The sequence below is a fragment of the Mastacembelus armatus genome, chromosome 22, assembly GCF_900324485.2.
Source record: "Mastacembelus armatus chromosome 22, fMasArm1.2, whole genome shotgun sequence".
Classification (NCBI taxonomy): Eukaryota; Metazoa; Chordata; class Actinopteri; order Synbranchiformes; family Mastacembelidae; genus Mastacembelus; species Mastacembelus armatus.
The window spans coordinates 18,661,073-18,923,527 of NC_046654.1; the positions used below are offsets into that span (position 1 = coordinate 18,661,073).

The window sequence follows — 262,455 nt, forward strand, 5'->3', positions numbered from 1 at the left end:
AAGACTGCAGTGTGAGAGAGCAGCAAGCCCAGTGAAAAAGTGGAGAGAGGCTCATAAAATATGTAATGCCAGGAAAAAGGTAATTGAAGGATTAAATACCCCTCCAGTCAGCTCTCAACCTGGGACTTCAAGGTCAGGATAGATCTTTAAGTTATTAAGGAATGCATGTTGGTGTAAGCAAGGATCAATTATGAAAGTATTGATACAGTTAATAGCTGGTGATGATTACTTTAATGCTGCTGAAATGTTTAAGTGACAATATATTAATGTTTATATGGTTCTTTTTGGCAATGTGATCTTGGCAGAAGAAAAAGGAGGGCTGCCAAAGCAAAATTAAAAAGGAAGTTGCAGAAAATTCAGGATCAGTTGAGAAAGTTGAACAACGAGCAGAAAAACACAGAAAGTGGCTCCAACGTTTGAAAAAGGACCATCCATCTCCAGGATCTAAAGTCATTAAGTTGCTTCGACAAATCTCAGATCTCAGGCACATCCTTAAGGAGAACCTTACTATTCCACACAGCAGTAGCTGAAGAAGTACCTACCAAGTACGCATTATCAAAGAGAGAGAGTGACAGACAAGTAATTGCAGGAATACCAGTAAAATCCTTAAGAATTATAGATTGCAGAAATTGGCAGAGGAGGTTTTTAGATTTTTAAGGAGGAGGTGGAGAAAACCTGTAAATGTAAATGTCTACAGGTACCAGAGGAAGAAACATGACGTGCTGCCACATTGGGGTTAACTGTGAGATCGTTCTTTTCATGTGACAATGTCAGCAGGATCACAACTGGAAAAAGGCAAACAATGACAAAGGACAAAAGAAAATGCAGAAAAGATTTTTGGTGCATTCAATGAAGAACCTCCATTTGAAGTTTTTGGCTGAGCAGATCCAATTTGGAGAGACTGACCCAAGCCATCACAGGTGATACCACAAGAAAGCAACGTATGTTTGGGGAATGTGAAGAATGAAGCAATAAGACCTATACACTCACAAGGCACTACAGAGCCACTGATCGCATCACCTACCTTCAGTGGGCCATCGTGGACATACAGCAGAAAAATGACCCTGAAGCAGCCTCAAAGATCACTTTGAAAAAGTTGTTGTTGAATATTTCCAACAAGACTTGGTGGAAACATTTGGCATTTTGCTTCAGAAGTTCCGATGCCATCTCTATTACATAAGGCAGCAATATGCTTTCTTGTGTGCCCTGAAGCTGAACCTTTCTGCAAATGAATGTGCAGTCCATATTGAGTTCTCAGAAAACTACAGCTCATGTACAGTGCTGAAGTACAAGCTTCCCATTTTGGTGGATCACACCAACAGGCCACTTTGCACCCTGGGCTTTACTATCTGGGTGGGGGAGCATCTGCTCGGACCTCCCTCTGCACTATATCAGCATCCAGACTGAAAGGACCAGCTGCCATATGGCAACACCTGGAACCCATCCTAAAGGAAATCTGAGAGAGATGCCCTGATGTGACAACCATACATTTTTTTAGTGATGGTCCATGTACACAGTTCAAGCAACATGGTCATTTTCATTCATCCAGGAGGTGAATGAGACCCACTGCCAGGTGAAATGTATGCACAGAGTGGGGAAAAATGTTTTTTCTGGCCACTGAGTGATGAGCTCCACTGGTATCCCTTGGAGGATGTGCTGACCCTCATTCCTCCCCCAGAGAATGTCACCACACGGCACAAAGCCATTGCAAAATAGGTATGGAATACTCTGGCCATCCACAAAGATTAAACCTGGACATCAGCTTTCTACAATATTGATAAGTTCACCACTATTTTATCCTCATTTATTTTAATGCCAGGTTGCTGGCCTACTGTAATATTGTTTTTCATGTTTGCATATTGAATATTTGATCAGATCCAGTCTGTGGTCTTGTTTACATGTTTATGTATCATTCCTATGTATCATTCCTCACTGATTCTTATCAAATACGTAAACCATTGAATGATAGTCATTGCAGGTCGATATATGACATAAAATGTTATTAAACAACATTCTTGTGTTCTAAGTATTTATTTGTCACATTTATGGTATGATCAACAATCAAAAATAATGTATCCATTCAACCCTGTTACTTTATGCAACCCTGTTACTCTAATTTCAATCCTGTTACCATATCATTTTTATTAAAATAATCTTAAATGATTTTCTAAACTCATGAGGGTTTGACCTTCAGTAGTTTGAATGATTTGATGCATAATGGATTTGAGCAAATATTTGAACATCAGTAGTGAAATAGGTAAATAAAAAAACATGACTATTGAGCTAGATTTCAAAAGTTGGTTAAATTAATATAAGTCAAGTTTTATCTGCAATTAAATGATTATTCAATATGAATGTGATGTTCTTTACTTAATGGTAAAGGATTTATTCAACAGTTTCTTTATATACATACTTTTTCAGGTATGTATATGGTTTTCAACCAAAATATCTCAGCAAAAGTGCAGCTTTTGATGCTTAAACTGTACAAATCAAATTATTTGATACTCTATTACATAGTTTTCTTAAATACATGACAAAAAAATATGAAATAAATTCTACATTTTTCAAAAGTTTTGATGCCTAAATTGTCCCCCAATTCTGCAATGACCCTTAAAAGACATGTGCTGCTTTTGTTTTGATTAGCTTGTGAGGCGTAATGGTACATGACATCCGGTTGGTGACGTTTTCCAGGATGCTCGCTCTCATTGGCTATTGGGGGCATTCCACTGGAGCTTCCCCCGAGCATTAACTGGATTAACTAGAGGCTTTTTATGGAGTTACTGGGGCATCCTGATAGTAATGAGTTACAGTAATCCAGCATTGAAGTAACAAATGTATAGACTAATTTTTCTCCATCATGATGATAATTTTGATGGTATTGTGCAAATTAAAGAAGGCAGTTTTATATGTTTAATGTGTGAATTAAAGGACATGTCCTTGCCCAGGCTAGGTAAAATTCTTCTAGGTTTGTGGAATGCCTTCTTGATGCCTGCTTTAAAGTTTGGATGTGTGAACAGTACCATGGAGCAATTGTCATCTGATTAACTTATTTTTCAAAGGGCCCACAATATCAAGCGTTTCACACAGAGAGGCTACATCAAGATAATGAACTTGGTAGGGAGGAACAATGACGTAACTGCCCTCTACTGTACTGGCACATGACACTGAGGCAAATATGATGTAATCATTTTCTTAAATTTAGTAATTGCATTGTCAGACAGACATCTGCTGTGTGGGTTCAGTTTTCTCCCAAAGGCCGCATGATCCATTCGTTGTGTGATGGTGAAGTGTAGCACCCATGACACACAGATTCTTTATTTTACCGCCTGGACACTCCAGGCTAAGGCACATAAACACTCTCTGTCTAACGCTTCGCTACTGGCTACATAGGGACCAAACAGGAAATCAGACACCAAAATAAGAGTTCAAACAGGAAACACAAACCCCACACAAGCAGAAAAATGCAAGTCAGATAAAACAGGATTTTGGAGGAAATACTATTAAATGCTCAATTTCAGTGCCATATGTTTATTTACATTTTGAGAAAAACCAATTGAATCTAATAGTGAAATAATAGCAGTGTTGAGACTATTATTATGAATGTCAAAATCTATTTATACTAGGGACTAAATTGGATAGGAAGTCTGGAAATTAAGTTAAAAACTGTTACGATTGGTGTTGTGGACCCAAATGTGAAGACAGTGAGGGCTTGATAAGAACATAGATTTATTTGCAACAATTGATTAACTGAGAAATACATAGAACTGAGGTTCACTAACTAACATAGGCTCACTACTACACTAAAGACTGTAACTAAAAGACAAGACAATAAACCTTGAGATGTGACACATACATGAGGAAACACATAGCCTCCAGCAGTAAGTCTTCCAACACTGAAGATCATCAAAGCAAGCCTTAAGTACAATGACTATCGCGAATCAGCTCCATCTCATCAGCTGTTATATAAATCAGATATTCGAGGAGCAGGCACAGTCTCTGCCTCCTGATCCCCACTTTGGATTGTCAAACTTTAAGATTACTAATAAACTTGGCCAAATTTCTAGAGATCACATTTACAGGTTCTCTTAAATTATTGTCGTTTCATTTTTTTTATGTGTAAATTATAATTGAAACAAACAGTCGTCACTGTAAATCTAGACAGTGGGTTGTATAAAATGTGGCAAGAGGGAGGTTTTCAATGGTCTGTGATAGGGTATGTATGTTCAGTAGTTATTGTTATAATAGTTACTGATATTCCATATGAATGGTACATAGCCTTAATAAGCATTCATAGCTATATTCTTTCTAAAAGTTCTAACTCCATCAGAAGCAGACAGCTGCTCCACTCATTCATTCAGCACTCTTCATTTTGTTTTCATCAGTGAGGAATGTTGAAAGAATGTCAAATCCTGTAGCCAGTTCCTGGTAAACAAATGAGTCACTGAATTCAAATGTTCAGTGTCTATTTCAGCTAAACAGAAAATAGTGGCTCAAAAAAGAGAAACGATAAAGTACTGGTTAGAAATCTATTCAGTAGCACCATAGTAGGCTTCTGACACAATTTATAACAAAGACTATATATATATATATATATAAGCCTACTATGGTGCTATATATATATATATATATATATTGTCTAAATAATTGCTACCACTATTCCCTGTACTGTAGCTCCATCCAGTGGTTGCTCACTGCTCTTGACAACTTGTGTAAAAGTATCTTCACACCTAACCGTCACATTCAGTTAATAAAGAACCACAGCTGAATATGCAGAGTGTCCACTGTTGTTTGCAGAGGAAGCGGCTGCAGAGCCACCACACTGTGACTACACATACATATGTGTATTTGTGAGCATAACTGCATATCCATGCAGTTTTACATCTGTAGATTTGTCTGTAGAATTGCTGTAAAAGGATTTTTAATTACCCAAAGGGAGAGACTGGTGTTTAGATCACACTTCTGTAATCTGTGTTAAAGATTTATCTGTTGTGGGTTTCAGAATAACATCAGTATTTAGTTTGTATTTGAATTCAAAATCTGTGTTTAGTTTTCACTCTTTTAAAACCACGCATATGTGTATCTGTTGGGGTCTAGCAAGAAAAGAATCCCTGGTGATAACATCAATGGATCATCAATAGATTTAGAAATGAGAGATAAGATATACAAAGGCCTGGGACACAAAAACCAAAGACATTATATTGAATGTAAAAAGAGGACATGAGATGAGCCAGGAAGCAAAGAGGAAAATGGAGGGGTTCACAGAAGATAAGATAAACTGTATTAATCCCTAAAAGGCAAAAGGAAAACATAATGCTTTGCATTCCAGTTTGGACAAGGCAGCATCTGGAACTGTTTAAAAGTAGGAGAGGAGAAAAGAAGGGGGCTGTAGATCATCTGTTGAATATTCAGGTCATATGGGATGGCATGAGGCTCATATTTCTATGAGATAGCTTGAGAAGATGTAAGTAAATAATTTGGGTGATTGGTTACATTCACAGGATAAATGTTATCAACTCTGACATAAAGCATTACTGCATGGGACACAAGCTTTTACTCAAGATTTGGTGAAGTAAAAAAAAGGCAACAAAGAGCAGGGGAAGTCTGACCAAAGAACTCAGCCTCTTCCTGCCTAACGATCAGGTCAGGAAGTTGAAAAACAGAAGGGAGGGCTGACACAGAGAAACAAATTTTCCCTTTGCCTTTTAGTTTTCCCTTATGCAGTCCTGTTCCGATTCAACAGGGGAACGAAAAGGGGGGAAGAGAGCAGGCGGGGTCTTTGATGGAGCTAGTAGCGGAGTCAGAGTAACAGAGAGCAGTCAAACCCTCAGTCTGTGGAAATATGATGGAGGCCAGCGTTGTTTCCCAGGACAATAGGTGAGTTTATGAGGGGTCTGTGACAATGCAGCTAACTGAAAATACAGTGCAGAAACAGCAATCTGTCGAGGCAAGAATGTTGTAACTCACAGGGGGGAGGAGAAGTTGGTGGTCGAAAGTCTGACAGGCAGAGCAGGAAAAACAGATGTGATGACTCACTGACTAATATATAGGTCATTGCCTATACAGACATTTTGTAACATTTTGATTGCATGTTGTCTCATTGGGTTAGTTTACATACCTACATAATATACAGCTAGTGACAGACATGTAAATCAAAATAGAGAAATCTGTTTTCAGTTGTTTACAGAAGTGCTGACATATGGTGTTAGATTGTGTGGAAACCTGCGAGTGGTTGAAAGTTGTTACTTAGCTCTTGACAAAGGTTGATCAGACTATTAGAAGACATGAGAATTTTAAAGCTTATTTCATTATATATATATATACAACCAAGAGTTTGATGACAGATGACTTGTCACAGTTTAACTTTGTAACTTTTTTAACTTTGAAACTGTGTTTAACTGATGATGCTAAGCAACTGTAGGATCCCTTTGGCTGTCCAGTTTTGTGCATTTTATTTTCGGAGGTGCTTTTTTTAAACCTGTACTTGTGGCAGACTAGAAGTATAAAGTGATATGGTATAAGAATACCCCAGTAAAGTACAAGGACCTTAAAATTGTAAATAAGCACAGTACTTGAGTAAATGTACACGTTTAGTTTCATCCCACCACTGATCAAACTGATGTGTTTTTCCAAAGAATGCTCTTTGACCATTTGGAACCATATGAATGTATTATTTATAACATCTTCCCAAATAAAATTTTGTCTACAATATTCTAAACGGTATTAAAGATAATAGTTCAATAAATATGTACCAGGATGTTAGGGCTGCAACTGCAGCTTCTATTACTATGGCTGACTGAACAGTTATTCCACCCCTTTCCTATAAGCTGACATGACATTTGGGTTGTGACCTGTAATCATATATCTTCACTTTTGTTGGATATTTGTTCATGAGTGACCTCACTCAACAGTGTGAACAAAAGGAATTCAGTGTTTGGGGTAACTCATGTTATCCTCCATTTCTTTCACTTTAAAGGGTCAGTTTACCCAAATTACAACAACCCCCCCCCCAAATTTTACTTCCTTTTAGTGGTATCCATCCATACAGATAGTGTCAGTATTATTTGTTCGCGTATTCAACACTAAAATAGTTTAATAGTTTGACATGGTGATCTGTGGATATTTCAGAGATCAGAGACAGCAAACTGGGTTGGACGCAGTAATGGATCATTTAGAACTGGGGACAATAAAAAACAAAACAATCTTCATGACCAGTTCATCACTAAAGTTACATAATGAAATGTATTTTTTCAGTTTTTTTGTTTGGGTTCTCTGGTTCCCACAGTACAAAGACATGCAGTATGGGGTTAGGTTAATTGGTGAATTAAACATGCCTGTAGGTGTGAATGTGAGTGTGAATTTCTGTCTGTCTCCATGTATCAGCCTTGTGATATACCACTCTGAAGGCAGGGTGGTATATAAGAGGTGGGTGCATGAATGCTGTTACAGATTCAAATAGTTTAAGGTACCAAGAGAGTAAGTAGCACTTCACTGTCCTTTAATAATTAGCTGCTGCCAAATACTAATCTCAATTTTAAGTACAGTGAAAAAGAAGATGCTTGATGGGCATAAAGCATATTGTGTCATTCTGTTTGTGATGTAACACAAAGTTGCAAACAACTCAACCAATCTATTGTTTACATATGGCTAATTCAAGCTTACAAAAAGGGAAGTATGCTGTTGGAAGAACATTGCACCCCACTATAGTAAAGCTAAAATTGCACGGCCACATTGTTGTCTCATTAAGAGTCTATGCTGTATCTACAGCAAGGTCAGCATTTCGACACTATTATAGTATTTAGTACAGTGATGCTTGCACCTAAGTGTATGGTAAGATCAACACAGGCAGTTTTGCTATACGTCAGAGCTATTTTGAGTAAAACCACCAGACCACAAGAGCGGTGTGTCTTTGTCATTTGAAACCAAAGTAGAGCTGGCTGATTTCTGGGTTTTAGGTGACTAGTATTGCTGGCTGGTGATCTTCTCAACTGTTTCAGTTATTCCACATAATGAAACACACCTTGTGTCAGAAACCTCATGCAATAGTTTGTACTAGTTATTAAACCTAAATTAGACCTAAATCCTTGCCAGCATTTCTGTAGTCACAATAGGTAAGTGCCATTCTGGTGAGCAGATGCTTGTTTCTGGGGGCAAATTAAAGGGGCTTTTCCACTAGCACTACTTGACTCAACTTTACTGTGTATTCCATTAGGGATAGCAAGGGCATGGCCACTGGAGTGGCTGGAGGTGGAACTGGCTACCCCTAAAATCTGATCTGATCTGAAGGCAGGGTTGCCAACTCGTCAGTAAGGAAAGTAGCTATTGGCTGTCCTAAAAGTCGCTAGAAGTCGTCAAATGACGCCATTGCATAATTTGCATAATGTCCATGGCACATGCTGTAATTGTGATGGACGCTTTTGCCAACTTCAGAAATGGAAAGTAAGAGACAATTGTGATTCTTTATAAGAAATAAGAGACAGAATAAGGGACACTCAAAATATTTGTACTGTGCCATATAATGTAGCATGATGGCCTGCAGTTAATAAGTTCTCAGAAATAATTACATTTGTCTTGCTGTAAATGACTGAGGCTGTTTGAGTCAAATGCAATGATTTATTTTAGACAAAGAACATTTTACTTTTTTAAATTTAATTTTATTTTTTTATTATGCCATGCATCAGTACAGAACATTTTACATTTACATCTCACCTACAAGCCGGGGCGGGATCAGCCAGTGGCGGCTTCGCGCACGTGCAATTCACTTGCAGTCGTGACGCGGAGGTGTGAACATCTCCTGCTGTGATGCAGCTGGGAGGGACTGCTGCAAGAGGACTGGGCTGCCTGTGAGTGCTTTGGGATGGGGGAGGGGCCGGCGGCTGCAGCTGATGCGTGCAAGTTGAGAATTGTAAGAATGGTGCAGTACAGACACATCAGAGTCTCCAAAAGTCTCCAGTAACCAGAAAAAGTCGCCAGATTTGTCGCTAGTCGCTTTTAAAAAATGTGTCGCTAGAGGGGTCTGAATACTTGCTGAATATAATGACAAAGTTTCTAAGTTGGCAACACTGTCTGAAGGCTCCTTCAAATGCGGCCTTCTTTTCCAGGAAACAGGGGCTTCAAATCCTAAATAAAGGTGTCCTTTCGCAGCCCAACATATCCCAACATTCTTTACGAAAAGTGACCAAAAACGAACATAGTGGATATGAGTGGCAAGGCAGAGTGGCTAGTAAACTAACGTTAGCTAAAGTTTAGACTGTTGGCCAAAAGTAACGTCACACAATGAGAAACATTGCTCGCCGACACTAGTGGCAAATTATCTCATTTTGTACCAAAAAAATATAAATCAAGAACAATAAAATTTCTGGCTCCATCATTAGCAATTCATTTAATACAGCTGCGAAGATTGCTAGGCAAAAGAAATGGGGCTTCACGACTCAATGGTAGGGGCAGGAACAGTTGGTGATGCAATCAGGAAGTCCTCCGTAGACTAGACCGTCTCAGTGTACGTAGGCTACGAAGGCTGCGCCTTTGCAGACCGCGTCCTTCGAATGATTCAGTCCCTGAATTGGGACAGAACCTGCAATTCAGACTTGACTAAGTAGACCTGGTTGTATGGCGGTGCGGCAGAAGCACACAGAAGCCACTCCGGAAACAAATTGGTACTATTCTTGTCTTTAGCCTGACTCTCTAACGGCATATGGACATCGGAGCTACCGGTGTTCGTATATGTACCTCTGCCAGACACAAACTTCAGAAACAACACTAAGCTACTCTGCATGATGATTTGCTGGAGAAGCTACACGATCGACAGTCCCTCTGTAGAACATGGTGGGGATGGGGGGTGGGAGATGTGCTTTCCTCAGCCTTTGCAGAAAGTACAGGTGCTGTTGGGGACCTGCAATTGCTGCGGGAGCCAGACCTCCAGCCCTTGGCGTTGCCTGATGACAGTGGCTGGGGGAGGGGACGTCGCAAGCTGTAGATGAGAAAGCAGAAGCGTGGTAAGAGGGCAGGGGTCGGTGCTAGGCTAAAAACAAACCCTAGCCGGCCGTCTATCCCGTCCATCCTGCTCTCCAATGTCTGCTCCCTGGACATTAAATTGGATTACATCTGACTCCAGAAAACTATGTGGCGTGAGTCTGCTGCGTCTGTCTGTTTTCACAGAGATGTGGCTCAGCAACAAAGTTCTGGACACCACCATTCAGCTAGATGAACATTTTGAACACACTGACTGGCACATGTTCAGGGAAGCAGCAACTGACGCCGAATGCACTAACTTGGAGGAATACACGACATCAGTGACCAGCTATATCAGCAAATAAATTGATGACGTCACCGTCTCCAAGACCATCACCGCACGCTCTAACCAGAAGCCGTGGATGACTACAGAAGTGCGTGTGCTACTGAGGACCCGAGACTCTGCCTTCAGAGCAGGCGACAAGGCGGCCCTAAGACTCTACACAGAGTCAACCCGTGAAAGGCTGCTGCACCAGACAACATTCCTTGCAGGGTACTCAGAGCATGTGCAGACCAGCTGGCAGATGTTTTCACGGACATCTTTAACACCTCCCTGAACAGCACCACCACCACCATCATCCCCATGCCAAAGAAGTCTTCAGTGTGCTGCCTCGATGACTACAGCCCCATTGCACTTACACCCATCATCATGAAGTGCTTCAAAAGGCTCCTCATGAGGTGCATCAAGACCCTGCTGCCCCCCCTCACTGGACCCCTTGCAGTTTGCTTACTGCCCCAACCACTCAGCAGACAACGCCATCACCACCACCCTCCATCTGGCCCTCACCCACCTAGACAATAAAGACCCATATGTTCGAATGCTGTTCATAGCAGCAAGAACGGTGAGTCAGCATACAGAGAGGTGCAGCGGCTAACGGACTGGTGCAGAACCAACAACCTATCTCTGAATGTGGACGAAACAAAAGAGATGGTTGTTGACTTCAGAAGAGCACCAAACGACCACCCTAAGTTGAACATTGGTGGCTCCTCTGTGGAGATCATCAGGAGCACCAAGTTTCTTGGTGTTCACTTGGCGGAGAACCTCAACACCAGTTTCATAATGAACCATGTTCTACAGAGGGACTGTTGAGAGCATCCTGAGCAGCTGCATCAATGCCTGGTTTGGGAAATGCACTCTCTCGGATCGCAAGACCCTGCAGCGGATAGTGAGGACAGCTGAGAGGATCATCGGAATCTCTCTCCCCTCCAAAACGGACATTTACACCTAACGCTGCATCTGCAAAGCAACCAGCATTGTGGATGACCTCACACACCCCTCTTACACACTCTTTATCCTTCTGCCGTCTGGAAAATGGTACCGAAACATTCGGGCTGTTGCGACCACACTGAGCAATAGTTTCTTCCCCCATGCCATCAGACTCAACATTTAGAAACTGGACCGAAGGAACACATACACACATAGATATATACACGCACACACAACTGAGCATCCTCCATCCTCTCTCCATCCTTTTTTTTTTGCACGTTTATGCTGCTACTAATACACATTATATACTGTACATAGGCTGCTACTATGTTTACTTTTACACTTATGGTTACACTATTTCAGCTACTTGCATTGTACTCCAGTACTCTTTGCACTATCGTCACTAGCTTCACTTTTAAACAGAACTGTGTACTGGTCAGTGCTGCACTGTGATTTTACTGTGCCCCAGTAGCTCTGTGTTGTTCTGTGTCATCTTATGTAGCACCTTGGTCCTGGAGAAACGTTTCGTTTCACTATGTACTTGTACATGGCTGAAATGACAAACTCGACTTGACTTGACTACTCTTGGATGAGAAATTAAATGCTTTTCCACCTTTAAAAAACATGTCCAGATGAACAAACCTTGTTTTGATTGTGATCGCCTGAATGACTGAGAGCCTTCACAGACATATTGTATGTGATGTCTTTGATTATTATTGCTGCTGCATGAATGGGTGTGTTGCATTTTACTGCTATAGATGTTTAGGGTTGGGCTAATTTTACCTACTTCATATGCTATTAGGTAGTTTAATCTATAGTAAAGCATCAAATTGTATAAGATTATCATATCTTTCATTCCCAGCATTTCCAAGTAGTCCAGGAGGGTACTGTAGTTTATTTACCTTGTGAAGTAGGATAATTTTCACATCCATCCATCCATCTTCTATACCCGTTTTTTCCTGAAAGCCAGGGTCACAGGGATCTGCTGGAGCCTATCCCAGCTCTCTCTCGGGTGAAAGGCAGGGGTACACCCTGGACAGGTCACCAGTCCATCACAGGGCCACATAGAGACACACAAAGACAGACAACCTCACACACTCACACGGGCAATTTAGATTCACCACTCAACCTAACATGCATGTTTTTGGACTGTGGGAGTACCTGGAGTAAACCCACGCAAGCACGGGGAGAACATGCAAACTCCACACAGAAAGGCCAGGTTGCAAACCCATGACCTTCTTGCTGTGAGGCAACAGTGCTAACCACTCAGCCACCATGCTGCCCTAATTTTCACATATAAAGAGGAATATTTAATCCTTCTATTTGTCACAAATATTCAAAATCAACACATTTAGAGATGCCTAGTTTCTACTGGACAGGAAGGGGATGAAATTCTTCTTCTGAAAAGAAGCTAAAGCTATCAGACAAATGTTGAGGAGTTTAATAAGTTTGTACAATTTGTGGATGCCACATTGTTAAATATTTGATGTATATTGTTACACCTCACATACACCTTCAGCACTGATGTCACATAGGATTTAGATTTTACATATAAATGCATATTTTTACAGTTAATAAACATTAAACAATGAGTATGAAGACTTTAAATTTAGCATTACTTTGTGGAAATAAACCATCTTAGGCAACACTTTGGCACTTTAAGGTAAATACACTGTCAAGTGTTGCAATGTTCATCTTAGATATACACATTTGCAGATGCACACTGGGTGAACACACTTCCTTTTTTATTTTTACTCTCAATACACATACACCTTGCTCTTCCTTTCCTCTAGCTCCTCCTACTGGTCACCACTTTACAAGTGTAGTGTAGTGTGTAGTGTTTTCTTAGAAATATATGCTTATTCATCAAAATGAACCATATCTCAAAACTCTCAACATAAAACCCACACTAGGGCCAGCGCTTCTCTTTCAGTTTGAGAATACCACCTTTCCACATGAGTCAAAGCAGGACTGGCATAGTAGACTGACTTGTATGCACCATCAGCTTGTGTTTGGGTCAAGATCGCTCCGAGCCCTACTGGACTGGCATCGATGATTAACTGTGTGTTCTCCTCCCAGCTGTAATAAGCCATGGTTTGTGTAGTTCCCAGTGCCACCTTCAATGCCTTGAATGCAGCCTCTTGTTCCTTCCCCCATGATGTGTACGTCGACCACAATAATTTACCAAGCCAAGAAAGCTCCTCACCTCAGTGGCATTCTCTGTCTGTCGATTGTTTTGCGCTGCCTCCACTTTAGACTGTGCTGCCCCAACTCCCTTTTTTGAAAGCACATCCCATGAATTCCATCTACATCATCCTGAAGACACATTTGTCTTTGTTTAGTGTCTGTTTCAGCACTTGATGCAAGCATGCATCACACTCTTGCACAGTCTTCCCAAAGTCATCCAAGATGTTGTGGACTCCATCAGTGCCCTACAAAACTTGACAAATTATGTGTTGCTACATTTCAGGAGTGGAAGAGATGCCAAACATGAGACTTTTATATCTCAATAGACCAGAGTGTGTGTAACAAATGTGGTCAATGCTCATGATTCAGGTTCCAACTCAATTTGGTGATATCCCCATTTCAAGTCCAACGTGATAACCGCTCGGCACCTTTTATGTCCTCTAGAATTTCATTGATGGTGGGGATGGGGTATCGCTCACGCACAACAGCTTCATTGACTCTACGCATATCCACACCTTTCTTATGTACTACCACGAGTGGTGATACCCATGGAGTAGGTCCTTCTGCCTTCTCTTATGACATCCAATTGTTCGAGCTGCTGCAGTTTCTCCTCAACAGGAGACTACTCTAAACTGTCTGAGGCTTAGAGTAGTCTTCGTATTGGACAACAGGAACAGCACTGCTGTCAACATGTAGTTGTAGTTTTGAGTACCAACACAGATGTCTGTGCACCATTCACAACCAAAATGTCCGCTTTGATGCTCCTATTCCCTGCAACAGGACTAATGTCAGCAGTGAAATATCCTTCCACAGCCAGTGGTGTGTCTAATCCATAAGCATATAGGAAGTCTGGAGTGGCAGAGAAGTATGTTCGAGTGGTGCAGGACATGTATGAGAGCTGTAAGACAGTGATGAGGGTGCTGTAGGGGTGACAGAGGAGTTCAAGGTGGAGGTGGGACTGCACCAAGGATTGGCTTTGAGCCCCTTCTTGTTTGCTGTGGTGATGGACAGGCTGACAGATGAGGTTAGACAGGAATCTCTGTGGACCATGATGTTTGCAGATGACATTGTCATCTGTAGTGAGAGCAGGGAGCAGGTGGAGGAAAATCTAGAAAGGTAGAGGTTTGCTCTGGAAAGGAGAGGAATGAAGGTTAGCCACAGTAAAAAAGAGTATGTGTGTAAATGAGAGGGACTCAAGTAAAACAGTGAGGTTACAGGGAGTAGAGGTGAAGAAGGTGGAGGATTTTAAGTACCTAGGGTCAACAGTCCAGAGCAACAGAGAGGTTATCTCTGGGATGGACGAGGATGGATAGGATCAGGAATCAGTACATCAGAGGGACAGCTCATGTTAGATGTTTTGGAGAAAAAGCCAGGGAAGCCAGATTGAGATGGTTTGGACATGTTCAGAGGAGGGACAGTGAATACATTGGTAAAAGGATGCTGAAGAGCTGCCAGGAAGGAGGCCTAGAGGAAGACCAAAGAGGAGGTTCTTGGATGTAGTGAAGGAGGACATGAGGATAGTTGGTGTGGGTGAGGAGGATACAGAGGATAGGGTTAAATGGAGGCAGATGATTCGCTGTGGTGACCCCGGAAGGGAGCAGCTGAAAGGAAAAGAAGTATGTTTCAAAATTTCAGAACCTGAAGAACAATTCACATTAAAGTGTATTCATCCAAGATCTTTAATCCTCGTTGCCAGATGTAATATTCATCTTATCAGATATACACCTTTGCAGATGCACACTTACTTTAACTCTCTCAATACACATACACCTTGCTCTTGCTTTCCTCTAGCTCCACCTACTGGACAAGTGTAGTGTCAAATGAAGTGTTACCCAGTCTTATTATTCATATTTTACCGTAATGGTTACTGTTAACCTGTAAAATCAAGGACTGTTGTAAGAAATTTTACAACGTTTAACATGTTAATTCCGTATGCCACCCTTCTATTGTCTATGCCCCTATCTGGCCCCCTCAAGGAAAAAATCCTAGAACAGTACCTCATACCAGGTACTCTTTTAGTACCTCCTCAGCCAATGCTCCAAGCGAGTCGAGCCGATACTATAATGTGACGTCTACAGACTGTGGACCACTGATTACCCAGGGAGTGATGTCACTAGAGGAGTCATGAGCATGACGTCTGACACGGGTCCAACTATGTCTGACACAAGAATCAAACCTGCCATTATTAAAAACCTGCAACAGTGACAGTTTGTTTTTCCATTTTTATAGTCTTTAGTGAGGCAAATGGCTAACTCTACTCACAAAACACCAACATGGTCCTACGAGGAGGTGGAGACATTTCTGTGCTTGGTGGTGTCAAGGCAGTTTCGTGTTGCCATGCTATGACGGCTCCACCCACATTGAGGTGGAACTCAGTTGTAATGGGAAATGACCAAAACCTAGTAGAGCCGAGTAATGCTAGAATTATGTGATGGAAAATGGTCATAAACTGAGAAATTATATTAAAATGTCTCCACATTATTGTTTATGTTATGCCTTTTTTTCTTTACAGCCACACAAGCTCTGTGAAAGAGTCACTCGACACGCCATCTATCCAGTCATCTTGTCCACTCTCTCCACCTTCCTTGCCTTCCCACCCCCCAACACGGCCATGTCGACCCAAGCCACCAACTCCTACACTAAAATCCTCCCAGCTATCTTTGCGACCTCCTCTTCCTCCATCTACTCCCCCATCACTCCCTCCTCCTCTTCCTCCTGTCTCTAAACTGTTCCCTCCTCTCACCTCCAGTCCTGTTCCTCTCTTTCCTCCTCCCCTATCTCTACCACCTCCTCTCTCACCTACCCCAGTCTCTTCTCATCTGCTTTCCCTTCAACCAGCTGAATCTTCTGAGCTTTCTACTTCTCCTGCTCTTCATTCTCTTACTCTTCCATTATCTCCTACAGTCTCTTCCTCCTCTGGCTCCTCACCTCCAGCTCCACCTCACCTTGGTGTCCCACCATTCTCTCCAACTCCTTCATTGCCAAGTCCTCTGGATTGCCTAGTTGGGAGTGCTGCAGTATGGCAACCCAACAGCCTCAGCAACGACCAAATCAATAGTATATTGGAGAAAGAGGCAGCTGGGGTGAGACACACACACACACACACACACACACACACATTTATGCATAATTTGTGCCCCCAAGCTTTGAGCAATAGTCTTTGTATAACTATACATTAATAGTAACAATGGTACTATGATGCACTAGATGATAGTGGCATTTTTGCCATGAAAGCCGTCAAAACTTACTGAGTCACACTATTTAAATAATTTTACAATTCAGTCATTTCCTAGTTATGACACTGTTTCCTTAAAACATGTATGTAATTTGGTATTATTAAAGAGACAATAGTTGTTGACAGTTGAGAAACATATGAGTTTAGTAGTTGAGGTATAAACAGTTGTGTCCAGAGGAGCTGGTTAGTTAGTTGGTTAATTAGTTCAGCATTCTTAGTAATGAATATGGAGGATTGAGATGAGAGGATGCTTTGTCACACATTGTCTACACAGTCGGTGTAGTGGGAGTAGCAGGTAAAGGGAACAGCAGCAGGTTCAGTGCTCTGTCTTTTTACCGGATGAGCTCAGGCTTAAGTTTAAACTCAGACTTAAGGCTCAGTGTTAAGTGTAGGTCACTCACGTTTTGGCAGCTCAAGCTCAACAGAAACACTACAGCCACATAAAACAGAAGACAACAACCATGAAGTATAAAACAAAACGCTTTAGGTTGCAGTGTCATGTGTATAGCATGAATAAAATGCAGGGTGTCACACAATCTCTGTAGATTGCTGGAATGATCAAAGCACAAGCCTATGTGGTCAAATGCACATGAAGACAAATGAAAAAAACAGCTGAAATGGTACCATATTTGGACAATAAGGCAGTGTCAGAGAACGTTCCCATGGCGACCACTGAGCCAATCAGCAGCGAGCTTGTTGAACTTACACGCCCCCCTGAAGAAAGCGGCTAAAGCTACGACGATGCTTATACACAATTAAATCTACGTATAAAATGGCGGGCGTTGGCGATTTGTGTATGAGTAAAGCAACCTGTCAATCAAACAAGTCAATCATCCCCACGTAGGAGTGGAACGAGGCGACGTGGATGAAAGGCGGCACCTGATTGGTCAGTTATTTAACTTAATATCTTGTGTTACGAAGCAAATGTCGACATAATAAAATTAGGAATATTAATAGCGTGTTAAAACAAAGACGAAAAATCCACAATGATTACTGTGTCAACAATACTGACTTAGCTAGTAATTGGCGCTGATTTTTGAATGGATGTCATTGAGAGCCAGGGCTTATTGAAATCAGTGGCTACTTCCTATATGGCTTCAAACCCGGAAGCTGGTTTGCTGTGTCCACCCCTTCTACAGTCATTAGTTTGACATCAGTCCTCTAACCTCAGAGTCAATCTTCAGTTTAGCATGTATGTCCAAATTTCTATAGTCCTTCCTGGGAGTATAGCTATGAACTTATTCTCTAGGAAATTATAAGAAACTATTAGACTGGAAAAATAAACATTTCCAGATATTGACACATAATTGTGGCAGCTGCTGCACAAAAATATTAGTATCAGATTTTAAAACCTATACTGGTAAAACTTTAGTAGTAGTTGGGTTGTTTTTGCTGGTGCTCAACCTATGGTGTATATACATTGCAATAGATAAAATATATATACTGTATATTTCTGTGTTCATACTGTGTTTTTTAAAAACAATTGATTCAGCATTTTCCTATCCATTCTGACAGTGCTCATGTTGACATTTGCAGACTTTCCTGGTCCACAGCACAGAGGACAAGGGCATAACACTGTGTCTACGGCTGCCTGATGAACAGGGAACACCGCTCATATGCAATATAATGGTTAAACAACACAATACACGTATGTGACAGGTTCCGCTTTTGAGACCTGACTGTGTTTTCAGCTGTTCATATAAAATGTATGATTTGCATGGCAGAGCAGTTAATTGATTTAACTTTTCTGTCTCAGTGGTCCATTTAGAAGGTTCTTCTCTGGTTTTTAATGACATCTTCAAGCTTATCTCCTTCTACTGTGTCAGCAGGTAGCACACAATGTTCACACAAAAAAATCATGTTATATTATGGTTGTACTTATATAACCATTAGTTGTGTGCATACAGTATACACATGAGCAGGGCATGCACATTATCAAGTTTATATATACTAAAGCACACACATAGAGCTAACACATGTAATATACAGTACATCCCCGCCTTACACTGTGCACAAACAAACAGTAAGACTGTCCACATAAATGTAATGCTGGCTAAATGATTATACCAAATTAGGGACATCCTGGACGTCACACTGAGGTTACCCTGGGCCATTACCACAGCAAATACAAAAGAGGAGCTGGAAATCATCTCGGCTAAGGGCACAGGTAAATAAATATATATCATTAACGCACTGATCTTTTATATAAAATCATAAATACAGCATGAACAGACATCAGAAATTTATTGTATGCAATGTGTATCACATTTGTAGGGCTTCTATTCCTAAAGGAAACATTTTGACATTTTGGTATGGTCTTTGCAAGGAGTGAATATAAAATCATCTGTATCAAGATCATGTTCCAATCGGTTTCCATTTAATACACTTCTTGGTCAAAAACACAAAAGAATCCCAGCACTTTTTGAAAAAGAATAAATAAATAAATCTGCCACATGTCAAGACACTTTGCTTAGTTATCATGGAGTTCACAGAATATGGCTAATAAAAAAATCAGACCTCCTGCCTAGAATTTCTTTCCAATTTCTGCAATGCCATCATCAATCCCTGCATAATTAAAGAATGCTTATAATAAGTGAGATATATAATTGCAGGAAAATAAAACATACACAACAGAAAACAGAAGGAAAAGTTAATTGAGCACAAAAGCAACATTTTCTGAACTGATGTAATTTATTGCAGATTTTTGGACATCTGATCTGAACCACCAGGCAAAAAACCAGGACCTGGTTCTTAACAGACCATATCTGTATATCAACCCAATCACTGTGGAAAAGAGCCCTGACAAAGATGCAATCCCCTCCTCTATCACAACCAATCTAAACATTATATCCCCAAACATCACCTCCTCCCTGCAGAATGGAGAAGCCTCACAGAAGGGTAATCCAGAGGTCAAAAGTCAGAAAAAGACCATTTCCAGCAATGAGATTAAATACAAACGCCCCCCACCCCGACCACCAAGCCTGAGTTCAGGGTCTGGGATGGGCCTCCTGTTCTCCCCCCCGCCCTTGCTTCACACTTCAATGTTTCTAACTTCAGCAGCTGAGAAAAAAGAGGAAGGAAAAAGAGTAGGAGGGGAGAGAGAGGAGAGGAAGTCCACATCACCTCTTCCATCAAGGCCTCCTGCTCCCCCTCTGCCTCCTGCTCCTCTCCGCCGCACCTCCTCCAGAAAAAGCACTGACCGAGAGGTAGAAGAAGGTGTGGAGATGGAGAAGCGACAAATTCCTACAAAGAAAACTGAGAGAGAGGGAGCGGGAGACAGAGGAAATGACGAAACAGGAAGTAAATCAGGTCTCTTAAGTGAGGGAGTTAAGCAAGAGAACAGCAGCCAACAGCAAGAGGAGGAGGTGAAAAGGGACAGAGAAAAGAAAGAGAGGGAGAACGAGAAGGAAGAAAGAGAAGTGATGATGGATAAAGAGGACGAGAAACAAAAATCCAGCTCCCAATGTCCACCTTTAGTGAATAGACCGGGCCGTCCAGTCCCTCCACCAAGAAGGAAACCATGTTTCCCAGACAAACCTGTGTCACCAAACCAGGCTGATGAAGAATTAGTCAATCAGACTGCTGGGAAAAGAGTACCCCTTCCCTCCCCACCACGGAGGGCTGATGTGTCTCTGTACTCACCACAAGGGGGTGCTGTGCTGGTAACAGACCCTGACTCCTGTTCTACCAGCAGCACAGAAGAAGAAGCAGAACTGAACCAGGAACAGGAGCAAAACCACAAGTACGTTTGGACTGGCTTGTATCAACAGCATGGCTTTATTAATAGAAGCAGATATGGGTTTGCTGTTTTGCTGCTAATTTTTCCCCATGGCCTCTCTTGGTATTGCAAGAGAAACATCCTCCTGCGACGCAAAAAGCAGTTTCCCACAGTGATAATAAGTGACCACTCCTCTCCGATCAAGATCAGTTAATACTATGTTATGAATTTTTAATCCACAAAATATATTTGTGAAACTTTCCCAGCACTGACAAAAGTGAGTGGCACCATCCCAATGTAAAGTCAATGGGCCAACAGTGACCCAAAGCAACAATGCACATTTGCAGTAGTCCACATATTGCAGAATTAAACTTAGACGTTAGAAAATGTTTCTAGTGGCACTTAAAAACCCCCAAATAAAACTTTTAAACAAGGGCCTCTTGGATTCAGACAAAATAAAGCAGCTTCTCATTTTGAGTGGATTTACCTGCTGAAATACAGTAGCACTTGTAGACTGGTAAATTTGAATGGCTTTATGAATTGACTGACTCTATTTGGACATACATAAATGGACTATAACATGCAACTGATAGCTACATGTTCCAGGTAGTCAACATCCATGTTAATGATGTAGAAATAAAGAAACAGCTGAGGACCCAAATGGAGACAGAAGACGTACAGACTGACAGATGTGGTAAAATAGTTTATTAAACAATATGAGAGAAATGAGACTTGCTGTCAGTCCAAGGCTAACAAAACTTAGTAAAAAGAAATAGAGGCAAAGAGAGAGTGCAAACCAGTCCAAACCAAGCAGTAAGTCCAGGTAGTAAACCAACAGGGGGCAAAGTCCCAACATGGGGGACATAGGAAGATTATGGACACAGGTGGCTGGAGTGGTTAGACTATGGAGATGATATATATAGAGAACAAAGGGAACAGGAAATGGGAAACGTATCAGGGAATAGAGTCAGGTGACCATCTTATATTATAGTTCCTATAAGAATAACTGATGTACATCATTCTAATGATGACATTAGTAAACTGCCTTTGACTAGCACAGAGAGCTCCAGTAGTTTTATTTAATGTGTCACTGCATGTACCGGTCTAACGAGTGCATAGCACTAAAATGAAGTCTTGTTTTTATAAATCATGCTACTATGTAGATGCACAGACGGTGTATTGAGATGAAGAAGGGTTCCAGACCAAATCTCTCTTGATCAGAGGAGGACAGTTATACACTAAATCACACAAGAGGAGAACTGTATACTCAGCTTTTTGATGTTTTTGATGAACTGACTGTTACCAGCAACAACACCTGTTTTCCTGCATTTGCTGCAATAGTTACTTAGATTCACCAGATTATTTTGAAGTAGTTAAGTAAAGTGTTGAACTTAGGACAAGCATGTCGCAATTTCCCTGCAATTTCCCCGTACAGAAGTTGTCATGTCATACACAAAAACCTTACACGTTTGACATTTATCACAAACACTGTGGTGGCATTTAGACATTTAGAAGATGAAACAAACAAAGACTTTGTGTGTATTTCTTTCCAGTTACCCGGCAGGTAGCTGTAGCCCCAAGGCATCAGTGAGGAGAACACCTACTGTTATGTTGGATAGAGCCCGATACCGCCTGTCCTCTGTCCTCACTGGCCTCATCAGCCATGACCGCCGCCTCACACAGCGCATAGTAGAACTGGCCAGGGACCCCCTGACCTACTTTGGTAACCTGGTGAGGAAAGGGAAAAAGATCATCATCTATATTGCACTCTCAATTCAACAGCCAGCAGATACACTTTGATTTCTCTTGATACCAACATCAACCAAAGGTCTATTTGTATTTAGGTGAAAGAGCACCGTGCTTTCACCCTGGAGACCATGTCAAACCACTCCTCCTCCACAGAGCTTTTACAAGAGATCAGACAGATGATGACTCAGCTGAAGAGTTACCTACTCCAGAGTGCAGAGCTGCAAGCCATGCTGGAGCTACAACATCAGTATGGCCAAGACAAGCTTGGTAACTTTACCAACACTGGATGATTTTATTTATTAATTGAATTCTTAAAATGTGTGACTGTCTGTATAGGCAGAATTCTGTAATACTGGTAATTACTTTGTGTATTTTACTCATTCTACAACACAGTCTGTGAAAATGGTTGAAAGGATACTACTGAGTTGAGTTATGTAGGATTCTGCATTTTTGTCCTATGCTGACCTTTGACCTGTGCTTTCCATTTTCATCTCTTGGTTGTGAGTCCCACTGTTTCATGGGAGTGCAACACTACAATTGCTATAGACTAACTTTAAAGAGACCCTAACACTAAAAGAGCTTGAATGACTGGTTTAATTGAAATTTATTTCCCCTTTTATATATCACAACAATGAATGAAGTTTGTTTCTGGAAATCTAGAAACATATTTATGTTTCATGCATATGTGTCCATGTACTGTAGAGAACATAGTGGAAGCTGCTCTGTGTAAGAGTGTACTGAAGCCTCTAAGGGAGCCAATATACCACTGTCTGGAGAAACTGCACAACAAGAGCGGCGGCCTGAAACAACTGACACAGAACCAGGTACTACTGAACATCTGAGAACCTTTACAATGGTGACACTAATAGCAGGGAATAAAAAGTGATAGGAGTCTAGGAGTTCATTTGCAAAAAGAGTTTAGTTCTTTTGATTAAATAAAAAACCAAACAAAATACAGGCAAAGTATGGCATTCATTTACTGAAAAAAACTACTACAGAACCCTGAGCATGAATGTTGCAGTTTTGCTTTAAATTGTTTTTTGGCAGACCTCAGCTGACTTGTTTAAAGAGCTAGAGATAAGCCTCCTTTTAAACTGCCTCATTTGGAGCCTAAAGTTTACCACAACTTTTGTCCAGAATCAGGTTCTCTGGCAACAGCAGTGAACAGGAAACAAATACTGCAAATAATTTACTCCATTAAGTATTCACTGTAATTCAGTAGCCTGTGTTAGTGTTACTCCTCTTCCCTTACCGCCATAGCCTTTGTGTTTTTTCACCACATTACATGAATAGGTTTCCAGTTTCTTTTTGTTTGTTTGTTTTTTTTTACCCTGAAGGAGATCAGAGGCTCCTTGGTTTTCCAATGTTACCCCTCCAATCATGATCTAAGGGTAAAATTATACTGAAAATCACTCATTCAGATTGCTGAGGCTGACGGTGTGTATTGATGTGTGTCAGTCTGTTGTACTAGGCAGCACCACCACAGCATTAGGAGTAACAACAGCTGTCCCTGAGGTCTCTGCTTTGGAGAAGATCAGCACCAAATTGAACAAACTCCACCTGGAGTACTCTCCTCAGAAAAAGATTGAGCTGCTGCTGAAGGCCTGCAAGATCATCTATGATGCCATGTCTGTCAGCTGTCCAGGTCAGGACCCCGATAACTGCCCTAACCTCTGAGCAAAACTGACGTTCTAATATCCCTATCGCAAAATTAAACACAAAGTAATTCCACTATACCTCACCAGGAGACAAGTATGTTGTTTTTATTTCCTGTTTGTGTTTCATGATTGTTTTTAGAGAACTTTATTCCATGTTTTAAGAAAGTGCTTAATTTCCATCAATACATTTTGCTTACTTGCATTCATCAAGCTTTAATAGGTATGCTTTTGTGCCCAAATCAATTTAGTCCTTCTCTGGCTCAGATGCTAACGTCCTACCAACTCTGCAAACACATGAATGAATCAGAAATAATGCAGCTTTTTAATTCTTAATATATATAGTTTTTGAAGTTGTGAGCTGGACTTTATTGAAGATTATCCATCCATCCATTATTTATACCCACTTATTTAGGGTCACAGGGATCTGCTGGAGCCAATCCCAGCTCAATTTGGGTGAAAGGCAGGGGTACACCCTGGACAGGTCACTAGTCCATTGCAGGGCTATTGAAGATTATCTATGATGTTTCTGGGCCAGCAGGCATCATGTTAACTGTAGGGATGAAAATTCAGTGAGCTATTATCTGATGGCCACAGTGGCTTCCGGCTCATCCAGAAGCTGACCTCCACCAACAGTCAGATTCTGTTCTTAACAATTCTCCACTAGTTATATCAATACTACAAACTGCGCAAAACATCAGCTGTCTACTGTTTTTAGACTCACTTGATCCCAGCCTGCATATACAGTACAGTACAAACAAATTACATAACAGATTACATAACATGAATAACTATATAAACTTGTCCAGATCAAATCAAAATGGGTTTCCTGTCTGGTCTTTACCCTGTTTATTTGTGCGTACATGTGTGTGCGTGTGCGTGTGTGCGTGTGTGTGTGTGTGTGTTTGTGTGTGTGTGTGTTTGTGTGTGCGCATCTGTGTTTAGGACGGGCCCATGGCGCTGATGACTTCCTGCCTGTAATGATGTATGTCCTGGCAAGATCTAATCTGTCTGCATTGCAGCTGGATGTTGAATATATGATGGAGCTGATGGACCCATCACTAACACTAGGAGAAGGTTATACAAATACATTTATCTATATCTATATCTATATAGATATAGATATATATACATACAGTGTATACAGTGAACTTTTAATTTTTTTCCTTTTGATGTCTGTGTGTTTAATATTGGTCATACCTGTGTGTGTGTGTGTGTGTGTGTGTGTGTGCGTGTGTGTGTGTGCGCGTGTGTGTTTGTGTGCGTGTGTGTGTGTGTGAAGGTTCCTATTATCTGACCACCACCTATGGTGCGCTGGAGCACATTAAGGGTTTTGACCAGCATAAGTCAACAACACGGCAGCTCAGCAGAGAGGTTCAGGACTCCATCCACCGCTGGGAGAGACGACGCACACTCAACCAGGAGCGAATGGCCCAAGGATCTGTTCGGGTACACACACATATTTAGATACATAGAAAGCATCACCTTCAACTTTACATTGCAAGATCTGGAGAGGTGAGAATGAGTCACATGATGAAAGAGAGGATTTGTATTTCTACACTGGCTCAAACACAATATGATTAAATGTTCATTAATAAATATTTACACATAAACAAACAAAAAACACATTGATAATGCACTGTACTGTGCGCCAATTTTAAAAAAGATTATGGAAAACAAAAAGGCACAGACACTCACATTAAGACATAAGCTGACATCTCTATATAGTTAGACTTGTTTAACTTCTTTGTGTTTTCTTCTGTGCATGTTGTACAGGACTTTCTGACAGTATGTTGTCCTGAGATTGGAATCAACCCAAAAACCCTGGGTGTCCTCCCCACCACGACAATCCAAGAGCTGGCTGAGCAGTGTGCTGCACGCTTTGAACAAGGTGAATGTCAGCACTGGATTTGTGCGCATGATTTTATTCACCACATTTCATTTACTAATATCACAGCCATTGTCCTGGGACAGGCAGGCATACACCCTGAATGTTGTTACTATAATAACTGGGGATGTTTTTCCTAGTGTGTAACAAAATGGCTTGCAAAGATTGAAACAAGCAGAATTATTCTAACCATAATATTTGTGCTATAAACAGTCACATCCATCCATCCATCCATCCATCCATCCATCCATCATCTATACCCGCTTATTCCTTAACCAGGGTCACAGGGATCTGCTGGAGCCTATCCCAGCTCTCTTTGAGTGAAAAGCAGGGGTACACCCTGGACAGGTCACCAGTCTATTACAGTAAACAGTCACATTTACCCTATTCTTGGTTTAAGAATAGGGTAAAAAGGTATAATAATGTAGCATAGTGTTTTTACATGCACATACATACAGACATCAAGTATTGAATAACTATGTAATCCTAATTTAAGATACATTTCATAATCTATGATTTGTCCTTCTAGAGGTGGAGAGGAATGTGCTCAGTTTGACCACATGTTTAAAGTTCTGTGGTCTGTGTCTTTGGAACATGATGTGCAGCAATTCTTCATTCTCCTTCTTGTTGTTGGTGTTAACAACAAGTTATCTGATACTCTTACGCTTGTTTGCCTGTGATTTACATTCTAAAAATCAGAGTTCACTGCAAAACTAAAATTAAGAGTCAAAGCTTCTGTCAGGGAACAGGTTCCTCCAGGTGGGTTATGATGGTGAGCTATTACCCAAGTGGCACTTGCTGCCTACATTGCAATATAAAGAATGTTGGCTCTGGCGCCTGCCAAAGGTCTAAATGTATATTTTTGTGGTTTTTGTTGCTGTAGTTTTTCTATTTAAATTCATTTTCTTGGGACTGAAAAGCACATTGATAGCTGCTGTACCAGTGTTACGTTCATTTTGTGTCCAACATACTTGGCCAATAAGGCTGTTTTGATTCTCAAAGAGATGATTTTGACCACTGTTTCACTGCTTGCTGTTTCGTAACACAAGCATGGATGTCTGAGCCTGCTATATTTGGTTCCATCATGCTTGTACTGTGACCTGTAATAACCTAAAAATCCTGGTTAAAGCCAAAGATGCTGTACAGATGAATCATTGCTTGTCAAGAAATAATTACAACTTGTATTCTGTTGTAAAGCCAGAAGTGCACAAAATACAACATGTTAATTAGTGAGCTGTAGAGGTACATAAAGTATATTTTTAATATTGGAGAGAGCCAGATTAGCTCTTTCCTTTTGTTTCTACTCTTAAGCTACACTAACCACATCCTGACTCCAGCTCAGTACTTACACACAAAATTAATATTGTTCTCCTTGTTGAACTCCCAGAAAGAAGAGCTTCCTGGCATTGTTGTCAAGCAAAGCCTGCAGTCTTAGCTAGACTATTCAGAGTCCTAAAATGAATGTTTATTTGACGGCTAATTGTTAATGTTACTGCTAATAATCTGTTTTAGAAACAAGGTTGGCTAGTGTCATGAATGTGTTCCTTGTGTAGTACAGTGTTACAGCAATTTTACAATTATGTTATCATCACACTATTGTTGCAGTAATCTCTTGGTAACATTGTTACCTCCTTGTCTGTATCCTAGAATCCTACACACTCACTGTGTATATGAATGGTGTTCATCAGCCCCTGGCTTCCACTGAGCTGGCACTCAATGTTAAGAACAGCTGCGAACCTGGAACCTATGACTTTGTATATCACCCAGTGGACCAACCCAACAACCAGCCTGGCCGCAGCTGCCCAAGTGTCCCGCCCCCGGCTCCACCTGCAGAAAGCTTCTCCCCAGCTGACCTAGCAGCTGTCGATGCTTTGGAGTCAGCAGCAGCAGACGACAGCCTGATTAGCTTGTAACAACACAATATCGCTACATTGTAAGTCCATCGCTGTGGCGACAGTGTTACCACAGAAACTTTATCAACAATATACTGATTCATAAGAGGAGGGGAATGTATTGAAGGATAATGTTCTGGCCTCACCAGAAATATTAATCTATCAGACTTATATGAACAATATGACTGGTTAGTGCATGATTGCTAATTTTTTGACTGTGTGTGAAACATGTATTATATGGTATGACTCTCTTTCTCTCTTGACTTGATAATTTTATGTGATGTTAAGTCGCTGACTTGTTTGGTGCCACATGCTACATGCAAAGAGAGCAATGACCAAATAAAATTAGATGAAAAGATAAAAAAGAGGGTCTGGAACCCGAAGGAGTGTGGCAGGTTATGGTTTTATATAATGAAAAATACATGTAACTCTGAAATGCACATACATAAAAACATTTATACTGCTAAATACTTGATGCTCCGATCTTTCATGCCCACAATCTCTGCTCCAAACAGTTGTAAACTGTAAATTACTGAGCACTTGGTTCAGGATTATATTACCAGGATGAATCTGGATTTTTCTACATTTAAGTACACAGCATTTAGATTGTTACTTTATGAACACAGATGCTAAAACACTTGTTTAAGGAGAGAAAGGTTCTCCCTATCTATTCTCTATCCTTAATCCAGCTCAGGGCTGCAAGGGCTGGACCCAATCCCAGCTAACATTTAGCAATAGGCAGGGTACACCCTGGACAGATCAAAAGTCTGTCGCAGAGCTGACACATAGAGACAGACACTCACGTTCATACCTACAGTCAATTTAGAGTCACCAATTAATCAAACCCCAAACTCCATGTTTGAACATGCAGACTCCACAAAGAAAGGCCCTAGGTTTGAACAGGATTCAAACCCAGAACCTTCTTGCTGTGTCGAAACTGTGCTAAGCAAAACACCACTATGGCACTCAGCTATTTGGACCAAAACCTTTATTTTCTTCTATGTATTAATCCAAACTGTATTGTAAATAAACTGTTTTTTACAGTTTACAGATGCTGTTTCCTGTTTGCATCAACATTTTTAAACTCAAGAAGTTACATACATATCATCATATATTAGTGAATTTATGAATTCCAGCAGTTTTCAAAATTATGTATTTTTTATTAAATTAGCAATAGCTTTTGTTCAGACCCATCACCATCATTTATTTATAGTGAAAATTCTGTTAAATAGTGAAAATGAAATGTGTCACTGCTGTAAAACATGGTAAAATATAAAAACTTTTTAATGTGCAGTTTTTAAAAAAAACTATAGCATTAGACATTAAATGGGAGTCATCTATAATTAATTATGTCAGGATTGTCAGGACAGTTTGATGCTATTTTGGTTTCTGCATCAGAGAAAAGGATCCTCTCTCTGCTTCTGTCAGTGCTCAGTGGATCCAGGTGTAGGTCATCAAACATAACAAATTTGTGGTGGGGGGCTGAGGGACTGTTGTTTGGTTCATACACATGGGGAAATCATGGAAAGCAGCCAGAAAGGAACTACTGTATGTTCATATTCATATATAAACACATTAATAACAATAGTTAGTTTCAAGCACACTAACCCCTAACCCTCTGAAAGTTAGTATATTTATCTGTTCTGAAAAATTCAGAACTGCATCACCATCTACTGTATATCATGCCGCAGTAGAAGATATTAATAGTCCAATGGTGTCAACAAGCTTTGCCCTCTGTTTAGAAGCCATCAAGCACTGTGGTTCACTCACACTTCACAATTTGACTGGTTTAATACCATGTCCAACTGATGAACACATAAACAATGCAGTGATGAGAAAACGGGTATTGTGCGGTGACTCAGGCTTTGTGTCTGAAGCTTGTTATCCTGTGTAGATGTTGCTGCAGAACCATTGCTGCTTCCTGTCTGTAGGTCATTATTTCCAACAAGAAGCATAACAAGGTCCTTAAATGGTAACAAGCTTCCTGTATGCTAAAAACACAGCAGAATGTCCACCGTTGCTTCTTTTGTCTTGCTTCCATTCATGATCCAAGGTCAAAGTATCAAACATAGTTTCAGTGGATGCAGCCAGTTGTTTTATCACTTCCAGTAACAATTATGTTTGGAGATGGAAGGCTTCTCCGTTGTGACATACTAATAAGGTATCTCTAGCAGCTATGGTTGACTCTCCCATTAAAAAAAACTGCCAGCAAACGCTCACAGTATTTTAAAACAGGTCAACCACACAGTGTTTGTAAAACCTATTTGTCTAGGAAATGTTTACTAACCACAATAGTCCAGCCTTTCCCAGGTGGAGAGGTTATTTGTTGTCCAAATTTATTTAAATGTTATCTTTGTTATGAATTTCCAAATATAGGCATATTAAAGGTTCAATGTGTAATATTTAGATTTATCTATTAGCAGAAATGGAATACTGTGTTTATAAATATGTTGTCATAAGTGGCATTTTCTTAATCTTAGAATGAGCCTTTTAAATCAACATGGAGAGCAGGTCTCCTTTCACAGAGGCAGCAATGTTGCACTGCCATGTTTCTACAATAGCCCAGAAAGCCCAAACTAAACATTGGCTGTAAAGAAGCATGTTTTGTTATAAAGGTGACAGCCATTGTACACACCATTTTACCTGGAAACAGAGAGTGGTGTATAAGGGGGGATTGCTCACCTAACAAGGTGTATGACAGGTCAAGCAAAGCGTTGAGGGATACTCAGCAGGGACTGACACGGTATGCAGGAATCTGTAGGCTATTACTTTGGTCATCTTTTCAAGCAGGAGGTAGCAGGAGCTAACATCGCTTGAACAACCTATATTCATTTCAAAACAAATAGACTGTAGTTATTTACATGGTCATTTCAAAACTACTGATCCACCACTATCCAGCAAAAAACATCAACAAGTAGCTGTGATGGCCACTAAAATCTACAATCCTGGGAGCTTACTTTCAAATGTGAACAGTTTGCCATCAACGGTTTCTGTGGTACTAAGTGCTAAGAGGTTCACCATGTCAAACTCAAAGGTTATAATACAAAAGGGCTGAGTTTTCATTCTCCCCATTCACCTCAGTTGCTGTAGGTTGAATCTCTTCGTTTGTGATAATACTCCACAACGGACGTCAGTCCAGATTCTGTTCTGCACAGAGAAAGTGAGAGAGTAAAGCCTTGGTTTGGGAGAGCAATATCCGCCCTCACTTGTATACAGACACACAAACACTATAATGATTTTCAGTAATACGATGCAGGGATCTCTACCCAGCACTATGACTAAGACTCTTTGAAACAAGAAACTAACAAGCTAACAACACTTGCACTCAAAGTTAGTTTGATCTGGGGAAAGGTGTGTACATTTGTGTATTGTGGAAGTGGGGGTGTTAAAGCACTCCAGGGTATATAAGTATGTACAACACTAAACTAGTGGTTTTTGACCACTGTAGACATGCATATGGCAGAGCAGTAATGCAAAATAGCAGAAATTCAAGTTATTTATCCAAACTTTAATCTGTTTAGAGGAGCCAAAAACAGAAATAAGTAGTAGATAGAAATCAGCAACAAACAGAACTGCACAAAGAAATTTCTGCCACTGTGACTAGTTCCTTCCTTTGGTGGTGGTCTGTTCAGCAATATTTCTCTGCTTGGGTTCAGCTGAAAAGCAGGTAAGAAACCAGCCAACTACTGGCCTACTAACAATTCTTTTAACCAACAAACTGTTTATTTCCAGTGATTCAAAAGGATATTCATGGATTTTGCCTTAGTATGCAAACAAGAGACTGTCTAACTTTGAATATGAATGTCAGAAGATAAACAGTAAATGTCTTGCTTTTTTATAGATTATGTGAAAGAAAAACTATAAAGTAGCATTAAGGTAGCTTGAGGTATCAGTGCAGACATTACTGCACAAGCAGATGTTGCTCTGTATCATGATTTAAGACCAATTTGGCTACATTTGATAACCTGAATACACTGCATTTTTATAGCTGCTTAAGTCATTACAACCATTAAAAAACATTTTTTATGTTTGCAGTTTATTCTTAAACTCCATTCTCCAACACTTCACACACTCAAACATGGCATTTTCCCAAAGCAGATTTGTTTTAAATTACCTTTAGACCTACATGCATGTCGCATTGATTAATAGGAGAGCAAATACACAACTGTGTGTTTAGGCCCAAGAAAACTGAAAACACAAGGTTCTTGCTTATTGTATAGAAACAGCAGGTTTTTCCTTTGTCATTTTTTTTCATACATTAGTAAATTATAAAATCAGAAACTCATATTTGTGTTCATAATCTTTTTTAGGATGTCTGAGCTGCCTGCTTTCCCTTGTACATCCTTCCTGTTGCTTTGCATTCTGGGTATGACCTTAGTGACATCTGGCTTTCCTCAGCCCCGTCTGCCTCTCAGGTGGTTGCTCACTAAATCTTGTTAAGCGCTGTTATTGGTTCAGTGGCTCCAGTGATGAAGTATTAAATGAATAGACTAAAGAAGGAATACTTCAGGGGGAAAGTCCAACATTTTGTATTCCTCCTTCTATGTTATACTTAAATAATATAGTCTAATATGGTACATTCAATATTATTTCAAATGTATCTGTCTTTGCATTTTAAAGACATCAATAAGTTTAATCTTGTCTGATTCCAGAAGTCCGAACCATTCACAGGAACCTAATCAAGACGACTGGGACGTCCTCTTCCCCTCCATCTCTCTTCGTGATTGGAGCCTTCATATGATCTCCAGAGCAACAGACAACAGCAAGGCAGGACTGATGAGGGAGGAGTGGCTCTTTCCCCCAGAAAGGGCAGAGGCAAGGTAAACATGGTAAACATGGGGGAAAATGTTTTGACATTCTTAATCTAATACTGCAATACTTACAATATCAAACTCTGTATTTTGTTTACACATCTTCTCTTGCACTTACAGCATCTACATCTGTCATGTTATTAGGCCACACTCTGGTTTCATGTCCTCTGGCAAAGAATAAGACCTTATTTAATCAATTAAAAAACAAGCTCATAATTTGTGGGAAAACATGCAGTCAGTATTTCAGAGAGGTAAGGCCCAGGGCAAATGAAATAAAGATCCAGCACCTCTAAAGCAAACTGTTTAACATGTTCCTCCTTTGTTTCATTTGTACATAGAAAGCAGTGTAGCAAAGGAACGTTTTCTTGACAACACTGTGAGGTCAAGTGACTCAGACTTCATGGATATCACTAGAACGGCCAGCCACAGCCACTTCTTTCCTAGCGAAAGACTGTGGATCTGGAGCCCCTGCCATAGTCTTTTCCTCTGGCCTCGAATGAGCCAGGCCAATCACAGCCGTTTATCTGCAATGGGACGGGCTTTACGCTACAGTCGTGCAACCAGATTTTAACAAGGCTTGCACATACTCGTTTGTACGGAGCCCCTTAAGATTCAGGTGGAAATTATTTTTTAGACGTTGTTTTGCATTCGCTCGCGACAGGGGCGGTTCTAGACCCTTTTTAATACATGTCGATTTAATTATTTTTCAAATGATCTTTGCTATTCTGCGTTTAAGGGCTTAGTAACGCTAGTGTAAGGCACACTTCACAAACCTTTTTGCAAGCGAACACAAAACAAAGTCTAAAGAAATAATTTGCCCGTGATACTTAACGGGCTCCGTACGTTTCTTGTCCACAAGTCCACAAATCCTTCTACAAATGGATGTGCTGTTTAATCCGTTCGGAAATCTGCACAGAACTGACGAGAACAGTCCGTTCTCGTGTCCTTACAAGAAAAATGACAACAGTCATTCCCGAGTGTCTCAACCGCGTGCGTCATCTTTCACTTCTGTGATTGGTTTATTCTGCGCCCATTGCCCCGCCCCCTGGAAATGGATCTCAACCGAAGAGTCAGGCTTTGTATAGAACAGAAGAAAAAGAGTTAGTCTGGGTTGCCAGGTTAGGATATCAGACCATGACAAAAAACAGTTCCAGAACATCATTTCTTGTAAAACTACTTGTCATTTTTGCATTTGTTTGCATTTGTCCTCTTACCTCATAACCCAGCATACTTAGAAGTATAAATACATGTAAGTGTAAATTCATTTTGTTTCAGAATCTAGTGAATGAGGCCATATCAGTGACATATTAGGGTTGGCCTGCAAGGTGTTTTCTGGTCAATAATATTGAGTTCTTGGTCTTTGTACCTGTAGTATGGCGAGGGCATGGCCTGCTGAATGGTCGTCTAAGGGTGGCAGGATGGTGAAGAGGAACATGGTCGTGGCAGATGATGCTGCCTTCAGAGAGAAGAGCAAACTCCTTACGTCCATGGAGAGACAGAAGTGGCTCAACTCCTACATGCAGAAACTACTCGTGGTTAATTCTTCCTGATAATTTAGTCTTTGCCGCCCTTTGACCAGAAAATGAAGCACTCACTGAACTCTACACTGGAAAAACACCTTTTAAAGTGATTCATGTCTGGGTGAGTGTTCAGTCGGTCAGCTCGTCTGATAAGAAGATAGAATAGACATCAAGTCATTAACCTTCTGTATAATTACTGCTGAAGTCTAGACCCTGAAATCTGAATTCTGTGTGTTTCTTGTACTGTAGCACTTCTACTGTTCTATCCAGATTTTGCTCTAAATTGTAATAAAGTTATTGATTTCCCAAAAGATGGCTGAATAAACACTTCAGGTTGCTCCTGTTAAAAGTCAGTTGGTGTTGTTCAAATAGATAAATAAAGATGCAAAATGTGTTTTTGATGACTGCAGCTTGTTTGAAGTCACACAGCCATATTAACATCATGACAGCTGAATTTCATACTATTGTTACTCTATATTCTAATGATCTACCTGTTTTATACAATTTAGGTAAAAGCAGGATTTGAGAGTTTGCACTGAACTATTAACACACAGATGAAAGTTTTGCAACACATTTCACACATTTAAGCATAAAGTTACAAAATATTAAATTAGTAAATTAGTTGAACATTTTAATGTTCCATTCAATTCACCTACATTCCTACATACACTTAAGGCTCACTAATTAATATGTTGTATTTTGCAGTGCAGTGACTGGGCAGTCTTGTAATTACAGGCACAGGAAAAAGTCAGGCCCTTATTTCATTCATTTTTAGAAAATGTAATCAAAGATAAAAGCCTATGGGGGTATCAACACCAGTTCATCCAGCCTGCCAATCACTTCCTGCAGCTGCATCCTGTTGACCTGTCTTTGCCGGTCCCTCCTCTTCAGCAGCAGAGCCTCTGTCTGAAGAAGCAGCTGTGCTGCCTTGGAGGAGGGGAGCTCATCTGGAGCTTTGGCCCTGCCTTGATGCCCCTCTGCTGGATAGCTGCCGTGTTTGACTGGCCTTGCACTCTGCAGCCTGGCTCGGTAGACCTGGGAGAGGAAGGGCAGGGACAGGGTGGAAGCAGTGTCCAATCTATCCTGCAAGCTCTCTGCTCCTCTGTCCTCACCCTCCCCTCTACCTCTCCTATGTCCTTTCTGAAAAATAAGATGAAAGAAAATTCATATCAACCCAGACTATGGCAAAATTAAAATCTGCCTTTAATGTTCTCCAGACATCTCTGCATAACCTCAACCACGAATGAAGTCTTTTGTAAAATTGAGTGAGTGCCTTGTTTTTACAGGTCCTGTTTACCTCTCTCTCTCTCTCTCTCTCTCTCTCTCTCTCTCTCTCTCTCACTCACTCACTCACTCACTCACTCACTCACTCACTCACTCACTCACTCACTCACTCACTCACTCACTCACTCACTCACTCACACACACACACACACACACACACACACACACACACACACACACACACACACACACACACACACACACACACACACACACACACACACACACACCTAATGTTGCCAAATTAGAATTTTTAGCAAAAAAGTCTCCCCAAAATCTGATCTAAAACATTACAAAATGCTCTGTGTAGGAATACTGTTACGTCTGTATGTGCACATGCTGCACACCTGTGCTGTGGGCAGTCTTAGTAGCACGTCCTCTAGTTTCTCTAGCCCCTGGTTTCCGTGGTGACACACACTTGTTCTCAAGTGGGGTGAATGTGTAGACTCCTTGACAGGATCTGTTAGATGGCAGTCCACCACACTGTCCTAGACACACACACACACACACACACACACACACAAGCTTTGCATCACATTTCCTGGCACATATAGCGGCTGCCATTTTGGAGGACACTGAGTAGAGGATTTAGCAAATCTGTTGGCCAACAGCTATTTTAAGTGGGACAGAGAAAATATATGTGTGTGACCCAGTCCCAACAATTAAATATTTCGACAATTTTGTCATAACAAGATACTCTGCCACATCAAGAATTACGAACCATAATGTCATAAATCACTTCCGAGTTGGATTGTGCTGTTGTTTCCCTGTGTTTTTGTTAACTTACCATCCAGGTCCAAAAGATTTTCTCCACCTGTTTCCAATTCAGATATGCATCTAGGAGGTCGCAGAGCTGCCACATGCAAATGCTGTCCTGCAACATGTAGACACACATACATACTTTACAATGGAATACTGAAGAACACAGTACGTAGAAAAAGTACTCTTTGTTCTCCAACAACAAGCCAGAATTGCAACAGTAAAATAACAGAGCATCTTAACTTTTACACAAACAATCATGAATACAATTTATTAGTATTCATGATTATGTAAGGATAAATGAGCAATTCTCACTAACTAAACTGCTTAACATTACTTTTTAATCGCATTTCACCACTACTATGTACAGCTTGTGTTTTGACACAGAACCACTGTATCTGGGAATTTAAAAAAATCAAATGTACAGGCAAAATAAATAAATAAAATCTTATTTTCTTGACAATTTCCAAAACCAGAATGGTAGCTAAAATGCTACACAACAAAAATTCACTACATAACTATGCATAGCATATTAAAACAACACACGGACTTACATCCTTCAGCACTGCAGGGCTTTCATCAGATGAGGAAGGGAAGGCAGTGGTGGAGACGCTGGCAGAAAAAACCTAAGAATAGGTTGGTTTCTTAAATATCTCAATTTATTCAACAGGTAGTTCAGTTAACCTTTTAAACCCCATCCTGTTTTTGATTGGTTTTCATTCCTTTTATTAAGAGGCTCATGGCAAATCAGCATTTATAATTGGAATAATTTCTAATTGCTCCAAAACCTGTAACTTTTTTTGAACTTGTTTTCCTTGGCAAAAACAGAATAGCAGCTTGTGGTTATAGCAAATAGGTTATTTCCTCACAGCATGAAGCAAACAAGTTCGCTCTTCTAACATGGACATCAGAGTCCGCCCCTGGTGTCTCAAGCAGCCAATAAGCCAATGAAGTCTTCGCAGTGAGGCCAAGTCGAACTGGGGCTTATGAGAAACCTGAGTGTTCACCTAATACACAGAGACAGAAATTAGGGATTTAAAAGTCTGAATAAACAGAACTGGGCTTACTGGTATACTTACAGTTATGGACATGAGTAGGGTTTTGTCTAGTTGCTGTACTCGCTGTGTCAACAGTTTCTCTAGTGTTTCAGTAGCAAGCAGCCAGCCCAGTGCCAAGAGGAGATCTTTGCTGGAGAAACTCCTTCCATCCTTTCCGTCTCCTCCTTCTTTTCCATACATCCAGTCAGCATAGTAACCAGTCTGCCAGAGGCCTGCTGCCACCAGCTTCCTATGATCTGACACCAGAAACATATCCTGTAAGTCCATGTAATAGCTTTCCTTCTTCCAAGTTATTTTAGTCAGTTTGGTCCATTAGGTGTCAGGAGCAGCACAGGATTAAATTTCCTATGTTTGGTGCCACAAAATGCAAATGGTGAAGCTTAGCCTAAATCAAAGGTAAATGCTCGTACAGGAGGCTAGCCATCTTTTTATAACGACAGAGAGCTTTTGCTGTTTGTGTCACTGAAAATGTGATGGCTGTGGACCACCCTTATTCAAACCAAAATAACTTCATTTGAACCCCTTTACTGCAGAGAATAAACAGCCTAGCACTTATCTACAAAATAACCAAACTTTACAGACCTCTCAGCTGTGCACTGGCTTCAGGGTAAATAATGCCGGCTCTTTCAAGGATGTCAGCGAGAAGCTGCCAAAACTGATTTTCCTGGGAAAACAGTGGAAAGCATATCCATAAAATGACTCGTCTAAAACTCATGCAGTTTTTTACTTCCTTTAAAAAAAACTTTCTAAAGATATCTCCCCCAGCCGGTCCTGCTGACAGGGGAAACATACGGTGAACGTACCACCTCGAGTCCAGCACCGAATTTTGCCCGTCTGAAGGCTTCTGGTACGGGGACAGCGCCCAAACCGGTAACCGCTAGTAGTCTGCATAGAGTTCCTACTACCTGCTTCACTTCCACAGTCACAGACGCTTTACTCCGCTGCATTACAACAACTGCACACGACATACATGTAGGCTACATTCCCGTCCACTCAGCTGCCTTGTCTTTGTCCGGTAGGGGGAACTTTCACTTTTATAAAGACACACTCCTTCACATTTCCACCAATTTCATGTTGACTTGTTGCTATTTCGCGGTATACAACCACTTCCGGGTACTAAGCCGTTGCCAAGGAAGAAGTAACGAATGCTGTTGTTACCAATGTTATAAATGTCATTCTGTGAAATAAAGTATGATAAACTCTAAGGATTACAGAAATCAGACAAAACTAACTATAAGCCCAACTGCATATTGTGTTAATCGAATGAGAAGATACCCTTACACTATTAGACCAAAAGTATTTATTTAAAATATCAAAATATTTTAAAAATCATAAACATCTGACGATTGAATGTACAAACATGCCTAAAATAATTTAAAACATAACTCATTTCAGACAGACATTTGGTAATTCATGAAGATATGCTACATGCAATAACCCTGGTCTCACATCTTTAAGTGCAGGAATGATATTCCAGTGAATTAAAGTGTGCTGTTAAAGAGTACCATGGAAAGACGCTAATTAATGTATTTTTCATTTGTGGTTGAAACTTTATCATCAGTTTCTACAATCAGCTGTTCCAGTTTTTATTCCAGTGTAATGTAAATGTACATTTACACTTGTGTGTTTATGTCCCACAAATGGCGCTGGTCCATCAGTTCCCACCATTAATTGTAAGGTAACAAGAGCCATTAGTATTACCTTCAATATCCTTCATAGTTTGACAGTAAAGAGCATTAGGAATGTGCTTATAATGTACTTCCAATTAAAAGGTCTCATCAAAACCTCTGTCTCATCGCTAATCGATAAAGCTGGAAATGTCAATTTGAGATTTTTTTTCAGCTCTAAAACATAGACATTTTGTGTTTCTGTTGGTTACTTTGTGCTTGCCGATCTACAACAAAGTTGACAGTGTTGTAAAAATTATTTTATATAAAGAAAAGCACCATAAAAACATATAAAACATTAAAAAGGGAGGACTGTTCAGGAGAGAGATTGTAGTTTTGTAGATAGTTGTGTTTCTCAGCTCTCTCTGTCTCCTTCATCCTCTTCTTGTTTGATGACTGGGATTCCTCAAAAAAAAAAACAGAAAAGGAGATCATCAACCATATCTTTAAAAGAAACACTTATTGCTTTTATCTGCCTTGTAACTCGTAATGCAAAAATTAATCACTGTTCTTAATTTTGTTTTACATATCTCTAACATTTCTTATAATGTTTACATATCAGTAATTTCCTAAAGATTTTTTTGGAAGGGTATCTGTAGTCCCACATATTGCTGCTGAAACACTCTTACCATCTAGTTTCTTCAGATTAGGAAGTCTTTTAGAGGCTTCATCCATCCAGGTTCCCTCAGCTGAATGCTTCTCCTCCAGAGGATTTCCAACAAATACCAGGTCTACAAGGCATGGTGTGTCAGCGAGCCTCACAAACTCTCCTACACAACACAGAAAAGTCATCATGGATTTCAACACCAGCAAATCATCGTTGGAAGCACATGAACAGCAAATTAATTTCAAAATGTTTTGTCTGAGTCTATATAGATAGATAGATAGCTTACCCCATTCTTTGACCAAGTTATTTGACATGTAGAGGACTTTCAGGTTTTTCATGGACTGGATTCCCTTCAGTTTTTCTATCAAATTATAGGATATCCACAATTCTTCTAATGTGTCCCCCACTGCCTCCTGCACACACACACAGACTAACAATTAATGCAAAATCATGTACACTTAAAGTATGTGTCGATAAAAGGGACCAAATAAAACATTTTGACAATCAAATCAGTCAGCTAAAGTTGTCTCATCTGTAACTTACCAGGCCTGTGAGAGCCTTTATGTTATTTCTTCCTAATGACAATATTCGTAGGTTCTCTGGAAGGACACAATACAACATCACATCACAGCACTCCATTTCCATCCGTATGTGTAAGTGTGTACTGTATCTGTATTGTTGCAGACAGTACTCACTCAGGCCATTGAGATTAGTTATTTTCTCAATGCAGTTTGTAGACAAAGACAGCTTTCTGAGGAGGATAAGTGCAGTAGCCCATCAGGTATTTCAAGGATGATGCACTACTCTGGCTTAAAACATTAGTAATTAAACACTATCACTGCCCGACCTGCAATGGAAAATTCACTTTGTGCACTCAGGAGTCTATTATCTGCAGTTTTACACTGTTTGTGGATATATATATATATATATATATATACTTCATTCTTGAAGTATTTGCTTCAGTGTTAAGTTTAAGTGTTTCTAAGTGTTCACTCAATAAATGTCTCTATTAATTTTGTCAATTATGCTGTTGGCTAAACTGTAATGTCATCCTCAAAACATAAGCACACTACAATCCATGATAGAACTAATGAAAACCCCTCAGTGTTAAAAGTGGGCTTCTGGGGCATGACACTGATAATGAATTTCTTTTTTTTCCATCTCATCTCATCTCATCATGTATTGGTTATGAAACTTTTTTTTCATTTAACAAACATGTACCTTTGAACACTAATTGGAAAAATAATAATAAATAAGCTACACTGGGATAATCTCATAGTTTAATATGCCCTCGATCTGCATACAGAAACACAGAAAATCCTCCTAAACATCATTTTACTACATTGAAAAAACAAAACAAAAAACAGATCTATATCTTCCAAGAATTTCTTATGCGACCTTGCAAGCTGTAGAACATAAGTCACATATCAAACAGCAGAACCCACTCGCAGTTGATGAGTGTGGAGAGAGAAGCATCCATCTTCTCTATAGGAGGAACCTGACCATACAGTTTTATTGCTTTGGCCTCGCTCACTTTCTCCCCTGATTTCTCCTCCTGCAGACACACCACACACTTTTAGTCACAAATTCTACATTCACGTATGAAAACAAAAAGATGTCACTTACCCATTTGGCCAGTGCTTCTTTCACAGTCGTTGCTTTGGCCTGCAGACAGTGTATTGCATGCAGTTAGGTTTAAAACTGTACTACCGACTACCGTCTTGACAAAAATAACAGAATTAGCGTTACCATTGTCATACTCTTTTTACTAAGCTAACGTTATAGACTTAGAATATACACAGCATCATAATATTCATTTTAGGGTTTGGCTAGGAGTCCTCTTCTTCCCAAAACAAGATATAGCAGTGGGAAAAAACAAAAGAGACATCCACATGCGCTTAGCACTGTCAATGTTAGCCAGCTATTTAACGCCAACGTTAGAACAAGTAGGGTTAGCTCACTGGCTAATTAAAGTTAGCCGATATAGCGCACAGCAGCAACAAAGCTACATGTAAAGTCAGCTGTGGCTCTCAAACATGACGTTCCTGCATGTTCGCATAGGCAGTTACATTCAGGATTGTATTAATTAGCTAAAATGAAAAGACAACACTAACCGACAACACAAACACTCACCATGTTGATGGTTGATGCCTGCTCTGGTTGCTATGGCACTGACAGACAGCCAATAAGCTGCGCCTGCGCAACGTCACTGACTGACTGCAGCATTGTTACCATTGTTGATAGTACAAGCGTCTGTGAAGAAGTCTTTCTTAATTATTAGTGTAAATGCTGATTCCGCATTTTGTTGTTTGTATTGTTGGGATTGCTGCGCAACAAGCAATCCCAAGATATGTTCTTCGTTTTATCTCTTTATCATCATTATTATTATTCTGCCGTTTTTCTATATACCTATCTCCTCTACACCGTTAGACGTAGACATCATTCAAGCACAAACGCGTTAAGCTCGATGAGAAAATACTCCAGGAAAATTTTCCCATTGAAATGAATGGGCAGAATATTCAAATCCTCTTCAAATCATGTTCAACTTTGTCCTCTTTTAGCTTGAAGTATGTCAGCATACTTTCAGCTAGAAACACCATTTGCCCTTTAAATGGGTCTACAGGCATTAAGCCATTAGTGTTGTATTCAGCTTTTTGATATCTTTTACGGTTTTTGATTAATCACAGTTTACGTATTATAGTGTTTTTAGTCTTTTTCGGAAGTTTACACTGATGTCTACAGGAGAGGAATATTCAGAGCTAGAGTGTCACTGATGTCACTTTCCCTTTCAGCTTTATTAATTTTTTTTCCTGTTTTCTTCTGGCAACTTTCAGCTTTCGGAGACAATTTATATACGAAAGTAGTAGTGATTTTTTGATAGGTCTTATAGTTTTTCTGTAGTCCTCCATTTTGTGAGATAAAGTTTTCTCAGCTTCTCCTGTACTGTACCTGCTTAAAGTGCTGTGTCACTGTCACTCCCCCTCCCACTCTGGGCTCAGGTCACCATAGGAACAGCTCACACAGCAGTAGCAGAGACCACAGCTGCCTGTGGTTGGTAATTAGACTTAGTGGATGCCTAATGCTGTTACACATGGGGACCATTCTCAGTGTGGGCCATGTTGTCTTCTCTAAGCAGGACGTGACAACACTTTCACAATTGAAGTCGGCAGTTATTTAGAGGAAGTGACTGCACCTTTCTAAATATTTATAATGTATATTCAAATACCGTTCCAAAGTATAGTGACTATTCAAACTGTAACAGACTGTTAATTGAGGGTCATCTGAATGCCCCATAGCATGTTGAAGTTTAAAAATAAAAGCATTTTCATTGCATTCTTTCAAAATAAAAGCCAAGAAACCATAACGAGCTTAAAATAGACTGGCTACTGCCATTTAGCTTCAGGCACCAACTGACGCTGTTTTCATAGCAGGCCATGTTCTGACTTTCACAATAAAAGACTACAGTTATTTATAGGAAGTTATTACATTTTTGTAAAGTATATTGAATATTCAAGTCCATATTCTAATCTAAGGTCACTGTTCTTTTAACAAATAGACTCAGAGGACGAAATTCTGTAAGATTATAGGGAAGTTTTACTTGCAAGGACTAACGATCATACAGCGCCTTGGTACAGTATGAGAGTCACTGGCTGTTAGCAGCCCAGCACATCAGTTTTGATGGTATGATGGTATGTTGATGGTACCATCAACCGAAAGGGGGGGTAATTTCCCACAGCAAGACATCTGGGTTTTGATACCAAGAGTCCTTATCAAAAAGTCAAGGTTAGAGTGAACTGTTCTCACTGAAAGTAAAAATTATATTTCCACAATACACAATAGGCCCAATTCAGCAGTGTTTCAACTATACTAAAGTAGGGTGGATTAGGTCACAGGAGGGGAAAACATTTTCAGTTTGTCTAACACATCCCTCCTGTTTATGCTTAGCATAACTACTATATGAAAATATTTAGCAGATCACAAATGATAATTATTCTGGTAAAACACACACAGTAAGATCAGAATCATTACCATTATGGGAAAAAATAAAAATAAAATAAAAAGTAAGATCACAAATCATAATTACTATGATAAGACAAACAAGGTAAGATCACAAATATAAGATGATTAACATACTAAAATATAACATGTAAAAACAAATTCCATAACTTTCTGTCTTTATGGGCAACAGTCATCATTACAACATCACTTTCTGTAAGAATTTTCAATGTTGGGGTCATTGTGCCTTACAGTTCAGAAGTTAAGACAAATCTATCATTATTGGTGAAGGTCACAGTTATGTCTTCCTCCACTGGCTCTGGAGGAGTTTCAGGGTCCTGGTCATCCTGTCACATGGACTGATACATTTGTTTGTTGCTGTGTCAATAAGGCATTGACAAAGGCCTTTAATACATGGCTGTTGTCAATACCAGCATTCTCAGCGAGCTCTTCAGATAAGGCTTGCAGTCCTTGTAAAGCTCAAGTGACAGATCCATCTGGGGAAGTGTTGTTAGGAATAAAGATAGATAGATGTGATAAAATACCTTGATCCAGAATTGCCCCAGGGGATCAGTTCCAGGAATATTGGCCCCTAACCACATAGAGGTCTGAGTCAATGGCGGTAGGGTCCTTGAGGGTCAAAAGTAATGGGTTACATTAGCCTTTTATGCAGGGGAGGAGTTGTGCCCTTGACTATTGAAAGTTGTTGCAAGAGGTTCCTTCCCTTGTTCCACTTCCTCTGTGCCCAATGTGGTTTGTATCCCCACTGTATAATGCCTGCATTCCATCCTACATAAGACCATGTTGGACACCAGGTAGCTCCCACGAAAGTGGTACAGATATACTAGTCTGCCCATGTTAGCTGTTCTTGTTGCACATTACCACAGTTAACTACATTACAAAAATCAAACTGCACAGTCTGAGTCTCATCAGCCCAAAAGATAAAAGTGGGCACATCATTAGCTCTCTTTGTCCTGGAGGTTTTGTTTTAGTGTTGTTGATAGCATTACCTGGCTGTCGCAGTTCCTTCTCAAGGAAGGAAAAGATACCATGTTTTATCTCAGTGGGGTTAGTAGCATTCTCTGGCTGTTGCAAACCCTTCTCAAAGAGAAGCAAAATCGTGATCGTGAAAACTGTGATCAGTGATAAAACAATCAAGATGCTTATTGTCAGTCTTACCCCTCCAAATGGTCTAAAGGGGTGTCAGGGTCGATGTATTGAACTCTCCATAGCGGTGAGTGGTCCCTATTGGTCCCACTCACCTTTGTAGCCAGACTTCACCACAGGTTCAGTTGGAGTTTAGAGTGAGTCCCTGCTGGTTTGACAGAATTACTCAGACAGTACTTTTACCTCTTTGCAGTGTGTTAGATGAATCCGGGAAGGTCTTTCAGCAATTCTCACAGCTGTGGGTGTGGACAGCAGTACTTGGTAAGGTCCTTCCCAGCATGGTGAATGCCAATGCTTCCTTTTTATGACTTTTACAAAGACCCAGTCTCCTGGTTGCTCTCTGGAGTATGGTTTAAGCTCAGGACCCTCCTGTTGTGCATTAATCACAGATACAACATTTTTATTAGTCAACATTTTTGCCATGTAATCAGCAATGGTCTGAGTCATGTGAGCATCCTCCTTAATTGTTTTAACTCAGGAAGATGATATGGTCTACCATACAACTTTTCAAATGGTGACTGCTTTGATTTGATTGTTCCATTTGTTCTTTCCACTAGCCCTGCTGACTGCGGGTGATAGGAACAATGGTACTTCACCTGGATTTCTAACACTGTAGTAAGATGTTTAATTACCTGGTTTACAAAATGTCTACCATTATCACAATAGATTTTCTCTGGAATTCCAAACCTGGGAATAATAGTAGTTGTCAGTGTTTTAGCTGCTGTTAGTGCATCAGGATGCCTTGCTGGAAACACTTCAGTCCATTTGGTTAATGCATCAATGATCACTAAACAGTATTTCATTCCCTCACAGTTACTTAATTCCATCCATGTAGATGTGTTAAAAGGATACTCAGGTAGTGGAAACTTTTCACCATTTCTTGTCACAATCTGTCCCTGTGGATTATTTTTTGCACATATTTCACATTGTTGACAAAATTTTTCAGAGTAGTTTGTAAAACAGTATGTTGTAAACACTTTGTTTACTAGTCTTACCATCCCTCTTGTTGACGTATGCACATTACCATGCGTCACTACAGCTGCATATCTAAATAAACTTTTAGGTAACACTACTTTATTTTTACATCTCCAAATATTGTTGTCATCTAATTTACACTCATTTTTTATCCATGAGTCTTTTTCATTTTTGGGAGGCACTATTCTGCATATCTTTAAGTATCTGTTCATCAAGATGTTCAACTGTAACAGTGGTTTTCAGAGGCAGTGGTTTACAGGCTGCCTGTTTTTCTACTTCATCAGCTTTGTGGTTTCCAATAGAAACAGTGTCTGTTGCTCCTGTGTGTGCAGCACACTTACAAAATGATACCTTCTTAGGCAACTGTACAACATCAAGGAGTTGTAAAACACACAGTGTTAGTATATTGTCTATTTTTTCTGTATTATCTACATTTACTTTTTACAAGTAATAATTACACATAGTCTTGATTTCATACATTTTATTTAGGCGGTCTGTTATCTGATTTGAGTGCATGCATTTTAGGTAACATTCTGTCTTATGTTCGAGTAATTTGTTTTACCTTTTCTTTTTGTGTTCTGGAGAGTCCTCCTGCTGGCCAAAAGGTGGTGCACCTGTTGAGAAGGCTTCTTACAGATAACCAGCAGAAAGTGGAAGAGGCCAACTGGGGTGTCCAGGAGGGGAGTCTACCAGCACTGGAGTTAAAGTTTATTTTGAAGCTTTTGTTTATTTTTTGATTGCTTTTGTTTATTTTGAGTTAATAGGTTTGTTTGTGAATACTTTCTTTACTTAACTTTTTATATTGAGTTTAGTATGTAGTGTTAGTTTAATTATGTGTTTCCTGTCCCCTGTCTGTTTAATTAAGGCTAGCCTTTGTCTATCTATACCTTCCCTTGTGCTTCTTAGGTGAGGTCAGTTAGGTTTTTTATTCAGTCTTGAGTTCCTGTATGTTTAGTTGACCTCATTTTGTGTTTAGGGCCCTAGGTTTTTGAAGTTATGCTTTTGATTTTGTTGTTTGCTTACATTTTTAAGCTTGAGATTATTTTGGTAATTACCTTAAGTTGGAAATAAATCCATTTATTTTGCTTTCCACACTTGGTGTCCTTGTGCCTTACTGCTTGGTCCATGACACAGAGGATGTGATCATTCCTCTGTTCTTCCACTGCTGAGCAAACACATGTACAGTTGAAAATCCATAACTGCTATCAGTGTAAATATTGACTACTTTTCCTTCTCCTAATTTACAAGCTTCTGTTAGAGCAATCAGTTCTGCAGCTTGAGCTGATAAAAGTTATGGCAGTGGTTCAGCTTTAAACACTTCTTTAAGTGTTATAATAGCATAACCTGTAGCATTAGATCTGTCTGGATTTTCCTTACAAGATGCATCTACAAACATTGTCATTTCAGCATCTTTATAAGGCCCTAAGCAATACTCAGTTTCAGCAATACAATCATGTGGTTCACCATCCGCAGCTGTAGGCATTAATGTAGCAGGAAACCTTTAGTGTCAGAGGATGGAACAACACAATGTTTGCTGAAGCTTCTGCCATGGTGGCTGCAATAACAGCTTGGATACATACAGGCATTGCTTTTGCTATTGGATCCAATTGGGTAGAATAATAAGCAATAGGCCTGTTTTTGTCCCCATAAGGTTGATAAAAACAGGCCACACTCAACACTGAAGTCATATGACCATTTTTACAATCAACAGTTTGCATAAAACATTTTCCATAGTTAGGCAGTCCTAAAATAGAGGTGCTGGTCAGGGTCTTTTTAAGATCATTAAAGGCTTTTTCTGCAATTTCAGTCCTTTTTATTTTATCATGAGCTGCCATAGGTGTGTCATAGATAAATTTCAACAATAGACTAGACAACTCTCAATAGGTTGGTATCCATGCTGTGCAGACGTTTGTCATACCTAAGAAAGACATCATCTATCTTTTAGTTTGTGGTTTTGGTGCTTTAATAGCTTCTTTTCTGTCTGAGTCTAGAGCTCTCCCTTGCTGTGAGAGGTTGTAACCGAGATATTTAACTTCCTTTTTCCACTGCTGCAATTTGTTCTTACTTACTTTGTGTCCCTGTTCTGCTAGAAACTTAAGCAAAGCTATAGTGTCTGTTTTACATTGTTCTTGTGTTTCAATGCATATCAACATATTGTACCAACTATGGGTTGTCCCTGGAGCTATGCTAGGCTAAGGGGTCACTGGCCCTGAGCTACCGCCATACTAGTTTAGACACCGAAAGAGAGAAAGAAGGAGCACTCCTGCCCCATACACCGCATGACCCCAAATGTCTCTGTGAGTTGGAGCAGTTGCTTTGACAAACCAGCAGAAGGCAGTGTTGTCTTCCCACAGCTGATTTATTAGACAGTGTACAAGCAGAATTTTGTGTGCCCTGTCACCGAGCCCCTTCCCCCACACATCACTCTAAGTTACGGTGACAGCTACATTTTCAATAAACCCAGCAACACAAACCCAATTCCCACAACATAACCCAGCCTAACACAGTAACACTGAACATAACGGAACATAAACACTGTGTCAACCAACAACCAACACAATTAACAACTCCCATAATGCACCTGGCCGTCAACTCCGACTGCCGGGTCATTAACCCCCCCCCCAAGAGGGTTAGTGTCCTCACAACCCTAACTCCCCAAAACAAAGTCTGACAAATATGCGTACGCCTTGGCTTCCTTAGTGTCCCTCTCCCAGCACCAGGCTCAGCCCCAAGGCCATCACTGTCCACTCCGACGCTGGGAGCAGGTAATGGAGTGCCTCTTTGAGGTTCATCAGTCTGTTGCTCCAGGGCCAGCGGGTGGTATGGTGCTAGCCGGTCCTTGTGTAGCACCACTCGCCTGCCTCGTCCGGGCATCCTGACCCGGAAAACCACCTCAGAAATCTGGTCAACAACCTCCCTAGATCCTTGCCAGTGTGGAGTTAGTTTGGGTGACAATCCCCACTTCCTCCGGGGGCAGAACACCCACACCTGCTCCACGGGCCTCAGGGTGGATCCGTGGGCCTGGGTATCATATCCCCACTTTTGACGGGCTCCAGCGTCCTCTAGAGCCTCCCTGGCCAGTTGGTGGACCATGCCCAAACGCTCCTTCAGGCATCTGTAATAGTCCAGTTCTGGTCCACCAGTGATTTCTGGCTCAGGGGGCTCCCCGAACACCAAGTCCACCGGCGTCCGGAGTTTCCCCCCAAACATCAGTGCCGCTGGAGTGCACTGACTCGACTCCTGCACTGCTGTCCTGTACGTCCACAGGACCAGGGGTAGGTGTCGGTCCCAGTCCCTCTGGAGCTGACTGGTCAAGATGGCAAGTTGAGTGGCCAGGGTGCAGTTAAACCGCTCGACGAGCCCGTCGCTCTAAAGATGGAGGGGAGTGGTTCTTGTTTTCTTCACCCCCAACAGCTGGCACACTTCCCCGAACACCCAGCTCTAGAAATATCTCCCCTTGTTGCTGTGGAGTTCCTCTGGTACCCCGGACCGGGTGAACATCTCATCCACCAGTGTCTGTGCCAATGTAGCAGCGCTCTGATACGGCACCACATACGCCTCTGGCCACTTCGTGAAGTAATCCATGGCGACCAGGACGAAGCGGTTGCCGGCATCGGTGACAGGAAACGGACCTAGGATGTCCACCCTGATCCTCTCCATGGGTGCCCCGACCAGGTACTGTTGCAGTGGCGCTTGAGAACGTTGGCTGGGTCCCTTCTGCGCTGTGCAGACATCACAGCAGTGAACATATACCTCCGCGTCCTGTCAAGACCCCGGCCAGTAGAATCGCTGCCTCATCCGTCGCACCGTCTTCGCGTTCCCAAAATGGCCGGCCCCAGCGGCTCCGTGCACCTGCAGGACCGCAGAGCACGGGGAACCAGGAGCTCCAGGTGCTCGCCACCGCCTGTAGATCACCCCATGGTGGAGCTCCAGGTTGCTCCACTGTAAGTGCAGGAGCTTAACCTCAGGTCCCGGCCTCCTCGAAATCATACTCCTGGAGGATCTCCAGCCACCTGGCCACCTGAACCTCAGGCTGGCGGAAATTCAGCATCCAGGTGAGGCTGGCATGATCAGTCCTCAGCACAAACCTGGTGCCCAGGAGATAAGGCCTGAAATGACGGACCGCCAACATCACCGCCAGCAGCTCTCGACGAGTGCAATAGTTCCTCTCTGGGCAGCTGAGGCTACAGCTGTAATAGGCCAGCACCCATTCTCCGACTTCCCCCTTCTGGGAGAGCACGGCCCAACCCCGATGCCGCTAGCGTCCGTGTCCAACAGGAAAGGTTGGCCGGGGTCAGGGTATTCCAGGACAGGAGCGTCAACAAGGGTGGACTTCAGTTGCTGGAAGGCCGCTGCACAGTCCTCAGACCACTCGAACCTCTGGCCTTTGTTTGTCAGCTGATGCAAAGGGCTGGCGAATAGAGGAGAAGTCCTTGACAAACCTCCGATATAAGAGGCCAGTCACAGGAAACTCCTTAACTCGGCAATGTTGGACGGTGGGAGCCAGTCCTTCACCACGGCCACCTTTGCCGGGTCAGTAGCCACCCCCCTCTCTCTCATCACGTGCCCCAGGAATTGTGTCTGGTGAACCAGCAGGTTGCATTTGGCTGGGTTCAACCGCAACCCAGCTTTATGGATGGCCGTAAAAACCTCCCGTACGTTGCGGATGGCCTGCTCGAAATCCTTGGCATGAACGAGCAGGTCGTCCAGGTAGACCACACAGCAGGTACGGGGAATGTCCTTAAGGACCCGCTCCATCAGTCTTTTGAAGGTGGCAGGGGCATTACACAGTCCAAAAGGCATTACGGTGAACTGCCATAGTCCTTGTCTGATGGTGAATGCGGTCTTAGACCGGGCCTCCACTGCCAGTTTGACTTGCCAGTACCCGCATAGTCCAGCACATCATCGATGCGTGGCAGCGGGTATGAGATCGCATTCAACCGCTGATAGTCCACACAGGGTCGCCACCCCCCTGTTTCCATAACCATAGGTGCAGCCCAGGGGCTCTCTGATGGCTCTATAATGCCATTGGCTGCCATTTCTGGAAGAGCCAAAAACTGTTGGTCCTCTCGTCGACTGCCGGGTCATTACAATATCATCTACATACAAAAGTTAGCAGACCTTACTTGAAAAAAGATGGTAGGAGACTTACAATAACCCCGTGGACTCCGTGTTGAAGCCCATCTTTTGCCCAAAAACTCAAATGCAAACCAAAATTATCTTTTTTGTCAACTCCTCCCTCCTGCTGCTCAAGGCGTGTCTTTCTCTGTGGGCAGCTCTTGGCTCAGTGGCCTGTTTTTCCACAGACGTAACAGCAGCCATGATTAACTATCTGCTGTCTGCCAGGTCTCCGGCCATGACCCCCCTTCTGCTGTTTTCCCAACTTTCTTTTGTGTTTTTGCTCTTTGTTGGAGGACAGTGGCCACATGCACAGCATAATTTCTAATCTCTGTCAGGGCACAAGGTTGCCAGCCAATTTGATGCTTTCAAATAAATTTTGAAATTTCAGGTTTGATGCCATTTAAGAAGGCATTTTTTAAATTTCTATGCATAAGGCCCATCCCCATTCTGTGCAACACCAATACCTTCAGGTACTGGTATTCCACTATCTTTCAGTCTGTTAAAATAAGCCAGCACTCCCTCACTATCTTCTGCATAAGGAGACTGAGGCCAAGGCACAGGATCAGAAGGAGCTGTGGGAGGTAATATTGCTCCACCAACAGCACCCTCTTCTCCCTGGGCATACAGAGGAGGCTGAGCCGGTGGCTGATTGTTAGGATGAGGAGGTGGTCTACAGCATGACATTGTTTGATCATCTGTAAAATCAGCAGTTTGCCCCAAATGACATTGTTTGATCATCTGTAAAATCAGCAGTTTGCTCCAAATACATTGTTAGTGCGGTGGCATTTAATTCTTTTTATACTTTTTCTCTTCTCTTCTGTCTTTCTTCTTCCTGTCTCTATCTCCCTCTGTCTACTCTCTGCCTCCTTTAACCATTCTTGTGCTGCAAACAGCCCTTCTTTCCTTTGATCCTTCTGGTTTCTCTTAGTCTTACTTTTTGCCCTTCACTAAGTTTCTACAGTCATCACAGTTTAACTTTTCTGAAAAACCATATTTATTTTTCAATTTTTCTAACAATTGTTTTTGTGTTTCTGTTTTTAAAGTTAAACGGCTCCTTTTGATGCATCAATTTTACGTCACCAGTGAGTAGTTCTTCTAATTTACTATTCTTATTCCCCATTTTATTTCTTTATTCAATTACTATTGTTTTATGCCCACTAATATTTATTTATTATTATTATATTACCATACACTTATTATTTTAATAGGGCCCTTCTCCTTTTTTTAAATTAGCTTTATTTTTAAAATTTTTATATTTCTATATTTGTCAGGATCCGCATTTTTGTGACTTTCCTGTTTCTTTTATTTTGAAGGATCCTGACAGGAACTGGTTTTTGTTTTATTGTGTTCACTTTACTTTGACCTAATTAGTTATTGTTTTCACCTGTGTCTTGTTCTGTTCCTTTCCTTTATATACCTTTGTTCATCCATGTTTTAGTTGTCAGGTTGTCTGTTAAGACATTGCTTGGAGCCCAGTTGATACCCTTGTGGCTGTTGATACCCTTGTGTTCTTTTTTGGCATTATGATTATGGACTGCTTTCTGTTTCATCCATTTTAAGTTATCTGCTTTTTTTTTGTATGTGTGTCCAGATGGATGTCTTGTGTTCTCGTCTAGCTCCATTTTGTTCATGCCTTGTTCCCCTCCTGTGTTCATGTGTTGGTGTGGTCTGGTGTGTCTCCCCAAGTGTGTGTGACCCAGACTACTTCATGCCTGGACTCCCTGTTCTCATGTTCATGTGTTTGTGTGGTCTGGTCCGTGTCCCCAAGTGTGTGTGACCCAGACTACTTCATGCCTTGACTCCCTGTTCTTGTGTTCCTGTGTCTGTGTGGTCTGGTGCGTCTTCCCAAGTGTGTGTGACCCAGACTACTTCATGCCTTGACTCCCTGTTCTTGTGTTCCTGTGTCTGGTGGTCTGCCTTGACCTGTCCCTGCTTAGCCAAGTGTTTGTTTCCTGTTTTTGGTCCTGTTCAGTTAAATAAAGTCTTAATTTGAACCCTGAGTACCAGAGTGGGTGCCATCATTGGACCTAAAATTAAATAATAATTCCTGACAATATTTTTATCCTTGGTACCTTCACTCTCTAGGCCGTTATGCTGAAAAGCACTCTCAACGCTGCACCAGGGTCCTTTTTGTTTCAGGTTTCCCACAGACCGCAGGGTTATTTTACTTTAGGTCTCCCACGAACTGCTTTATGAGTTTGTCTCGAGTTTCTGATTTCCTGAGAGCCCTGCTCGGTTTTACCCAAATACATTTGAGTCGGCGTCCCCGAGGCCACACAATATTTCGGTTTTGTTTGAATCCAGAATCTTAAATCACTTGGCCCTGATATTTTAAAGTTAGCTGAACTAACCCCTCAATTTGATAGATCTGATATGATATGGACCCACCCGAGGCTCCCTTCACCAATTTTACCCTATTTTGTTTTAAATCCCTCAAGATTTCTTACCTTACAGGAGTTCGTCTCCAGTTTCTTTTCAAAAATTCAATCGCAATTTCCCGGCCTCTCAACTCACCAAACCATCCACTTAAGCGAACGGGTGGAGGTCTTTAAATCAGGAGTCCCAGACTCCCCTGTGCACGATATCGGTTCAAGCCTGGAAGAAAGAGGAGATATTGCGATCCCAGAGGAGTCCCCAAGTTTGTTAGGTAAATTCTTTTAACAAATAGACTCAGAGGACAAACTGAAACAGCAACACGACCTTAAAATGGACTTGTGTTATTGCCGTACAGCTTCAGGCACCAACTGAGGCCATTTTAAACGTTAGCCCTGTTGTCTTTTCCCAGCCAGACATGTTTGTACTTTCACAATACAAGTGTACAGTTATTCACAGGAAGTTACTGAACTGTTCCAAAGTACAATAAATGGTCAAAATAAAAGTTCAGATCTTAACTCAAGGTCACATGAGTCTCATGCAGCATGCTGCGTTTTCAAAATAAAAGCCTTTTTATTACTTTGTTTCAAGGTAAAAGCAAAGAAATGCTAATATTAGCTCTTTTCCAGCCCATTTTTCCCTTCCAGCCTTTTTATCAATGCACATCAGTTTATTCTTTACTCATGTGGCTTTCATTCCTTCAGTTCTTCCCTTTTTCAGTCTTTCCTTTCTTATTCTCTTCTTTCTTTATAAGAAAACCTTCCTTCAAATATTCTTGCTTTGGTTACACAATTTACCTTCTGCATTTTTCAGCAATATTTATCAGTTTTTAAACTGCACATTCTTTCTGTCTATAGTCTTTCTACAATTTCACTATTTTGCTGTTTCATTCTTTTTTTTTCTTCAACTCATATTTAATTCCTTTAGTTCTTCCTTCCTTCTCAACTATCCTACTACAAATTTCTTTCACTACACTGTCTTGTATATTATTTTAAACCTTCTGTCTTTAACAATTGAAAGCCAATTTATTTCTACTTCATCGTATTATTTTCTTTCCACCCTTTTCAGAATGTTTAATAGTTTTTTTTTTTGTTTTTTGTTTTTTTTTAGCTAAACAAGTTAAGCTTCCAACTCCAGTTTTACATTTCAGCTTCCAGGATTCTTCAGCATTGCATTTCACCCTTCAGGTTTTTCATCAGTGCATTTCAGCAATTTTCAGTGTTGTTGGGCAGTTCCTTTCAGCATTCACATGCGTTTTCTGCAGAAAATGCCTTATTCTAGTTACTATTTAATGTCTGAAAATGAAGTAGTCTTTAGATCAGTGGTGAAAGTAATGCAGAGCCCCCTGTCACATATGAAAGCTGACTCAGCAGTGCATAATCCAGAATGATCCCTAAAAGTGAACTATGCCATCCTATTAGGTTACCCCTTTCAATACAAAAAGTAGTAGTATCATGCTACTAATATCCAACCCCATACTCCCTGCTTCACCCCTTTTTATAGCCTTTTTAAACTTTCATTGTATGCAATCCTAATGACTCTTAATTTGAATCTTTAGACATAGTAAAAATAATCATTCCAGTGGATGCCCTTTTATACACTACTGCCACCCGGTGATAATACTTTATCATTGCATTACAGTCTCTTGACAGCCCTTAGTATACCTATCCTGTTCCTTTTAACTATTATTCCATTTAACTATTGATCTGCAAATGCTGTAATTAAATTTATATAAACTCAAATTAAATCGACTGTATATAAAAGTTGCCTATACAAGAAATACAATTATGACAACACTGACAAATGTTCAAGAATGTTCTAACTGTAAAAAATGTCAAAGAAATATATAAAAAAGCAGAGTGAACCCAGTGAAAACAACACTTGTACAATATAGCTGAAGTGACTACAACAACTCTGACATAAACACCACTCTTACAAAGCAAATGCTTTTGAAACAACTGAACAGATTAAATATTTTTGTCTGCCATCTGAATGTAGGTTGCTTTAATCACATAACACTCTACACATACAGTAGATGCTTTAAAAAGCCAAGGACATAATATATACAGCAAGCGTTTTACAATAGATTTGATTTTGCTGCCAGGGATGAGGGTTTACAATATGCAAAAGGAAGCGTTACTAGTGTAGATCAAATATTCTTAGGTGCTAAACTGTTACTATATCCAGATGACAGCATATTTTCTAAGAACAGCTCTGACCTTGTAAATCCATAATGACTGCTATAAAAGTAGCAATTCTGAACTAAATCATGTGATCATGTCCACAAAGTGAGCATCTTTACTGTTAGACTATGCCCTGTCATTGTTCATTTTGGTACTAATCTTTATTTGGGTACATATAGCGGTGTGGACAAATTATCATTCTAACCCACTGTTGTGATGACATTTCTTTACTGTGGGGACTATCTTAGGGTCCAGACAGAAGGTAGGTTTAGCTTAGGTTTGGGTAAAGATTGGGTAATTAGTTGTGATGGCTTTGCATTATGTCAGTGGGTGTCCTCACATTTATAGACAGATGAGGGTGTGTAGGAAAGAGGAAGACAGCATACAACAAGTGAGTGAGACTTTGAGCCCTAACAGGCTCATATTTAATACTAAATGGTGAGAGTTGTTGATCAACATATACTTTAGAAAAAAAGGAAGAGGTTGGATGGCTTATGTATTCTTCATATATGAGTTTGAAATTATTTGGAAATGTATCAAAATTGGATTTATTTATTTATTCAGAGCATAAAATTACATGTAAAGTACAAAATGGACAGAACAGGGAAGAAGAAGGGAGAACAAAAAAGGCTAATTGCTTGTCACAGTATAAATCCTTAAATATAAAGAAGTCATATGTGCTGTTCATGAAATGAGTTATATGTACTGTTAACAAAAAACAGTACATATAAATAATCCTCACTTCTACTCCCCTGAGTTTGACAGAGCTTTAATTAAATGATCAGGAAGTGGATTTAGATGGAGTCACAGAGGAGCTCTTACAGTTACCTACCCTCCTTTAGCATACCCAAATTAAACTAGCTGTTGTACTTACATTTTAAGGTTTATATTGATTAGCTTGGTATCATTGGAAAGGAAACACTTTCTAGTTTATTATGACTTTTCAAATTTGGCTAACGTGCAATGACAGTCAATGGAACTGGTCAAGTGAGTCCATGTGCATCAAAGATGGATTAGTTTCCCTGAAAGAGGATGCAAGAAGCTGATGAAGCTATGAAACATTCACACACAGCTGTTCACAAGAAGGACTGGTCAGATTTAAACAGGTATCTGGGCTATCATGGGGATTTAATGTTTTTGATGTTTTAATGTTTTTGATTAAAAAAAAAATTCAAACCTTGGAGGACAGTGCCAAACAGATTGATGGACCAAGTGAAAGTGAAAGTCTACTATTGTCAAGTATGGTGACCCATACTCAAAAGTCCCCTCTGCATTTAACCATTAACGGACAAATTACACAGACCTCTGATGGTCAGCCAGCTGCTACACTGACTCCAGGACCAGTGGATCATCCTGTACAACAGAAGAAAAAAGATGCTAGTAATCCTGGTGCTAGTGACAGTAGTACCATGATGCCAGTCAAGGTTAAACATGATACCAGGGTCTGGAAAGCAAGGCAACAAAGAGGTCTGCACTATGGTGACTCAGCTATTGAAACAAAATCTGAGGGCCCTCAAGACAAAGGTCACCTAGAGTGGGTGAAGGAGGTCAGTGACAATGAGTACTACACTGACCAGAGGACAGAATGGCTCCTTGCAGTGAACTCCAGCCTCTTCTTTTTTTAATTTGAGCTGCAAAAACATACATGAACAATGTACAGAAAAAAATTGCTACACATTCTGTTTTTCTACACCATTGAGGCCAGCAAATATAAAATCAACATTTTGCAGAAAGAAATCTAGCCCTCTGATTGGAATCACCACTGGAGGTGACATAAATGTAGTCACAAATTCAGTTGTCTGGCCAGCTATGGCAGCCTAGAAAACCCAAGCCTCTAGAGGCACATATTTTATGAAGATGTGTGGATGTAGGGTCTGGTGTGTCTGGGCCATTAAAATGACATGTGAATAAAACTGTTGACTTGATTTCAGTTTTAAAATATTTTGTTTTCAGCATGATATTTGGTGAATTTTTATTAAATAAAAAATATGAGTTTCCAACTTACAGTTGACCCAGAATGGCCAAGCTCCACCACCTAATGGACAGGATATACTGTCACCTATCCTTTTATGCAAATTGACAGTAGGGCATTCCTGGTTCAAAACCTGGCAGGGGCCTTTCTGTGTGGAGTTTGCATGTTCTCCCTGTGCTTGTGTGGGTTTTCTCCAGGTACTCTGGTTTCCTCCCACAGTCCAAAAACATGTATGTCAGGTTGATTGGTGACTCTAAATTGCCCATAGGAGTGAGTGTGAGTGTGTGAGGTTGTTTGTCTCTATGTGGCCCTGTGATGGACTGGTGACCTGTCCAGGGTGGACCCCTGCCTTTCACCCAAAGAGAGCTGGGATAGGCTCCAGCTGATCCCTGTGACCCTGGTTAGGAATAAGGGGTATAGATAATGGATGGATGCATGGACAGTAGAGCAGCCATAGCATGTCCTGTCCTCTTTGCTATTCTAGTGTTGTTCTTGTGTAGAATCCGCTCAAACAAACAGCTTGTTGGACTGTCATTCTCCCATGTCATGTCTTGCTTCACCATTAGCTGAGTTTGTCTTTGACACATTTTATAAAGGGTAGTGGATTTATTAATGATCTGTAGATGAAAGCATTTCGTCAATTAAGATTAAACTGATTTCATGGAAATTTGACTTTTATTAGGATAATTTATTTTAAAGTAACAGTACAAAAAGAGACATAAAATATTGTGTAAGACATATCAAATAAAACAACCTCATTACAAGAATGACCTTTTTGGTTATTTTGATTATTAATTTTATTCTGAATACAAGCCAAATGGCGATATAAATATTGTTTAGTCCACTTTCATTATAATCCACACTAGCACTATTATTCTGTTCATAAAGTTCCAAAATACCACATTCATTTTCCCTCTATCATACAACATACAAAATATCAGTTTTTGATTATTCTTACATTTATTTTCATAAATATCACTCAAGGGTCAAACTTAGCATTACAAAATCATTGTCTCATATTAGCATTACTGCATTATGCTATTTGCTGCCCGTTTAATAATCCGTGGTAAAGACATTTTGCTGCTGCTGTAAGAAATGTGTCCTACCTGGTCAAAGTTTCCATACACAGACAAAATATATAAGGCCAATATATTTGACCCATAGGTCACTAGACTTGTTTGGGGCTGTGACAGAGTTCTAGTCTTGAGGATTCAGTGTTGGGGGATGGGACAAAATATTCCCTTATTAGTTAGAGGACATTTGCACTAAATGACAAAACTACATACATGCGTACACACACACACACACTCAGAGAGAGAAAGAGAGGGAGAGAGAGAGAGAGAGAGAGAGAGAGAGAGAGAGAGAGAGAGAGAGAGAGATCCTCCAGAAGTGTAGCAGCAGCCCGCACACCACCACACTGTTTCTATGTATGTGCAGTCACAGTGCAGACAGAGGTTGTAAACATGGCGGCGGACGGGATGGTGCTCACTAACCACGATCATCAGACCCGAGTCGGGATTCTGACGGGTAAGGTGACCGTTTGATGACATGCGATAAAGGGCTTCTGAAACGCATCTCTGTACCGTTTGCCGTCGGTTGCCTGTGCACGTCGGTGTCACGATACTAGCTGTCTTCGCTGCGGAGCGAGCTAATAGTAGCCAGTATGCTAACCGGTTCCGTTGACTGTCATTGCACTAACGTTAGCTGGCCGCCCTTTGACAGGTCGGACAGATGTGAAATTTGCTTTGAAACGGCGTTATTTACATTTCCGTATTGACGTTGAAACGGTATAACTGTATTTAGATCTGAAGGCTGGCTGTCATGTTCTGTGTTTAACTATATATCTGCATGACAGTATAGTGAGCTATTTTATTTAGCGTCAAGTGAGATAGATGGTAGAAATACGGCCGGCGAAGACTTTCAAAATTAGGGGGCTCTTCCTAAGCGAGCATGTGCTGCAGTGGGATTTTTTTTTTTACTAAAATTGGCGCTTTTACTTTGAAAGCAAAGTACCTTTATTCCGCTCTCGTGCTGCTTGTTGTAGTATTGACGTACGGTAGCGTTATATTTTCTAGCAATGTAACGTTAGCGCTACCGAGCCTACATCAGCTGCATTATTCATGTCTCTTTGCAGCGCCGATATGTTGGCCGCTACTGGGGATGTGTTTAATTAGCATTTATTTCATGACTCTTTTGACAGACATCTAACCTGGGCTTTATGTTTGTGCATTTATTTAGCACGGAAAAGTGTATTTATCAATCATAAATCGTGCGTTTGGTCATCGAATTTTATTTTTAAAAAGCTAGTTAGTAGACAGGGCGCAGCGCCAAGGCTAAATTAATTCCTGTGTGCAGGTTGCTTGGGCAGCTTCGCTAATTAGCTGAGCAGATATTCGCCTCTGAGTCGTGCAGAGCAGTACTGGGACCAGTATAGAGTCGTGTGACAGTTACCAGTATCCCTGCTGCCGCCGTGCCCAGGCAGGGGGATACGTGAGAATAATGCTAAGAGGATGCGAGACAGCTGCAGACTGGGGAGCCTCGTGGTTTGATGAGCTAGCACCTCGACTAGCAGCAGCTAATCCTGCTGTCCATCCAGCTGACAACTACCAGCTCCTGTCACGTGTACACACGTTCCCAACCATTTTTTTGTGATCTACGTGGAAATATGTGTTTTTAGCGGGAGGAATTTGTCTCAGGCTCCAAAATGGATTTAAAAATTTGACCTAAGTTAGGTTTAGGTTACATGTACTCAGTTGGCAGTTTATTAAGTACACTTAACGTGACCTAAATCGGCCTTGATCCAACAGTTTTACAATAAATCCTCCTCCATGAAGGTGGTCATTTCCCGTTTTGTTTTTTGTTTTAGATGGTGTAAGCTGTGCTGTTGTTGAACTGGACTATACTGACAGGTGTTCATTGGTGTTTATTTTGTCTACTCCTTATGCTGCACAAATGAGGCCAGACTAAGTAACAAGCAGCTCTCTGTATAATGCAATACAGTCCAACAAACTCCAAAATGATCACACAGGTGAATCAACAGCTCTGTGAAACAGTGACCAACTCGACATTATCGACTTCATGAAGGAGGATTTACTGTAGGACTGTTGGATCAGACTGACTTAGTTTTAGATGGGGCTCTGCACTATTAAACTGTGCAGTGAGTGTATAAAGAGCAAAAGGTTTTGAAAATATGAAATAATATTGACAATGATGGTGATTTTACGTGCCAGGTTCCATAGGCTAATTGTTAAATTAGCACCAGTGAAACACAATATAGGAGATCTGGCCAGCTATAATGTTAAAAGAATAGTGTGATTCCTTGGCAGAAGAGCTGCACTAGTATGAGTTGTGCTAAATTTAGCTGGAATGCTACCAGTAATGACTTTATTAAAGATTGCAGGACACAAAGGGAAAATGTCTTGAAGGACAAGGAAGTAGAGGATATTCTGTAATATTAATGTAAACAAATTATATTAAAATACCTCCCCCAACAATGAATTGGTCCTACAATCATCCAAAGGCTGATAAATCACTGTCCTCCAAGACAGCTTTGAGGCAAACTGTTGCACTGGGTCATGGCCTCTGTGGTCGATTTTTGACAGCATACTGTTGCCGTAAAATGCTCGCTAGGATAATAAATCAATTCAAGTCAAGATACTTTTATTGTCATTTCAACCAATTTCCAAAACCGATTTCTTTGTTCTATTTTGTCAAAGTCTGTTTAATCAAAAATATGATTTAAATACTTTGTTGCAGCCCTCAATATATATAGTTTTGATCTTCAATATAATGGCATTAGCCTCAAAAATCCAATACCAGGCATGATGTTATATTCATTAGAAGTATATTTTTCACTAAATCTATAAATTTACATGTGCAGATGTTTACAGTTTGTGTGTCAAAGCCAATAACTTTTCACAACATTTACCTGGTATAGCTTTGTTTTATTATTTGTCCTCATAAGCTCCAGAAGGTAGACCTCCTCACATTTTGCACATTTCACTGTGAAGGACATATTTTAGAAAATCCCACACTCTTGTGAATAAAATCCCACAATTCGCACTGTATGTAAGACAAAAACCAAGCTCTGAAGTCCAAGGACCATTTCTAGTGATCACCAAGTTTTACTCATCACCTGGACAATACAATCTCTACAGACACTTCCCATCCAACCTGACAGAGCTTGAGAGGATCTGCCAGGAAGAATAGAACAAATTGCACAAATTCATGTGTACAAAGCTGAAGAGGAAGAGGAAAGAGGAAGTTTTAGCTGCTGCCAAAGTAATACTGAATTGAAGCTGCAGTGTGTAAAATGTGAAACATTTGGCAGCATCTATTGGTGAGATTGCAGAATGCACCCTTCTAAGCACTGATTTTTTTGAGAGGAAGAAGGCACTGGCAAGCTGGCTTCCCTGGAGCAAAGTAGTACACTCTATCTGTTCATTTTGCACAATGCTAATCAATTGAATTACTGTACTAATAAGCCAATAAGCCTCATAGCTCATTCTCAGTTAAATCAAAGTTCCAGTGTTGGACACAGTAATCTGTCACAACTGCATATTGCCACAGTTTCCCTTTATTTCCAAACATTTTGTTCTTCAGATTGAATTGGATCAGTTTGGCTGTTTTGGAGTGGTACAAAAAGTTGTTGGAGCATCTCCTTAGTATTAACTGAGGCGCTCTGTTTCTGTAGGAATCCTCTGAATATTTTAAATATGTAATCATAGAAAATGCATCATATTCATGCTGTCTGAACTTCTGTATTTTTTTAGTCAGTGACAGCTGTTTCAAGAACTTGGCTGAAGACAGGAGTGGAGTTAACCTGAAGGACTTGGTCCATGATCCCTCACTGTGAGTCCACTGATGAAGTTTGCACACACGTATTGACATCCATTGTAAACACACTCCCATTACACTCACTGTATCTCTGTCACCTTCTGCAGGCTAGGAGGAGTCATAGCAGCCTACAAGATTGTTCCAGATGAGATCGATGAAATCAAAGTACGTGTCCATGTGTGGAGCTCACTGTTAACCAAATCACTCAGTCAGCAAGAAACAGAATAATATGCTGTGGAAACAGACTGTACTTTAAACACTTTCACTATTTGATAACACACTTGATAACTGAGCTACAGGTCCCTGTGCTGCAGGACTGAGTAAAAACATTAACAGAATCTTCCTTTGATACTTCATGCTTTTCTTTTTTTTTGCTTGTCTAGCTCACATGTCTTATCTTATTAGCATCTAAAGAAACCATTTGTCCATCATTCAGTCATGTTTCCTCAATTTAATGCTTTTTTTTTAGCCACTAAATCCAATGAGAATAGGTTCCTGTGTTGATCCCAGAAGTGAAATTCTTTTTTGAGATTCTGATCAGCACTTTGGAGCTGGCAGGAATTGTCTTTAAGGGAAGGCTTTTGTCACCATTGTATGTTAAACCCAGGTTTTTCTTAGAAACAAAGTGCCTTTATCCATTATGGCCACCTCTTGGGCCTATACTATTCCAAGTGTAAAAGATCGATGATGTAGCTGTTAACTTTGTGTGATTACATGTATACAGGAAACTCTTTTGGAGTGGTGCGATGAACAGGAGCTGAATCTCATTCTCACTACTGGAGGAACTGGCTTTGCACCACGAGATGTTACACCTGAGGTACACACATAGACACTGGCCACAAATCTTCAACAAAATCTTAAATCTAAAAAAAGACATAACTACTAAAGTTTTAACCGTTATAAAAACAAAGAACTGTCTGAAAATTAGCTGAAATGATTTAATGATATATTATAAATCTGAAGAAAAATAATTTGGGACAAACATATTGAAATGTCTTAGTTAACTGAGTCCCTATGTTTGTCCTGTAGGCCACCAGAGAGGTGATAGAGCGAGAGGCCCCGGGTATGGCACTGGCTATGCTGATGGGATCACTCAATGTTACGCCACTAGGCATGCTGTCCAGGTAAATACTTAACATTCTCACTACTCACATAGGCATGCTGTGTACACTGTCTAGTGTATTTTAACCAAATTAATCTGTGTGGTGTCCTCTTCTGCTTTCTATTTTACTGTTTCTAGGCCAGTATGTGGCATTCGTGGTAAAACTCTGATCATCAACCTGCCAGGAAGCAAGAAGGGCTCTCAGGTAATGTTACTCAACTGTTTACTCTACCCTTTTAGACACATATGTACAGTGGGTACGGAAAGTATTCAGACCCCTTTAAATTTTTCACTCTTTGTCATTGCAGCCATTTGCCAAAATCAAAAAAGTTCATTTTATTTCTCATTAATGTACACTCAGCACCCCATCTTGACAGAAAAAAACAGAAATGTAGACATTTTTGCAAATTTATTAAAAAAGAAAAACTGAAATATCACATGGTCATAAGTATTCAGACCCTTTGTAGTGACACTCATATTTAACTCACATGCTGTCCATTTCTTCTGATCCTCCTTGAGATGGTTCTGCTCTTTCATTGGAGTCCAGCTGTGTTTAATTAAACTGATTGGACTTGATTAGGAAAGGCACACACCTGTCTATATAAGACCTTACAGCTCACAGTGCATGTCAGAGCAAATGAGAATCATGAGGTTGAAGGAACTGCCCAAGGAGCTCAGAGACAGAATTGTGGCAAGGCTCAGATCTGGCCAAGGTTACAAAAGAATTTCTGCAGCACTCAAGGTTCCTAAGAGCACAGTGGCCTCCATAATCCTCAAATGGAAAAAGTTTGGGACGACCAGAACTCTTCCTAGACCTGGCCGTCCAGCCAAACTGAGCAATCGTGGGAGAAGAGCCTTGGTGAGAGAGGTAAAGAAGAACCCAAAGATCACTGTGGCTGAGCTCCAGAGATGCAGTAGGGAGATGGGAGAAAGTTCCATAAAGTCAACTATCACTGCAGCCCTCCACCAGTCGGGGCTTTAATTTTAAGCAGTATGTGTGGAGAAAACCAGGCACTGCTCATCACCTGCCCAATACAATCCCTACAGTGAAACATGGTGGTGGGAGCATCATGTTGTGGGGGTGTTTTTCAGCTGCAGGGACAGGACGACTGGTTGCAATTGAAGGAAAGATGAATGCGGCCAAGTACAGAGATATCCTGGAAGAAAACCTCTTCCAGAGTGCTCAGGACCTCAGACTGGGCCGAAGGTTCACCTTTCAACAGGACAATGACCCTAAGCACACAGCTAAAATAACAAAGGAGTGGCTTCGGAACAACTCTGTGACCGTTCTTGACTGGCCCAGCCAGAGCCCTGACCTAAACCCAATTGAGCATCTCTGGAGAGACCTGAAAATGGCTGTCCACCAACGTTCACCATCCAACCTGACAGAACTGGAGAGGATCTGCAAGGAAGAATGGCAGAGGATCCCCAAATCCAGGTGTGATAAACCTGTTGCATCATTCCCAAGAAGACTCATGGCTGTACTGGCTCAAAAGGGTGCTTCTACTCAATACTGAGCACAGGGTCTGAATACTTATGACCATGTGATATTTCAGTTTTTCTTTTTTAATAAATTTGCAAAAATTTCTACATTTCTGTTTTTTTCTGTCAAGGTGGGGTGCTGAGTGTACATTAATGAGAAATAAAATGAACTTTTTTGATTTTGGCAAATGGCTGCAATAACACAAAGAGTGAAAAATTTAAAGGGGTCTGAATACTTTCCGTACCCACTGTATACATCATCAAGTCTGTATGTAATGTGGAATTGTTTGAATCTCTTTGAAAGATGCTAGTATTACATCTACTTTCAGTTGCATATCAACATGTTGAGTGAAATTTAAAGTTTAGGACTTTAATGATCATGTGACACTTTATCATTAAATGAGAATCTTTACAGGACTCTATTGTGCTAAATTCCTATGACCTTTAAATATACCTTCTTGGCTTACAACTTGATTGTTTATCTTTTGTCTTTTAAACATAGTACCCCAATTTAAGAGGTCCAAAAGGAGTGGGACAAATTCAGTGTTAAGTTAACCATAATGTGGCAGTGATTGTTCATCAAAAATCTATAATATATATTTTATACGAAAAAGTTCTTTTTCACTGAGTATGGGAACGTTTACTGTTTAAAAAGTTCAAATTCAAAAGTAATATTTTTAATTATAGATGATTTTTCATTAATATGGACATTTGGTGTTGAAACAGGCTGACAACACCACCTTAGCATATTGTCAACATAAAAATGTTCAAATGACTAATTGAACAAAACAATTGCAAAATTCCACATCCAGCAGCCATGGAGCAACAATGGGACATATTTAGCCCTGTTTGCACCTGATAAATATTGGTTTTCCTCTTGGCCCCAAAGGGAGTATTGATTACCACAGTTACATTATAATAAGTGTAGAGCTCTTACAATCCAACAATTGTCACAGATCAGGAGGTGAATGGCTCTAATCAAAGCCAAGACCTTGTCATCACTGACGTGAAAATATTACTTTTTTTAAGTTGGTGTAAAAAAGCACAGAAGTCATCTTCTCATTTATTAAAGCCAGACTAAATATTGACTTGATACACTGATGAAATCACTTGACAAAATAATGTATCTCACCTAAGTGTTTCAGATTTGTAAATTATACAAATTGACCTATGGCGGTAAAATATTTTGCTCATTTGTAAACAGACTAGTTCAAAGCTGTTACTGTTGCCTATCTTTGATTAAATTTTGGTGTTTTCAGGAGTGTTTTCAATTCATCCTGCCCGCTCTGCCCCATGCCATTGACCTGCTGCGCGAGGCCACAGTCAGGGTTAAATCCACACACGCTGCCCTGGAACAGTTACCATCCCCTTCCCCTCTTATGGCCAACACACACACCAACATACACACCAACACACACACTAACACACACACTAACACACACACCAACACACACACTAACACACACACCAACACACACACTAATACACACACCAACACACACACAATGGAGCGTGGCACCCAGTGCGAGGAGGAGGATGAGGAGGAGGAAGACCGGAGGAGAGGTCGACACACGCACAACCACCATCATCACCAGCACGGCTCATCCCATATCACCGCAGCTGCTATCGCTGCCAAGGTAACTAGTCGACAAGACACAACCAAAGCCAGTGCTTCTGCTGGAAACTTGATGGCAAGCTACTGTACTACAGACAACTGCTGTTCAAATGCTGTAGGCTGCTACAGGACTCCGAAGGAAAAACACACATTTGTGTTCTTAAAATAGGTAGACAGCATGGGATTTCAGGAGGTATATCTCCCAAAAAGAAGTTTCAGTTGTTGCTATATAAAACATTATTAACCCCCTTTCTGTGACTATTAAACCTCATTAATGCATTTATCTGGATATCAAAAATGCATGATGGTGTAAGACTATAAATATAAAAATTGTAATGTGATTGGATTTGCTAGACCAAATCTGCAGGTCTGGCTTTTTGCTCTGGATCTCAGCCACATGTATATATGGTCTGTACATCATGACAGACATGACACCATGACATTATTCTTAAGAATAATGGTGAATGTTCACCTTACTCCACCTCTTCCTGCTATCTCAAGCTGCCTGTCAGAAAGTTACATATGTCCTCTTTTTTGGCAAATGAAAAAGACAGTAAAAAAAAAAAAAACCATTAAAAATGCAAGTGACTGGCATTGGTGGGCATATTGCTATAGGGACCAACAAAGTGATGAAATGCTTTGCAGTAAATCCAGTTTTGATCCCTGAGTCTGCTGCCACACCAGCATACCAGAACAGAACATGCTGTTTTACAGTATTAAAATGTTATCACGATAACAAACCCTGTTTACATTTGAAAGTAAGCTCCCAGGATTGTAGATTTTAGTGGCCATCACAGCTACTTGTTGATGTTTTTTGCTGGATAGTGTTCAGTAGTTTTGCAATGAGCATGTACAGTGGGTACGGAAAGTATTCAGACCCCTTTAAATTTTTCACTCTTTGTGTCATTGCAGCCATTTGCCAAAATCAAAAAAGTTCATTTTATTTCTCATTAATGTACACTCAGCACCCCATCTTGACAGAAAAAAACAGAAATGTAGAAATTTTTGTAAATTTATTAAAAAAGAAAAACTAAGCACACTTTCTGTACCCACTGTAAATCTACTTGTTTTGATGTGAATATGGGTTCTGGGTTTTTTCACAGTTCAAGTGATGTTAGCTCCTGCTACCTCCTGCTTGAAAAGATGACCAAAGTAATAGCCTACAGATTCCTTCATCTCTCATGTGATCTTTGTCCTGCATACCGTGTCAGTCCCTGCTGAGTATCCCTCAACGCTTTGCTTGACTTTGTTAGGTGACCAATCTGCCAGTGTTCCAAACAGTTTTCCATATTGATAAATAAAGCAGCCAGAAATTAAATGATGACAGTACTTATTAATACCATGTGAAATGTCGATGAAATGTCATCATCAATAGAAAGTTCAGGTAAAGAGTGGTTGTTAAAACAAATTGAACACTTGTTGGCGTGCAAGTGTAACATGTGAAAGACTTAGCGGCATCTAGTGGTGAGATTTCAGAATGTAATATTCTGACCCCCCTCATGCCTTACTATCCGTTTCCAGGTAAAATGGTGTGTACAATGGCTGTCACCTTTATAACAGCCAATGTTTAGTTTGAGCGTTCTGGGCTGCAGTAGAAACATGGCAGTGCAACATTGCTCCTTTTGTGAAAGGAGACCTGCTCTCTATGTTGATTTTAAACGGCTCATTCTAAGATTAAGAAAATGCAAAGGTTGGTATTTTCTGGTGATTACACACTTATGACAACATATTTATAAATACAATATTCCACTTATGCTAATAGATGAATCTAAATATTACACATTGAACCTTTAATGTGGACGATCTATATGATTTCTTATGAGTCATAAAGTATCCATAGTTTGGATATAATTACAAGCAATGGAGCAGCTCATTTTTCATTCAAATGTGAACTTTTTAAAGCTTCATAACCATTTCATCTCATTCACCTGTCTGTATATGCCCACATACATCTGTCTGTGTGTGTTTGTACGTGTTCTGCATGCATGTGTCCAGCAGACAAGCCATGTTGTGGTCATGGCTAAGGGGGCTCCCTATCTGCCTGAAAACACACCTGCTCCTCCCATTCATTTCACCTGCTCCTCCACTCATGACCATCAGGTGAGACACTCACACATACACCCATCCCCCTCCTGCCTGAACTCGGTTAATCATGTCTGTTCCGTCACACACTGCTGGGCCCTGTTCTTTATACATGGTTAACTCAGTTTATTTGAATATTGATGCTCTGACACAAACCTGGGTTTTTCTGGAGCTGTTGCTAAATGTATACCTTTCAAAGTGCTGAATTATTCATAATTATTTCAAAATTAACCACAAACCTGAACACATTTTTGGGTATAAACACCCTCTCATTTACTCAAAAAGCACCTATATTCTAAAGGACAAGAGCATAATTAGGAAAACTGATATCATTTAATGTACAGTAATTTTTTCAAGTTTTCACGAAGAGATACCCTCTCCATTTTATATTATCATTGGATCCCTTCTGCGTTGCACAGCTTTTTTTCTTCTCACATATTTAGTTTGTTTTCATTTCCAGCAATGGCCGGCAGCGGCTTATAGTGAAAAAGTACAGATAAATCTACTGTACACCAACAGCAGTTAGTCACAAGCTGGTGAACATAGTTAACAATATTAACTCGCAGCTTAGGACCCAGATATTGGAGCTAATGGAGACCAGAGTTATAAGAATAGTGAATATTCTTTAGATAACCAGAAACAGGCTGACAGTATATAAAAATCCAATGATGGAGTTTTAGGCACAGAAAATCTATGCCATGTATTTGTACCATAAATATATATACTGAAGTAAACACCAGATTCCTCAGTGCTAAGATAATTATTGTGCAACTCCAATATATTTATGCTCTCTAACCAAAATGACATCACAAGTAAGTCATCAGCTCAACTAATAATACTATTGATTATAGATTTGACTTTCTAACCTACTGTGATTACCCTACTCTACAAATGAACTTGTTTATATCTGCCATAATTAACTAATATTTCCTTCAGGAAGGTTATTTGTGTGGTTTTCAAAATTAATGTCAACCCAGATGAATATTATATAATGATTGAAATTATATATTTTTGGGATACTTTCAGTTAATTCAGTTGTGATGTGAAAAATCAATTTGTAGAGACTTGAAACTTGCTGCAGATAGGTAATCCATCACAGTGAACACTAAAGCCCTGTTTATTTGGAACCAGTATTACCTGGAGGTCTCATGTGATTTTGATAACAGGTTCTGTTTGTTCCTAGTCCAACACAACTGTTCCTGTGTATGTATGCAATGTGCTATTCCAATTCAAAAGCCCTATTATTTCTTTCTCAGACTTGGATTTAAATCTCTTTTTTCTTTATCTGATTTAATGGAGCCCACAGTACTCTAAGAACTTTAATATTTGGGGTAGCAGTGAAAGAGCCAACTGAAGAAAGAGCAAGATCAAATCTGGGAATAATCATTTGGCCAGAATTTGCTAATTAAAATTGAGTGAAACACAGACTTTGTTTGCCCCATGTGAATGTGTCATATACTGATGTGGTGGTGAATTCCGAAATCACATGAAATTCCCAGTCACTGATGTTATGCTAAGAAAATCAAACAGTAGGAAAGACCTTATATTCACCTTAAGTAACCACTGAAATACATGTTAATAATTATTTTATAGTAACTTGCATAGCGTCTGATGTGGAGTAAATCACATTTTGTATTACGACAGGAAACATTATTCAAATGGTATTATTGGAGACATACAGTGGGTACGGAAAGTATTCAGACCCCTTTTAAAATTTTCACTCTTTGTGTCATTGCAGCCATTTGCCAAAATCAAAAAAGTTCATTTTATTTCTCATTAATGTACACTCAGCACCCCATCTTGACAGAAAAAAACAGAAATGTAGAAATTTTTGCAAAGTTATTAAAAAAGAAAAACTGAAATATCACATGGTCATAAGTATTCAGACCCTTTGCAGTGACACTCATATTTAACTCACATGCTGTCCATTTCTTCTGATCCTCCTTGAGATGGTTCTGCTCCTTCATTGGAGTCCAGCTGTGTTTAATTAAACTGATTGGACTTGATTAGGAAAGGCACACACCTGTCTATATAAGACCTTACAGCTCACAGTGCATGTCAGAGCAAATGAGAATCATGGGGTCGAAGGAACTGCCCAAGGAGCTCAGAGACAGAATTGTGGCAAGGCACAGATCTGGCCAAGGTTACAAAAGAATTTCTGCAGCACTCAAGGTTCCTAAGAGCACAGTGGCCTCCATAATCCTCAAATGTAAAAAGTTTGGGACGACCAGAACTCTTCCTAGACCTGGACGTCCAGCCAAACTGAGTAATCGTGGGAGAAGAGCCTTGGTGAGAGAGGTAGAGAAGAACCCAAAGATCACTGTGGCTGAGCTCCAGAGATGCAGTAGGGAGATGGGAGAAAGTTCCACAAAGTCAACTATCACTGCAGCCCTCCACCAGTCGGGGCTTTATGGCAGAGGGGCCCGACGGAAGCCTCTCCTCAGTGCAAGACACATGAAAGCCTGCATAGAGTTTGCCAAAAAACACATGAAGGACTCCCAGACTATGAGAAATAAGATTCTCTGGTCTGATGAGACCAAGATTGAACTTTTTGGCATCAATTCTAAGTGGTATGTGTGGAGAAAACCAGGCACTGCTCATCACCTGCCCAATACAATCCCTACAGTGAAACATGGTGGTGGGAGCATCATGTTGTGGGGGTGTTTTTCAGCTGCAGGGACAGGACGACTGGTTGCAATTGAAGGAAAGATGAATGTGGCCAAGTACAGAGATATCCTGGAAGAAAACCTCTTCCAGAGTGCTCAGGACCTCAGACTGGGCTGAAGGTTCATCTTTCAACAGGACAATGACCCTAAGCACACAGCTAAAATAACAAAGGAGTGGCTTCGGAACAACTCTGTGACCGTTCTTGACTGGCCCAGCCAGAGCCCTGACCTAAACCCAATTGAGCATCTCTGGAGAGACCTGAAAATGGCTGTCCACCAACGTTCACCATCCAACCTGACAGAACTGGAGAGGATCTGCAAGGAAGAATGGCAGAGGATCCCCAAATCCAGGTGTGAAAAACTTGTTGCATCATTCCCAAGAAGACTCATGGCTGTACTAGCTCAAAAGGGTGCTTCTACTCAATACTGAGCTCAGGGTCTGAATACTTATGACCATGTGATATTTCAGTTTTTCTTTTTTAATAAATTTGCAAAAATTTCTACATTTCTGTTTTTTTCTGTCAAGATGGGGTGCTGAGTGTACATTAATGAGAAATAAAATGAACTTTTTTGATTTTGGCAAATGGCTGCAATGACACAAAGAGTGAAAAATTTAAAGGGGTCTGAATACTTTCCGTACCCACTGTATATGGACACTTTCCTGTGTGGGTATACATTTTAACTTCTACAGCCCATCTACAGTACCTACCACAAGTAGCAAGTGTACCTAAAATCCTAATGTAATGAAATTAAATGTGGTCAGCAGATTCCTCAAGACAATCAGTTCTACCTTGCTTCAGTACTACTGGAAGCATCAGGATCCTTAGCATCATTGATCCTGCAGGATATGGGTGGTTTTGGTGTCTGTGTTGTCATAACTTGTGAAGAAAGTTCCCCAGGAAAGTTAAATTGCACAAGGAACAAATACAACATGCATGCAAAGCAATCATATACCACGCCCTATTTGTTTTAATAGTATGTTGAAGTAGCAACAGCTTGTTGCTTCACCAGAGTGGCGTTGAAACATGTAGCTTGCATTCCAAAAATCAAGTGTCATGTACACTCAAGTTTAGTTGACAGTAAAACAACTGAAGAAATTCATTGACTAGCATGAAGTGTGTTCGTATGTGTGTGTGTGTGTGTATGTAGATCCCGGACTCGATCATTTCTCGAGGTGTTCAGGTGCTTCCTCGAGATTCTGCCTCTTTAAGCTCCACCCCTTCAGAGTCACCACGGGCAACACAGGCAACCTCCCGCCTTTCCACCGCCTCATGCCCGACACCCAAGGTACACACAAACTTTCATACATGTACACACACAGAAAAGAGCACTAAGAATGCAGAAACGCTGAAACTTAAAATCACTTTCAGCTATTAAAAAAATTACTTCAAAACGATATGTAGCAGTTGCATGAAAATGCAATATTTATAGAGCATGCCAGTTGCATATGCACCATTACACTATAAGTGGTGGAAAGCTGTCTCAGCAGTTACCAAAATGGACAATAAAGGACAGTTCCTGCATGATTGGAGTTTCTGTTTATTTCCTGGATTCCCCAGCCTTTTTATGTCAACATATACCATTTTCCAATGAATTTACCACATATTGTAACAAATTCCCAGTAAAGAAGAGGTTGCTAATTTGATTTCCTAGCTTCAAAAACAAACATTCATTACAGTTATTTCTGAATTTGTTTGGTTCTTGTCTGGTCAAAGTATCATGGTTGGGCATGTTAAATGTGACTCCCAGTCTTTGCTCAATTTGGCTCTCAAATCAGTATGAAGCTGAATGTGAGCCCAATACTACAATCCTGAATTGCAAAGCGTGATTCTCGGCCTCTTGCTCACAGTGATGGATTACCTTTATCAAACATATTAAAAGTCTCGGGACTTGTGTGGTGTTTGGAATTGAATGGGAGTGAATGGCACTGTGAGGTTTGGCAAAACTGAAATGTAAATATCTTCAGTTGTGATACATTCAATAAAAAAAATGTCCCAGGTAATGATATGAAGAGATTTAAAGTGGGAAAGAATGCAAAAACTCAAATTATGCTGGAATTGTCTTAAAGGTGATGTTAAAAATCAGTGTTTTTTGTATTTTCCTCAATTGTAAGGACTACCTGTATTTAAAATAGGCTTACATAATTGACAGGTTGTAGTTCTAATTGCTACTGTTACATTTTGTCACACTTTTTGGTACAGCATCCTCTTTCTAAACTTCTCCTGTTTTAATTTGCAAGTGATCTTGTTTCCTGTCTCAGCACTTCCTCCATTTTTACCTGCTCTCTTATGTTTTTATTTACAAATTATTTTCAGTTGCTTTCATCGTTTTGAATGCCATATAAGGTACCATCAAAAAACTTGACATCCGGGCAAATTTTTCACATTAAAAGCATCAAATGGCAAACTCCTCCCATGTCTGATTCACTTTTAATTTGCTAAGGTGTTAACACTTCCCTCAAGTTGGGTAAGTGAAACTGAGTTTTGAAAATTTCTAGCTACATCAGCAATTGTTTGTGAGTTCTCAGAATTCACTGTAGACAATCTCTGTATTTCCTTTATAGGCTTTTAATCGAAATGTGTAGGAAGTGTTGTGTTTCATTAATGCAGGAAGGGGTTAAGGTAGAGGTGATTGGAATTAGTGAATTAAAAAAAACAAAAAAACAACTATATTTCTGTTAAAAATGGTGAATATGAGATGACTCTTGTATTGATGGAAAGAAACATAATGTTGAATTTACTTATACATAGGGTTACTGATGTGCTTGTTTTGAACGTCACAGCTAGACTTGATGTCACATATTTTTCTATATCTTGTGCACTATCACTAGATAAATTAACATGAAACCTTCTGCCATGTCCTTTTAGGATAAGTATTTAAATCATTCCCTTCATACATTTGCATCGAACAACAACCAAATATAGAACATTTGTGTGTCTTTCTGCAGGTTCAGTCACGATGTGGCAGTAATGAGAACATTCTTAGAGCCAGTAAGTTCAGATTGTGTTTGTGTGTGTCTCTGTATGTACTGTACAGTATCTGTGTGTGTCTCATTGACATGGCAGTCTTTTAAGCACAACTTGCTTCACGGCGGAAAGAAGTAGAAACTTACTGGTATTGCTTATAGTTGTTTATTGATATTTCTTTTACTCAAACACTGATTGTCTTGAATTTTGTACCTGTGTGTATAGGCCACAGTGCAGTGGACATTAGTAAAGTGGCACGACGTCATCGCATGTCCCCCTTCCCATTAACGTCAATGGACAAAGCCTTCATCACTGTTCTAGAGATGACACCTATTCTGGGAATTGAAGTCATTAACTACAGAGGTGGGTCTTCAGACATGCTTGTGTATGTGTATGTACCGTATGTGCAATAGTCATCTGTTTGACTTTGTTGTTTAGTGCTATTTTAGGGACACAGAAGAATATAAACAAACATTGAGTGGTCTGAAGCTGTGTGGTGCTCAAACCCTCAAGCATATACATGCAGTGTAGTTTATATATCACTGTGTGTTTAATGAAATGTTTGTTGTTACGTTATAGTTAGCACTAGACTCAACTGGTGTGGGCTGTTCTCTGCAGATGGTTTGGGTCGGGTACTCGCTCAGGACATCTATGCCAAAGACAACCTTCCTCCATTCCCTGCCTCTGTTAAAGATGGCTACGCTGTACGAGGTAAGACTACTGATTCTGTCGTGTTTTACACCAGGTTTAACACTACATCAGAAGACTTAAATGTCAAACAGGATCCATGAAAATGCCATTACACACCAGCATCCATCTATTTGTTTATGTATATTTATGCTAGCATTAAATCAATTCAACAGCAACATCTTCACAGTACATTATTTAAAGTGTCCTCTTGACTGTCACTGGAAAATTCTAAATCAATAATCATGTTATAGTTTTCATAATTAACCTGGTTAACATCATTATCATTGACCTGTAGCTGCTGATGGCCCAGGAGATCGCTTCATCATGGGAGAGTCACAGGCTGGACAACAGGTCAGCCCAAGCATACTAACACAACATAGAGAAAAAATGTTTAATGGCACCTAGTTAGCAGTAGTTTAACAATACACATTGTATTGTTAAACACAAGCACTAATACAAATTAAAGAGTATGTGACAGGTTTTCATTTTTTAAAAATTCATAATTAATCTGCCTTGAAAATACCCAGATAAAGGATAAATGTTGGTTTTTTATGACAAATTGGCAGAAATGATGAAGAAAGAGTTGCAGTTTCCCAAAACTGCACCACGTGATATGACGTAGGCACAGGGGGAAGTAGAACTTGGCTAATTGTTGCTGGTAGTGGTTATTGAGTGATTGTGTTTTACTATTTTTTTTTTTTTTTTTTTCATTTTTCTGATATACTTAATACCCTTACTCGTGGGATGCCTCAGTCTTTTCCAACCATAATTTAATTACTTGTTCGACCGGGCCGAACAGTATTAACTATAGCCTAACTCACCAGGACACCTGCCCTGTTCTCCACTCATTCTCCTGACACCACAGCTCGATTTCTCTCCTGTGCCCATTGTTTCTTATTCTTGGCTGCCCATGCTCTCTCTCATTTCTGACAGGATCAAAATTATATGGTTGTGGTCTGTTTGTATATTTGTGAACAGACATTTTGAAGTTCATCAGTTTCATGGTCCATTGTCTGTGATTGTTCAGACGCTAGCTTGTTTACCACATTTTACATCATAGTCTTTTGATACGAAAGTGAATTTTTTCAGAAAGCTGTCTCCTACAGCCAATCCAGTGAATATTAAATATTTTTTCCCACCAAAATCATAAATCCAGTGACTTTTCCTACACTCTGGTGAAATGGTTACTCCAACCTGTCATGTGCTCTTTAAGTTTGACCACTACACTGACTACTCTTAACACTGCTAAATAAATATTCTACCTTACCCAGTTGTAGCAGTTTTATTAATGGTGTTACTAGAAGTACTATGGGTCTTGTTTTAACGTTGCATGCACAGACAGTGATTGTGTGGGCCATATTGTTTCATGTATGTGCAGCAGCAGAAAGTGGAAAGGAGCTGGACTAGGGGAAATTTAGATTAGAGGCTGTAATGATTAATAAATATATTCTCAACCAGTCATATCACTGGTCTTCTTGCTGTGAGATAGCTGTGCCAATCACAGTGAAGTTAAACATGCTTTTAGAAGTATTTGCAATTTAATTAAAAATCCAAACCAAACTTCACTCTTCTGAAGTTCTGTTAAAGTGAAGTTCTTTGTGGTTGGATTTCACAGTTATTGAGGCCACGGTGGATATACTCAAAACTTAAGAAAATGTTTTTAAATTAATTAAATTAATTACGATTCAGGACCCACCTGAATGTTACAGCAAAGGATGAAAATTCGTAATGGGTGTCACCGCTGGTGCAAAAATGCATTAGTTCCAACTGTTGACTGATGAGCAAAAGTGTAATTTTAATCATTTAAAATTAAATCTCAAACTGTGTACACTTAGCACTACCATTTATTTCTTAAGTAAATATGTCAGTGCATGAAATCCATTATACCAGAAACACTTGACAACCATCAGACTCCATACTGTGTGCGTGTGTGTGTGTGCTTGTGTGTAGCCCACCCATACAGTGATGCCAGGTCAGGTGATGAGGGTGACAACCGGGGCTCCAATTCCTTGCGGAGCTGATGCTGTCGTCCAAGTAGAAGATACAGAACTGCTGAGGGAGTCTGAGGATGTAAGCACAAGTCTGCTTTTTGTGCTTGATAGTGCGCTCAGTCACTGCATTACATCACTGCTGTGTATGGACTGTATATGTTTTGTTAGCAGGGATGCTGATATTGACAGTGTGTTTGTTACAGGGCACAGAGGAGTTGGAGGTTAGGATTATGGTCCAGGCTCGGCCTGGGCAGGACATCAGGTAAAAAGCAAATAGCTATAAGAACCAAGTGGAAGCTAATTCCGATCAAAGCTACTGTGGAATACCCCCACCTAATTATGCATGTTAAAAGTTTGTGTATGTCTGCAGGCCAATAGGTCACGACATCAGGCGAGGGGAATGTGTCCTGGCTAAAGGGACACACATGGGTCCATCAGAGATTGGCCTGTTGGCTACAGTGGGAGTGACTGAGGTCAACGTGCACAAGTTCCCTGTGGTGGCTGTCATGTCCACCGGAAATGAGGTATACACATAAACAGATACCAATAATTGCTTTTCCTACACATTTGTATATTTGCTTTTGTTTTGGTTTGCTACTGAATCAAGATGCCAGTTGAATTTATATGTGTGCTTTTGTGTATAGCTACTGAATCCAGAGGATGACCTCCACCCAGGAAAGATCAGAGATTCAAACCGCTCCACTCTTCTAGCCACCATCCAGGAACACGGTTACCCCACTATCAACTTGGGCATTGTTGGAGACAAGTAGGAGCATTTTAGCTTTATACAACAAACTAGTCTGTCATTGTTGCAATCACATCGTTCTATTTTGACAAGGTCTGTCATAAATTAACAAAATAAATATGAAGTGTTTTATTTTCAGTGTGGGAAATGAAGTTTGAAAAAGTGGTCAACCCATCATAGTTTTGGGTGTCAAACTAATATCAATAGGGTCATTTCTCCAAGCCATAGAAAATGTTGTACAGCTGTTTTTGTAGGATGCTGTGTCTCCTTGTGTTTGCAGCCCTGATGACCTGCTGTCCGCTCTCCATGAGGGAATCAGTCGTGCCGATGTCATCATCACCTCAGGAGGTGTGTCAATGGGAGAGAAGGTAAACTCTTTTCTGTTTCAAGATGAGATGCAGATAAAAGCAGTTGATTCGAAGGTAAGTTTTACAGGGTTATTGTTCCCCACGTCTTTGTGTTTGTGTGTCTGTCAGGACTATCTAAAGCAGGTGCTCGATATTGACCTTCATGCTCAGATCCACTTTGGACGAGTCTTTATGAAGCCAGGGTAAGACGAGGCAGGGGATAGAGTCTGGCTGGGGGGTATTTAAAATCCAGGGGGATGCCATTTTTACTTATTGTCTTTTGTTTGAAATAAGAACCACTTCCTTTTTCTTATTATTCTTACTACTAAAGCTTGTCCTGCTACTTATACCACACACATGATACTGATTCAATTTCAGTTTTACTGTTGATGATAGTGCTATTACCAGTGCTACAGCTACTAAGTGTGCGTTTCTGTTCTTCAGTCTTCCTACTACCTTTGCTACAGTCGACATTGATGGATCACGAAAACTCATCTTTGCTCTGCCAGGTACATTTATGTCTGTAGTAACTGTGTGTTGTTTTGGGGTTGTGAGTGTGTCTCCTTGTTGGCCAAACTCTTGAACCTTCTCTGATCAACTTCCCCCAGAAGCCATTTCAAAACATATGGCATATGCCACCAAAACAGTAGGCAGAGTGTAGGAAGAGAGTCAAGGAGAGTGGTAGCACATAACAAGATGCAATTTGTTTTCAAATGGTAAATAATGTATGTGTTTGTTTGGACAAGACTTCTTTTCTAATACATAAATCAGGCATTTGCATGATACCTAAATGAAACTTCGAGTAGAAACTGTGTTTTAAATACAGAATAAAAAGGATGTTAAACGAAACCAACAGGAGACTGACTTTTTTGCTTTAACTGCTCTTATTTCTTTTGAGTAATCTGCAACTTTAAAGCTACTCCAACTGCAGCTCAAACGCTACAGCATTTAGTAACTGGTACATACATATTAGTGTGAGTTGCAGCTTAAATTTCATTGGGCAGAGGAAAACTATGCCAAACCATCATTCACATATTGGCAGAGGTGGGACATAATTGGGCCATAGTTCTATTGTTTGAGATAAACATTCTAGCAGGGTGGCAATTAGACCTCCAGGATGTGTGTTCGGACAGTCTGACTTGAGCCAAGGTTGGCTGCCCAGACTTACTCAGCAAACCAGAGTTCTTGGCTCTGTGGTCGACACAACTTGTTTTTGTCAGTTTGTATGAATCTTATTTGGCAAGTCTCTTTGATCCATTGTTACCCAGAAGACACTTTTGTGCATAGACCCACAGAGATATGCCCATGTACATGGTGGCTATTCTTATTGCAGTCATTCTCTCATCTAAGTAGGACACTGCCATGTCATGCAGCTTATTTTTGGTGTGCTGGAATTCAAATTGCGATAGCATTGGCATTATAAAGCTTCTATGGCTAAGAGGAGTAATAGTGGCTTTACTACTACTTTAATACTAACTGGAAGAACAGACATTCCGGTACTGCTGCGGGAAATGTCGAAAGTTTAAAGTTTGATTAAACTTATGTTATAGGTTAGGTCTGCAGACAGTCCCTTGTTCATCTCCATCTCTTTCTTACATAGGCAAGTGCAATACAGCAACATTATTAATGCAAATGGAGACAAGGCAGACATAGATCAGACATTAGTGTAACTTTAAACTATAGATAATGCATGTATATATCTAGTAATATAAGGATTTTATAGCTCAGTTGTTCCCAGCTTTTCCTTCCAGTGCTGTGTTGTTTTCTAGGTAACCCAGTGTCTGCAGTGGTGACATGTAACCTGTTTGTCATTCCTGCTCTGAGGAAGATGCAGGGCATTCTGGACCCTAGACCTACTATTATTAAAGCTAGGGTAAGAGATGCACACACACACACATACACACGCACACAGGGTACAGTATCAGTAATTCACAGGGTTAAATTGATGATCCATTAAGCTAAGTGTGAAGGCACTCCTTCAACCTGGTAACAAGCTCCAAGGCACCTTTACGTGGAGAAGCACAAGCACATTTATTTGTTAAAAAACATCCTTCCAGTAGATCAGTAACCTATCACATTATTATGAAGGCTGTGCACAGATATTTAGGGGCACAGGTGCTCAAGCTAAAAAAATGGTACCCCTCTCATCAGAGTTACCTAGTGTAGTGCATATTTGATGTATGTACTCAGTACAGTCTCTTTAATAGTCAGTATTTGTACATAAAAGAACAGGCCACAAGAAAGATAGCAAGGGCACAATATGCATAAATTAGTAGACTAAACAATAAATAGCCCCTCAAAATAAGTAATACAAGTATATTTAATATGTAAATACATGCTATCAATGACTGCAAATACTGTAATGTAGGCCTAACTTCACTAAGGCTGATTCAGTTATAATACTGACTAACAAGGTTACTGTCTGTGATTTTTGAATCACTACATTATTTTATGTAGTTAAAATAAGATGTAAGCCTCAGATAGGATTTGAATCTGAATATTACCATGTAGCTACAGTGAGATTAGATGAACGGTTAAACTTTCAAATGTGAGCTTGTAATATTCCCTAAGTGTTGTGTTAAAATGACATCAGTTGGCTTGTGTCAGTAGATGTCGTGTCAGTAGTATGAATAGATCATTACTAGGCTATAACGTGTAAACTTGTACTAGGCTATGACATGTAAACAGTGCAGAAATAATATAGTGGATGTGTTATTTAAGCAGTGCTTTGGGCTGTACCCTAAAACATTGTTAGTTATAACCTTTAGCCTATCAGTTAAGTTGTGGATCAAGCTGATCATTTCTATGCCATGTCAGAGTGAAGGCTCTGATATGCAAATATGATCACATACACTATTAACCATGTTAATGCATATTTATTTGTTTAGCTTTCCTGACAAAGAGCTAAAAGAGCTTGATCATTTTCATTGACAAGGTTTCTTTTTCATTTTTTCACAACAGTGGAAATGAATTCACAGTAGTAGCCCATCCCAATATTACAAATTTCGCACAAGGAACATGTGGATGCTCGTTATTCACTGTCCCTTTTAACAGAAACGTACCTGTTGTTGATGCCAATAACATTTATCTTAGCATAATGACAGGGAACACTTTGTGAGGTCTGGTTTTAGTTTTATCATTTTAGCTGGTCCTCACTTCCTGACCCACCTTCAAAGGGCTGTTTGAGGGTCAAGATTTGGTTTAAGGGTTCAGGTTAGAATAAAGTTTATGTTAGGGTTGCGGTTAGGCATTTAGTGTGACTATGGAATGCATTATGCCAATGAGTGTCTTTACAAAGATAGCCGTACAAACATGTTTGCATGTATTTCAGCTTTCCTGTGATGTTAAACTGGATCCCAGACCAGAGTACCACCGCTGTATTCTCACTTGGCATCATCAAGAGCCACTGCCCTGGGCGCAGAGCACAGGTATATATACACACACTGTCAAGTTTCCATAACTTAAGGAGGGATTATGAGGACTTCACTTTATTACTTACATTTCCTGGAGATCTACCATAACATTAACCATCATTGCTAACCTTAAACCACGTCTTCACTCTAAAATTAAATGATTTACATTTTGGGAACTTGCTTTTTGTCCACATCAGGATGTCGAGTTCCCAGAATGTGACTGTGTAAACAGAGTTATGTCCCCACAATATGTGTACACCTATACACTGACTGACTCAGACGTTCTTAATTTCTTTCTAGGCAACCAAGTATCCAGCAGGCTAATGTCAATGCGTAGTGCCAATGGCCTGTTGATGTTACCTCCTAAAACAGAGCAGTATGTGGAACTGCATAAAGGCGAGGTTGTGGATGTCATGGTCATTGGACGGCTATGATGCAGGTACGTGACACTCTCATCTGTTGTATTCACCTGTAGTTATACAAGAGACTTGTACTTATAATGCCCCACAATTTGTTTTCTCCCCAGACTTCAATGTCACTCTATACCGATTACCAAGGCAGTGCCAGGTCTTCCTGTCAGGACAGGAAACAGGCGAGGGCAGGAAGTGATGCATGTCTACCTGGTCGCCATTAGCTGTGATGTCATATGCAACAGCCAATCGGAGCCAGCGCAGGCTGAATCCTCATTGGTCTGCTCTGAGGAGATCACTGTATTTCAATGGAGAAAAATGTGAAAAAATATATAAAATATGAGATTTATTCTGTAATATTATTATCCTGATGATAATTATTATTAATATTCTTAATTAATATTCTATTTATTATTATTATCATGGTTCTGATTGAATATTATCATCTTAGTAGTAATCATACCCTCTTCTCTCCTGTTAATTTTATTTGTGCGTTCAACATTTTTTCCTGGTAGATATAGAGATGTAAAGACTTCATCCACTCCTCCTGACCTTTTTTCCCCTTTTTCTCTCCCTCCTCTCTCTTCTTCTTTTTCTAAGTCTTTTTCTGCTCTGGCATTCTGTATTCAGATATAGAAAGTCCTTGATAACCGGTCCCTGCAGTATCTCTACATCCCTTCCTGGAACTGACCCTAACATCAGTACTGACAGATACATGAACTTAAACTGTGTAAAGATATCATTTGATTGAAACTGCTGATATAATTTGTGCCAGCACAGTAAATATGACTTTTTTGCCAAAAATGGAAAAAAATACAAGGATTGTTTGTATTTATTTTTTGTGTAGATATAACACTCTTAAACCATGCTGAGACACTAAAACCCATCACAACTCAATGAAAGCCATTAAACTCCTCTAGGTGAGTCAATGGCTCAGCTTTAAGGCAGGGTAAGTCAGGACTTAAACCCTCCCTCATCACACTGAAATTTGTTTGCTGGATTTCTCTGCTCTGACATCAAATATGTATTAAAATATGATACATAATGACTTTTAAGATTTATATCACAGGTGGGCCTATAGTGGCATTATCAGTACTACTCTAACCCTGCATTCAAATGGTGGTTGATTGACATAAGTTTAAGTTTTACACCATAACCGTATGTTACAAAATTAAAATACTTATACAGTCTTTGATAAATGTTTCTTTGCATTTTTAAATCGGCTAATTGATAGTGAAGACTATAGTTTTCGTATTGTCTTAAAATCCTAAGAAAAGACTAAAACCAATAATATGTCAAGACAGTCTCTCAGTACTGTCTGACATTCCTATCCTATCTAGTAGCTTTTAACCATGAGCCAACTTGTTCCTGCTAAAGGTGAAAATCTTGAACATTTCAGGAAATACTCATATTTTCATTGTAGCTCTAAGTTGGATGAAATGATTAGAATCTCACCTGTCTGCTTGTTAAATATGAAGCTACAAGCAGCAGATTGGACTGTTTGCTAAAATTTGCAACAACGCAAAAAAAGTTTTTTTCTTTCAATGGATTCAACAAAAAGAAATGTGTTCATTAGTAAAGACATGCTGGTAGGTAGGGTTTGTTACTCTCAGACAGAGCTTTATTGCACATAGGCAGAAGGCACATGGTCCTTGTTGGTAGGATTATTTTATTGTTGATTTAAGTCTTTTCATGGAATTTGCGGACTCTTAAGAGAAATACAGAATATTGTCATCTTTTCAGTAGCCGAAGAATACTATACTATGTTCACAACTCATCTCAAAGGCTGGCTTCTTTTTGGCTAATCAAGAACTTACACTTCCCCCCAGTTGTTACCCATAAACAATGCATGCAAATATGAATGAAAGATAGTGAATGAATCGTGGCATATTACCAACTCAGAGAAAACTCCAACCCATTGTCAATTGAAAGCAGGGTGTCACATTCAGGTGCTCATAAACTACACAACTGGTGTATTTCTACCATGACAGTGTTAAGGTGCTTGTTAAAGTCAAAAATATGAATATAGTTCAAGGCTAAAAATCAAATTACATTGCTTGACTGCTTTTCTCTCAATGTACTGTATGTAGTCTGAGCAACACTGAGACATAGAGAAAACCTTGTTAGATATTTAGCCCACTACAAAAGCTTAGTTCACTCCTAGTGTTAACAAACTAGTAGACTTGTTGGCAGCAGTATCCAGTTGATCAAAACACTGACCTTAAATTGTTTACCATCATATGCAGTCTTTGAGTCCCAGTCATTCACCAGTGCATTAAATCTCAACCCTGTTAGTTCCTCTGTTGTGCTTAATGTGATCAGTGCTAAACAAATCAATTTGGTCAAAGGTCTAATGCTGCATTGAGGTCATATAGAATAACTTGTACTTGCACTTATTTGAATATAATGGTACTTAGTGACACCAAGATGACTTATGTTATTCCTAGATGTCAGTGACTGCTGCTGATTTCATTTCTTACTTTAACAAGTATGAAGTCAGCATTGTTTTCAGACAAGGGGCATGTCTGCTATTTTTCTTTTATGACCTGAATACTGCATTAATCAGTATTTCTGACCTATGAACTCTCTTTATAGGCTGCTGCAGTCTTTCTCACCTATTCCCTTATTCTTCCCCCTTCTCATCTTGCTCTTTTCATCCCCACTTTCCTCACACTTGCATGCCCATAAAGGGGGCGTGCCTTTCTCTTTGGGCAGGTTTGATTCCAGGTGTGAGATCAGGGTGCAGCACATGGGTGTGGTTTCTGCTTTGACTAAGTGTTGCATTTATGGTGATTTGATATTGGTGAGTAAGAAGAGCTTTCAAAGTCCAGGCTCTGGTACCAACACCGTCTTCTCTGTTATTCCTCTAACTCAGATGTCAGAACCTTCCCAGTTACCTCAAATGCACCATATATTTAACAGTGGCTCATGCTGAGTTCATGTTATGTAAGACAAAGTGTAAATACAGGGTGACATTAATTAATTGGAAGGCCCATGTCTAAATTGCTTACAAAAGAATTATATTAATATACCTTACTGCATTAATTTTTTCCCACATTTGGCAGCTCATGTTTATGGTAAACCCATTATGACATGAACACAGCATCAAAGCATGTCCTGGCACCTGCCCAAGGAGGACCGGTCAAACCCAGATAGATGAATTTGAGTAAGAAGAAGCAGGTTATTGTTAAACTGCCTTTGTACTGAGTGATTCGTAACAATGGACTGAACTCAGTCACACTGCACACACTATAAACTATGACCAGCACTTGTAATGAAGCAATGACACAGCATTCTACTACTACTGTATAAATACAATGAAGAGGATGTTTTTTTCTGTAATGATATTAAAATTGACGAATTAATAAAAATAATACTGATTATTCTGTATCTCGTTTGCATAAGTCACTCTTTCCTCAAATGGCCTGTGATTTAATGACAAGAGTAATTATCAGTGAAGTTTATTTTATTATGAAATGGACTCAGGAAGAATGTGTGACTAAGAGTTGTGTTATGATTGTAGAAGACATTGTTGAATATTTTTAAATTAGATTATCTGACCTTGCTTACAGCTTTGGGTTCTCCTTTGTTCAGGTTCAGTTAAGCAAAAGACACATTCAGCCAGCCTAGAAACACTACAGCACTCCTCACCCTTGTGAGGTGAGCCATATGGGGAGTTATTTCAGGCATATTAAACGGGATCCAGTAAGTAGTGTAGTATTGTACAGATAAATATGGCATGTGGTATGAATAATGTCATACACTAAATATGAGAATTAAAAGAAACTTGTTGTCATTTGTAAATGCCTCGGAAACACTTTTTGTCTTTGAGGTGTAGCCTCAAGGCCTGAGGTGTATCCAAAAATACCACCAAAACTATTCAGGTTACATAAAGTTTTCATATAGTCGATCAAGGCATTGTATTGAACACCTAGTTTGGGATATGGTTTTATTAAGTATCTTCTTTTCCTTTCAGCTGCTCCCTTCAGGGGTCGCCACAGCGAATCATCCGCCTCCATTCAACCCTATCCTCTGTATCCTCCTCACCCACACCTACTATCCTCATGTCCTCCTTCACTACATCCTAGAACCTCCTCTTTGGTCTTCCTCTAGGCCTCCTTCCTGGCAGCTCTAACCTCAGCATCCTTTTACCAATGTATTCACTGTCCCTCCTCTGAACATGTCCAAACCATCTCAATCTGGTTTCCCTGGCTTTTTCTCCAAAACATCTAACATGAGCTGTCCCTCTGATGTCCTCTTTCCTGATCCTATCCATCCTCGTCACTCCCAGAGAGAACCTCAACATCTTCAGCTCTGCTACCTCCAGGTCTGCCTCCTGTCTTTTTCTCAGTGCCACTGTCTCTAAACCAGACAACATTGCTGGTCTCACCACTGTCTTGTCCACCTTTCCTTTCATTCTTGCTGACACTCTTTTGTCACACATCACACCTGACACTTTCCTCCACCCGTTCTAACCTGCTTGCACACGTCTCTTCACTTCTTTTCCACACTCTCCGTTGCTCTGGACTGTTGACCCCAGGTACTTAAAATCCTCCACCTTCTTTTTCCTCACTTTTTCCAAATCTACAAAGACAAAGGCCAGCTCCTTCTGGCCTTCTCTGTACTTCTCCATCAGCATTCTCAAAGCAAATATTGCATCTGTGGTTCTCTTTCTTGGCATGAAACCACACTGCTGCTCACAAATGCTCACTTCTGACCTCAGCCTAGCCTCCACTACTCTTTCCCATAACTTCATTGTGTGACTCATCAGCTTTATTCCTCTGTAGTTTCCACAACTCTGCACGTCTCCCTTGTTCTTAAAGATGGGCACCAGTACACTTCTCCTCCATTCCTCAGGCATCCTCTCACTCTCCAAGATCTTGTTAAATAGCCCAGTCAAAAACTCCACTGCCACTTCTCCTAAACACTTCCATACCTCCACAGGTATGTCGTCAAGACCAACTGCCTTTCCACTCTTCATCCTCTTCAACGCCTTCCTCTGTCATGAATAGGGGTTACAATTAAAGTTTAGGACCAATAATTCGCCCACCACTGGTACTCAGGTTAAACAAAAAGACTTTATTAGAACTCAAACCAGAAACCAGAACACAGGAAACTAGAGGAACATGGAACAAAGACACAGAGCTTGGCGGGGAACACAAGGACACGGGAATCCAAACTAAGGGACAAGACAACATGAACTGAGGGAACAAGACACGGGACCTGGGACACACACACAATTGGGTCACACAGCCCTACGGGGAACAAGAACTCAGGGACAAGGCATGGAGGTCTGGGTCACACACACACGGGGAGACTCACCAGACCACAGGGAAACAAGAACATGGACACAGGGAACAAAGCATGAGGGTCTTGGTCACACACACATTCGGGGTCGCACCAGACCTCAGGGAAACATGGACAGGAATACAGGGGAAACAAGACAAGACAAAACCATGAATGAAGGGAATTAAACAGGAATGCAGGATACGGTGAAGAACTTAAAAAACACATACAAGAAACAAAGGCAAAACAAACTTGGAAAGACTTAACATGAAAAATGCAGCTCTTGGCAGTTGCTGGGCAGGGATGTAGTCAGAGTTCTGGTCTGACAACCTGGCAAAGAAACTATGATAGAACTGAGGTATATAAGCAGGAAGAACATAACAAGGTACAGGTGAAAACAACTAATTGGGTCAAAGTAAAGAGAAACAAAACAGAACAAAACTAGATCCGTCATGAACCTTCAAAATAAAAGTACAAAACAGGAAACTGAAAACACGGATCATGACATCCTCACTTCATCCTTACTGATCTTTGCTACTTCCTGCTCCACAACAGTCACCTCTTCTATTCTGTGCTCTCTAACATTTTCCTCATTCATCAACTCTTCAAAGTATTCCTTTCATCTTTCCATCACACTTGTGGCACCTGTCAACACATTTCCATCCCTGTCCTTGATCACCCTAACCTGCCGCACATCCTTCCCATCTCTGTCTCTCTGCTTCACCAACCTGTACAAATCCACCTCTCCCTCCTTAGTGTCCAACCTATCATACAAATCCTCATATGCCCTTTGTTTGGCCTTTGCCACCTCTACCTTCACTTTATGCTGCATCTCCCTGTACTCCTGTCTGTTCTCTTCTGTCCTCTCAGTGTCCCACTTCTTCTTAGCTAACCTTTTCCTCTTAACACACTCCTGAACTTCCTCATTCCACCACCAAGTCTCCTTATCTGCTTTCCTCTTCTTTTTGCGACATCTACCACCATCTGTCCTTCTGCATTCCTGTCCTGCATACCAAACTTACCCATCACTTCCTCGTCACCTCTGTCGCGTCATATTCGTGATTCGCATGTTTGATTTGGCTTAAATTTTACATCGGATGCCCTTCCTGACACAACCCTCTGCATTTACATGGACTTGGGACCGGCACATAAAGACACTGGATTGTGCCCCCTTGTGGTTGCAGTACATGGTTTTATTAAGTATATAAGGCAAATTTACAAAATATAATATTTAATTCACATATAAAAAATGAAATTATATTTTTACACGTATGGATTGAGCTAGTTTAAGGTATTTTATTTGATTTGGTATTTTATTATTTCTGATCATGTTTGTGGTTAATTTGGGCTTTTTTAAGATTCATCACTGTGCAATGAGTAGTCTGCCGATGTAGCAACGTGTTTGATTGGCTTAGGCGAAATGTCTTTCATACCTGTATCCAATCAGAATCTTTGTTTTATGGACTTGGTGGCATGTTGTCTCCTCCCCCTGTCTGGAATTGGAAATGACAGTCTGGGAGGAGAGAGAGAGGGACGGGACTCTGCTGTTGGGTGCCATAAACCACCACCAAATCTGTTAGAGTGAAGAATACAGCCAGAACTATAAGTGTTTGGATTAAAAGTAACACTTAATTTCTAGTCCCTAGGTGGATTTAGCAGCTAAGGGAGTACATGGACGGTTCAGAAACGCAGTGAGTATTTCAGTCTTTTCAGTATCGTCTGAAGTGGCTTTGTTATCAACAGGTGCTGCAGGAAGGCGCAAGCGAGCTAGTTAGCTGCTAACATTAGCCTGATAAGATAACTACAATGAACCTACACTTGCAAAATATGGTAAGATTTTGTGAAGTTGCCTACTTGTTAAACTGATTCGAGCGGTGTAAATCGACTAAAGGCAATATATTTGTGTGAAAACGAAGCTACTTAGCTCATTGCTCAGCTACGCGTGGGTGAATTTGATAGTGGAACTCCAAAGCAGTCATTTCTGTTGGTTAGCTAAGTTATGTTTACGATAGCATTTTAGCTAGCGCTGTCAAATACAGAAAACTCTTAACTTACAATGTCAGATAATATTGGCGATAACAGCTACATGCTGACGTTATGTAATTGTTTACAGAGGACTAAGTTATGTTTAGTTTGTGTTTTGTCATCTTAGGTTAGGGTTTCATCCCCAAACGTTGCCGCTGGCTTATGTCTTACGTTACTGAAACCTTAAGTTTACTCTGACGTTATTTTTAACCATTCATTTCGCCAAAGACTGTGTCGTATCCCCTCAAAATGTGGGCTACATTTCTATCACGTAGGAAGCTAGTTTTGTAAATGACAACTGCCTGGCTGTATTAGATGCATAATTCATGTTCAATGGATGACATTGTGATTTTTACTCAGTCTACACTCGGTAACATATTATAAAAATGAATTCAAAATGAACAACTGAAATCTGTCATTAGCAAATGTATTCAGATCTTAATTTATTAGCAGCCAAAACTTGAGTATTCCTCTTCAAGTTTGTGCGCATGAATTTGCATTTTGTTCCATTTTTCCTGGTAGATCATCTCAAGCTCAGGTTGGACAGGAAGTATGTTAACTGTCATCTTCAGGTCTCTCTAGATATCAAACATATGATATTTACAATGGAGGCTTCAACCTGATCAGGACCAGTAAAATAATTGTGTTGACACCACACACTTGAGGATTGTTTAGACATATAATTGGTCATGACAAATCTGGATTTGAGCCCTGCGCCCACAATCACTGGAGGGGGCAAATTGGGCATAAAATCATGTAGCGTGTCCCTAGCCTTAAGCAGTATTTAATGACAAGTGTACAGTATGTGTGACTTAACACAATATTCTGTCACAGGAGTTTTCCTGTTCTGTCATCTGATTTCTATATCCCAGTCTGGTCAGGGTTGTGACCGTCAGTATAGTATAATATTAAAGAAACCCCCTGCTAGTGAATAAGCTATTCAGGGTGACAAGCCTGCATGGTGGAAGATAGGTTTAAAGAAAAAAAGACACTGAGATGTAAAGACTGAGTAGAGGAACGGCAAACATGTTACCTATTGACTATATTATTATTGACAAGGCACTGTTTGGCTGACAAATTCATATGATTTAGCAGCTCATGTACCCAGGTTATGTGATGTGTTTGCACCAAGCTTGCAACCATTTCTCCACAAACCAAAACCGCTGGAGAAATATTGGGCAGGAAACTGACTTGAAAGAACTGAACAAAATAAGGTTTAGTATCTAAATGAGAGGCCTGATGGTAAGAACAGGAATGTAGGAGTGAAACCGTCACATGCACTAATGCTATGGGTCAGCAAAGATACTACCTGCAGGAATTACAAATAAGTGTGGCGTTTCTTTTGTGTGATCATGATTCAGCTGGATGTGGGGAACAAACCAAGGTTTGTGAATGGTCAGATTTTTTTGTGGAAATATAATAATGGAATTTAATTTAGAAATATAGCTGTCATTTATAGTATTATGTTTGCATATGTGGTCTTGAGTTTCAGCTAGTATTGTAGATTTATTTGCGTTTCAAATATGGCTTTCTGCACTGTAAGTGACTAATGCCAAAAAAATCCTTGTGAAACCTAGGGTTATCACATGTCAAACCTGTTTAGCACGTTTCTGTTGATATGAATTGTTTTTTGGTGAAAGCCTTAGAGTTTTACTGACAAGGAGGATTTACATTGAATATATACTGATACAGATATACAGATTCCATATTCTGGCAAAGAATGTTTATTTTGAATTATTACATACTTAGTGGCTTCAGTGCTCGTGTTTGTATGTTGCTTCATATACCACAGCACGAGGACTGTGTAGAGTTTTTTTTTCAATATTGTGTAATGACATCATATGTTGAAGTTACAGGCCATAGTGCTCAGTTCTATTTTTTATGTTAAATGTTTTTGTGTTGATAAGTGATGTATCCATTTGTGATGTAAACACTGTCAAGTTCTTCACTGTCATGTATATGCACATTTCAAATGTGAGCTGCATGCATACAAGAATAATAACGTCATTTGTACTATGGTCACATCATGCAATTTCTTTTTTTTTCAAAGACACATCAGTTATAATATATTCCTTTCAATTTAGCGTCATCAGAAATTTCAGTGGACAATGTGATGAGGATTTTGATCAGTTCAGCAGGTAATGTGAGTGTAGCTTTAGCGGCTGATATGTTACTGACAGATTTGGACTTGAGCCCTACTCAATGACTTGCTAAAAATACTTTGTTATACCTGGAGCTCCTATTTGATATTCACCATTGTTTTTAACACAAGAAATGTCAACCTGGCCAAGTCAAGGTACCTCCTCTTCAGTTATAGGCTGCTTTAGCTTGAGGCCACTTAGCTACAGGTGCATGTCACTCATCAGCCTATATATGTAAAATATACTGTATACAGTGTTTCCTCTAGAAAAACTTTCAGGGATGGTGGCAAGAGGATGATAGATGTTTTGAGCACATGTGCAGCACTAGGCTATTGGTTGGTAATTTCAATGTAAAGGTCAAGAAAACAAGAGGATCAACAAGATGTATTTACTGTACACTAACTCTGAAAGCTACCAATTCATTTACAATTGAAGAAGAGAAAACATCTTTAAAAAAAAAAAAAAAATTTTAGGTAAAAAGATAAATAACAAACCCCTTAGGTGTTGCAAACTGTCATTTGTAACCCCCCACCCTTAACAGCTGAAATTTATAGCTGCATTGAAGCTACAATAGGTCCAATAAAAGTACATTTCTTGTTCATATAAATACTTTAAGCAATGCAGTAAAATAAAATGATTGTTTGAACTACATCTAAATTCAGTTCAGAGTTTGTAATAAATTAGCCTTTGAGCAGCTCTTTCTGTTCTTTCTGTTGTGAGCAGTTAAAGAGTCAGTATTTTCTAAAATGTCCAGTTTCACGTGAAGGTCCAGCAAGAGTTAAACAAGAGTCACCTGAGCCTGCTGGCCACAAAGAGGCGCTGGCAGAGACCTCCAAATGCAAATTATTTTTTTCCAAATGAGTGTATATTGAACAGTAAGATTTTTATTTATTTATTTATTTATTTTTAATGGTCAGTTGTGCAGGTACGATGGGGTCTTGTTGATATGGCAGCCCACCATGCCAGTCATATTATAGGGGAAATACTAGAATCGGATACAATATTAACACTGATGCTCTGAAACTCTGAACTGACCTTTAGATACACTCTGCTGCCAACTATGAGGTCACATTGCTATGGTGACAAGGTCAAGGCTAACATACAGACACATGCACACACAGAATGAGCTAGTGAAACAGAGTGGCAAGGACAGTTACATCAGGCCACAAGCCAGCAAAATACAGAAGTCCTCTGTTCTCGTGAACACTCTCACTCTCATTCTCACTCTGGTTCTCTGACCTGATTGGGACCCAAAGTTATGTGTCGCTAAATGCAAGTAAGGCTTGCAGTAGGGCTTATATTGTCACCTGTTTGGTGTTGTCCACCTTGGATGTAAGGCTGTGCAAAAAATTGATTTTTAGGTATATATCGACATTTTTAAAAAACATTACAATATCAATATTCCAGCCCCTATAAATCGATACTACCTCTGGCCATAAGGGACCGCTGAGGTTTCCCTGGCCTGTGGTAGACATGGTCAGTTCTTCTTGTACAACACGCGTCTTTGTCTTTTCAGACCAGAAGCGAAATGAGTAAAATGTTGAAGATTTTAGCAGCACCTTTGTCTTTAATAGGAGATCTTTGGCCTTATTTTAACTATAAAGTTAAAGATGGGAGTAAGACATGGACAAAGCAAAACTTGTTTGCAAGCATTGCCATGTTCCATTATGGCATTCAGGCAGTGAAAACAACTTGCGGGTTATCACCTACAAGACACCACGCTGAAAAGTTAGCGGTCTCCACACTACATGTGGAGCCAAGTAGTGTGGAGACCCCAAAAAACCCTATACTGGTGATTTCTAAGGCAAAGAACTGTTTAAAAACAATCAGGTTTTCGCTTTAGCCGTGCACATTCCCATGTGGTGCATGCAGATCGTGGCCGCAGAACTCTGCATAACAAGACTGGGTTTTCAACAACACTATAAGGGCACAGATCTTGGGATATTAAAAAAAATGCATCACCAAATCTTTTGTGCACGAGCTGAGGCTTAAGGCACTTTTTTTTCATATTTATAGTGAATATGAATGAAAATTGCTGTGAGTCAGTGACTGCTTAGTCCAACACTAAGGTATACTGGACACCCTTTGTGCTGTAGAAAGGGCATATGCAGGAAGGTGTGTCTCACCATGAATAGTCATGTGATTTACCTGAGAAGACAAAGATGCACTCAAAGACTCGCACAAAGCACTGCATAATGAGCCTTTCAGTCAATGTGGCTGAGGGGATTACTGCAACACAATACGATACAATGCCGATCCAAATGTTTGTTTATTTGAGTCGTGTTTTTCCTCTGAGGACAAAGTAAACTATTCGTCTCTGTCTGGAACATACTAAGCGCTTCTTCGCCTGCGTAACGTGCCATCATCCAAACGCACAGAAAGAGTGAGTAAATTCTATGATGAAGTTTGACGTTTGTCATTTCTCGGGGGCGTGCACATAATTACCTGGCCTGCCTCAGATTATTTCCATATGAACAGTGCATTCAATACGAGGTGGAATCAAATTAGCTGTAATGAGGTGAGACAGGAGAAAACGTACTTCTCCTTACATTCATACAGATTAAATAAAAAGTGATAATTTATTTTTGATTTGAATTGTTTCATTTCAAAGAAGACATTTCAAGCTTTCTAGCCATATATTTCTTATTTTTATGAGGCAAGTATTTGCTGAGATTCAGGTTGTTTTATTTACGTGTCTGTGAAGAGAGATGACAGAGACGGAGAAGACAGAGAGTGCACCCTGTCTGCTTTCTTAATTTAACAAAAGCACAGCGATTTGTTATTATGATTGTATACAACTAATATTAGACCCTTTACAGATTCGATGATATATTGCTTTTATCTGTATGATCAAAATTGACAGAGTAATGAAAGTTTGTTTTGGCGTTATCAGGAGAAGCGGCCACAAAAAGCACCGGCGCGTTCGTCGACCCCAGAGGATCAAATATTTACTAGAGACTAAATACTGTATCTGAGGCAATTCCATCTGAATGTTATACAGCCAGATAGAATGTGGTAATTCTGAAGGCTGTGGAAAAATATTTTTGCAGGTATGTTATCAATTATTCCTCAAATTTTTTTCCATTGCAGTTGATGGTACCATTACTTCAGTTTCTCTTCATCTTTTGTAATTCAATATGACATAAGTGACATCAAATATTTTAAGCTTATGTCTGTTTTCGCCTCCTCTGACTCATTTTACCTCTTTTTCTATTTGTCTGGTACAGGGTGGTACAGCCCTTTTTAAGAATGTGTGTGTGCATGTGTGTTTTAGTGTGTACTGTTAAGCACAAGATAAGAGTCAGCTCTGTTTCAACTCCCAGTGACATTCACAGCACACCAACAGACTTAGTGCTTTGCTTACTCTGTCAACTGTGTTCAGTTTGAGTAGTTCAGTGGTCTGCTTTCCATCATGGCTGCATTCAGAAGATCTTTTACAAACTGCAGTAAGTGTTTTTAATATTACTGCAGTATTATTTTACAACTTGTGATTGTTATTGTACTTGGTGAAGAAAATACTTTTGATATTCACTGCAGAACAGACACCTTCCACTGTTTTGTCTTGCTTTCCATAGTAGCATTGCAAAAAGTAATGCTGTTTTTCTGTTTTTGTCAGTATTTTTGAGGATGCAGTTATCTTGTTTGGGAGAAAAAAAAAACTATATTGGAATTGTCAGCGGACAGAATTGATCGCAGGTTCTTTATTTATATTCAGAGTAACGATTCATGACTTGAGTGTAGTGTGTAGTGTTAGTGACTGTAGAAGGGCTGGACATAGCAAGCCTGCTTCCAGGTTTGAATCCATATAGGAAGTTGCTGTTGGCTCCAACGAACCCTGGCTCCCATTGACATTGATTGAAAAATCAGCACCAGGTCACTATTGTTGCCACAGTAATCATTGTAGCTTTGTTATCTTTTTTTGAACAAGCTCTTAATATTCCTGATTTTTTTTTAATTTTTTTTTTTTATGTCAGTATTTGCTCTGTAACACAAGATATTAAGATAAATAACTGACCAATCAGGTGCCTCCTTCAATCCACGCTGCCTTGTTCCATCCCACATGGAGATGATTGACAGGTTGCTTTATGACACATAGTGGCTTTAGGCTACCCGTCCCTTCGTAGTAGGAATGGATTTGCTGCTCTCTCCAAGGGGCATGTACTTTCAACAAACTTGCTACCGATTGGCCCAGTGGTTGCAATGGGATCTTTCTCTAGACACTATTTTACTGTCCAAATATGGTATTTCTGGCTCCACAAAGACAACATGGCAAAATGGAAAACCACAAAAACAGTCGAGTTGAGTTGAGCTGAGTAGTGCTAGTGGATAAGCCCTATATGATGCTATAATGCATGCTGCTTTAATGATCATAATACCTAATCTGTTTATTGCAGAATTCCCATTGTTGATGTTGGTTGTTGATGCAATGGAAGCTGAATAATCTGTAGAATTACTTCTGTTTTTGCCAGTAATATGCTTCTGCCAATACTAAGAACAATGCATTGCACCTGCTAGATTAGTTGTGGGTTTTTGTATTCAATGCCTTAGAATTTGACCAATTTGACTAATTTATAAATAGTAAATGTTTAGGACTGGAACAATTAATCAATAAAATGTCTGTAAATTGATTTTTAAAATAGTTGGCAACAAATGTATTTATCCATTTTTAGACCGTTTTTACACTGTGTGGAATGCGGTGGCGCCTTCTAGTTTTTCTTTTATGTCGTAAGAATAAAATGTTTATCGTTCTCGTGCCAATTGACGCAATAACACATCAATCGCACTGAGCAGATGGATTTCTGTTGTATCTCATGCCTGTCCACTGACTCTGAGGCTCTGTCCGTATGTATTCCCTAATCAGTATATAGGACCCCATATAGTGAGTACGCCATTTTGTAGTGGTGTCCGAATCGCTACCAACTGAAAAGTAGTTCCCTCAAAATTTCCCAAAATGCATTGTAAAAAGTAGTCAGCCACAATGGTCGCTAGACAGGCAGAATAGACTGTCATGCATTGCATGGATGAAAAAATGGCAGAATTGTCCAACAGTTATGAATGTAGATTCAAGATTGTAGCTGAAAATTATGAACAGAGGACAGCATGGTGGATGAGTGGTTAGCACTGTTGCCTCACAGCAAGAAAGTCGTGGGTTCGCAACGACTGTGTGGTGTTTGCATGTTCTCCCTGTGCTTGCGTGGGTTTACTCCAGGTACTCTGGTTTCCATGTATTTCAGGTTGATTGGTGACTCTAAATTGCCCATAGTGAGTGTGAGTGTGTGAGGTTGTTTGTCTTTGTGTGTCTCTATGTGGCCCTGTGATGAACTGGTGACCTGGCCAGGGTGTACCCCCGCCTTCCACCGGAAGGAGAGCTGGGATAGGCTCCAGCAGATCCCCGTAACCCTGGTTAAGGAATAAACGGGTATAGAAAATGGACGGATGGAATTATGAACAGATGGTTAAACCTTATAACAAAACAAAATTTATTTTTTACCACTAGATTACTAACCCCTGTGCACTGTTCAAATTCACTACCTTTTTGATATGCTCAGAATGAAAACATCCACTGAAATAAACTGCTGTAAAAATATATCAGATAAATGAAATTTTTTTTGCAGAAATCTGTTAATCCACTTCAGTTCTGATCAAAACTACATCAAAACTAAAAAAATCCAGGATTTTAAACCTTTAAATGCCAATTTCATAAGTGATGTCACGGATTCTGGGGAAAAAAAACACAAAATGACTTATTTTCAATATAAAAAGTGATTGTTAACTGATTTTTTTTTTTTTTTTTTTTTTTACCCCCTAACAAAGTCTTGGATATGTCAAAGATTAGTAACAGCACTGATGCAGCTCAGGAGTAAAGAGGGGAACATGCAGGTTGTGCAAAGGACAAAACAAAAAAAGGAACAGCCAGCACTTTTCATCTGTTGTGGTAGACACACTTGCAAAGAACAGGAGATGATATCCTGCAAGTCCTGCTGGAAAGACTGAACACACACACACACACACACACACTACAATATGCTGATATAGTCCATATAAAACTCCATATAAAATGCTCAGGCCTGCGTAAAGGGTTAATGGGGCCATTCGGTTGTCAACAGTCATGTTTTAACAGTCAAATCACAAATGTTACCTCTTCCCAAAAGGAGAAACCACCAACCATCAAGAATGCATGATTATATAGTGTCATGGCTGTGCAGTCAAAAAACGTCATTATAATGGCAGTCAATGGGGCAAAAACATCCACGAACAGTAAATTAGCCAGAAAAAATTTAAATCTGATGCTGCACAAAAACTAACAGTGCATCAAAATCAGTGTTGTTACTAATCTTTGACATATCCAAGATTAGTAGATTGTTAGGGAGTACAATATCCAGTCCACAATCATTTTTTCTATTGAAAATAAGTCATTTTGTGTGGGTGTGTGTGTTTTTTTTTTTTTGTTTTTTTTTTTTGTCCCCCAAATCTGTGACATCGCTTATGAAATCGGCATTTTAAAGGGTTAATTTTTTTTTTTTTTTTTTTTTTTTTTTTTTTTTTTACATTTAGTAGTTTTGATCAGAACTGAAGTGGATTAACAGATTTATGCAAAAAACAAACAGTATATAAGGGTTAAAATAATAAAAATAATTTGTTTGAAATAGGAAGTGACGTCTACATGCGCTGGCGGCCCATGCAATGTTATAATCGGCAATGGAAAAAAAGTAGTGGGTGAGCGACTGAAACTGTTAGCTAATTGAATGCACTATATAGTCCAACAGTGCTGCACTATATAGTGACTGAGGGGTTAGGGACTAGGTTTGACTTTCAGACACAGCCTGAGACACAGGCATGAGGCCCATGTCAAAGGGTGACATGGGAGCAGATGTGATGGGAGCTAAAGTTTAAAAAAAAAAAAAAAAGCATAGTTTATATTGATTAAGCAGGAAAGACAGTCCAGCCAGAGAACAGACATAACCTATGGTGATGAACTGCAAAAAACACACAAGAGAATTCGTAGAGTTTTCACTAGAGCAGCTTTTTGTTTCTTATAGCTTTTCCTTGGACTGTTGAACTGCCTCAGCAAGACATGCATGTGCACGTACACACTGATGCATGCTAGTGTGTATGTGTTTGTGGGAAGGAGCATGTTATAGGTTATCAACTGTGTGTTTTTTTTAGCAGTGGGCAGTCCAGGATGTCAGCAGATAAAGGCCTATTTAACCAGGTCACTGTTCTGGGGGATCCAGTAGGAAAAACAGCTGCAGATCTTCATCAGCAGTAATACAGGCTTTTCCAGACAAACTGGCTGTCAAAACTCAAACTCAATCTTTCTCCTGCATCTACATCTATTATGCAAAAAGAACTGATCTTCACAAACAAGTTTCAGTTACAATATGTAAATCACTCTGCAAAGCAGATCATGTATAATCATGTATAAACATGCTCACATATTGTTGTAGCCCAGTTTGTGCTGGTTACAGTGTTATCAGACTTTAGCCATTAATATGCTTACAAGTAACTGAAAAAAAGCACAAATTTCACGCTTAAATAAGATGACAACACGGTGCAATGTGTGCATTGTAAAGTAGAACTGGTGAACCACAAAAGCACTTCGTCAAATCTTCAACATCTGAACAGCAAGAATCTAGTTGTGAACCAAACCAGCTCACCCCGCAGAGCGGACACAAGGTAACATCATTTTAAGGTAACATGTCGTTTACACGTTTGTGACTGTTTAAAAATGCAAAAGTCAATTTTATTCGATCGAGTAATCGCTGAAATATTCTGTAGAATACTCGACTCCAAAAATGATTGGTAGGTACAGCCCTAAAGCAATTTTGAGACTTGTGCACTTGTCGACAGGTATTTTGGCCTACTCCTTGTGAGCAAACTGCTCCAGCTGGCTCAGGTTTGAAGGGTGCCTTCTCCAGATCGCATGTTTCAGCTCTTTCCACAGATTTTCAATAGGATTTAGATGAGGACTCATAGAAGGCCACTTCAGAATAGTCCAGTGTTTTGTTCTTAGCCATTCTTGGATGTTTTTAGCTGTGTGTTTTGGGTCATTATCCTGTTGAAGGACCCATGACCTACGACTAAGACCAAGCTTTCTGACATTGGGCAGCATATTTTGCTCCTGAATGGCTTGATGGTCATGAAATTTCATTGTATCCTGCACAGATTCAAGACATTCTCTGCCAGATGCAGTATAGCAGCCCCAGAACATAAGTCTCCTCCATGTTTCACAGTAGTGTTCTTTTCTTTGTATTCTTCATTTTTGTGTCTGTGAACATAAAGCTAATGGGACTTTCCAAAAAGCTCCAGTTTTGTCTCATCTGTCCAAAGGAACTGTAGTCACAGGAACATCAAGCTGCTTGGAGATGGTCATAAAGCCTGTACCTTTAACATGCTTGTTTATAGTTTTCTTTCTAATAGCCTGAGAAAACTCTCTCCTTAGTTTTCTGTAGTCCATGTTCAGTGTGATACACACGATACCAAACAGCACAGTGCCTACTTTTGACCCTTTTAAATAGGCAGACTGACTGATTACAAGTTTGAAGACACCTGTGATGCTAATTACAAAACACACTTCAGTTTAACATGTCGCTATGGTCAAATTATTTTCAGTCTTTTCTAGGGCTGTCATCATTTTTGTCCAGGCGAGTTTCTTTTCTTTTCTTTTGCCCCTGTTGAATCAAAATTCAAAAGCAGTGTCTGATCTTCACCTACAGTACAAAGCATCAGCATGATAAAATACAATACAGTAAATAATAACAATACAATAAAAAGCATGAGTAAATGCCCACACTAACCCTCCAACCAGCAACAGACAAATAAAATAACAAAACAACTGGAAAAGTGCAAGAATATAGATGGGTTTTAGAAACTTCTATTTTTAGTTAACAGCTGATTAAGAAAATTACTTAAAATGTACATTCTTTATAATGTTGCTGAATGTAGGTTGATGGGCAACAATAGAAATTTCATCAATTTAAAATGAGCACAATAAAGTGTGCAAAAAGCAAAGGGGTCTGAATATGTTCTGACGTGACTGTAAACACATTCCCCTCCCCCATCAATGGAATTTTGTTCCCAGGGCTGCCTGGCATTCCTCACTGCTGCATCATGGGACCTCTGCTGTGTGTCTGTGTGTGTCTGTCTGTGAGCGCGCATGCACATATACAGTCCTGCTGGGAAGAGATAACATATCAAACATGCTGGTGTTGTTACTGTGGCACTCAAAGATAAGGCATTAATCCATCTCACCTGTTTATTTTTGCCTCCTCTCTCCTTCTCTCCGTTCATTTTTACGTTGCCTGCCCTCTTTTGCCCCTCCCTCTATTTTCCCATCCGTCCACTCTTTTCTCAGTCCACCTACATAGAATTCTGTTCAACTAGCATGTGTGTACCACCCAGCTGGTGACAAAGCTGTTGTCATGGTTATATGTGATAAGTGGGGGGGCTGTCATGACATTGTTGTCTGAACAACTCACTCTGAAGAGAGAAACCAGGAGATTGAATTAGAAAGTGACCATGTTGTATGTTGTGTTGTTTAAAGTAATCCATCAGTCAGTGTTCCACTTAATCAGCAAATCAACCAGCATACAGTGGGTACGGAAAGTATTCAGACCCCTTTTAAAATTTTCACTCTGTGTCATTGCAGCCATTTGCCAAAATCAAAAAAGTTCATTTTATTTCTCATTAATGTACACTCAGCACCCCATCTTGACAGAAAAAAACAGAAATGTAGAAATTTTTGCAAATTTATTAAAAAAGAAAAACTGAAATATCACATTTGACAATTTCACTTGTGTGAAGAATGTGGACCTTTTTTTTTTTTTCTTTTCTTTTTTGCCATGGTGAATCATTTCTGAGCCCCATTGATAATGGCTTTTCGTAGTCCTCATGGACATGGTTAACTCAGAGTTGATCAACTCGGAGTTGGTTGAACTACCTCCGATCAGTTGGAACTAAAAACTCAGAAGTTAATCAACTCAGAGTTGAGTATGATTAAGTTCAGAGTTTGTTAAACCTGCTTTATGGAGTGTGTGCCCCCCCCCCCCCAGTTCAAGTGTGTTGAACACACTTAAATTAATGTATAATCCTTACAGTTTATGAGATCTGGGTCTGATAGGGTACTAGGGGTGGGGATTTTTTAGGTATTCCATGATTCAATTCAGTTTTGATTCAGCGGCCCACAACTCGATTCAAAATGCAGTGATGCATCGTTTTTTAATCAAATGTTTCTATGCATATTTTATCCATATCAAATACTTGCTATTTTTAAAACATCTGCATGAACCAGCGATGAGAATCAATTAATTATTTCTTAAATTATTTTATTAATCCATGCCTTCCACCCGAGACAGAGCTGGGATAGGCTCCAGCAGATCCCCGTGACCCTGATTCAGGAAAAAGCGGGTATAGAAAATGGATGGATGGATGGATGGATTATTTTATTAAAGTGGCAGTCCGCTTCACAATTACATGTGCAACTTTGCTTTTCAAAAAGTGCCAGTAACAATATCCTTAAATCAAACTTGTCAAACTTTGACATGACTCTCTTTGCAACAATAACAGCTGCTCTTATCCATTAATAAAATTATTAAATAAGGACCTTTCTCTAAATAAAAACCCTTGTGATGGGCAAAAAAACCTGAGACAAAACTTGCTGTCAAAACAGAACAGCAAAACAACTACATATAATTTAGTAGCAGCTCAAATGTAAACCTTGTTTGACAATAAAACAAGAAAGCACAAATAAGAGATAATACACCAAGCTAAGTTGCTCAACTGGTAGATTTTTAAAATGCGAAATGAAGCAGGTGAAGCAGGTTTCATGTAGCTCATACACGTAAAGCAGTGGTATTCAACTAAAATTTAAAGAGGTCCAGTTAGAGAAAATTTCTTGAAGCAAAGGTCCGGAAGATCATAATGTCTAACTAGTTAGTGTGATATATATTTAAATAGCCTAGTAGTTTTATCAACATCTGCATGTAATCAATACCTGACTGTCAAATCAAATGAATTCATAATCTTTATGTTGTGTCTCATAATGGCGTTTCACATTGGCACTTTTAATAAGTGAAATGTGAGACACACTGGTTTAGTGTTCCCAGTGTGAAAATATGAACGGAAATGAGTCTGTCCATTCTGGATTAAATGCTCTATTTTTGCTGTCCACTTTTCTTTTTTTGGAGGGCGCCATTTGTTCCTTATTTTTCTCTCCCTTTCTCTGTCTCATTCACCTGTTTCTCTCCCTTTGTTTTCTACATGTATCACCTTTTTTCTTTTTCTTTGTAACCGTCTTTTCATGTGTAACTTGCCTCTAGCTCTGTTTACACTGTAGAGTCGTAATGTTTACCGCCTGGAATGCACAGACTTGATTGGCTGAGTGGTAGCATGTGGGGGTGGCTCAACTCGTATGCAATTGGTCTATGCGTTTCCACTACCGTAAAGTCTACAAAAGCCGGTGGAAGTAAAAGCGCCCCATTAGGTTTTAAATTATAACCTTCTCTTTTGGCTGTAGGTACGGGTCCGTATGGGGCAGCTTTTGGGTCCGCATCCGGAACGCGGTCCGACTGTTAGTGACCTAGGGCGTAAAGCCTAAACATGCTTGTAGCACATGCGCTACAAATGCATACATACTTTAGTCCAGTAGTGGTAAGACATGTCTGACTTTATTTCATCAAATATTGAAATCGATTAACTTTTCCACAGCCATTCAGAATTGCTTCAAAGTGAAACGACGATGCATCGAAAAAATTATTTTTCCCACTCCTAAAAATTTATTTTTGTATGAATATACTATATGAATACATCCTGGTCATGTTGGAGAAATGATTGGATGCAAAATGGGACCAATCGGGATAGATTATTGACACAATTTTCCTGCTTTCTCCACAGTTGAACATACCATGGCTGCCCTTTTTACTGAGCTACCCTCCTAGAGCTCGATATATCTATATACATACCTAAACATCCGTGTAGTCCACATAAACACACACACATTTGTGTGTTTGTGTGTGAGTGATGACAACCTCCCATTTAAATGGCCATGTTGCTGGGGAGGGAGGAAATGAAGATGAAGACCTGAGGGGAGGGCAGCAGCACCGCGAGATGGCTGTTGACTGTCCTGGAGAGCTGGGGGGTCGAACGCTCCCACTCCGACGATCAGCTCAGCTCGAGAGGATCCGACAACACCAGGTATGTACACACACACACACACACACACACAGAGTTAGGTTTCCATTGGTTCAAAGAATATTAGGTTAACATACATTGTGGTCCATGGAGACTTACAAATGAAAGGCCAGTGTGGTATGTTGCAGTCACTACCCAGTGTCAGCATGGTGTGTGTATCTTTTGCAGTAGCTGATTTCACAAGAGCTATGATGGAATGCAACTAAGTACATTAATGTATCTGTACTTACAGTTTCCATTTAATTTGCAGGGTTTGCATTTTGTATAAAATATGATGCATTGTTATATTAAACTGCTCAAAAGTATACATTGTTAAAGTTAGCCCCACCTTGGCCCCCACATTCTGTGATACTGACCAGTGAAGTAGGACTGTAACAACTAATCAATTAAAACTTATTATTAAAAGACTTGGCAACAAATTCTAAGAGTCCGTCAACTTATCCTGCTGCCACAGGCCACCGGGAAATGTCCCAGCTTATGTCCAGTCCGTGTTCATTGGGCATTTACGTTTTTACATGCAACTCACCAGGATAATGTCTAACAATTTTCGAGTGCATGTCCAAAAACATGTTGCTTCATTAAGGTTAATATGCAATCGTGCACAGTACAGGGTAACTGTGCCTAGTGTGAATACACCCTAACTCAGAAAAGTAATCTTAATTACTTACAGGTGGGTAGTTACTGGCAACAGTTTTTTGTTATTGGGCTGTTTTGCCATAGTAAATTTGCCTGCTAAATAGTTGCTAAACTGTTTGATGATTCAGGGTAAGAAAAAGTGTTTGGAAAGCATTCTGAGGCAAATAATAAATTAAGGAAGCTGAAGGAGGAGGACATGAACAGGCACACATTTAAAATTTACAATAGTTACATGGTAGATGACAAGGACTTGAATGAAACATACGTATTGTAATTGTGTCCGTGTGTCCCCGTGTGTCCGTGTGTGTGTGTTAGGAGGACCTTCGACGTCGTAGAGAGGAGGAGGGTCGGCAGCTGGATCTGAACGCCTCACTCAGACTCAGAAAGCTCTCCCAGAATCCCCACATTGGCATCGACAACCCCTCATTCCTACAAGACACATACATATTGCAGCAGACAGCGCTCAGCAGCCAGCACACAAACGCATTGCTGGGTAAAATACACACTTGCAGATAAAAGAAGAATAGCAGGCTATTACAGTAAAGATCTCTGAGGGGAAGAACAAAGAGGTTAATGTAAAATTTTGAAAAAGGGAAAGCTGTATAAGACATTAATGGAGGAGTCAAGGGTGAAAACAAATGAGAAAGCAAGGAAGGAAAGGAATGTAAGGAGGACATGTCGGCCATCAGGGAGGAAATTCCTTTGGGAGGGAGAGAAGGACATGAGAGGCTCTTGAGGGTGACTTAATTCAAACTTTGTTTGGGTTGGTAATGTTGACACACATACAAACAAGCACACAAGCTAGTAATGATGTCTTAACCAGAAAATCAGGAACAGTGTCTCACACACATTAATCTGAAGTCAGGACTAGCAGGCTGCTCCTACTATCGTCCTCTGGTTATTTGAAACGAGTTAGAGCTTTTTCACAGTCTCTTCTCTGTTTGATTGTGAAAGTCTCAATTTGAAGGTCTCTATGTTGATGTGAATGTATGTGCGTTTCTTGCAGAGTTGGATGAGCTGCTGTTGTCACTGAAGCAGGTCAGAGGCTACTTGCCCGACCAGCAGAGTCAGAATGACATAGAGCTGGTTCTTGCACTACTAAACAAGGTAATACAAATGGAATTAGATGAAACAAACCTGTTACTGTGTAATTTTCATATTTTCTGAGACTGTCTGACCTTTGAGGTAGAGGGCGTTTACAAAGATGGAGCAGTGTCATCACTGCTGTCTGAGGTGGTGCCTCCATGACAACATTGCCCATGATTCCGACTGCTGGGATGAGGGCTTCAGTGAAGGCTTATAACCTTTGTCAGGGCCACAGAAACTCCAAAACCTTTGAGCACAGTTCAGATAACTACTTGTTTACTTATGCTTCCTCAATAGCATAATTGTACGTTGTGCGACAACAATCATGGGAGCAAGTGGGACCAGAGGTTTAACCATCTGAGAATCAGCAAAATAAGGCTAGTTTTTAGACTGACCCTGTTCAGACAGTGTTAGCTCTGCTATATAGAAGGTGCTAAAGGGTGGGGTTAGACTCAGAAAACACCAAGCTGTCCTGAAAAAGTTTAATTTTGCCAAAAAGCAGCACAATCTCGTTTGGCATTGCACTGCTATGGCTAATGGAATGTGCATGTGCACATTCCTAATACATTACTGTGCAACAATAATGGGGTCATCGTGCTGTGTGCTTGGTGATTGTTGTGATAAAATTACTCTCGCTGTTATCAATTTCTGTAGTTCTCTAAGGTTCTCTGACCATTATAAACGAGGTCGGTGTTTTTGATAACTGATACTTCTTAAAACCTATGCTGTTAACTTCTTTGGTTTTGTTTTACTGACCATTATGCCAGAAAGAACACACTCACAAAAAACCTGTTGTGTTTCTTGAAGTGTGGCTGTATTCACAGTTTCCTTTGATGACAACTGATGCATTGTCATGTCATTTGCTGGCCATGAAAGGAAGGAGATCAGTTCGTATTATCTCTGTGTTTCAGGCAGGTTGTAGACTTTTGCAGAAATGATAGGTAAATGCTAGTATGGACACAAACTTCACAGATGTCTCAATTAAAAATGCACTGTGCTAATTATGAACATGCAGCTGTGCTTGTGGCTACACTGCTATAGCACTTCTGTGATGAGTGTTGTGCATTCATACTAAAAAAAAAAAAAGAGATTCAGTTGTCTAAATCGGTCATCGAAGTGGTCCAGTATGCTGTACCAACAGTTTAACATTTTACTCTTTCATGTACCATGATTTTGCCTTGCGTAGCAGCACTTCTCACAAGCTGCTTCTCACAAGCTGCTGGTATGCTTATCTGTTTCATAATGAACCTGTATAAACTGTGAGTTATGTGAACTTTTTTCCAATTCAGGTATTAAATTTTCAGTTTCTCTAGTAAAGAGATGGTGGCATTTTTTGTTTAGTCATGGTTGGGTAGTTGTCAGTGCTTATGGTTACAATCCTATTGTCCTGTTTTTGTGCAAAGTGTAAGTGACTAAAAATTATGCAAATGTTGATCAGAAAAAGGCCCAGTGGAAACTTAGCTGTTTAACCCTAACACTTCTATCAGGCAGAGGTGCACTGTATCAAAAGCATAACAGTATTATATTTTAATTGCACTTGTATTTCACCTGTTGTAAGTACAGGTGTACTTATATGCTTATAAGTCTATATGCTTTATTTGATCTCCAGTTGAGTGAACATCCTGCTGTCTTTTTTACCCCTGTAGTCTGACTTTCAGTCAGCACTGAAGATCCATAATGCCGTGGCCACCACCATGCACCGACCCTCTCCTCTGTACCCACACACACAGCATGCACTCCAGCTGACCATGGAGGTAACTAATGGTTATCTAAATTTATTTGTCAAAATTGTTTTAAAATGGTCATATTTTTAATGCCTTGACAACAGAAATGTCTCTCACACACATGCATACACACACACACACACACACACACACACACAAAATGACAGTCCAGGTCAGTGAGTGTATAATAAAATAGCTGGAGACATCTCTGTCCAGAATTAATTAGAGCTCAAACACTTGTGTATTATGCACATGTACAGACGCACCATCGCATATATGAACATCTTGTTAGTCATACCACTGTTTATAATCATATTTTTGAATAGGATGCATACAATTATACACAATGCCTGTGAGTTTTAGGTCAAACGTTATTTCAGACAGAGCCAGAGCTACTGATCTGAGCAAAAAAAAAAAAAAAGATTCCAACTCTATAACTATAAAGTATAATTTTTCTTGATAACTGACATCATCAGATGATGCCAGGGTGATCATTTCAAGTGAAGCCAAAATCTGGGATGCTTCAATTATTTTTCTACTACAATGTTCAGTTGGCTAGCTGTCAGAGCTATTCATGGCTCATTTCAGTGGAATCTCATTAAAGACCAGCACATTATTTCTGCTCTGTGTTGGCATCTCTGCCCCCTGTCCTGCATTTATCTTGAAAATGAAAAGCAGTGGTTCACACTATAATCCTAGAAACATGTTCCTTTGTCATTGTTAAAGAAGTGGAAATGAAATGATAAAAATAAAACAGCGGGCAGGACAATTTGAGATCAAGCACTCAAACCAGCTCCAGGTAAAATCTACCTCTAATGTCTAACCTTTTCAGTTTTGGATTAGATTGGGCTGGACTCAGATTGTAAGACAGTTAATTGCTACCCATATTAAAATTATGTTACAGTGTACACAAAGCGGCACATTTCACAGATCATATTCTCTCTAATCACACACAGTCCAGCCACATTAACTCACCACTTTAACTGCAGAATGACTCTGCTAGGCTCACAAATAGTTATGTGTACTACAGTGATCATGTACTACATCATAACTGTGGTAAGATTTCACATGGTGATACCAGTGATGTGCTATGTTGTCTATGGTTTCAGGTCAGGAATCTCCTCCAGTCAAGTCAGAATAAAGATGGACTTGAACTCCACAGCCTGCTGTCAGACACACACATCCAGGTAAAGACTCCATGCTGTATTACCAAATAAAAGATCCTGTGATCAGTGTCAGTGATCCTATAGCTGAGTGTGTGTGTGTGTCTGTTTTTTGTTTTTTTTATTTAGTCATTGCTCCTAGCCCATGACAGCATAGCAGAGAGGGAAATGCAGCCTGAACCGCTGCCTACCCAAGGAGAAACACTGACCCAATGGGGAGGGGAGACGGTCAAGATAGTTCGCATAGAGAAGGCCCGGGATATACCACTGGTAAGACAGACATACTGTACACTGACTCACATGGGGTCAGTGCATTGTAAGTATGTGAGAAAGCTGCATAGAATGCAAGAGATGATATCTCTGGGCCTGTCATATCAGGTTTGAGACATATTCTTTAATTGCTCAGTGTAATTTCTCAACAAATTGGATGAGTGGATATAAATGATGCATGGATTCATCAACTTAATGTTAAATTTTCTAATGTCATTAAACTGCTTAATGACTAGCGTCTCCGTTAAAAAAGCAGCGTTAAGCAGTACAGTATTGACGTTTGGTTGATTTGCTCACTAATAATAATGATTAAACATATTTTTACAGCTGATTCACAAAATCATCTCATCGATTTACATTGTTTAAACTTTCAATAAGTCAGCCGTTTATTTAGATTATGTTAAACAAGTGCAATTTAACCAGAGTGAATAACGTTTTTCCGTGAGGTACACTAGAAAAGAGCTGCATCAGCACTTACTGCCATTTTCGAATATGAAGACTCCTCTCCCATGGCCTCAGAGGAAAGTAAAGTATGCATTGTATGCACACTTCAGAATTCAGGCAGAAGTAGGAGGTCATCTGGGTACTTCTCACCTACTGTTTTAAGCATACTATTAATTGAGACACACTACTCACCTCACATACTGGTTTTTGGATACTATATAGTAGGCAAGTATTACCTTTGTCAACTGGACAGTACAGTATTTCGGACGCACTCTCTCTCTCAGTTTTCACTGGTTTGGCCCCTTCCATGGAAGGTGCTGTCCAATACATCACAGTTCATCTCGGAGATTACATCCAACTTCATAAAACCTAGGATGAATTAATAGCAATTAACGTATTTTTATATTAAACCTATAAAATTGTGTATAAAACATTCACCCTCAAAAGAGCAATCTTCTAGCGTGACTAATATACATAAAGTATGTTACATTTATTATAATAACAGGAATTAGTGGATGACTTTATTGGAATTACATTTTAACACCATGTTAAGCAAATTGCTAATGTTTTTGTGCTCTACCTGTGTACATAAGGATACCATGAAAAACAACTGGCTTTATATTGTGTGTCTGATGGGTAAGTCACACATCCAAACAGGATTCTGCTTTGCTGTTTACACTGACAGACTATCAAGGTCTATCAACAGGAAAGCATCTCACTTCAGAACATATCAAGTCTTTTTGGTATTGTAAGCTGCAGCCAACCAAAACATACATTATTGTCCCTGAAATAAATATAAATCCTGTCTGTGTTCGCGGAAAAACTTTAAAGCAGAAAGCTTCAGTCCTCCACTATAATCACACCTAAAAATACAAACCTCAGATATCTGATCCACAAACTTGGGCGTCTTTACTCTGTATCCAGCTATGTTGTAACGTAGAGTTAGTTATATAATCAAACCAACAAATGTTTTTCACCAAGTAACAAGACAGAATTACCACATGAACTTTCTATAATCATTATCTTTTAAAACAAACCGCAAATGTCCTGTTGCAACGTAAAAATGAGAATAGTGCATTAGCTGGGCAACAACTATGCAGCTTATGTGGCTAATTTCAACACGTCCATGCTATAAGAAGACAGAAATAAAATACATAGAGACTCACCACTATAAATGAAAGTATCCACTGTGCCTTCTTGTCTTGTGCTGATGGCAGTGAGAACAGACTCCTATTGCTACAGTCAACACCAGAGCAGCTTCTGTGCTCAGCTTGTCTCCTCTGTGTTGATTCTCTCGGGGCTGGAGCCAGTGTCCAATAATGGCAGACCGCGGAGTTCAGCCAACTTTTCCGTGGACAGTGTTTGGGCAGAGCCAGATGAGGGAATTACCTCTTGTATACGTATAAAAGAGAAGGACTTGGAACATGGTTTTCTTTTCATGACTGCTCTTCAAAAACTAGGAAAAAGGGGAAAAAGGAGACAGCAGATCTGTACCTTGCTTGGTAGTGCTACAGACACCAGACAGCCATATAAGTGTACCAAAATGTCGATTTTGCCTAATATGGATCCCATAAGCTCTTGATTAACTTGATTGTTCTGTCTTGATTATTCAAGTTCAAAATTTTTAAGAATATACTTTGTATAATTTGTTTAGAATATAATGATATAAAATCATCAACCCATGGAGGCTGTATTTACAATCACACTAATCACACTGGATGCACCAAGACATAATGTCCCATAGGTGCTCAATTGAATTTAGGTCCTGGGAATGTGACGGCCAATCAGTGGCATCAGTGCCTTCATCCAGGAACTGCCTACACACTGTGCCCACATGAGGCTGTGCATTGTCCTGCATCAGGAGGAACCCAGGGGCCATTCAGTCTGAGGATTTCATCCTGGTACCTCACAGCAGCCAGGGTACTGTTGGCTATGACATGGAGGTCTGTGTGGCCCTCTAGTGATATGCCTCCCCAGATGATTGCTGACCTACCACCAAAAGGGTCATGTTTGGTGGTGGCTCAGTGAAGTCCAAAAATTTGGTTAAAAACATTCATTCATTCATTCATTCATTATTTATTTATAAAGCATAACAACCCAGGGTTGACCAAAGTGCTGTACAGATAGTAGCAGTCAAGAATAAAAGCACAAAACTCTAATTTCTCAAAGAACAAACAAGAAGAAGACTAAAATGATAAATTAAAGAACCACACTAAGAAAGTGTGATTTAACATGGGAACCAGCAGCCTGCTGGAGGTCATTTCATAGGGCTGTTGCTCAAAGGAGCAGATACTGGTCCTGCTGGCAGATTGTTGCTCTTCCACCTCTCCTGGTTCAACAGCTGGTCCCTTGTTGTCTCTTTCATGCTCTTCAGACTGTGTTGGGAGACACAGCAAACCTTTTTATGATTGCACATATAAGTGTGCCATCTTGGAGTATTTGGACTACCTGTGCAACCTGACTGTGCTGCAGGTACAGCCTCATGCTACCAATATAAACAAGGACACCAGCAACCTGATAAAAATCAGTCAGGAAGGATACAGAGAGCATTTGTCTGTGGCCACCACATGCAAAACCATTTCCTTTGAGGGATTGTCTTGCTTTTCCCTCTCCACTGGACCTTTTGTTACTTTCATTTGCACTAAAGCAGGTGAAACTGAATCACAATCACTTATGCTTCCTAAATGGAGAGATTAATATCCCTGAAATTTAACTGATTTTATATTGTGATGATTCAGTGTTCCCTTCATTTTAGCAGTCTATGTCGGTAAAGAATTTTGTTAGCAAATGTTGTCATTTTGCCTAGGTCCATTATATTGTGAAATTCTTAACAAAACTGACTCAGAAGCCAAACTTCAGAGTTTAGATCAATTTTACTTGCACAAGGAGTAAACTTTCACTAAGCAGAGTGAGAGATCACTGGCTAGGCAAAGCCAGGCTAGACATTTTATAGCTTACTATGACCAAAATTGCATACAAAGGAGGAGGACACTCTCCTGAGGTGAGAGCAACCATCTGTGAAATTAAGATAAAACCCAGAAAGAGTTGAAGAGTGGCCAACCATCTTCCAGATTAAGATAAGAACTCTGGTCATCCATCTTTAAGACTAGGCACTTAAATGGGGTTCAAATATGGTCAACCATCCTGTCTTTGCTATCCCCCAGCACACATATGGCAACTCAGCAATTCCATAACTACAGAATGAATACTTATAGGTAAATAAGTGTAAGGCTATATGTAAACAGTCAAACAGAATAAAACATTTTTCTAACACATCCCTCCTGTTTATGCTACGCATAACCACTAGCAATTGTAAATAGTACACTGTAAATTGCAGAGTGATATTTTCCATTATTTCGCTTTTTTTGTAGGGAGCAACCGTTCGTAATGAAATGGACAGTGTTGTGGTCAGTCGTATTGTTCGAGGTGGAGCAGCTGAACGTAGTGGACTTTTAGCAGAAGGAGATGAAATCCTGGAGATCAATGGCATAGAGATCAGAGGAAAAGACGTCAACCAGGTCTTCGATATTCTTGTAAGTGTATCTTTGTATTCTTATGGAGAAATGAAGTTAAACCACACAATGGTGGCAGAGTATGATTTGAGTAATCTCTTAGTATATCTCAGCAATTGTTATAGTTAACCTGTTACAGCAATCTTTACATGGACCTAGCCTGTCTAAATGTTATATAGACATTTAACTAGATACATTTTATTACATTGTACTCCACTGATTTGTGATTTGTGTGGATGGACAAGTGATACATGATTGCGTGGAGTACAATGATAGAGCAGTATAAAGGTTAAATACACGTTAAATGTCAGTGACAATCCAGGTGATGACGCTGTGTTTCTCTGTCTTTGTGTATCTGTGTGTCAGGCTGACATGCATGGTCTGCTGACCTTTGTGCTGATTCCCAGCAATCAGAGCAAACTTCTGCCTGTCAAAGAGACTGTGGTGAGTGCTCAGACCTCAGCATGACTACAGTGTGTAGAAAATTGGTGCTTCAGTCTGGAAGAAACAAAATAGTTTCCTTTACCAAATTTTCTACTGAAAATTTGTTGTCTTTGTTTGGCAAAATCTAACCATTTAAAATATTTCAAGTAAAACTGCCTATTTATTATATTTATTATATATTTATTTATTATTATATGCCTTAATTGTTACTGAAAAATCTAAATCCTGTGGATCTCTGCTGTTCTCTCACCTTCTCCTCCAGGTCCATGTGAAGGCACACTTTGACTATGACCCTTCTGATGACCCCTATGTGCCGTGCAGAGAACTGGGCTTGTCCTTCCAGAAAGGAGATATTCTCCATATTATCAGCCAGTCAGACCCCAACTGGTGGCAGGCTTACAGGGACGGAGATGAGGATAATCAGCCACTAGCTGGACTGGTTCCAGGTACTACTGTCTGTCTGTAGATGGGGTTTCTGTTTTTTATGTCTCATCTTTTTCCTGTACCTTGTGGCGCTTGGTTGGCTGATGGTTAGTCATGACACTCCTCTGTATAGTGTTCCACACCACATTACATATGACATGACATGCTGTTTGTTTTCTCTCATATTCTGTTATTTTTTCCTAAGGCAAGACTTTCCAGCAGCAGAGAGAAGCCATGAAACTAACCATAGAAGAAGACAAAGGACCTGAGAAGCCTGGTCTGTTCCTCCAACCTCTACAAATATAACAGTTATTACAATGAATAACCAGCTTAAGGTTATAATCATAGCAACACATTTGTGCTTTTTCACCAACACACATTAGTAAATCCCAAACATGGTCATACAAAATGACTGAGTAAAATGTATGCCTTCCTATGATGCATATTAAATTCAGTAAGCCCTGTAGCTCATTGCCTCTGTGTTTGCAGGGAAGCTGTGGTGTGCAAAGAAGAACAAAAAGAAGAGAAAGAAGCTGGTGTATGCTCATAGGACTGATGGTATGGCCTTTATGTGTGTGTATTTTATTTAAAGTGTTCTATAGTAGACACAGTGTTCCATGTTAAAGTTTGAAGAGTTGCTGCATGATCATGTCATTTAAATTAAAAGAAAGTTTTCAGTCTGCCCTCAATTCTCATGCCAGACATGGGCATTTCTGGTTCTTGTGGGCCACTGCCCTGCTTGTTTTCCAACTATTGTGATTGAACACACCTGATCCAGGTAATCAGTGGGGTGTAGAGCATGGATAGTTGGAAAAACAAGCAGGGCAGTGGTGGTCAATGACTGGGATTGACCTCCCCTGTCTTAAGCTGTGGCCCAATTGAAGACTTGTTTTGTTTACTGTGCCCTTTCCTTTGGTACAGACCTTGATAGTGAGGAGATCCTCACCTATGAGGAGATGGCTCTGTACCACCAGCCAGCCAATAGGAAGCGGCCAATTGCATTGATTGGGCCAACAGGCTGCGGTCAGGCAGAACTTAGGCAGAGACTACTCAACAACCAACCAGAACGGTTTGCTGTAGCTGTGCCTCGTAAGATTTACACACACGCAGTGTTCATTCTTCTATGTGTTCATGTATGAACGGATTTGTGAAACTTTTTTTTAACTTTGTGTATCTTTGTGGCTTTGTTAGTCCTTATCTAATTTGAGGATGGCAGCCGAACTGATTGTAAAAGCCCTTTTAGGCGATTTGTGAAATTGGGCTACAGAAATAAAATTTGACTGGTATGCATGTGTTGCAGACACCACACGGAGCCGTCGAGAAGGCGAACTAAGTGGTCGAGACTACCACTTTGTGTCTCGTCAGAGCTTTGAGGCTGAACTTGCAGCTGGTAAGATTTCATGTCACTGAATGTTCTGACACCCTTCAGTCACGGTCAGACATGTCTTGCAGCTGAATAGTTTATCAGAAGCACTGAGCCTGGCAGCACAAGTTCCAATTAAGGCCATCTCTCCAATCAATGGACTACTTTTTCTGCATCATTTTGAGACAGGATGTTCCTAATCTTGGAAATGTTGCGCAAGTGAAAGAAGGCAGTTCTAGAGATTTGTTTTATGTGTGAGCTAAAGGACATGTCCTGGTCAAAAATAACTCCAAGGTTTTTCACAGTAGTGCTGGAGGCCAGGGCTATGCCATCTAAAGTAGCTATAATTTTAGAAAAGCTATTTTTATTTCTCCAATGTCTATTGAGGACAAACTTCCATGCAATCATTTTGAATTCAAATGACTTTGGATCTTGTCCCTTTTTCAGCAAAATTCATGTGTTTTAATAAGTGTCAGTAAACTATTTGATGTTATCCATGGTATGGTTGCAGTTCAAGCAGGAAGCACTAGTAGCCAATGCATCTTATCATGATGGAGAGCATAAAATATTAGGTGAAAAATGTCTACACGGTTTATTCAGTTCCATGCTATTTGCTCATTTTCAAATTGAATTGAATTGAACTGAATTTTCAGCATTTTTGGAAAAGCCATTATAGGTTGTTCATTCTGAAAAGGAGACAGAAGGCAGAGTAAAAATGATTTCTTAGACCATCAGGACAGTTTATGTAGTTGCAAACTCTGAATGTAAATACAAACAGTTCCTAAATAAAAGAACTGAGGGTACCTTATGCATTTTGAGTGATATTGACACAAATATTGTCTAATTTCTTGTTAGTATAAAACAGTGCAGTTGGATTTTTTAGTGTACTAGCTTGCCTAACTTATTTTAGTGTGGCCACCCAGTAATAGCATGGCTAACTAAATCATGCAAAGACTGCCATAGGCCAGTCAGTAAACTAAGCAAAAACAGTAAATGGTTTAAAAGGCCAACATTTTGAGACTGGGTTTAGAAAATGAAATGGTACATAGCAAATAACTATTAAACTATCTAGTGGTGTGAAAATCTGTGTAACTTTGTCAAATTTATACCTAGACAGTTCGGATTTTGCACTTGTCCCAGTGCGGAAGTGCCACGAAATGTGATAAAAGCCTTTTTGTTTTTTGTGGTTTTCTCAGGTAAGCTGATCGAGTCTGGGGAGTTTGAGAAGAACCTGTATGGGACAAGTACAGACTCAGTGAGACAGGTCATCAACACTGGAAAAATTTGTGTGCTCTGTCTGCATACACAGGTTGGTATACACACACCCACAGGTGGCACAGAGAGTAGTCACAACCACAAACACAGGTTCAAATGTTGCTTGAATGTTAATGTGTGTGTGTGTGTGTGTGTGTACGTACGTACGTGTACTTACAGGCTTTAAAGGTGCTGAGGAGTTCAGACCTGAAGCCTTACATCATCTTCATAGCTCCACCCTCCCAGGAAAGGCTCCGAGCCCTATTGGCTAAAGACAACAAGAACCCCAAGGTTCCTTTCAACATGTTGCTACTGACTGTTTACTCTAGGTTAAAAATAAATAGAACTGTTGTTTGCATCTCTAAAATGTTTGTCTCAGCACTATGCACATTTGCGTGTTTGTGTGTTTGTGTTGTGTATAGCCTGAGGAGCTGCGGGACATCATAGAGAAGGCCCGGGAGATGGAGCAGAGCTGTGGTCACCTGTTTGACGCCATCATCGTGAACACAGACCACGACAAAGCCTACAGCGAGCTGCTACGACTCATCAACAAACTGGACACTGAACCACAGTGGGTGCCCTGCTCCTGGCTGCGCTGAAAACACACTCACACATACACATTACACACCACTCATAGATAAAAACTCAGAGTGAACACATTTCTCTAAATTCAGCAAACTAAAACTATAGTGTGGTTTTTACACGATGTGCTGTGGCAGTGGTTAAAACTTGATATTGGGGCTGATGATGTGATAAAACTTTTGATTTTGAGAATAAAGTTGTAATGTTATAAGAATTAGGTTGAAATGTCAAAAGTGTGAGATCAAGTTATAATTTATACAAAAAAAACAATACTATTGCAATATCATTTTCATAATATTGATTGATTATCACAGTATTACAAAATGAAGTTCTAATTTTATAATGAAACAAGTATTACAAAAATAAAAGTTTAGGGAAGTTAAAAATGACAATTTTATTATGAAATGTAGATTTATTATGCACAAACAATAAATTGTCCAGTTTGGAAAGTTAGAATTTTGAAAGGATGAAATCATAACATTTTAAAAATAAAGTTGTAATTAAACAAGCACAAAGTCAGAATGTTTCAAGTCATACTGTTACAAAATAAAAATAATTATTTGAGAACAAAATGTCATATAGTGTGATTGGATTGGGTAGATTAGCTACATGAGCACAGCTTTACACATGACATTTGTGCAGTATACACCTTCACAGCTGTCTCTTCCTTTTCAGGTGCCATTGCCTGTGTTCTGTTATGTTTTCTGTTTGGCTACGATGTACCAGCCTCTGTGTTCATTTTATTTCAATATTCAGAAACACATTTAGGTGTTTACTAAGAAAAGGTTGTAGTTCAATAAGATAAAATATACAACTTTCTATTCATAAAATGGCAGCTTTAGTTTTGTAATAATTTGGTATTTTGTTTTAATATTTTAAAAAGCCACTCTACAACTTTAATCATGACATATGACATTTACTCAAATAACTTTGTGACATGCGTCTCATCATGTAATCTCAAAATGTAACTTTTTATAACTTCCTTTTAAAATTGAGAGCATCAATTTTATCTTGACAGGCACCATTTCTGGTAATACTATACCCAGAACTTTATGTTATTAAGACTTTGTCCTCATAAAACCATGAATTTTTTTTTTTTTTTTTTTCATGAAATTACAATTTTCAATTTTGGTGGTTTTTTTTTTTTTTTTTTTTTTTTTAAGTTCCAACTTTATTCTCATAACATTACAAAATCTGGCATTTCAACTTTTAACATTGGTCTTAGTCCTTGGACTTATTGCCCCATGATGTTTTGATTTAGCAGGGACATTTTTATGACAGACTTCACTGTCATCATGTCATTGTTGCAGTTCTGGATGAGACCAACATATGTACCTGGAACACTTTGTTTTTGTTTCTTTTTTGTTCATCCTTTAAGAGTTGTTCTTTCTCAGAAATGCAGGGCATTCTTTCACTTTATCCAGTGATAATTTCAACCATTTTGATTAAAAACCCATTTAAATTACAAAATAATTAAAAATAATTTGAACTTGTACAGTGCATCAGATCAATGTAAACATTTGAGTTTGTATTTCAGGTCTGTGTTCTTGGTTAAATAAGTCAGTCATGGCCTTGATCGCAGGCACAAACTGTGTACGATGGGATCTCTGTAAAAGAAGTAAATGTGAAAATCACACACACACACACACAGACATTTAGCACAAAATGAAATTTACACTGAGCCAGTGCTATGAATAACACACATGTACGTACGCACTACAACAGTGTGTTAGCCGCTTACTTTCCCCTGTAGTGGGGCATCAGCCTTTTGGACCCTAACTGACTGACTGGTTGAACAAGTAGCTCTGCTGTTAAAATGCACACTATTGCAGTAAACACTAATATAATATAAAGGACACAGCACTTGATATCTCTTTTTACTGGCTGTTTTATTTTCTGATCAACCTGTGACAGATTAGCTTGTCAGCTGCCTTTTCCTGTCCTATCTGATCACATCAAAGTAGACGTTTGAGCCTAAACCCTGAGGGGTGAGCAGGTAAAGAAAAGTTTTTTTTTTTTTTTTTTCATGTTCCTGATTGGCACATGATGTGGAAATTTATTATATATTTTGTGTATGTGTGTGAGTGTGAGAGAGAGAGCCTGTCCTTGAAAACAGTGAAGTATTATGACCTGAAGTATACCAGACACCATATCACTATCACTATGTAGAGCATTTATATATATTTTTAATATTGAAAATAGATTTATGAAGTCCAATGCACCAATAGGATTGCAGGTTTCACCTCCGTTGCCTCCCTGCCATTGGCCCAGCAGGCATAGTGGTTTGGTTCAAGTGAATTAACTGTGTTGACTGTAAAGTTAATCGATACCATTTCCTGTTTATCACATGTCACTTCCTAAGAACAATGTGCTTTTTGTATTCTTTATTCACAATGAATAAATAATAGATGGTTGATAGAAAATGGCTGGCCTTGTGTATTTTTTGAAGGTTTCTCAGATATTCTTTTCTAAACAGACTTAATGCAGACTTAATTTTTTTTTTTTTTAAATCTCTGACTTTTAACCCCTGTGATGGACTGGTGACCTGTCCAGGGTGTACCCCTGCCTTTCACCCAAAGTGAGCTGGGATAGGCTCCAGCAGATCCCTGTGACCCGAAATAGGAATAAGAGGGTATAGATAATGAATAAATTTAAACCTTCAGCTCTTTGCAGCCCAGAAACTGTAGACGTTTCAGGCAACCATTCGGGTGCAGGCAGGTTTAGACAACTTTTCTCCCTTAATAAATGATATCATTTAAAAACTGCATTTTGTATTTACTTGGGGTTATCTTTGCAATATTAAAATTTGTAGGATGATTCATTTTAGTGTGACAAATATGCAAAAAAATTAAAAATCAGGAAGGGGGCAAATACTTTTGCACAGCACTGTAGGTGCTTCAGCGTCTACTTGCTATCTGCCACACTGTCATGGTTCACTGGGTCAAATGAATAGAACAGAGCTCTTGTGGATGTTAACACCTGTGATTTCCTTGCTGTGACAAAACATATAATGGCACAAATGACTACACAGAAGTTCTAAAACTTAAAGGTGTAATGCATAAAACGTGAAGGACTCAGTGGCATCTAGTGGTGAGATTGCAAAATCCAGGCATGAGGGAGGGTATGGTGGTTGTCACCTTTCAAACAAAATGTGGTTCCCAGAGCCAGTGTTTGTCTGTTCTGGGCTACTGTAAAAACATGGCAGCATAACATGGCTGCTCCATGAAAGGAGACCCACTCCATATGTAGGTTTGAAGGCTCATTCTAACATTAAAAAAATGCAAGGTTTGATATTTTTCTGTGATATCACACCAATGATGACAAATGAATCCATGAATAGTATATTCTGTTTCTGCTAATAAATCAATATGATGTTTTGTATGTTGTTATGATGATTATTTTATCTTCTTGTATATGTTGTCTTGATGCTTGTGATGTTTGTCTTTATGTTCTGCAGGGCAGGACCCTGCTGCAAAACAGTGTAAACTGAGTCAGGCCTGATTAACAGGAACTTTACTTTAAATTTTCCATAGGTCAATAATACACTGTGGGCAAATTCACTACCCTTTCATTATGTTCAGGATGAAAACAGTCATTAAAAGTCATAAATCTGTTAATCAACTTCAGTTCTGATCAAAATTACTAAATGTTAAAAAAAGCCAGGATTTTAACTCTTTAAATGCCAATTTCATAAGTTCTAAGTCACAGATTTGAGGAAAAAAATCACACAAAGACTGCATCCTTCTCATCAGTGCAGCAGCAACTAGTGCGGGAGGCAGGTGCTCAACAATATTGATGCAGAGACCAGAGAATTTCCCAGTTCTTCTAGGAAAAGCTATGCAGATATGTGAACATCATCACTATGACCACTTGTCCCTCACCTCACGCGTCACTGGAATTCAGGAAATGCTCCCTGCATTCAAGGATGGCAGGACGTTGATTCATTATCTTCGTCTTCTGGGCAGATTGACAGCTGCTGCCACCAGCATAGTGCCCCTCAGGCTGCTTTTTCTTCGCACTTTGCAAAGGTGGCCTGCACCTAGACCGCACATGACAAGCACACAGACACAGAATGTTGCGGGTGTCGTCTCAGTGTCTGACATCCTGATCCAATGGAGGAACAGAACACACATTACAAAAGGGGTCCCTCTAGGTTCTCTTTCTTCTCGGAGAGAGCTTGTATATACGGATGGGTCTCCCACGGGCTAGGGAGCAACATGGCAGGGGCGAATAGCGCAGGGGACATGGTCCCCAGAGCAAAAATGACAACACATCAATGCCCTGGAGTTGGTGGCTGTGCGGTTGGCAGGCATGTCATGGTGCGGTCCGACAACACCTCTGTGGTCTATCACATCAACAACTTGGGAGGGACCAGATTGATGAAGTTGATGCTGTGGACTCAAGAGCTGCTGACTCGGGCAGCTTCTCACTTTCTCAGTCTGAGAGCAATCATGGGGCTACTAGCAACAAGCAATGAAAATAAGCAGTGGTGCTAAACACAACCACACATGCACTCACAAACCTGTGTGAATGCGCAAGAATGATCATCCAGTGCTTAAAACACAGCCTTTGGCGATCAGTAGAGATGAAACAGAACTGCCTTTAGCGCCCCTGCAGGTCACTATGAATATCTGGTCTGCCCTTTGGATTGACTAATGCACCACCTACTTTCCAGAATTTAGCGAATGATATATTGGGAGACTTGAATAATAAGTTTGTTTTCATTTATCTAGATGACATTTTGATATTCTCCAGATCAAAGTCTGAACTTGTTCAGCATGTCTGTGCAGTGCCCCAACGCTGCGTCACTGGCTCGAATGGCTCAACGGAGCAGAACACCCATTCATTGTTCTGATGGACCATAAGATTACTGAGTATCTTAAATCAGCAAAGAGCCTAAACCCCAGACAAGCACGATGGGCCCTGTTTATCAGTACATTTCAGTTCCACCTGTGATATCACCCTGGAAATAAAAACTGCAAAACAGATGCCCTGTCCTGCATTCATGAACCTCCCGATAAACAAGATGAGTCCGATTTTATTCTGCCTCCGACCACTCACCTCGGTTTAACATGCATTGAAGAAAAAGTGTTACAAGCTCATGCTCCTTCTCTTTCTGCATGTCCTACAGGCTTACTGAATGTTCCTGGTCATCTCCAATCTAACATGCTTCAGTGGTGCCACTCTTCCTGTATCTCCTGTCATCCAGGAACAGCTTGCACTTGATATCTGGTGAAACAGCACTTTGGTGGCCAACATGGAAAGAGGACATCAAGGACTTTATTACTGCCTGCCCTACCTGTGCTCAGGCGAAACCTTCCAGGCAACAGCCATCTGGTTTACATCTGGTTTGCCCATAACTCAATTCCATCATCTGCTACAGGTCTGTCTCCATTCCAAGTTGTCTACAGGTATCAACCACCTTTATTTGAAGCACAGGAGAAATCATCGGTCCCATCTGCACAAGCATCATTCAGAGGATGCCTTCTCTCATGGAGAAAAGCTAGAGTGATCCTCTTAAAAACAGTGTCTGCTTACCAGAGGTGAACAATTAAAAGGAGATCTGCTGCACCCAGCTATCGCCCAGGTCTGGCTTGGCACATCAGAACAAAAAACTGGCACCCCAGTTTATTGGGCTGTTCCGCATCTCTAAGGTCATCAACACAGTAGCAGTCAGATTACGCTTACCGAAACCACTCAGGATCCATCTGATGTTCCATGTTTCAAAGATGAAGCCAAAGTGTTATAAATGTGTGTTATTGTTATGAAATGCCTTTCTAGACATCCTTCTAGGAAAAGGGGACAGAATAGCATTTACTCAGGAAATGCTTCTTACAAACATTAAAGGATACTGCTATGACTGTGGTTGTATTTTTGGGTGCAATCTGCTTTCAGTGTTATAATTATGTGTGACCTGTGACGATGTGTGCAAGTATAGAGATGGGCATGTGTGGTTCTGCAAAGGTGTTCTCTAGCTCCAGTTCCATGACAATTTGCTCATTTTACTATTACTCTACTTGAAGAGGAGGTCTGGAGTAGAGTGCAATAATTTTATACCAAAAAAAAAAGAACATCAGTCACTGTAGTGATGTCATAACATAAAACTTTAATTCTATTATCTTATTCTAGGTTAGCCTCAATGCCTTCGGTAACCTTCACTTGTGTTTAGATAAGGCTGCTTCATATGCTTTTCTTGACTAGGTAATGCTACAGTGTTTTTTAAGTTACGCCATTTTCTATCTGTTGTTTTGGCCTTATATTTCTTATTACATCTGTATTTGACCATACTGTCATTCATTTTGTATTTATGCACCAGTCTCCACTTCTTAAAATGAATGCCCACAGTAAATATACATGGCTTCTAACTTATAAAATCGCAGTTTTAAAAGTGTCACCAATTACACTAAGCAGCAACATGACTTAATGCAGGTTGTACTCATTTTGACTAGTTAGTAATAAGTTATAATAAGATTCTGGGGCTTACATCAATTCATGTCTCTCCACATCACAACTCCATGAAGGGACCAAGAGCTGGCGCTGTTCTTCAGATTATTGATGGCATGTGTGAAACAGCACAGTGTGCCCCACCAGGTTCTCGTGGACACCCTAATTTTTTCAGGATCAGGGGTCGAAAAATTCCTTAGATCCTTTACTTAAGTAAAAGCCTGTTAAAAGTAAAAGCAATACATTCAAATTCACAAAAAAATTGACATTAAATATTACAACTACCAAACGTAAAAGCAGTCATGCAGAATTGTACATTTCACATGAATGTGTATTATTGGATTCTGATTATTAATGCATTACTGCATAGATCATCTTATCAGTATATGTTGAGCTAATTTAGCTAGCTATTTTATGTCCTTGACTGAACTCAGTTACTTTCCAGTGTCTGGGAACATGTAATGTCTTTGCTGCTCTGAGCCATTTGGCTACATGTTTGGTTTAGTTCTGGACATGGAGTTGGGAAACTTGATGTTTCCTGTCTGATCATGCCAAATGTAAAGCACTCTGGACTGAAACAGAGCCTTCCAAAAAATTACTCTGAGTGATTTGCACAGCTCTGATCCTCACTCCACCCCTCACTCCTCCACATGTAATGCAGCCAGACTGTGCTGAGATCAGCATCAAATTCACGCTTTCAGGTTGTTCTAGTTACTTCTATTTTGCATGACCTTTGTCACTTTCTGACATGCACCGATCTTTGGTTTCGACATGTTTAAAAAGTCTCAAAGCAGAGCAAGAGGACTCACCCTCAAATATGTGGGCATTGGCTTAAAGGGAAAATTCACCTAGAAAACTCAAACCATTTCAAACTGGCAGAGCAAATAGGGCTACATTTATCTATCACCTTAAATCCCCTCAGTTAAAAGATATTGTTATTGGTAACTATGGATATGAAAAAAATATATTACAGGTTTTGTGATCAATTCTTAATGTGCCAAAAGCAAAAATCAAAATTTGAGTTAAAAAAAAGTCTGGATAAATAATAACAAACAATATATCACAGCTAAATGGACCTTTGTAAAATGCTTTCAACACATTCAACCCTTCTATAATAATGACACAGACCTTTTATAGCACTAGTTTTGACATGTCATAGCAAGAAAAGCACAAATGTAATAAAGGCTGTGTTTGTACTTACAATTTGTACTTGCTGGCTCGTTGATGTGACCTACTGGAACTATTAAAGGGATTTCGGGCCATTGCTAAAGTTAAGCTACAGTTTGAGCCTGTTTTGTAATGGGACACTTCACAGCGCTTATCCACACACAACAAATAGTGCTATTGATTAAACCTGTTGCTGTAGGTGTTGTTAGCCTGTTAGCAAGTTGTTAGCCTGTTTCTTTATTTATCAAGTTTGTTAGCTTTTTGTTTTACTGCAGTTTGTGTAGTTTAAAAACATTCAGTATGATATCGACATTTAGCTTCTCGATCTAGCTTCTCAATGGACACAAACTGTAGGGTAATTATCATACGATATATCAGGATAATGTACATTTCTGTCCAAAATATTGTCACCAGTATCACAATACCTTTGTTATATTTTATAGTTTGCTTTTTCTCTAACCAACAAAAGGATCTATTGTGCGAACCCCTTTTTTGGACAGTCTCATCCTGTTCCGTCTAAACTCTTTGGCAGGTTGATTTGAGTGTACCCACATACGCACAGTGATTGGCCGATTTATCACAAAAGGCGGATATCGCTCCTTTTGCAGTGGCGGATTGGTCGGTACTCTGTCAGTCAATCCCCTCGCTTCAGGACTAGTTGATGGAGAGAAGAAGCGGTAGAAAGTCGTGGTGGAGATGTAGCAAACAACGGAAACTATTACTTTAAGCTCTTTGTCTTCATACATCTCAAATTTTATTTGTTTGTAATTTGTTTATTTATCTTGTCTTATTTCACGTCAGTTTCACCACTTTACGGTCTGAGTCCTGTATCCTTGGCAACGCGAGCAACTGTGCTGCGAAGTTTGGACCGAGTGTTTTACCTTTAGCCGGAAAGAGTGGAAATTTACTCAATTTACTAAAGTAACGGATCTGCACCATACGACCGTGTGTGGGTGAATTCAGAACTGTTTTATTTCACGTTAGTTTGTTTTTTTTAATTTAAACCCAGTGTTTAGGGAAACGGGACAGCCTAGACAATAGTGGCGTGAGAAAGCTCGTGCAGAAGGGGATCGATGCCTCGCGGGGGCTTTGTTCTGCCCTGTATGGACACGATTGCGACCCGGCCGCGGATATTGACTGATTGATTGCCGGATTACGGTTTATCTGATCGAAAAGCGGAGTCTGAAGCTGCAGAACAGCTATGGATGTGACTCTGTCCGAGTTGCTTGCCACTTTCATGGAGTCACCGCTGGTGGTGTGGGTGAGTAGGAGCAGCGCACGGTGAAACACACTGCTGCTGTTTGTTTTTCACTTTCCTTCTTCTGTTTCTCTCAGCACATGCCCATCTGTTACAAGCACTGACTGACTACAACTGGGAACAAACATTCTGTTGTAGCTAACGATTTTTGTGTTCATTGACATTTCTGAGGCTGACTGCACTGTAGCGTCAGAGAAAAGTGTTTTGTTTTTGTTTTTTTAGTGTAAAACCCGCCAGTGGTCTATTGAGAGTTTCGGTTTGTGTCTCTGAGACTTTCCAGATTTAGTTCTCATACCAACTGTCAAACAGAAAAAGTATATTTTCTGTCTCCTGGCTTTGCTGCTTACAGCTGGGCTACATCAACTGCTGGACTGTGGTCCTGCCTTTATTTCTTCATCACCTTTTGCTATTAAAAAGCAGATGTACACAACAATTCCATTTGTCTGCCCAAATATTATCACTATTTTGGGGATTATAGCTGTCCTGCTGTCTCCATTGGAGCAAACAGCATTGCTGCCAATATCACTAATCTAGTAAAGCTTTAAGCAGAGATTGAGCAGCTGGGTAACAGTAATTGAAATAAAAATCAAGAGTGTGGAGCATCATTTAAACCACTGCAAACATCATAAACATTGCTTACATGCATTTACATGAAGGTCTAAAAAAATATTAATGCATTCATTTTATAGCATTTGTCTTTAAAAATGCCTCACAAGAACCATTTTTAATCTTCCAGCTGTCCAATATAGGGCTCCAGCCCACACTGTGGCAACCAGCAGAGTGTTGGACACACATAGGATCGCTGAAATGTGCAAGGGGCTGGTCATGTGATGGACAAAGGCAGCCGGAGCTGGTGATCAGCTGCTGTTTAGTAGCCTAGCACACCTAATTGGTGGAAATGAATGTTACTGCACAACACTTCAGTCATGGATGATGACATTGGATTTGCACAATATCATATTGTTTTAAAATTCACTTTATGAAACGTTTTCTAATTTTAGCTTGTGTGTCACTTCAAACTGTATGGTTTTCATCCATGACTACTGAGTCCTTTATATTCTAAACATGAGTCTAAATCAGAGCTGATGCTGATCTGCTGTATAATCTAATAATCTAATATAATCTAATACTGTAATATCATGAGTGTAGTTGGATGCACTGGTGCTAATTCTGCTGCCTTTATCCATTCTAGTCACATGGCATGTTGTAGCAGTCCTTTGAGAGTCTCCCATCAGAGCAGTCAAGAGGTTGTACTGTTGTACTTCCTGTTTACCTATGATCTCACATCCTCTTGACCTGACGGGTCAACCAACAACTTTTTCCCATCTTTGCTGGACACAGACAAACACAACTGACATGGCCACACAGTAGACTAGTAGATTAAAATGTGGTTGTACTGGGCAGCATCCAGCAGCTTTACTGCACATGTCTGAGCAGGGTGTTCCTGAAAAAGACAACATTACCCTCAGCAAAACCTCCCAAAATCAATAAAGGTTGAAGAAAAGCCTTTTGCCCTGTTATCATCTCTTTGATGGATTACCTGTGTGTGTTTGTGAATACATTCAGTGTCACCCATTGCTTTTGGTCTGTATAGCAGTTACACTGTTGTAGCGCAGTGATCTTTGACCCTGCCAAACCTACTATTAGGTACATGACCACTATATACTGTTACTAGAAATATGATTTTGAAACTTTACATTAAAAGTCAGCAGCATATCATCCAACATATTCAGTCAAATGGAAATCCATCAAGACTGGATATTTCTATGTGTGATATAGTGTCTCCTGTGTTTGTCTTTAACCTGTACATCAATAGGTGCGCACGTTGGGCCCTTTGGCTTCATTTGACGATGTGGGCTCAGAGGAAGGAGTCAGCATGTTCATGGAGCTGGTGGACGGAGTCTTCCTGCACAAGATCATGACCCACATGTAGGTTACTGCATATGGAGTGAGAGTTTTCAGATATTTGCATGAGTCAGATTTAAATTGTGTATTTTTGTGTACCTGTAAATGAGCAGTTAGTTAATCCAGTGTTTCCTGTGTGTGTCTGTGCAAGTGTGTTTGTGTGACCACATCCTGACATGCTGGTTTCAGGCTGTAAACGTCACAGCCAGATGTGCTGCTAAAGGTTGCAGCAAGATAAAGTGTAAGAGAGCATTTACAGAGAGTTTTACAACCAAGAAGCCCCCTGTTTGTACTGAGTTCCAGGGATTGCACAGTGTGCTAACAGGCAGGTACAGCTCTGCAGATTCAATTTCAGCATGTTTAAAGACTGGATCTCCAGGTGGATTGTACTATAGGTTTGTTGTGATATTATCCCCTTTCAATAAATCTGACTTGCAAAATTGCAAATATGTTTAAAATGTTTCCTTCAGAATGTAATGGATTTTTATATAAGAATTCTGTTAAATGTGTATCATTTTTATAGCATCAAATCCTGCAAAAAGACCAAAACCAGCAATGTATTCCCTCAATTCCTTGACTATTACTACAACATTTGTCCACTGTAATGGTTGCTGATTATTGGACATTTGAGACTGTAGTACAGAATATTCCTGGCAGCAGAATGGTGCCCTATGGAATTAAATTCCATGAAGGAACATTTTACCCATTGCAACTTAAAATTGTTTTTAATAGTTTTTGGTACAGAGTAATACTAATGAGGATAGTTAGTAGGATCAATTTATTGTTAGTTTGGTTTAGTTTAGTTTCGTTGTTATTTTCATGTTTCATGTTGATTGTAAAAATATAGAGTATCACCACATTTTAATATATGCTGGACTTATTGTCACTAATTGAGAAACATATCTAGTTGTAGGGAATGTCAGTCTATTATGTACTGAGTCAGACCATATGTTCATATATTAGTTATTGTCATCGGAAACAATGATAATCATGTTTTTGTTCTGCACACATCGAATGTAGGCTAGACTGGCTTTTGGGTGGAGGGGGGTCTGACAGGGGCTTGTGGGAAAGTGGGTCACAGAGGAGGGTCAGAATGGAAGAGCCAAAAGGAATATTAAAGGAAAGACACTTAGAGACAGTTGGTAAATCAGTCAGTCTGAGAACCAGTCAATTGTAAATTAGACAGATGTATTATCTTCAGCTTAGTGAGTGGAACTGTTGACTGGAAATAATTCTAGAATAAAACACTATTTCTTTGAAGCAAATTTAACGTGCTTGTGGCTGATCTTTTGCTGTTGAAATGTGAATATTGTAGTTGACATATTTTGTCGCTTTACCTTGTGTACACTGAAACACAGAGGAGTTTTAAGATCTGTTTTGGGGAGGCAAACCCAGTTTTAGCATGCATGCAGGGCTGAAACGGAAAAAGATGCCTTTACAAACTTAACTCAGTGTGGACATATTCAGTAGACTCACTGAGTGATAGTGTTGGAAAGAATAAAAATTGTGTAAGTGATAAATAGAGTTGGAAGTGACTGCTGTCAGGAGTCCAGAGAGATTAGTCATATAAACTGGAAGAAGAACAGTTGACATTTTAGCTGACCAATAAATCAGTAGTTTGAGGTAACATGGGACCTAACATGGTCTGAAGTCTCAGATGAAGCTTAACCATTGAAATGAATTGAGATACAGTTGTGCTTGAGCTTCAGCATCAAACTGATGTCATGACAGTCATAGTAGGTCAGCCAGAGAGCATTACACACCCCCTGTTCATATGCAAATCAATTTGGCTAACATGTGTGCATGTGGGCATAAATCTTTCACAAGTGCAATAGTAACCCTGAACCTGGGACCCAAGTGTGTATGCGTGTTTATGTAACGATCTTTGTCTTACATAGCCTCCAATAATGTCAGTCTAAGTGTTCATGTGATGTGTGTGCTCGTTTGTCTCCATAGTGACCCCAGCCCAACCAATCAGAGGCTAAACAAGAATGTGGACAATGATGCGTCGCTTCGCCTTCATAACCTGACAGTTCTAACCAGACACATTAGGACGTACTACCAGGTATGAATGAACAGACATACACCATCTCAACAGAGAGCTCACAAACTGCAGAAACATTCAAACATTCAAATCATACAGGCAAACACACACAGCAACACATTCTAAAACACTGCAGTATGTGTGTGTGACAAAGGTCTGTTTTGATGATGGTGTGCCAATGTGGATCAGCTTTTAAACTTGCTGGTGAGTCATTTTCAGTCGGCTCCCTTGATAATGAATACTAGCAGGAAGTTAGACAGCATGGTCCGATCATTGGTAACAAATCTTGTGTTACCAAGACCAATGTCAGGCTCAGTATGAGGCATTTCTTTAGGTTGCTGTAACATGAATATATTCTATTATGTTTCAGTCAGTTCACAAAGGACAGTTTTTTTTTTTTTTTTGTAAAGTACTGTAAATGCTTTCTGGAGGGGTGTCAGTTGTCCTGCGCTAGAGAAAAGTGTATTCAGCCTACAGAGACTTTCCAAATTAAAAATTTTCAGAGCCTTAAGTTAATATCTAATTTTGTCAAGCCTGATGTAATTCAGTACTTCTTTAATATGCCCTTTAGTTTCAGTTTCACCTGTTTTCATTTCAAGATGATAAAGATGCTAAAGTAAAACTGTGAGGATCTTTGCAACATGACAGGAAGTACAAATAGTAAGAAATAAGACTTTAATGTGTCTCTAGTTGTCCTGATATTATCATAACTTAGGACACATTACACAGATAAGTAGTGAAAATTGCTTCAAAGCCCTGACAAATGACTTTGTCCAATATACCGAAGCTGATAAAACTAGGCAAGGAAAAACATGTGCACGCATGATTGCACTGTGTTTGGTTTGTGCATGTGCACCGATGCCAAGCCCAGTAATAGATTGCGACCATCCTTGTAAAGCTAATCACAACTGTTTGCCACAAGCATAAATCCTGCATGGATGTATGTAGTGTTTTTTTTTTTTTTTTGTATAAATCAGAAATAACGAGCTCAGATAGATTAGATTTGGCTAAGTGATAGTCATATCCTGCTGAGACCCACACACACACTTCCTCTAATCTTTAGGTTTGCATGTAACTGTTGCATATACTTGTGTTTTAAATCTCTAGATTATTTCGTAGCTTCTCCCTATAAACTTGTTACTTTTAAGGCATTTAACGTTGTAGTGAACAAATTACTCTGTATGGTTTATTTAATATTTTCAGATTTACTTTGCCAGTAATGCTCAGAAGACCTGACACCTCTTTCATAATGTTCAGGAATAGTCACAGTGAAGGTCATGTCTCTAAATCTGTCCACATTTAGGGAGTAGTACCTTATACATGCTTTTCTGTTTTCATTACGGAAGAGCAAGAATTTCATTTCATTGACGAGATAAATCAGACACACAGCTATTCATTTCAGAGGAAAAGAGAATGCTAACGCAAATGGTAGTTTATAGAACACAGCAGTTGCCAGAAGTGACCTGAGGACTTAAATTTTGCAACACAGACTTGTGAGATAGTAAAGGCCTGATAACATATACAACAGGCCTGATAACATATACAACAAAATGTTTAAACCAAAAATCAAATTGATAATTAAAGAAACTTGACTTCATTATTTTGAAATTTTATTTCAAATTTAACCCTCTGGGGTCTGAGGGTGTTTTGGGGCAGGTTTTGTCATGCCCTGACATTTGTGCTTTTTTTCAGTTGCTTTTAAACATATTAATGGCTAAAGTCTGATAACACTGTAATCAGCACAAACTGGGCTACAATAATATGTAAGCAGCAAGTTTATACGTGATTGTGTTTTTGAGAAAACAGCGTTTATGCATGGTTAATTGTGAATAATTATGTGATTTACCTGAGAAGACGAAGACCCGCACAATGAGCTGCATAATGAGCCTTTCAGCCAGTAATGTGAGTGAGAGGGAATTAGTGCAATACAATGCAGATGCAAACGTTCATCATCTAAGTCATGTTTTTCCTCTGAGGACAAAGTAAACTCTTCGTCGCTGTCTGGAACATACGGAGCGTTTGTTTTTTCCATATGAACAGTGCGCTCAGTGCAAGGCAGGATCACATTAGCTATAAAGAGGTCAGACAGGAGAAACCATGCTGCTTACTTTCATATGGATTAAATAAAAAGAGATAATTTGTTTTCAACTTGAATTGTTTCATTTAAAAATAGACATTTCAAGTTTTCTAGGCATATGTTTCTCATGTCTTTGAGGCAAGTTTTCACTGAGATTCAGTTTGTTTTATTTATGTATCTGTGAAGAGGGATGACAGAAACAGAGAGGACAGAGACACTGTCTGCTTTCTTTATTTTACAAAAGCACCGCATTTTGTTGTTATTATGAGTGTATACAAATAAAACTAGACCCTTTACAAATTGGAATGATATATTGCTTTTATCTGTACGATCAAAACTGACGGAGTAATTTAAGTTTGTTTTGGCGTTATCAGGAGAAGAGGCCACAAACCGTGCCGGTGTGTTTGTCGACCCCTGAGGGTTAATGACACAGTACCTCTGTCGTTGGTGGTGAAGAGGACATTAAAATCAGTCCAAGTTTTGGTGATGTTCAACCAAAGCATTAAGGATTGTTGTATGGCTGTACGTAGGTGCAGTGTAGATCACTGTCTTTATCATACACTTTAGATTGTCAGGAAAAAAATGTCCAATACTGTGCCAGTGTGTGGCAGAACAAAAAATTGAAAGTCCTCGTCACATTGTAATGAATCAGAGCACAATATCTTACATAATCTGGATTTGGAATAGTGTAAGTGAAACACTTTGACTTGGATCAGCCGGTGTCCACTACTACTACTACTACTACTACTACTTCTACTACTACTACTTGATGGAACAGGAGTATGTTCTGACCATTTTCTCAGTCCAGCATTTCTAAAAAATGAATTTGTATGAATATGTGACAGCTAATTTGGAACCTGCTCTCTAGAGCATGGGTGGCTAATTCTGGTCCTCAAGGGCCACTGCCCTGCTTGTTTTCCCACTAACCCTGCCTTGTAGATTCTGATTGGCTGAACACACCTGATCCGTGTAATCAGCAGTGTGTAAGACGGGATAGCTGGAAAACAAGCAAGGCAGTGGCCCTAGAGTGCCAGAGTTTGCCAGCCCTGCTATAGAGGGTATGGGTTGCCACTGTTAATGTGACCAGAAAAAAATGCAGAACCCTATTTTCTCCAAGTCATGTCTCAGATTAAAAACAAAAGTAACCAAGTGCCCTAGGATAACATGATCATTCAGGTCAGACACAATAAAGTCCCCAGCTGCTGCTGACTGTGTGTATGTGTATACTTTGTGAAGTGGGTCATTCTAGGCAATATGGAGTTAATTTGGCCATGATGGTTAATCTCTAACCACAATCATGACAGCCAGCCACACACGTGCATGCACACACCTCATAGTACAACCTTAAGGTAGTGAGTTAGAAGCCTTACAACACGACAAAACACACCTGTTCATATGGGGATAGGTGTTGGCTTTCTTCGATTAGATTATGTCCCAGCAGACTCACAGGCTGGTCCTCTGTCTCCCCAGTGACAAAGCACTGTGGTGTGTGTGTGTGTGTGTGTGTGTTAGAGAGAGGGGAGGCGTGTCTGTGACATCCCTCCTGTTACCTCTCTATTGTACAAAGCACAGTAACCTGATCTTGCAAGCTCTGAATACTAAGCTATTCACTCTTTCACACTCTTGCTGGTTTTTCTATCCAACTAGTCCACTGAAGTACAGGAACAATCACTGATCAGTTACACAACAATTTAGACAATAAAAATAGCATTTGTTGGTCACAGGCTTTTAAATGTGAGGAGGAAAAGCTTCTCTGAGTTCGGTCTTATAGAAATACCTTGTTTATGACTGTTGGCCATACAAAATAAGCCTGTTTAAGATTTGAACTTGTATAAGGCATTTAAACTGTTGTGCTGTGTGCAATACTTGTCATAATGGCAGTAGACAGTAAGCAGAAACTAATGATAGTGTATAACCAGTAAACACAGAGTGATGTGCTGCCTGTGATAGATTTGGCAACGTTGTTTGTTCTGATAAACTGGTAAACTGTATTCTTCAGGACACAGCAGCACAACCCACAGCAATTGAACATACACCTAGTTTTTACTCTAAAACATCCCCAGATCTTTATTGTAAGAATAGGTTGGTGAAGAAAAGGATATACAGATCATTCATCTGATGCAGAATCAACCAGTTTAGAAATGAGTTTTTGAACAAAATAAATGCTTTAGCCATAGGGTGGTGTGATCACACTTAAAATATTTGCACACTTAACTGTGCAATAACTTAAGCAGCATTTCCTCTTGCTTGCTTTCTCTCTGTTTACTGGGTTACTGTGGGAACTGCAGAAAAAGCCTGGGATGTTTTGAACTCTATATCCTCTGACTTCGTACACAAACACACACCCTAACAGTGGCTGGGAGTTAGCTGGGGCAGTAAAACCTTCTTAACAAGTTTGTCCACAAAAAGACACACACACATAGATAAATATTGTATTGCATATTATGTGTGTACTGTGAGGTTTAACTGTGTAGTTAAACTGTAGTTCAATCAGGTTCAAGTCTGTGCTCCGGCTGGGCCACTCAAGGACATTCACACAGTCGTCCCATAGCCACTCCTTTGTTATCTTAGCTGAGAAACACTAGAGCTCTTTCAGTGTGACCATCGGGTTCTTGCTCACCTCCCTGACTATAGCCCTTCTCCCTTGATCACTCTGTTTGGCTGGGCTGCCCGCCCTGGGAAGAGTCCTGGTGGTTCCAAACTTCTTCCATTTATAGATGATGGAGGCCACTGTGCTAATTGGGACCTTCAATGCTGTACCCTTCCTGAGAATTGTTCGTTGATTTTTATTTTAATAAATTTGCAAAGATCTCAAACAAACTTCATTTATGTTGTCATTATGGGATATTGTTCGTAGAATTTTGAGGAAAATGAATTTAATCCATTTTGGAATAAGGCTGTAACATAAAATGTGGAAAAAGTGAAGCACTGTGAATACTTTTTGGATGCACTGTAAATTGTAGCACCTTTTTATATCCCCCTACAAGGTATTACATGTAGTTTTTGGGCAGAGAGTCCGGATGTATCACGAAACGTTGCTAATGTTGGCCTCTTAAGCCCACTGAGATATTACATTTGCCATTTGGCTGTATAAATGTGACCCGATAGATCCAGAGAAAGTAGAGCAGAGCTTGTTAGGAGTAGTGGGGTGAAATTAAGCTGAGGAACATACAACCCGGTGGCTTATTTAAAGTCAAATTTGCTCTTATCTGTCACTATTTCATTGATCTTGGATTAGAAATGGGAGCCTAATGTATTAGTGGGCCATAGATTTAGCACTTGTGTGCATGTGTGTATTTAAATGTACAGGCTGTATTCCCTTTTTAGTTCAAATTATTAGATTCTGCTGGTGTTGTTGCAGCAGGAGAATGTCAGCAGTAACACAGCTGGCTAATGTGTAGCATAGTATAGGCCAACAGTGTAAGTTTATCTGTCTCATCTATAATAAACAAGCAGCTCATTGCGTTCAAAGCATCAACTTCCCCCCCCCCCCCCAGTGAAAACACCAACCTAAAGAGAGAGAGCTCAGTCAATTTACAAGTTAGAGTTTTTTTTCTGCCTTTCCTTCTCATTGGGTATCAAAGCTTGTGATGCAGATTAGGCAGATATTGTACACAGTAGTAACTTGATATGCTAATCATGGAACTACTTTACTTACCTTACTGCCTTATAAATTATTCAAACTTAACAATCTAAACATAGAATATGTATACAGTATGTTGGGCTACTATTAAACATACTGCACCGGGTCGTTTCCTGGTGGCCTGTGGCAATAGCACCAGGATAAGTTGACAGACTCTTGGAATCCTTATGTCAAGTGTGACTTTCACTCACTGCAGTGCCAAAAAAAGAGTAATAGCATCTCTTGGCAACACACACAGCAACCATAGTGCATAGCCATCACAGTGCATAGTAACTGTCCACTTGCTTGTCCACCAACATTGTTTGCATTTATTATGGCCTGGGGTGGGAGTTAATGAGAATTAATACAGGAACATTTAATCCACACCGACTCCAACCTGCGTTCAGTCATCAGAATATGCAACAACATGCAACCTAAAAAACACAGGTTAAGGGATACATGGGTGGCATGCTGTGTCTTAGTCAGTGTGGACTGACATCAGATAAAGCCGGTCTATCTGCTCAGTGAGTGGAATTTTTGGTCATTTCATTCTCCTGTCTGTATGAATTGTTGAAGTGCAAGACCTTGTTACATACTAAAAGGCACAACGTTACATAACAATAACCTGCAGGGTAGTTATGTTATGTATTGGACAAACAATGCCCAGAGTACCTACAGCTAGACAGCCTAGGAGCCTGCTTTGCTGCCCCTGCGCTTTCCCTGTCTAACTAGTCGTATGGTGCTCTTGTGTGGTTTATCAAAATAGAAGTGCTAAAAAATACCTGTGCTGTGTTCACAGTTCCCTCTGAAAATGAAAATATTAAGAATAACAGTAACACATTGTTGTTGTCATCAGAATGTTTTGCCATGGTATATAGAAAAACTGGCAGACACACACATTTTTCTTATGTCATACACAAGCTGAAGCTCGAGTTGTCGCAAAATCTGCACATGAATAAAGTATGTGATTTTTACCTTTTTCAAGACACACAAGACAAAGCTTCCAAAGCTTTGTGTTGTTTCAGTTGTTTGCTCTGAAAACATCTTGTAGCTAGCTCACATATTTTATTCACACTATACAGTATGTCTGTATGACAGACACTTGTTGGGTCTCTCATTATCTCCTGGTCTATGAGTCAGTAACAATATCTGCAGGTGTTGCCTTTACACTGAGAACCTGAAGTCTGTCCCTGCAGCTCAGTTGTACAGTGGGTACGGAAAGTATTCAGACCCCTTTAAATTTTTCACTCTTTGTGTCATTGCAGCCATTTGCCAAAATCAAAAAAGTTCATTTTATTTCTCATTAATGTACACTCAGCACCCCATCTTGACAGAAAAAAACAGAAATGTAGAAATTTTTGCAAAGTTATTAAAAAAGAAAAACTGAAATATCACATGGTCATAAGTATTCAGACCCTGTGCTCAGTATTGAGTAGAAGCACCCTTTTGAGCTAGTGCAGCCATGAGTCTTCTTGGGAATGATGCAACAAGTTTTTCACACCTGGATTTGGGGATCCTCTGCCATTCTTCCTTGCAGATCCTCTCCAGTTCTGTCAGGTTGGATGGTGAACGTTGGTGGACAGCCATTTTCAGGTCTCTCCAGAGATGCTCAATTGGGTTTAGGTCAGGGCTCTGGCTGGGCCAGTCAAGAACGGTCACAGAGTTGTTCCGAAGCCACTCCTTTGTTATTTTAGCTGTGTGCTTAGGGTCATTGTCCTGTTGAAAGGTGAACCTTCGGCCCAGTCTGAGGTCCTGAGCACCCTGGAAGAGGTTTTCTTCCAGGATATCTCTGTACTTGGCCGCATTCATCTTTCCCTCAATTGCAACCAGTTGTCCTGTCCCTGCAGCTGAAAAACACCCCCACAACATGATGCTCCCACCACCATGTTTCACTGTAGGGATTGTATTGGGCAGGTGATGAGCAGTGCCTGGTTTTCTCCACACATACCGCTTACAATTAACGCCAAAAAGTTCAATCTTGGTCTCATCAGACCAGAGAATCTTATTTCTCATAGTCTGGGAGTCCTTCATGTGTTTTTTGGCAAACTCTATGCGGGCTTTCATGTGTCTTGCACTGAGGAGAGGCTTCCGTCGGGCCACTCTGCCATACAGCCCCGACTGGTGGAGGGCTGCAGTGATAGTTGACTTTGTGGAACTTTCTCCCATCTCCCTACTGCATCTCTGGGGCTCAGCCACAGTGATCTTTGGGTTCTTCTTTACCTCTCTCACCAAGGCTCTTCTCCCACGATTGCTCAGTTTGGCTGGACGGCCAGGTCTAGGAAGAGTTTTGGTCGTCCCAAACTTTTTCCATTTGAGGATTATGGAGGCCACTGTGCTCTTAGGAACCTTGAGTGCTGCAGAAATTCTTTTGTAACCTTGGCCAGATCTGTGCCTTGCCACAGTTCTGTCTCTGAGCTCCTTGAGCAGTTCCTTCGACCTCATGATTCTCATTTGCTCTGACATGCACTGTGAGCTGTAAGGTCTTATATAGACAGGTGTGTGCCTTTCCTAATCAAGTCCAATCAGTTTAATTAAACACAGCTGGACTCCAATGAAGGAGCAGAACCATCTCAAGGAGGATCAGAAGAAATGGACAGCATGTGAGTTAAATATGAGTGTCACTGCAAAGGGTCTGAATACTTATGACCATGTGATATTTCAGTTTTTCTTTTTTAATAAATTTGCAAAAATTTCTACATTTCTGTTTTTTTCTGTCAAGATGGGGTGCTGAGTGTACATTAATGAGAAATAAAATGAACTTTTTTGATTTTGGCAAATGGCTGCAATGACACAAAGGGTGAAAAATTTAAAGGGGTCTGAATACTTTCCGTACCCACTGTATGTGTGGTGTAAACTGATAATGCTTCTGTTTGTCCTTGTTAATAGATGGCACTCTAGAGCAGAGATCATTAAGTTGTGACAGTGGTCAAATATAGGCACAAGTGTAGGTCATCTTAATAATTAATGACTGAGGTTTGGTTGTTTGTAATTTCTATGAATACAGCACCACCTCACATGTAATCTCTTTCCCTGTTGTGAGACTGTGTGCAGGTTATGTGCTGTGTGTCTTTGAGTGTATTATTCTAGCTAGTTCTTTCCTGCTGATAGTCACTTCCCACCTCTGAAAACACCCAGGTCTACCACACATACACAGATATACATACACTCCCATAGTACATTTCCTTTCTCCTCATCCAGAGGTCATCAAGATGTTTCCCCACCATTTTTCCTTTCTATAAGCCTAATATCAACCGATGGGACTTTATTTCCGCATCATCTTTCCCCAGCTCCTAACTACTTGCTTTGTCAGACGGATAACATGTTTTAATATTGACGTAAAATAAATAACAAATATTGTCTGTATTTGTTTCAAATTTTCTTGGACCACCTGTGCAGTCAGGTGTGATTTGGGGACAGGAGAGGATATTATGGAATGGAAAACATTCCCTCCTAGTGGGCTGTTTCTTTCCTGACACTAATGCTCTCTTTCTTTCTCTCTCTCTCCCTCTCTTTCTCTCTCTCAACAAGCATGTGCTTCCTGTTGGCTGCTTGCTTTTGCACACACAGAAACATGTAGGTACAAAGTCTGGGTCAGCTGGCGGCTGGGCTTTGATTTGTTTCAACAAAATGTGTTTGAATTCAAGCTGAGTTGCTCTTGTAAAAGCACCAGGCAGACACACCATTTCTGCTGATATAGCAATAGCTAGCTAAAATACTCATTGTCAGTTAAATATTTTGACTCCTCTGGTAACTTTTCCAGAGGTCACGTGTCAGGCCAACACTTTGGACAGTCCTGTGACTATTGTGATTAATATTGTGTTCCTGGAGTTTGAGCTTCTTTAGATGGCATTATCTTTTATTTTTAAAGGTTCAATGTGTTATATTATAAAATACCAACCATTGCATTTTCTTAATCTTAGAATGAGCCTTTTAAATCTACATAAGGAGTGGAAGCAGTCATGTTGCACCGCTATGTTTCTACAGTAGCCCAGAATGAACAAACCAAACACTGGCTCTAGACAGGGAAACCACATTTTAATTTAACCCTCTGGGGTTTAAGGGGGTTTTGGGGCCCTGGACAAGTTTTGACATACTCTGACATTTGTGCCTTTTTCAGTTGCTTGTAAACATATGAATGACTAAAGTCTGATAACACTGTAATCAGCACAAACTGGGCTACAATAATATGTGAACAGCATGTTTATTTCATAATTGTATTTTCGAGAAAAAAGCGTTTATGCATGGTTTATGAAAAACTAACATTTTTAAGTCACTGAAATAAGACCATAAAACACATACAGAACATTGTTCATTTTGTTCACAGAGAACAAAAAAACAATACACTGATTTAAATTTTGTAAGACACTTTTTGTTTAGAAAGGACATATGCAGGAAGTCGTGCCTGATCATGAATAATGATGTGATTTACCTGAGAAGACAAAGACCTGCACAATGAGCTGCATAATGAGCCTTTCAGTCAGGAATGTGGCTGAGAGGGAATTGGTGCAATACAATGCAGATGCAAACATACGTCATCTGAGTCACGTTTTTCCTCTGAGGACAAAGTAAATAATACGGAGCGTTTGTTTTTTCCATATGAACAGTGCGCTCAGTGTGAGGCAGGATCACATTAGCTATAATTAGGTGAGACAGGAGAAAATGTACTGCTCCTTGCTTTAATACGGATTAAATAAAGAGTGATGACTTGTTTTTGACTTGAATTGTTTCATTTAAAAGAAAACATTTCAAGCTTTGTAGCCATATATTTCTCATTTTTATGAGGCAAGTATTCACTGAGATTCTGGTTGTTTTATTATGTGTCTGTGAAGACAGAGACAAAGAAGACAGAGAGTGCACCCTGTCTGCTTTCTTTATTTTACAAAAGCACAGTGTTTTGTTGTTATTTTGAGTGTATACAAATAAAACTAGACCCTTTACAGATTCGAATGATATATTGCTTTTATCTGTACGAACAAAACTGACGGAGTAATTTAAGGTTTGTTTCGGCGTTATCAGGAGAAGCTGCAACAAAACTCGCCGGCGTGTTTGTCGACCCCTGAGGGTTAAAGGTGAAGGCCGCTGTACCCTCCCTCACACCTGCAAATGGGGAATGGGGTGGGTGGGGATTTTCAGAAGGTTGCATTCTGAAATTCAATTCAATTTATTTGTATAGTGCCAAGTCACAATACAAATCATCTCAAGTCACTTTACAAAAACAAAAAACCCAACAAATCTCTTATTAAGGGTTAAGGTAGGGGAGCTCAGTGCACCAATGGTCCTCGGGCAGTCTAGGCCTATAGCAGCATAACTAACTAAGGGATGGTTCAGGGTTACCTGAAGCCAGCCCTAACTATACTTGTCAAAGAGGAAGGTTTTAAGTCTAGCCTTAAAGGTACAGAGAGTGTCTGCCTCCTGAACCCAGGCTGAGAGCTGGTTCCACAGGAGAGGAGCTTGATAGCTAAAGACTCTGCTTTTGGAAACTCTGGTAACCACAAGTAGACCTGCACTCTGAGAGCAAAGTGCTCTAATGGGATAATAGAGAAATCTCACCACTAGATGCTGCTAAATCTTTAATGTTTTACACGTTGCACCTTTAAGCCTACATAAACCAAAAATGCAAAACACATCTCTTTCTGTGTGTTACAAGAATGATCTACCTGCTATTAAGATGAGACACACACATGTCAGAGAAAGCTTCCATACCCTGATTTCATGCAATTTTTACCATTTTTAAAGCCATTTTAAAATTTTTGAATGACTAGAGCCCAACTTACATTATTTGCAAGTTTTAGCTTCTCAAATGCTTTTATGTATATTATCTATAATCTATAATATCTATTATCTCTATTAGCCATAATAACGATAATATCTATTATCTATAATAATTTGATGAGGTATACTGACATTTAAACTTGTCTTAGCTAATACTTTTGTTGCCCTTTGGCTACTGATTGAGAGTTTGTAGTGCCTTGGAGTGTTTTGTCAGGTACATTGTCATGCAGTTATCACCAGCACTGTTAAGACTGAGAATTTATTTGCTCTATCTTTTTATTCGTTGCTGTCAACCTCCCTCCTTCCATCTGCGCTACAGGAGAACCTACAGCAGTTAATAGTTATGCCCCTTCCTAACATCCTCTGGATCGCCAAGGATCCAATATCAGGTAACACACATTCTTACATCCTATTATTAATAAAGTCATACATATTTCCACTCTGTTCTTCATTTGTTTTAACAAACATGTTTAATACAGTTCTAAAGGCCTGCAATAAAATGGATAAAATAAACTATATATTCTTGATTATCTGCTGCCATTGTTTCAAACATTGGTCTCTTGGAGAATACATTATAAATTATTGCTGCATGGACACAGAGGAATTTTGTTTGGGCTGCTAATGTTATGGTGATATAAGGTACAGGAATAGGTAATAGTCTTTCTATATCAATGTTACTGTTTGATTGTTTAATTTTAATGGGTATGGAGTTTGTTTGCTATTGATTAAAAGAAAATCTATGATATATTTTTATAGATTTCATTGTCTGCATGTTATATAGGCATAACTGTGCTCATCTGACTTTCCTGTTGAATAAAGGTGAACAAAGAAATATGTAACAGACTATTGCCAAAAACAGAAACAAGTAATCTGAGTTGAAGATCTGTTGCTCTGAGTCTTAGTGCAGCTCCATCTCAACTAATGTATCTTAGTGTGGTAATTGGCTAACACTGGTGAAATTGCAGCATGTTTCTTTATGTGTCTGATAAATAAACTGTTAACTAGTTCACACAACGTAGAGTATATTTTATCTTAACAAGAAAAACTATGGAAAAAGTACTGTAAAATTACCCCAGGGTCAGTACAGGCAGTGATTCCCAGCAAATACTTTAACAGTATTAAGTATACCTTGATAAAGGTAAAGGTGATAAAGGTTGGAGATGTAATAATGCCCAGTTTAAAAGTGTTATATTAACTGCATCTGTGCAGAGTTTATAACTATGCTGCTGCTGTTATGTTATTGTTAGTTGAAGAACAATAATCTGTTGTCACGAGTGAAAGTTTAGCTTTGTCTTAGTACTGTATATTGTAACACTGCCTGAGATGTGTTGCTTCCCTTTTTATCATTTCTTCAAGAATGTTCAGGGACTTCACATGTCTCTTTTATTAATCTTTGATCACTTTGATTCTGCTTTACTAGGATTTCTATTATTTGGACCACTTTGTAAACTCTGTTACAAAAGTGTTAAATATTAAAATCTGGGATATTCAATATGCGTCTGTTTTGTTCCCACTAGCAAAGAGCATGGAAGAACTAAAGAGGCTTTTGTTGCTGATACTAGGCTGTGCCGTCCAGGTAATACACACACACACACACACGCCCAAACACAGCAGCTTACTGTGCCACCCAGTCTTTCCCAGGAAGTGTATTTGTGTCTGTTTAGTTTTGCATGTCTGAACACAGTCTTTCAGCCTGCTGCTGATAAGGTGCAGGGTGGGACTGCAGGCTTTAAAAGTGCAATGGAGTCATTTTAATGGCTTAATAAAGGAGCAGTCATTGGTATTATGAAACTATAGAAGGATAATGTTTGCTCTTTGAATGACACATATTTGACATTTTAAGAGTTTTTCCTGAGGCCACTTTAAACAGTTAGTATTTGTATCAGGTTGGAGTGTAAACCACCAAATTCTGAACCCATTCTTAGCAAACTTGAATTTAATGTAAGAGTTGGCCAGAATGGTGAATTGTGTTACCCATAAGTATTGAAAGTGAGTCATGAGGGAGGAGGGGGTGCAGGCGGGTTCTCTGTTCATTCAAGTCTTTAGGGTCTCTCCCATTGCTCTGAACCCACCAACCAGTTTTTTTCTTTTTAACCTTCCTTTGTTTTCCTTTGCCCATAGCTGCTCTTCTTCTCCCTTCCTCACTCCCTGCTTTCTGATTTGCCTCCTCTTCTGTTTGTCCTCCTTCCTTTTGTGCTCTTTCCTACCTGTACTGGTTCTTCTGGTTCCATGAAAGAGGAAGGTAGAGATGAATGGAAAATTAGAGACAGGAGGGAGAGGTTAAGAAAGCAAATTTAAAATTGATGTTGTACAAAATAACCCTTTCTCCAGAAAATATTTGCATATATATACTCCAGCTGGCTGGATGGATATGGGAGGAAGCCCTGTGGAGCCACCTCCTGTACATGGATGACATCAAGCTGTATGCTTTTCCGGTTGAGACATCGACTCACTGATCCATACCACCAGGATATACAGCAACGACATTGGAATGTCATTCGGACTGGACAAATGTGGTCGAATGATAATAAAGAGAGGGAAGGTTGTCAAGACTGAAGGAGTTGAACTCCCAGAAGGCAGCATAGCGGATGTTGAGGGAAGCTACAAGTACCTTGGAATCCCACAGGCAAATGGGAACCAAGAAGAAGCCGCAAGGAAAGCAGCCACAGCCAAATACCTACAGAGAGTGAGGCAAGTCCAAAGAAGTCAGCTAAATGGGAAGAACAAGGTCCAAGCCATCAACACCTACTCCCTGCCGGTCATCAGATACCCCGCTGGCATAATAAGCTGGCCAAGAGAGGATATAGAAGCCACTGATGTCAAGACAAGGAAGCTCTTCACAATGCATGGAGGACTTCACCCCAAATCCAGCATCCTGAGACTGTACACTAAGAGGAAGGAAGGAGGCCGGGGACTGGTGAGCGTCAGAGCCACCATCCAAGATGAAACAGTGAAGATCCATGAGTACATCAGGAAGATGGCCCCAAGCGATGGAATACTTAGTGAATACCTCAGGCAACAGAAGCCCGATGCAGAGAACTCAGGCCCTGAGCACAAGATCGATAGAGGCTGGGGTCTACCACACCAGGCAGGACCCCAGGTGCAGGCTGTGCAAAGATGCCCCTGAAACAATCCAGCACATAACAGCAGGTTGTAAGATGCTAGCAGGCAGAGCATAGATGGAACGCCATAACCAACTGGCCGGCATAGTGTACAGGAACATCTGGAGGGCTGGAGGTCCCAAGGTCAAAATGGGACACACCTCCAAAGGTGTCGGAGAATGACCGAGCTAAGATCCTGTGGGACTTCCAGATACAGACCGACAAACTGGTGATGGCTAACCAACCGGACATAGTAGTGGTGGACAAACGGCAGAAGAAAGCCGTAGTGGTAGATGTAGCAATCCCAAGTGATAGCAACATCAGAAAGAAGGAACATGAGAAGCTGGAGAAATACCAAGGGCTTAAAGAAGAGTAGAAAAGATGTGGAAGGTGAAGGCAACAGTGGTCCCCGTGGCAATCGGCACCTTCGGGGCTGTGACCCCCAAACTGGGAGAGTGGCTCCAACAGATCCCAGGAACAATATCAGAGCTCTCAGTCCAAAAGAGCGCAGTGCTAGGAACAGCTAAGATACTGCGAAGAACCCTCAAACTCCCAGGCCTCCGGTAGAGGACCCGAGATTGAGGAAGACACACACACCACCCATAGGGGTGAGAAGGGAAATTTTTTATATATATACATATATATCCATCCAGCCATGCATCCATCTTCTTCTGCTTATCTGTGGGGGGCAGCAGCCTAAGCAGGGATGCCCAGACACTTCCTCTAGCAATTCTGGCGGGACACCGAGGCATTCCCAGGCCAGCCGGGAGACATAGTCCCTCCAGCGTGTCCTGGGTCTTCCACAGGGCTTCCTCCCAGTGGGACATGCTCGGAACAGATGCCCGAGCCACCTCACGTGGCTCCTCTCAATGTAGAGGAGCAGCGGCTCTACTCTGAGTTCCTCCGGGTGACTGAGCTCCTCACCCTATCTCTAAGGAAGTGCCCGGCCACCCTGTGAAGTAAACTCATTTCGGCCGCTTGTATCCGAGATTTGTTCTTTTGATCATGACCATAGGTGAGAGCAGGAACATAGATTGACCAGTAATCCCCTGTCAATCTCATTGTTCTATCCTTCCTTCACTCGTGAACAAAATCCCCAAATACTTAAACTCATCCATCTGAGGCAGGATCTCTCCCCTGACCTGGAGATGGCAAGCCACCTTTTTCCGGTTGAGAACCATGACTTCGGACTTGGAGGTGCTGATTCTCATCCCAGCTCCTTCACAATTGGTTGCAAACCTGCCCAGGGCATGCTGAAGGTTCTGGCGTAATGGAGCCAACAGGACAATATAATCTGCAAAAAGCAGAGATGGAATCCTGTGGTCCCAGAACTGGACTCCCCCTGGCCCCTGGCTGTGCCGAGAAATTCTGTGACATACTGCCGGCAATGTGAACCAAGCTTCTGTTCCTCCTGGATATACATTTTTTATATATATATATATATATATATATATATATTACTAGTATATATATATGTATATATATATATATGTATATATATATATATATATATTTTATAACCAAACTCGAGTTATTTTATCTGAAATTTTAAAATGTAAAGTTTTATTCAAACATGTTTTCTTTTTTTAATGCGTGTGCGTGTGTGTGTGTGTGTGCGTGCACGTGTGTGCACTTGTGTGCATGTGCATGCTCAGTGTGAGCGCAAGGAGGAGATGATTGAGAAAATCAAGCTGCTGGACATTGAGACCCAGGCTGCCATTGTGTGCCACATCCAGGAGGTCAGTAGAGCCCATTGCTGGTTCAGTCTATTGTCTGACTAAAACTGGTTATTAAACTGGATTCCATTCAGATTTTTTCAGTGTTTCTGATTTTAAGGAAATTAATTACCGAACATGACTATCCTCATCAAAATAAGCTTGCTTTTACGAGGTTGTGAAACATATACCATGGTTTTCTATACCTCCTCGTCAATGATCTTGGACCTCTTTGCTGTTGATGTTGTGACTACCCAGTTTTGATGTTCACACACAGTAAATGCTGTGTGTTTCTGGTCCAGGGTCCTTTCTGTTTCTCTAATATAGTGTTCCCAACAGCTGTCACATACCAGTTCACAATGTTGTCATGTAGTATTTTAAGTCTTTAAGTCAAGGAGAGTCCTGCCACCAACAGCCTACTCTTCATGGATATTTTGATAATAATTTTTCAAGCAAAAATGTACTGGTTCTATTTTTAGATGTTATTATATTATTTACTATTTTTAAGTCATCTGTAGTTTTTAGGTTGGTCAAACTTACAAATTACACTTTTGTCTAGTTCCCACTTCTCAAATATGAATTTCCCCTTTGTCATCTGTTCCTTTGTATTTTTACTACATTGCCTGTAGCTTCCCTGCACCTGCATGGTAAGTCAGAAAGTGACCGCAACCTATTGGTCTCCTGGATCTGTATAGACAGGGCTTAAACTGTCTGATTAGTCCCAGCTGCAGCAATCTTGCTCACACACTCTCACTCTGACACACATCCACCACAAGCCATCTGCCACGCCTCTCTCATCACACAGATGGCCCCACCTCCACACATACCTAACTACAAAAATCCATAATTTGGACAAAATGAGAAATTTGAATATGCCAGGCTTTGGATATTGTGTTAGACATTATTTACTTTTTTATGCAAGGCTACATAATATTGTGAAAAATTAAAACTGTTCTCTGTGCAAGTGGCACCTCAGCATTGACCTCTGTTAGTTCAAAAGTTAGAAGTTCAAATAATAACAATAGTAATTTTATTTGTATAGCACCTTCTAAAACAGAGTTACAAAGTGATTTACACAATCCCATGAGGCATGAGGAAAGAGATTATAACACCCACAATAAATACCCCCGCACCCCCCAAGTGAACAACCTCCTTGAGTGGACCCTCACTCAGCAGCAGTGGGCACTTCTACAGCAAATGCAAGTAGTAGTATAAAGCTCCCATTCAAATGCAATGGTGGGTTTTGGTCATCGCCGTGGGAACCGTGAAAAATAGGGCATATGGGTATAATTGGCTGTTCTGATGGGGACACCCTAAAGCAGAGGTCACTAACAGGCGGACCGCGGTCCGGGTGCGGACCCAGAAGCCGCCCCATACCATACCCGGACGTACAGCCAAAACAGAAGATTGTGATTTAAAACCTAACGGGGCGCTTCTATTTCCACCGGAGCAGCTTTTTTAGACTTTACAGTAGCGGAAACGCACAGACCAATTGCATGCGAGTTGAGCCATCCCACGTGATACCACTCAGCCAATCAAGTCTGTGCATCCCAGGCGGTAAACATTACGACTCTACAGTGTAAACAGGGCTAGAGGCAAGTTACACATGAAAGCAGTGTTGCCAACTTAGCGACTTTGTCGCTATATTTAGCGAGTATTCAGACCCCTCTAGCGACACTTTTTTTTTAAAAGCGACTAGCGACAAATCTGGCGACTTTTTCTGGTGTTACTGGAGACTTTTGGAGACTCTGATGTGTTTGTACTGCACCGTTCTTACACTTCTCAATTTGCCGCAGTAAGACTGCAAATCAGCTGCAGCCGCGGGCCCCTCCCCCGTCCCAAAGCCTTCACAGGCGGCCCAGTCCTCTCGCAGCAGTCCCTCCCTCCCAGCTGCAGTCACAGCAGGAAGTGTTCACGCCTCTGCGTCCCGACTGCAAATGAATCGCGCGTGCGATCATGTATGTGCGTGATCTGTACTATACATAGCGTAATAGAAAAAAAAAATAATAATAAAAAGTTAAATGTTCTTTATCTAAAATAAATCACTGCATTTGACTCAAACAGCCTCAGTCATTTACAGCAAGGCAAATGTATTTAGTTCTGAGAACTTATTAACTGCAGGCCGTCATGCTACATTATATGGCACAGTACAAATATTTTGAGTGTCCCTTATTCTGTCCCTTATTTATAAAGAATCACAATTGTCTCTTATTTTCCATTTCTGAAGTTGGCAAAAGCGTCTATCACAATTACAGCATGTGCCATGGACATTATGCAAATCACGCGATGACGTCATTCAGTGACTTCTAGCGACTTTTAGGACAGCCAATAGCTACTTTCCTTACTGACGAGTTGGCAACACTGCATGAAAAGACAGTACAAAGAAAAAGAAAGAGAGCGATACATGTAGAAAACAAAGGGAGAGAAACTGTAAAGTGAGACGGAGAAAGAGAGAGAACTTAGTTAATGAGAGAACATTATACATATCTACAGCCATACATATATGTTCAGTTGTATGTTACATGACAATAAATATTGTCAGAAAGTTTTTGAATTGTACTGAATTCATCTGATTTGACAGTCAGGTATTGATTACATGCAGATGTTGATAAAACTACTAGGCTACTTAAATATATATCACACTAACCAGTTAGACATTATGATCTTCCGGACCTTTGCTTCAAGAAATTTTCTCTAACTGGACCTCTTTAAATTTTAGTTGAATACCCCTGCCCTAAAGGATTTATCTGCCAAATTTGGTAGACCTCTGATAAAGCAAATATTTGGCCCTCCATGCAAATTTTGAAGTTGCACATGTTGTGAGTTTGTTGGATCACATGGGTTCAGGCCTGCAACAAGAATATGTGATTAAAATTTGACAAAAGCAGCAGCACAATGTCTTCACCAATTGCATGTAGTAGTATATAACTCAAATCGTTATACAGGGGGTGCCATTGCCTTTATTGTGATTTTGTTGAATCACATGAGGTCAGGATGGCGAGGACTACAATTCATCAATTGGTCTGATTCGAATGTGGCAAATACGTACGTCCACTGTCAATGGAAAACCGTGAAAATTAGCAAAAACGTTTGGAAGAACTTCTGCTGTGCTACATGTCTAGATGATGCTGACCAAGAATGGTCATTCGGTCAAAAATCCTAGTATGATGCGGTCATCGTGATGGCAACAGTGCTGAAAATAGGGCATGAGTCAGATTGGCTTTTATGATCGGGATGCCCTCAAGGATGTCTGTGCCAAATTTGGTACAGTTCTGACAAATTAAATGTTTGGGTGTGAATGTCAATTTTCAAATCGTTATACAGTGGATTCTATTGCGCCTATTGAAATTTTGTTAAATCACATGGGTTCAGGGTCTATAATTCATCAATTCGTCCTATTCAAATTCGACAATGCGTTTGCAAGTTATCAGAAGTTGAAGGGTTGTTGGCGAGCCAAAAAAGGTACGTCAACTGGTTTCAGTTAACTATTTTAAACAATAATAAAGTGCCGAAACACTGAATGTGATTCCCCTGTTAATACAGTTAATAGGAAACTGTTAGAAATGCTCTATTGTAAGAGAAAGAAAGCTGCTACTTATATAGCAACAATACACTGTGTGTGTGTGTGTGTGTGTGTGTGTGTGTGTGTGTATCTTTGTGTTTTTGCAGGTTACTCATAACCAGCTGAATGTTCTTGATCTGTCTTGGATGGAGGAAGGAGCACAGCTTCCACACGAAGACCTGGAACCGATGGCCCGTAACATGGCTGCGTCACTACGGCAACTGATTGACCAGAGAGATAGAGCCAGTGAGGTACTAAGACACAAATTCAGGAACCAGTGTTATGCATTGGCATTTTATTAATATTGATAATATACCCTATATTTGTGTCACACATTAACCTACACTTATTGTGTAAAATCAATATTGTTTACTTTCCTATATGATGGACATAATGCAGTTAATTTGGTTCAATATGTTTCTTTATTGCAATGGTAGTGTAGATTAGTAGTAAACACACTTTGCCAGGAAATATTAAATGTTATCAGAAATCTGCCTGTAGTATTATTTCAATAGGAAAACAAAAATGTAATGTGAATTTACCAAAAAGACTTCTGCCTCCCAGGCGATTGCAGATCTGACCCAGGAGAGGGACTACCTGACCAGTCAGCAGCCCCAGGAAGGCTGCAGGAACCTGGATCTGAATAGTGTGGACAATGGGCCCGTTTCTGTAGGCATGGGAGTGAATAATGGAGGATCAGCTGTATGTGGGCTGAACAAAGAAGAGAAACAGCATCTGTCTGTCGAACTCGCTGACACCAAGGCCAAGCTCCGCAGATACAGACAAGAACTGTAAGTCCCTTAATCAAACAAGAGTCAAAACCTAAAAGTGAATTTTCTGTGGGTATCACTGCTCTAAGACTGAACTGTGGCACTACAAGAAGCAGCTAGAAGTTTTTATACACCCAACACAAGTTATGCTGTCTAGCAAAACTACAGTGTAATCACACAAGGGAACCATCACACAGCAACTACAGTGATTCTGCAGAATAGAAATTGTAGATTCTTAGAGCGTGACCAGACTATTCTATGTTTCTCCAGTCTCATTTCTGTGAAGCTCTTAAGTACTCTTAGTGTATCTGCATATTACCAGGGTGTGGGAACTATTATGCAGCATAATGATAGTTTGTAAAATGTTTAACTGTAGCCACCATGTTATTTATGTGTGCATGTGTATGTTTGCAGGGAAGAGAAGACAGAGCAGCTGATGGATTTAAAACATGAAGTGGAGCGTTTGGATCAGGAGTTGCAGAGACTGAAACAAGAGGTCAGGATCCATTTATAACCACTAATATCAGATCTGTATGATGATGTCTGGATATTACACATGGATTCAGTGGCAGTTTCCTGCTGCTTATTGTGTTAGGTGGTGACTGAGGTTCCAACAAACAGAGGGAGATTTTGCCATATTAAATAATATTGTATTGTAGTGGAAAACTGCTACATCAAAGCACGTTGCCATACTATATACTTAAAATATGATTTATGTTGACACAATATAGCAGATCTAAATCATGTATGTAAAATTTTCATTTTGGTTCTATAATTTTTTTATAATTTTTTTTCAAAACCAGCAAATTCAGATTCCCAATTGTTCTGTGTACTGTATATATGTCGAATAAATGTGTTAAGTTTACTTTATTGTTATGTGACAAATTTAATTCAGTGCAAGAGATTAATAATGTGTATGTGTTTGTGTGGTTCAGAACCAGTCTCTGTCTTGTGAGGCACGTTCGGCCCGAGTATATCGGGATGAAGTGGACTCGCTGAGGGAAAAAGCAGCCAGGGTCGACAGGCTGGAGACTGAACTGACCAGATGTAAAGAGAAGCTTAATGATGTTCACTTCTACAAGACCAGAGTCGAGGTGCAACCACAGCTTCATGCCACACACTATCATATTATGGCACAGCAGGGCTTCTGTGTTTGCCTTTTCAGTGACTGCTACAAAGCTAAAATGACTTGACATCTGGTACTTGCGGGGCACTCATCATATGTGGTGCGTGTGTGTGTGTGTCTGCTCATCCAGGAGCTTCGTGAGGACAACCTGACCCTGCTGGAAACAAAGGCGTTGTTAGAAGAGCAGCTTTTGGCTTCTAGGGGACGCTGCGATAAATTGCACATCCTGGAGAAGGACAACCTGTTGCTACGAGCAAAGATACATGACCTGGAAATGGTATTACGTATACACATACATTTTCTGTGCAATATTACTCTAATACTTATTATTGAATACTTAACATTTTGATATTATTTGCCTTTGTGTGTATATGTTGTGCAGGAGAGGGACAATGAACGTCGGAGGCTGGAGGAGTTGGTGGAGGAGAACATGCTGCTGGAGATCGGGCAGAAACAGAGTATGAATGAGTCTGCACATCTTGGCTGGGAGCTGGAGCAGCTGAGCAAAAACCATGACAATACTAACACAGAGAGTAAATACACACTTTTCTTATTATATTCAATTATAACCTGTTCTGTGTGTCTAGAAAAGTTGTTTTCTAGAGTCTATCCTATAAAGTATTTTTCTCTCATGCAGCTCGTAAGTCATTGGTCGATGAGCTAAATGAGTGTGTTTCAAGTCGAGTGCTGAAGCTGGAGAAAGAGAACCGGGAGCTGCAGTCCTCCATAGAGAGACTGAAAGAGGAGAACCACCTCTTGCAAGAGCAGCAACTCCATACCCAGGAGCTGGATAGGGAGAACCAGAGTCTCAGCAAGAAGGTGGCAGGCCTGAATCCGCTGGAGATTATGTTACAGACAGTAACAGATTTTTATATTACTTGTTATTCATTTGTATTACTCGTTATTAATAGTAGCTGTGTTTTTGTCTTGTTTGTTAGTTGGAGTGTCTTCAGAGCTTATTGGACCAGGAGAGACTGACCACTCAGGACATGGAGTCTCTGGGAGAGGAAATACTGAAGGAAAAACAGAGCCTGGAGAGAGAAATGCATGCACTGAGGGCAGAGAAAGATCAGCAGGTAATCTCAACGCGCACACATTCGACCAAAATTTTTATGTCACTTCAAAAAAAAAAGACCTTCCTTTCTACTTGTCCTACAATTGTCGTACAATCAGATCTCAGAGTTGGAGAGCGAGAAGCAGCACCTGTCTGATGTGGTGGCATCCCTTCAGGAGCGCGCACAGTCTAACAGTGAGGCAAGGGTCCGTGAGGTAGAAGCAGAGAACCGTTTACTGCACCAAAATATCACTGACACCAGATCCCGATTGGCCAGCTTGGAAACTCAACTCAAAGTAGCCAATGAGGAGGCTGCGAGGCTGATGGAGAAGGCGGGTCGGTGTGAGGAGGCGGAGAGAGAGGCAGCGAGGTTGGAGCGAAGCAGGGACACTCTGAACAGAGAAGTAATAATAATAATAAAATATTTATTTATGATATAGTCAGATTCAGAGCAGCAACAACTAATCACTAAAATTGTTATTTAAATTAATAAAAAAAATGTTACAAATTAATTATTAATCAGTTAATTATAATATCAGTTTGTTGGATTTAATGATATAGCTGTTTGTGGGCACAGTGAGCAGCTGCAGAGATGGAAATGGCAAAAGCGGCGAAAAATGAAAGTCACGTTTTCCACAAACAGTTTCGTTTACGGTTCTCAGGCTAATTGACACAGTAATTTGTGAATCTCACCGAGCAGACAGATTTCTGTTCATCAAATGTCACTCCACAGTGACTCTAAGACATGGGCATGAGACCCATGTCACTCTCAACCTATGTGTTTTTTAGTCTTTCCTCTGGCACATTTAGTGAATTTCTGATGACGGCTATAGCCTATAGAGGACATACAGGTTTCTCTGACAGTGAAAACACCATACACACAAACACACACACACACACACACACACTGCTGTTCCAATAACTAAACATAGGTGAAAGTTGATTTCAGTAACTGGCAGTGTGGGAAGCTTCAGGAACAAATTCCGGGTAATGTCCAGTTCATTTTCCTCAAACAATTTTGTCCTTACACTGAGATAATGTCTAGCAATGTTCAAGTGCATGTCTGAAAGCATGTTGCTTCGTTAGGGTTAATGTGCCAGTCACTTTTTCTTTTAGTGGGAAATTCTAGTAAATAAATGCCTTTTTAATGTAATAAAATTTAAGATCTGTTTAAATGTTATCACACAAAAAATATTTTGACTGATTGCTACAAAATGTAGTCTGTAAGATGTACAGTAGTTTTCCCTATTTTGCATACAGGTGATGTCTCTGCGTGCCTGCATCGAGCAGTCGGAGGCTTTAGAGAAGCAGGTGTCTTCTCTGGAGCAGGAGGTGCACAAGCTGAAACGGGAGGCAGAGGAGGCCCAGCAAGAGCTGCAGCAGTTAGGCAGGTATGAGTTGGATAACAGCCTGCTGTCAAAGGAGAACCTGGACCTCCGCTGTTCACTGGAAAACCTGCGCTCCTCATCTGCCCGCCTGGCTGCCCTACAGGAGGAGCATAATGAAGTCCAAAGAGAAACACATGCGCTGCAGAGAAGGCTGGAAGAGGTCAGAGAGGAGGCACAATCAGACAAGAAGAGAACAGAAAAACTGGAGGTGAACATGGCAGCTCTGAACCAGGAAAAACACCACTTAGAAGAGGAAATAAAGAGAAGTATGGAGGAGAGGGAAGATGCAGAGAGAGAGAAGAGGGAGACACAAAGCAGAGAGGAAGACCTGAGGAGGGAAGTAGAGGTACTGAAGGAAGAGCGGAGAAGGAGGGAGGAGGGAGACAGGGAGAGGAGGAAGCTCCAAATGGACCTGGATCAGTCAGAGAAGGGCAGGAAGCATCTAGAGAAGGAGAGCTTGAGGATCAGAAGCCTGCTAGAAGGGAAAGAGACAGAATTGGAAGACATAACCAGACAACTGGCTGCAGTGGAGAAGAAATCCATGGCTCTGAGTAAGGAAGTGGACAGGCTGAAAGAGATGGCAGTCAAAGCTAAAGAGATGGAGAGGGAGAACAAGGAGCTGCAGAAACAGGCAACTATTGACAAGAGAACCCTGGCTACTCTGAGGGAGGTGAGTGGAAAAACTTTAAGACTAGCCATGCAAGATGTCTTTACCAATTTTTTTTTTTTTTTTTTTTTTTTTGGACATGTGGCAGTTTTTTGGTTGAGAAAACAGCTGTGAATGTTTGTTTTGTATCTCTATATTATGTCAGTATTTACCCCAGAATTTAATCTCACAACAAGTATAGTATTTGACAAAACGCAAGATCCGTTTACTAGTCTTTCTGGAGCATTAATCGTATCATGTGACCTTCCTCACTCAGGTAGAGGTTGGTAAAACCAACAGTTTATATATCTTGTTTTCATTACAAGACAAATATCAGAGTATACTTTATGCTGTTCTAAATGCTCTTTTGTCCTCTGTATGGAAATGTAGATGTGTAAATAAAGTTTCATTGTGTATCACACACTTGTGTGTGCAGGAGTTGGTGTCAGAGAAGCTGTGTGTTCAGCATCAGAGTGTTGAGTTAGAAAGACTCAATGAAGAACTGGAGAAGATTGGACTGAACAGAGAAAAACTACTGCAGCAAGAGCACACACTGGAGGACAGGTAGTTTCCTCTCATGCGCATAGTTTGATCCGATTCTAGGATGACTAATCAGGCCAGAATTATTTTCTGTTTTGTAATTTTTCCTTCTTTATTACAGTTGTAAATGGATGTATTCATTCATGATGTCTTTTGTGTGTCCATGTCAGCAGGTACAGGCTGCTGGAGTCTCGGCTAGAGGAAACTGTCCAACAGACAATGAAGATTAAGGAAGAGAAAATCTCCACCCTGGAAGACAAACTTGAAGAGAGCAATGTACTCAATGCCGCACTACGTGTTGAGCTAGTTACTGTAAGGACCTACATATCCTAAGATTTCTCTACATAGTCCCTGAAAACACACTTTGTTTCTCTGTACTAGTGAGACTCGGTAACAAGATCATGAGGAATAAAGTTCCTTGATCATTTTGAACACTACATTGACCACCTAAATGTAGACTCAAAAAATAAAATGTGTTGTTCTTTCTTTTATTTGTGTTTTATAGATTATTTCCATATATTTATATGTCTTATTTTTTTATTGTATTTAATATTATAATTTTTGTGTTCTTTTCTGAAGGCTCGTCAGACAGTGTCTGTCCTGCGTCAGGAGAAGGAAGAAAACCACAACTCCCAGCAACACACAGGTGATGACCAGATTCAGGCATCAGCCACTGCTGAGCTGCTGAGGATCAAAGATCATCTTATTGATGTAGAAAAGAATGTAAGTAATACATTTCAACATCTGAATAGAAAGCTCACAGTGTATCTCACATTTCTCATATGTCTAATTTAATTTTTATAGTATATATGTATGTTTACAGCTACATTTATGCAGCTAATTTTATGTTTACTTTCACATAATTCATTCTTATATCTCCATATCTTCAGTTTTTGTGTCACTAGGTTTTCATAAATAATGATTATATTTCTATATCTTTTGTTTGTAAATATCTACTTATTTTGACCTGGTGATATGTTTGATGGTTTTTAATCAAACATTGCTGCATTTTTTTCTAGATTTAATGGTATTGTATTTTATTTATGTTATTTTCCCTACAGAAAAATTCCCATCCCTCTTACATTGATCACTAGTGTCTACATATTATTTTTTCAAATACTGGAAAAGATCACATAAATGACTGGCTCTGCTTGTAGCTACTACTCCAGTCTTCTCCTTCAGAATGCAGACTTGCTAAATGTTTTTGGTATTGTTACTTTCGGCAGAATGCCTCCCTGCAGACTGAGAGCACTCTGTTGAAGGAGCAGTTCAGACAGCTGGAGAACCAGAACACTTCTCTAAACAACCAGATGGTGGTGCTGCAGCGACATACCACCAGCCTGCAGGAACAGAATGCAGCTTTACATACACAGACAGCAAAACTACAGGTATAAAGCCTGCCAAATAAACAAATCTCCAAAAAAATTAACTGTTTTCTTTTCCCTGTGTTTTTTAACTGGCCATTTTTAATGTCTCTTTTAGGTGGAGAACTCCACACTCTCCTCTCAGAGTGCATCTCTCATGGCACAGAATGCTGTGCTGCAAGGCCAAGTCACAGCCTTGGAGACAGAGGTAGAGTCGTGGCAGCGACAGCGTGAGGAGGCATGGCGAGCTCGAGAAAGTGTGCTCAGTGACCACGAACGCCTTCTGAGTGTTCATGAGAGACAAGCACATGAGTATGAGCAGCTGATCAGTCAGCATGTTGAGCTGAAAGGCAAACAGAGGGCAATAGAGAATGAACACAGGATGCTCCACAGCAAGTAAGTTAGTAACATGCAAACCTTAGTGACATTATAGATATGCATGTCTTTGATCATCTCCCAGTCATCAAGATTGTCCATGGTGAGCACAATCAAACATTGGCAATGAGTAAAAGTAAAGGCAGTAATGATCTCAGTAATATTTACTTACTGTAACTAATGTGTACAATGGTGGTTAGTAGCTATAAATTGATGTTTTGGTTGTAATATAATGGTGCATTCAGAAAGTATTCAGACCCCCTTCACTTTTTTCAATTTAGTTATGTTGTAGCGTGATAATTGTTTAATTTGTTTTTTCCTCCTTAATTTAAACCAAGTACCACATAATGCCACAGTACCACAAAGTGACAGAATTTTAAGAATGTTTGTAAGCAACCCTGCTCACATATTTTCATATTTTTATATTGGAATACTGTAGTCTGTGGCCACCACATGAAGAAAAGTATGGGCTAAAATCAGCTACATGGCATCAAATGTTTATGTTGGGTTCATGTAGTGCAACCTAATATGACCATGTGGTTTGCTAAAGATATAATCACAGGCTCTATTAAGTAGCTCTGTGTTTGCCTGCAGGTATTGTATTTTGCTGCAGCAGAAAGAGAAATGGGAGGAGCAGGAGGGGTGTGGTCTGAAAGAGAAGGAGGCACTAAACCAGGAGATCCAGAAGAATCGGCTGCTACAGCAAGAGAATCTACAGCTAAAAACAGAAGTGGACAGGTACTGTATTTTTATAAAGTTCCACTGTTAGATTAAGGCTTGAAACATGATAAATTAATTTAATTTATTTGTTTTAAGGGCATTTCCCAAACAAATATGTCCCAACATACTGTACAATAACCACAGTTAAAATCAGGAAAAATAAATTGATGACAATTAATAAAATTTAAACAGTAGTAGAGCTAAAACAGACACACAATAATGAAACTAAAATACTAAATAATTGCTAATAATTTAATCAGTGCCAAAGGAAAATAAGTGTCTTCAGTCTTTTCTTAAAAACAAAAATGCTAGGGCTGGATTTGATGTCTAACAGCAGAGCATTCCAGAGAATTGGGGCTCCGTATTAAAAGTTTTGTTAAGCGTCAGAAAATTATACAACAATGTAGGGATTCAAGAATGGGAGAAGCGATCAAATTTTTGAGTACCAGCAATTAACCTGTCTGCAGCATTCTGGACCATCTGTAGGCCCCTAAGGCGAGACTTTGCTAGATGGGATAATAAAACATTACAGTAGTCTAGTCTGGAAGAAACAAAAGCATGTATAAATATTTCAAGCTCCGATTCCCCTAAGAATCGTGAAATGGTATGAAGTTGGTTGAATGCTGCTTTGGGTTAACCCTTGATTGAACCTTGATTGAATGAAAGTGCCTGGTCAAAAATGTCCCAGAGATTCTTAGCAGTTGAAGTTTGTTTAAGAGTGCAGTTACCAAGGATTAAAGAATGGTGGTCGCAAAGAGGATCCATGTGTGGAGGGCAGATCAGCAAAAACTGGCACTTTTTCACCACTTAGGTGGAGGAAGTTCTGTGACAACCAGAAATGTACTGAAATGAAACAATTGTTGAGTGCTGTCCAAGAGGCAATGTCCAAATTTATTGAGTGAGGGGAGTTATTGAAACTAACAGGGAGGTATAGTTGGAAATCATCAGCATAGCAATAGTAATAACACCAAAGCTACAAATAATTCTGCAGAGAGGAGATATATATATAAATATAACGAGAAGAGTAGAGGGTCAAGAATAGTGCCCTGTGGTAAGCCATAGCGTAGAGCGGAGACCATAGATAATGTGTTCTTAAACGACACACGTTGGTTCCTATTAGACAGGTAGGACTGTAATCAGTTTAAATTTGTTCCTTTGTGAAAACCATTCTCTGGCTTCTGTAAGAGTATCTTGTGGTCAACAGTAACAAATGCTGCGCTGAGATCTAAGAGAAGTAACGCTGAGGTGCAGTTCCGATCTAAGTTCATTAGGCGGTCGTTGGTGACCCTTGTCAGCTCTGTCTCAGTAGAGCATGAGACAAGGTATGCTGATTGAAGTGGTTTGAACATATTGTTGCTATTGAGATAAGAGGATAATTGTTCATGAGCCAATCTTTCCAGTAACTTAGATAAAAATAATAAATTACAAATTGGTCTGTAATTTTCAAGGGCGTTGTAATCAAGGTGCAGCTTCTTTCATAGAGAAGTGATGATGGCTGATTCAAAATACGATGGGACCATGGCAGAACTAAAAGATAAATTAAAAATGTTTATAATGGTTGGGTCAAAGACAGACCATAGTTCCTTAAGTTACATGAGGTTGGTTTTGCACTAAAAACTATTTATTCCTCTGATGAAATTTTAGCATCAGAAGATTTTCAGACACTTTCCTGCAGTGTGCTTTCTCATCATTTGACCACAGATGACAATATAATTAAAAATTAAACAACATTATGAGGTCCTTAAACTTTGAAAATGATGGGAGCAAGAAACCAGGATTTTCACGATTGACTGTTAATGCAAATCTATCATTTATAAGAAATTAGATATGTCACACTAAACAGGGTGGTTGGCCTGTGCAATCTGCAGAGGCAAACTATGATAGTTACAGAGCTATATGAGCAGCGGTGTCGGCTGCCTTATTTCTTTAAGCACCTTACATACATTTTAGTGCACTTTCTCTGGCAGTCATTGCACGGTAAACATATAGAATAACCCTAGAACATAAACCTTAGAAATAAAGTTTAAAATATATGGCCCCAAAGAGCTATCTAATGTGAAAACTCACATCCCCAGAGTGGTACATATCATTTCTTCTTCCTAGCGTGAGCCCTGCACAGCTTCGTCTGGTCACTGTGTGAAACAATAGCAGGCTGCTGAACTCAATGAGTTCCCAACTCCCAAAAGTGAGCATATCAGCTGCACTGACTCCCATCTGTGCAGGGCTCACATTATTACAGGAAAATGTCGTACAGTATATAATGAGAAAATGATGTTTTAACATGAACATATCTCACAAAATGAGAAGATAAGATACTTGGCAAGAGTTTAGGCCGAGTTGATCTTTGCCTAAACAGTTACTTTATGGCCATCATGTACACGTGTTCTCCAGTATATAATCCAACCCCTGCTTGGTAAATATTAGTATATTAGTTCAGTATTAAGTTTCCAAATCAGAAATACTTAAGTTCAGGTGCAGTGTAGCTACTGGTTCTACTGCTGAGTATGAAGCACACCGATAGTCACTGTACTCGATTAAAATTCCTTGTGTGTATTTGGCCAATAAAGCTGATTCGGATTCCAAAACAGTTACGTGTTGATCTTTTCTTATGTTGGCCTAGTTATTATGCCCTTCTTTATCACTTCTTCTACTCCACCTTTAGATTGACAGAGAGCCAATCACAGCAGTCAGAGAAAAACGAGGGGCTCCAACAGCGCATGAATGAACTCAAAAGCTCATTAAGCTCGACCCAGCTAGAAGTCAGTCGATGGATGGCACTATACGATTCACTAATGGAGCAACACCGAGGCCTGGATCTAAACATGACTAAACTAGATAACCACTGTGAGGTAAACAGCTCCTCTTATTTTACCACAGGTCACAGGGAAGAAAAAGTGACAAATATATTTTTGTAGCATAGCATTTGACTTAAAACTCCCCTTTTCTTCATGACTCTTGTATGTGTGTCTTTGTTAAGCTGTTGAGCCGACTGAAAGGGAACCTGGAAGAGGAGAACCATCACCTCTTGAGTCAGATCAACCTGCTGAGTCAGCAGAATCACACTCTGCTGGAGAGGAGCATGGAGAGTAAAGAGCTGTATCACCAGGAACAGAAACTATACATGTAACTGCACACAGTCCAATACCTGTATAACAAACTAAACTTGTTGCTGCACACAACACCTATAGTATACTGATCACAGCTTTTAATTATGTAATTATCTGGAAATGCTGATGGAATATACAATATGCAGTGACTTCAGAAAGTATGAAAACACCCTCACATTTTGCACACTATATTGTGATTGCAGAATTAATTGGCCTTGATAGTTGTAAAATAGAGTTTGCAAGCAGCTTCTGTCAGAATCCAGGTGTGCACAGTTGATAGAAACTTTGAAGTCCTTTGGAGGTCCAACAGACTTCTACAAAAGACTGAATTAAGGGTCTGAATGCTTTTGTAAATGACAAATGTAGTTTTTAATTTTTAATGAATTTGTAAACATGTCTAATAAAAAAAATTCCTCTTTGAAAAACGAAAAGACAAAATGGACACCTCTTTGTCATGGAAACCTCTGCTTAACAGTCCTGGGTTTCTCGTCATGAAGCACTTATCATTATGAGTTGAGTTTTTATTCAACACGAGACAAAAAGGGGTCGGACTATATTCAAAAGTAACTGCATATATCCTGAATACTGTTAAATCAAAGGTAGAGAAGGTTGGAACTCTAATGTTCAAATTTAATGTTTCTGTTCTTCTTTGTTTCTGTCTGTCACTCTCTAATTAGTGATAAGCTGAATGCACTTCGTCGTCAAAAAGAGAAACTTGAAGAGAAGATCATGGACCAGTACAAGTTCTATGACCCCACTCCTAAAAAGTAATACTTTGATCACTATCAACACCTTATTTCTACAATTAGAGCTGGGTGATAGAACCAGTGTATAATGTACACTAATCTCAGTATGCTGTCAGTAGGGTTAGTTTGGGAAGGGTTGCTTAACTACACATGCCCAGCCAATCACATCACAGAAACTGTTTTTTCTGACTGAACATAGGACAGTCCTTAAGAACAGAAAGTTGAGTTAGCTAAACACAGATGTTTTTGAATAAGTATAGAAATTCAGACATTGACAGAACATATTCCATGTTGCACACAGCACAAACTTGTAATTATCACACACCATCACTATAACTTTACCAATCCCCTGGTACAGGCAGCAACACCCCAACAGCAAACCTTAATGTTACTTTGTTCTTCTTTCAGACATAATGTGTGCTGTTGCTTTTCTTTCGCTGTAGAACACAAGACATGGTACTGATTGTAGATTGTACCGATACACATGGCCGTTCAAGCCGGTGAACGTTATTAAAATGTGAGCTCCCTGCATGCAGCAAACTTTCTATAATGCAGGATTTTTAAAGTTTATACTGACATGCTTCAAGATTTAACAGAATGGTTCCTTTATTTACAGAATCTTCTCTTGCAAGCTCAGTTGATTCTTGATATGGTTTTAGGTTTAAAAGGAATATTTAGGCTAAAACAGAAATATTAACCTGCTGTCAGTACTGACTAAAAAACATGATTAACATTTTATATCAAATGTGGTATTGTTTATTTATGTTATTTACTTCTGTTTTTTGCATATATGCCACAACAGAGCTTTGTGTTGGCTTTGGGTTTTCTGAATCTGAATGTAACTGTCTACTATTGAGCAGATATTGATGTTTAATATATGAAAAAACATATATAAATGTTGTGTTGCCAGGCGGAGTCAGTGGTCTGGCGCCAAAGCTTTAGCCAAACTGATTAAACCCCGAAAGGAGAGCAGTAGGGAGAGAGGGGACGACCGTGACAAGGAAGGTGGCAGAGAGCGAGAACGAGCAAAGAGTGCCCCAGACATCCCCTTACCTGCCCCACCCCCACTCATCCCCCCTGAGAACCCACCCTCTCCTCCCCAACGGACAGGAAGTGACTTGCAAGACGGCAGCTATGCTCAAAGTAACCAAAGCAACCACACTACTAGCCCCAGCCTAGGACCCCAGAGTCCAGCACTTACACCCATCAGCCAAGGTAAACACACTGCACACAATACATAATGACAAAAAGATAAAAAACATGAGTGGATCACTATTGCCACCAATCATCTTCACTATTTCTTATTATATTTTCTAATCTTCCATGCAGTTTTTGTCCTCCAACTCCTCCTACACGCTTACAGATAGAAACATGGTTCCAACTTTAAAATATTAAGCATACTGAGGAGAAATGTGCTATTACTTTGTGTTTGTATCTCATTTCTGTGATTTTATATGAATTTTTAAAAATTTAAAAATTCCCATTCAAATGAATGGGAGAAATGATCTGACTTTACTGAAACAGGCTGATTTCCATGAGCCTATATCTATGGCATACATGCAGCTGGAGACTCTGTTTAAATTTTAAAATGCTTCAGTACCTTTAATCTGTCAGGGTTGTGCTCCGTGTTGTTATATCTTGTGTAGTTTTTTATTAATTTACATCTAAAATGAGGGATGTCACGTTTTGCAGAGTTTAACAGTGTGTGACGTCACCAGCTAGAGCGGAGAACAGCCTGGTTTTCAGAGCAGAAAAAAATCTCTCCAATGCTCTCACGGCTTCAGTTTTAACTCTACAAACACAAACTTTATAATCCACAAGTTTAATCAAACATATAATCCACAAGAGTTGCACTTAGCTCCATCTGAGCCTTAACAGGTGAGTCGCGTTTCATTGACTCCAATAGAAATTGTCTCTGAGGCTGTCACTCTAAACTGCTCTCATGGCGTCATTTTAACTCCAATCTAGACAAACTCGCATGATGTTTATGTACAAGATGTTAGGAATCTAGACAGTCAAAGAATTTCTCCCGTAGAGTGAGTATTTTGTGAGCAAATTGCGGGTTTGCGGCGCATTAGCTTTTCACGGTGTTCATGCTAAGTAGAATGTGCCTCCTTCTTATGCAGTAAAAAGCAACTGAGCCCACAGCTTGTCTGATATAGCTTACTGGGTAGGGCGTCTGTCTGTCGTGCGGCATACCTGAGTTCGCTCCTGGGTGAGTTTATCTTTTAAAATGTTTGACATGAGATTCAGTCCCCAACTTGAAGTGATCAACACATATTGCAAGCGGGAATAACAGTGTGCTTTCAGCAATCACAGCCATTTTCCTCTGGAAATGCACATTCTAGTTTCACACTTCTGTTTCTCTCCACAGTTAACATCCACTATCCTTTCTCTGCTCACTCCTCTAACAACAATAGGAACTATTCAGATATACTTACTTTATTTTTCACATTTGATCTGTCTGTGCAGCTGTCTTTTTGTATTTTTAAGTATTAGTTCTTTTTATTAGTAATTTTTGTTTTTTGATAGATCCATAGATGGACTTGTAGATTTAGTGGCAACGAAAATGAGTGCAATGTTCAGTACTTGTGTGCCTCTGTAGATCCTGTGTGACCAGAGTGCCTATGTACTATGTGCCATGAAAGCAGTCATTATTGACTGGATGATACTGTATGGTATGGAACAGAATAGCCAAAAACTGTGTCACTTGTACACTTCCACAAAAACAGAAGCAACAGAAATCAAGACTGGTCTTTTCTTGCCTTGTAATCACTACATGTCACATTTTTGGCCTGGGATAATCACTGAGGACAGTGAGCATGAGAAAAACCGAGCGTTTAGCATGGCAAGCTTCCTCCTAAAACAATTGAACATCAGTTATGGATGTGCCTGTGTCAGTTTTATTTAATCGGGTAAATGCCACTGAGGTTAGCAGTCTCTTCAAGGCAGACCTGATTAGGATGACAACATCTCAAGTTTCAGACAATACAATCCATCATGAAACACAAATGCAATTCATGAACCACAGATGAAGGCTTAAAGCAACACAATGTGACTTTTGCTCACGGTTTCCCACATCTGGTTGAGAAGCCCAATTGTCCGTTACCAGTGTCGTAAATACTGTTGCTGTATAAGGTTCCCTGTGGGCAGCACAATACATGTGAATTTGTTGACTGAGCTCTCAAAACCGGTGACATTAGTGTTGCTTTAAATAAGCTAAGAACAAATGAGGTTATAAGACTTATAAACTTGCTTAGAAAATACATAGAAAAACATTCACTAATGAGTTTATGAGTAACCTTGAATTCATCAGTGGTGTTTTACCATTTCACAATGATGTATAATTAAAGTGGTTTACCACCACATCTCTAATATAAATTCTGACATTGGTGGACATTGCTTTGAACTAAAGGTTAATTTACAGCAAAGGCTGTGGCTGCCTAATGCATCATCGCTATCCTGTTAATAGACCTGGGTTTCCAATGCATGGTTCTAACGATTTTATTTCTATGGGATTTCTGTTTTATTGCCCTTTTCTCAAATAGAGTTGCACTGAAGGCTGAGCTCAGCTCACTGCCAACAGGCTTTCAAATGCCTTTTTTTGAATTCCACAGGTATGTGGAAGAAACTGACATTATTTAAGGAGACAAGTTGAAATGTAAAAAGTAAATCCTGCCAGTGGTTGTACTTTACATCTACTTAAGTTTTATTTATACACAAGTCTACAGATTAGAGTTATTCCTAAAGCTGTATCTGTCATCTGCTTTCCAATAGTCTTACTTTCAGAGTGAGCTGAGGTCAGTCTAATGCATGATTGCTTAACAGCAGAATTTATGTCTTTGTTTTGTTCTAATGGGTTCTCTTGCATGACATCTGTTATTTTTCATTCTGACAATCCGGTACTTAATAACTTTTTAATTAACTATGTTCTGCATTTTATTCATCGTTACTGTCTTTTCATTCTCTCTACATTTCTCCATATCTCTGTCCATTTCTCTCCCACTCAGCTCTTCCTGCCCCAAAACGCTTCCGTTTTCTCCGCAGTAAAAGTCAAGACAAGCTCCTCCCCTCCCCTACCTCCTCCTCCTCCTCCCGCCCCTCCCTCTCTCTCACTAGACGACTACGATTTTGGTCTTCCACTGACATCACAACTGGCGTTGTCACTAGTCAGTCAATGTCTGCCAACGGAGTATTCTGACATCTTCCTCATCATCATCATCATCATCATCATCACCATCATCACCATCATTTTGAACACACTGTCATCATCACTGTCAGCCCCATAACTCATTGTTGTGACTTTCTATATTTCAGTATTACACATATCATACATGCATGCTCCCCACAAACACTAATAAAATACAAGCAAAAACGCACACTCCACGGTTCAAATAAACATACAGCAGGGGCATGTTGCTGTTCGCCAGCCAGTATAACTAGTAAGTAGTATGAGTAGACATGATTTCTGTATGTGTGTCTGAGCTTGTGACCATGCTGCTGTTTCCAAGCATGCTTAGCTGGCCTTTACTGTTTGCAATTACTTAAACAGTTTTGTTTTTAATAGTATCTCTATAAATGATTTGAGTGCCTGCATGCCATCAGCTCCCTGTAGTGTTTTGGTATGTCAGTGAGAACTGATGGCTAGATTAAGGTCAGGTCTCATTTCTTGTCTTCTCTGTGCTGTGTGTTGCTCAAATAGAGATCTGTGCTTCTCTTTTTCTCTTTAGCTACTGTAAGTAGTTAGGGTAGGTTGATTGGTGACTCTAAATTGCCCATAGGAGTGAGTGTGAGTGTGTGAGGTTGTTTGTCTCTATGTGTCCCTGTGATGGACTGGTGACCTGTCCAGGGTGTACCCCTGCCTTTCACCCAAAGAGAGCTGGGATAGGCTCCAGCAGATCCCTGTGACCCTGGTTAAGGAATAAGTGGGTATAGATAATGGATGGATAGATGGATGGAAGTAGTTAGGGGTCACCACAGCTACTGCAGATTTGTCACCAGCCAGTGTGTCAGTTCTTCACCTGTAGATCATTTAGAGATATAAAGCCCAAATAGGTTTTGAAAGGTCAAGGTCTCACACCAATATCAGAATTTTTAAAGCTGCACCAGACACAGAAAGTCTTAACTAATCAGAAATTTTGAAATAAAAAAAAAAACTGAAGAACTAACACAATATAATGAACAGCAAATTTTATAAGCTGAACTGTGAAGGATTTCTTTGTTGATGGAGTAGGACCTGTTGCTTCTGGTGGGTACTTTGAGTGAATGTAAGAAATGTTTGGTGCTACTGTTAGACTTTGTTTTAGCTTGTTGCAGATAAACCTTTCAGTAGGGCTTTCACAAAAGCGAAACACACAAACCGGATCATTTGATTGAAGATAAATACACTTCACCTGAAAAGGAAGTGTGCGCTGTTTCTCTCAGGCACATTGAGTAATGCTGATGTCTTCCAAAGATAAGAGTCAGATCTTTTTGAGTTTCTCAACTAATAATTTGCTAATATCAATTTGAAATCGTTATAATTGTCCCTGCTCTCTGTTGTGGCTAAAAATAGATCCCTTTTAATGTTATTTCAACATTCTTGTAAGTTGAACTTTAGAATGAATTTTTGAAAGGAAGAATGCAGACAAAGTAAATGAAAAATGGAAAAGGCTACATTTCCATACAGTGAAAAAAATGAACTCAGCCACCGGTTCATTGCCATAATTACTTGTACTCAATTTGACAGTACCTGCTATTGCTAATGACATGAAACTGAAAGTTTTTTTTTTTAGTTTGAACATTTGAATCTCTGTAAACCTTTTTTGTTTACAGAGATTCAGTGTGTTTTGTGAAGGAGTGGTGTGGAGGGGTTCTGAAAACACTTTTAGTGTTTACTATTACATCAGCTCTTTTATCATTAGAGAAAATGGCAGGGCATTGTATTAGTGAACCTGCTTTATTGTTCATTGTTTCCATGTTCACACCCCCATTGACTTGACTCACTGTGGCGCAGAGTGAGAATTGGAGAGGCAGCTGCACCTTTTACAGGTTTCAGTGACTCTGTTTCCTTGAAATTGGTAAGAAAAATAAAGTACCTGAGTATGCTTGGGTACAATATAGCTTTAAGTGTATGAATATTAATATCAAAATGAGAGACATAAATTGAGTAATAACATGTATTGTGTAGCCTCCAGCATGCTTGGGCAAGTAAATGGATTCTTAATGTTCTGCTTTGCTTTCTTGCTACACTGCTACACATAAAATCCCAGCCCATCCGAGTGCTTCATTCCTGCGTTCACTGTACTGTGCTTCTTATTGTTCACGGTATCTTTCATGGTCACACTATGGACAGAGGCTCAGAGTACTTCACTCTTATTGGTCTGCAGGCTTGACTGACAGGGGACGAGGAGTTTATCGCAGCAGTACTCCAGGTGGCAGCAATGAGAGTGTCAATGGAGAAGATGGACATGGACAAGGTAATTAATACATTATTGATTAGTAACAACAATGTTTCAACACTGCGAGGGGATTATTTATTTAGTTGACAAGATGAAAATTAGAGCTCATGGTGGTAATTATTTCTACAAACATTTTTAGATTATATGATTATTTTACAAAACAATATTGGTGTATAATCAGCAAGCGAGCCAATTGTCCTTTTTATTAAGACCACTAATTTTAGCTTGTTACTTTAACGGGTCTCACTGTATTTTTGGTGTTGTCAGTGACTGTTTTGTTCAAAAAGAACTGGGGGAGAGCAAAGCAATGCCTGCTTTGAAAGAGGACACAATATGAAGAATCAGTTTTAAATTTGACATATACCTTGATGCTTTCACATGTAAGATCAATAAGAATAAGTTCATGTACTGCAAATACAGATATAAAGCATATGTAGAGATGCAACACACCTTTATTTTCTGTATAATTTCATTGAAATCTTCTGTATTTAATTAGTTGCTTTTCCTCTAAAAAACTAACCTCTGTTTGTTTTTCAATCCCAGGGCAGAACCATAAAGCTCTGAGTTCCACTCCAAGTCATCAGTCATTCTTACTCGGCCTACCCAACAGCTGTAGCTCGAGACTGGGACAAAGCCACAGACCCAGAGGTAGGTCTGGACAATACATTCAACATTATTTAGAAGTCAGCAAGAGTGTGAATGTACTGATGATAGTGCATCAAAACATTCAGGACTGTTATTTGATGAAGACTCTCGCCACAACACCTCTGACTCCATGACTGGTCACCATGACAACATGGGAGGTCTTCCAGGCTCAGCAGATTACAGCTACAACGCCTCTACCTCCAATTCACCTGTCACCTGCAGAGGTACAATATCGCAATATTAAGCAGGATATTCATGTAAATATTTAATTTGATTTCAAATGCTTCAGGTTCAGTGGTAGCTCTGCAGTTCATGTTTTAAGTAATGTTAATTCTGGTGTAATCAGCTGGTACTTACAGGTAATAATATTAATATCTTGTCTTAGACTCACTGGATCAACAGGCTCGCTCAGCTAGCCTCCCTAGTGATGAAGTCATGGGTCTTAGCCAATCACAGCAGACTTTATCACGTAGTTCCACCCTCTCATATGACCACACATCCCAGAGGGCCCAACCACAGCGTGGAGGTGGTGTTTGGCGTAAGACTCGCCCATCTTCACCTGGAAGTGAGATGGTGACACTGGAAGAGTTTCTACAAGAGAGCAACATACAGTCACCTCCTATGGTAAAAGATGTGTGTGTGTGTGTGTGTGTGTGTGTGTGTGTGTGTGTGTGTGTGTGTGTGTGTGTGTGTGTGTGTGTGTGTGTGTGTGTGTGTGTTCAAACAATGGAAACAGAAATGTGGACAGAATAAAAAAAGGTTAAAATATTTAAAGAAAAGGTGGAAGAATAAGAAAGAAACTGAGCCAGCTGATAGAGAAACAGCCTACAAACTCAGAAAGCAGGATGGTTTTGAACTCAGCTGGAGTAAATCTTGGGCTGGTCATACACCAGGAACAGCATTAACACACCACATGAATTATATTTTTAGGTCATACAGTCATTCAGACTTGGCCTTAAAGACATGCACATTTTAGTTGTTTGAGTGGAACTCTGTAAACAACGTATGTATGTTAAAAACTACGAAATGTAATAAAAAGTTACTTTACAGTATTTTATGCTGATCAGACTCAACCCTCACTGAAGCCAAACAACTAATCGTAGAATACTCAGTACACAACGACAAATTTCTATAAAACGTCTACAAGTGTAATGGATTCGGTTTGACAGTAAGCAGGCTGGCAGTAGAGTTTGTATTGTTGGCATCTTTTATTGATCATTTTACTTTCTGCTGTCGTAGTGTCCCTAGCTGAACATATAGGAGTAAATATGGCTTTCTTTGGTCAGTTGGCCTGCAGGTTCAGGGTGGCAATTTTGAGAAATGTTATGATGAATTCAAGGTTTTGATTACTTCTGCTTGAAGCCTCAAGCCGTTGAAAACTGCTGACATTCAAGTTGTTACAGGGCATTTATTAAAGATGCACAGTACAGCCATGAGAACAGAACTGAAAGTAATGCAGTTTTTTTTTTTTTTTGATTTACCATTTGTGTTACAGTTTCAGTGTGGTGTCAGCAAAACCAATAGCAATAATGAAAATGGAAAACAAAAGTAAAAAAAATGGAAATTGAAGTGACATGTTGATGCTGGCATTCATCAATGAATAGTGGTACCAAAAAATGAAACTCAGGTAGTAATTTTCTCAGCACATAGCAGTGGTATATGTCCGCTGCCATTGAAGAAATGTGTGACATACAGTATCCTGTAGCAACCAATAGTCAGCAGTGAAATACCACTAAGAATCAGCATGTGCTATTAAAACCATGGTGGCACATTGTTCCAGTCAATTGGAAGATCACTGCGTCACTCAGCCAATTGGGTTTAGATAACTATCTAATTACTATTTAGATTACTTATATTAGATTATTTACATTACTATCTGTCATTAATTTTTCTGTCTAGGTGTCTACAGGAAGCAGGGAGGATTTGACTGACTATTTCACCAGAAGTCCTGCCCCCTCTGGTCCCATTGGCAGAGATCAGATGACTCCCACCAGCTACGTCACACCCACTGTACAACCATTCAGCCAGAGGCCAGGTCAGAGTGTGAAGCCTTCACTCCGCCACCCTGTTGGCCAGTCCCCAGCCTCAGGCCAGGCTGTCACCCATAGAACCAGCCAGTCACTGAACAGGGCCTTTAGCCTGGCTTCAGCTGATTTGCTGCGTTCAAATGGGCCAGACAGTTTCCGTGGGTATGAGGGATCTCCTGGCCAATCAGATGTGGTAGTTCGGCGACAAGGAGGAAATAATGGGAGAGAACGACCACTCTCTGCTCGTTTGACTGGTTCAACCAGTCAGCATGGAGATGGAAGCTTAAACCCATCCATTCACCATTCCTCCTCTCTCAATCTACAAACAGAGAAATCTGCAGAGCGAGAGAAAGAGAGAGGGAGGACTCCAGTCTCTCGGAACGGCCCTTCATCCTCCTCTTCCTCCTACCATCACCGTGGAGAGGTCGCCTTGGTAACCCCTGTCAGGGCTGTAGCCATCACAAGGTCTGAGGAAGCCCCTGAGCATGGGGAAGTATTAAGGGAGGGGCGATCAGGTGACTCCTCCCACATAAAGAAAGAAAGTGAAAGAGTGAGGTGCGCCTCTGTTGAACGCCCCAAAAGCACACCTGCTTCCCCTGACCCCAACAATGACCCCCAGACGGTGTGGTATGAGTACGGTTGTGTTTAAACACTGAAGCTAAAGGCCTTTTTTGGCTGTTACAGTGTCTGAGGACAGGAAGCCAACTACATTCTGCTGGGGCTAAATGCTGAAGCTTTATGGGTCATTGAATCACTAAGTGTATTTTATTGTGGATAAATATTAGAACTCATCCACTGGAAGTTTGTGGGTGGGGCTTTGTCTAAATCCTGGAAAGCAAAGTCACATTTAAAAACATCTCTGCATAAAGGAGTTCAATTTGTATTTTCATTTGTATATGAAAAACAAAACCTGAGTCTGTACACCACCTGCCACTACAGCTGATTATGACATCAATTAATCTTTCTTAAGTGAAGGAGCTGCTGGGATTTATGGATCTGTGGAGTCAATTTCCACTTACCACTTGTCATCACAAGCTGAATCTCAGAGGTGGATGCAATATCGATTTGACCTCACTGGTGGTCTTTTAAGGAATTGGACCTGAACACCACAACACTAAAGATGGTCTCTAAGTGCGTTGCTATTAAAGGCTGTTAGAAAAATGAATTGTGGGTATTTCAACCAGACGATGTTCCTGATGTTAACTTTTAAAAGCGTTTTGGCTTTAACACATACAGAAATGGAGATGGAAGCTGAGGTCTGAGAATCCATAACACTTGTAGGCTGCAGGAACAGAGGACAAGTGCTAAATGTACAGTTGTGGACCAGAACACTAAGAACTGGCTTTATTTATGAGCTGGAACTCTTTGACTGCTGACCAACACAATTTCTGGAAATGGATGCCACCACTTTAGATAAGTGTGACTGATCTAAAGTGAAGTTGAGCAGAAGCAGCGCACTGGCCGAATGTATTAGATTTGTCCCCTTGTGTGCTCTGTAGAACCAACACTGGAAAAGACGAGAAGAAGGAAGGAAACACAAATTGAAGCAAAGCCAGACAAAGAAAGTGAAGGGAAAATGGGTGAAGAGGGTGAGTGAGGGAGAATAAATGGAAGGAAAGAGTGGTGGACGGATATAGAGATGGTTGGAGTGATGGGAGGATGATAGATAAACAGGACAGAGATGAAGGGCCTCCTCCCACTTAAATTACAGTCTTTCTCCCTCCATCTTTAGATTCTCTCCCAGCATGCAACACGCTGAAAATTACTGGAAATGTTGCTCAACCCGAGCCAATACTAGCTTCAAAAACACACACAAACATACAGTATAATGACATATACAGACACACAGAGGCATTGTATTTGAGGGAGTTGGTTGTGGTTTTGCTAACCATTGAGCTGGACCTAATTCACACACATGCAGACACACACACGCACACACACACGGCTGGATATTTTTTTTGTAGGGTGTACTGCTGCATATGTTGTTAGCCATACAGTTGTAAGCACTGGACTGAGAGTGAGCCTGAGCTCAGACCCATGATAATCTGGATGTTTAGTGTGCATGCAATGAATGAACTAGAGTTTAGTTTTTATACACCAGTACACCAAGTTAGTGAACAGAACAATAATGTAATGGGAACAAACTCATCCAAGTGTCTCTGGTATATCTGACTGTGGTGCACATTAAACATTAGCGTATGCTGTGTTATGTGGGGTATATGGTAATATGGCTGCCTGAAAGTGTTTTTGCCATGTAACATAGCAATATGGATAAAGTCTTCTGTAGCAGCAGAAGTTGATTTCAGCTGGAACAACTACATTATTAATCCATTTGACACTTCTGAAAAATTAGCCAGTAGCAATTGTTAACTCCTAGTCAATGTCAAGCAAAAACATTTTTTGTTCCAGCTTCTCAACTGTGAATTTGGTTTTATCTTTAAATTGTGTTAGCTCACGCACACTCTACTTTGATGCTGCTGTATATCAACATGAAGTGATAGTCAAACACTGAAACCACAAGAGGCATTTATAAAACTAAAACTTTCGACTGAAACACTGAAGTGGTCAGTAGGATCTGGACGGGCGAGCAGCAGACCAGATTTCTCTGTGTGTTTGTGCCCAAACATTCAGGATTCCTGAACATTTACAATACCAACATCAGTATCTTAAAATAACAAATGAAGCAGAAAATAACAGCTAAAATCAGGTGGTTCTTAATGGACCTGTCCTCAGATACAGGTCAAATGACTGATAACCCGTTTACCTTATTGCAAAAATAATACCACCTTTATCTCATTATTTCAAGAATCCTGGAACTTATATTACCATAAACAGCCCCTACCACTGATTTACATCAGGACAGATACCTCAGTGTGAATTATACAACAGGGATTTGTATTGTCTTTACAGAATTTAGTCATGGCCAAACCTGTTAATTTGCTTATTAAAACATGCAGATATTCACTATCACTGAAGTGGCTGCTTCAGGTGAACAACCATAAACACCGTAGCCCAAGCTGTAGTCAGGGGTCTGTTGGAGACACTTGAATGATTTGGGGATCACTGTTGTCACTAGAGTTTACTGGTTCTTGGTGTATTTTTTTAGCCAATTAAAACAGAGAAGATGATTAGAAAGAGATGGAAGAAAGGGAAAGTGTCTGTTGGAGATAAATGATGTTAATGGAAAAATAATCTAAAGCCAGTGATGCTGAAGTCCTTTAGTTTGTACTGCTGATTATAAATGTATATCTGACTTTCTTGCATTAGGTAAGATGATGGCAACAAACATTCTTAAAAGCACTAGTATGATGATGAGGCAGAGCAGAACCTAATAGTGGAGTAGCACAAAAGAAGACTTGACTGGGATCCACAACTACCCTTTCGAACTAAAAACACATCGATATGCATCAACAAAATAAATTATTTTACTTCAACATTTGTATATAATGTTAGAGTTTATAAACTGGTCAAATATCAGAAAACGGGATATTTTTTGCAAAATATGTTGGACGTTTACCCTTAAAACGAATCCAAATGAATTCCACTGATTCATACTGTACCTGTATAAGAGTGAGATCAAAGCACATGAAATTATACGATGTGATACAGTGCTGTCAGCAGTTGCAGCCTGTTGTCTTATTGTTGTATTCTTACCTCCCAAAGGTCTTCAGGACATTAATATGTATGTATGTGGAAGTCAGATGGTTTCACTTCTCTGACATTAAATAGGAAAAAACGGAATTAATTTCCTTCTACTGAAACAACACCATCACACACTTGTACATGCATTACAATGCCTGTTATTGGCCTTGTGCAAGTTCTGCACGTGTGTGGTCGTGCATCCTGTCATTTCTCTATGTGTTTGTTTGTCTACCTGCTTTGCTTACCTGTGTGTTTCCATCTCTGTTTCTGGCTCTTCTTGTCTCAGCGCCATTGTGCAGTCTTTACTAAAGAGCAGCGTCACACAGGGGAAGTAAAAGCAGAGGGTGAAGTAGAGCTGATGCCATTGGTGTTTCCTGCTGTAACTGGAGAAACTGCTACTACTGGCTTTAGTAATAAAGATTTATAAAATTGAGATGGTGCTCCTGCTTCTGTTCTAACATAGATCAGGTTTTCCTTCATAGGTGCCTACTGGAAAACCACTAGTTGGATCAATCTGTGTTTTGGTGGATATGCAAGAAGTGCAGAGCAGTAAATCAACAATCAACATTTTAGGTATATTTTAGTGTATGTGTTCTTATTTCAAAAATACTGTGTTTAATTATTTTATGTTTTATTAAAAAATACATTTTGCAGGTAAAAATGTACCTTTCGTTGCAGCCGTAGCTGAAGATTATATTTATTAGCAGTTTATTAATAAAATTTGAATTTGAGTGGCATTTTTCACTGATCCTCAGGACCAAACAATTAAATGAGAAAATATGTTTGTTGTTTTGCTGTGACACTTGTACTCAGACATATTACTGTGCATCCCAAAGTGTTAATGGGATGTATTTTTGTTTTATATAATATTTATATAATATATATTATTATTATATAATATTGTAATATTTTTATCATATTATTCCTATGCAATTGAAAAAACAAACATTTGCTATCAGTAAGTTGATAATGAACTGTCAGGTGGTGATATGTATGGAAAGGAGCAGATTATGACTAAGCTTCTTTTACAGGAAGAAGAAACCATGACCAAAAGCCTAACCCTTAACCAAAAAGTTTCATATGTGTAAATTGAGCTGTATTTCCAACAGAGGAACTGAAAGAAAAAATATGAAGGCATGAAGGTTGGGTATTTTAAGCTGTGCAGTGCTGTAATGGGTCACTCCAGAGTTTCGTCCAGCCCTAACCTCACTATTATTCCATTACAATGAATACCATCCTGTTTGTTGCTATATCTGAAGTTTTATAGAAAAGTCCCTCTTTTCTTTATTTGGATATAAGTCAGAAGCGATGCACCATGAGCATGACTGGGGCTACAGATGTAGTCCAGCTCTCAGTGTGCAGAGCTAAGAAACAGATATGGCAGTGAAGAGAGGGAAGGTGCCCTTCTCTCAGATGAAAAGGTACTGCAAGAGGAAAATGATCAGAGAAACTCTGAATCACCGAAACTCTGAATCCTCCCACACATTATCTGAATCAGACTCAGCTGCACCAGTGAACTTATCATGGAAGGAACATTATTACAACAGAAGCACCACAATATTAGCATAAGAAAGAAGAAGAAGAAGCAAGAACTAGACTGCATCTGTGTTGGATAAGTCCACCACTCTTACAAACATTTAGTGAGTATTTTCTTGCTTTTACACTTCAGACTAAGCTAATATCCAGACATTTGACTACTTTAAATATGAATGAATCACCAGAACTGCAGTTCCCTTCAGCTCTACAAAGAGCAGCTCTGGTTTCTTGGGCTGCAGATTTACTCTTTTGATTTGGTCTCCTCATCTCAGCTTCTGCCGACAAGCTGTTAATTATAGGAAAGAGGTGCAAGACGCTTTTAAAAGCTTCTGTCTCCAGCTTGTTATGCTTTTCCAAAGTGGCCACAAAATTAAGAGCACTAAAACAATAACATCATTCAATAAAGTCCAAATAATTGATACAAAAGACGGTTATTTTTTTATGTCTGCTCACATTGTTGCAGTTGCAGTCATGACTGCAACACATCACAACATCTGCATTTCCATGTTCCACACATGCGCCTAGGCGTGTAAATATTTATTAGTCCATAGCGGGTTGCAGCCCGTTAATGCATCACGGGACATATATGTACAGGCCGAACAGGATGCTTTGGTGTGGAGGTGAGGAGGTGCGAGACGCGTGCGTGGGAACGACAGAGACACTGAGAAAGAGGGAAGAGATATCAGGCGCTCAGTTTGCTGCAGACCTCCACAGCGGAAAGAGTGGGTAAGAAATAAGCGCCTCTAATTCTTTAAAATATGTGTGGAGATGCTGCCGCGTGGACTCCAGCTTCCATCAGGGGTGAGTGTGAGCGTTTTTGCTCTTGCGGATGAATTAAGGAGACTTGTGCTCTGAGTTCCAGCCTATGTAAGGTAAAAGTGATTGATTTGTTTATGGTGTGTCACATCGGGGATATTCCTGTTGAACGTGGAGTACCAGGACCAGCTGAACCCCTAAAAGCAGATATTTTGTTTATTCTCAGCAATGAAGCGTGGTGCCGCACACAGGTTGAGGGAATGCCTGTGCAGGTTCTTCAGTCCAGAGTTATTCGTTTATTTGTCTTTACTTAATCAGTCCCTCTGCAGGCTGCTGGGTGTTGGGACTGTTCTGCTGGCAGGAGAGACAGTGCGGAGTCCAGACTGGATTTGGTGTGAAGCTGAGGGGGATTTAGTGCGTTGATATGGCAGTTGTTATTCTCTCCGGGTGATGGACTACAGAACTGACCGGTACGAGTGTGGGGCTATAGCCACGCATATACCTGTTGCGGTCTGTAAGGTCCTCTGCAGTAATCAGTTATCAAACTCTACAGGTACTGTAATACATAGATGTTTATATGGTAATGTTAGTGGACAGCAGAGGAATGTGGGGGTGACGCTGACGGAAAATGAAAATGCAAAACATGCAGAGCCAGTCTTTCATGCAGCAGGGCTGAGTTGGCTTTGGGAGTGTTCACTGTGTGGTCACTCACAGCCTGACTGACTTTCTCGCTTCATGTTTGTTAGATTCCCAGAAAGACTGACGGATTAAATGAACTGATCACTGAGCCAATAGACCTGTGTTAATATTCCTGCCCGGTTTGCTGTGAGATTTTTACCATAAACGCTGTAATCCAGGTGTGTAGATCTTCATCTGCAGTGTTAAAACTATGGACACAAACTGAACAGATGGATCTCAGCTTATTTACATACTGACTTCCACTTTCCCATTGAAAGTAGCTTTAAAGTTGCACTAATCAATACTTTGGTGTTAACAGTGGATCCAGACACTGACATGGTGTTTGTAGTAACAGGCACATCATCAGCCATTTTGCAGTTTGCCTCAATTCTACACTGATTTAGTATCACTTGCTGTGTGTTTTGGATGTGTAGTCTGTTTTGATACTCATGTCTTTTTGCAGAGCATTCCACTGACATATTTGATATTGTTGGAAACTTTTTTTAATTAGTCAAAAAAAAAAAAAAAAAAAAAAAGAACTAATGTTCTGTGGATGTAAACAAATCTAGATATCTACTTATGCAGGATGTTGTTCCATCTACCGGGGACAAGGACTTGAGAAAATTAGAACAATGCAGTATTGGCCATTAGTCAATACAGACTGTCCTTAAGGAATTCACTTCTCCCAATAAATCAGCCTTGACTCCCTGCCTACAAAAACACAATCTCAGCCCAGCAGCACCTCTGTAATTTAGTCTGTGTTTCAGCACATTCTTATACAGCTGTTTTACCATAATTCACTCAATTATGCAGGGTTGACATGGATTAACCCAAAGACTCCCAGCATGGAGCAGAATGAAAGACTTGAAGAAGTCTCGAGGGCTACAGCTGGCTAGTCGGAAATGGAAATACCATAAATGAAATTGTAGCTAGCAAAACACGTAAACATAAACTGAAAGTATAATGTTTTTTCTTCCTCATTTCGAGGTTTCTCAGAGCAGCTCAGGCTACAGCAGCTCACCTCAGACTATATAAGTAGTAGTGTTATGGCTTTGAGACATCCCACCCTGCAAAAACTCATTTCAGGGAGGCAGGACCCCCCCACACACCCTCACCCCTTGTCTCCTACGTGTCTCTCTCGGTCCCCACGATTTCCGGGACATTGTATCTAATTTGTATTGTATCAGGGAGTTACTGTGAATATGCGGTTGACTCCCGGAACTCCTAGGAGAGTTGGGGTATCTGTGCTTTAGACTTGTGCTCCTCCAGAATTGTTCAGAGACCCTTTTTTATTCTCCTTATAACCAGTCCTTGGGTCTAGGCCCAGATACTGGGCACCAGTTTGAGAAAGTGAAGTGGCCCTTTGTGTACACTAACCTTATCCAGCCATGAAAAGGCTGTCTCAGTGCTCTGAGACACTAAAGGCAGAAAAAGCCAACCCTTGTTCTTAATGTGGTGTCTTTACATGTAAAGCCAGAATATATGCATATGGAATTCTGTTGAGTCTGTGGTGCTAAATGTGGAGACAGAGGACTGTCAGAGGCCCTTGAGTGTACGCAGGGTAAATACCTGGATTTCCTGACCAGTCAGTCAGAAGTGAAGAAGCTTATTGGATGGGAGGTGAAATATGCTCAGGAACCTTAAGCAAGTCAGATAACACATTCAGCCATAACATGACCTGGGTGGCTGAATCCCCAGAGACATGCTCTGACACAACTTAAGCACTTCACTGTCCTAATCACCTTGAACTCATTATTGCATTGCTAACAGTTAATAGTGCATTTCCACAATAAAACAGCAGCATTACTCCCTTATGGGACCTGTATGGGCCTGGGCTAAGCTCTAGGTGAAAATTGCTTTTGAGTTATTGTAGACTTTTGTTTTCCTCCTCTCACAGTCTTCATGGCGACAACTGCTGTGCTATTATGTTTCTGGCAAAAAAAAAAACAAAACAAAACATAAAAATAAAAATCTGAGGCCTCAGTTCATATTCTGTTATTCAGTGTTAACAGGTGATTGGAGTCCAGCAGTGACTTGTAAAACTTGTAAATAATGGCCTGCTGAGCTGTCAACCTTGCTTTCACTTGCAAGGTACTCAAGTTAAATCTCCACTTTCTCCTCATCTACTTCTCTTAAAGTGTTGATTATGCATTTTAAGTTTTACCATACCAATAAAATGGAGGAATGACTGTGTATTTCTTGGACCATGGTTGATCACTCAAACGAAAAGGTATCAACTCATATTTCAAATAATATACAGCATACCACCCCGACCCCCCACCCCACATGAGTTGATATGTCTGTTCTTCAACCTAGGGTTCTGTACTGGAAACCTTGAAGTTTGAGGCTTCTGTGCAGTATCTCAGCTGTTGTCCCTGGAATCTGTTGACGTCTCAGCCCCAAATGCTCCTACTGCCCTGGGGACCACTTTGGCTTTCCCTTTCCACATCCTTTGCAGTTCCTTTTTCAGGCCTTGGTGCTTCTCCGGCTTCTCGTTGCTCTTCTTCCTGATGTTGCTCTCATGTTGGACTGTTGCATCTGTCACTACTGCTGCCTCATGTTCCTTGTCTTGGCCACAATGTCCAGTTGGTTAGCTAACCAGCAAAGATGCCAGTGTTGGCCCAGTGTGAGCAAGTGGGGGTTTGCTGTGAGCAGTGTGGGCATGAGCATGTTGATTTGCTGCAGGTAACACACAGTTTCTCTTCTCACAGCAAAGCTGCACAGGACCCACATTAAATTCTCATTGGGGCCTGAAAGGGCAAAACTGCTGCACGCCTAGTGGCCTTGTGTGAACACTGATATACAATATAAAAAAGGAGCAGAGACTCCTTTTCCTCCTAAGGCAGCTTAGGCTGCAGTCTGCTGAGGAGGCAGCATTAAGCAAAGGGATGCAAGGCAGCTGGACAAACAGGTGCATAAAGCTGGTTTAGTAACTGGAATGAGGCTGGACTCACTGGAGGCTGTGGTGGAGAGATGCACACAGAAAAAGGTAGAGGCCATCCTGGAATATACTGACCATCTCCTTCACAACATCCTGATGGAGCAGAGAAGCAGCTGCAGTGGACGACTCACCTCACTGAGCTGCAGGACTGAACCATACAGTCATCATCCCCTTCATCCCCACTGCCTAGAGTGGGCCTAAAGAGATCACAATGTTCCCATATTATGCCATCAGTATACAGACTGCACAGGGACCACTTAAGGTCTGGTCATACTTTGGGCATGATGCTGGGCCCACAGTTAAACTACACAGTGAGCCCAAACAATAGACGCCTACTGGTGGCCCACCACAGGGTAACTGTAAGGCCCACTGGCTCCATAATGCTGCCCCGACATCTGCTTGGCATTTCATGACGGCAATGAGGCCCACACTGGGCTGCTCATTTTTTTTGCCCACAGTGGCCCCACATGGGTTCCAAAAGGGCATGTTTTCTGGTTAATACCTGTCCATTTGGATCTGGAAGTCCCATAGGATCATTGCCATATCATTCACAACAACCTTCTGAGGATCTTTCTGTGCAGACGTTCCTGTAACCAAAGCTGGTCAGTGTACTCTGTTCCTGACTGCATTTTGCACCCTGCCACTGTGTTGGACTGTCTCTGAGGTGTCCCTGCATAGTCTGCACCCAGGGTCCTGTATAATGTGGTTTTTTTTAATAGGCAGAGGAACTACACAGCATTATCAACTTCACTGATTGGATTTTTCAGTATTGGTCACCTCTGCTCTCTGTCAACGCTCCATCCCATGTCTAGTTTGCTGCCATAAAAGCCTGTGTCTGTTACTATGGTCTACAACAACTGCCACAAACAACAAACAGTGACTTTAGCATCTTTGTCCTTATGAGAGGGGCAAACTGAAAAATGTGCTGATGTTATTCAGCGTGACATCTTCACCAGCCAGAGGCACTCATCTGGCTGCGATGGCCAAGCACTGCTGGGTGAAGACATTTATCAAACAGTAGAGTGTAGGGGATGGGAGTGGAGCTAGATGATAACATACTACACCTCAAATCATATTTTACATCATGTCACAGGTCTGATCTCACTTAGTAATCATCCAGTTGATTTACTGTTTAGTCAGATCAGGGGAAGAAATGCAGATTACTTTATTGACAGCTTGACTGTTAAACCCTATCTATGCAGACCAAATATTGAAACTGTAAATAAGCATGAAGACCAGAAGTGGAAACTGATGTACAGCCAGGATAAGGTCCACATGAGTAATTCAGGGTTTTTGTGGTGTTGAGCTCACCATGGTGCAATTGCATGCAACCAAAGTCTAAAGACATTTTACATTAGCCGTGCTGTTACAAAACATCTTATTCCAGGAACTTCCACATTATAGGTGCTGTCCTGTAAACTAAAACAAATGCAGTGAGTGGTTTGCTTCCATGTTTACAAGTGCAAGTAAGACAAAACAATAGTTCGTGCGTGTAGGGTGACACACAAACATCCTGTGATTTGGAGGAAATGTGTTTATATTACAATTATCTATCAGTCATCCATCCATTACCTATACCCGCTTATTCTAATTAGGGTCACGGGGATCTGATGGAGCCTATCCCAGCTCTCTTTGGGTGAAAGGCAGGGGTACACCCTGGACAGGTCAACAGTCCATCACAGTAATTATCTACCATTTATGTGTAATACTGTTAAATCAGATTATGTTGTATTTATTATGTTATGTCCATAGATAAACATAATTGAAAGGATTTGCAATTAATTACAAAGTGTATTTATTTTGCAAAGGCCTGGCAATCAGCCAAGCAGACTGCTTGCAACATGGGGATGACGACAACAGTCTTAAATGCTAAAGACAGACAGACAGCCATGATCTCAGTACAGTGTGTTACTTGTAGCAGTGACAGGACCCACATTTCTGCCTGATTTACAACCTACTGCTATTGCCATGGTTACTGCTGTCAGTGTCACTGATCATGGAGTTTCCCTAGGGAAATAAGTGTAGCTACTGATCACAGGGTAATTTGTTAAGTTATTGATCCTGGGCTTTTACTGGTGAAGTTGAATGTCATCAATGTTCCTTGACAGTTTACAGGAAGAATTGCTCTGAGTCTGTTTATGTCACAGTCTGCACATGCAGTCCATACATTACTTGCAAGGCCAGGGGTTTGCCTAATTTTTTCAGTATTTCAGTATGTATAGCTATAGTAAGTATTTTAATAGTAAGCACATTAAAGAGTATAGTTCTCCCCTATAATAGAAGCTGGTAAAGATGCTGAGCCTTTGTCTTAATGTAAGGAGCCTGTTTCTGTCTGGGGTCAGCTTTCTCTTTACTTCTGATTTTAAAGGGACTGTATGTCCTCACAGCATCAGTAAGAGAAACCATGTTTGTCCTCAACATAATTACTGGTCCTAATTAAAGTTAGAAGAGCAGAATGGAGTGATCATCCTCTACAAAGCTGCAATAATTAATATTTTAATTGAAAAACTGATCAAATAATGTAATGTTACCCCCAAAGAATTACCACACATCTGTGCGGCTTCCTTCCTTCTTTATTTTCTGATTGAAAATCTTGGACTAAAACCCTGGATGCTTAGAGGCACATGATAGCAAGGGTTTGTGAAACAAAGTTTAAAGAAGAAAAAATCAAAACAACAACAAATAAACAAAAAACTTTACATAAAGGAAAAAAGAGGAATTACCTGTAGAGAGGTAATTAAAAATGAGATTTTTTTGCTTGAGCAGCCAGTTTGGTGGCAAATCCAAAATATAATCAAAAATGATTCTTCTTATGAATACACTAACAGTAATGTATATCCTAAAAGTTGCTTTGAATGAAATTAATCTAATAAAAAGCATAATGGCTCTAATGAAAAGGTCCAGTGGAATACATGAAATATAGTAGTAGTAGTTCTAACATTAGATCATTTAATGGTTCAAGGGCCAGAATGTCATTTGGATAGAAAGGTGAAAGGTTAAGGTTAAGGTCAGGCCTAATAAAGGAAAACTGATGACAGAGCTGCTGTCTTGAAACACTTAATTTGAAGATTATTAATATTTACCACTTCCCCTTTGGGAACGTAAACTTCATGTGCTAGTAACACAAAAAATATTATGTTATTGAGGGATTATTATTCTTTCCTGTTTGATAATATCAGATAACTACAATAACGAATGACAGTTTAAATCAAGCTGTTTCCTGGCAATGGAATTCCAATGGGATGTCCATTTTCTATACTGCTTATCCTGGAACATTTAGGGTCATGGAGGGCTGGAGCCAATCCCAGCTGCCTCTGGGAGAGAGGTGGGGTACGCTCTGGCCCGGTCACCAGTCTATTAACAAGCAGAGAGAGTCACACCTATGGGCATTTTAGAGTCACCAATTAATCTAACTGCAAGGAGCATGTCTTTGGACTGGTGGACACCCAGAGAGACATGAAAACTCCACACAGAAAGACTCCAGGCTTAACTGGGGTTTGTACCCAGAACCTTTCAGTCTGGTTGGCTGCTTATTCATGTTGAGTGATTAAATAAATCTCAGAAAAGAAAGGGATGGCTGTGAGCAAATTCTATTCATGTCATGTGTTTTTAACCTCACTTCATGCAGGTTTGGTGGATGTGGGCCTTTTTGTATATTTCACTGTCCTCACGTTTAGCTAAAACATGTTATTACTGCATTCGTATACAGTTTTATTGACCTGGTTGAATAAGGGTTAAAAGCATCGGTTAGTATGACCCCTAAGGAATGCACCCTCTATCTAGCTGTGCCTTAATCTGACTGTGATTTATTTAGGAAGACTAAAAAGACAGACTGTGAGAAGGAATGAAACATGATGCCTGTGGTTTAAGTGTGTTGTGTTGAAGTTGCTCTAAATGGTTTTCTAGTGTGCTATTATGGAGCCATTATAAAGATACTTGGATGCCGAAGTAAAGATGTGCATTGGAGGTTTTACTCTTCAGTGACTCTGTGTGACACTGGAGCTGGAATTCACAGACAGGAAGCATCTCTGTTCATACATTCAGCTCATTTCATTTGGTTTTGAGACACCATGCTACTGTTGCTGTTTTCAGTGGTATAGTTGGCTACTACCTATCATCTTATTTTTTTATTTACTTAAATCATAATATTTTATGTTTGCAATAATAGCAATGCAATTTACAAATGTTATTGCATCTACAGTAAGCAGCAAAACTGAAAGGTCAGGGTAATAATCCATGTGACACCTGTAATAAATACTGTAAATCTCCAGATGAAATATTAATATACAAATATTTGTATTTATGCTGAAAACAAAATTGTAGCAACAGGTGCTGGACTCATCTTGAACACATCTGTTTTGCTTCAGTGAAGAAACTCCCAGAATCTAATGCTATTAGTTCACAATTGACCCTCTAGCATCCATGACATTATAGCATCTGCATGTTGCAAATCTTGATTGACTTGGGTTCTGCTCAGTCATGAATAGGAGTGTTGTCCCTGTGTAAACGCTTCTGCTCTCCTTTGTGGCAGCTCTCTTTGTTAACAGCACCAGGTTTTTTAAAAATCATTATTCCTCCCCAGTGTTTCAGTGACTGGGTGCTGCTGAGTGATGGAAGGTAAAACAACTCCACCAAGGTCACTACAGGCAGGGGTGTAACTTTGGGTTCAGCTCTGGGGGGCTCTGCTTCTTCATCCATGTCAGGGATATCTGAGGACAACTTAAAGTTATTTGTTGGCGTTTTACCCTTTCTCTTTTGTTGTGTATGCACTTGCTATTGCTTGTGCCTACAATTACTGCTGTGTACCTGAGAACAACAGAGGATGGTTTGAACTGTTAGGCCCCGAGTCCTAGTTTCCTGTTTGCATTTTATTTTGGTCAGTTTCCTGGGTTTCCTTCCTGTTAGTTCGAGGTAGCTTTGTGTTTCGTTTGGTCATCAGTTAGATTGTGTCCACCTGTGTTTAATTGGTTCTTCAGTTCTGTCTATATATGCTCCTGGTTTTCCTTTGTTCCCTGCCGGAACATTAGTTAGTAATGCTGCTGATGCCTATGTTAGTCACATTTGTTCGTGTTTTGCGAGTTTTCTGTTTCCCTGTCTGCCTGTCTGCCTGCCTGCCTGCCGAGTGGCGGAAGGTACCTTTTGTGTTTGCCTGAGCCCTGGACGATCCAGGGAGAAATAAAGCCTGCCTGTTTGTCCTGCATTTGGGTCCTCACCACTCTTTCCTTCACCAACGCCACGAGGGCGCAACATGAACGCAACCAAGTCTCAGTTATTTGCTTGCCAATTACATTGAATCGTGAAAACCAAACATTTCATCATGATTTATATCAGTTAATAAATTGAATTCAAGCGTTGCCCTGAGCTTATTAAAATGCATGCTTTAAATAGTACTGTAGGTTTTTTTTGATGTGGATGAATTAGTTTCATAAAACAACTTTTCTGGGTGCAGTATGCTGGTTCAGTACATCAAAGTGAGAATAACACTGTCAGGTCATATTGGAGTCATGCTGAAAAAAAGAGATACCAAACACAGGCATGGTAAACTTTTTGTAATATGGCATATGAAGATAAAGTCTTGTGTAATTGTAATTGTGTCTAATGTGTCTCTGCTGCTTCACATGCAACAAGTGACACTCCATCCTCATCAGTGTGACTACTCATCAGTCACCATTCTCACTCAGCCATTAAGCCATTATCATTGTTTGACTGTTCCCAAAAACTGGAAAGCAGTGCTGATAAAACTGCTGTCATTTTGACAGAGCACTGTGAGGGCCTTTCTAATCATTTTGTACCATTAGTTTTGGGATTTTGAGACATTTGTAGGACTTTGCTTTGATCTCTATGAGGGGCCAAGGTGAAAAGGTATTGTATTTTATCTATTACTTCAAGGTGATTTTGAAAAGCAAATGCTATTCCATGTTTTATCTTTAAAATAACTATGATACAGTAGCTATAAATACAATACCGAATATCATTTTGACTTCAACAATATCACAAGGCTTTGAAAAAAGATATCTGAACATCCATCCATCCATTTTTTATACCTGCTTAGTCCTAACCAGGGTCACAGGGATCTGCTGGAGTCTATCCCAGCTCTCTCTGGGTGAAAGGCAGGGGTACACCCTGGACAGGTCACCAGTCCATCACAGGGCCACATAGAGACAAACAACCTCACACACTCACACTCACTCCTATGGGCAATTTAGAGTCACCAATCAACCTGACATACATGGACAGGGAGAAGCTATCTTCACACATATGTATGTATATGCCTTACAGGATGTTGTGGTCTCAACAGGAAGCAATGCATTTCCTCACTCTGTCTCAGTCACACAGAGAACTGTTTAAATGAGGCAAAGGTAAGTGAATATGGTGACATGATTTTGTTTCTAACGTTATTCAGATAATTCAGTGTTTTAGTGGTTGACTATCAGTGAATCAGGTGATGACCATTAAAGTTGAGAAATAAATATTTTATATCATCATCATTAGAACATCTAGTTTCAAAGCACCACTGTGCTTATAGGCTCACAGTGCTGGCAGTATGGCTGTCGGCTCTCAGTCTTGTTAAGCTCTGTCCATATCCATATCAAAGAAGTCACAACCCAATGATTATCATTTCTACTAAGTTAAATTCTTCTGTGTTCCACAGTGGCCAAATGAAGCTGGACTACCCAAAGACAAACACCACCACTGAGTGCTTCAATCCACGTGAAGATTTGTGTGTGTGCGTGTTGTTATAGTTATTGCTATAGTTATGAGTATCTGTAAACATGCTGGAAAAAATGAATGTGAGTGCGTGAATGTTGGAGGTCAATTAGTGTGAGTGTGGGTGGGATGTGAGGTCACCATGTCTGAGGAGGAAGTGATTAATTGCACCATCAGCCATGAAATCCACCAGTACCTCTTCTCCTGTGTGTATATCCTCGTACTACTGGTAAGCGAATGAAGCTTTGAGTACCTAAACAAATCTATTGAGGTGCCTGAATACTGGTGTATAGCGAATGCTTCTAGGTTTGGTTCCAAATATAGGTCAGTGCGACACAAGAATGTCTCAGGGTCTAGAAAGCCTAGTTCCTCCAGGTAAACACAACAATGCAGCACTGACCCTAAAAAGCAAGTTTATTTCATTTGTTACATTGCAGCATAATCTGTTTTGCTGATACTGAAAATAATCACAAGTGATCTTCTTGATTTTAGGTTGGTGTTCCCTCCAACCTGTATTCTCTGTACCATGCTGCACTTCAGCTGAAGCAGAAGAATGAGCTGGGAGTGTATTTAATGAACCTCACTGTGTCCGACCTGTTATACTTGGCATCTTTACCCCTGTGGCTCCAGTACATATTTCAGGTAAACTAAAAAATCTGATTTGCTCTGTCAAACATTTGATTTGCTACCTTTAAATCACATATGTTTTTCTAGTTAGCAGTGTAAGTACTGGCAGTATTATTTAAAACAGTGACTTTATCATGTTACCATTGTGTTACCATTTATACTACATTTTTTGCTTCTATTTTGAAATACTCAGCCACTACAGGACTCTAAATAGTGACTAAACCATGACAGAGGGTGAAGTTACCACCCTCTCTTAATAACTCATGGATGTATTATGAGAGCTTCTGAAAAGTGGCATTACTTAGAAAACCACTTTGTGAAATAAACAGTGATGGAATTACTATAAACACAGGGAATCTGAAACAACTGAATTTTTATTGTGAAAATAGGCAGAATGAAATAATATTTCATAATCTGCATGCTTTTAAAATGTGTTAAATTATATGATTATTGTACTGTCTCAAACCATTATTTATTTCATACACTTTATTTATGGAATTTTGAACAGTTTGGGGCACCGTATGTAATAATGTTTTTACAGTTTGTACTTGATATAAAATGACTTCAGTGGAAGTATTCAAGAAAAACTATGGTATATAACAAATGCCATTATCTGGAGATTCAAATACAAAAATCAGGCCATCAGTCCTCACTGGCTTCCCACTATTACGTTCCTGGCTTGTTTAAAATGCCTGCTCATGTGTAGATTATGATTACAGTATGGGTCTCATTTTTCATTTAAAAAAAGATCTAATTATTATTACAAACTGCAATATGTTAAAAAAAAAGTATTAGTATTAGTATTAGTTTTAGTTTTATTGGCTCAACAATTTTACATTACATTATAGCCAATGTATTGTTCTTCACTTATATTATTAGCTTCCACAAGGAGCACTACTATGCACATTGAAAACCTTACTAAATATCTGAATGAAACAGTTTTTGTTGATCCACCCCAGTCATACACTGTAGGCTCATTTGGTAATTTCAGGATGATGATTGGCGTCACAGGGAATGGCTGTGTCAGCTCAGTGGATTCCTGTTGTATGAGAACATCTACATCAGCATTGGGTTCCTGTGCTGTATCAGTCTGGATCGCTACTTGGCTGTGGTCCACCCTTTAAGGTAAAATTCAGCTGTTAACTCAACCTACCAAAACATATCACAGTAGTATGATGGTAGTGTATAGTATTTTCAGGGTCACCATGCTACTTGTCGTAGTAAACATAATAAACTTACATACAGTAAATACGACATACAGTACAGTAGTAACTTAGCAACCCAGCAGTTGCCATATACTGTAGTAGTATTGGCATTTTATTAGGTACAACTAGCTAAAACTAATGCCATGTGATACAACAGTGGTGCAATAATTCCTCCCTTCATGAAGTGATAATGTTCAGTTTTTATTAAAATGGAACTTAATATGTATTTCTATTTTGTCAACCCTATTTATATTAAGCCTAGGCTAAATAGCAGACTCAGTTGGAGTCAAAAGATTTAAGTTCAAAGATCAAACTAACTCAGGTTGTGTTGTTTAGCGATATTATCACTTCAGCTGAAAATCACCACTAACTTAAATTCTAACAAAAATAAGCTACTTATTTAATGCTATGACGTCCTCTTTCTCTCCAGGTTCACCTCTTTGCGCTCTATGAGTGCAGCATGGGTTATCAGTGCTATCATCTGGCTGAAGGAGATTGCAGTGGGCGTTATTTTCTTCCACCATAAAGAACTGAGCAAAGACCGCAAGAACCAGTCAGTATGCTTTGAGCACTACCCCATACAGAAGTGGGAGTATCCAATAAACTACTACCGCTTCACTATTGGCTTCATGTTCCCGCTGGCCATACTATTGGTAGGATAACATTTTTACACAGATATAGTTAAACATATTTTACTGACACAGTACAAATCAATAATCACAAAAAACAATAACATTTATTGATTCATATTTTTTTAAATATTTATTTCATGGTTACAGTGATAGTTTTGTCTCTACTTTAGTAATGCTGTGGGAGGATAGTAGCAGCGACTTGTCAGGATTATGGAGATGTGTACAAATGGAGCTCCTGGATCATCTCTCCCCAATTCGTTTTTATTACCATGTTATCATTCTGATTGGTCCACAGAGTTTCTCTCCCAGCTTTAACCTGACTAATCGATCAGAGCAAAATGTGTATGGGTGTGCAGAATCTCTTTGCTACTTTTATAGAAACACTAGCGACACTGGTTTGTGCCTCTACTTAAAACACCACACTTCATGTTCCCAAACACTGACATCTGGGCTGCAAAATAAAAACGACTTTAAATAGATAATTTGTTTTAGTAATGGATGGAAGCTGAGATCAGGAGCTCAAGGAGAGAGAGAGGCAGGATGTAGACAGCCGGTAGCCGTGAGCTGTGGAAGAATGCGACCGCTGAGTTAAGCAGCATGTAAGGAGAACGAGGCTCAGAATGAGGGAACAGCTTCACACCGCTGAGGTAAACAGACGAACTGGCACCGCCACAGGGAAGAGCAGGAGCCTTTATCATGGCGTGCATAATTGGGCAAAGGTGGAGCTTGTCAGTTTTGCCTGATCTCCAGCGGCACACCTGCAGGTGAGTGACAGACAAGGGAGCCAGCACAACACACACAAGGAGAAGGAGTAGCTGGGGGTGGGTGGGGGGGACTCAGGAGGTGGATCCCAAAGGGCAGGTGGGAGGGAAGCAGTCCAAAGTCTGCGGGTCCGATAACACCCTAGTATGCAGAGTGACCTGGGTGGGTGGCCTTTCAGGCCGCCGTGAGCCCGGAGTTGCTCTGGGGGTTACACTGGTCGGTGCACTGAGGACCAGGGAGATGGAGAGGAACCTCAGGGGAGACGCTGCTGTTGGTGCACTGAAGGCCTGGGACCCATACAGGGAAGCCGGAGACCCGCTCACATATTACTTATATTCAGAACAGTACTCATGTGTTAGGGATATATATGGGTTCATGCATTACACAGAGTTTAGACATTTCTGCCTTCACTGTCTGGTCCGATCAAAATAGCAAGCTTCCTGGTAAGAATGAGGGTACTGGGGACCACACTTACACCAAACCCCTCTGTTTCCAAAACCATTTTTCAGACCACCATAATCACAAATAACCACCATTTTTCTCTGGATGGTTTCATTGATTCAGGGGCTGAGGGAAATTTCATGAGCCAGTCCTGGGTTAAGAGACTAAATTTCCAGACAATTCCCCCAGATAGACCTGTTTCTATTCAGGCAACAGACGGCAAACAAATAGTTCAAATGACACACAGAATGAACCCCTTAAATTAATGATATCTGGAAACCATTGTGAAGTGACAATCATATTGGGAAATCCCTGGTTAAGAGCACATAATCTACAGATTGATAGGAGACTGGGGAATATTTTGAATTGGAGCAATGAATGCCATGCAGCCTGTCTCTCTTCAGCTCAGTTGTTGTCCATCACCTGTTGGAGATCAACGTGATTTCGATCTAACCCTTATTCCAACGCAATATCATCATCTGGCCAAGGTTTTTAGCAAGGAGCAAGCACTATCTCTGCCTTCACACCGGCTATATGACTGTGCAATTGATCTTCATCCTGGGGCTACATTACCTTCCTCTCGACTCTACCACCTATCCAAACCTGAAAGAGAAGCTATGGCGATGTATATCAGAGATTCCTTACAGTCTGGTATTATCCGCCCATCCTCCTCCCCAGTCACAGCAAGATTTTTTTCTTGTTTCCAAAAAGGATGGATCATTGCGCCCACGTATAGATTTTCGAGGACTGAATGCTATCACGATCAAGAATAAATATCAATTACCCTTACTCTCGTCTGCCTTCGAAATTCTCCAAGGAGCAAGGGTTTTTTCCAAGCTTAATCTCAGAAATGCTTACCACCTTGTCGCTTACCACCTTGAGAAGGAGATGAATGGAAAACCACTTTCACCATGCCCCTAGAACATTTTGAATACCTGGGCATGCCCTTCGGACTCACTAATGCCACCGCGGTTTTTCAAACACTCATTAATGATGTTAGAGATTTCATAAATCATTTCATTGTTGTATATCTGGATGACATCCTGTTTTTTTCTGCTACCTTGGAAGAACACTATCATCATGTCAGAATGGTCCTACAACAGTTATTGGAGAACAAGCTCTTTGTAAATGCTGAGAAGTGTGAATTCCACGTTCCCACAGTATCCTTTCTTGGTCACATCATCCACCAGGCGGAGCTTCAAATGGATCTGGACAAAATCAAAGTGGTAACTGAATGGCTGGTGCCCACATCCCGCAAACAACTCCAAAATTTCCTTGGTTTTGCAAACTTCTACAGGAGATTCATTAAAAACTACTCTAAAATCGCAGCTCTGCTCACTCAACTTATGTCCTTACCTCCTTCAAAGTCTCGCTTCATATGGACTTCTGAGGCTGAGAGCGCCTTCCAGGAATTGAAGGACAGATTCACTTCTGCCCCTGTGCTAATTCAACCAGACATCAATTGGCAATATATTGCTAAGGTTGACATGTCACACAATGGCATCGCTGCTGTCCTCTCTCAAAGACCTCCAGACACTCACAAGATCCATCTATGCGCTTTCTTTTCCAAGAAGCTCTCAGCATCAGAATGGAATTATGACATGGGTAATCGGGAACTCTTTGCAGTGAAGCTGGCTCTGGAAGAGTGGCGGAGTGGCATTTGCTGGAGGGTGCGCAACACCAGTTCATCATCTACACCGACCATAAGAATCTAGAATACATTAAGGCAGCCAAACATTTGAATTCTGAAAAAGCATGATGGGCTTTTTACTTCTCCAGATTCAATTTCCTTTTGTCATACCTTCCAGGGTCTAGGAACATTAAGCTGGACGTTCTGTCTCAACTCCACTCTTCAGACGACTCTGAAACAGAAACGACAAATATAATCCCATAAAACTATATCCTTGGGGCTCTAACCTGGGAAATAGAGAAGACAATCCAGGACTCATCACAACAGGAACCTGATCCTGGTAATGGTCCGGTGGGCAAGAGATATGTGCCGTCTAATGCACAATCAGCAGTGATCAAATGGGCTCATGAGACCAGGTTTAATTGTCACTCCGAAATCTTTCGCACCCTGTTTTTGTTAAAACAGCATTTTTGGCCATCCATGTCCTCGAAGGAGTGAAGGAATATATAAATGTATGTCAAATTTGTGCTCGTAACAAAACCCCTCAGTTGCCCACAGGGCTGCTACAGCTGTTACCGGTACCGCACCGACCTTGGTCACATATTGCATTGGACTTCGTAGAAGGATTGGCTGAGGTGATTGACCGTTTTTCCAATGCAACTAACCTCATACCACTTCCAAAAATAGCTACAGCAAATGAGATGGCCAAACTAATGGTCCAGCATGTATTTCGACTCCATGGCATCCCTTGGGACATCGCCGTGAGCTGTGGAAGAATGCGACCGCTGAGTTAAGCAGCATGTAAGGAGAACGAGGACATCGATTTTATTAGATCTCTTCGTAAGATCTGGAGAGACACCAGAGAGGCCTTAATTCAAAACAACAGGAGGACCGAGAATAAGGCAAATCGTCGGAGAAGACCAGTTCCACATTACTACACTGGTCAGAAGGTGTGGTTTTCCACCTCTTATATTCCACTACACAGACTCCAAGAAACTGTCACCTCGGTTCATCGGCCCATTTTCCATCATTAAACTGATAAAGCCAGCGGCTTTATTGTTTACTGTACTGTTTACTGTACTGTTACATTCCTCTCAGACAGCACTCAGTCTGAGAGGCTTTCACACCCCTTCTATCGCACTAATGAGTACACAGGTGCACTCTCTCTGCTTGTAAGTACCTGCACGTGTGATGAGGATGGAGAAGGGGGCGTGTATCAATTATTCAATTTAAAGCAGCACCAAACCTGAGACCAGTGCTAGTCCATCGTTTGTGTGATCAATGAGCACGCTACAGCAAGATTACTACAACTTACCTGCCTTTACTGTCTGTTCATTCAGAAAGCTGCCTGGAATGACTTGGCGTGGTTTCCAGTCTCCTGGATGGTGGCATGATTCATGGTTTACCTGGTGTACCTCCCGTTTCCTGGACTGCAGCCCAGCTACTCTTCTTCCTGAACCTGCGAGCCACCCGGTCCACCTCGATCCTGTTTCCAGGAACCTTCCTGTCGTTATTAATACCACGTTGGATTAATCTACTTTGTTCGCCAGATCATCATTCCTGCAAAGAGGCATGGTGAGGAGGCAGAAATTGTCCCGCGACTCCATGAGCTGTACTATGAGGTGATTTGGTGGATTTCGAGTTCTAATAATTCTGCTCAGCCGCATCCAGCCATGGATCCTAGAAGGAAGCACTTGTAGAGCGAAAATTCTACTACACAGCTTTTCTCAAATATACAGGGGGAGGATTAACCCTCGAGGTACTGTGGTTTTTCCTTCTCTGCCCTCCTACTGACTGTAATAAACTGCATCCATTAGAGGGAGGAGAGATCTTAAGATACCCCCAATGTATACGGACTACTGGATACCTACCTGATATACCAGTGTGTTCATTTTGCATAACGCATTGTAAGACTGTGAAAAGAAGTGTTCAACTGCATGACCGGAGGAGGAGAGTGGAGCTGCAGACCGAAGCAATTAAATACTGTTCCCCATACGGACCAACTGATTTAGTTTTGGATCATGATTCCTTATCTTCCCTGCTGTGAAGATTAAGGAGTATCTGACATAGAACAGGGATTTCTGTTCCCTAAGTTTGAAGTGTCTGTAAAAGAACAGAACAATAAATTTGAATTCCTTTCTGCATTATACTTGACCCTACTTACACTACCCTAAGATGTCAGATATAGCATCACTGTCTGGCAAACTAGCAATTAGTGTTTCCTGTGTCTAAAGTTTGTGAAATTTGGCACACTCTCAATAGTTCTGTACATTTTAAGAAGAAGAATACTTCCCAAAAGGAAATTCGATTATTACAGCATTTTGTTGTGTGTGTGTGTGTTATTGTTTATATGGCCATGGGCACAAAAGACTTCCTGAATCTCTCGGTCTTAACTTTAGGAAGAATTAGTCTGTGACTGAATGAACTTCCCATTCGCCACAGTTCCTCATGAAGTGGGTGGGCAGGATTGTCCAGTATAGAGTTGATTTTGACCAGCCCAGTTTGTTAATGTGGACTCCAAGATATTTGTAGGAGTCCACAATCTCTACTTCCTCTCAAAGAATGGAGACAGGGACTGGGGTCTCCCTGCCTCCCTGAGCTTCCTCTTGAGTTCTTTCTGCACAGCTCGGAGTTCCTCCTTGTCTCTTGCCATGAACGCCCTCTTCTTGTTGGGGAGATCTTTAATTTTCAATTTCAATTTTTCAGTTCAATTCAATTTTATTTGTATAGGAAGGTTTTAAGTCTAGCCTTAAAAGTACAGAGAGTGTCTGCCTCCTGAACCCAGGCTGGGAGCTGGTTCCACAGGAGAGGAGCTTGATAGCTAAAGGCTCTGCCTCCCATTCTGCTTTTGGAAACTCTGGGAACCACAAGTAGACCTGCACTCGCGAAGTGGTCTATTGGGATAATATGGTACTATGAGGTCTTTAAGGTATGAAGGAGCTTGATCATGAAGGGATTTGTATGTGAGAAGAAGGATTTTAAATTCTATTCTGCATTTTACAGGGAGCCAATGAAGAGAAGCCAATATAGGAGAAATATGATCTCTCTTGCTAGTTCCTGTCAGGACTCTGGCTGCGGCATTCTGGATTAATTGGAGGCTTTTTATTAAGATATTGGGACATCCAGATAGTAATGAGTTACAGTAATCTAGCCTTGAGGAAACAAATGCATGGACTAGTTTTTCTGCATCATTTTGAGACAGGATGTTCCTAATTTTGGCAATGTTGTGCAAGTGAAAGAATGCAGTTCTAGAAATTTGTTTTATGTGTGAGTTAAAGGACATGTCCTGGTCAAAAATAACTCCAAGGTTTTTCACAGTAGTGCTGGAGGCCAGGGCTATGCCATCTAAGGTTATAAAAGTTTTTTCTGAGGTTTTTAGGCCCAAATACAATAACTTCTGTTTTCTCTGAATTTAAAAGTAGAAAGTTATTGGTCATCCAGGCCTTTATATCAGTTAGACATGCTTGAAGTCTGGTTAACTGATCTTAGTAAATCTTAATGTCCTTATTTATCCATGGCTTATTATTGGGGAAACAATAAACTTTTTGGGATGGAACAACATTGTAATCACAGAGGCGAATGTAGTCTGTGATGCAGTGAGAGATGCCTTCGATGTCCTCACCATGAGCATCCATGAAAAGGTCCCAGTTTGTAACCCTGAAGCACTACTGCAGGGCCTCCTCAGCATCCTTGGACCAAACCTTCACATATCTCTTGGTAGCTGACTGTTGTCTTACTACGGGCTTGTGTGTTGGTACTAGATATATTAAGTTGTGGTCTGATCCACCAAGTGGGGGGAGGGCTGAACACTGGTATAACGGAGATCAAGAATCTTATTTTCTCATGTTGCACAGTCCACATACTGTTTGAAGTTGGTCAGAGTTCCCGAAATAGAGACATGGTTAAAATCCCCATTAATTACTATAACGGCGCTGGGGTGTTTTGTCTGGAGACCAGCGAAAAACTGTGTGGATGATGTCACATGTACTCTGTGCTGCAGCTGATGGAGGAATGTAAACAGTTTTTACAAATGTAATTTAATGGACATCCCATGTTGAGAGTGCAGTATCAGATGATGACATGTCAGGGCTTGTGGCATTGGAGGTGCTCAGGCATTGACACTCATTTACAGGTAAAAATGATGTCTTGTTTCACTGCATAACATTTCTCTTCAGCACAATGGTCTTTGGAGAGATAAAAAGAAGAGGAGATACTCAAAATTTAGAGAGACTACAACATTGTGAAATTAATTTGGCTTGTTTTATTTTATATTCCATTATTACATTTCACTATTTTATTTATCTGTACTAACTTGAGCATGTAATCTTCTACTACTGTCATCAGAAATGTAGACCTGTTGTCAGTTCAATTTTGTTAACAGACATTGAGCAGTAAAATAGAAGGGGAGATTATTAAATGGAAACACGAGGTAGAGTTAGTAATGTTTGTCATGATTGTGATGGATCTGATGACTTTTATCTGTCCAGATCAGCTACCTGTTTGTTCTCCGTGCTGTGGGTCGGAGCGCAGGGACACAGCCAGACCAGAAGTCAAGGATCAGGCAGTTAGTCAGCAGCACCATTCTCATTTTCCTGGTCTGCTTCTCCCCATACCACATCTTCCTGTTAGTGCGCACCCTGCTGGAGCGGGACTGCAACTTTATCACAGGTACTATTTCATGCCTGGAAGAATGAAGATTTTAAGAATGAAAACACAGCTTACACATGTGTCCTGTCTTCTTATTTCCTAGGAATATTTAACTACTACCACCTGTCATTGTTGCTGACCACCCTCAACTGTGTGGCGGACCCTGCCCTCTACTGCTTTGTCAGTGAAAGTGCTCGCCATGGCCTGTACAGAGCCATAGTCAGACCAATTATCAGGATACTCTGTTGCTGCTGTCGCCGTGGCAACACAAGCCCCACCAACCAAGCCACAGATTCCCATGAGGTTGCCACTGAGGAGAACAACGGCTACCCAACAGTGATGCTGCTGACACACACCAGCACGCTCAACAATGTTCAAACACACTGTGCCAGCAACAGCACACAACCTGATGAAAAAACCAGCATATACCTAGATGCACAAAATAACAAACCCTCTGACAAATGTGTGGACAGGGATGGAAATCCCAGCTGCGTGATAGCCATGGAAGAGCCAAGCCAAAAGACACAAGAGACTGATGGGAGACCCAGCTAAAATGATCCAATCAGGAACCACACCAACAATGGGATTTGAAGGACAAAACTGATTGCCAGACTCAGTTCAAGTAAGCTAGGAGTGAGGGGAGAATGCACAAGAGACTTCAACCCACTTGCCTGAAATACTAAATCTGGATGTAGGCCTAATGAGAGTCTGCTGCCCACCCACCAGAAATCATATAAGGGGTGGGCATAGAGAAAATCAGATGAATATGATTCATCTTGCATTTATAATGATTTACCTGAACACCCTTTAACAGTAATAAATAAATGTATTTTCTAGCTTAATCAATCCACAGAGGGATTTTCTGATATTTGAAAAATGGTTTGTATATTATTAAGGTTATCTAAATTAGGGGCTTGAATATCAAGCCTGTGCCACAAAAATTTAATACATGACAGAAATCTGCCAACAAATGTCCAGTGTTTTGTTCAGGCTGTCAATCAAGCCAGCAAACTGAATCAATGATTCAGTTTGCTAACCAAACCTCATATTATTCCTGATGGCTGTATGAGTGTTCGAATGTTTGTGGCTTCATACAAGGTCACATCTATTGAACTTACCAAAGGTGTGTTTCATTGCTTAACAATTAAACTTTTCATTGGTAGGTGGAAGGTTATCTCTGGTTACAATTTGCACACCTTTAAACCATAATTCCTTACTTATTTGTAAGCCTCTTGGCTGAAAAATGTCATTTTAAGAGATACTATTTTGTGGAACATAAATTTCCATGTTCAAGTCAGTGCAGATGCAGGTTGCAGATGGACTGTCCAGGTGTGCTTTTAGTTTCCAAAGGCAAAACATCAAGGGAAACAATCACCAGTGTTTACATGTTGCTGTTTGCATGCACAGGATGATACTATTGTAATGATCATAACATTCATCATAATTTTCTCTTAACAATCTCTATATCAATTTATTGAAAAAAAAAGCATGCATGCAACTTCTGTTGTTACAGATCTTTGGCAAGCTGTCCAATCATTTTTATTGAAATATACAATGGTCAGAACTTTATTTGTTAAGAGAACCACAAACTTCAAAATCACATCATCTCGATGGAAGTATGACATTACCATGGATGTTATGAAATTATTGACAGCTGTTGTAGTGGAGGTCTAACATACTGGACTATAAATTTACAGTGAAACATATTATTGTTAAAGAGAATGTTTTTGTCAAACCTTTGGTTGGAACTCTAAAGTTATGGTCAGAGCATGTACTCCATGTAATGGTAAATGTTCAAATGACATATCTTCACAGTGACAAATGTGATAAAAAAATATTTTTATAACATATGACATCATATACTAAAAGGAAGAGCTCCTCATGGTTTTGCTGTTTGAGTGTGCTGTGTACTAACCATGACCACAGTGTAAGCCACATGTGGTTTCAGCATGACTTCTGCCCTCTCTGTCTGACACAACAGGAGCTTTTTTTCCACAGTATGATGCAGGAGACTGATCATTTAAGACTGACCATTGAAGTTTTTTTCAAATGCTGAAGCACTAAATTGAACAGGGCCTGTTTTTTCAAAACATTTCACACAATTAGCACAACCATAGGCGACGGGTGAGGTTGAGGTTTGGGAAGGCTAATGTGGGAGGTGCGTTCCCTTCATTGTCTATACAGTATATGATAGCCTAGGCAATTAAGGTAGATGGAAATCATTTAGCATTTTTAACTAGGCTGCAGAAGGCACTGGGAGACAAATGCGTTATGAATTACATTACAGACCCGAACCAGCTGAGAGAGTTACACTGACTTGTAGCAATTCTGTCGAGTTTCAGAGAAGAGAAACTCCTTTCCTACTGGCATATCAATACATCACCATCATTTGAAGTTCACGCATGCTCTGACTGACAGGTTTTTCATAACTGAAATTAAAATTAAACCATATATCAATCTCTCTTTTAATAAATGTAATTTATGTCACTGTCAGTATATTTTATGTATATACAATTTTTTGTACAATCCGCACTTCCCACTCTACGGTGGCCGACAAGGGAAAATGCACTGCAACAACGAAAACACATGCAAGAAAGAAACGCTGCAACTACGAAAACAACTGCAAAAAAGAAACGCAGCAACGACGAAACGCTGCAACGACGAAAACACCTGCAAGAAAGAAATGCAGCAACGACAAAAATTCCTGCAAGAAAGAAACGCAGCAACGACGAAACGCTGCAACGACGAAAACACCTGCAAGAAAGAAATGCAGCAACGACAAAAACACCTGCAAGAAGGAAATGCAGCAACGACGAAAACACCTGCAAGAAAGAAACGCAGCAACGACGAAACGCTGCAACGACGAAAACACCAACGACGAAAACACCTGCAAGAAAGAAACGCAGCAACGACGAAACGCTGCAACGACGAAAACACCTGCAAGAAAGAAATGCAGCAACGACGAAAACACCTGCAAGAAAGAAACGCAGCAACGACGAAAACACCTGCAAGAAAGAAACGCAGCAACGACGAAACACTGCAACGACGAAAACACCTGCAAGAAAGAAATGCAGCAACGACGAAAACACCTGCAAGAAAGAAACGCAGCAACGATGAAAACACCTGCAAGAAAGAAACGCTGCAACGACGAAAACACCTGCAAGACAGAAACGCAGCAACGACGAAAACATCTGCAAGAGAGAAACGCTGCAACGACGAAACACTGCAACGACGAAAACACCTGCAAGAAAGAAATGCAGCAACGACGAAAACACCTGCAAGAAAGAAACGCAGCAACGATGAAAACACCTGCAAGAAAGAAACGCTGCAACGACGAAAACATCTGCAAGAAGGAAATGCAGCAACGACGAAAACACCTGCAAGAAAGAAACGCAGCAACGACGAAACGCTGCAACGACGAAAACACCTGCAAGAAAGAAATGCAGCAACGACGAAAACACCTGCAAGAAACAAACGCAGCAACGACGAAAACACCTGCAAGAAAGAAACGCAGCAACGACGAAAACACCTGCAAGAAAGAAACGCAGCAACGACGAAACACTGCAACGACGAAAACACCTGCAAGAAAGAAATGCAGCAACGACGAAAACACCTGCAAGAAAGAAACGCAGCAACGACGAAACACTGCAACGACGAAAACACCTGCAAGAAAGAAATGCAGCAACGACGAAAACACCTGCAAGAAAGAAACGCAGCAACGACGAAACGCTGCAACGACGAAAACACCAACGACGAAAACACCTGCAAGAAAGAAACGCAGCAACGACGAAAACACCTGCAAGAAAGAAACGCAGCAACGACGAAAACACCTGCAAGAAAGAAACGCAGCAACGACGAAACACTGCAACGACGAAAACACCTGCAAGAAAGAAATGCAGCAACGACGAAAACACCTGAAAGAAAGAAACGCAGCAACGATGAAAACACCTGCAAGAAAGAAACGCTGCAACGACGAAAACACCTGCAAGACAGAAACGCAGCAACGACGAAAACATCTGCAAGAGAGAAACGCTGCAACGACGAAACACTGCAACGACGAAAACACCTGCAAGAAAGAAACGCAGCAACGACGAAAACATCTGCAAGAAGGAAATGCAGCAACGACGAAAACACCTGCAAGAAAGAAACGCAGCAACGACGAAAACACCTGCAAGAAAGAAACGCTGCAACGACGAAAACACCTGCAAGAAAGAAATGCAGCAACGACGAAAACACCTGCAAGAAAGAAACGCAGCAACGACGAAAACACCTGCAAGAAAGAAACGCAGCAACGACGAAAACACCTGCAAGAAAGAAACGCAGCAACGACGAAACACTGCAACGACGAAAACACCTGCAAGAAAGAAATGCAGCAACGACGAAAACACCTGCAAGAAAGAAACGCAGCAACGACGAAACACCTGCAAGAAAGAAATGCAGCAACGACGAAAACACCTGCAAGAAAGAAACGCAGCAACGACGAAACACCAACGACGAAAACACCTGCAAGAAAGAAATGCAGCAACGACGAAAACACCTGCAAGAAAGAAACGCAGCAACGATGAAAACACCTGCAAGAAAGAAACGCTGCAACGACGAAAACACCTGCAAGACAGAAACGCAGCAACGACGAAAACATCTGCAAGAAGGAAATGCAGCAACGACGAAAACACCTGCAAGAAAGAAACGCAGCAACGACGAAACGCTGCAACGACGAAAACACCTGCAAGAAAGAAATGCAGCAACGACGAAAACACCTGCAAGAAAGAAACGCAGCAACGACGAAAACACCTGCAAGAAAGAAACGCAGCAACGACGAAAACACCTGCAAGAAAGAAACGCAGCAACGACGAAAACACCTGCAAGAAAGAAACGCAGCAACGACGAAACGCTGCAACGACGAAAACACCTGCAAGAAAGAAATGCAGCAACGACGAAAACACCTGCAAGAAAGAAACGCTGCAACGACGAAAACACCTGCAAGAAAGAAATGCAGCAACGACGAAAACACCTGCAAGAAAGAAACACAGCAACGACGAAAACACCTGCAAGAAAGAAACGCAGCAACGACGAAAACACCTGCAAGAAAGAAACGCAGCAACGACGAAACGCTGCAACGACGAAAACACCTGCAAGAAAGAAATGCAGCAACGACGAAAACACCTGCAAGAAAGAAACGCAGCAACGACGAAAACACCTGCAAGAAAGAAACGCAGCAACGACGAAAACACCTGCAAGAAAGAAACGCAGCAACGACGAAACGCTGCAACGACGAAAACACCTGCAAGAAAGAAATGCAGCAACGACGAAAACACCTGCAAGAAAGAAACGCAGCAACGACGAAAACACCTGCAAGAAAGAAACGCAGCAACGACGAAAACACCTGCAAGAAAGAAACGCAGCAACGACGAAAACACCTGCAAGAAAGAAACGCAGCAACGACGAAACGCTGCAACGACGAAAACACCTGCAAGAAAGAAATGCAGCAACGACGAAAACACCTGCAAGAAAGAAACCAGCAACGATGAAAACACCTGCAAGAAAGAAACGCTGCAACGACGAAAACACCTGCAAGACAGAAACGCAGCAACGACGAAAACATCTGCAAGAGAGAAACGCTGCAACGACGAAAACATCTGCAAGAGAGAAACGCTGCAACGACGAAAACACCTGCAAGACAGAAACGCAGCAACGACGAAAACACCTGCAAGAAAGAAACGCAGCAACGACGAAAACACCTGCAAGAAAGAAACGCAGCAACGACGAAACGCTGCAACGACGAAAACACCTGCAAGAAAGAAATGCAGCAACGACGAAAACACCTGCAAGAAAGAAACCAGCAACGATGAAAACACCTGCAAGAAAGAAACGCTGCAACGACGAAAACACCTGCAAGACAGAAACGCAGCAACGACGAAAACATCTGCAAGAGAGAAACGCTGCAACGACGAAAACATCTGCAAGAGAGAAACGCTGCAACGACGAAAACATCTGCAAGAGAGAAACGCTGCAACGACGAAAACACCTGCAAGACAGAAACGCAGCAACGACGAAAACACCTGCAAGAAAGAAACGCAGCAACGACGAAAACACCTGCAAGAAAGAAACGCAGCAACGACGAAAACACCTGCAAGAAAGAAACCAGCAACGACGAAAACACCTGCAAGAAAGAAACGCTGCAACGACGAAAACACCTGCAAGACAGAAACGCAGCAACGACGAAAACACCTGCAAGACAGAAACGCAGCAACGACGAAAACATCTGCAAGAGAGAAACGCTGCAACAACGAAACGCTGCAACGATGAAAACACCTACAAGAAAGAAACGCAGCAACGACGAAAGGCTGCAACTACGAAAACACCTGCAAGAAAGAAATGCAGCAACGACGAAAATACCTGCAAGAAAGAAACGCAGCAACGACGAAACGCTGCAACGACGAAAAGTCGAAGTGCGCCAGGCCGATAGGGGGACCCCGAACTGAGGGATGCTATGAACAAAGAACTTTTACAGAGGCGAGAGAGACACATGTAGCGATATAAGTCCCCCTATCGGCTTGGCGCACTTTCGTTGTGTTTTCTCTTTTGCAGGTGTTTTCGTTGTTGCAACGTTTCTCTTTTGCAGGTGTTTTGGACGTTGCGGCGCGTTTGCCCTTGTCGGCCACTGTATCCCACCCCTCACCCCACACTGCCTTTGATTGGCATACCAACAAACCAACGAACGTCCAGAGAGCAGTCCAGCGGCTACAGCCAGAGGCGTATTCACCTAACGTAAATGAACGCAATAGCAGGAGGTGGCTATTAAAGCGATACAAAGAGTAGAGTAATAAATTAATATAACTGCAGGCAAAACACACAGACGTTTGTAAATTTTTAACATTAGCCAAATGATGTGCACAATATAAACAAGAAGAGCAGTCTGTCATTCCACATTTTTAGGAAGGAATTTTTGGGAAGGCTTAGCCTTCCCAAGCCTATGCCACCCGCCACCCCTGAGCACAACACTATACGTCAGACCATTTGCAAAATGGAACACTAGTCAAAACTATTCAATTTCTTATTAAAACCCTATTTTCTTGTCATAATATAAGCCCATCCGCTATATGGTCTGATTTCTTTTTGAATGAGTTAAACACTCCGGTGCTCAACCTAAAACACGTTTACACACAGAGAAAGTGCAAAATAAATTCACCAACATTACACACCAACAACACTACATGACACCAATTGTGCAAAAATATTTCTTTCTTTTCATATACTCACCAGCAGCACGGTAGCTTAGTGGTTAGCACTGTACTGTACTTGCATGGGTTTTCTCCAGGTACTCTGGTTTCCTCCCACAGTCCAAAAACATGTATGTCAGGTTGATTGGTGACTCTAAATTGCCCATAGGAGTGAGTGTGAGTGTGTGAGGTTGTTTGTCTCTATGTGGCCCTGTGATGGACTGGTGACCTGTCCAGGGTGGACCCCTGCCTTTCACCCAAAGAGAACTGGGATAGGCTCCCAGGTCCCTGTGACCCTGGTTAAGGAATAAGCAGCTATAGATAATGGATGGATGGATGGATATACTTGTGAGTCAATTCTGAACATTTCAACAAAACAAAACTTTTTCCAGTTTTCATACTGTATTACTGAACGTACTATTGTACTGTAAGCTCACAGTAATACTGTAACATAAATTATGTACCCAGTTCAGTGCTGAAAAAAAAGAAAGAAAACTAAACACCTCTCCACCTAGCTGGATCTAGCCACAGGGCGTCGTCAACAACACAGGCTATATTTTCATTTGGAAAGCAATGTGGGAAGAATCTTTTGGAGTGACGTATCCACCCTTGTTTTGATGCTGCATCAATTTGATCACATGCTTCCTCCATGGCTTGAATGAGAGGTATGTGGACATAGGGCTGGATATCATAAAGCCTCCACCGTCATGCTGAGAGGAACTCCTCGATCGGGTTTAGGAAGGGGGAGTATTGTGGAAGGTATTGAACTGTAAATTTTGGGTGTTGATGAAACCCGTTTTGGACTAAAGCAGAAAGATATGTTGTACCAGACGACAATGTATTGCATCTGGTCCTTTTGGTTTCTTGTTGTGATGATATTGAGTAATGTGTGTAAAAATGTAAAAATCAGCTCAGTGTTATAAGGACCCTGTCATGATCCCGGTTCCGGATTTCCTAGTTTGGGACTTTTATTTTGGTTGTCTTTCCTGTGTCAGGCGACTTTGTGTTCATTTGTGTTGATTGGTTTCACCTGTGTCTGCTCTGCCTTGGTTGGTCTCCGCCCTCATCTCTCTCTCTCTCTCTCCGTGTGTGTGTGTGTGTGTGTGTGTGTGTGTGTGTGTGTGTGTGTGTGTGTGTGTGTGTGTGTGTGTGTGTGTGTGTGGTTTTCCTAGGTGACTAGGTCATTCCCCTCACCTGTTCCTAATTAGTGATCAGAGCAGGAGTATAGACCTGCCCTCTGCCTCACCTAGTTGCTGGGTTATCCTGTTGTAATTGTAGTATAAAGAGTAATGTTACTTCCAAGTTGCCCTGGTACATTGACAAAAACCCTGTGGCCAGTGATGTTTCTTTCCCTTCTCATTGTTATCAGGCCTTCCTCCACATCCATTTGCAAAACTCTCTGAAATACAGTAACATATATACATTATGTGTATATCTATATAGTGTAGTTCTGTAGTCCCATAAAAAAGGTTATGTGTGCAGTGCACAATACTACAGTCAGTGATCAAAACTTACCTCCACATATTTAAATTAATATATTTATTTAGCTCTCAATATGAAATTACATTGCATAAACTGAGACGTTGAATATAGTTAAATACTATAATATATTATATATAATATATTATATGTTATATTATAATATATATAATATATTTTTTATAGTATTACTTTAAAAAATATAATAAAAGCCACCCCAAAAGAAATTTATGGGTGCAAATAGCTATTTAAAAAAAACAAAAACTCTTACTCTCCATCCATGCCTTTCACCTGTTTGATCCATGCTTGCAAATAGCAACAAAGAGGTGGCGTCTTTTATAGATGGAAGAGTACTGATTACTGATTGAAGAGTTATGTAAACAAGTTTCACACTGCTGCATTAGATATTCATAATTATGTAGGTTCTTTCTATTAGCTGTGAATACATGTTTTCCTTCTGTTTAACACAGTTAATCCAATAGAGTTAGGGGTTTTTAAATGTGATCTGTGGTAAATGTTTTGAATGTTGGTGTGCTAAGGATGATGAAGATCAAGTGGATTGCAGTTTCATTAGGCGTGTTTTAGCACATGAGAAAAACTGTAAGCTGGTGGCTGTTGACCAATTGGTTCATGGGTGTGTTCATTTGAAAGCCTTTGCTTTTAAATTGCAAGGAAATTACATCATGATAAATTTCTGTGTCAAATGTATACAAGTGTGTTTAGTGTTTTGCAAATCACAGCGTGCAGTGTTTGAAAAGTGTGAAGTGGACAATGTGCTTACAGTTGTGCAAATCTGACCCAATGTTTTGCTCCTTGAGTATAAGGTTTTGCTAATTGTGGGAAATTGGGAAATTTTAGTGTGTAAGCATTTGTTACAAAATTTTGTTTGTGTGTAATTTTCACACAAACATTCAAGATTAGCTGAACATGAATCCTAATGAGGGCAGCATGGTGGCTGAGTGGTTAGCACTGTTGCACTGTTGAAGGTTTGCAACTTGGCCTTTCTGTGTGGAGTTTGCATATTCTCCTTGTATGGGTTTACTCCGGGTACTCCGGTTTCCTCCCACAGTCCAAAAACATGTATGTTAGGTTGGTGGTTCAATCTTTGGCTTAGTTGATATGTTGAAATGTCCTTTGGCAAGACACTGAACCCAATGTTGCCCCCTGTGGCTGTTCCATCAGTGTATGAGTGTGTGAGTGATTGTGTGTGTGAATGGATGAATAAGTAAATAGTTTTTAAAAAAGTGCTTTGAGTGCACTTGAGTATAGAAAAGCCCTATACAAGTATAAGAGCATTTACCTCATTCCACCCTCATTGAGTTTGTTTCTGACAATCTGGTCAGAATCAGCAGCTTATTGGAGGTAATTCTGTAGGGCTCTTGCAGTGCTCTTCCTGTTACTCCTTGTACAAAGGAGTCCTGCTGCTTTGGCCCTGTCCAGCTCTCCTGGTTCAACTGCTGGTGCCCTAGTATCTCCTCCATGCTCTTCTGTGTCGGCAGTCGTAGCCAACCTTCTTGTAACCGCAGGTATAGATAGGCCATCTTGAAGTAACTGGACTGCCAGTGCAACCTAATTGGGCTGTAGCAAAAATGCTACCAGTAGAGACAAAGACACCAAAAAAACAAAACAGGAGAAGAATTAGTCCGGAAAGATGAAGAAAGAGCATTTGCCTGTGGTCACCACATTCAATTCAATTCAGTTCAATTCAATTTTATTTGTATAGCACCAAATCACAATACAATCATCTCAAGGCACTTTACAAAAAACAAATAAAACCCAGCAAATCCCTTATGAGCAAGCACTTGGTGACAGTGGAGAGGAAAAACTCCCTTTAACGGAAGAAAAACTTCCAGCAGAGTAGGGGGAGCTCAGTGCACCAATGGGTCCTCTGGCAGTCTAGGCCTATAGCAGCATAACTAAGGGATGGTTCAGGGTTACCTGAAGCCAGCCCTAAATATACACTTCGTCAAAGAGGAAGGTTTTGTCTTAAAAGTACAGAGAGTGTCTGCTTCCTTAACCCAGACTGGGAGCTGTTTCCACAGGAGAGGATCTTGATAGATAAAGGCTCTGCCTCCCATTCTGCTTTTGGAAACTCTGGGAACCACAAGTAGACCTGCACTCTGAGAGTGAAGTGCTCTATTGGGATAATATGGTGCTATGAGGTCTTTAAGGTATGAAGGAGCTTGATCATTATGGGATTTGTATGTGAGAAGAAGGATTTTAAATTCTATTCTGTATTTTACAGGGAGCCAATGAAGAGAAGCCAATAGAGGAGAAATATTATCTCTCTTGCTAGTTCCTGTCAGGACTCTGGCTGCAGCATTCTGGATTAACTGAAGGCTTTTTATGGAGATATTGGGACATCCAGATAGTAATGAGTTACAGTAATCTAGCCTTGAGGTAACAAATGCATGGACTAGTTTTTCCGCGTCATTTTGAGACAGGATGTTCCTAATTTTGGAAATGTAGCGCAGGTGAAAGAATGCAGTTCTAGAAATTTGTTTTATGTGTGAGTTAAAGGACATGTCCTGGTCAAAAATAACTCCAAGGTTTTTCACAGTAGTGCTGGAGGCCAGGGCTATGCCATCTAGAGTAGCTATAATTTTAGAAAAGTTATTTCTGAGATTTTTAGGCCCAAATACAATAACTTCTGTTTTCTCTGAATTTAAAAGTAGAAAGTTACTTTATATCCTTTACACATGCTTGAAGTCTGGTTAACTGGTTTGTGTTCAGGTTTCAGATCAGGTTTCATAGATGGATACAGCTGAGTGTCATCTGCATAGCAGTGTTAATTAATAGTGCTTCCTAATAACATTGCCTAAAGGAAGTATGTACAGGGTGAACAGAAACAAGTCCATTATCTGAGGCTAAGAGAAGATCGTTGGTGACTTTTAACAGTGCTGTTTCTGTACTATGATGTGCTCTAAATCCTGATTGAAAATCTTCAAATAGTTCATTCCTGTGTAAGTGGTCTGATAGCTGCTTAGCAACAGCTTTTTCTAGGATTTTAGAAATAAATGGTAGGTTAGATATTGGTCTATAATTAGCTAAGACTCCTGGATCAAGAGTAGGCTTTTTGAGTAGGGGTTTGATTACTGCAGTCTTAAAGGCTTGTGGTACGTAGCCTGATACTAGAGATAAATTTAAGTCAAATAATGATGAGTTAATTAATGGCAGGGTGTCTTTAGCCTCCTAAGACCCGAGGTTTGGTTTGGCATGCATTTTAGATTTCTTCTAGCTATTTGGGGTTAGATGTACCCAATAAATAATGTGCTTATGTTTTGTTATTGCTTTTGTTTTTGTTTTTTTGTAATGCTCCAAAACTACTACTCCAATATAGGAATGTCCTTTTTGTCTGTTGGAACAGTTGGATCACACTTAACCTTTGTGAAAGACAGAAAATGATACAAAATGAAGTTTTGCAGTGCAGATAACAAAAAATATGATGTCCACGTATGTGGACGCCAGGCCATAGGAGGTTAAGCAGTCTAGTCAGGATGGGGTCTAAGAGACATGTTGATGATTTAGATGAAACAACTACCGATGTGACTTCAGAGAGATCTATGGGAGAGAAGCAGTCTAAACATAACTGAGGTCCTACAGATGATTCAAGAGCTACTGTAGTAGAAGATTCATTTATTGCAGGTATAGGAAGCATCTGATGAATTTTATCTCTAATAGTTGTGATTTTATTTGTAAAGAAACTCATAAATTCATCACTGCTGAGAGCTAAGGGAACACTGGGCTCAACAGAGCTGTGACTTTTTGTCAGCCTGGCTACAGTGCTGAAAAGAAACCTGGGATTGTTCTTATTTTCCTCTATTAGTGATGAATAGTATGCAGTTCTGGCTTTACGGAGAGCTTTTTTTATATGTTAGTAGACATATATTATATATTATATGTTTTTCCAGGCTAGATAAAATTCCTCTAAATTTGTGGAACGCCACTCCCTTTCCAGCCTTCGTGATGCCTGCTTTAAGGTACCATCCATCCATCCATTTTCTATACCCGCTTTTCCTGAATCAGGGTCACGGGGATCTGCAGGAGCCTATCCCAGCTCTCTCTTGGGTGGAAGGCTGCCTTAAGGTACGAATATGTAAATTATACCATGGGGCTAATCTCCTCTGATTCACTAACTTCTTTTTCAGAGGGGCCACAGTATTTTGGGGAAAAACTATTAAATGTTCAATTTCGATGCCATAGGTCAGAACAAGATCAAGGGTGTGATTGAAACAGTGGGTGGGTTTATTAACATTTTGAGTGAAACCAATTGAATCTAATATTGAATTAAATGCAGTGCTGAGACTATGATTTTCAACATCTAGATGAATGTTAAAATCTCCCACTATAATGACTTTCAGTCATTATAGTGAAATTCAGTTAAAAACTCTGAGTAAGGGACAGGTGGACGGTACACAATGACAAGTAGAACTGGTTTTTGTGTTTTCCAGTTTGGATGTGAGAGACTAAGAGTGAGGCCGTCAAATGAGTTATAACTGTTCTGAGGATGATGTGATGATCGGCAGCTTCACTTCCTGTTTCATGCTCTTATTTTGAAAACTCATGCCTGGTTTGGTCACCCACTCATCTACAGCCACTTGATTATGTAACTGAGTTCACCTGTTGTCTCTCCTCTGGTCACAGCATATATACCTCCTCACAGCCACAGACAAGCTGCCAGATTGTCTGTAAGTCACTCAGCCAAGGTGTCTACAGCGAAGTTGGTTTGTCTTGCATTGATCTGGTCTATGTGGCCTGGTCCCTGTAAGCTGCTATTCATGAAAACCTTTACCTTGTTCTACCCATGCCAAGCTATGTAAGTTTGTTTCTTGTTTCATGATTGGAGAAAGAGGAGTGTTTTTTGCCCAAGAGGAAATGTTTGATCCCAAGTTACCCTGCAGTAGGGTGCCATCTTGTACTGAGTTTTTTCCCTCCATGGATATTTAGTTTGCTCTTTTCTGTTGGAGGTGTTTTCTGTTAATAATAACAATCTCTGGATTTTCTGAGTTGTGTTGTACCAGATCACCTGGGAACCTTTGACCAAGGAAACTACGCCACCAGAACTTGCTCTGTGGAACTACAACTTGGACTCCAGTTGCCATCTGCCTCGGCTCCTTTGGTGTTACCAGATCCAGGCCGGGGTAGTAATCAACCCTCCAATAAACACTTCGGTTTACATACATACTCTGTCAGCTGCATCAATACCCTTTCCATAAAGAAAGAATAAAAATTTTTACATCTGAGTTACGGTGTTTGGCAATTTACTGGTCCTCATTCCACCCGGTTATAATAAATTTGAGTGGAAGATTGCAGCTACTCCTCCACCTCGACCTGTGCTTCGAGGAACATGATAATTTTTATGACTGAGGGGGGTTGATTCATTCAGACTGACATATTCATCCTGCTGTAACCAGGTTTCAGTAAGATAAAGTAGGTCAATTTGGTGATCAGTTATCAAATCATTTACTAACAGAGATTTAGAAGAAAGGGACCTAATATTTAATAATCCACATTTGACAGTTCTGTTTTTCTGTTCAATAAGAGGAGTGGTCTTAATTTTTATTAGGTTTTTATGAATAACTCCTCTTCTGTTAACTTCTGATTTATTTGATTTATATGTTCGAGGGGCAGACACAGTCTCTATGTGGTTTGAGGGGGGCGGCGGCTCTAAGGAAACTGCAGAGAGGCGTTTTAGACTGAGTCTCTGCGTCCCAGTCCCCACTCTGGATTGTCCAACTTTAGGTCGGCTAATAAACTCGGCCAAATTTCGAGAGATGAGAGCCGCACCATCCAAAGTGGGATGGATGCTGTCCCTCCCTATCAGACCGGGTTTTCCCCAGAAAGTGGCCCAATTGTCTATGAAGCCCACATCGTTTGCTGGACACCACCTAGACAGCCAGCGACGGAACGACGACATGCGGCTAAACATGTCATCGTTTTGGCAAAATTACACACCGATTAAACATGCAGAATCATATTGTTATCGGGGTTGCTTCTGCACCTGTTGTCACTTTCATTTGTACCAGAGTAGGTGACACTGATTCAGAGTCACTTGTATTTCCTGGGTGGACCGATTGATATCCCTGAAATTTAATTGACTTGGTTTTATAAGTCAAACTTTAAGTATCATCACAGCTGTTGAATAACATTAAATGTTTCCAATGCATGTTGAGTGCTTCAGATTCTGATCATAATTTGGGCGACAGGAGTTAAATGGCCTTCAATTGACAACATTGTATGTATCCAAGATATTCCATCAAAGGTGAGAATCTTTAAATAAGACTCTCATTTTACTTATCACCATTATATTTTTCTCATTTAATTAAATGTAAAACACATGTAAACTTAATGGCATGACATCCTGAACTTTGTATTCTGCTTGAGTACAGTTGGGTTCAGAGATGAGGTATTTTCCTTTAAGACTTTCTGGTCCTGTTAATGGCTCTTGTGTCTCTCCATGTCAGTAACTGGTGAAGTGATGTTGTGCTTAGCTGGATGTAAGTTATTGGTGTTTATTGGTTTTGGAAGGTTAATAAATACAGTTGTCAGGTGGATCATCACCTCAACAGGAAAATGACTGTGAGAGAAAACAAAAAGTGTGCTTTGTATGTCATTGTATAGTATTTGTTTTTGTAAAGGAATGCTTCCTCTGGAGGTACTTATGATGTTGTGTGTATGTTTCTACTCAAAGTGTGGAAACTGTCCTGACAGAAAACGGTTGTAAATGTGTGTGGGTGTCGGTCTGAAACAGCATGGAGTGTCTATTGAGAAATCTGTGTGTAGTATTTGGATGTGTGCATGTGTGTGTTATGACAGAAGGAGAATATGTGTATGCGTGTGAGTGTGTGTGTATTAATCTTGGCAGTATCAGCAGCTCCTGGCTCCTGCTGTCGCCCAGCAGGAAGTCACATTAAACTTGGGTCATATTAGGGTCAAAGGTTACAGTTGAAAATGAGCTAAATGGAGATGAGAAGAACAAGAAAAAAAAAACAGAACCAGAGAGAAGTGTTATGAAACTGGCCTTATTCTTTGGCTTATAATATGACTTATATGTATAAAATACACACAACAAATTATTACTCAGATATGAGATAGCAGAAGAAGTGTGGGGATGCCCATTTCATATTTCCAGTGTGTTTATGTTTCCAGTGTGGTTTCATTTTAATCCATCAGAACTGAGTGGAACTTGAATTACTTTAAAATAAATGAGGAAACTGGACTACGCGTAACAAAAATCTCTGTCATCCATGCAAGTGCATGCTGACTAAGAGGGCAGAACCACAAAGAAGAAACAGCTAGCCTGTGTTGTAATCTCAGAGGGGTTTCATAAAGGTTGCTCAGGAAAGCAGACCTTGTGAAAAGTCAACAATTTTTTAATTTCATAATCATAAAACACAGGACTGAGCATAATTCACATGGAGACATGTATATGCACATTGACCATATTATTATGGAGAGCAGTACCTGACCAATAAATTCGCATGCTGATAAATCATTTATAACCATTTATAACAGCTAATAAAGGATAATTTAAAAGAAACAAAGGGACAGAAGATGCATTCTTCAATTCCATACTTAATACATATTTTATTTCAGTATTTTCATTGAACCCATAATATCGATATAAGAAGTTTAATTTCAAACTGCATTATGTGTTATGGTCTCAGTGTGGTGCGTGATGAAGGAAAGGAGGTGAGGACCCAAATGCAGGACAACACACTTTATTACCTGGATCTTCCAGGGCTCAGGCAAAACATAAATTACCTCCGCCACTCGGCGAACAGGCAGATAGGCAGGCAGATCGAGAGAGCACCTTCGGCGGTAACCATCACACATATACCACGTTAATGCTTCGACAAAGAACAAAGGAATGCAGGGGACATATATACACAGAACCAAGGACGCAGGTGAAAGTAATCAAACTAATGAGCAACGAAACACAAAGCTACCTGGAACTAACACAAACAGAACCGGAACACAGGAAACTGACCAAAATAAAAGACAAACAGGAAACAAGGCTCGGGGGCCTAACATTATGTGATGTTGTCTTGATGAAGGCTCATATAAAACTACACAAAACAAATGTTAGAGGAAATCTTTGTTTATGCTATATACTATATACACATACATATAACATGCTATCTATGTATTTCTAGAAAAAACAAAGTGTATGAGCCAATAAATCAGCATGTCCAATTTTAATATTATCAAAAAATTTGAATCACTCCTGTGTTCGCTGGAGAATAAAATAATACAGCAACAATAAGCCAAATCACTGTAGTAACCCAGTTAAAAAAACTTTACATTACAAAGGTTCAATTTGCATTGTGTCAAGAAGAATCAGTTTAAGGCATTATGAATGTGTGACATTAAAATCAGATTACTTAGGCTAGTTACTGAAATAGAATAAGTTTTGGTTCTTCAAAGTTTCACAGTAGTTTCAAGAACATACAGTGGTGAGGTATTACAGGAATATGCCTAAAAAAATGTGTTTGGGTTGGAGCCATCCAGAGTGTTGCATACAGTAACTCCATCGCTTTAATAGGGAGTCTTGCTCCTGCTCTGCCTGAGAAACCTCAAGGAAAACTTGTTTTGTGCATAAGTGAAGCCTTTCACAGCCTTATATGTTCCTTTTGAAGTACTAGGGTGCAGTTGACTAAGATATTTGAATATGTGTTCAGAAAACTGGCAGCTGATTGCATTATGCCCAGTGTAATTTGCCTCAAGCAAAGATATTGCTAGAGCCCAACCACATACATCAGATCACCAGCAAACCTTGAAGACTTTTAGTGTGATGCTGGTTCTCAATAAATCCTCACTTTAATTATGTAATTATCATATATTGTTACATAATTATATAATATAGTTATAGCACAAGTTCAGCTTATTGCATATCCCCTGGAGGTGTGGACTTGTGTGTGAGTTTAGAGGATAGGTTGGGTCTAATGAAAGATACTACTTACTAGTGCCATTTTAATGTACTTTATAATGGGGCATAAATATGCAACAGCACACCCTATCTTTCCCAATGTAAACTGATTTTGCTGGATCTGTGAGGTTTAGTGGTTGGACTCGTATGCAGAAATGATAGCACTCAAAGTAGAAATCAAAAACACAGTCTCTACACAACTGAGGAACATAACTGAGTTACTAATAAACTAAAGTACACTAAAGAACTGAAGTACATAAACTGAAATTCTTGAGAAACTGAAGCAGGAGCATGTTATGGTGGGTGGTGTGGTGGATGATGAAGGAGAGGAGAGGACCAAAGTGCAGGACACAACACATCTCTTTATTATTAGCCAGGGACTCACCAGGCTTAGGCACATGCGTAAAACTTCGCCACTCAGCATTACAGGCAAGTGCTGTTCCTTATGGCTTGAGTGAACATAATGCTAATTTCCTGACAATGAACAAGGTATTTATGCCTTCAAAACACAACACTAATTTAACCCAGGTGAAAACAATCTTATTGACGAACATAAAGCTACCAATGCCTAACATAGGTGACAGGAAACTCAGGAATTAAAATGAAAGTCCAAACCAGAAACACAACACCCCACACCATGACAGAGCATGCAGTATCCACCTCACAGGCAGAGTGAATCTTCTGACAACCAGAAGGCAGGGAAGCGTGGCTTAAGTAGAGTGGCTAGTTGCTGATCAGGCAGAGCAGCGCCTAATCAGCCGCTCTACCAAACCGCCTTACACCAATCTGTGGGAAGACAGGGAAAATGGAACAGGGAAAAGGGGAAAACACAGGCAAAACCCAACAATCCTGACAGGATCTTTCAGGTAATATGTGACCTGAAAGCTGATGGCAAAGGCAAGTGAATTGTACTCCACCCAGACCAGCTTACTCACCCAAGATGCAGGATCGTCCGCTCACAGAATCCGCAGTCCAGTCTCGAGCTCTTGGTTGAGCCTTTCTGCCTGTCCGTTGGACTGCGGGTGAAACCCGGAAGAGAGGCTCACCGTGATATTCAGGAGCCTGCAAAATTCCTTCCAAAAACGGGCAACAAACTGAGGTCCCCTGTCCGAAACAATGTCCTCGGGCAGTCCATGGAGCCGAAACACATGCTCCACCAGGAGTTGGGCCATGGCCGGGGCCGAAGGCAGCTGCGGGAGGGGCACAAAGTGGACCATTTTAGAAAGCGGTCATGCCTTTAGATACGGGTAGTCCAGTCACAAAATCCACTGAGATATGGGACCACGGATGTCTGGGTGTTGGTAGCGGGTGTAGCAACCCCGCCGGTGTGCGATGTGAAGGCTTCGCCCTCGCGCAGACCGTGCAGGCAGCGACGTAGCGCCGAACATCCGTCCATACCGTAGGCCACCAGAACCGTTGTGAGAGGACCTTCAGCGTCTGGTTGATGCCCGGGTGTACATGCAGGTGGGAATCATGACAAAACTCCAGGACCCTGGAATGGAAACGGGCTGGAACAAACAAACAGTTAGTCGCGCAGGCACTCGGTTTGACATTACCTGCAGCTCGGGCGATGTCCCGTTCCAGGGGAATTCTGGCGACCCCCAGTCGTGCAGGAGCAGGAAGGATGAACTTTGGTTCCTCCTCTAGATCTGGAGGCGCGTGGAGTCTGGATAAGGCGTCAGCCTTACTGTTCTGTGACCCGGGTCTGAAAGTCGAAGCGTTCGAAAAAAATAGCCCTTGTTACCCACGTCGTAATTCCTCTCTGCGTCCAAGAGCTTCTTAGAAAAATACGCACATGAACCTTTGAGTCCTCCGGGTCCCTCTGGGAGATGACTGCGCCCACCCCAGTGTCGGATGCGTCTACTTCCACCAAAAACGGCAGGTCCGGGTTAGGAAACCTGAGGAGGGTTGCAGAAGTGAACAGGTCCTTCAGCCTCTCGAATGTCTCCTGGGCGTCATTAGACCAGGAGAAGCGGTTCTTGGTGGAAGTCAGCCGATGAAGAGGGGCCGCCACCCCGCTATAATTTCGAATGAATTTTCTGTAGAAATTAGCAAATCCCAGAAAACTCAACTGCTTTCTGGAAGTAGGGGTCAGCAACTCCCTTACTGCTCGTACCTTGTCTGGGTCCATAGAGATCTCCCCAGGCTGGATCACGAACCCAAGGAACGAGGTTTTACGGGTATGGAACTCACATTTCTCCAGCTTGGCGTACAGGCGGTTCTGCAGCAGACGTTGCAGAACTGCCCGTACGTGCTGGATGTGCTCGGTCTCAGAGTTGGAGCAGACAAGTATGTCGTCTAGGTAAACAAAGATGAACTTGTTCAGCATGTCTCCAAGTACATCATTGACCAGATTCTGGAAAACGGCAGGAGCATTGGTTAACCCAAACGGCATCACCAAATACTCGTAGTGGCCAGATGGGGTATTAAAAGCCGTTTTCCACTCATCACCCTCCCTGACTCGAACCAAGTGGTAGGCGTTCCTCAGGTCCAGCTTGGTAAAGATCTTGGCATCCTGTAGAAGCTCGAAGGCCGATGCTAACAAAGGGAGAGGATATCTATTCTTAATAGTGATATCATTAAGACCCCGAAAATCTAGGCAGGGCCTTAACCCCCTGTCCTTTTTATCCACAAAAAAGAACCCCGCCCCTGCTGGGGAACGGGAAGGTCTAATAATAACTGAGGCTATGAACTCCTGGACGTACTTGTCCATGGCCTCCTTCTCCACCCGAGACAGGGGATACAGACGACCCTTGGGAGGAACCGACCCGGGATAGAGGTCAATGGCACAGTCATAAAATCTATGGGGGGGAAGAGACATTGCCCCATCCTTATTGAACACCTCTTGTAAGTCATGGTAACATTCCGGAACCAGGGACAAATCGGGCTTATACCTGGCTAGTGGCTGAACCGGTTCAGTCGTGACTGCATTGTGTAGACAGGTGCTAAGGCAGGATGGGCTTCAATTAAGAACCTTCCCCGAGTTCCAGTCAATATAGGGGTTATGTCTCTGAAGCCACTTGATTCCCAGTACCACCGCGGGACTGGGCGTGTCGATCAGGTGGAAGGTGAGCATTTCCTGGTGATTATCTACAACTAGAAAAATAGGGTCAGTAACATCTGTAACACGATGTAATTTCATGTCGTTAAGAGACCTCACCTCCACCGGGTGTGAAAGCTTAATTGTCTTAACTCCCAGCCTGGGCAGTAGTGCCCGGGAGATAAAATTGTCATCAGCTCCAGAGTCAATCAGTACCTCCCACCTTAAAAGATTAGGAGACGATCCTAAGGTGACCATGGTGAAGGCACGAGCTCCAGCTTGGGGGCTCCTTGCGTGGCTCAGCAGGGCTCCCCCCGGTCCTGCTGAGCCTCCCCCTTTTCCCGGACAGGCTGAGGCAGAGTGCCCATTACCACCGCAGAAGAAACACAGCTGCAGCCTCCGACATCGTTCATGTTCCTCCGCCCTTAAACGACCCCGGACTAGCTGCATCAGAATCGGCTCTTCGGTAGGGGTTGCTGCTCCTGGCTCGGGCCTATATGGCCTCCAACCCTCCTTGTTCCTCGAAGCTCCATTTGTCGTTCTAGGAAACGTTGATCTAGACGAGAAACTGTGTCGATGAGATCGTTTAAGCTCCTAGGCTTAGGTTGATGTGCTAAATCGTCTTTTAATCGTTCATTAAGGCCTAAGTAAAAATGATCATAGAGAGCTGCCCGATCCCAAGGGCTCTCCTCCGCCAACATCTGAAATTGGACAATGTACTTGCGTAAAGGTTGGTTGCCCTGTCTGAGTCTGGCGAGGCGAGTTGTTGCTTCCACCTCCTGTCGGACTGGGTCAAAGATGAGGACCAACTGCTTCCCAAACTCCTCGAACGAAGCGCAGCATGGCGCTCGGCGTCTCCAAGCCGCAGTTCCCCACTTCGCCGCTTCTCCGTCCAGGTACGATAGTGTGTATGCTACCTTAGCTTCTTCATCTGGGAAACTAGACGGCTGCATAGAAAAGTTCAGTTCACACTGTGTTAAGAACGTGCGACTCACCCCTGCCTCCCCGTTGTAGCGGGCTGGGTGAGACAGCTTAAACTCGCCTTCCCCCCCGGGATCTCCCCTCCGGTAGTGGAGCTGGACTCTGGACAACTGCTGGCTGTTGAGCAGGTAAAACTCGCAGCAGCTGGGTCAATTGTCCTGCCATCCGGTCAACTGACTGGGAAATGGAATTTAGCTTATCATCGTGTGCAATGATGGCAGATTCCACTCCAGACTTCAAGGGCCATGATGCCGATGAAGCGTGATCCATGTTCTGACCGGATTGTTCTGTCATGATTTGTATGGATCACGACCCCATCAACACAAGAACCCGGAAACTGAGTCACAGTATACCAAAGTTTATTGGAAAGTACAAGTAATGAAGCGTGAGAGTGATTGAAGACCAAGGGTGATGACTGTCAGTCCAGGTGAGAAGGTTGTGGTTTCTCCGATGGCCAGAACCGGTACCGCCGGGCTGGTCCTCGGAGATGAGATGAGTTGTCCATTGTTCCCTCTGTGGTCAGTCAGAAGCCAGGGTAGTCTCGAGGACCGGAAAACAGGGAACACACAAGAGACTAGGTTAATATTGAACAACCGTAGGCTGACGCACCTGAACCTCCCGAGGAGCGGAGATCCCAATAGGTGCTTCCCCGGACTCACGGGTGTCTACGAACAGTCAGATAATAATCCACTCAAGAAAACGCGTCCCCCTCGTCGAGTCTAAATCCACTTCATGGGACCAACAGTACCAGGAGCGTTAAGCTAGCCCCTCTGAGCCGTTTCCATTAGTTATTGAAAAGAGTAAGTTCTGACGTAAACTGGCGATTCCTCCGATCTTCCCAGTGGTGCAGAACGCTAACCGGCTTTTCTTGAAGCGTATACAACAGTCAATGAAACAGGGTGAAAAATAACATGCTGTGAACTGGTGATTCCTCCGATCATCCCAGTGGCCAAGATTCAGAGCACATACCGCTGAAGAGTAAATCCTCGCTAGTGAGTATGGTAACAAACAATCCGGCGATTTGTGTCCACACAGTCCCTGCTATTTAAGCATAGGTCCACAGGTGACACAAATCAGCAATCAAATAAAGTTCAGAACAAATTGCCCAAGCATTTCCCGTTGTCCCTTCAAAGTAAAATCACAGAACCGGAAACCTAGTTTCCGGAATATGACAAAAGTAGGTCAATTTGGTGATCAATTTTCAAATCATTTACTAACAGAGATTTAGATGAAAGAGACCTGATATTTAATAATCCACATTTGACAGTTCTGTTTTTCTGTTCAATAAGAGGAGTGGTCTTCATTTTTATTAAGTTTTTATGAATAACTCCTCTTCTGTTAACTTCGGATTTATTTGATTTATATGTTCGAGGGGCAGACACAGTCTCTATGTGGTTTGAGGGGGGCAGCGGCTCTAAGGAAACTACAGAGAGGCGTTTTAGACTGAGTCTCTGCATCCCAGTCCCCATCCTGGATTGTCAGTCTTTAAGTCGGCTAAAAAATTCGGCCAAATTTGTAGAGATGAGAGCTGCACCATTCAAAGTGGGATGGATGCCATCTCTCGCTACCAGACCGGGTTTTCCCCAGAAAGTGGCCCAATTGTCTATGAAGCCCACATCGTTTGCTGGACACCACCTAGACAGCCAACAACGGGACGACATGCTGCTAAACATGTCATCGCTGGTCAGATTGGGGAGGGGTCCAGAGTAAACTATGGAGTCCGACATTACATTAATTTTAGTGACCTCCGATTGGCGTAATCAGGTGTCATTGCTGCCGACGTGAATAACATTTTTTCCATATTTACGATTAGCCTTAGTCAGCAGCTTCAGATTTGACTCGATGTCGCCCGCTCTGGCCCCAGGAAACATTTGACTATGGTCGCTGGTGTCTCTATTTTCACGTTCCTGACTATGGAATCGCCAATTATCAGACTCGGTTTCTCAGCGGGTGTGTCGCTGAGCGGGGAAAATCTATTAGAAACGTGAACAGGCAGGTGATGAGTCGTGGGCTTCTGCTTAGGAGTACGTTTCCGTCGGACCGTCACCCAGGCTAATTCTCCGGGCTGCTCCGGAGCTGCCCTTGGACCGCTAACAGACCCTGAGCTCGGTGGCTCCACACCAGCTAACAGGGCTAGGCTAGCTGGCTTTTGTTCGAAAGTGCGGAGCCGCGCTTCCAAATCAGTGATCCTCGCCTCCAAGCGCTAACAGAACCTTACACTTATTACAGGTATCATTATCACTAAAGGAGGAAGAGGAATAACTAAACATGTGGCACACCGAGCAGGAGAGAGAGAGAGAGGGAGAAGCCATGTTAGCTAAGCTAACTAGCTAGCTAAGCTAACCGGTAGGCTAACTTGCGCTAAGTCAGGAAATAGCAATAAATAAAAATAGAAAGATACTTGACTAGTACCAGAATGTAGCAGTTAATGAATTGTTTAGAGTTTAGTTAGTTTTTAGGCGTGTTAAACTATAGCTAGTCTGTTGCTAGTCTGTAGACGAACTATACAACACACACAACTCGACACGCTTGCAAGACAAAAGTGATTCGCTTACCCGGAGAGAAACACCAACAGTATCTATGATCAGAGACAAATACATCCATAATGTTTACAGGTGATACTTCCAGACCCACACTGAACACCAGATCTAAGATTTGACCACATTTATGAGTTTGTCCAGACACATGTTGCTGGAAACTAAAAGAAGTAGTGACATCCAAAAAGTCAGTAGCAAAATTACTGGAGGCATCATCAACATGAATATTAAAATTACCACAAACAATAATTTTATCAAACTCATTTCAAATTGTCGTAGGCCGACAGATGTATGTCATTAATTGGTCTATGCTCTACAACATGTAAAATGGGAACAGCAAAGGAATATTCAACTCGTGTAAACACCTTAATTGAAATATTGTCTTATTCGGAATAAGGTCAATAGTCGGATTATTGCTGTCCATGTAAACATAGTCACATGCTCCAGAGGAGGTTCTTGGATGTAGTGAAGGAGGACATGAGGATAGTTGGTGTGGGTGTGGAGGATACAGAGGATAGGGTTGAATGGAGGTGGATGATTCGCTGTGGCGAAAAGGAGCCAAAAGGAAAAGAAGAAGACTATTAATATGCATTTCCAGGACCCCTTTTCCATAGAGGCCAGTGTTATTCAGACACTATGGGACCCTGAGCCATTTTTTAACATATGAAATAATGGTTTACTCCACTATCTCCACAGTTGTTATCGGGACTTCATAGATGGCAAGTGGAAAATTGACTGGGAAAGAAGTCCAAACTACAGGCATCAGAGCTTCAGTTTACCAGGCAAGAAAGCCTTGTCGATGTTCTCCAAACCCCTGACAATCTTGCTGTTGCACCTACTCTCACCTAAAAAAAAAAAACACATGCAGGTCTCTCTTGTACTTCTTGGCTGTTTGAATCTGGTGGCAGATTATATTATTGGTCTCCAGGCAATCAGAGAATCTTTCTGCACAGATATATCAATGTATTTGTCCCTTTCCAGGTAGCTGGACAGCCTCTGAGCTACTACATTTAAAAAAATCTTCTCCTTGACAATGATGATCTTCCAGCTCCTGCCTAGATGTTCCAAGGTTCCACTTTTCTCCTTTGCAAAGAGGTCACTGACAAACATGAAGGGATCTTTGGAGAAACATGTTCTTGCATGATCTTACGGTGTTAGTGTTTCCTCAAGTTCTCTGCTCTTTTCAGAGTTGTCATCAAGCTGATGATGGCTGCCTGAACTATGTTGACACCTTCTCTCTCAGTGTCAGTGGCCTTTTCCTACTGCTTTTTCATCTGTCTCCTTTTCCGTGAGCACCTTGTTCCCCACTTCTTATGGACACCCTTGGTCTACCTCACAGAAGGTTTGCATACTTTGATATTTTTCTCTGATGGGGTATCTGTGGGTGAGTTGCTCCTCCAATACTGCTTCTGTGCTTGTACCAATCTCTTTAGTCTAGACTGATTTGGCCAGCTGCTTTTGGAATTTGTAATAAACATGGTTAATTACAAATCCTATTTATAAACTATAGTAACAAAAAGGTAACATAAAGAAAGTAATACAGAAAACATTGCTTAATAAGTGTCATGCACCTGTAGTGGCAATTCCAGGTATATCCTTGGCAGAAATGAACAAGTTGTCAATGGGGTACACCAGATGTTTGGTGTTTACTCCTTTCATGTTGTAGTAATTTCCATCACCAGCCACTCCACTACGTTCAATCGCCAGAAGATGGTTATACCTGGTTTCAAACATTACAACCAATTTACTTTCACACTCTTAAAGCTGACAGACAGACTACATGATTAAGCAGGAACAATGTGGTTTTAATCCTGGTTATGGAACACTCAACCACCTCTGTACCATCACAAGGTGTCATGGGAATTTGACCAACCAGACCATGTGTTTTATGGACTTGGAAAAGGCATTTGACCTCAGGGGGATTCCTGTAGTGGGTGCTACAGAAGTATGGGGTCCGAGGCCTGCTGCTGTGGGCTGTCCAGGCCCTGTACGATCAGAGTGAGAGTCTAGTTGGCATTGCCAGTGTTAAGTAAGACTTGTTTTCAGTGCATTTTGGGCTCCGCCAGGGCTGCCCTTTGTCACTGATTCTGTTATTTTTACGAACAGAATTTGTAGGTGCAGTCAAGGGTTGGAGGTCATTTGGCAGGAGCTCAGTGTAGAGCCGCTGCTCCTCCACATTGAGAGGAGCCAGTTGAGGTGGTTCGGCTATCTGTTTCGGATGTCTCCCTGGGAGGGTCTTTCAGGCATGTTCTAGGGGAGGAGACTGCTGCCCTGCAACCTGGCCCTGGATAAGCGGAAAAGAATGGATGGATGAATGAAATCTTGACATGTTAAAATGACTTTTCCTGTGTAGCAGTAATAAAATAATAAAATGTAATAAAATAAATAAAAGTAATAAAATGTATGCTCAAGCCTAGAAACCTGCACAAAACCCAGATTTGGAAACTGTTGCATAACATTCAAGCCAAGAAAATGCATGTTTTCCTTGACTTTCACTTAGGTAAAATGAAATTAATATTAAGAATTTAATAACACTATTAAAACTCAACTGCACAAAAGACTTTGGAAATTATTTTACAAGACCTTTGTTTTAACCACTGGTTGAATAAAATATGTCATTAACTATAGTTTAATAGTGTCCAATTATTTTGTCAACATAAATACAGAAAAGGTCTTTGGTTGATAAGCTGCTCACTAAAAATGCTGAGGTTCTGCCTATAGTCTCACAATAAGCAAAACCATCCAGAGTTGTGCGTGTTTACGAGAAAAACTGAATTTTCATGTACTGGTGAGATGAAATGTTTTTCCTGTCTTTAGTCTGCATTTGTGTCTTTACCTGGATCTCCTATGTGTATAGGAGCTCCATGTGCTAGTGGGCTAAGATCAGTAACCCACACTGCTGTATTCAGTATATCAGCTGGAATAGGACACATGGTGACCACTAGAGGGCAGCTGAACACTCCTACAGGAATACAAGGAACAGCAGTCTGGACAAACACATACACACAGACACAAACACACACACATACACACAAAGTGTTACAAAGTACATTGACCTTATAAGATTTCAGTAAAACCAAGAAAGTGTTGATCAAAAGTGACAAGGACCATAAAGCCAAAGATATAACCAGAGTTTTGTTTCTTAAGAGTTCATTGTCTGCTTACACTATGGGCTAAATAAAAATAAAAATGCTCACTCTATGATTAAGCAAATGTGTGTGTATATATATGTATATATATATATGTATGTGTGTATATATATATATATATATAGTGTTTTAGGAAACTGGTGTACATTAATGATTAATTTCTTGTTCCCTGCAGAGCCCAGGACCATCTATTACAAAAAACATTTTTCCATTAAAGTAATAGCCGGCCAAACCCTTCCCACGGAGACCCCGAAAAGGCCGTGACTTATGTTGTTGAGCCAGGTAGAGTTTCGGCTTAACGGCAAGGCCGGCCTGTCTTCCATGACACTTCCTCGGCCAACAGCGAAGGCAAATTTATTTGTATAGCACCATTCATACACTACGCAATTCAAAGTGCTTTACAAGGCATGTAATTACATCAAAAGCATGGAAAAGAGCATTTAAAAACAAAGACATTTAAAATAAAATAAATTTAAATCAAATAAAGTAAATTAAAATAAGATGTAAAAGCACATTAAGAAAACAAGGATGAACAATTATTTGAAGGCAGCAGTAAACAACAGTATGTTTTCAGTCCTGATTTGAATGAGCTGAGCTGACAGTTTGAGCAGACCTCAGGTGTTCAGGAAGTTTGTTCCACAAGTGAGGAGCATAGTAACTGAATGCTTCACTTTGTTTGGTTGTGGTTCTGGGAACACACAGTAGACCTGTCCTAGATGACCTGAGGGGTCTGGAAACCTCATAGGGAACTAATACATCAAGGTAGCCAGGTATTGAGCCATTTCATGCTTGAAACAATAGATTGTTTGCACTAGGATGTAAGCTTAAAGCGTTGCTTTGCCATAGACCAGCATCTTTTCTGTCTCATCCAAGTAGCTTCATCATTGTAAGAGAAAGCTGGTATGGAATCTCAAATTTATCCTTCAGTTTGGTTTTACTCCACCCCTAGCCCAAAATGGTTCTCTAGGTGAGCTATGATATAGGTAATCAGCAGTGATTAGAACAGGGAGTGCTGGAAAACAAGTAGAACAGTGGCCCTCGAGGATCAGGCATGGGCAACCCTGAGATAAGCCATTGTTGTGAATCGCAGATTCTGTGGCTGTGATAAAGTCCACCAACATGTTTGGTCGTGACTACAAAGTTAAATCCATTGGCTGAGACTCTCTTGGTGAAGGTGGTCTGTAGCTTGTGTTAAAGTATCAATTGTGAAGTGAACCTGTCGTATCCTTTCATTCAGAAGCTGTTCTTGTGCTTTCGGAAGGATCTTGTTGGCTCTGTTGCTCTTGACTGTGGAGGTGTAGACTAGGTGGGATGATGTTCTGTTGTTCGCATCTGAAATTTAAGTGTAAATGCTTTCTGTAATCGGCCACTTCCTGGCAAGGAGGACACACTGCACCTAGTTGGTGAATCAGAGTGGTCACAAGTCGACTATTTGATCCTAACAGTTGCCTTGACTCAACCTCTAGATAACTTCACTTGGACAACTGAGAATTTTCAGATTCAGTTTTAGTAATTACTTTGTATGTTTAATAGATATGTTGAATAAAGACTTGAAAGGTTATGTTGATATTACTTATTTTGGTGAAGAAGAAATATTTCCTGACCAACTTGTGCAGAAAATCAGAAAAGTGCAAACAGTGCCATTATTTTTTCTGGCAACTATGCTGTATTAGGAGTTATTAAAGTAAATTGTTCAAATAGCACAAACTCAAGAATTGACCAAGAAATACAATCAAAATTTAAATTCTGAAGTGTAGCTGATTCTAACAAGAACTTCATTACCTGTGGTCTGAAGACAAAATGAAATTCTCACCTAGAAACCACTACTTACCCAACTGTAACCTGCAGATAGAGACTGAACTTTGGAATGACCTCCCAGGCTTTGCAGTGTCTGTGTCTTTGTATGTTTGGGTCACAGAAGGAAAGAAAGAGAGTTAATAGAAGATTTGGATGGAGTTGTTGCTTTATTAGTCAAGACTGAGAGGGCTAAATAACACAGACGAAACACTTTTCCCTAGCCCATGATGGCTTATAGCCAGCTGTATCTGTTACTGCTGCTGAGCTGCTACACATTGGCTCGTAAGTAAGAATCAATTTCAATTCATAGTTATTGGATTATGATACATTTATGCAAATGTTTTTTCTGTGTTTTCAGCAGATTGGCAGATTTAATATTTCCTAGTAGAGTAAACATGTGTTATTGTGTTATGAATAAGATTAAAATGACTGTGTTCTAGCTCAGTGGCCTAGTAGGTAATGCTAGGGTGACTGTGCAGCCAGTCCATACCAGGAACCTGACACTGAAAACAGAATTAAGTCATTAACACCATAATTTACACTACTGCTTTTATGTGTCAAAAATGCTCTGTGTGGAAAAACTGTAATAGCTTTATGATCCTGCAGTTTTGCAATGCCAGGTCGTTGCCATGGCTTAATGGAACAAGTAAACATAGCAGAACCATCACAAATAACATTAGAAGTAATTGTGTGTACTTACCATAAGTCAAAAGTCAAAGTCAATATGTAGCAGAGAAAAAGTTGGGTTATTAATGCTGACTCTTACTCTCTTAATGCCAGTTTACAGGAGGCATTGAGCTTATTACAAAAGAATTCCAGCTGAATATTTGCTATCGTCCCTGCTCTATGTTCTTTTCTTGCATGGATATTTGTTCAGATGCAGGCATTTGGTACTAATTCAGTTGTTGCTTAGTTTGCAGTTTAACAATTATAATTTAATGCTTTCTGCTAAAGTTTGTATAATAACCCCCGTTATTTTGCTCAGAATGTTTTGCATCCCACTGCCTGTAGTTTAAAGAGACATAATGCCCAAAACAGATTTTTATCCATAACACTTTCAAACCAATGAAGCCATTTTTTTTGCTTTATCAACTGAACTTTGAACTTATAATAAAATATGTTCATTAATTTTCGGTCTAATAATCATATATGTGATCCTTCTTTTTTTTCAGAGAAGGGCAATGAGAATGATGAAAGAATGTCAACATGTCTGTGTAAGTTTTTTTGCTCTAAATGTTCATTACTTAAAAACAAAACCCCAAAACCTTTACCATCCTTTTAAGAAGATAGTAATTAGATTGTGTTGATTGTTATGGTTTTGTACTAAAATAGTACCATTTTCTTAAAAAAAAAACAAAACAACTAATATTATTACATTTTAAGGGATTATTTAGAAAAAAGTGGTGTAATTTATAAACAAAAGCTGGACTTTGTCTGTTCATATAAGGGGTTTGCATGTGTGCACCCAGAAAGAGTTGAGTGTGTTCAGAGAGATAGAGTGGGGTAAGTGATATGTTTTTGCAAACAGACGCATGGATCTGCTAAGAGTTCAATAGTGTCTGTGCTAAACTAACAAACGCGTGACCTGTTTTCTAGACGTAGCAGCAGGGAGTGCTCTGTGCTCTTTAAGATTCTGTACAATAGCTGTTTCTCATGCCACAGAACATCATTAGCTGTTACTGAAGCCAAATGTCTGCTGCCAAATGATGATGTGGAACGTTGAACAGAACAATCCAACAGATGTAATATAATGTTCTCTTTCAGGGCAGTGTTAGCTTGAAAAGATCAGCAGTTAGAACTTTGCACATAAGGGACAAAGATCTCTCAGAGTAAATATAACCATGTGATACCATTATCTTATTGCAGGGAAATCCAGATTCAAGGCCTCTAAGAAATATGTGTACCTGTACACCACAGAGAGCACAAATGGTGTTGTGGGCACCGCCAACCTGAGGAATGGGCCTAAAGTTTCTTGTCAGGTGCTAAATGTGTTTGTCAGTTCACCTGATAACAGAAATGTCTTATCTCAGTTCCCTCCTTGTGTTTCCACTGACTCTGTGTCTGATGTGACCTGTCTTCAGGTAGAGATCGAAGTTCCCCAAACATGCAGATTTGTTATGCACACCAGAGGCTGTGTTCTCAGTGAGGTGTCTGTCATGGATCCCCAGGGCCAGCCGGTGTACAGACAAGCCCTCAGTTCTGACACCTTCCGAGCTGCCATGGAAAAGTTTGTGCAAAACCTTTTTCACATTATCTGATGTAAATACACTGACAAGGCTTGGGGTGCAAAGATTAACCAATATGTATGGAAAAAAAATGATACAGTAGTCAGATAGACAGCTGTATCATTTCAAAACCACAGCTACTAACTAAGTACTTTTGCAAAATAGGTTTAAAATCCATATGAATGGAAATAACCGATCTCTGGCAAACTTTGTGTTATTTTTACTGTGCTGCAGTCTCTAGTATCTCTGCATCTTTGTGTGTGTGTAATAATACGTTAATACATTAATTTGTTGATATTAGTAAGTGGTAACATGGCAAAAATATAACTAAGTTGTCTCGCTTTTCTTCATCCAGGAACTCTCTGAAGTTCACTGTGGAGGATGTCACTAATGTCCAGCTCTACCCTGAGAAAGATGAGCCAGTAAACATCCTGAATATTAAGAGAGGAATCATTTCAGCACTTGTGGTGCCTGTCATGGAGAATGAACAGAACAGTCCCATGGTTAGTATCATCTCACAACCCAAAAGTGGATACAGTAAAAATGCCACAGAGAAGGCACAACAATGCATGAAGATGCGTTACTGCGTAGTGCGTTGCTGCAGCAAATAAGCATCCAGTACAAGTATGAAAAGCGCAAGTGAATAGGATAAAAAATGTATGACAAGTTAAAGGACTAGTTAATGCACAAGAAAATAAAACTGCAGATCAGTACAGCTTACATTCTGCTAAATGGTAGGTCTAGATTTGGATTTGTCTCTTGTATTTCAAGGGTAAATATCATGAGATAATTCTCTCATTTGTTGTTTTCTTTCAGAGCACTGTGCATGGCCAGTGTTTAACAGACTACTTGGTGAATGTCAGAAAGGATATCGCCACAGATGTGACACTGTCCAGAGATCTGTCCCAGTGTGACAAATTCTATAGCAGGGAACTAGCCACCAGCCCGCTGGCTGTACTGCAACAGTTGGTGAGACATTAATATCTTCCTCTGACTTTCTGTGCGATCATTTTATAGTCATTGTTTTATATTACTCTATGTAAAATTATGTCCCTTTGTTAGCCTAAAATTTTGCATAATATAGTGAATAGCTCTCCAAATAGTGAAATATAAAACTATGTCATTTAAATCTTCTCAGGTCTCATTTTTCCTGACTGATTAACCTGCACAAACATTGTGGACTTTTGTTTCCAGCATCATTCCATGTCAAAGCTGATCACAAGCTCTCAAGACTGCAACTACCAGTTTGATAACAAAGATAGGCACATCAGGGCAGCCATGTGCACAGAAAAACACATCTACCTGCCCTTCTCCCATCAGTAAGGCTTCATTTGAGTGCATAAATATGCCTATATTTTATATTAGGCATTTCATATCATGATTTTCACATTATCTACCTTGTAGGGACAATGGAATATCTTCTGTGGTAACCCAGGAGCTCAGTTTTCAAAGTTCTATAAGGATCAATAACAGAGTGTTTGGTCAGTAATCATTTGAAGTGTGTCTGTAGTGCCTTACATGTATGGTTTTAGTTCATATCTGTTATTGTGAAATGCAATATTTGTGTACATAGATGTGAACTGCAGCCAAAGTAAGCCACTCCACTTTGAAGACTCTGATGATAAAACTCCAGTCCAGACAAAGGATGCTGTTCTGAGCACCTTGCGGGACCTCATGGCTTTGGCAGGGACAGACCAGCGTGAAAAGAGGACTAGCATTTTCCATAAGCTGGTGTCTAGCCTGCGCATCCTCAGAAATGAAACCCTGAGCCAGACTGTCACTGAAATGCTAGATGTTTCAGGCTGGCTCACCTGGCAGGCTCTATTCCAGTGTGGAACTCCGGAGTGCACCAGTGCCATCCTCCAGGCTCTCAGGACCATTGATGGGATATCATTGGAAGCGGATGCTCTAGTTTATGGACTGAGTCTGCAGGCTAACCCTGATGCAGCACGTGTCCGAGATATGCTCAGCATGGCTCAGTATAAACAGAGCAGGGCAATCATGTATGCTCTGGCCAATACAGTCAAAAAGTAAGTAAAAAAAGTAAAAATTGTGTGTAAAAAAAGATTTTTTTTTACACACAATTAAAAAAAATATCAGTATATATATTTAAGAATATTTAGTTATTTATATTTATATATTTATGATAAGATTTATGATATGACCTTATTTTATATTTTCTGTGCCTTGACCACAGGTTCCATAAAGGAGAGGCTACACCAGTAGTCACAGATGTGTCAAAGTTCATGGAAAAACTTTTAAATGACTGCTCAAGAGAGACTCTTAATTTTGGCTCTGACTTTCCCGCCGACCCTGAGGAGATGACCTTTCTTGTGCTCAGGGTATTGACACTCATAGAAGTATCTCAAATACTTTAGTTTTGGATTTGTTGACAGCTCTTGCCTCCAGCTTTTCTTTCAATAATCCTCAGGTTGTCAGTGTTATGGGCCAAGCCATGCAGGTTGTCAACCCAAGCCTGATTTCCTCGATTTTGCGGTGTGCTAAGAAAACAGACATTCCATTATCAAACCAAAAGGCAGCTATACAGGCCTTTAGGTTGATCAGCATCGATGATGAGGTAAAATAACACATATACATTTTTTAGACAAGCATTGAAGCTTGATGATGAACACAGCATGTTTGCTGGATTTGATGGAAATGTTTTGAACTTATAGACAACAATAAAAATCAGTAAAGAAATAAAAACTGTACTACAGTACATGCATTGTATATATGTTTCATGGCCACAAGCCAACTCTGTCATTTATCATTTGGGTGTCACAGGTTAAAAAAGGGCTCATGGAGATGTACCAAGACACACAGAGCCCCACAGAGAAACGTGTAGCAGCATACCTGATATTGATGAAGAACCCAGACCAAACCTTGGTTAAAGATGTCATGTACAACTTAGAGAATGTGGAGGATGAGCAGCTCAAGAGCTTTGTGGTCTCCCACCTGAACAACATACGCGATTCTAAAGAACCACAAATGCATCAGTGAGTAAATGGCCAACAATGATAAAATATACTGTACCTGTACAATAAATGAGTTATTTAGAGTCCACAAATACAGGGATAGGTTAACTTTATTTGGATTCTTAGCAAATTTGAGTGTCTATAATAATAATAATAAAAATATACAAAATATATGACATAAAAACCTACCTAGCCACAGAAAAGACAAATCTAATAACTAGCGACCAAATAAATTAAAACAACTAGCAGCTGATTTCAGGACAGACAGACATTTTTCTTTTGGTCAGCAGAGATAATTATAGCTAAAAATAACCTCAACAGATGAACTAACAAATGACCGCAAGGGACAATTTATGTTCTTATTTATTTATTAATTAATAGCAATAGAATTTATAGTAATATGAACATTGCTATGAAAGGGATAGAAATCTGATGCCAGTCCCTTTTTGAAATATTGTTTTAGTTTATCCTTAAAAATATCCTTTATTCTCCTTCCTAAAGAGTCAGGGAGTACATTGAGTTGGCCTTAAAAGATCTGCTGTCACCCACAAACCGTGTATTTGATGGCATGTCCCGCAACTGCAAAATGGACTCTCCCTTGGGCTCAGTACAGAGCAACATTATCTTTGATGCTAGGGACACCTTACCTAAGGAGGTGATGCTGGAGACCACAGTAAAGGTTTTTGACTACAACTATGACATTTTTGAGGTATGTCAAGAGAACATTTTTAATAATGTTTTTAAAATCATAGTTTCATAGGTTGTCCAACATTCAAAATCTCCCCCTTCAAGGTCGGTGTTGAGGGAACAGGATTTGAACCAACAATTGATGCTCTTTTTGGGGAGAAGGGTTTCTTCCCAGACTCCATCTCCAGAGTAATGTACTGGGCAGATGACAAAGCACAGCTGCTTAGAGATGTTTTGGAACGAATCCCCCTTGACAGGGACAGAATGAAAAGACAGGTGAAATGATTTCTGGATATCTCATCATCATTATCATATTGTGCTTGTTTGTGCTATCACATGAACAAAACCTTATCCTTTCTACTTGTAATCAGCTTCATTACATGTACTGTAGATGGCCACAAATTAAAACACAAACTGGTAAAATCACTTCAGGTCCCAGAGGATCTTCTGAGTGGTATCACAAACAGTGTCCAGAAGCTCATCAACGACATGCGTGTCTCTCCAGCCCCTGAAGCTTTTGCCTATCTTCAGCTTCTTGGAAACGAGATAGGATACGTAAAGACCAGTGAAATGAGAAAGATGATGGAGACTCTGGTTATGTACTGTGACTTTTTCTTCAGGATGATGCCTTTGAAGGTCAGATGTTTTTTCCTCACATGAATTTTGACCAGCTGATCACCTTTGGGACACAATGTTAGCTTGGCTAAAAGTTAATGTTGTTAATACTAAGTTACAGTGCTAAATCAGATTTCTTATAATTCTTGTGCCACACAACAATCGTATTATGATTATGATTTACAGTGTCTTCTTGGCTGGATTTTATAGCAATTTACAAGCCACAATTTGACAATTTGATATCCAGTAACCCCTTGATGTCACTAGCTGATGTGCCTATCTTTGTATTTTAACTGCAATTAAATCATACAACCTGTTTGTTTTCTGTCCAACAGGTCTTTTCTACATTGACTTCCAGCACAGAAAATGAAGTCTTTGCCCACTACATCTTCATGGAGAATGCCTTCACTCTGCCCACTGCGTCAGGCTTCCCTTTGAAGTTCTCATTCGCTGGTGTGTTTGCACCTGGGGCCAAAGGAGGCCTGAGCCACTCAGCTCCCAATGCAATGGTAAATTAGTTTTGCTTCATCCTAGTTTAGTTACTATTCCATTTTATGTGTATGTCTCCTGTGAATTGCAGTTTTCAGCAATTCTATTGTATTCTCCTCCTTGCAGACTACCTTGTCATTCATGCCTTCAGTTGGGCTAGAATTCATCACTCAGATGGGTGTGCATGCGCCAGACTATGTGGAGACTAGGCTTGAGATGCACACTAACATGCACCATGAGAGTTCCCTCAATGCTAAGGTGACCATGAACAGAAACGAGATGAGACTGTCCATACCTGCTCCCACGTCAAACATTCAGTTGCTCAGTTTTAGGTCAGTGTTAACTACTGTTTGTCAAATGACACAAAAACTCTATCAGTGGTTGCAGGTGTCATGCTGTTTCTCACCATTTATAGCTCTCCTCTCTCTATTTACAGCAACAAGGTGCTGTCAGTCTCTTCTGGACAAACAAGAATAGTGCCATCCCTAGTGGAGCACCAAAAGGACTTAAATGAATGCCATCCCTTATTCACTGGTCTGAAATTGTGCACAGTAGTGTGCTACTCCAATGGTGCTTCCACGGACAATGCCCCATATTATCCTCTGACTGGAGAAACCAGGTAGCTACGTTAGCAAATATTGACTGTAAACCCAATGAGTTTTTAATGGTTTTTTAATGGAGTTTTAACAACCTAAAGGCCTGTATATTTTAATTAAGGGAGTACTTTTACACAAACTATAGCTTTAATGAAAGAGCAACATTTAATTAAACCTGTGTTTTTACTCAGGTTTGCAGTGGAAATCCAACCCACAGGGGAAGTTTCAAAGTACACTGCCACCATCACTGATGAAACTCTGAGAGATGGTAAAAAGGGTCGTCATAAAGTAGAATCTCTGAAGCTAACTCTGAAGACAGAAGGTATTTCTTGAAACATTATCTGTGTGTGTGCAGGTCTGTGCATGTGTAACTAACTGTAAATGTAGGCCAACTGCCATACACCGATGGTATAAAAACTACATTTTGAAAACAGAATTGTCATTGAGCATAATCTGGAGTTTTGTGTAATTATTTCAAGTTGTAATTCTCTTGAAGTCACCAGTTTTCACTGTTCATAGAGGTAAACACTGTCTGAGTTTAACTTTTGCTGTTGCTAGGTGACCATTCTACAGAAGCCACTGCATCTTTGAAATACAACCGCAATAAGAACATTTTAACCACTGAGGTTGTCATTCCTGATTATGATGTGGAAGCAGGCATCAAGCTAGCTGTAACTCACAGTGATGCTAAAGTGAAGAAGATGCATGGTATCAATATTGATGTCACCAACAAGAACATCCCACAGCTGACTCTTGTTGGACGCACAAGGTACATATTTCTACAAATATCTATCAGTAAAGATAGATAAAAAACATTTGGACAAATGCAAACAATTGAAACATTAATAGCAGTCTTACCAACCTACATGTTTATGTTTTAAATGCAGACTTGACATGATGAAGGATGCCATGCTACAACTCCAGATGGTCATTCCATTCCTGAAAACTGATGCATCTATCACTGCAACCCTGAAGAAGGATGAGAATGTGCTGATGGAATTGGAGACAGCCATTAGCCTCCCTGAGACATCCTACCAACAGAAAGCTTCCCTCAAATATGGTAACTGACAGCCATCACTCACATCTTCAACACAAGATATAGCATTCATTTATTTGTAGCTTTTTGTTTATATTTGGATTAATTTGGATTTTCTCTTTACAGATAATGACAAATTTGAAGTGGAACTGAAATCAGACCTGAAATCAAAGATTCAGAAACTGATCCCAAATATAAAAGATTATTACAATCAACTGCAACAGCTCATTGATGATAACCTGGACCAGAAAGTGGCAAAGACTGATATGAAACTACGCCATATAGTCACCAAAGGAATTGAGGTGTCATTTTCATATTATGCATTACATTTATATAAAGAAGTCCTATTTTTATTCAAGTTAGTCTCTGTCTGTTGTTTAGCATATTTAAAAACAAAAATACTTTTGACAAAGCAGTTAAAAAATGACTTTTGATGCAACACATCCAGATAGCATCTGCATTTTATTAAATATCTCTTGTTTTTTGTAAAAACCTGTCTCCTACATTCCCACAGTGCAACCTGACTTTAATAAAACAGTCTGGTGTGTTATGCTAGTGGTGGCTAATGTAATCTGGAGCCATAACTCCAGTCGGCATGTTTCATATGTTCATTTACCACCTGAGAATGTTTAGAAGGGTTGTCCATTCAGTAAACAATATTGTTTGGACAGAGATGCATACAGTTCTCATGAGCATTATACTTTTTGATCAAAGTGAGATGAATTAATCTTCATATTACACTGAAGGCAGGCAATATATGGCTGGACAAACTGTCAACACGCATCCCATATTTGGCAAGCCTGAAAAGCAAGAGGAGCATCTCAGATCTGACATTACCTGCTCTGCCTGAGAAATTGTTTCTGCAGTCGTAAGTGTTTAATATATCATTTAAGAAAGTTTTTTTGCTTTCAAATATTAACAGACATGATCCCTAAATTAGCATTTCAGTCATACCCATTGAACTGTCAATGGATTCACAATCCATGTACAATTTATTAATATATCTTCAGATGCAAAGTCTAAAATTAGAATGTTATTAATTGTGCTTTTTTTTTTACCTTAGTGACAGCTTGTTCCGATACCAATTTAACAAGAATAAGATGACCATCTCCCTTCCCCTTCCACTTGGAGGCAAAAATTCAAAAGAATTGAACATCCCAACAAGTCTGTCAATTCCCCTCATAGATTTACCACATATAGGTATATATATCCCCAGCAAAAATTATCCACTACCATCATTCACTATTCAGCCTTCTTTGGATTTCACTGTCCCCCTTCTCGGCGTTGCTGAAGCATCAACCAAGATCCACAGCAATTTTTACAATTGGGAAGGCTCCATCTCTGGAGGCAACAACACTGTTGATGTCCCCAGATACATTGCACAGATCAAAGTTATGGCACAATCACCTTTCAACCTACTGTCGTATAAGCTGGAAGGTAAACATCTTCTTAAAATGCAGGTTTTCAACAGCTAATGAATTATGGTGTGGGTTTTGTTATATTCAGGTCTTCCCTATGTTCCCTGGTCCCTATGTTCCCCGGTACCTATGTTCCCCAGGGCATAATGCACATGTTGGTTTTCTGCTACATTGTGTGTCGTATTTGAACCAGCTCTCGAATCCTGAATAAAAGGCTAACAACTAAACAATATGAAATACATATTGAATACAAGCCATATCTGTTATGCCCCGGAGGGCATAACACGAATACTCACTTTTAACATAATATGTCACATACAAAAATCAATACTAACACAAGTGAAAATTTTAGGGATCTAAAATACCATGTGGCCCCAATTTTGTGTAAGATATAATCAGTTGTGAGCATTTTGGTTGATTTGTAATTATTCCATATTATATGTCTAAAGTTATAATCAGACAGTGACAAATTGATGAAACAAACAACAAATGGATGCCCATAATTGAAACCCTTGAAACCCATTGATTTTTGTTTGACCTTTGTTAATGTCCTGTTGAAAATCTTTTTAAATACGGCAACATCATAAATAGTTACCCGGGAACATAGAAACATACCTATATTCACTAGGAGATATGGGCATGACCTTTAGGATTTTAAAAACTTTGTGTATATTTAGTTACTGATAGTTAGTTTCCTCTGGCTCAATGATAACATAGGTCTTTTAGTAACGTGCAGCACCTAATATTTTGACAGATAAATGTGTTCAGAGCAAACTACATCTTTGCTGGTGCTGTTATAGATACTAATAACACTATTGTTTCTTTTCATTTCTATCAAGGAACTGGGATGATGTCAGGAAGTGGTGATGATAATCTCAAGTATCTTCTGAACAGTTCCTTTAACCATTGCCTCATTGATGCAAGCCTCAGCATTTTGGAGACATTCCGGGTAACAAACAAGTTAAATGCAAAAGCCAACTACAAGATTGAAGCCTCAAGTCCAATAGGCCTGCAAGCCTCTATCTATTATTCTGCTCAGTCAACTTCCACTCTAAATTCAGATGAAGTCTCAGGAGATGGCACTGTGGATGGACTGCTTAAAATGGGTTCATATTACACCAACACTTCCTACACCCAAAGCTACAATTTGCGTCCACTAGATAGAGAGGGAAGAGGACAATCCACCCTGTACTTTGACTCACCTTTCATTCAACTACACAACATGATCCATGGAGTTTATGCAAACTCTGAGTTGAACATTGTGTCCAAAACCAATGCACAGAAGCATGTCATCAAGCATGTAGCAGAGCTCAAGTATAAAGATTCACAAGTGACCCTAAAATGCAACATGGTTGCCACAGCCATGGACATATCACTTAATAACAAAGTTGAATTTGGTGTGTCCAGCCATAAGGCCATCCTGAGAATTGAGTCGCAGGCAGATGATAACAAAAATAGGGCATACTCACTTATAATGGGATCTCTGGATTCAAATGGGCTTGAGGTGAATTCTGAGGGTTCCCTTACATTTGACACAGGTCGTGGATTGCACAGAGTATCTGTTATCATTGGCAGAAATGGTCTGACCGCTAGTGGAACTAACAGCATTCAGTGCAGCCCTGTGACAGTGGAGAATATCTTCAGTGGTGCCATAGATATCAAAGGAGCATCTCTGTCCTCCAGAACCAAAGTGATGGCTGAAGAGAACAGAGGAGAGCTGAACATTGAAGGCAAAATCACAGCAGCAGAAGCTGCTTTGTATGGTATTCTCAAGGGCGATGTATATGATGCAGTCACAAGAAATAACATGAATCTTGTACTGAACCAAAGGGCTCTGACCTTTACGAGCAATACCATGGGAAGAATGAATCAGATGAAAATGGAAAATAGTCACACTCTGACCCTCACTCTATGGACTCTAGCCCTCCGCTCCAAGATGAACAGTTTCATATGTGAAGATATTCACTACAAGCAAGATACCAAGATTGATATAAAACCATTTATTATTTCATTTGATATGACAAATGATGCAAAGTTTTATGATGTCAGTTTAAACAATGAAGGCCACATGAAGCTTCAGCAAGCTACAGTGGACCTATGTGGAAGTACGAATGGAGCTTATGCAGAACAACACAATATTAAACATACCTATGAACTCACCTATAATGGTATGGCTGGAACAATCAAATCCAGCATATCTGGAGATGTAATGGATGCCCAGCTAAGTCACAAATGTGAACTTGAGTTTGCTGGACTTTCCTCCAAGTCAAACTGCGAATCACGACTAAACTCCGAGCCTCTACGTTTTGATGGCACCATTCGCACCATGGCCGTACCTTTTAGCCTCACTATTGATACTTTGGTCAATAGTGATGGAGAAGTTAATCTATTCGGCAAGCAGATCGGTCATCTTTACAGCAGGCTTTTAGCTAAAGCTGAGCCTTTAGCGCTTGCATACTCACATGACAGTCAGGTATCAACCACACATATACGTCCAAGTGGAGAGACTTCTGCTAATTTAGAAAACAAATTTGCTAGTTTACTGACACCGAGTGACCAATCTTTGACCTGGAAAATAAAATCTAACCTGAACAACCATGCTTATAACCAGGACATCAGTACTTACAATAATCCTGCAAAGATTGGATTTGAGTTTTCAGGAGCTATGTTAACAGACATTTTTAGCCAATTGGGCAAAAACCAAGGATCCATACCCTCAATACAAGAATTCAGTATGGCTGGTTTCATCAAGTATGACAAAAACAGTAACTGTCATATGATTGAGATCCCATTCATTAAGAGCTTTCCTGCAGCTTTTGAGCACCTTAAAAACACACTTGTACGAAACTTAGAATCACTTCAACAATTCATCATGGATTTAGATATTATTCAGCTAAATGATAACTTTAGAGCAACGTTGAATCAGCTACCAATGCAACTGAATGACTTTATGCAAGACATGGACTTGGAGAACAAAGTGAATGAAGTAAAAACAAAGCTTGACTATTTGCTCAATGGGTTTGCTGTAACAATGGACGACTTGGAGCTTGTGATGAACAACTTGAGAGGGAACCTGGAACATAAAGTGATAGATATTGCTACCAAAATTAGAGACCTCATCTTAACAGTTGAAGACTATATCAAGGCAGGGCATCTTGCCAACAAGATAACTACTGTATTTTTAGAGATTGGAAATCGGCTTCACAACTTTGATGAGAAGTACAAAATCAAGCAGTCACTTGTCAGAGCACTTCATGCCACTGAGGACATCATCAGACAGATTGATTTACACAAGCTCACAGAAAGCAGTGCTACATGGCTGCAGGAGTTTGATTCTAAATACAGAATCTTGGAAAAAATCAAAGACAAAATGTCTGAAATAAAACAGGCAATTGAGAACTTTGATGTCAACATGTTTTTCCAAGATGTAACAGATTCTCTTCTCTCAGTTGATTTGGCCATGTATATTGAGCAGCTATCATACAAAATACCCACTTCAGAGATAACAAATGTGATCGAATCTATGAATGATGTTATTGTCAACTGGCTGGACGAATATGAAGTCCCCAAAAAACTCAATGCAGTGTATTCCTACATTAGAGACCTATTTTTAAAATATGGTCTTCATGATAAATTTAAAGACTTAATGGATGAGGCAGTCATTCTCATCAAGGAACTGAAAATGGTAGAGACCCTGCAATCACTGGTAAATGCTCTGAGATCAATTAACTTTGAATTTGTTTATAATAACATCATGCAATTCTTGAGCAGTGTGACAAGCCACCTCAGCATGGTTGACTTTAAGAAAAGCATTGATGGTGTTAATAGGAAAATTTCTTCAATGCTTAAATCAATGAAGGAATTTAACTACAATGCATTTGTTGATGACACCAACAAGAAGATTGTTAAACTAACAGACTATGTCAACAAGCAGATAAAAATATATGAGATAGTAGAAAAAATTGAAGCTGTTAGGGAATTTTTTAGAGAAATTCAGACTTCCATCTTCACATATTTGGATGAACTTAAAAACACAAAGGTGGCTGATGCTCTAAAGAATCTAAAAAAATTGATTGACACTACATTTTATAATGACATAAAGATGAAAGTGCAGGATATCCTTGAGGACATCAGACAAAGAATCCTTGATATGGATATCAGAGACGAAATGTGCACTCACCTCCAAAGAGCAAGTGAATCCTATGGCAATATTGTTGCCTTTGTTTCTGCACAGTTTACCAAACTGACAGAGAATATCAGAAAACTGGTGAAGGACAACACAATCATCTCCCAGATGAAGGAAACTATAGATGTAACTCTTGGTGCACTGAAAAGAGCTGAGTTTGAAATTGACAGTTTTACTGTACCATTCACAGACCTTGTCATTCCAGCTTTTACAGTTAACCTCTACAGACTGCAGGAGATCAGGATCCCAGCTCAAATTTCAGTCCCAGAGTTCACTATTCTCAACTCCTATACAGTTTCTGCCTTTAGCATCGACTTTGAAAAGATCAAAGCGAAAATAGTTGCAATCATAGACAACCTCAGAGAATTTGAGATCCAAACACCTGACCCCGAGGAAATCTTTGGTGACCTAAAAATTCTCTATTCCTTATTTGAGCTACCAGATCTTACCTTCCCCGAAATAACTCTTTTGGAAATAAAATTTTCACCAATCCACATTCCCAAATTAAATCTGAAGAACTTTGAAATCACAATGCTTCCAATTCCAGAGATCAGATTACCTGAGGTTCCCGGTGACATTTGTCTCCCAGTTTTTGGCAAGCTCCATGGGGAATTTAGAGTGAACACCCCACAGTATACTTCTGTTAGTTCAGGGAAAATTGAGAACTCAACCTCGATACCCCAGAACCCCAAGTTTACAGCCACCATTGTCTCTTATGCAAAATCATCCATTGAGCTCCTTAAGTACACCTTTGAAGCAAACGCTCAGTTGGAAGCTCCCAGAATGAAGAAGTTGCTATTCACAGAAACTGTGAAAGCTACACATATGGCCTTCTCCACTGATCATGAAGGATCCATGACATTCACTGGCTCTGCTGCTGAGGCTTCTGCCATGACTAATATCAAGGCCACAGCTCGAATGTACACAGCAGACATGGTCAACAATATAGCACTTACACTGAAGAGTGGGATCTCTGCAGCTATAGACACAAGCTACAGCCACACCTTGGACATCCCATCAATTAAAACTTCAAGCCAGGCATCAATTAAACAAAATATAGCAGCCATAGTGGAAGCTGGCAGAGTTTATGTGACCAGTGAAAGTAATGGTAATGGAAAGTGGTCAATTCAAGACTATGCTGATGAAGTCACACACAAAAGCAAAATCGAATTCAACTTCAATTTTAGCACTGCAAAATTCACTTTTGTAGGAGAAACAGACTGTAAGGCATTAAAAGTAAAGAAAACACTGACTGTTGACTCATTAACCTTAAGCCATATTACTGTTGAAGCAAAATGTGAAACTGATGCTCCATCCATCAAGAAGAGTGTTATGGTTTTACATGGGGAGGCACATATTGGGAACTTGAAACTTGCACTGACAGCCTCTCATGATGCTGAATTCAGTGGACGTCTGACTGGAACTATGTCCAACTTGCTGGAATTTAGGATTCATCCATTTGAGATTGTCCTTGATATTAAAAACAAAATAAACTCAAAGATTTTTCTCCCTCTGAAACTCACTGGCAAGGTGGATCTCCAGCATGATTATGAGATCATACTTAACCCTAAGAAGCAACGTGCTTGGTGGTTTGCTTTAGCAAGATTCAACCAGTACAATTACAATCACAACTTCACAGCAGAAAACAATGAAATGGACATCTTATTCCACACATTGGCTAATGGAGAGGCTAATCTGGACTTTTTGACTGTTCCTCTCTCTGTGCCAGAGATAACCATACCTTGTCTTCAAATTAAAACCCCTGAGGTCAGAGACTTCTCTTTGTGGGAACATGGTGGATTCAAAACCTTGCTTACATCGCCTCAACAATCATTTGATTTGAACCTGAAGCTTCATTACTACAAGAATCCTGACACACACATCTTTGAAATATACCTTGAACCAATCTACAGTGCAATCGGTGACATCAGAGTCATCCAGACTCGATTTGAACAATTTAGAGACAAAGTAGTTGCACTTCTCAAAGATTCCTATAATCAAGCAAAGTCACAGTTTATTAAACACAAAATTGACACTTCAAGCCAGCCTCCCAATCTTCTCTCTGCCTGGATACAAAATACCATTATTGAATATTGGGCTTTCTGCTTTCAGGGCAGAGATGCCAGCTTTTAGCTATTTCATTCCTAAAGAAATCAGCACACCAAGTTAAAAAGCTCCAGGTATAGGTTTTTCTGTGCCATCCTATACCCTTGTGTTACCATCTCTGTCGTTACCTACCATGTTCCAGAAACTTCAGTGAAATGAAGCCACCCATTTTCACACTACCAGCCATTCAAAACAACATCACAATTCCAGCCATGGGCAAAATAACTTGTGACTTTTTTTTCAAATCCACTGTGATTATCCGAAGTACTAATGCTGGACTTTACAACCATTCCGATATTGTTATTCGGTTCGGTGCTTCCTCAACATCAGTGTTTGACATTTTTAATGGAAGAATTGATGGCAATTGTTAAATCTACAAATAGATTGGTGTTATTTGTGGTCCAATATCGCACTGCTAAAACTATGCCTCTTGATTTATTCCCTCACCTTCAGTCTATTCCTAACAAGGATGTTGATGTAGTCACTGCAACAGCCACACTAAGAAACTCTCGGACGTTAATCTTACAGATGTCATGCAATTGGGATTTCCTTCATGATGTGTTTGAACGGAACAAGGACAGAATTCCTGCTATGACTAACGCTGTGCTCAAGTCCATTAACAAATATCACACTGCATACTTTGGCTTTGATCCCAACCGTGGTGGCATGAAGCTGAAAAACACAGTTTCCAATGTCATAGAAAAAGCCTATCAAGAGGTTTTTATGCTTTTAAACACACTACAGAATTTAGTCAAACACATTGGGGATCAAGCAAAAGACATGTACAAGGAAGGCTTCTGACAGCTTGATGTCCATAACTATGGAGGATGTTATAAACAGGTTGACTCGTGAGAGTAGACCTGTTTTTAAACACATTAAAGATAAGAGTTATGGCTTGTTAGATGCAGTCACAAAGTTGATTAATACGAAGTTTACTCTGCCTGGATCTGAAAAGAATATCTCCAACCTGGAGCTGTTCCACCTAACTTGTTGGTCTGTATCAAGATGCATTGACATGGTTGTCGAAACGTTTGTCAGCCTCATGGAGAAGATTTCTAGATACATCAAGGGAAAAGAGTTCACCATACCTGGAACTGATGTTGCTGTTAATGGAAATGAGTTCATGGACAAACTGAACTCTTCTAAATGATCTGTATATGGTCAGCTGAAACATTCACTGCATATGGTATTCACTTTGCCTAACACAGCCAATAATGTCTTCCAAGTGACTGCTAAAAAGGGTGAGAATTTCATCGCCTTCCTAAAAAATGAAAACATTGAAATTGCATCTCAGGTTGATTTTGTCTCTACAGAGCTTCTGCAGTCTTCGAAACAACATACTGATGAGGCGAAAAGACATGTGGCTGAGTATAAAGCTCTTACCAAACTGAAGATCCAAGAGGCTTATAATGCTTTAAAGTATGGAGCATATAAATAATAATGGCAAGGAGTTTATCAGTATTTCGCAGTCACATCTGCAGACAGGACTTCATGATAGCATAGATTTAATGAGAAGGACATCCCAGAGCTCAGCGCCTTACTTTAAAGTTAGCAATAAAAAGATTGACATTGAAATCCCTTTACCCTTCCTTTGGAGGTCTTTTACTGAATGGCCAGCACAATCCAGGCCGTGAATCATGCATCCCTTGATAGAGTGGTGTTATTATCACAAACCAGATTTATTGTTTAAATAAAACATTGTTGAAAGGTGATTTAATGGAATATAAAATATGATTTATTTTTATTGGACAATCTATACAATTATGATCTTAGATTGTTAAACACAGGTTATTGTTTGATGATGATCAATTAAACAACACTTGAATACTTATATTTGTTTGTGATATTGTCTCAACATTTCTTTATATATGACATACATTTGTAGCATTGGATTTATGTGACAGCTATAGTTACCAGTGACTTCAGATGAAGAATTTCATTATAAAGCATAAACATTTATGAAATACACACATTGTGTGTGTGTTTTTCCTCACCCATCGATCATCCCACAACCCTAGTAAGAATTAAAGGACAATATTCAGATGCCCCTAATGAGCATATGAAGTTTTTGTTTGCTGTAATCATTCTGCCTGTCCAGACATTAAGAAATTCCTTCATAATGTGTGTCCAACATAAGTAATGGAACCAAAATCCTCGTGGTCTGAGTCTGACAAATCAAGCAGTGTGATTCGACGTTACAGTCCAACCCCCTTCTGTGAAACCACTTTCAATTATGAACTCACATCTGAAATACTCACTAAAACAGAGAGAGACACAATGTAATGCAGAACTGGTGTAAATTCACATGACCTTTGACAAACAAAACTGCAGTGCTGGAAAAAAACTATGAGAATTTGACCTTTCTCTGGCCTCCTGTGATCACACTGTGACACTTGCTGTATAATATAGAAAATAAGTCAGAATCATATGGTGGTCAACATTAGGAATGCTTTTTGAAAAGTAATGGTATAATGACCTTGATCTGTTTTTAATCAAAGAAGACAGTATTAGTATTGGTATGGTGTTAGTATGAAAACAGTATGCTTCTTTTAAGAGTGAAAGTGGAAATTATAGTTGGCTGTGAAAGGTATTATATTCTCTGTGTTCTGCTCAGTTTTACCACTCATCATGATGAGTCACTCATAAATTCTTCTGAACTAAATTACAAAAGTATGGTTTTGTACTTGCCAGGTACAGATAGTCAACCTCCTATTATGACTAAGCCCTGATAAAACAATATTGTACAATGTGTTTGCACCTCACAGAGAAAATGGGCCTCATGTATGTGCCAGTGAGACAAACACATTTGTTTCTGCTTTGACCAACAGAGGTAATGAAATGTGAGATGATATGAAAGTGTCATTATGAAGTCAACACTGACTTTTCAAAAGAGTCATTTTGAATATATTCTAGACAATTTATTAAAGTGATTATATTTTGTATTTATTTATGTGGCTTTGAAAAATACAGTATGTGCACACTATGCTACTGCATAATTATTATGACATTTGGGGTTGTAATACAAGTATTAGGTACATATCTAAAACTATTAGGCGATACTCATCTTATTATGTAGGTAGATATGAATATTACCTGCATGAGAGAAGTAGCATGAAACTGGATTTATTTTATTCCTTCTTTGTTGCTGTTTGCAATGGATGAACAAACCTTAAAACGTAACTCATGACCTATTGACCTCTTTTGCCTGTATACACTAGTACACCAGTGGTGTGTCAGTAGTCTTTTGAGTTTGTTTCAAATGTGACTTGGACACCCTGTGTGGCTAGTAGTGGTCAACTGATATGGGTTTTTCTATGGCCGATGCCAATATTCAAAATCCAGTTGTTTGTTTAACTGTTAAAACAGACACATACATTCAAGCAATGTTTCAGTTCAAATTACTTCACTGCCTTCTAATCTAAACAGAGCAGTGAAAATAATCAAAATAAAATATAACACAGACATAGGCCTACAACTTGAACTCTTCTAGCGCTGCAGAAACCCACACACATTTAGAGGGTTGCCGGGTGTTATTGACATGCCCAGATGATCACACGGAACAATGTAGTCTGAGCATATCATCCATAGAAACACATTAATTCTGGCTAACTAATTGCTGCTCTTTGGGCTGATTATATGTCTGTGTACAACTCATCAGTTGTAGATACGCGTTTACATGAATAATGTCGCTCTAAATATCATTTGTGTGTACAAAAAAATCATTGTTGTAAATAACGCCATATAACAAATTGGATGGCAATCTCACTTTAACGAGAAGATTGTGGGACGGCCACTCGGCTGACCAATCAGAATCCAGCATTGTGAGAAGCAGGAAGTACTAACGATCGATCAGGAGAGAGAGGTGGATCTATGGGATGGCATTTTAATGTTGTTCGCGTTATTAAAAGGCGAAATATATTTTGGTACAAATCTTACTCGTCAGACAGCGTCGGAAAACCAAATTAAGATACCGGGATTCAGTGGATACCCTGTAAGTGAACTCATTTAAGATGTTATCAGTGCTAGGGTTTGACCATTCTAAATTTAGACTCCAGAGCTACAAAGGTTATTGTAACTATCGCATACCACAATAATGAAATCACACTAAACAAGCCAACATTCATCAGTCCATTCCTTCACTTTAAAACTCCTCATAGAATAAGGTACACGTGCAGGAATTGCAGTTTAACCTCTGACCTAGATGAAATGCATTGCCTTTGTACTCTGCTGACAGGCTTTATCAGCTATTAGAGTTGCTGTAATACAGTAACACAGTAACACCTGTTCAATCAAACAGTTTTACTGTGTGATTTACTAGATTGAAGCTGTTGAAAAGTGCATTACAATTGACTTTTGAAGTTAATAATCTCTTTCTGATTTTCCTGTTTTTCCTCAGAGCTGATGAGATGGAACACATGGTGACAGACAGGGGGAATGAACCACATACAGACTTTATTTACTGTTGTGGAGCCATAACAGAGGTTCTTAAATATGGTCCCTGTCAGTTACATTCTGGACACAAAGTTTTGTTTCTTATTATTCCAGGTGAGTTTTATATTCTGTGCTACTTATCATTTGTTGGGTGGTGACCAGCTGTTTGCTAAATGTGTAAACATGTGGTCATTTATCCACTATATTGACACAGATGAGTATATTGTTTGTCTAGTGTGCTTAATTTTTCACTGTTTACCTCTACTCCATCTTGTTTCCCTGGTATTGCATCACTGTGCATCTGTGGCTTCACTGGTCCTGTGAAGTAATGACAGTAATGACATTCATCTGTTATTATTAAGGTAAAGTTATAGTACCAGTATGCAATGGACTGTTCCCAAGAATGGCTGAGCATTCCTATGAAAGCTCCATATCCAGATTACATGATACTTGACCTATTACGTGGTGCCAAAGAGGGGTCACACCATCACAAATCCTCATGGCCCCATATTAATCAACCCTCTGAAATATTGTTAGCAACCCCTTTACAGCTTCTGTGTGCGTGTGACAGTACAGGCAGGTCTACAGGGTCACCAACTGGGCACCAATCTAAGTGGGCAAACCTCTCAGCTAGATCTACTGTTATAAACTGTAACTGGGCCATGGCAAAGACTAACTAATCTCTCTTCTGTAACCTCATGTTAGTTTGCTTATGTTGTCACAGGATCACCACAAAACTAATAGGCCTCTATCCTGCCGCATGCACCACACATCTGATAACAACCCAGTCATCATGGTCAGTCAGAGTCTGAACATATGCTGCATTCAGTCCACCCTGCTTGTTCTACACTTACCTATCCAGCCACACACCTCCCTGCTCCTGCAGAGCCTTTCACTGGAGCTGACTGCAATGTCAGACACGTTTTTCACTACCTGTTTTAGATTCTGCCCTTTTACAGTGGGTACGGAAAGTATTCAGACCCCTTTAAAATTTTCACTCTTTGTGTCATTGCAGCCATTTGCCAAAATCAAAAAAGTTCATTTTATTTCTCATTAATGTACACTCAGCACCCCATCTTGACAGAAAAAAACAGAAATGTAGAAATATTTGCAAATTTATTAAAAAAGAAAAACTGAAATATCACATGGTCATAAGTATTCAGACCCTTTGCAGTGACACTCATATTTAACTCACATGCTGTCCATTTCTTCTGATCCTCCTTGAGATGGTTCTGCTCCTTCATTGGAGTCCAGCTGTGTTTAATTAAACTGATTGGACTTGATTAGGAAAGGCACACACCTGTCTATATAAGACCTTACAGCTCACAGTGCATGTCAGAGCAAATGAGAATCATGAGGTCGAAGGAACTGCCCAAGGAGCTCAGAGACAGAATTGTGGCAAGGCACAGATCTGGCCAAGGTTACAAAAGAATTTCTGCAGCACTCAAGGTTCCTAAGAGCACAGTGGCCTCCATAATCCTCAAATGGAAAAAGTTTGGGACGACCAGAACTCTTCCTAGACCTGGCCGTCCAGCCAAACTGAGCAATCGTGGGAGAAGAGCCTTGGTGAGAGAGGTAAAGAAGAACCCAAAGATCACTGTGGCTGAGCCCCAGAGATGCAGTAGGGAGATGGGAGAAAGTTCCACAAAGTCAACTATCACTGCAGCCCTCCACCAGTCGGGGCTTTATGGCAGAGTGGCCCGACGGAAGCCTCTCCTCAGTGCAAGACACATGAAAGCCTGCATAGAGTTTGCCAAAAAACACATGAAGGACTCCCAGACTATGAGAAATAAGATTCTCTGGTCTGATGAGACCAAGATTGAACTTTTTGGCATTAATTCTAAGCGGTATGTGTGGAGAAAACCAGGCACTGCTCATCACCTGCCCAATACAATCCCTACAGTGAAACATGGTGGTGGGAGCATCATGTTGTGGGGGTGTTTTTCAGCTGCAGGGACAGGACGACTGGTTGCAATTGAAGGAAAGATGAATGTGGCCAAGTACAGAGATATCCTGGAAGAAAACCTCTTCCAGAGAGCTCAGGACCTCAGACTGGGCCGAAGGTTCACCTTTCAACAGGACAATGACCCTAAGCACACAGCTAAAATAACAAAGGAGTGGCTTCGGAACAACTCTGTGACCGTTCTTGACTGTCCCAGCCAGAGCCCTGACCTAAACCCAATTGAGCATCACTGGAGAGACCTGAAAATGGCTGTCCACCAACGTTCACCATCCAACCTGACAGAACTGGAGAGGATCTGCAAGGAAGAATGGCAGAGGATCCCCAAATCCAGGTGTGAAAAACTTGTTGCATCATTCCCAAGAAGACTCATGGCTGTACTAGCTCAAAAGGGTGCTTCTACTCAATACTGAGCACAGGGTCTGAATACTTATGACCATGTGATATTTCAGTTTTTCTTTTTTAATAAATTTACAAAAATTTCTACATTTCTGTTTTTTTCTGTCAAGATGGGGTGCTGAGTGTACATTAATGAGAAATAAAATGAACTTTTTTGATTTTGGCAAATGGCTGCAATGGCACAAAGAGTGAACAACTTAAAGGGGTCTGAATACTTTCCGTACCCACTGTATGCCTCACTTACGTAACAGACAAAACACTGACTTGCTAAAACAACAGAATTTTAGTAAGACATTTTTTTTTTTGTATGGAAGGGATATCTTGAGGAATTGTTCACAATCACATCACTCCTTATGCCAGTCACACAAATGTGTGCCTACATATGAAATATGGAAACAATAACATCATAGAACACAATGTAAAAAAAAACAGTTATGTTTTCCTCTTCTGTACAGGTAACCCAGGTGTAGTGGGCTTCTATACAACCTTCATAAAAACACTTCATAAAATGTTTGGCTACCGCCACCCAGTGTGGGCTGTAAGCCATGCTGGCCACTGTGTACCTCCAGACTCCATGGATATGGTAGAAGGTATTCTCACGATGTTTATGTGTCAGGGTTTCTGTACTGATTAGAGATAGAAAACTGTTATTTTTAATGGGCATGGGCCCTGTTTCTTTGCTGTCTCTACACTATTAACAATTTCCTGTATATCCAAACATCTTGCCCAAACTGTCATTCAAGCTACAGTATTTTGATTTCTTTCTTGCAGATGCCTCTTTGGCAGTAGAAGGAGATGTGTTTGGTCTGAATGGACAGGTTGAACACAAGTTGGCCTTCCTCAGGAAACATGTTCCCAGAGAAACCAGTCTGGTCCTGGTTGGACACTCCATCGGCTGCTACATTATCCTAGAGATGATGAAGAGAGATCCTGATCTCAAGGTTAATCACTACATTGCAAAATTTTGTTTTAATTTTTGTTCTGTTACACAACCTCCCCCTGTTGTCCATTTAAACTTCAGATGAGAGGGTTTCACTTAAGAGAGAAGTTAGCAACATCTGTGGCTACTTAAGAAATGTCTCAAACTCTGTCAGCTGGTGTTGCTAAACCCCCTCTGTCTTCTCTCCATGTTAAATAGACTAAAGATTAAATAACATGGAAAAACTCCCTTTTCTATTCAGGGGGTTTCTATAATTTACAAACTCTTATATCAGACTGAATCTTTTCCATCACTTGATTGGTCTGTTTTATACTACACAGGTTCTCAAGGCTATCATGCTGTTTCCCACCATTGAGCGCATGGCTCAGTCCCCTCAAGGGAAGGTCATGACCCCCATGCTGTGTCACATGCGTTATGTGGCCTACCTACCTGTCTTCCTGCTCTCTCTGCTTCCTGACTCACTCAAAAGCAGCCTGATCAAACTGGTGTTGAGTGGCATTCACTACCTGGACCCCACTATTGTTCAGCCTACTGTAGGTCTACTCAGTGGAGACTGTGCAGGTTGGTAAAGCTTTGTTACTCACCTGCACCTTATGAGATGACGTGAGATCAGACAGCCGTCCAAGCTTGAAGCATGATGCGTAACCCAGATAGTATTCTTGATGTAGTGGCTATTCAAGTCTATCTGAAAAAAACTTCAAATGTTGTTGTTTTATTTATTTTATTGTTTATTTAATACAATAGCCTTTATGCCATTGTGTAATTGGAGTAGGAGGTATGAAACATGTCAATAGGGAGATTAAAACAATTTTGTAAATCACATTTAGGAGAGATTTTGTAAAAGCATGATAATGTTCCATCTTAAGACTTTGATGATGGATGTTGGATGATAAACTTTTATTTTGAGATTACATTGAGATTAAGAATCTCTTTTACGAGAGTGACCTGGCCAAGAGGCAGTGTCAGAAACAGGTATGATATAACAGCACACATAATTAGAAATTAATTCAGCCTATTCAATTTACAAACCATTTACATCCACAGCGGCTTTTCTCCAAGTCTTTAACATTGATTTAAAAGTGTTCAGACAGACCAGCTCTCAAACACACAGCTCACTCTGAAGCTCATTCCAATCTGAGGGAGCAGAGAACTGAAAGGCTTTTTTCCCCAGTTCAGTTCTCACTCTGCAGACTGAGAGTTTTTGCCACAACACTGTTCTATACACATTGTAGCCATCAATGGTAATCAGTAATAGACTTGTTTAGTCAAGTTTCAGACAGAATAATCACATCAGTATCAGTAGACCGTGCCCAAATTTTCCTAATTAAACTCCTAATATTTAGGTGACTGAAATCTAGCCCTAACTGACTTTTTTATTCACATCGGTCTTTGAATAATTCTAGTACACTTGCAATACATGAATCAAAGCAATGACAAAAAAATGCTTGTCTCTTTCTTTGTAGCCAATGCTATGTACATGGGAGGTCAGGAAATGAGGAAAGTCCTGGAAAGAGACAACACAGCCATTGAGAAAAATCTTGAAAAGGTAAGTAGGGACATACCTTAAAATCTGTTAGGACATTTCTCTGTGTTAAATGTCTGCCATTCATCATTAGACAGTACACAGACACTATGAGACTTAAGCATAAAATACTGAGCTTGAGTCATCAGTTAATGGTGCACTTGTTAGCTGTTCTTTTCAGCTGTTAGTTTTCATTTTGTATATCAACAACTCTGCCCTGTTTCCAGCTGATATTTTACTATGGAGCTTCAGACCACTGGTGCCCTGTACAGTATTATCAAGACATCAAGCAGGACTTCCCACATGGAGATATCAAACTATGTAAAAACGGGTTTCGCCACGCCTTTGTCCTGGATGCAGGAAGAGAAGTTGCTGAAATGGTTGTAGAATGGATCCGTGGAGACATGAGTTTTTTATTTTTTTTTTAATCTTTTCATGCAGTGATGCCAATGGAGACCTTCAGCATACAGATTACTACTGACAACTGATTTGAAGTGGATCTTTTGTGATAAAGAAATAACACCAGTCACGGTTTAAATAATACATGTATTTTATTGCATTTTTGTATAGTGCCTTGAGATCATTTGTATTGTGATTTGGCGCTATACAAAAAATTGAATTCAACTGAATTGAATTATTACTATAAACACTGAACAGTGTTGCATTGAGCATCAGACACCAAATTTGAAATAGGAAAGTACTGTAGCACTTTTTATATTAATATATAGCTAATGTGAATGTTGTTTCTGCCGTTTTGCACTTCTGTTAAATTTCTTTTACATTTTTTCACATTTACAATATCTATCTTTGAAATAATACATTCCATGTAAACATCATGTGAAATATGGGAATTCGATACACCTGCTTTTTCTGGAATGTTTCATTGATTGATGTTTGCCATTGCTACCCAGCTGCCTCTAATGAAATCATGACTGAGAAAGTGATGTCATTTGTATCTTTGCAATGTAATTTGGAATTGTTATTCCATCGCATACAGACTAACAACTGAACAAGGGAAAACAAGGTTTATTAAAGGAGAAATAATACTTGTGACCTATGGATCACCTTCCTAAATATCATGTGAATATTTTATTTGTCAAGTCTACCAGTTTTCAACCATCAGCAAAACTATGAGACTCTTCTTCTCTGAAGATAAAGCTAGAGAGCCTGGAAACATGATTTTAAATGTTTTTCTTTAACACAGAATATTCATGATGCTTTGACAACAACATTCAAAGGTGTTTCGGCTAATGTGTGGGCATTGTTTGGCCCCATCTGATTGACACTGGCAGTGTATGCAGTGAACAGTGAAATGTCATCAGATTTGCATCTAAATGTTGTTAAACTCAAATTGTTTGTCATTTCCCAGCCACTCACTACTGTTGTTGACATGAAGTTCCTCTAACAATGCTCACTATCATCAGCAACATTCCCTGCACAGCAAACAGTTGGTTACTAGCTGACAAAGCAGCTAACAATCAGCAACTTACTTAAGGAGTTGATGGACTTTTAATAATAATTGTTTTAAATTATAACCATGACTCCAAATTATATTGTGATTGGTAACAGGTTACAGGGCCTAAAAATTCTCATTATAATCCCAGTTCAGTGTAAGACCATTAGGTTACTGTAAATAAGAATAAAACAGAAGAGCTGGGCTGAGTACTTAATGTTTCATTGTGTCTATATAACCAAAGGTCTATCTGTTCCCTGCTCTGTGTGCTACTGACATCCACACCTCTCCACCACCATGTCCTCAAACTGCATATACACCATGTATTGCTTGAGTAGAGGATGCTGATGGGACTGAGCTTGGTGGGGACGGAGGAGTTGGGCGGGCTGATACCTGGGTCCACAGAGTTCATGAGCATCTGGAGGGATCCAGGTGGGAGCACTGGGGGAAATCACACACAGTATCACAGTGGTGTGCCTCATAGTTCAGAGATGCAATGATCCAGTCATTCCAGCCCAGATCTTTAAGGTTCACATGGAGGGGTTTACGAGTGCAGTGAGTCCCAACATGATTTAAAAACTTTTAAACATAATTTAAACCCAATTTTGATTTAAAAATAAAAATAGGATTTTCTGTTGTATGTGTATGTGCTATTCTGTTTAGATATTAGAAAAAGTAATATAACATTCATTGTCATTGAATTGTCATTGAATTTGTGCATTTGTAACTCAGTTATTCAAGGAGAGCTGTTATTTACGTAATTCAGACACGGTCAGAGGTAGACAGAGTACAGAAATATTCTACTCAAGTAAAAGTACTGTTACTTTGATGAAATGTTACTTAAGTACAAGTAAAATTATCCTTGTAAAAATCTACTTAGGTAAAAGTAAAAAGTAACCCTTTTAAAATGTACTCAAAGTAAAAGTTACTTAGTTACTTTGGAGTGCATATAAAATAAGGCATGTTGACACGTGACATTTAGGGAACTACATTTAATTTATTTTACTGCTAACAAACATTCAAAATTAAAGTGCCCAATATATTGGGAATGCATGTCATGTACTTTTGTGTAACAAACATGCTTCTTTTCATCAACACTAATATTTGCAATTGTGCAATGAAACAGGTCACTCTGACTCAAATAAAACCAAACTCTTAAAGTTCATCAGGTATCAGACTGCTCTACCTGTCAAATAACCAAAAAAGGTTAAATGCGGCCAGGAGTACTCATCAATCTTTTCATCTGCATTAGGCTCAATCTCCTGTTCAACAGCTGCATCAGGAGGAGGGTCAGTGTTGATCGACTCACCTTGTTTCACTGTTGTCTTACCATCAAATAGGCATGACAACTACTATATATACAGTGGTGTGAAAAAGTGTTGGCCCCCTTCCTGATTTCTTATTTTTTTGCATGTTTGTTACACTTTCATGTTTCAGATCATCAAACAAATTTAATTCAATTCAATTCAATTCAATTCAATTCAATTTTATTCGTATAGCGCCAAATCACAATACAAATCATCTCAAGGCACTTTACAAAAACTAAAACTAAAACCCCAACAATTCCCTTATGAGCAAGCACTTGGCGACAGTGGAGAGGAAAAAACTCCCTTTAACGGAAGAAAAAAACCTCCAGCAGAACCGGGCTCAGTTTGGGCGGCCATCTGCCTCGACCGGTTGGGGTGAGTGGATAGAGCAGAGAGAAAAGAACAGCAACAATAAACAACAAATAGACACTGCAGGTTGGTGGGACCAGTAACTGCACATCAGCGATATACAGCCCCAGGACCAGGGACACCTGCAGAAGGTACAGAGAGAGAGAGAGAGAGAGAGAGAGAGGGAGGGAGAGAGCACAAACTAGGGGAGAGAGAGAGCACAAGGTTAGTAACATTCAATGGTGGAATATACATGAGGTAGGAGAGAAGGGGGGGGTTAGGGTAGGGGAGCTCAGTGCACCGATGGTCCTCGGGCAGTCTAGGCCTATAGCAGCATAACTAACTAAGGGATGGTTCAGGGTTGCCTGAAGCCAGCCCTAACTATATGCTTTGTCAAAGAGGAAGGTTTTAAGTCTAGCCTTAAAAGTACAGAGAGTGTCTGCCTCCTGAACCCAGGCTGAGAGCTGGTTCCACAGGAGAGGAGCTTGATAGCTAAAGGCTCTGCCTCCCATTCTGCTTTTGAGAACTCTGGGAACCACAAGTAGGCCTGCACTCTGAGAGTGAAGTGGTCTATTGGGATAATATAAGTATATAATTTAAGTATTAGTCAAAGATAACACAAGTAAACACATCATGCAGTTTTTAAATGAAGGTTTTTATTAATAAGGGAAAACAAAATCCAAAACTACATGACCCTGTGTGAAAAAGTGTTTGCCCCCTAAACCTAATAACTGGTTGGGCCACACTTAGCAGCAACAACTGCAATCAAGCATTTCAAACAACTTGCAATGAGTCTGTTACAGTCTGGGGAGGAATTTTGGCCCACTCATCTTTGCAGAATTGTTGTAATTCAGCCACATTGGAGAGTTTTCGAGCATGAACCGCCTTTTTAAGGTCATGCCCCAGCATCTCAATCAGATTCAGGTCAGGACTTTGACTAGGCCACTCCAAAGTCTTCATTTTGTTTTTCTTCAGCCACTCAGAGGTGGACTTGCTGGTGTGTTCTGGATCATTGTCCTGCTGTAGAACCCAAGTTCACTTCAGCTTGAGGTCACAAACAGATGGCCGGACATTCTCCTTCAGGAGTTTTTGGTAGACAGCAGAATTCATGGTTCCATTTATCACAGCAAGTCTTCCAGGTCCTGAAGCAGCAAAACAGCCCCAGACCATCACACTACCACCACCATATTTTACTGTTGGTATGATGTTCTTTTTCTGAAATGTGGTGTTACTTTCACACCTTCCAAAAAGTTCAACTTTTGTCTCATCAGTCCACAGAGTATTTTCCCAAAAGTCTGTGGGATCATCAAGATGTTTTCTGGCAAAACTGAGACGAGCCTTTATGTTCTTTTTGCTCAGCAGCGGTTTCTGTCTTGGAACTCTGCCATGCATTTTTGCCCAGTCTCTTTCTTATGGTGGAGTCATGAACAGTGACCTTAACTCAGGCAAGTGAGGCCTGCAGTTCTTTGGATGTTGTTGTGGGGTTTTTTGTGACCTCTTGGATGAGTCGTCGCTGCGCTCGGGGTAATTTTGGTCGGTCGGCCACTCCTGGGAAGGTTCTCCACTGTTCCATAATTTTCGCTATTTGTAGATAATGGCTCTCACTGTGGTTCGCTGCAGTCCCAAAGCTTTAGAAAGGGCTTTATAACCTTTTCCAGACTGATAGATCTCAAGCTTGCAGCAAGGTAGTAAAGAAAACATTTTTTAGGTTGAGGACTACCTCTGCCCTTTATGTATCTAGAAATTCAATTTTGCCAGCTGCCAGTTGTATATATGTATATAGTTATGTATATGTATATAATTAGCGCTTTGTACGTGTTATAATCTCGTGGTTAAATAAAACACAAATGTGTTAAATGTTGCATCTTCATATACATAGGGTTATTACAAATGGCCTATAACAGTTTCATGCATGTAGTCTTTCCTGTCTGAAATAGGGGTGCATGCAGATCCTGGAAGAGTAGGTCTGCCACATAATGCTGCCACAAACCTGGACGAACTCACGGACTCTGTTACATCTTACATCAGTTTCTGTGAGGACATGTGCATTCCCACCCGGACCTTTTTAACATACAACAACGACAAACCGTGGTTCTCTGGAAAACTCAGACAGCTTCGTAAAGCCAAAGGAGATGCCTACAGAAGTGGTGATCGGGTCTTGTATAATCAGGCCAGGAACACACTGAATAAGGAGATCAGAGCAGCTAAGAGGAGCTACTCCAAAAAGCTGGAAAACCAGTTTACAGCTAACGACTCTGCTTCAGTGTGGAGAGGCCTGAGGACAATAACCAACTATAGGACTCCATCCCCCTCCTCAATAGGCAATCAAACCCTGGTGAACGATCTGAACGAGTTCTATTGCAGATTTGAATCACCCCCCACCCGCTCTGATTGTCCTCCAGAGCAACCATTAACACCTCCAACCATCAACCCCCTCTCCCCTGTTCCGACACTTCAGACCAGTGTGGATGATGTGTGTCGGCTCTTCAGGAAGCAGAAGAGAAGGAAAGCACCAGGACCAGATGGGGTTTCACCATCATGCCTCAGAACCTGTGTTGACCAGCTGGCTCCCATCTTCTCTCTGAGCTTCAACAGATCACTGGAGCTGTGTGAAGTCCCTGCATGCTTCAAACGCTCCACCATCATTCCCATCCCCAAGAAGCCAAAAATCACGGGACTCAGTGACTACAGACCAGTGGCTCTGACATCTGTGGTCATGAAGTCCTTTGAAAGACTGGTGTTGGCCCACCTGAGGAACATCACTGGACCCTTCCTGGACCCCCTGCAGTTTGCCTACCGATCCAATCGGTCCGTGGATGATGCAGTCAATATGGGGCTGCACTACATCCTGCAACGTCTGGACAAACCAGGGACTTATGTAAGGATTCTGTTTGTGGACTGCAGCTCGGCATTCAACACCATCATCCCATCATTCCTCCAGAATAAACTCTCGAAGTTCTCCGTTCCTGACTCTACCTGTCAGTGGATTACAAGCTTCCTATGCACTATGTCACTGGCACCTTTTGCTCTTTGCACACACCTAGTTCCCCTTACATTCTGTCTTCAGGTTATCTGTGCTTTTTTTCTTTAGTTTTTTATAGCATTTGATTCTATAGCATTTCTGTTTACTTTTTTAGCCCTTGTAGCATTTGTATCTATGTCTGTTTGCACTGGAGTACCCCCCTGTACCTAAACAAATTCCTTGAGTGTGTGTGCTCACACACTTGGCAATAAAGCTCATTCTGATTCTGATTCTGATTCTGATTCTAATGCATGCCCTTGGTAAATCAGCTGTATAACACAGTGGGACCAAACCATGTTAACGTGTAGTTATTTGATTTTATTTATTTTAGATTTGTTTTAATTTGTTATTTCTTAGTTTTTTCTTCAGATTAAGCTAAATATCTAAATAAATAAATGCACCCACACTAATGAATCTTATGGTTTTAATAATAATCAATCTGTCCTGCATCCACCCCTCGCACTTAAACTCACAGCAAATCACAGGTTGGTGTTGCTCTCCGGGTAAGCGAATCACTTTTGTCTTGCAAGCGTATCGTGTTGTGTGTGTTGTATAGTTCGTCTACAGACTAACAACAGACTAGCTATAGTTTAACACACCTAAAAACTAACTAAACTCTAAACAATTCATTAACTGCTACATTCCGGTACTAGTCAAGTACCTTTCTATTTTGACCGGTATTTATTGCTATTTCCTGACTTAGCGCTCGTTAGCCTACCAGTTAGCTTAGCTAGCTAGTTAGCTTAGCTAACATGGCCTCTCCCTCTCTCTCTCTTTCTTGCTCAGTGTGCCACATGTTTAGTTATTCCTCTGCCTCCTTTAGTGATAGTGATACCTGTATTAAGTGTAAGGTTCTGTTAGCCTTGGAGGCGAGGATCACTGATTTGGAAGCGCGGCTCCGCACCTTCGAACAAAAGCCAGCTAGCTTAGCCCAGTTAGCTGGTGTGGAGCCACCGAGCTCAGGGTCTGTTAGCGGTCCAAGGGCAGCTCCGGAGCAGCCCGGAGAATTAGCCTGGGCGACGGTCCGACGGAAACATACTCCTAAGCAGAAGCCCACGGCTCATCACCTGCCTGTTCACGTTTCTAATAGATTTTCCCCGCTCAGCGACACACCCGCTGAGAAACCGACTCTGATAATTGGCGATTCCATAGTCAGGAACGTGAAAATAGAGACACCAGCGACCATAGTCAAATGTTTCCTGGGCCAGAGAGTCAAATCTGAAGCTGCTGGCTAAGGCTAATCGTAAATATGGGAAAATTATTATTCACGTCGGCAGCAATGACACCCGATTACGCCAATCGGAGGTCACTAAAATTAATGTTGAGTCGGTGTGTAACTTTGCTAAATTAATGTCGGACTCCGTAGTTTTCTCTGGACCCCTCCCCAATCTGACCAGCGATGACATGTTTAGCCGCATGTCGTCGTTCCGTCGCTGGCTGTCTAGGTGGTGTCCAGCAAACGATGTGGGCTTCATAGACAATTGGGCCACTTTCTGGGGAAAACCCGGTCTGATAGCGAGAGATGGCATCCATCCCACTTTGAATGGTGCAGCTCTCATCTCTAGGAATTTGGCCGAGTTTATTAGCCGACCTAAAGCCTGACAATCCAGGGTGGGGACCGGGATGCAGAGACTCAGTCTAAAACGCTTCTCTGCAGTTTCCTTAGAGCCGCCGCCCCCTTCAAACCACATAGAGACTGTGTCTGCCCCTCGAACATATAAATCAAACAAATCAGAAGTTAACAGAAGAGGAGTTATTCATAAAAACTTAATATAAATTAAGACCACTCCTCTTATTGAACAGAAAAACAGAACTGTCAAATGTGGATTATTAAATATTAGGTCCCTTTCATCTAAATCTTTGTTAGTAAATGATTTGATAACTGATCACCAAATTGACTTACTTTATCTTACTGAAACCTGGTTACAGCAGGATGAATATGTCAGTCTGAATGAATCAACCCCCCTCAGTCATAAAAATTATCATGTTCCTCGAAGCACAGGTCGAGGTGGAGGAGTAGCTGCAATCTTCCAGTCAAACTTATTATTAAACTTTCATCTTCAGAACAGTTATAACTCATTTGAGAGCCTCACTCTTAGTCTCTCACATCCAAAAAGGAAAACACAAAAACCAGTTCTACCTGTCACTGTGTACCGTCCACCTGTCCCTTACTCAGAGTTTTTAACTGAATTCCCTGACTTCCTGTCTGATTTAGTGCTTAGATCAGATAAAGTTATTATAGTGGGAGATTTTAACATTCATTTAGATGTTGAAAATAACAGCCTCAGCATTGCATTTAATTCTATATTAGATTCAATTGGTTTCATTCAAAATGTTAATAAACCCACCCACTGTTTCAATCACACCCTTGATCTTGTTCTGACCTATGGCATCGAAATTGAACATCTAATAGTTTTTCCCCCAAATCCTGTTTTGTCAGATCATTCTTTAATAACTTTTGAATTTAAAATGATGGATCATGCAGCGTTTGGAAGAAAATTCCACTACAGCAGATGTTTATCCGACAACGCTGTTAATAAATTTAAGAAAATGATTCCATCTTTATTTACGTCTATGCCAAGTATAAATAAGTCAATTTGGTGCCAAGGGCAGCTGCTTCAATCCCACTCCCTACCAAATTGATCATGTTGTTGACAGCGCTGTAACCTCACTGCGTGAAATGCTTGATTCTGTAGCCCCTCTGAAAAAGAAGTTAGTGAATCAGAGAAGACTAGCCCCATGGTATAATTTACATATTCGTACCTTAAAGCAGGCATCACGAAGGCTGGAAAGGAAGTGGCGTTCCACAAACTTAGAGGAAATTTTTCTAGCCTGGAAAAACAGTCTACTAACATATAAAAAAGCTCTCCGTAAAGCCAGAACTGCATACTATTCATCACTAATAGAGGAAAATAAGAACAATCCCAGGTTTCTTTTCAGCACTGTAGCCAGGCTGACAAAAAGTCACAGCTCTGTTGAGCCCAGTGTTCCCTTAGCTCTCAGCAGTGATGAATTTATGAGTTTCTTTACAAATAAAATCACAACTATTAGAGATAAAATTCAGCAGATGCTTCCTATACCTGCAATAAATGAATCTTCTACTACAGTAGCTCTTGAATCATCTGTAAGACCTCAGTTATGTTTAGACTGCTTCTCTCCCATAGATCTCTCTGAATTTACATCAGTAGTTGCTTCATCGAAATCATCAACGTGTCTCTTAGACCCCATCCCGACTAGACTGCTTAAAGGCACCCTGCCATTAATGAACTCATCTTTATTGGACTTGGTAAATTTATGTCTAGTATCAGGCTACATACCACAGGCCTTTAAGACTGCAGTAATCAAACCTTTACTCAAAAAGCCTAGTCTTGATCCAGGAGTCTTGGCTAATTATAGACCAATATCCAACCTGCCATTTATTTCTAAAATCCTAGAAAAAGCTGTTTCTAAGCAGCTATCAGACCACTTACACAGGAATGAACTATTTGAAGATTTTCAATCAGGATTTAGAGCACATCATAGTACAGAAACAGCACTATTGACAGTCACCAAAGACCTTCTCTTAGCCTCAGATAATGGACTTGTTTCAATACTTGTCCTCCTAGACCTTAGTGCAGCATTCGACACCATTGACCACAACATCTTATTACAGAGACTGGAGCATGTGATTGGTATCAGAGGAACAGCGTTAAAGTGGTTCCAATCCTATTTATCGGACAGATTCCAGTTTGTTCATGTCCATGATGAACCTTCCACACGAACAAAAGTTAGTTATGGAGTTCCACAAGGCTCCGTGCTAGGACCGATTCTGTTCACCCTGTACATGCTTCCTTTGGGATATGTCATTAGGAAGCACTCTATTAATTACCACTGCTATGCAGATGACACTCAGTTATATCTATCTATTAAACCTGTTAACACAAACCAGTTAACCAGACTTCAAACCTGTCTAACTGACATAAAGGCCTGGATGACCAGTAACTTTTTACTTTTAAAAAACAGAAGTCATTATATTTGGGCCTAAGAATCTCAGAAATAACTTTTCTCAAATTATAGCTACTCTAGATGGCATAACCCTGGCCTCCAGCACTACTGTAAAAAACCTTGGAGTTATTTTTGACCAGGACATGTCCTTTAACTCACACATAAACTTTAACTCACATACAAATCCCTTCATAATAATGCTCCTTCATACCTCAAAGACCTCATAGTACCATATTATCCCAATAGATCCCCTTCGCTCTAAGAGTGCAGGTCTACTTGTGGTTCCCAGAGTTTCCAAAAGCAGAATGGGAGGCAGAGCCTTTAGTTATCAAGCTCCTCTCCTATGGAACCAGCTCCCAGCCTGGGTTCAGGAGGCAGACACTCTCTATACTTTTAAGGCTAGACTTAAAACCTTCCTCTTTGACAAAGCATATAGTTAGGGCTGGCTTCAGGCAACCCTGAACCATCCCTTAGTTAGTTATGCTGCTATAGGCCTAGACTGCCCGAGGACCATTGGTGCACTGAGCTCCCCTACCCTACCCCCCCCCCCCCCCTTCTCTCCCACCTCATGTATATTCCACCATTGAATGTTACTAACCTTGTGCTCTCTCTCTCCCCTAGTCTGTGCTCTCTCCCTCTCTCTCTGTTCTCTCTGTACCTTCTGCAGGTGTCCCTGGTCCTGGAGCTGTATATTGCTGATGTGCAGTTACTGGTCCCACCAACCTGCAGTGTCTATTTGTTGTTTATTGTTGCTGTTCTTTTCTCTCTGCTCTATCCACTCACCCCAACCGGTCGAGGCAGATGGCCGCCCAAACTGAGCCCGGTTCTGCTGGAGGTTTTTTCTTCCGTTAAAGGGAGTTTTTCCTCTCCACTGTCGCCAAGTGCTGCTCATAAGGGAATTGTTGGGTTTTTAGTTTTAGTTTTTGTAAAGTGCCTTGAGATGATTTGTATTGTGATTTGGCGCTATACAAATATAATTCAATTGAATTGAACATGTGTTTTATGAGCAGATATTTACATGCAAATTTAACCAAAACATTCAGTGGTCTACCATAACGATCAGTCTATAAAGCTTTTCTTAACAACAAGCAGCCTTTGGAAAGCGAACAGATTTCAGGCAAATCTTGAGTTCTTAACGCGGAAACACTACTTAAAACAGAGTTTTAAATATCTAAATATTATTCAGAAACTGCAATTAGGCTGGGATCTGTTATCATTAGTGATAAACCCCAAAAAAGCAACTTTAAACAGTCCTTTGCCTCAGAATTTATTGGTTGGGAGTTTTCGCTTTGGTCAAGCGCGCTGCCGCGATTTGCCTGCACCTCGCGGGGGCGCGCTTGACCAAAGCTTACGTAGGGTTAGCTTTGAGCTAAGAGAACTCGGCATAACACCTGTCCACTCCAGTCCCACGCAGAGTAAACCAAAGCAGAGTGACCACAGTCTTGGCCATCTCATGTGCACCTCTCATGTGGAACGCGAGATTTGGGACTAGGAGGTGGGTAAATCCCCTTTGACTTTATTTATTGGTTGGCAGTCATAATCCATCTATGTCATCTACAGTGCCCTCCACAATTATTGACACCCCTGATTAAGATGTGGTAAAATTGGTTGTAATTGGGTCTTTCAGCAGGATAACGACCCAAAACATGTGGCAAAATCTACTAAAAAATGGTTCAGCAGACACAAAATCAAGCTCCTCCAATGGCCATCTCAGTCCCCAGACCTCAACCTGATTGAAAACCTATGGGGTGAACTGAAACGGAGAGTGCATAAGAGAGGACCCTGGACCTTGGATGATCTGGAAAGATTGTGCAAAGAGGAATGGTTAAAGATCCCTCTCTCTGTATTCTCCAACCTTTGAGATGTTAGAGGAGATTAAGTGCTG

The 262,455-nt window shown here is 40.3% G+C and overlaps 10 protein-coding genes across 21 annotated transcripts; 8 read left to right on the plus strand and 2 right to left on the minus strand.

Annotated features, from left to right (window-relative positions):
* The first annotated feature begins 5,631 nt into the window (after positions 1–5,631).
* Positions 5,632–28,009, plus strand: rin3 (Ras and Rab interactor 3). The gene is made up of 14 exons (XM_026301861.2): positions 5,632–5,874; positions 15,915–16,485; positions 18,174–18,285; positions 18,394–18,466; positions 18,713–18,804; positions 19,338–20,379; positions 21,909–22,086; positions 22,200–22,371; positions 22,807–22,928; positions 23,563–23,749; positions 24,705–24,836; positions 25,042–25,208; positions 25,536–25,650; positions 27,295–28,009. Exons 1-14 carry the CDS (start codon positions 5,840–5,842, stop codon positions 27,558–27,560), a joined length of 3,264 nt encoding a protein of 1,087 aa, XP_026157646.1. The 5' UTR covers positions 5,632–5,839; the 3' UTR covers positions 27,561–28,009.
* Positions 28,010–31,820: 3,811 nt separating this feature from the next.
* On the plus strand, positions 31,821–34,181 carry pth2 (parathyroid hormone 2). The gene is made up of 3 exons (XM_026310815.2): positions 31,821–31,954; positions 32,192–32,359; positions 33,723–34,181. The coding sequence occupies exons 1-3, from the start codon at positions 31,851–31,853 to the stop codon at positions 33,898–33,900; spliced, it is 450 nt and encodes a 149-aa protein (XP_026166600.1). The 5' UTR covers positions 31,821–31,850; the 3' UTR covers positions 33,901–34,181.
* Positions 34,182–34,488: 307 nt separating this feature from the next.
* Positions 34,489–38,078, minus strand: tedc1 (tubulin epsilon and delta complex 1). The gene is made up of 8 exons (XM_026310801.1): positions 37,775–38,078; positions 37,554–37,635; positions 36,993–37,207; positions 36,783–36,920; positions 36,468–36,539; positions 35,942–36,028; positions 35,502–35,642; positions 34,489–35,010 (listed from the first exon to the last, which is right to left on the minus strand). The coding sequence occupies exons 1-8, from the start codon at positions 37,937–37,939 to the stop codon at positions 34,669–34,671; spliced, it is 1,242 nt and encodes a 413-aa protein (XP_026166586.1). The 5' UTR covers positions 37,940–38,078; the 3' UTR covers positions 34,489–34,668.
* Positions 38,079–38,400: 322 nt separating this feature from the next.
* Positions 38,401–41,415, minus strand: dnal1 (dynein, axonemal, light chain 1). 2 transcript variants are annotated; one of them, XM_026304484.1, is made up of 8 exons: positions 41,379–41,415; positions 40,872–40,910; positions 40,691–40,800; positions 39,941–39,996; positions 39,789–39,844; positions 39,532–39,658; positions 39,268–39,408; positions 38,401–39,043 (listed from the first exon to the last, which is right to left on the minus strand). In XM_026304484.1, the coding sequence occupies exons 1-8, from the start codon at positions 41,379–41,381 to the stop codon at positions 38,994–38,996; spliced, it is 582 nt and encodes a 193-aa protein (XP_026160269.1). In that variant the 5' UTR covers positions 41,382–41,415; the 3' UTR covers positions 38,401–38,993. The 2 variants fall into 2 exon arrangements, with proteins under 2 accessions (XP_026160269.1, XP_026160278.1); XM_026304493.1 differs by lacking the exon at positions 41,379–41,415 and adding an exon at positions 41,360–41,369.
* Positions 41,416–58,401: 16,986 nt separating this feature from the next.
* gphna (gephyrin a) lies at positions 58,402–84,716 on the plus strand. Of its 6 annotated transcripts, none has more exons than XM_026298828.1 (24): positions 58,402–58,559; positions 61,805–61,883; positions 61,976–62,033; positions 62,593–62,685; positions 62,898–62,992; positions 63,109–63,175; positions 65,712–66,089; positions 68,063–68,167; positions 71,965–72,102; positions 73,763–73,805; positions 74,007–74,144; positions 74,361–74,492; positions 74,767–74,822; positions 76,422–76,541; positions 76,666–76,724; positions 76,833–76,986; positions 77,107–77,228; positions 77,488–77,575; positions 77,684–77,757; positions 77,999–78,063; positions 79,324–79,427; positions 80,886–80,982; positions 81,268–81,406; positions 81,494–84,716. In XM_026298828.1, exons 1-23 carry the CDS (start codon positions 58,496–58,498, stop codon positions 81,399–81,401), a joined length of 2,463 nt encoding a protein of 820 aa, XP_026154613.1. In that variant the 5' UTR covers positions 58,402–58,495; the 3' UTR covers positions 81,402–81,406; positions 81,494–84,716. The 6 variants fall into 6 exon arrangements, with proteins under 6 accessions (XP_026154613.1, XP_026154622.1, XP_026154632.1 ...); XM_026298837.1 differs by having other exon boundaries at positions 74,400–74,492; XM_026298847.1 differs by having other exon boundaries at positions 68,066–68,167; positions 74,400–74,492.
* Positions 84,717–88,186: 3,470 nt separating this feature from the next.
* On the plus strand, positions 88,187–116,871 carry pals1a (protein associated with LIN7 1, MAGUK p55 family member a). Its single transcript, XM_026305070.1, has 17 exons — positions 88,187–88,354; positions 102,722–103,021; positions 103,970–104,147; positions 104,661–104,761; positions 106,387–106,494; positions 107,574–107,651; positions 107,757–107,897; positions 111,713–111,874; positions 112,220–112,297; positions 112,560–112,743; positions 112,926–112,997; positions 113,210–113,278; positions 113,642–113,809; positions 114,021–114,110; positions 115,280–115,392; positions 115,518–115,628; positions 115,760–116,871. Exons 2-17 carry the CDS (start codon positions 102,848–102,850, stop codon positions 115,934–115,936), a joined length of 2,004 nt encoding a protein of 667 aa, XP_026160855.1. The 5' UTR covers positions 88,187–88,354; positions 102,722–102,847; the 3' UTR covers positions 115,937–116,871.
* Positions 116,872–124,199: 7,328 nt separating this feature from the next.
* Positions 124,200–173,609, plus strand: ccdc88c (coiled-coil domain containing 88C). 2 transcript variants are annotated; one of them, XM_026304177.1, is made up of 31 exons: positions 124,200–124,791; positions 126,605–126,717; positions 128,650–128,758; positions 140,528–140,597; positions 141,726–141,784; positions 144,965–145,048; positions 148,694–148,837; positions 149,151–149,377; positions 149,771–149,852; positions 150,292–150,450; positions 150,613–150,759; positions 150,865–151,015; positions 151,120–151,301; positions 151,421–151,558; positions 151,656–151,940; positions 152,797–153,594; positions 154,007–154,134; positions 154,281–154,422; positions 154,690–154,833; positions 155,337–155,498; positions 155,593–155,870; positions 156,444–156,587; positions 159,232–159,418; positions 159,547–159,692; positions 160,354–160,443; positions 161,333–161,637; positions 166,791–166,880; positions 167,406–167,510; positions 167,594–167,731; positions 167,893–168,131; positions 169,407–173,609. In XM_026304177.1, the coding sequence occupies exons 1-31, from the start codon at positions 124,732–124,734 to the stop codon at positions 170,181–170,183; spliced, it is 5,883 nt and encodes a 1,960-aa protein (XP_026159962.1). In that variant the 5' UTR covers positions 124,200–124,731; the 3' UTR covers positions 170,184–173,609. The 2 variants fall into 2 exon arrangements, with proteins under 2 accessions (XP_026159962.1, XP_026159970.1); XM_026304185.1 differs by lacking the exons at positions 166,791–166,880; positions 167,406–167,510; positions 167,594–167,731; positions 167,893–168,131; positions 169,407–173,609 and adding an exon at positions 164,433–164,765 and having other exon boundaries at positions 124,732–124,791.
* Positions 173,610–174,755: 1,146 nt separating this feature from the next.
* gpr68 (G protein-coupled receptor 68) lies at positions 174,756–197,445 on the plus strand. 4 transcript variants are annotated; one of them, XM_026304203.1, is made up of 7 exons: positions 174,756–174,816; positions 185,740–186,024; positions 186,288–186,437; positions 187,414–187,547; positions 188,058–188,280; positions 195,580–195,760; positions 195,843–197,445. In XM_026304203.1, the coding sequence occupies exons 2-7, from the start codon at positions 185,938–185,940 to the stop codon at positions 196,289–196,291; spliced, it is 1,224 nt and encodes a 407-aa protein (XP_026159988.1). In that variant the 5' UTR covers positions 174,756–174,816; positions 185,740–185,937; the 3' UTR covers positions 196,292–197,445. The 4 variants fall into 4 exon arrangements, with proteins under 4 accessions (XP_026159988.1, XP_026159981.1, XP_026159993.1 ...); XM_026304196.1 differs by lacking the exon at positions 174,756–174,816 and adding an exon at positions 175,320–175,438; XM_026304208.1 differs by lacking the exon at positions 174,756–174,816 and adding an exon at positions 185,415–185,446.
* Positions 197,446–225,098: 27,653 nt separating this feature from the next.
* Positions 225,099–242,838, plus strand: LOC113130097 (apolipoprotein B-100-like). The gene is given in 30 exon segments (XM_033325021.1): positions 225,099–225,153; positions 226,044–226,085; positions 226,738–226,850; positions 226,953–227,098; positions 227,452–227,599; positions 227,913–228,065; positions 228,291–228,415; positions 228,501–228,577; positions 228,670–229,126; positions 229,294–229,438; positions 229,528–229,674; positions 229,881–230,092; positions 230,573–230,780; positions 230,864–231,034; positions 231,191–231,394; positions 231,709–231,882; positions 231,989–232,194; positions 232,299–232,481; positions 232,650–232,780; positions 233,017–233,227; positions 233,346–233,518; positions 233,621–233,796; positions 234,241–234,362; positions 234,558–234,931; positions 235,752–241,149; positions 241,151–241,342; positions 241,344–241,569; positions 241,658–241,990; positions 241,992–242,621; positions 242,623–242,838. Coding segments are annotated over 30 exon segments (11,148 nt in total).
* A 2,115-nt stretch (positions 242,839–244,953) lies between these two features.
* Positions 244,954–251,507, plus strand: ldah (lipid droplet associated hydrolase). 2 transcript variants are annotated; one of them, XM_026310767.1, is made up of 7 exons: positions 244,955–245,195; positions 245,601–245,749; positions 248,450–248,584; positions 248,766–248,935; positions 249,255–249,495; positions 250,398–250,480; positions 250,684–251,507. In XM_026310767.1, the coding sequence occupies exons 2-7, from the start codon at positions 245,611–245,613 to the stop codon at positions 250,882–250,884; spliced, it is 969 nt and encodes a 322-aa protein (XP_026166552.1). In that variant the 5' UTR covers positions 244,955–245,195; positions 245,601–245,610; the 3' UTR covers positions 250,885–251,507. The 2 variants fall into 2 exon arrangements, with proteins under 2 accessions (XP_026166562.1, XP_026166552.1); XM_026310777.1 differs by lacking the exon at positions 248,450–248,584 and having other exon boundaries at positions 244,954–245,195.
* Positions 251,508–262,455: the final 10,948 nt, after the last annotated feature.

Excerpts from the sequence above, each read along its gene's own strand:
- rin3 (XM_026301861.2), top strand. The coding sequence starts at position 5,840 with ATGATGGAGGCCAGCGTTGTTTCCCAGGACAATAG. Across the intron at positions 16,486-18,173 it reads TGGAGAAAGAGGCAGCTGGG|ACTTTCCTGGTCCACAGCAC; the intron begins GTGAGACACACA and ends TGACATTTGCAG. Across the intron at positions 25,651-27,294 it reads TGCTGCACGCTTTGAACAAG|AATCCTACACACTCACTGTG; the intron begins GTGAATGTCAGC and ends TCTGTATCCTAG.
- pth2 (XM_026310815.2), top strand. The coding sequence starts at position 31,851 with ATGTCTGAGCTGCCTGCTTTCCCTTGTACATCCTTCCTGTTGCTTTGC. Across the intron at positions 31,955-32,191 it reads CAGCCCCGTCTGCCTCTCAG|AAGTCCGAACCATTCACAGG; the intron begins GTGGTTGCTCAC and ends GTCTGATTCCAG. Across the intron at positions 32,360-33,722 it reads CCAGAAAGGGCAGAGGCAAG|TATGGCGAGGGCATGGCCTG; the intron begins GTAAACATGGTA and ends TTGTACCTGTAG.
- tedc1 (XM_026310801.1), bottom strand. The coding sequence starts at position 37,939 with ATGTCGTGTGCAGTTGTTGTAATGCAGCGGAGTAAAGCGTCTGTGACT. Across the intron at positions 37,636-37,774 it reads TCGGTGCTGGACTCGAGGTG|GAAAATCAGTTTTGGCAGCT; the intron begins GTACGTTCACCG and ends CTGTTTTCCCAG. Across the intron at positions 36,921-36,992 it reads CCCTACTCATGTCCATAACT|GTGAACACTCAGGTTTCTCA; the intron begins GTAAGTATACCA and ends TCTGTGTATTAG.
- dnal1 (XM_026304484.1), bottom strand. Across the intron at positions 39,845-39,940 it reads AACTAATCTCAATGGCCTGA|AGAACCTACGAATATTGTCA; the intron begins GTGAGTACTGTC and ends GTGTCCTTCCAG. Across the intron at positions 39,659-39,788 it reads TAAAGGCTCTCACAGGCCTG|GAGGCAGTGGGGGACACATT; the intron begins GTAAGTTACAGA and ends GTGTGTGTGCAG.
- gphna (XM_026298802.1), top strand. The coding sequence starts at position 58,496 with ATGGCGGCGGACGGGATGGTGCTCACTAACCACGATCATCAGACCCGA. Across the intron at positions 61,884-61,975 it reads TTGGTCCATGATCCCTCACT|GCTAGGAGGAGTCATAGCAG; the intron begins GTGAGTCCACTG and ends CACCTTCTGCAG. Across the intron at positions 74,493-74,766 it reads AGATGGCTACGCTGTACGAG|CTGCTGATGGCCCAGGAGAT; the intron begins GTAAGACTACTG and ends ATTGACCTGTAG.
- pals1a (XM_026305070.1), top strand. The coding sequence starts at position 102,848 with ATGACAACCTCCCATTTAAATGGCCATGTTGCTGGGGAGGGAGGAAAT. Across the intron at positions 103,022-103,969 it reads AGAGGATCCGACAACACCAG|GAGGACCTTCGACGTCGTAG; the intron begins GTATGTACACAC and ends TGTGTGTGTTAG. Across the intron at positions 111,875-112,219 it reads ACCAGGTCTTCGATATTCTT|GCTGACATGCATGGTCTGCT; the intron begins GTAAGTGTATCT and ends TCTGTGTGTCAG.
- ccdc88c (XM_026304177.1), top strand. The coding sequence starts at position 124,732 with ATGGATGTGACTCTGTCCGAGTTGCTTGCCACTTTCATGGAGTCACCG. Across the intron at positions 141,785-144,964 it reads TACTAGGCTGTGCCGTCCAG|TGTGAGCGCAAGGAGGAGAT; the intron begins GTAATACACACA and ends GTGCATGCTCAG. Across the intron at positions 167,511-167,593 it reads ACAAAGCCACAGACCCAGAG|GACTGTTATTTGATGAAGAC; the intron begins GTAGGTCTGGAC and ends CAAAACATTCAG.
- gpr68 (XM_026304203.1), top strand. The coding sequence starts at position 185,938 with ATGTCTGAGGAGGAAGTGATTAATTGCACCATCAGCCATGAAATCCAC. Across the intron at positions 186,438-187,413 it reads GGCTCCAGTACATATTTCAG|GATGATGATTGGCGTCACAG; the intron begins GTAAACTAAAAA and ends TGGTAATTTCAG. Across the intron at positions 195,761-195,842 it reads GGACTGCAACTTTATCACAG|GAATATTTAACTACTACCAC; the intron begins GTACTATTTCAT and ends CTTATTTCCTAG.
- ldah (XM_026310767.1), top strand. The coding sequence starts at position 245,611 with ATGGAACACATGGTGACAGACAGGGGGAATGAACCACATACAGACTTT. Across the intron at positions 248,585-248,765 it reads CTCCATGGATATGGTAGAAG|ATGCCTCTTTGGCAGTAGAA; the intron begins GTATTCTCACGA and ends TCTTTCTTGCAG. Across the intron at positions 248,936-249,254 it reads AGAGAGATCCTGATCTCAAG|GTTCTCAAGGCTATCATGCT; the intron begins GTTAATCACTAC and ends TATACTACACAG.